This window comes from Camelus bactrianus, chromosome 7 (assembly GCF_048773025.1).
Source record: "Camelus bactrianus isolate YW-2024 breed Bactrian camel chromosome 7, ASM4877302v1, whole genome shotgun sequence".
Taxonomy (NCBI): Eukaryota; Metazoa; Chordata; class Mammalia; order Artiodactyla; family Camelidae; genus Camelus; species Camelus bactrianus.
The window spans coordinates 68,009,412-68,297,769 of record NC_133545.1 but is presented as its reverse complement, the minus strand read 5'-3'; the positions used below and the strand labels follow the sequence as shown (position 1 = coordinate 68,297,769).

The 288,358-nt window shown below is 35.5% G+C and overlaps 1 protein-coding gene and 1 non-coding gene across 4 annotated transcripts; one reads left to right on the top strand and one right to left on the bottom strand.

The window, feature by feature from the left end:
- Nucleotides 1-49,542: 49,542 nt before the first annotated feature.
- SEMA3D (semaphorin 3D) lies at nt 49,543-228,532 on the bottom strand. 3 transcript variants are annotated; one of them, XM_074367555.1, is made up of 19 exons: nt 227,747-228,532; nt 201,801-201,896; nt 168,249-168,439; nt 148,370-148,530; nt 131,267-131,329; nt 123,027-123,146; nt 117,573-117,666; nt 113,724-113,852; nt 103,155-103,297; nt 89,873-89,987; nt 88,614-88,683; nt 85,757-85,901; nt 76,811-77,033; nt 74,588-74,676; nt 72,705-72,746; nt 69,734-69,891; nt 67,491-67,555; nt 60,762-60,901; nt 49,543-53,914 (listed from the first exon to the last, which is right to left on the bottom strand). In XM_074367555.1, exons 3-19 carry the CDS (start codon nt 168,397-168,399, stop codon nt 53,489-53,491), a joined length of 2,334 nt encoding a protein of 777 aa, XP_074223656.1. In that variant the 5' UTR covers nt 168,400-168,439; nt 201,801-201,896; nt 227,747-228,532; the 3' UTR covers nt 49,543-53,488. The 3 variants fall into 3 exon arrangements, with proteins under 3 accessions (XP_074223656.1, XP_074223657.1, XP_045366397.1); XM_074367556.1 differs by lacking the exon at nt 201,801-201,896; XM_045510441.2 differs by lacking the exons at nt 201,801-201,896; nt 227,747-228,532 and adding an exon at nt 191,469-191,615.
- Nucleotides 136,739-136,844, top strand: LOC123614521 (U6 spliceosomal RNA). The gene has a single exon (XR_006721930.1). It is a non-coding gene; the product is annotated as a U6 spliceosomal RNA (small nuclear RNA).
- Nucleotides 228,533-288,358: the final 59,826 nt, after the last annotated feature.

Genomic DNA, 288,358 nt, shown 5'->3' with positions numbered 1-288,358 from the left:
TTCATAGATATTTAAATAGGCTTTATTAATATTATTTGCATATATTTCATAATGACCCTTCAGAGACATGGAGCTGCTGCCACCTATAAAATCAAATTGACACTTTTTGATGGATACTGTTTTGAGAGGAGCTGTAAAGAGCAGAGCAGGCGGCTGACAGCTGCAGTAAAGCGAACATAACTCCATCCCAGGGAAGGCCAGTGATTGCCACCAGAGCCACAGTCTCCAGGTGGTTTCATTTATCTCTCTGATACCTTTCAAATACCTCTCTAGCAAAATGCCACGAGCAAAATGCAAATTTCCAGGTGTGGTCTTACTAGAAGAATACTGTAGAGGTGTGTAGAACTTTTTCAGGAAATAGTTCCAAAAATTCATATTCGTAGGAAAGTGGTTTAAATCATTTCCCTCTTAAAAAGTTTACTTCCAACAACTTCAGCTAATCTTGTGTGGTCTTGACCTCTCACTATCTGTCAAACATTCAGGATCAAAAGGAAATTCTCTTTAATCATGACTTCTGCTCCAAACTAAGAATAAACAGATTACAAGACTCAGTTTTAAGCTTCGATCCTAATGGAAATAAAACTTTTAGAACAGAATTACCAGGATTATTTTCATTTGTTAAATGTAATCTCTGTTCAAACAGAAATTTCCCTCTGGAAACATTTATGGGGCATAATTGATATTTTCCTCAGCTCCCTCATCCCCCCAAAAAACGTACTCTAGTAGTAACCAAGAATAAAAAATTAACTCACCAGAAAAAAAAAGGTAGCAAAAGAAAAAAATTACACTTTTTCTCCATTAAAATAAAAGGATTCACAATCAGATCACATGATAATTGTCCACAGATATTACAGAAATCCAAGACCACTCACTGAACCAAAGCCCTCTAACTTCTCTCTCCATTTCCCTATGGATGTGCTCTGTGTAGTGTGTGTTTTGCAGCTGTAGTTGCAACAATATGGGGAAAGCTGGAAGAATATATTAACCCAAAGAAGAAAAGGAGAAGGTGGATAGAGAAGGACTGTTTCTGTTTTGAATTAATAGAAAAACTAGCAGAGGACCATTTCCCCTACCTGTATCTGTATCAGTGCCATTTATTCCAATATGGAAATAATTTCAACTGATGTACACAGAGGGAAAGAAGGAGAAGAAAATAAACTGTGACCAGGCTACGAAAATAACCTATCCTAGTTTACTCACTTAAAAATGTGAAAAACAAAACCGTGTAACTAGAGCATCACTCCACCCTTCTCCCCTTTATCTCATACTTCATTTACCATCTGTGCTTTGTATTTTGCCTCCTTTTTCCCCTCTTAATTCATTATCTTATCTTCTTTTTTCCGGTTCCCTGACCCTATGAACGGGTGGTCTGTTTCATGTTCCTAGACACAATATTCCTGCTTAAATTTGATGGGCAACATAAGGTTTGTGTATTCAAATACCATTTTATGCACGGTTCCACACTTCTCATCCTTAGGATCATTAGTCACAGTATGTGTTCCATGCTGTGCCCAGAATGTCTCAGCTGATAATGACATACTCAAAAGAGCATTTTGAGTCTCTGTTTTACTAACAAAGTATCACTATCCCACATAGTCTGTCCCTTGTGAATCTGCTCTTTCCAAAGCTTAAGTCTTAACATACAGACAACATTTATCTCTTTAGAATTTCCAAAATGTATTTTGATCAACTGAAAGGTTTTCATGGTTAACAAATAGAAAAAAACAATTTTTTAAAGCTTGAGGTTAGCAATGAAACAGGTTTTAAATAGGCTAGAATTTTGAAATGTATTATTTGAAACTGGTTCAGTTTTAATCATGCATGTCATCCATGGACTGACATGGTATAAAAATTTGAAAAAAGAAAGAAATTATCATAGTTAAGTCTTGAGATTGAATGAAAATTCTTTTAGTGATACAAATCATTAATTTTTGTGACAGTAATCAGAAAAGATTGTAAGACAGCCTCAGGAGAAACAAATCTAACATTATCTCAGGTTGATATCTACAAAGTGTATATAAGATTGCCATGGATCTTTATGAAGCCTTCACAGATGTCTTAATAGAATGAATGTTGGTATGTTGAAAACTAAAGAAGGAATGTGAAAATTACCAATAGTGGGAATAAATTAAGATTTATAAATTCTACCATAATTTTAAATTCTAGCTTGTAAGAAATGCTCCTATAATTTTCTGTGCTCTGCTTGGCCTTCAGCCACTTCTTGTACTTAGACAATAGACATTGTGGTAATTAAGTCTATGAAATGAATCACACCTCCTGATACTCACACCCTTGTGCAGGTCTCTCCAACACTGAATCTGCTCTGACCCTATATAACCAAAAGATTGTGGCATAAATGATGCATGACTTCAAGGCTAGCTTTTCAACCCTGAAACTCTTATACTGGACTCTAGGAATACTCACTTATCACAGTAGCCATGTAAAATTTCTAACAAACTAAGATCGCCATGCCATGAGAATACTCAGGCTAGCCAGGTAAGGAGGCTGTATGGAGAAGACTGTAGCCATCCCAGCTCAGCTGCCAGACATGTGAGTAAAGGAATCAGCTTGCATATTCAAGCTCTAGTAGGTCTTGGTTGGGGGGGGGGGGGAGGAGCTGTAAACTTATGGCCCTACTTAAACTGTCCCAGCCATCTCCAGCCATTTGACCCACTCTAGGTAGAGCCCCACCGATGAGCCATCCCTGCTGTGGCCTGCCTGAATTCCTAACCCGCAGAATTTCAGTCACAATGTAATGGTTGTCATTGGAAGCCATGAAATATTGAGGCAATTCATTATGCAGCAATAAGTAACTGGAAAAGAATTTGGTTCCTAGATGCAGAGTAGATGCATTAAATACACACACACACACACAGACACACATGCATGTATATGTGTGTGTGTGTATATATACACACACACGTATTATATATATATATATATGACATTAGCTTTCACAGAAGCTGGGAGGACATTAAAGAAATGGTTATTATAAGCTGGAAAGGACTCAAGGAGACTGTTGGTGTGGGCTTGAAAGACAGTGAAGAAAAGGCACCAATTACATGCTGACAGAAGAGTTGCAGAAACTGTTATCTGTGGTAATGTGAAAAATAGAAAGGGATTATAATTATCTCGTGGATAATTAAGGAGATTTCAACACCAAATATTGAAAGTTCTACATTGCTCTTCTAGATGTTTATAATGTAATATGGAAGAGAAAGATGCCTTAAAGAAAAAGTAGTTTCCTTTTTTTTAACATATTTTAGAAGACATATAAGGAACCAGGAATTGCTCGATTCAAAAATAAAATCTTCTCCCCAGCAGAATATACTCAAAGCAAGAAATGGGCAAAGATAAAATTCAAAATGAGGCAGTTAAATCCTTTATTAAGATCAAAGATGCTGCCCCACAGAAAATTTCTCTTCTTCAGAAGACTTAAGGTTCTTAAAGACATACCTTACTGAATCTTTTGCTAAATAATAGAGCTCCTAAGGACTTTAAGGGGATTGTTCCACAACAGCCTGACATAGGGCCCAAGCCAGAGAATAATCTTTCTGAAGGAGGTTTGAGGCTGTGACTTTTGTTTTTATACTATATTTTCTTGATCTAGTTATAAAATTTACCTTAAAAGTTTGAGAAACATATAGGTAGCAAAACTGCCATTCTGTATATAAATAAACTAAAAAGAGCGAGTATAGGACGTTATGTGCTAATAGAAGTAAAGTCATGTTAGCTGGTTATACGTGAAATTTTAAGTGCAAAGTACATTGCATATTTTGGTTGATTTTTATACAGTAAATTTATTTCTCAAATGAAACCAATCTTACAGTACAATATATTCTAACAGATTAAAAATATCCGTGGTATACATTATAAGATTTTATTTTTCTAGTCTTAACATCCAGGCTCTTCCTTTTTTCTTCAACTTATGCTTATTTTTAAGATACTCTTAAACAACTGTGATGGTTTGTAAATACCTAAAATACATTTAATAGTTCAGTTTGCAGGCCAAAACTGTTGGTTTTATAAATAGAAAAACTTTATTGTTTGGCATTAGCTAGTTCTCCTTAAATATTTATTAAGCATTTGGGGTTATAGACTTCATGATGAAAATCTTTGAGCTATTTCTTGAAATGGAAAGAGATAGTGCATTATATAAAATGCAGAACAAATCAAGTTTCTCTCTAATACTTACCTAAATCGGAGCTAGTCACTTCCAGTATCACTATCCTGCGATCTGAGATTAAACTAGAAGAGTAACAATGTAGTGATCATAGGTATATTTGTTATCAAATGCTCTATTCGATTTATGTATATTTTGAGTCCAAATAAAAGTTTTCTATTCATTTTTATTAGTTTTCTGTCCATTCTGATACAAAGGCTTTAATTAGAGACTACTAAATTGTCACAAAATATGAGAGTTGGAAGAGGCTTTGAAATACTGATAAAAGAGCAACAATATGGACATACTAGATATAAGAAAAACTGGCATTGCATTTCTTAGCAGGCATGTAAATGATTGGTAGGGAACAATAAGTGTGTTTATAAATGTTTGGAAACGGCAGACAGGGACTGACTGGAAGTGATTTAATGATTTATAAGATTAAAGTGATCTGAAGAGTTTAATAATATGAATTAGAGGTTGGAATTCAATAATAATACGCCTAATGTTGCTCAGACATTCTGTCTTGCATTCTTGACATTAAACAATCTTTAGCTTCTCCGCCGTAAAATCATAAATATTTGGTTACCCAATGATTTTTCCAAATTCGCCAGGCTCTCTACTATCCAATTATTTTACAAGACAGTGTCTTGAATATCTTAATGGCATAACTGGCACAGATTTTTTTCTGCGTTAGCCCTGGATCTTCAAACACCTTCATCACCACAGCAAGCCTAGGGAGACAATTAAAAGTAAATATTTTTCAAAAATGTTTGAAGTAAAATAACTTTGTGTTATTTTTTACATAAACTGATCTATTTATGGCATCCTGATGAATGGAAAGAATGTGCATTGAATGTAGCAAAGCTACTATCAGGAGCAAAAATGTGCTTGCACAAGTGTCATATTTTCAGGAAAATCTTAGATTAAAATGATGTATTTCTCCTTATTTAAACACGGTAGGATGCCCGCTCCTCATGCACAACTTTAGGCATCCATGCACGCTTGAGCTCACCTATACACACACGCACATGCACACACACACGCGCACATGCACATGCACGCGCACACACACGCATATCAAAAGCAAGCATTGTCTGTCACTATCAAACACTCCAGTGGTGACTATTCATTTTGACTACCCACCCCCGGTGTCTTGGGTTGTCACTCAAATGGACACTACTCTTATTTTTTTTGGCTGGGAACCACATTTTTGACTTCTACTAAAGGTCTGGTTATCTTCAACTTGTCAACTGCTTTATACTGTGAGGAATGCTTAGCACCTGGGTGCCTGATGAAACTGGATGCGGTGTCAGGCAAAGCTGTGGTTACTGTGGCAGATTCAGGCTTCACGATTGCTTTACTATGGCAAATCAGATTCAAGAAAAGGTTTTCTATATGTTCCATGAAGTAGGTGACTATGTATCCCACTCTGTTTATGAAAAACCGAGTCTTCTTGTACAATTGACAGTTAAAATATAATCCACTCACTTTGTAAAATTGCCTGTGGTTAAAAAATGAGAAACATCCTTCCTGCCTTACATTTCTGTAGAATAGTGATGCTTCAGGTATAAAAATAACTAATTGTTTAATAATTTCATGTTTCCCTTTTCTTATTTTCCTCTTGTTTACTTCTGTAAGTCACCAATTCAAGAGGGAATATCCTTTTCTGTTTTTGTTTGTTTTGTTTTACTTTGCTTTTATGGCACAAATGGTCATCTTCCTTACAGACTTATTACATAATACATCTAAGAATTCACAATAACTTTGTTGGATGTATATTCAGGTTCTCAAAGATAAATCTCTCCTATGACTAAAACTCAGAATCCATAATTGATAAATCATGATTGATGAATTCTATTAAATATATAGAAAACAATTAGTAAATTAAACTATATATAAATCAAAAACACACCTAAGCAAACATATATGATAAACTAAGAGAAAAAGTTACTTGCAATACCACCATCAACAAAGGGGTAAAATCTTCTCTATATAAAGAATCCCTAAAAAAGCATAAAACCAAAAGGAAAATGGAAGATGAATGATGAACCTCTACTTACCATCACAGTGCCTAGCATATAGTAAGATCATTAAATATTTTACAAAAGAATTGAGTGAATAAATGGCTATTTAGGCAGTTGTCCAAGGTTTTCAATTAAATGCTTCACTTTTTCTAGAATTTATCAGTAAAGCAGTTGCATAACGATTTTATGTATATTATATATACATAAATATCTATATATAATATATAATATATAATATTTTACTTATATATAAAAGATATGTATTATATAAAACATACATTACATTATAGATTAAAGTAATATGTATTATATATAAAATATATGTATTCATTTATATATATATATTTCCCTTTATACTATCATGTAAATAGGAGGGTAGAAGTTTACTAAAAAAGACCAGTATGAGAGTATTTAATTTATAGATTACATTATCTTACTTTAGATTAAGTTATAGTTCTACTTCTGCTTGTTATATAGGAAAAAGGTAGACACATAATAGGTGATAATAGATGATTGATAGATAGACGTAGATTGAATTATCTTTCTTAACTCTTCACTGCCTCATTTGGCCAGTTGATTTTGCAGTGCACCAGAGTGTGCTGGGTATGATTTTTCCACTTTATTGATGTTGGGCTTTGCCCATGGGACTTACTCTGGCAAACAGAATATTAGAAGGCATGACTTAAACAGAGGCCTTAAACAAGCTTGAATGGTTTGTTGGCTTGGCCTGGGCAACTGCTTGTCCAAAGTATGTAGAAAGACATGAAGCATGCCTGAACCCAAACTACAGCCTCAAGCTGGAGCCTAGCATGTAGCTGGTCTGCAGAGCCATACCATGAGCAAAAATTGAAAGCCTGTTATTATAAGCCACTGAATTTTGGAGGACTGTGCTGTGCAATCTTATTTCAGTGTTAGCTGATCAACAAAAAGACATTGATACCAAAAAAACCAAAGGGTGTCATAAAAAAAAAACACCCAAAATAAGTGTCAGTGACTGGCTTCACAAGTGGGTAGTGAGTATTGAAGAAGCTGTATAGAGGGCTGAGAAAATGATAACCCACATTATATCATAGCAAAGCATTTGATAAAACTATCATTTTTGGTAACCTGGAAGTCAGAAAATGTACCCAAAGAACTTCTGGTCCTGGGTGAGATGTGAGGCAGAATGCAGATATGATGAGTAGGTTATTGCTAGCTGCATGTGATAAGTTTCCTCAAGAGAGATGAGTGCAGAGAAAAACTGGCCAGTTTGCGAGCAGAGTTTAAAGGTACTGTGGTGATTGCCCTTCCCAACTTCCCAGCGAGCCTTTTCCAGATAGCTACAGAGTAGTCAGCAGTAAGTTGAGAGAGTCATGGAAGAGAGGAATTATGCTTGAGAACAAACTCTAAGGAAGAACTTCAGGTGTGGTTTCTCATGAGAAACAGATAGACCAGAAGCCTAAGGAATTTTTGAGTGAAGTGCATTCCGAAGAAGCCGCAAGCTTAGATTTCAAAGTCATTTTATTATTTGAAACTTAAAACAAACATCAGGTGCCCAAATTTACAGGGGCAGGATTCCTGCTGTGAAATTTGTACAGTATCCAAGAAGGAATACTGTCCAAACTCACTTCAGGTATTCCCACGAAGAATAGTAAGCAAGGAAGACTCTTCCAGAAAATGAGTAGTAGACATGGAATCATTCCTGAGAGCAAAATCTGGATATAACCCAGGTGCTTTTCCCCACCCCCAACAAGGGCAGGATCACAAGGTAACTGATTATTATCTATATTCTTCAACATCTGAGTAATAGTCACTTATCCATGCCCTACTTTCAAAACTAACAATACTCTAACCTGTGGATGAGATGAGGAGAGAGTGACTTTCAAACGCTACAAATAAAGTTGTATTCATGTCAGACTCTCTGTGTTTAATTACGTCCTCCACATAGCTGTATCTTCCATCTAGTCTATAGTAAGTGTGTAAAGGAAAACTATGTTATTTCCTAAGTAAAAAGTCTAAGTAAATCCTCATTTCAAAGGAAGATATAAGATTTCTTTATCTAATAGCCTTCTAGAATCTATAGATACTATAAGGTAAAGAGATTTTTGATATAGGAATAAATATACAAAAGAGTAAATGCCCTGGTTTCAGAATTCACTTAGGCTTGCTAGTAAGATGGACTGACTTAAATATTCACACATGGCTTTGAAAGAAAAAGTTAATAGGCTTCATTTATAATTCCTTTTAAAAAGCAGTTTAATTTATTAATTATTACACAGAAACTTAAAGTATTCAGCAGAGTGTTAATTGTCCTGATGTTTTCTTACAAACTAGTTTGTATCTCAATAGCTTTATCCTTCTAGAATTTCTATAGCTTTTTTTGTTACACTAAATAGATTCAAATGATACTGTTTTTGTATCTACTTATGTCAAAAATATTCTCACAACAGATATAAAAGTCAAAGAATTTTGCATAATAGTCCATAAAAGAAAAGAGTGTTTTCATTTTAGCCTGGAAAAACTTGATTTGCATGAAGTCCAGTTTTTCTCAACTGTATTCAACTAAATTGATTCTCTCTACCTTAAATAAAATCTTTTCCCTCTTTTGTCAGTGCCCTAGCCATTTACATAGACTGTTTTATAATGCTGATTAAATTTAACACTTGCTGAATACTGTGGGAATTAAAGTCCATGAAATCTCATTTTAACTTTTATTTGGGGGTGTGTGTGTGTGTGTGTGTGTGTGTGTGTGTTAGTCTAAATGTCCTATTCTGTGCCCATACACACAAATGGGTGATTGACATTTAAAAAAAAGAAAAGTCATTTCTTTGGACAATTTTGAGATTTTTTTCCTCGAATGTTTTCATATAAGGTAAAGGGGATATAAATTTCTGAGTTAATAATAAAGTGTTAAGTATAAGCGTATCTTTTGCTCCATAGAAGGATGCTACATTTGGGTATTATTTCACTAAGTAGATTATACATGTCAGTAATGAACAAAATGAGAATACTTTCTATAAACATTTTTAATACTGAGTAGCTAGTTACACATTATCTAATCATTCTCCTTTTGGAATATACTTGAATCTCAGGCAAGTAAGATACAATAAAGTTGTTGAAATTTTGTGCTGAAAAGCTAAGTTACAGTAAAAAGAAATGGAAATCTTTTAAATGATTAGACAGAAAATGGTAAAACAAAAGATAAAACAAAATGGTAAAAGAAACAAAATGTAGTCTTATAATTCCTTATTTTTAATATATTCTTTTCTGATAAATCATATGCTTTAAAGTATTTTCAAATAGTGCTTTGAAATGTATTGTGAGTTGAAAAAACATCTGCCATCTGTAAAATTTCATTCAAATTCATACTTTTTTTCATTGGAATATGTCAGGAGATGTCTATCCCCTGTTAAACTGTTTTATTGGTCCTGAGATGGAACGTACAGCATCTGCAAGGTTTTCCTTAAAAATGATTGGAAAGATGTTTTAGTCTCAATTCAGGAGTGTTTATGTTTACCTAACTATTTATTTGACTTAGCTCCAGTGGTTATCAGTAGAGCCTTGACCAGTTGACACTGTGTACCTGCCAATGAAAGGATAAATGACAACTGTGCTAACCCTTGAGACAAACTATCTTCTCTGGCTGTGTGGTCTTGCATTTGTCACTTGGATTTGCTAACAATGTTTATAATGTATAATTGTGAATCTTCCACTGGTTTGGATTTTCAAATAGAAAATAGATGGGGAAAAAAACCCTCTCCTTTTAAAGAAGTTTTTTTTTTTTCTGATTTGAATATAATTCCTTTCCTCTGTATGTATAAGTATATATAGAGAGAAATAATCTATTGTTAAGAATTTAGTATAATCACTTGTTTATTTACTGAATTTAGTTGTCTATAAATTTAGGATTAAGCACATTGAATTATAAAATTTACTTTCCAAGTTGTTTAGAAAATCAAAGGAAACTGATCTGAAAAATATCATTTCTGTATGGCAATAATACATAATACTGATAAGTAATATTCTTAAATTTAAAATTTGTACTTAAGATCTTTTAGTTTATAGTTATCTCATTGTAGTGTAAAGTGACAAAGACAATGCTGTAAAGCAAAAATATAGCTGCTTTACTATAGTATACCAGAAAGAAGTAAGAACCCTCCCTCACTGATGTGCTTGGGATTGACGAGGAATACTAGCAATAATTCACGAAAGGCACTGCAAAGAGTTACAGATCATCTTCCTATAGCATAACACTGACATAATTTGGAGATAAATAGCCAAATATTCCATTAGATAATTTTTATGCATGAAAACCTGCTCACAGATGGAGGTTTGTGTTAGCTTAAATCGCCATAACAAAATACCTTAGACTGGATGACTTAAACAACAGAAATTTATTTCTCACCATTCTGGAAGCTGAGAAGTCCCAAGATCAAGGTGCCTGCTAATTTGCTTCCTGGTGGCAGCTTTCTTCCTGGCTTGCAAACAGCTGCCTTCTCCCTGTGGCCTCACAGGAAGGAGAGCAACAGCTCTAGTCTCTCTTCCTCTTCTTTTTTTTTTTTCATACCTTCATTGAGATATAATTGATATATAACATTGTCTAAAGTTTAACACAATATTATATGTTATTGTGTAGGTTTAGCACATATGCACATGTTGACTTAATATACTAATACATTGCAAAAGGATTGCCACCTTATCTTTAGCTAACATCTACAACACATCACATTACCATTTCTTTTGCAGTAAAAACATTTAAGACTTACTTGCTTAGCAACTTTTAAATATATAATATAGTATTACTGACTATGATTACTATGCTGTATATTAAGCCCCCAAAACGTATTCATCTTACACTGGAAATTTGTGTTCTTTGACCAACATATCCCCTACCACCCACCCCAGCCCACTGTCCCCAGCCTCCAGGAACTACTATTCTAGTTTCTGTTTCAATGAGTCTAGCTTTTTTTAGATTTCGCATATTGGTAATATTCTAGAGTGTTTGTCTTTCTCTGTCTAAACGTATTTCACTTAGCATACTGCCCTCTGGGCCTATCCATGTTTTCACAAATGGCAGGATTGCCTTCTTTTATGAGGCTGATTAATAATGTGTTAATACATATAATATTATTGGTTTTATATATTAATATAATTATATGTACTAATTGTACATCTTCTTTATCTGTTCATTCATTGACAGTAATTGGTTGTTTTCATATTGTGGCTGTTACGAATAATGCTGCAGTGAACATGGGAGTGCAGATATCTCTTGGATATCCTGTTTTCATTTCCTTTGGATATATAGCCAGAAGTGGGATTGCTGGATCAGATGGTAGTTGTAGTTTTAATTTTTTGAGGAACTTGTGTACTGTTTTCTATAGGGGGTATACCAATTTACATTCCCATCTCTTCCTCTTCTTATATGGACACTACTCCCATCATGTGGGGCCCACCTAAACCTGATTACCTCCAAAAGTTGTACTTCCAAATATTATGACATTGAGGGTTAGGACTTCAACATAAGAATTTTGGAGGACACTAACATTCAGTCCATAACAGAGTTGAAATATATTACTTGATTTTAAATACATTCTCCTTTTCTAAGTTAATTGTTATTGGAATGTTAAAAAGCACCAACACGAAAAGCTGATAAAGTTTAAAACATTGTGGAGACTTTGAGTTTTGGAGAAAGTAGCATGAATCCCAAGCTTGAAGATGCCAAAGAGAGATAAGGAGGTGACTGATTCTTAGTTGCATGCTTAACAACACCCTTCAGCACTGTGGAAAACATTAGGGTGACCAAAGACAATTTGGTTGTAGTATGGGAGGACCTCAGCCAACAGCAAAGGGGAACAGGATTTAGAAACAAGTGCTTTTTAAAAACTTCCTTTTATCTATTCCTATTTTTCCCCAGGAGAAGTAGATACATACATTAAATCCAATAGGAAAGAAAAAAGAAAAATTGATATAAATTCACAAGTAATCGCATATGTGTAAGTTAAAATAACAAAGATATTAGTGTAAACTCTAAGTAGAAAAATTTGCCAGAATTCAGGGTATCCAAGCATGATCACCTTTAGATATATAACAGAGAGAAACTTTCATGTAGGTCTATCCAGAAACATAGACAAGGATACTCACCCTACTGGTGTTTGTGGAAGAAAAGGACCATCTGGGTGCCATGACCAGGGGAATAGAAGAATCAAGATTTTTATATACGTATGCTGGAATACCATTGCAATATTCAGAATCAAGGAATGCAATTTATATATATTAACATTACAGATCTTGAAAATACAATATTTTCAGTGAAAAATAGCAAGAAATACAAGTCAGCTATTAATAATTTATGCAAAGTAAGCATACAGATACAATACAGTTTATACTTTATAAAAACTCTAAATAAATGCATAGAGAGTAGATTTCAAGAATGTTCATTTAATATATTAAAATAGGGGTCTGAAGTGGGTGGAGAAGTGGAAGGTGGTTTTTTTAAGAAGAATATAACCAAGATACCAAAAGCAGTATACTTAGGTTGTCCTTAGTGATTTGTTCTTCATTGTTAGTACTGTTGAGAGGAAACTGAAAAGGAGAAATCCCTTGCAGACTAGAAATTTTTTAGTTATCTCTTTACTAGTCAAGTATTGCCACAATAAGGATGTGAAACGAACCTCTGCAAAAATCTCAGCAGCTTGTAGGAAGAGCGTTTATTGTTCGCACTCACAGGTTTGCAATTTGAATAGGGTGGCTCTGAGTCAGATTACATATCAGCTCAATTTGAGTCCAGGCTTCATGCTGGGTTTCCTTCAACCCACATGTCTCTAAATACTCTTTGAGTCAGGAGTTCCCTAGGACATGTTCATACCTCGATACATCAGTGGAGTGCAAGAGGCAAAACCATGCCATGCACACTTCAAAGACCCTTGCTTGCATCACATCCACGAAAATTTCTTTAGCCAAAGCTGGTTATGTGGCCATGCACAATATTAGTGGTATGAGGAGATAGATCCCTTTATTCTAGAGACTTGAAAGATCCTGTGGCCGAAGGAGAGTGGAAAACTGGGTGAAAAGTCCAATCTACCATTGCAAAGTCTACTTTCCCTGTCCCAACTCCCAAATTCTCATCCATTCACAACATCGGGCTTGAGGTCCGGAGTCTTATGATTTACCTCAGATCCAGATGAGCATCCTCTTAATCTGGAGACCTGTGGACTAAAAAGACAAGTAATCTGTCCTCTGCATGCTATTGGTGCAAGAGAATAACTCTAATAAATACTCTCACTTAAAGGGGAGTCATTTAAGTATAGTAGCTCTTGTTCTGCAACAGTTCTGAAATCCTAGAGGCCAAATGCTGCAAGGCTCACCAAACCTGTGGCAGGGTATGTCCCTTTGTCCCTTTGTCAGGCTCTTTCCTACCTCTTGAGAGTAGTTCCTCAGTCCATTTTTCTTCAGGATTTGTGGCTTTACCACATGGCGTATCCTTCTTTGATGTCATCCACCTTGGACATATCTGAAAAGGTGGTGGTTGAGTAGCTTTCTAAGTCCACTTTGTGCCTGTATAAAGACACAGTCCTTAAAGTATTTCTATATCTTGAATTTTAAAGTATTTTTTTCCAATAGAGGTCTCACAAATTCTATAGGTATTCCATGTTTTTTATTCATAAGCAATAAGTCTTTTTGATCCATATGTGTTCCTCTAGACTTATTTATTAAAGCTTTGGACATATCAGGTTTCTGCACACCATGCACTTAATCTTTGTAGGATTGATTGCTTTGGGCCAACTCAAAGAATCTACAAGGTACTACCTTAATCCTTTCAGAGGTCTAACAGAAGTTGTGCCAGCCACATCCTTGAGTAAATCATGCCCTGGGACTTTGTCTTAACGGTTATACCCTGAATTCAGTCTTTGTTTTGAGGCTGTGGTTTTTTGTTTGTTTGTCTGTTTTTTAACATTTTTTATTGAGTTATAGTCATTCTACAATGTTGTGTAAAATGAGGCTGTTTTAATGGCATTGTTTTCTTTTTCAAAAAAGTTCACATATAGTCATTCTCAGTGGGCTCAAGATCTCCTAGTTCCCTTCCAGCTCTTACAGAAAATTTTTGCCTTGCATATAATGAATCTTCAGTTTTCTAACCCAAGATAGCTGTTTCTTTGCCATTTGCCACTTGGTCACTAAGCCCATGGCCTACACGTTAGTTTTTGTTTATGGTTGCAATTTCAGTATAAGTTAGGCACTAGTTGCTTGAAAAGATTCCCGTAATTTGTTGGAAATGAATTTCACTGTAAGAACCAGGAACTTGTTATCTTGGCCTTCGGTTTAGTGGCTTAATCTATTCTTTTCTGTGCATGCTCTAGCATAGAACAATTCTAAATTTAGATGTGGCAGCACAATTTTAAAATATCAGGAGGCCAAATGAGCACATGAAAGGAAGCTTATCACTAATTACTAGGAAATGCAAATCAAAACCACAATCAGATGCTGCTTCATACCTATTAGTATAGCTTTTATCAAAAACCAGAAAATAACAAGAGCTGGTGAGGATGCTACGCTTGGAACACTTGTGCTTTGCTGGTGGGAATGTAACATGTTACAGCCGCTGTGGAAAACAGTATTCCAGTTCCTCAAAAAGTTAAATATAGAATTACCACACGATCCAGCATTTCCACTACTGGGTGTATACCCAGAAGAATGGAAAGCAGGGTCTTGAACACAAGTTTGGTGAGCCCTGCAGCATTTGGCCTCCAGAATTTCAGAAAGAGCTACTATACTTTAAAGACTCCCCTTTAAATGAGAGTATTTATATACCAGCATTCACAACAGTATTATTCACATTAGCCGAAAGGTGGGAACAACCCGAATGTCCATTGATCAATGAATAGATAAACAAAATGTGGCATACACATACAACGGAATATTATTCATTGTTAAAAATAAATGAAATTCTGATATATGTAACAGTATGGATGAACCTTAAAGATATTGTGCTAAGTGAAATGGCTGGACACAATAGGACAAATACTGTACAATTTTATAAGTACTTTTATAAGATACGTAGAGTAGTCAGATTCATGGAGACAGAAAGTGGAAGAGAGCCTTTCACCAGCTGGGAGGCAGATGGAATGGAGAGTTATTGTTTAATGGGTACAGAAGTTCAACTTGGGGTGTTGAAAAAATTCTAACAATGTATTGTAGTGATGGTTGCACAACAATGTGAATGTATTTAATAACATTGAACTGTACTCTTAAAATTGTTTAAGGAGTAGGCTTTATATACATTTTACCACAATAAAAATCATTTTTAAATGTCAGGAGGCCTTTAATGGCAAACCTGACAGGCCAGTAATGTGAGCCATTGCATTTGGGACTGAGATGCTTGAAGGAAGGACACCTTCCTGTGGAAAGAGATAGAAAATATCTGTAAAGTGTGGAAGTGAGAGACAATATTAACTCCTGAACAGTGTGTCACTAAAACAATTCCTAAATTCAGCTCCTATTGACTTGTATCTGAGTCTTGGCAAAGAACAGATACACTTAACATGAAACTATACATTTTATAAAATCCCAAGCAGTTATTCCTGGGAGCATTTTGAGACCCTTTCCTAACAGGAAATGCTTAAAATAGTTGGGTGGGATCTGAAGGAACCTGTAATTTTCACAGTTCTGCAGCGCAGGGTTGAACTTTTTTCAGTATGACTGTGATGCTCTGGCGTCCTTAGTGTAGTGTGGTCTGAGGAAATACTGGTTACACAAGCTGCTCACATTCCAACTTGTGTAACAGTTGTCATCAGGCATACGGTACCTTCAAATTTCAAGTGTATGATAAACAAGAATGGAAATGAACCTTCCTGAAACTGTTGAGAACTGCAAAATTACTGGTTCCATTCTCTAATGACACCAGTAATTTCCACCAGGAATCCATAAATTGATTCCTCTCTCCATCTATAAATTTGGCTGAAAGTTATAATTGTAATGTTTTAACAGAGGCAGCATAAAATGTTCCTCTCTGAATTACAAGTGCTTTTAAGCCAATTGCTTGAGGCAAATGCACTTCTTGCATCAACAAGTCAGTGAAAGTTGATTGACAGAGGAGTAAAGCTGAGAGAGTCTCTCAGTGATAACTGCCAACACCTGTGTTAAAGGGCTAGCCACTAAGAATTATGGGAAGTAGTGAAGTAGCAGCAAATCTTATGTTTGCTGTTGATCCCTTGACAACATAATTGTATCTTGCTTTGCTGATATTTTAATCACTGTACTGGAGAACTCCCAGCAAAGCCAAAAAGAAAGAATCATGAAGACATCTGTGACTGTATGTGTGCATGTTTTTCACCTCTAATGGTATGTATGTCTTATTTTTTAGAGAAAGGTGTAGTAGAGAATGAGAATGTACAGTAGCTAATATATCTTCTGCTTCCATCTTATTTTAAAGCCATTTACCATGTTACTATTTTCACATGTATCATTATAAAAACAATGAAATAAAATTTAAGCTGCCAAAGACATATAAAATACAATGTAATAGAAATCATCTAAATCTTTAAACACCTTTGGGAAATAAGTAGTTTGTCCTTAGCCACAAAACTTATTTGTTATTTTTACTGTAAATATATACAGTGTGATGAATGTTAACTTGCTCATGACCAATAGATTTCACATGCATTCAACAACTTCTTGATCTCTCTTGAATTCATGGAAAAATAGACCACAAAAGCCACTGTAAACTTAAAATGTTAAAAATTGTCTATAATGTGTTCGTTGAACAAATAATTTTGCTGGTAATTGCAACCATACTCAAAATCTGCTGAGATTCTGCAGACACTTAATGATGGAGTCAGCTCCTAATAACAAATCTACTTTAGTAGATTTTTCTATCAGAATTCTTCCTTGGGAGTGGGGAGGTGGTGGGGTGGGGGGAAGGAAATGGAAAGAGGTCTCTATTTGCATACCAATAACTAACATTTCATTTTCAAATCAGGGGTATGGGTATAGCTCAAGTGGTAGAGCACATGCTTAGAAGGCATGAGGTCCTGGGTTCAATGCCCAGTACCTCCTCTAAAAGTAAATAAACCTAATTACCCTCCCCTCACCCCATCAAAATAAAAAAAAAATAATTAAATAATGCATTTTCAAATCAAATTTCCATCATTTATTCAACAGAGCATGAAATTCCTATAACTAGAATCAATGGCATTTTATAAAATCTTTTACTTTTCGAATTTCTAAACTTCATGGCCTACAAACAATACTCTCCTAAGAATAACCTATTGAGACTTCAACAAAGAATATTATTATAGTAGCAATGGACAGGGCCACTCCTACTTATATTTTCCTTGTTCCTATTTATATTGAATCCCCAGTGTCTTTTTCTGTACCTCTTAAAAGGTTGCCAGAAGGTTAGTGAAAGCTATCTGTACTACATTTTTCCCAAATACAACACAATCCCAAGCTTAGCATATAACTGTTGGGTCATATTTTCTTTAAGTAAAACCCAGTTTAGCTTCATGGTGTGATTTTAATACTGTGTCTCTCCATTATATAATAATATGGTCTCATCAGTTATATGATGAATGGTATATGATTACATTTTTGCTTGTTACCATAGCATGCCACAGTAAAAGGAAATTAGTCTTAACTATAGCTTTATTTCTTAGTTCTAGGTGCTATTTGATTGACATCGAGACTTTTTCTAGTTAAAAGTAAACTTCTGTTACCTCTGCTGTCTTTAATTCAACCCTAATTTAATCATTATTGAGTGCATTAAAAATAATTATTGAGTGCATTACTTAATTTTAACATATACTACAATTTGTTGAAGTAGAGTATTTAAGGAAGAAACTCGAAAATTTAAATGAAAAAATAGTTAAATGATAGACTGTCCAGCTTGTACTAATTAATCAACTCCTTTTATATAAGACTTGAAATAAATGGGACAAAATCAAGGTGTTTTTAAATGCTCTAATATTGCTTTTGAAATTTATGAGATTTCTATATCACCTGGACCCAGAAAATTTAATTCAAATCAAATTTACACTTGGGCATAGTATTTTTGAACGAATTTTTATTATATGTTCCCCTGGTTGATTTACATCCTTCTCCTGTTAAAGGATGCAACACACTTTGAACCTGAGATGCTATGCTCCACACAAATCCAGAACCAACTAGCCACAGGTGTCAACCATGTGAGTTGCTGAAAACAGGGCCATGAGAACTGTGGTGCATAGAAAATATGTTCATCTTAAAGTAAAGCTGGTCACTGTTTATACACGCAAGGTATTTTTACTAGTAGCCTCTGAAATACTTAGGCAGGTGCCTATGTTTGATTTAGGTCTGTGAAGCAGATGTGTATCAATCTATGCCTAACAGATCATAAAAACCTAAAGGTTAATAAAGGGATAAGAGGTGCGACCCAGAGACTTGGTATGAGTTCATAGTATAATTTAACTATGAAGTTGACACAGTGTATACAGAGGCACATTAAAGATAGCATTTCCTTCCCTCCAAAGAGATACTTAAATGTTTCCATCTCCATTGGATTTGGTGAGATGTAGCCTGGTGCTAGATTATTTGCAGGTGATACGGAGTTTTTGTGAAATGAGATGTGTGTGGGTAGAATTTCGAAGCCAATTGTTTCCTTGCTAGAAAAAAATTTTTTTAAAATCTGGTAACACAGAGGATTCATTCCATATCATTCCATAGAATGTAGTGTTTCATATGAAGTTCAGTATCAGGGACATTTGTGTTTGCTCTTGAAAATTACAGTTTCTTTTTAAAATAAAATAATCGGAGATTAAATCCAATATTAGAAGGCTGTAGTTTTTGTACTGACATTATTGACATGAGAAATGAATAATTCTGGATTTGAATTGCTTTAGAATCATACTAAGTCACTAAAAATGATTTATGGAATGGAGTTTATTGAGTTCATAATATAAAAGAAGATATTTATACTAGAACAAAGTAATTATTTGAAGAGTGCTATCTCTGAAATTCTTTTAAAGCAGAATAATCACCTGCTGTTGACACTAGTCTGAATACACAGAAAAGAGTCAATACAAGAAGTATTTATTTACTAAAATAATTAGTAATTAGCATAGAGTAAAGGGATTGATTCTGAAATTATTGGTTGAGGACAGGAAATTAAAATGGTAAATATAATACTTGTGTACATAAGAGAGCTTCTTAAAACTGGGGAATAATTAAGATAAATTTGCTAATATACAGCACAAAGATATGAAGCACTCAGAGATTCATAAACAGTTTACATGTGTGAAGATAATATACATTTGAGGAATTATTTACAATCTTTGAAGTTTCTTCAAATATCTTTCAGATCTTCAACAAAAAAATAAAGCAGGATTCTAGAGTGAAACACTAGTTCGAGTCCAGTTTGATCCCACATAGTTTGTGGATCTGCTTCTCTGATAAACATAAGATGTTTGAATTAAGCTTAGAATATATATGGGCATATCTGTGTGCAGTGTATAATATTGGACAGTCTGCTAATTGATACAAAGATTTTCAAAAGGTGAACTTAAGCTCACACTCCACCTCAACAGTCAGTGAAGAAAATGCTTTCCACATGGCTTTCAACATGCCACAGTCCAGTTCTCTGCTTTGAAGATCATTCGCAGTGGCAGAGAGGGAGGACACCAAGGGCAGAATGATTTTAGGTCCACATCTGCAAATTGCACTGTGGCTCCAGGAAAAGATATTCACACACTGCAATTGTAGTAAACAAGAATCTGATGCCTTGGGTACTGCATATTGTTTCTACTTTAAAGTTAATTTCAGCCAAATTTTAGAATATAAATTTGCTAACAAGTAATGTTTACCAAAAAACACTTGGGGAAATTGTAATGCTAATTGGTATAGCAAGGTTTATCTGGATATTTAATTCCTTATCTCATACTGAAGGTAATTGCTTAGTGCTCTAGCTCTTTCACACGGGGTCAAATCTATAGAAAACATAAAAAGACAACCTCACCAAACTTTAGTTTCCCAATATCTGAGAAAAGGAATGGAGGTAAATATTAAATGAAGTGATGCATGCATAATACCTGGAACATATTTGTGTTTAACAAATGTAAGGTATTAAATATTCTTTATTTTTGTCATCATCATTATTTTTTTTTAATTTGAAGATCTACCTTCACTTGATAATTCAAAATTATAATAGGTAATACATTTAAATGGCTTAAAATGGAAGATTAACAAAAAAATGTATATTGGAGATTCTTGATTCCTTCCTCTTTCTAACTAATTGGTTCCCTGTTAAGAGAAGCTCATATGATCTATTCCTTCTGTACCCTTTCAGAGATATTTTGTGTATAGGCAGGTAAATTCAAAAGTATTATTCACTTTTATACATGTTGCTGCATAGTATGCTTAACACGTTTCTGCACCCTGCTTGTGATTAGATCTTTATTAATCAGTAAGTTCTCTCTCACTTTATTTGACCTTCTTGGAAATGAGGACTAGTTTTTATATATATCTATTTTTTATTTTACATCTTTTTTTATTGGAATATAGTTGATTTGCAATGTTGTTTTAATTTCTGGTGTACAGCATAGTGATTCAGTTATATGTATATATGTATATTCCTTTTCATATTCTTTTTCATTATTGGTCATTACAAGGTATTGAATATAGTTCCCAGTGCTATACAGTAGGACCTTATTGTTTATTTTATACATAGTAATTAGTATCTACAAATCCTGAAGTCCCAATTTATCCCTCCCCACCCTCTTTCCCCCAGTAACCATAAGTTTGTTTTCTATAACTGTGAGTCTGTCTCTGTTTTGTAAATAAGTTCATTTGTTCTTTTTTTTTTTTAAGATTCCACATATAAGTGATATCATATGGTATTTTTTTTTTTTCTGGCTTACTTCACTTAGTATGATGATCTCCAAATTGCATTATTTTATTCTTTTTTATGGCTGAGTAGTATTCCATTGAATATATATATATATATATATATATATATATATATATATATATATATATATTCTGTCCATGGACATTTAGGGTGCTTCCATGTCTTGGCTACTGTAAATAGTGAGCACTAGTTTATATAACTGTTAGCCTTACCAGCTGTCTCTGGGTCAAGCTAAGCTCCTACCTAGCCTCCTCTTCTGATACGCAGAAATAGGAATTTTTAATTCCTGCCCTAAAATTTCCCACAGTATCTTCTTTCCCCTTCCCTGGAATAAAAACCCACTCTAAGGAAAACTGATACTTAAGTTATTCCATCATTTTTTATACTCAACTCATAGTGAATATCCATTGCAATAAAATGAGTCTGCTTTGGTTTTATTTCTCTCTCCCCTGATACATAAGGACTTAATAGATGATCAGAAAAGCCTAGTAAACTTTTTCAGTCTAAGAATTAGGATTTCATAAATATGTGAAAAGTATCTTAAGAGGGGACTGGAACACAGTGGTTGTGAGTCCTAGTTTTTCTAAATATCTGCCACCTTAGTCAACTCATCTTCCTCTTCTACATGTCCACAATATTATCTCTAAAATAAGGGGGTTGAGCCAAGTGATTTTTAAGTTCCTCAGTGCTAATATGATGGGTCTATTTTATGTCTGCAAAGGTCCTTTTGCTATCATCACATAATACAAATGTCAACAGAAACATGGAGAAATAATGAGAATTTTAATAAGCCTAGGAAATTTTAAAACCAGGTGATGTCAGTTACTTCCACATTTTCTAAAGAGTGAAGCTTTCTGCTTTGGGTTGAATGGTTGGCATCCGCAATTTTTACTATAGGAATTGTTAAAAAGATGCTTTAAAACCATTACTGTATTAACTTTTTTAAGGGCAAATTCAAAAGTAAAATATAGTTTCTCTTCTTTGAATTGTTTAAAATTAGTATGAAGTATCATAGGGAAATAAAATTCAAACATGGAAAGGAATGACAAGAGAATTTGAAGGATATGAAGTGAAAATAAAATTTAAGTGAAATTTTAAATTGTTAGGGTCCGTTTCCTTACCTCGCCTCCCTGAAGTATCTGCAGAGGTGAATGTAATTGGTGTCCCTTGCAAATCCACTTTACTGGCCAGAATACCCATCCCCTACCTGCTGAGTGTTGACTGCTGAAGTTACACAACATTCACCTAGTCAGTGGGTCAAGGAACACATGTGAGGATTCTGCCAGTTACTAAGTGTATTTATTTCAACAAGGAATTCCAGAACTGAATCAAAAATAAAAAATAAAAAAGCTTGGGTGGATTTATGAACCCACTGGACCTACTCTGAGATGGACCTGAGCCAAACCTCCACTGATTATCAAACTTGCATAAAGCCTCTACTCAGATTACTGGGCCAAAGGTAGTGTTTGGTGTCTCTAGGAATTAGGGTCAGTTCAGAGTCAATGCTTAGTAATCCATGAATAGTTTGTTTTTTCCTCCTTTCCAAATTCACAGTCACTCTGAAAAATGGCCACACGTTCTTTGAAGAAGGAGTAAGATTGATGGTATGTTTTTGGCAGTGTGGCAGGGTCCTTCCTCCAGGGGTCTTGGCCTCCCATGCATTCTAGGCATTCTGAGTCTGTGAACTGAGGTTCATTTTAATGAGTGTCATTGAAAGTAGATAATGCATGTGATCAGTCTACCACCATCTGGAGATATCTCCTCAAAGATATAATGAAATATTTTACATATTTTAAAAATCAGAATAAGCTGTTCTGCTATTAAATTTTTCAGTTAATTAACATACCTTGATATAGAGGAATATGTGGTGCAAATAAATGAAGACCACCAAATGAAAAGAAGCAGGGGCTATTTATTCAAAACTTGCTATAACAAGGGAGTCAGTCACTATCACCTTGGTTTCGCAGAGACCTAAAGGCAGCTCTGGGCATGAGAAATTTTACAGTTTAAAAAAAAAAAAAAAAAAGAGAGGGAAGACTTTACATATCCTGCGACTGAAGGTTGTTGGCATAGAGAAGCTAGAGGACGGTTAACTAGAAGTGGAGCATTCTGTATGTTTGGGTTGATAGTAAGGAGCACTTTTACTGGTTGGTCATGAGGTGGAAGCAGGGGCAAAAACTAGGGAAGCTGGAAGTCATTGACCAAGTCCTGTCTGTTCTGGGCTACAGAGCCCATGGTTTATGGTTTGCCTTTCCTGTTCATCACTCAGATTATGAGTCAGGGTTCTGTTGTCATATACAATCTGGCCACTGTCCATTTGTATATCTACTTTCTCAATACAAAAATAGTTACAGGTTTGTTTAGTAACAATTTAGCCAAAGTATTACATTCTTCCATATGTGTAAATCCCTAGCCAGGTGAATTATACACACAGAACATTGCATATTGAAGAGTCCCACCTCCCACCTTTCCGTAATGTAGTCTTATTAGAACACTGCTTTCTAAACTAAAATAAAAGAGAGGCTCATAACAATTCAAATATTTTTGATAGCTAAAGCTCCCAGTAAGTTACTGCATTAAGTTAAACATCCTTAGGGTTTTGAGTTGTTAATTGATAGGTGGCTTTATTTTGGAAATGTTTGATTGATAGAAAATCACCCAGGCCTTCACACCACACAGGAGTTCAGATCATTGGTTTTTGAATTTTGTTGTGCATTTTTCATTGTTCCTTGTTGTTCTACCCTGCTGAAACCTGCATCATGCTTCTTCATTTTCAGCAGACTATATCAATAATGTGTTATCATCCATGCACAGATGCATTTAGGCTTAATACTTTTTCACTGAGGACTTTTTAAAAATGTTCATTTATTTAAGTCAGAATAACTGTCAATTAATGTCAAACCTGGCATGGTGCCAAGATATATAATGACAAATAAAATATTGCCAGTTTATGATAATCTCCTAAGTATGCTGAGTATATTAAATTAAATATAAATTAGTTAACAGTTTGTCCTTAATCTAGCAAGAAGACTCATATGCTCCTTCAATAGTATAATATGCAGAAAGAAATTTTAAAAATAGTTTAAAAAATGATAGCTTTCTGATGATTTGTTGATTCTATTTTTAGAGGTTTTTTTGTGACATAACAAACTAGTTGTGTCCTTTTGTGACTTACAACATTTAGTGAATGCTGATGACATTTTGCATATACCTTTTATTAACACAACAAATGCTTTTAGTTGGAGGAAAGTTTACCAAATAAATACAGTAAAATTAAGATATCAAGAAAGAAGGTATGTAAGTGGGAACAGTCATCTTCTCTTTACTCCCACCCCACATATGCTGTAGGACATGGCCCATCCTTGATTATAGGGTCTTTAACCACAGCCTCTCTTGAATGGGTAATAATCTACATGGACCTAACCTGTCTCTTCCCCTGTGTTACTGGACCCACATTCACTCCTGACACTGGACCAATCAGATGTTCTTTCATGAGAGTTTTGGGTCAGAAGTTAGAGTTAGTAAATAATATATAGTCAGTGACAATTCAGTCTCCATCCCTGATGAAAACTTTCCATAAACCAGGAAGTTCAGGGAACTGTCTCACTCCGATACAAAAGCATCAACAAAAAACGCAGAGTAAACATCACACTTAATGGTAAAACACTGAAAACAGTAATATGAGAATAAGGCAATACGAATACTTTCTTTACTTACATTCTCCTTTGTCTGGCATCCTAGACTGGGAAATATGGGGCAGGGGGATGGGGAGGGAGGAGCCAAAAGAACAAAATGGGTTGAAAAGGGGAAGAGTAAAATTTATACCAGGGTTACAGAAGGGGCTTACCTTATATTTGAGTGTTCCATTTCTTAAACTGGTTGGTAGGTACCCGAGGTTGGTTTTCTTATTACAGTTTAACATGTCAATGTAACATTATAAACTCACATTTAAATCAATACATACTTTTGAGATAATGTTTAATCCAGGAAAAAAACAATACAATAGAGTACTTAATTCGTGTAAAGATAAGGGAATAACTTTAGATTATCTAGGCCAATTACTTTTTTTAGGCAGGTGATAACTGAGTCTCATTAAAATGACCATATGTGAAGCTGTAACACCATACAGAATGTAAGATTTCACTTCTATATTGTCCTCAGACCTTAAAATATCTAGAAGAGCCCATAGTCCCTTCTATTTAGTGAATTCCCAAATGAAAGATTCAATTCCAAATTTCTAACATTTTATGTCTCCCTTCTACTCAACGATTTCAGAAGAGGTAGTTGTGAAAGGCTTGGAGAGTTGGAAATACCAAGGGAATAATGTTGCAGGAACTAGCGCCCCCATCCATGCATAATTTAACGGTGTACAAATGATTTAGCAGTAACACCACCAAGCTTCTGAGTTCACAATTTCCATTGTCATGAATGAAAATAGATCATAGCTCTGATAACAGTTCACGCCATTTTTAGCATTTAATACCCAGTGTTAAAAGGCATTACCACAAATGTTGTTCTTACATACACTCAAATAAAATGGTGTGATTTGAGGGGCACAAAGAAAAGCCCCTGAAACAACACAATCACTTACAAATAAACTTGAATTGCTCTCTGGTTCTACCAAGGTGCTGAAAAACGTCACTATCCTGTTTAATTGCAAGGAAAATAAATCTAAAGAAGTTCAAGGTTAAAGAGAGATAGAGAGGAGGAAACAGAGACAAGGAGAGAATTAGATGGAGAAAGAGAGAAAGGGCACCAAGGAAAAGAGTGAAAGCGAAAAGGACAGAAGGCTAAAGTGACAGAGGGGAAAAAAAGAGGGAGAGAGAGGGTCAGAGTCAGAGAAAAGGGAGAGGGGGAAGAACAAGGAAGTTCAACAGAGCAGTTTGCACTGATAAGGGAAACTGCAGATAAGGACAATTTTTTGTGTATCTTATAAAACCCACACAAGATGAAAATCTGGCCTCAAAAGAATTGAAATGTAAATAAGACCCTTATTCTATTTATTTCCTAGATTATATATTCTCATCTTTATCCTCTTTAACATACCTTTTTTTCTCATAACATAATGACTTCCCATTATTAACCCACGGTGTCACAAATGGACATCAAGAAATGCTGCCTTTAGCACATAATTGAACTTGGCTTTTTTGTTTTTAAAATTGTGCTCCCCAAGGCTAATAAATTCACTCTTCAGTTCTCAAATCCTAATTCCCCGAAGTGTTAACGTGATTGGCTACACCTTCGGCGTCTATCCCTGACCTAGTCAAGCCGGGTTGAATGGGGGAAGGATGTTATGATAAGTCGCAGATAGGACTGGTTTGCTTGGAAGGAGCATGTGAGGCAAGCAGGTACCTTATAATTCACCTACCATTGCCTTTAGTTCAAATTGTTAAAGATCCTTATTAAAACGTGAATGTTGCCTACAAAACTTCACACACACACACACACACACACACACACACACACACACACACTGATTTAAATGATTGTTTAAATTTAAATTCAAATTATCCATTCAAATAATCGCTGACATAGAAATGATGATCCGAAGCTGAGTATTGTGCTAGAATTTATAGCACTTTTTGGTGGAGTGGTTGAGCAAGGGGCAGGATCTGCATGGTGGGAGAAAGAGGAGGTAGGAAAAACTGAGTTGACCAGACAAGGTAACAGGAATGGAGGATGCTGAACTGTGAAATTTATGTTGGAACACACAGGTCAAGTGTCCTGATTTTTCCAGAAGTGATTGCCAATTCAAATAAGGAAGTGTTCATGTACTACACGCCCCTCCATTCGTACACAGGGGGAAAAAGACAACAAATATTAAGCAGTCAGGTCAGAGAATCTGTCTCTTAACCTCCACTTTCTAAAATGCTGGGTCTGGGCCCCTGCTGACCCTTCCCGGACAGCTCAGCTACCAGCACCCTCCTTCATACTGGAAAGCATAGAGACTCTAGCTCTGTGTATGATTCTGACATGAACCTGAGCCCCTGCACTGACATGATTAACATGCAGCACAGTAGAAATTACTGGAACCATGTTCTGAAGTCATGCCAAACACATGCTCTGTAGACATGATAACCTTCAATAAAGATCACAAATGAGTGTTTTCATCTTCAAGTGAGAAGATTAACTCCAGGATTACCACCCAGAGAGCTCCATTCAGGTAGCTGGGGCATGATTAATTCTGAATTATGAAAATAGAACTCCTTTCAATCATGTCTGAAACTCCATTCAACCTGGTATGAAAGCAACTATAATACACAGAAATACTACGAAGGGTGCAAATTAAACCCACACAAAGAGGGATTCAGGCCATATTTCTGGAAGGATATTCAAGCTTAGCTCATGTCACTGTTGTGCAAACATAAATTAAAGAAGAGAAAGTGCCAATATCCTGACCGAGTAACAGCATGAATCTAGCCTCAGGCCTAAAGTCTAAATTACCCATTAATAATATTTTCAGTCTTATTCAAACCGGGCATGATCCTTGGAGCAATTCGGAAGAGTCTAATGCATGGTGAGCATTACTTGCCCAAATAAGAGAGGGAAAATCAATCTCTCGTGGTAGACAGGAACAGAGGTAATTTACCAAATGGTACCCTACTGACCTGAAAAAACTGATTTACCTCATATGGAGGTTTCATTTTAGAGAGGATTTTATTTACCAGGCCTCATTGTAAGACCAGCATATTATATGCTGATTAAGATTGTATTTGAATATTTTTTCTTCCTTGTGGTCCCTTTTTGAAGTAGGAAGTTTCATCTTTAGTTGCAAATTACAAGGTGCTGAGTTAATATTCTAGAACTGGAAATCAAAGGTATGTTAAAGTATTCTGGGCTGTGTTTTCATCTGCCCTGAGTCAGAATGATACCTATTATGGAATTATTTAAATGCAGACTGTTTAAAACCCTGAATCACAAAGGAAATTCTTTTTTTCCTTGAAGTATTCAGCGTATGTTATATTTCAAATTCCCAGTTTCTCTGTATTGTATATCCTATAGGAAAAAAATGCAATTAAATATGATATATTAAGGGCTTCCCAGTCTGTAGTTTAAGATCAAGTTACTAAAAATTAGACCATTTCTTTTATGAAAGGAAAAGATAAAGATCTTGGATAAGGATTTCAAGTGAAGCATTCGTACTCCTGGATCTGTAGAAGGAGGGGTTACCACCTTGTCGTGCATTGTGTCAGTGTAATTTCTATTTAGAAGAATCATTTTCAGGATAACGTTGAGACCACTCAAAATTTCAACCATCATAGAAAACAAATTGCTTGTCAAGCCCGCAACGAAGAAAACTCAATTGCCTTGGAGCAGTAAGAGGGAGAAATAATTATTGAAACACAATTCCAAATGCTCCGAGAACTGCATATCATATTTTGTCCTGTGGGTCTCCAAAGGGCTCAGCTGACAACAAGGCTGTTGCTGGCCCCTGTGTTACTCCCACGGCGTCGTTTAGAGCTCTCTCATCATTAAACAACAGACATTTTGTGAAATTGATAAATATAGTTTTCAACATTAACTAAATAATCCTCCCAATAGTCTGGTAAAACAGATGGAGAGAATAAAACAGAGAAGTTGTTAAGGGGCTTAACTCAGTCCACAGAGACAATCCTGGGACTTAGTTAGTACTGGACCTCCCTAGTTTAACTTTATGACACCTTCTCTTCCATTTTTTACTCATAAATAGCAACCAAGTCTCCAAACCACAGGTACCCCAACCCCCACTCCCTTGTGCTTGTCTTTAATTCTTTCCATTTAATCAAGAACAGGACATAGCCCTGCTGCAAGGTGAATTACAGCTTTTTCATGTATACATTTTCTTATATATACATTCAAGAGCATTAAAATGGCTTTTAATGAGACATTTTTTCAAGCGGATATTTTTTATGTTTTCCTTTTTTAAAAGACCAGATCGGTTTGAAGCACATTGTTTCTTTCAATCTCAATTATTTTTATTTCTTACTCTTTGACATAATCAACTCCTCTTTTAGTGGAATAAGCTCATTGCATTTCTTTTTGGTGACAAGCACTTTGTTAGCCACTTGAGGGGCATAAATGAGTGTGATAGGTCTGCCATCTTGAAAGAAACCAGGATGGGGAAGGAAAATGATAGCCAAACAAATAATAATGGGCATAGTAATGATAATTCCTGGGTGCTCATTATGTCCTAGACTCTGTACTAAGCATATGTTACTTCATTTGATCCTTTGATGTAAGAGCTATTTCTAGTCTCATTTTTCAAAGACTGTGTAACTGAAGCTTGTCAGGTTAATGCCTTTACATGCTGAACCCACGTAAAAAAACAAATATCCCATTCTCCCATTCAAGGCTTATTAAACAATCTTTTAATATTTCAATTTTTCATATAACTTTTCCACATCGAGCTTGTCTGACAGTTTTAGTTCTCAATATAATTAATACTTTTCATCCTGGTTTATATTTTTATGATTTTTCTTGGCTTGAATTCTATCCCCAAGTTTAATCAATTCTGGGTCAGTGGCACATAGCATTTCAGAAACTGCAAAGTTGAGAACTATTTTGACAATTATTTTCAGGTCATACTACAATGTCAGTTTTTGTGGTTAGTGGTTTTTCTCTCAAATACCAGCTGATCTTTGGAAACATTCCTGAGTTTCAGAGGGATGTGAACACTGCTTTTCTATTGCCCTTTTTAAAATACCTCTACATTGCTGTATTTATTTTTATACCTGCTTCATTTGGTATCCTTCATTTTCAAGTGATAATTATCTTAAGACAGAAATCAAACCTGCTAAATTTGGATTCTTCAGTGTTCAAGTTCAGTGTCTGACATATAGCAAGTCTCACTGTTGAACTGAATTTTACTTTCCTGAGAAGAAGGCTTTATCTGTGAGGTCTTTAACCTTTCTTTGCATTACCTATTCAATATCTCTGTCCTTTACCTTGTTCTTATTTGTTTCTTCTTGTTTCAGAGGCATAGAGGTCTCTTCTGCTTTTCAAATGTTTTACACCATAGTTATTACTGATCTGTGTTTCTGCTTGTCCAGTAGCCACACAGTATCTACTCTTCCCTCTCGGCAGCTGTCACGGCTATCTCTTCCTTATCCTTTGATTATAAGTTTTATTTTGATTTGTCAAAATTCCTTCCAAAGAGTATAATATGGAAAGGCAGGGGAAAAAAAAAAGAGTAACTTCATGGTGGAGAAACACTACCTGATCTAGATGATCAAGGTCAGCGTCAACATGATTAATCATGTTGATAGTTCATGCATTTGATAGTGTGTACTTTATCTCTGTGGTTTTCCTCCCAAGAATGCATATCCCTAATCTAACCATGAGAAAAACACAAGACAAATTTCAGTAGGGCGCATGTGAGAAAAATACCTGACCAGTACTGTTGGAACCGTGAGAAAGTCATTGTTTTAATTTCCTAATGAGCTGTCAGTGCTGTACTCCCACCAGAGGCTTTAGGAGAGATTCCATCCCTTGACTCGTCCAGCTTCTGCATTCCTGTGCTTGTGGTTGCATCACTTCAGTCTCTGCCTCTGTGATCACATTGCTTCTTCCTCTTCTCTTTGTGTCTCTCCTTTGTTTGCCTCATATAAGGACATTTGTAATGGGATTGAAGGCCTTCTCAGATAATTCAGGAAGATCTCATACAGAAATCCTTAAATTAATTAAAAATAAAAGATCCCTTTTCCAGATAAAGTCACATTCACAGGTTTCTGGGATTAGAACATGAAAATATCTTTTTGAGGGCCACCATCCAACCCACTGCAATCATCAAAAACAAAGAATGTCTGAGGAACTGTGTCAGCCAAGAAGAGCCCAAACAGACAGGATGACTAAATGCAATATGGCGTCCTGCCTGGGATCCTGGAATAGACAAAGGTAATAACTAAGGAAGTCCAAATAAAGAATGACTTTAGTTAATAATATATCAATTTAGTTAATAATAATATGCCAATGGATAATAGTTTATCCATTGTAACAAATGAACCATACTAATATAAAGCATTAATAATAGAAATTGGGTGTAGGGCATATGGGATCTAAAACTGTTCTAAAAACAAAAGTCTGCTTTAAAACAAGTCTTTGTTTAATCCTCTATAACAGTTCTGTCAAACAGAAATACAATGCAAACTACCTTTGTGATTTTAAGTTTTCTAAAAGTCTCATTTCAAAAAGTAAAAAGAAATAGGTAAAATTAATATTAATAATACATTTTATGTAGCCTGATATATCTAAAAATAGTATCATTTCAATAAGTAATTGATATAAAATTATTAACAACATATATTACAATCTTTTTTTTTTGGTAGTGCATTATGTGTAGTACAAGAAATGACACTGGTCCTAACAGAACTACAACCCAATAACAATACTGCTAATAATGCAATGAAGTGAAATGTCATCCTAACAAAACAGTTGTGTTTAATAGAAAAGAATATGTATATTTTACATTGTTTCAGCTTTTAAATGAAACAGATTACATAAAATTCAAGCTTCAATTTCTCAAGTATGCCAGCCACATTTCAAGTGCTGTAGCTGCTTGTGGCTCGTGGCTGCCTCCCTGAGCAGCCCTGCTCCATGTGTTTTCCTTGTGCTTGCTTCTGTTATCTCCTGTATAGCACACTGCTCCCCGCCCCCAATTCATGCCTGAGAAACAACAATTTATTATATCTCATAGTGAGTTGACCTTGTAGTCATTTTCTGGTTTTGCTTTATGTCTCTCGTGCTGAGGGTGTTAGAGAACCACTGGGGCTGGAATGTCCAAAAAGGCCTTATCGCAAGTCTGGCTCCTTGGCTGGGAGAGCTGGAAGGCTGGGCTGAGCTGGCCCTTTCTCTGCCTCCCTGCAGCCTCAGGGCCTCTCTCTCTGCACATGCCCTCTCCAGGTGATCTCCCCAGCAGGGTGGCCAGATTCAATGCATCTGTGGTTCAGGGCTCCCCAAAGCTCAAAAGTAGAAACTTGCAGATTAGATCTAAGACTTGCGCAGTGTCACTTCTGTGCTGTTTAAATGTTGCCATTTAAATATTGCTGTTGTTTAAAATGAGTCATGGAGCCAGCAGATTCAAGATGAATGGGAAATACACAAGGGCATAAATACCAAGAGATGTGGAGATTAGTGTTCTTGAGTGTTGGTTAAGCTTTCAACAAGTATTTATTTCACGAAGATTGTCACGGTTAATTCTCATAATTATCTACTGTTATTTCAAAGAAACAAAGATACAGAAGTTAAGAAAAGTGCTGAAGCAAGGGTGTCTCAGTCAGTAGGGAAGCTGGGATTCAAACCCAGGCAGTTGTTCTGATTCCTGAGCCCCTGCCCTTTTTGTTAATTGTTTAAACGTTAGATTTGTTGATGTGAACAACTTCTAAGGGCAAAAACCTTCTCTTGTAGAGAAGGAAACAGGCCTACTGAGCAGGATTTTAAATCCCTGATGTTATGCCTGTTGTGCTTAAAAGAAGTTCTCATGAATTGAAACTTCATACAGTCAGCGTTAACTACATTTGCTGTGGAAAGATCTTATATTTGGTCTCTCTTTCTCTCTCCTTCTCTGCCTCTTCCATCTCACTCTTGCTCTCATTCTCTCTTCCTATGGATAAATTGTGATGGTTGTGTGGAAATTTCTGCCAGCTTTACACAACCTTTTTACTTAGAAGTTGCAGTAAAATGCATTTTCATCCAGTCACCCAGGGCTTTTTCTGCTGACCTTAAACTCTTTATTATCCTTTGTAATCACTGAAGACTCATCAGTGACATTAGTAGTTTCGTGTAATATAATATGTTTGCACTACATATTTTTTCCTCAGGCAAAGAAATCAACTCTGACAAAGTAATGACCTCAACATAATTGTCGTTAACAAAAAGGTTACAGTGTTCTCACTGGAATAATAGAGCCAGGAATCATTCTCTTTTGTGATTCCACCTTTTACTCTGCTCTGAGCTCTTTAAACCTAACAAATAATCATGCCTTATTAAGCACCTGCTCAGTGAAGTTGGGACATCAGACTATGGTGACATTAAATCCTGACCTTTGACTTCTTCTGTCAGATGTCAGAATGATTATTTCTACTGGATCTTGGCTTGACATTAGGGAGCAATTGGCTAATCCTCAGATTCTCCAAACTTGCTCTCTGGTCTCTTGCTAGTGCTCATCTTGCTCTGAGTCTTAGATTTATTATGATTTATTCACCGTGTCGGGTAACAGTATCTCCTTTTATCTTAAAGGGAACAACATGTATGTGATTTTGAGCCCTAGTTCTCAAGGGAGTTCAGGGACAAGTTTGTAAACTTAGAAACGAGCTCTCACCTTTTTCCTTCGTCTTCTTTCCTAATATAGAATTTGGACAAGTGGGTAAGTGAAGGTACATGTTAAAGGAAAAGAGACTCTGGGTCTAATTAGCTGAAACTTCCCCCAGCAAGGGGTGAACATTAGAATCACACCACACCCAGGAAAGAGCTATGGATCTGAAGGCTTTTCCAAACAATGGGTCTAACATGTTTGTTTTGAAATGTAATCACTGGGCCTTTAGTATTTTAAAAGCGTAGTTGGAGTTGGCATTGCCTTTAAGTTACAAATATGATGAAGTTCAGAATTGTGAACGGTGTCAGCCCAGATTATATACAGAATGAAGTGTGGGAAAAAAGCCTTTTGGTAGGCTAGACAGGAGAGAGAAACCTCCAGGGAAAGATGTGCTCAGGAAGAACATGTAAGACAACTGAAACTTACATTAATTGAATTTCTATTGTTTACCAAACACTATGCCGGGCATATCATAAATAAATAGAAAAACTGAACAATAGCAGTAGTATCCCATGAAAAGGAACTAGAACAGAAAGAATAAAATCGAGAAGAGAGAGCAGCACTGAAATAATGAATTTACATCTAGGATTTGCTAAAAACATCTGAACATCTATTTCAGAAAATCCCAAAATAGGGCAGCGCAGAGCTCTACATCCAACTTTAAAACTGTAAGTGGGGACGAACAGCCCTTCTCCTTCTTCAAGGCAGTTTACTAAGCTTTATCAATCCTGTGATCTGCCTAATGTGCTTACAGTTCACTCACCCACTTTTTGCTGAAGTTATTCACTGTGTTTCTTTTCTTTGCTGCCATGAGCTGATACTGGTTTGCCAGTAACAATTTCAGAAATTTTGTGGGTTGTTGATCCATGTGTCTTAATACAATCCTGTTGAGGAGTGAAAGCGAAGGCTGTTACGTAGAGAGTCCAGGTTCAGTACCTAACAAAATTCCTTAAGAGAAGGGAGAAAAAGATAGACAGGAGTTGTATGGTAGTAGGAGAGACAATAAAACTAGGACATTGCAAAGGGTACTGTATTGCAGAGAAATGTAGGAAGCTTGCTGGGTCTTTAGCTCTTTTTTCAGCTGTTCTCCAGAACTGAACACACCATGATAAATACTGGTTCGCTAGGTGAAGTGCTCAAGGTCAGTGCTTCCACAACTTTTTCATGTCACAGCAGGCTTAGAAAATGTATGGCAAACAGGGATAGACAGATGTGGTTTCTTGCAGCTGGAAAGGACTGACTCCCAGGGTTCCAACCTACTCCAGGTCTTATGCGATTCCCTACGGATGAGCAACTGAGTTTCTGAGCACCAGCACATGTTGTGGGCCGATGCATGGGAAACACTAACCTAGTCTATGAAATATACTGGAAATACACTTTTCTTCAGGTCTGTTATTAGCTTATTCTAACCTTTATGTATTCTAGATAGATAGTGCTTTGGTGGGGCGGGGTAAAAATGATTCTTTTCCTGTAGATGGATTCAACTTAGGAAGACCTATGGCTTGGCACAAGTTACGCAGGCTGGATTCAACCCCAGATCACTCATCCACCCTGTGCCTTGTATCGTTTTGTTCACTCAACACTCTGCTGTCTTCTTCCACTCCACTCATTTCATGCAACCTTCAATCTGGTGGTCACTGACTGTCTTGAACTTTATCGGTTCTGCTTCTTGCCTTCATGAAATCTTCCCTTGACTCAAATTTCCCTTTACTTAATTATTTGTTCAATTTTCAGAGTTCTGTATTTTCTTGAATTTATTTGAAAAGGAGAAAAAAATAGAAATCTAAAATTTTCTCTCCCCATTATCTTCTGTCTTGTCATTTTTATTTTGATTTGTTTCCTGTTAAACTAATTTGTACTGAATCACAGCCTCTGATGGGGTCGAAGCCCACCAACCATGAATTTCAAAAACGCACTTTGTTGGCTTTTTTTAAAAAGCCTTGCCGTCAACATGTGGGTTTTCTGGAAGTTTTGGGGAAGTTTTCTGGTAGTTTTTGGGCTTGGACTATGTGATTCCACAAAGGGATGGAGAAAATGAAGGTCCTTTTTGGATTGAGTGCTGTCAGGAAGCAGGGGCAGTTTAGTGACTGGCTGTCACGGTCGTTTTTATCTGGAAGGATTAAAGTCAAGCTAAAGTTGTTAGTGATAAAGAAGTAGTTGCCCCTCGTGTTAATCAGTAGAGGGGCTGTTATTTTTGTAGTTGTAGAGTATCTTTGTCTCTGTCTGGCTTCAGGCATAGTCAAGGAGTGGTCTCGTCTGTCTTGTCCACCACAGCCACCAGGTAGCCAGGTTCAGGTACTGTTTATACAGGCATACCTCAGAGAAATTTCAGGTTCCACTCCAGACCACTGCATCGAAGCAGGTATCGCAATAAATTAAGTCATGTGCACTTTAAAATTTCCAAGTGAGTATAAAAGCTAGGTTTACACTGTACTGTAGTCTATGAAGTGTATAGTAACATTATACCTAAAAAAACAATGTTTGTAACTTAATTAAAAAATACTTTATTGTTAACTATCATCCAAGCCTTCAGCAAGTCGCAGGTAGTAGTAACATCACTGATCACCATAACAAATGTAATAATAATGAAAAAGTGTAAAATATGGTGAGAATTACCAAAATGTGACACAGACAGGACACAAAGTGAGCAAATGCTGTTGGAAGAATATCACCAATAGACTTGCTTCATGCCGGGTTGTTCACAAAACTTCAATTTGTTTAAAAAAAAAAAAAAAGCAGTATCTGCTAAATGCAATAAAGTGAAGCATAATAAAATGAGGTGTGCCTGTATTCTATAAGCATTGTTTGTATTCATTTGGAGACATTCGGCCTAGCTACCAGCTCTGGGCTGCCAGACCTCCAACTTTTTCAATGCAGAATCTTTTTATTCACGTGGTTATTGTTCTTTGCTTGCTTACACTTCTCCCTTTAAGTCTTTCCTACCAATACTACGGGTTTACAACCAAGCCAGAAGATGGGAAAAGCTTGTCAGATACTGATATGAGTCCCTTCCTGAAATCTTCAGGTCTACAAAAAAAGACAAAGAAAATAGAGCTGCTGTGAATTTACTTTGTAATATCAGAGCTCTCAGCTGGAGAATAAAGACAGAGCCCAGAGCCAGAGCAGTCACAGCATGGAGTCTTGTTTCTGTGAGGCCGTCTTGCGGCATCAAGAGCCTTGTAGGTGTCTGTACTCTGCCTGGCTTTGCAAAACAAGTCAAGGAGGGCCCCTAAGTATCTTATTTTTGGATTGATGATCCCACCCACCTTAACTTCCCCTTGTGGTTTCCAGTTTGTGTAAGGGTATTAGTACAGTTTTGTCGGAATTACCTCCAAACTGCAATAATATAGGAAACATCCCAAGTGTTTTTCTATGCTCTCCCGTAAACTTATCCCATCTGTCTAGATATAATTGGGAAATTCCTAGACTTCCTTAGTTTTCTGTATTGAGGTAGCTTCTCCTTATTTTTATATTCTGTTGGTAATTTCCATGCAAACCAGCAGTGAGGGCAGAGTAATTGTCTTGGGAGGTAGTCATTTTTCTCCCTTATCTGGAGGAATGTATGTGATTTCTAAAGACAGAAAGAGGAAAGGTATGTTTTCCATAAATATTTATTTATTTTTTCACACTCAAATGGTTGTAGTTGCTGCAAAATTTCCTCACCCAAAATTTTTCAGGCAAATTTCCCTTTCCAAATGAGACAGAAGTAGATTGTAGTAAATAGAGTTAAAGATGTTCCCAGTACCCTTAGACTTCCTCAGGAAAGCCTCAGGTGTCCTCTTGCCATGTGCCAGCATTTCAAACACACATATCTAAGCAATGACCATTTAGCCAACTTACAAACCTGCTTACCTGTTCTTAGGAAGAGTTTTGTCAGTAGAACTGAGCCTAGTGTTATACTTCAAACTGCCTCCCTCCTCTTACCCAGAAAGTCCTCATCGCTGACCTTTGATCCCAATGAATGCATAATAACAGAATATAGGCATTTTGGTGATGTGCTCAGAAAAACTTGGTTCATAAGTAAAATAGGGAATCTGTAATTTCTGCATCCATCAGTCCCTGATAAAGGCAAAATACCTTAAAATAATTTTTACTTCTGCCATTGCTCACTAATCTGCCATTAGTAAAGATTGATTTCGTTTTAACTGGCATGTTATTTAAATGCTTTCAGAAATATAATCATGGACTTTCAAAAATGAGAAAAACTTTGGAAGTCATCTGGCTTACAAATGGATCTAAAAATAATATAAAAATGTGCTCCATGTTCAACTAACCTTGTTAAATACACGTCACCCCAAAAGTTAAATTGCAGCCTTGATTTATTTAAAGTCTCATTTATAAATATACACTGAATTTTCAAAACAGGATGTAAAATACAGTATTTCTTAAACTCGTGTGAACAATCACCCCCTTTCAATTCCATACCCGTTAATATTTTCTAGAAGAATATTTCAAAGAGCACTGTTTGGAAAACTCACATTTATCCCAACTCATTTTTATGAAAGAAACCTGGCAGAGTTCATGTATTAGTATCAATTCCCAGACTAGCACTCAGGATCATGATTTCCAGATTAATTCTTTCACTCCAACACACACTTCAACACTAGATAATCATTATAAGCTGTATAAAATTGCACTGTATCTTTATTATTTTAGAATATATGAAAGAGTTGTTTCATTGTCTAATGAACTTCTAATCAAGTAAATAGTTCCAAACTGCCAGAGCTGCTATGTTTTATTATTTGTTTGTGTTTGATCCTCTTGCCAAATACATATACTTTTAGTATAAACCAAATGATACGAGAGTGATAGGAATCAATGTAAGTTGGATGATTTTGTTTAAATCTTTGATTACAGTCAGCAAAATATAGTCAAATAGCTCAAGTTGGCTCTTGGTAATGTTTCTCTTCATTGCTGCAACTGCAAAGTTAATCAGAATACAATGTTTATCTTCTGCATACTCAAAATAAAGCATTGATTGAAGCGCCTTTTATAAATAAGCAGTTTTGCTATTAATCAAGTTAAACATTTCAATAATACACGAAATACATTAGTTTCTTGGAGGAAAGTATCCGTGGTAAAACTATTATGGGGGCACTTAGCACCGTAAAACAAACTAGGTGGGATTGTAACTATTAAAGATTGAGGCAGGGGAAGAAATAATAGTGTTTTTATGCAAGGGTCTTTTGGAAGTTTCCTCTGAGGTCTTTTAAACAATGTGGTAAATTGAATCCTAGGTATAATTTTATCAAACTGGAGATAACTCAGAAAATATAATATACCTAAAGATGCAATTATTGCCATTAGTAAGAATTATTACTTTTAAACCAAGGTAAAGTTTGAATTAATTTAGCCGTCTTGGGCAATAATTGCATTATTACAGTGCTTTCACAGGGAATGCATTTATGACTATATTATTTTTAAAAAGAATTTTTGATTTCAGTATCACAAACACTTATTCCAGGAAAAAATTATCAAATTCTAGTGGATAGTTAGCTGTACAGGAAAGGAACCTATTTATTTTTCTTGCTTGTGATTCAGAAGCATGGATTTCTGGGTCTTCAGGGAACTCAAAGACATGTAGTATAAGGGGACAGAAGCTTTTTTCTTCCATCTTTCCCCAATTATGTTACTCCTTAGCATGTTTACCATCTCTATATTGTCAAAATCTTTCTTTCTTCAAGTTCCCACCTAGGTCCCACTTAAGTACACATAATACTAGCTCTTGCCTTTACATATTCCTTTTCTCTGGAATCAGTTTTTGGTTTTTCAGCCCTATGAGGAATCCAAAAATGTGATACCACTAGACACTGATTAGAATGGCCAAAATATGGAACACTAACACCAAATGCTCATGAAGATATGAAGCAACAGGACATATTCATTGCTGGTGGACGTACAAAATGGTACAGCCACTTGGGAAGACAGGTTGGTGATTTCTTAGAACACTAAACAGACTATTACCATGTGATACAGCAATCACATTCCTTGGTATTTACCCAAAGGAGCTGAAAACTTATGTCCATACAAAAACCTGCACACAGATATTTATAAGAGCTTCATTTATAATTGCTAAAATGTCAAAGCAACCAAGATATTCTTTAGTAGATGAATGGATAAACTATAAGTCCAGACAATGGAATATTACTTAATACTAAAAGAAATGAGCTATCAAGCCATGGAAAAACATGGAGGAACCATAAATGCATATTACTAGATAAAGAAACCAATCTGAGAAGGCTAAATACTATATGATTCCAACTATACGACGTTCTGGAAAAAGCAAAACAAAGATGCCAATAAAATGATCAGTGGTTGCCAGTTGCAGGGAGGAGAAAAGAATAGGTAGAGCACAGAGGATTTTTAGGGCAGTGAAAATACCCTGTGTAATACAATGATGGATCTATGTCATTATGTATTTGTCCAAACCCATAGAACATACAACACCAAGAGTAAACCGTAAGGTAAACTGTAGACTTTGGGTGTTTGTAATGTGTTGATGTAGCTTCATCCTTGGTGAAAAATGTGCCATTCTGTTGAGTGAGGTTAATAATGGAGGAGGCTCTGCATGTGTGGGGGCAGGAGGTATATGGGAAATCCCTGTACCTTACTCTCAACTTTATTATAAACTTAAATCTCCTCTAAAACGTAAGATAAGAGACCTTTGCAATAGAACTCAAAGATGAAATTAATTCAAGAAGAATTCACAGTTAATCGTCAGAGTTAATAGAGAGATCAAATAAGAAAAAAAAATAAGCCTCTGTTGGAATTGTCACCTCTTAGATCACTGGTTATCTTAGCAAAACTCAAAAGATTTAAGGAAAAGAAAAAAATAATAAGTGCCTGTTGGAATTGTCACCTCTTAGATCACTGATTATCTTAGCGAAACTCAGTGATTGAAGGAATATGAGGAATGAGAAGAAATAGACACAGCAGTTGTACCAACATTGTCTTGAACTATGGCTGTAAAATAAAGGAAATTTGGAGAAAGATAACCAGGGAGTATAGCCAAGGAAGAAGTAATGTTGAAAACAGAAAAAAGAAACTGATGCAATAAGTTCTTGGTGAAGACAGAAATGGATGAGGTCACAAGCATAAGTGGACAGATTAACTTCAAATTCTAAGGTACAGTTTAAATAGCTAAAAATAGGTGCAGGTGTAATATAGATAAGGGGGAAGTTGAAGAAATCTGTAATTGATGGAGTCTCTTTGAGAAATAAAAAATAAAACATATTTATATTTTAATTTTTTAAAAAGAGCTAAAAGGACTTAATCTTGAAAAAAACTTTTCATATTTCTAAAAATGGAAATGTCAAACATCATGGCAGATGAATGAGAGGAATCGTTCTTTTGTCAGAAGAGCCTTTCTCCCAACTCCATATCATTGTCAGGAAGACTGTCAGCTACACCTGGAAATGAGCAGAAACTTGACTAGAGCTTTAGTTCTTTTGCAGAAAAAAATGAGTGCTAGGAAAAATTTCTAGGGGTGTTTTAATCGGTTTTCCTAGCAAAACTGAGTCCCAATCTAACAGTGATGAGAGAGGGAGAAATGAGCATCTCCATCATCCACATGGTTATGGCCCCATATTTTGTTCTTTCTTGCGTTCAACACAGTCACCCCAGCCCTGTCACCTGAGGTAAGGAATACCAGCATTTGCTTTACATACTGTTTTCCATCCCTGTTTTCACTGGGGTCCTCGCAGCTAAAGATTATTTCTTTTCCTGGAGTAGAAGTCTCTATTCACTATAATTTCACTCTGGTTTGTATAATTCTCCCTATCCTGCATCTAAAACCCCAAATTCTGATGTTTTATCACTTCCAAATCAGTCTCAGAATTTGAATGCCACCTTTTGACACCCTTTCAGGCCTTTTCACTTGGCTTCTCATTGAAGTTTTACTCCTTGTTAATTTTCTAACCATAATCTCTACTATTGTTTGGCTCACCAATTCCACCTTCGTTTTTTATCGTATTCCAACCCCCTCCCTCTGTTCACTAGCCTTCGCTTCACCTCTTTTAATTCTTGTTGTATCAAAATCTCATAACATCTGTTAGATGTGGACACATTATATATGTATATAAATGGGTATGATGCAAAACTAAGCATGTGCTTGATACCTACTACCCAGTGCATATCTTTATGTCTACTTAGGAAGGAATGTATCAGATGAGTATGTGGTTGAACATTTGTGGCTGGCTAAACTGTGAACACATAGCCAGGAAGGTTATTGTAGAGTTTTATAGGCTAGAAAAAACTATGGAACTCATATGGGAGATGCTTCCAGGAAGAGGAAGAGATAAACCTCTCCCAGCCTCCTATCATACTAAGATTTTGGTAGAAGGACATTGACTTTTCATGCACTTTTTGCTTTCTTTTCCCTGGCCAGATTCATTCCTTACCTCACATATCTTCAAAAAAAAAAGAAAGAAAGAAAAAAAGTCAGAATGATGAGCAAAGATTCCCTACGCAGACTCACACACACACACACCAAATCTGAAGAGTTTAGATTCAGCTTCTAAAGAGATGATTGTTCTGATAAAACATGCCTGATCCCATTGCTTTAGGGATAACTCTGCTTCAAAAGTGAGGTCCAAGGGGGAAGTAAAGATACAGTTTAATAAACCTGTCTGTGTTGCTTCACTCTCTCTGTAACATTGGATCATTGTGTAGTACATATTAATTCATAACATGTTCACATAATAAGCCCTTCTTTAAAAAGTTGACAGAAGAAAATTTGAAATAAAAAATAAAATATTAGTGGAAAATTGCCAGGCTTTCACCAACCAAAAACTTTCAACTTAGAACATTATTAATCATCACTCCCTTATCTTTTATTTTCTTCTGTTTTTACTCCTAGACAGTCATAGTCTTAGGACAAGGTGTTTGCTTTAGCTCGTTGTTTTTATAACTACCCATTATAGTAATTGCCTGCAACTTTCTTTTGGAATCCACTCCACTCTTCTGTGTGTAATCATTTCGATGTAACCAGCCCTGTCCTTGATCAGCACGGAATATATACAAATGCTGTTCTGGAGAAAAGCACAGCCTGCTCCTACTGATAGTGTTACCTGACATTTGTCCTGATTACAAACTTGGCTCCCTGGAGAAAAAGCAATCTCTGCCAAAAGGAAAAATGAAAGTAAGTCCTCTAAGCTTCCAGCAGAGGTTTTCTGCCTCGTCTGGCTTCTAAAATGGAGCCATAATTCGTTTAAGTTCTGCAGACACTGTCACTCTCTACTTCTAAGCAGAAGAGCAGTAACTTTTGACCAACAGACCCTCTCAGATGTAACAAAGAACCTAAATTTGATATTTACTTGCTATTCATTCTAGAAACCACAAGTGATCTTAGCTGAGAGTAATGTTAAAACACAAAAGTTACTAAATATTTATAAAAGGGAAAGCTTCAAATGTGAGTTAATAACTAGAATGATGCAAACTGAACTTAGGAACATGAAAACTTTAACCTTTGCCTCAATTACTACTCAGTTAATTCAATGCCATCTCCTAACTCCATGATTGCATTTTCCAAATCTACGGGAATATATTAATTCAGAGAGTCATAAGGATGGCCATCATCTCAGAAGGGAAAGAACATACCCAGTAAATAAGAATTCTCATGCTGCAACATGGAAAATTAGTATGAGTATTCAATTTTTGTCACCAGATAGTCACTCCAAGTATATAATTTTTTCACTTTAATAATGTAATATAGGTATTCTTAGAACAGAGTTTAAGGGTTTGGCTTGAGTGTCAGTACTTGCTTACTTTTATCAATTTGCAGCTGTAAGGCAACACTATGATTCAGAGTCAACCCACTTAGCTTAAAACCCTCTCTCTGCCCCTATTAGTATGTGTAAAATACATAATATATCATTTGAAAATTTATTTAATCTCTGGAATTCTGAGTTTGTAATTAATAAATATAAATTAAAATAGTATTTACTTTACTTGATTAAGAGAATTTAATGCCGTTTGCATTGCATTAAGTAAATATTAGCTTCCACAATGATTAGCTGTTAATAAATACAAGCAAAGTTAAATCTCCATGTAGCAGTAATGAGAATACTTATTATTGATGTTTTCAATTTACAAATGGGCCAAGAGAAAATATTGTTATTTACAGCAAGAAAATACTGTTATAACAACTTGGATCTTAGAGTCAGACAGCCCGGGTGTGAATCTTGATTCTACCACCTACCAGCTTTGTAATGTCTGTAATTACATCAGGTCACACTTTTATTCTCTTCCAGTCTCAGCTTCTTCTTTTGAAAAATGTGGGTAATAATTCATACATTTAAGGCTATTGTGAACATTAACTGAGACCATGTCTGTAAAGCAGCTAGCACATTGTACGCATTCAATAATTGGGGGGTATTAGCAACTTTCGTGTTTATTGTGTTCCACAGTTTGAAATTCGAATCACATTTTCCCCAGAAAACTATATTTCAAATTGTGGTTAGTATCCTGGAAAAGTCCACGTAAAAATATTTTACTCAAAGGTTAACTAAAATAAAAGCAATATTCCAGTGCAGTCGTAAGTGCCCACTGAGGAAATCTGGACTAAGGCTGCCTTCAGGAGGGAGCCTTTTTCTTGCAGTGACATTCACGGTGGGATGTTTTTGTCCATGAAGGAATAGATGTTCCCGTGGACCAGTAATTCAGTAACTGTTCTCTCCTGGTTATCTGCACAAGTGCAACACTCTTCCTCTCCCTTGGTAACCTCGGCTACAGAGGCTTGAGTTGATTATAGTCCACAATTCATCACACATTATCATTGGGTCATGCAAATCCTTTCTCTTTGTATATTTACTCGTGTATTTTATCCGTGTATCTAGGCTAGCCCATTATATTTGCAGGGCTGGGGAAAGGCCTCAGGCCCATGATTCATTGTCCCTGCTTCCTGAACTTCAAGGACCTCAAGCGGATGCATGTGAATACCCCAGGTTCTCCATGTGTGGTCCGTCCTCTGCCACTAAGCCCCTTCCAGGGCCTTGGGATGCCTCACTGACAAAGAGTCTTTCCTTGACAAAATTTTAGTCAGGCCCTTCAAAGGCCTCTTTTCAACTAATTTGATCTTGGACCTCAGTGTCCATCTTTGTGGGGCCTGCATCACCCAGTTTTAGCAAGAATCCTTTCCAGTTGGTTGAGCCAGAGTCTTCCCCTTTCCCCTGATGTTTCCTCTTAGTAGTTTTCCATTTACTGACTCTCACCCTGTTTCTTAGCTATAAATCTCCTCTTGTCTATGTTTAGAATAGAACCCAGTTCTTCTTTTTTTTTTAATTTCTATAGAGGTTGTCCTTAACTTAAGACATACTCTCCTATTAATTCACTGTTACTGATTCCTTACACTAGGTAGGAATCCTACCAGTAAGACAAGAATTGAGCACACTTTTATTTCCCTTCGGTCCCTATCATCACTCACACCATAATATTGACACTGAGAAGGATGAATAAAACCTTACCCAATTTGCCATCTTTTCAAGAGATGCAATATACCATTTTATATTAGTCGCTCCCTTGGTGAGATAAAGTGGGAAACAAAGAAGGGTTTCTAAATGTGTTTGGTGTGGAGTTCCTACTTAGATTCCCCAGATACACATCTACATCATATAAATCTCAGACAACTCTACATACTCAGTAACAGTTTTTATTTTGTTAATTAGATTATTCATTCACTAGGTATGTAAAATGCTCTATATAACTACATTTGCAAACAATTTTAATGAATATTAAGTGTCCGAAGAGAGGCTTGTAGCTTGTTTTTTGTTTGTTTGTTTTTATATAGTTGCAAAAAAGTAAGTAGTTTCAAGCTGTGCCAATAGGCAGGAATGCTTGTTTTTCAAGGAGTAGGACCTTGAAAAGCTGATTTCTGCTTAAGTTACGTACATCATGCTGGGTTCAAGTAAAAAATCAAAACTCTCATATGTCAATATTTCACTTTTCAAAATGTATGACGCATCTTAAGTAGTACATCTTCACAGTTCTAACTCAGTGTAAGAAATTACCTTTTGCTATTTTATTGATAAAATGTGTAAATGTACCAGTATGCCAATTTCAACTACATTTTTGAGACAATATAAACAGGGTCAAAAATGGATAAATCGTGTTATAACTCTGGTTTACTCTCATTTAGCATTTAAAGGTCTAGTTTTTCCAAGAGGATTCCATTTAGGACTTATGTGCTCTTTAATGTAAATTGAATAGGGAAGTGCTATGGCAGAAATAAAATAATTTAAAATATTACTAACCAAAGAATATCTGTCAGAGAAGTCTATATTCTTGACTGTGCTGTGAATTTAAATCTTTAACATTTTCTTCAAAGAACTCTTTCAAGTCCTTGTGTTTAAACAAAGCATCCATTACAAATTATATGGGGCTTCCTTTCTGCCAGTTCAAACCTTGTAGATTATGGCACTGAGTCCACCTAAATCAAAGGAGAAAACTAAGCACCACCAGTTTGTAATTGTTTTGCTTAAAACAGATGAACATTCAAAATGAAAATAGACCTTCATCAATTTACCAATTTGATTTAAAAAGAAGCACGTGGGGTAGGAATTTTAGAAAATGCTTCCATTTGGCGGAATTTCTTCTTAATAGTTCCTTAAATAATGAATCGTAATAGTTTTGAGGAAAACTCTTTCGTTGTTTCACAACACAGATTTAAATGGGTTTTTTTTCCTTAGTTGCCAGAGACTATACTAAATATTAAGAATAGAAATTCTGTCTTCTGGAAATTCAGTTAAGAAATAAGAAAAATTCATAAAATTTTAAGCTGGTTGATACCTTAGAGATAACTCATGGAGGTATAGAGAAATTAATGATAACTTACATCAGGATACACGCTAATTGAGGCTAATTTTTGACCACCCAGCTCTAATTACCTTCACTGCATTCCCTACTCCACTTCTGTCTCCACTACTCCTATGCTTCTGTCGTCTCCACCAGTGACCACAAAATAATTCCAGCTTTCCTTTCTTCTGAGCATCAAACTCTCTACTGGACACTCCTTAAATCATCCCAAACTCACAATGTTCAATGCTGAAGCCATGATCTTCCCACCTTAACCTCTTTCCCCACCTTAACCTCTTTCCCCACCAAAATTCCTGTTGTTGTTTTTAAATGCCGTCCATCTAGTTGCAATACATAGAAATTTAGCTCATTTTTTCACTTTGTTTCTCAAATGCAAATGTGATGAAAATCTCATTATGTCATTTTTTTCTCCTTAAGAATACCAGAATGTCTCCCTCTGTCTGTAGGATTAAATCTCTATCTGGTCTGAATCATACAGTTCCTAGCAATCAGACGCTTGCCTTCCTGTCCAGCTTTCTATGATTTCCACACCTGAATGAAGGATGGTTATTCTTGTACTTACAACTTTGCCTCTGGTCCCTGAAACTTCAGACTACTTCCAAATGTCTATAAAAACTAACTACAACAACACAAATTGCCACAGGAGAGTCTAAGTTTTTATTTGTTTTTCATTAGTACAAATGACCTGTTGGAAAGGGCTGCAATTATAACACAATACGGTAATTGAAGATAATTATCCAATGGTAATTTGTTTCAATATATTAAAAGCTTAGAGGGATATGGCCCATTAAAGAACCCTTTTCCTGATTCTAAATGATAACTTCCCATCTGGTAAATTGGTTTCATTTTCTTCTTACTCAAATTTATGTACTTTAAATTAATACTCTCTGCATATGCTCTTTTATACTCCTAGAATACATATTTAAATACTAGTCCCTCACTAACAGGACCCAGTAAAATTGAGAATTTGTAAAGAGCAAAAATGTTGGGCTAAATTTTTCCCTATCTCTACACACGAGCAAAACATCCAGAATAAATTTAAAATGTAAATTATATTCATATAGAATCTTTCCTATAGAAAATAATGATTTGTGGGATCATTTAAAGACATTTTGCAAGATATAAATATTTCTCTCCCCTCTTCACGTTACCTGAAGAGCATGAGTTGGTTTATAAATTTGATATGTAAGCCAGAAAGAAGAAACTCTGTATCTTAAATATCAACCTTGAACAGTGTTCAATCCAAGAAAGGCCAACTCAGCTGTTTGGAGTCTTTTGGCATATTAAACACATAGTTCAGATACCCTAGATGCCTTAGGCATTTCCATAACAATAAGGTATTGCTTTGAAAAATAGGCATTATTCCAGGGTCCCTGAGGCCAAACAAGGTCCTAGCTGTCACGTTTTAAAAATAATCAGGGTGTCCAAGAATGTCCATGATGTAAGAATGACTAGAACTAGAAGGTTGCATATCTAACATTGCATATCTAGTTAGCCATCTAACTAGAACATATGATGGCTGCATATCTAACATTTCTATGTGTTATTCTTTTCTCTCTTTCTTTCTCTTTTCTTTTTCTCTTTAGAACTGACTTGAGTAATTTATTCTTTTATTGAGATTTAGATCTTTCATCTACTTTTTCATTATGGAACAGTTCAAGCACACAGAATTATGTTGACAGTAATATATTTCAACTGTAGTCCAGTGCCCAACTTCTTCAAATATTAACATTTAAATATACTAGTTCCTATAAGTATACATAATATAAACATAATATTGAGCTTAGATTTTTTTTAAAGAAATAACACATTATTGAAACAGTGGTAGCCCCCTGTGTCTTCATTCTCTTATTTCTTTAAGAAAAATATGAATATGGTGCCTAACTTTTCCAGAAATGTTTATATGTTTACTGCTTACATATGAATGTATGTATCATAAGCAGCATCATTTGCTTCTTTAAACTTGATATACCCAGTAAAATTCTGTTTGCATTCCTATACTCCTTGATTCTATTCCTTTAACATTATTTCAGAGTTTTCTGTGTTAATGCATGCAGCTTTTTTTTTTTCATTTAAACTTCTATATTCAAGGAAGAGTATAGCTTAGTGGTAGAGTTCATGCCTAGCATGCGCAAGGTTCTGGGTTCAATCCCCAGTACCTCCATTAAAATAAATAAATAAATACTTTTTTAAAAAGTTAATTACCCCCCCAAAAAATAAACTTCTTTATTTATTTAGTGACATCTATTTATCTATTATTATTTTGTAGAACACATAGATTGTTCCCTTTTTTCTATTATAATTAATCTTACAGTAAGTATTTTTGAAAATATCTATTACGACACACGTGGAGAAGGGTCTCAGGGGTATATACTTAATTTTGAAAAGCTGGTTCTTAGAGTATGTGCCTTTTAAACTTCATTGGATATTGCCAGATCCCTCTCCAAGATGTGTCTGTACCAATATACACACAAAGGAAAAGCATATGAGCTTCTGAAATAAACAAAGTTATCTGCACCTTCATCTTCCTAGGCAAGAGTTTCCTGGACTAGTAAATCCTGTTAATGCAGATATCAAGTTGTGTGGTTACAGATGCTTTTGATTCTCAACTTTAATGCTAAACTCTTGTTTCTTTTATCTTGAGAATCACTCACCTGTCTTTTTATATTCAAACAAATACAATTGGAATTTTTTCACTTATTAACCCTATGTTGTATTTTATTTAAAGAAATAACTTGGACATGATCTACCCAAGAATGCCCTCTATAATTTTTTTTCTTTTAAAATTTTATATGTATACATTACTATAAATTCTCACGTTTGAAGCTTGTCAGAGTACTCAGAAAACTTGACGTTTCTCTATACAACATCCCTCCAAGTTATTTCATTACCAGGTTTGCAGGTTGGGGGTATTATAATATTATCTATTTGAAAATATAAAATATCCTTCATTTGTGTACTAAATTGACAAGAAATACAATTTTCTTTGAAAGAAATTCAAAAAGGTCTTTATAAAGCAAAAACAAGAACCTCAGCTTACTCCTTTAAAAAATTATACTCATACAGCTAAACATATAGATGAGTATTTTATAAAATTTCACTTATAGAATGGTAATTGGAAATCTTAAAAGTAGTTACATATAGTAGTAATGTTTATCCAGTCTGCCAACACCTAAATTTAAATCACAGTAAAGCTTAAATATAATAATTGTATTAATTGAGGAGAGAAACTTATTCTTTTCTTTCATTAGGGAAGTTATTGTATACTTACAGTACAAAATATAACCACTAAAAACTGTAAGGAAATATTTTCTTTGGTATTTGATTTAGTGCAATTCTTTGCGTAAAATTTGGTTACCATGTTTAGGGTTTAAAAACAAAACTTGCACACGAACCAACATTCTGTTTATAACCATAGAACACTAATGTTTGTGTTTTATTATAATACAACCAAAATATACATTTAACAACTTTCAGTTATTTTAGATTACAAGACTACATTTCTTTTAAAATAGCAAAACTATAAATTCAAAATAGATTGCTAACCACTTACAATACCAGAGAATTAAATTACACAATTAACTGACAGATTTTTGCCCTTCCCCCCAAAACCACCTATCTCAGACTTAGTATAAATACTTTATATGATAAAATATTTAAATGAGAGGTATAAGTCATGTGCATGTTCCTGTCTTAGCACTGTCAATGTACACAATATTGGAAATTTAGATCTTTTTTCTTAGCCTCACATGAAAGTTAAATTATTTCAATATTGTGGTCATTTACTGTGAGAAAAAATATTTCTATAAAAACATTTCAATTTTTTTTTTCTAAACTATCCCTTCCCAATAAGGCTAATGAATTCCAACATGTTGTCCAAGACAAATGTAACATTGTAAAGGGAAGCTACTTCAGTTTTGATTTCCACTTGTATTTATAATATATATAAAATATATCATATTTGAGTTTAAAACATCAGTGTTTAATTAATGCTCTTGTTCAATTTAATATATTGTAGACACCTGGATGATATCAAATTGTCCTTGAAAATTTAATTTTGATCAAGTTGAAAAACAGGCCCTGGCAACTGTAAACTTATTTTTTAGCTGAGTCTATACAATTCAGCAGGAACAAAAGTTAATAGCATATAAAGAACCGAAACACAGACCAAAAAATATATTCAAGAGTAAGACCATTTTGCAGGCAGCATATTATAAATAAGCATTACTTAGCCAGCAGACTGATGAGGTACAGTGTGAATTACAATTCTTCTACTACTGTTGTGGCTTTTGCAAATTTCTAAATTTCTCTGTGAGTATTTTCCATTTCTTAAGTAATTTGGTTGGTTTTCAAAAATGTTTATTCAATAATGTGAATGTAGTGTTTTGAACTCTTTGCAGGGGGTGGGGAAGAAATGGGTTCTACATAAATTATTTAGATGATCCATTTCTAAACAAACTCTTAAAATTCCCAATAAATTGAATGTAAACGAATGCAAACAGGATTCCATTCAGCAGCATAAACAGCTGGAATGAAATGCAGGGGAGAATATGTAAGTCAGAGATATATGTATTCAAAATGGGAGAAAAACATGAAACCAAGAATAAACATAGACATTTTAAGACCTCTCCATAAAGAGCTGATTTCTTAGCAAACATATTTGAAACTATTAACTATAATCTTATTTTTCATTATTTCAAAGAAAATTTAGTAAAAACCTTCAGTGGTGAGGAACTATGTATTGTGTCTTATCTCTAGATTGAATATATTCACACTGTTCCTCTTAGTGTTCTAGGCAATTAAAAGATTAAGTTAAACGTAGCTTTGATGTCTTCTATCTTTATAAATACACATAAATCTTTGTCCACATGTTTTTATTATATGACTATTTATTTCACTAAAAATATTTCAAATATTTTTAAAGTAATTATCATAAATTAATAGTTTTAGATACAAAACAGCCAGAATGTTAGCAGTACAGTAAAATAGGTTGCCCTTAATTTTTTCTGAATAGCTAAGATTAGAAAGAATTAATTAAAAAATGGCTTGGACATTCATATTTTGATGAAAACCAAATTTATTTTCACAAGTCAATCCTAACATTTGAGCTTCGTGTAATTTTCCCAAAGCTATCCATAATTTGATCATTACTGTCTGATATACAAATAGTTGGAAATCCTTTAAAAATAAAACAAGTTCCTTCTTACATACTTAGAGCGTCTTATGAGTTCCTGGAACATTTTAAGCCAGCAAATGAATAGTTACAAACAGTCTTGTTATGGTATTCACTTAACAGTCTGATAGTATAATAACTGTCCTTATGGATTACTTTTTAAGAGTGATTTGTTCTGGTTCACTTTTTAAAAAACCTACCTTCCTAAGTTTTCCTTATAGTAAAACATCTACAAATATTTATGAGTATTGTATCAAAAGATGACTTAACCTCATGTATCAGTGACTACTTTGAGATAGGTAAGCAATGCAAGTAAAATGAATGTAAGATAGAATGTTTTGAACGTAAAGCCAGTCACAGACATGATGCCCAACTCTATAGTAAGTTGCCCTCTAATCAGATGGGTTCTCACAAGCTTTACTTTCAAGACGCGTAGAATGCATGAGAAACGAGCAGTGTCTGCTATTTAGTTTTCTGAAAAGCTGCCTTCCATGTGAGGAAGTGACTAATTTTTCATTTCACACTAAAAAGAGCGTGAAAAGGCAAAACAGAAGAAGGCTAAGGGTTTTGTGTTATATGAAGGAAAGGTGAGTCCTGCTTTGAACAGGCAGGAAACACACCATACATATTTAGAGGGAAGGCCAAATTGGAAACATTTGAAAGTGCTAACAAAATATGAAAAATGTTTATGTTAATGTTGCTTGTTTTTTTTACATGAAGTAGGCTTATTTAAGGTTTATTTATTAAGTTACTAAAACAATGCTACTTGAATTACAGCATGTAACCTCAGAAATGCAAGAAGATTTTGTGAAAAGATGTCAAAGAGTTAATTTAACCCTTTCCGTTGTCAGAATTTTTGCATTTGTTCTGTTATTCAACAAATACATAGTACCCCGCTCCCACCACTGTTGTCTAACTAAGTCTATCTCTCTATGTATGTATATATTGTTTTTTCCTATTCACTCAGATAAAATCTAATAATCCAATAGTCAGGAGAGAATACAGGCAGTAAACAGAAATAATTTATAGAGTATGATGAATTTTTAGAAAAAAGAGAGGAAGTACACACCAAAACCCCATTAGTTATAAATAAATTTGTATTCATTCTTCCCACGATCCTTCAGAAAATTTACTTTCCCTCAGACTTTTGCTAGCAGTTTGTTATATAGTCTAGAATTTTTTAAACAGATGGATTACAAATTGGCAACTACTTATACTCTAGTGGATAAAGCTACATTACACTTCACCCACTATATTTGTGATTTTTCCTCCTTTTTATGGGGATATGAGTTTTCCCCAAAGCCAGAATTTATGGCTGTCTTTCCTTCTATCTCTAAACAAATCCCAACTGCATGCCTTCCCATTAGGATGCAGTCTACATCATGATGTTTCCCTTATTTTATTAAAATGTTTTCCCATAGCCTATTAAAATATTTATTAAGCATTCTGTCCCTGTAAAACTCAGCATATATCCTAAAGACACAACTGAGCACCAACTTCTCTCTGTGAACCTGTCACTCCTGACAAATCATAAGGAATCCTGGGAGGAGCATTTACGCCCTTCAGTAAATTAATGCTGCAGGACACTAAACGTAACCCCTGGGGTCTGAAAGAAATAATGCACCTCTCCAAATTCCTAAACCATGCACTCAGAGTGAATGGCTCACTGGAAAAGCTCCTGTTGAGAATGTGAGCTGTATGAATTTGTGTCTTCCCTCCCATCCCTACCACCAAGTAGCCAGTTCTAGAGTGGAATGACATATCTGTTCATAAGAACATGTAGCACAACTGCATGGTAAACTCCATGCTTAAAGGCCATGCAAGGGAAATAAAGCACCTTCTTATAATAACCAAATCCGATGCTTCCCTAGCTCAGTTATTTACATGACATAATAAATTCAAAACTCAGAACATAAAACATTTACAAATGGGAAGCCCCTGTTTGGAGGCTAATTCTGACACTGCAGGTGTAATTTCAGATCTTGAAACTGGTTCAGATGAATGATTTGTCCTCACTATGCCATATCCACCGTCCAGAACCTTATTCAGGTCATTGTTCTTGTGCTTTAGCAAAACTCCATGGAAAGCTCTTAAGAGTTAGTATAAGGATGTACGAAACAGAAGACAGTGTTTCTGCAGGTAAAAAATTCTTTTCTTTAAATTAAATAGAAAACTACGTGGCCACTGCTCTAGGAAGCTCGTCTGGGTCTCTGTGATGTCTTCGATTCCGTTTCTTCTTCATTTCCTGCATGTGCTTCCACTTGGGGCCACCCTTGTTTCGTTGTCTCCGCTTCTCCCTGTGCCACATCTGTTCACAGTACTGGTCGAGGCTGAAGTTTGGGCTGCTAAGGATTTGGATGTAGTCTTTGTATCTTAACCGTGACTCAGCCAACAGGTCCTTGACCCGCCCCTCCTCGTGCTCTGCCCTCTGGGTATTTTCCATCTGTTCATTCTCAATGACGTTCAAAGTCAGCTTCACTATGGTGTGGATAAAAGTGTGCTCCTGTGCTTTGCAGTAATACATCCCAGAGTCCTTCTTCTGCAAACTTCGAATCAGTAGCCCATATTCTGTTTTGATGATCCTTTCATCGGGTTTCAACTGCAGAATTGGAAAAATGTAGGTAATAAATGAGAAACAGAGAGGGCTGGGAGCAAATGCAAAGAGGCTACATAATTTTACTCAGATGAACCTAAAAGATATATTCCCCATCTCTCTGTCATTAAGTATAATATTGTCAGCCACAGTCAGAGAGAGTGAAAAAATTCAACTAAAGTAACAGCCCCCAAAGATGCATATTTGCATCTTACTACATCTAACTGAACCTCTGGAATAGTTTTTTCTCCCAGTCTACAGACAGGAATAAAAAGCTGTGAAAATTAATGAAGTAAACCTGGAAACTATTAACTGACCGTCTTTACTAAAATTTCAGATACTAATTGGTGTACAAAGAACACCAATTTGTATCTGAATTTCAGAGCTAGAATGTGACAGTCACTGTGTAGAATGGGCTTTAGTGCACGCCACTCCCTGTAGTATAGAAGAGAACAACAATTCCAAAGGGATTTACTCTGTTTTCTAGATATCACCAAATAAGTGACCTGAATAGCATATGGGAACTGTAAGTGGTGACTTGTTAAAAGTCAAGTGGAAAGGCATGGAGGATACAGCCTTTTGGATGTTTAGCTGTAACTGAGCAGGACCTTACAGTCAGAAGGTTAGCAACATGTAAAGCTGAATTTCTCTCTCTCTTTTTTTTTTTTTAACTATGGACTGAATTTTGATACTGTGTGTATATATGATACTTTAGACTATGTCATCTGTGGAAATGTTTGCCATACCTCAGTATACTGTAACACGGTAATGTGATTTCAAGTGTGAGAAAACTCAATGAACAAAAAGAACCTCCCCTGAAATGTGATGCTCTTTGCCCTTTGAAGCAACAGGACTGAAAGGCAATTCAAACATTTAAGCTTGCCTGGCCCTCAATCTGGTGTGAACAGCGAACCTATCTTCAATAAATTAGAGGCATGTTTACCAACACAAGAGCCCTGGCTAATGTGGGGTATTGTGGAATGGCTCAGCATTAAGTAGAATAACAACAACAAAGAAGTCTGGAAGATTTCCCAGTTTACACATCTGCCCCTGTATTGTAGACTTTGAGTTGATGGAAATCAAGGAGGCATAAAGACGGCTAAATTAAATTTATTCACAGTGGGTGGACTATACTTTGCATCTTTATGTGAAAAATATGTAGGAAAAATCCCTCCAATTCTGGAAATATGAGAAAAGGAAAAGAAACATCTCTGGCTATCAGCCCAGTTAACTAACAAGTATATGGCCCACCACCCTCTGTGCCAGAGAAGTGCAGCTAGCGGGGCACCGCGCGAGGCCAAAGGCAGGTCACAGCCCAGATCCCCAGTTAATGAGGCTGAATGGTCTGCAGCCCTGTCCTGGCTTCACACTGAATCCACACCATCAGCGTTTTGTTTGTTTGTTTGTTTCCCTTACTTTGCCCATTTGTTGAGTTGGTGTGTAGTATTTTTTTTTCCTAATGGATTTATTCTAATGGCCCAGACATTTTAAAATGCTACTGTAATACAAATGTTGAATTCACTTACATTCTCAGGAACTATAGGAATCTCCTGCCTAAAGTTAAATCTGAATCGCTAGGCTTCTAAACGTCCAGTCTTAAACAAAAATATCAAAGTCAAATGTAACACACTATGTATATCTTTTCCCTTTATACAATTTCATTGTAGGAATTATTATTCTTTAACTTAAATAAATCTTAGATCATGAAATTCTGACTCCACAGCCTAGGTTCTGGTCCCTATCTGCTCTGCTCCCTCAGACTAACTCATTTATCTTCCCCGATCGGTCTCCCATTTGTCAAGTTGGTGACACAGCAGATGGTGTTTTTGGGGGGTTAAAAGTAAAGCTCTTGGAAGGTTAAGTGTGAGGCATTATTAGCAACATCATAGACTACTGCCATGTTGCTGGAGAGGTAATGTTCTGAAGCCTTTAGTTCTGTGATTCTTTAATGGAAAATGGCCTGTGGTTATTAGCATGATGATCAAAGTGGGTGCCTTTAGATCCAGTTCATCTCTAGATTTCCTTTCATAGCTGGTATTCTTGCTAATGTTTAAACTGCATTTAACGTGGCTTTTAGAGACTGTCACAGCTCTGACTCACTACTTTTTATTGTTTTTTTTAAGCTTCTGACAAAAAGGAACATGACTTTGTGATTTTACACATATTATACAACAGTTCATCATTTTGGGGTCTTCTTGTGTGTATGTCCTGTTTATGTTATTTTACTCTGAAGTCTGGCCCCCTTCCCTCCTCTCCAGTCTACTTCTGTCCCTGCAGGATTCAGGGCTTCATAAACACCTGGCATTTCATTAGTCCATCGTGGTTCTTCACCTTTCTTTTCTTTGGTCGAATGCATAATTTTTCTTTGGTTTTTGACCTACAGATATAAAGCTTGCTTTAATGAATTTCTTTCTGGATTTATTTAATGTCTATTAGATTATTTAAGTGATTTTTCCCTAAAATTGCAAACATATGCCTTTAATGAAATGGTATCCCTAATAAAATACATTGTGAATTGATATATTTTCATAGGATTTTTGCAATCTAGAGATAGAAATCTGTGACCCAGAAATTAAGTGGTTGACTAACATTTGCCTACTTTACATTCTCATTCTCTGTAATGCTTTCATTCCATGCTGGAATAGGATGCATTATGCAGGCTGCATCTCAACAGTGAAATGTCAGCACAGTCAATTTAGAAAATTCAGCTCCTCTACAAAGAGATAATGTAATCTCTGGCCACTGATTTAAACTCGTGGAATTTTCTCCACTCTAGAAGTGATAAGTAAAAACCGCTCAGCCTTACAAATCAAAACCATGCTTGAAGTGGGGTCGACTATCCATTTGCCTAATGTGAACAAGGATAATACATTTGGCATTATTAAATGTAGATCTTCAGTGAAGGGCAATTCATTTAAAACGAGAAGAGAAACATGGAAAGGGACAAAGGACAGTTAGGTACTAAGCAGCAGGTAAAGGTCAGAGCCTTCGTTCTCAGATAATAGCAGCCTAATGGTAATTCCTTTGTAGATAATTTACCTGTCAGTTCTTTCATAGCTAAAGCCTTGTACGTGTGTTGGAAATGACTAGGGCTTCAAGAATATCCCCCTCCTTCAATTTAGCACTGAGGCAACTGGCTCATGATTTAAAAGAAAAAAAAAATTGAATTTATACATAACTCACTCTTTGATAATTTAGTATCTTTGAGTAAGTGTAAATATAAAATGTAAGCTGTAATTGTAAAAATTAAGTCATAAAATCACTAGAAAATATATATTTGCTGTTTCATTGGGGAAGGAATTTCTAAGCATAACAAGTGATAAATAGTACAGATATAAATCAATAGATTTGTCTACATGAAATATTTAACTTTTGTGCATTAGGAACACAAAAATTCTTAGATATAAAACATCATAAAAAGTTACTGATAATGTACATAATATTAAAATGTTAATATCTATAACATATAAAGGGCTTGTTAAAATAATTTTAAATTAATGTAAACTAAGCAAATGTCAGGTAAGAATTTAACAAATACAACTGAAACCAACAGTCAAGAAACATGAGAAGGTAAGTTCATGTAGCAATACTCAAAGAAATAGACATTAACATAAAGTAATACTTTTCATAAAGACTGGTGATGGTTTCCTTAAATCATAATACATAATTTTGCCTCGGGAGTTCAGAAAAGGCACTAATATGGTGATTTTGATGGGAAATTAGCAATATGCAGTTGTTTATCCCAGGAGGTAAGATAATTAAAGCCTTTAACTCACCTTTTTTTCAATTAAGAATCTGTCCTAAGAAAACAGACAAGTAGAGAAAGATTTAGATATAGGGAAGTTGAATACCTTTTTAAAGAGGATACATGAACTATTTAAATAAAGGGTGGTACGTCTGTGGATGACTATGGCATTAGGATGGCAGGGGTAAGGGACGGGAAAACATGGTATTAGACTTGAATGACAGAGGGAAATGCTCATAGTCTAATAGTGGGGAAAAAGAAGCTAGAATAGACAGCAAAATAGTGTTTGTGCTCATCTACACCTAGCGACCTCATAGTTCTTTACACGTTACTACATTTTCAAAACCATTTATATTGTTTTTAAAAGCAACACAAATAAAACAGACCTCCAGATAGAAAAATGCAAATATTTGAAGATGTTTTTTAAACATTTTAAAAATCCATAGAAAAATTACTCCTACAAATGGCAGAAGCTATTGCCTCTTTTATTTATTCAGATCTGAAAAGTTCAACAGAAGCTTGGGGACTGCCAATTAACCTGCTAGTTACAGCATAAACATCATCAATTTTGAGAACAGCTTTGTAAGAAAGTCAGCAGATAACTGACTCATGACCTCCCCAGCAGCACCCAACTGTGAAACAACTCGGCAAGGAAATGTTCTCCTCCTGGCTGAGAATAACCTGGTGACAGCCTCTGTGCCACAGGAGATCCTGGGCCCTCCCTTAGGCTTTTTTTTTGGGGGGGGGAGGTGGAAGGAGTTCAAACTATGACCTTCTTGATAAAGAGCAGAGGGTATCCTGCTGGGGAAAATGCTTCAAATCTAGTCTGCATTTTGCCCCTTTCCTCAGCTCAGGAAGCAGTACTGCATATCCGGGACAAGGTGTAACTACCTATTTACAAAGATAGATGAAAATACCAGCTGAAACATTACAGCTAAACTACTTTTAAGTATAATTCAATAAATACACTATTTCTGCTCCATTGAAATTCATGGAGCATGGAACCACCATGACTGTATGATATACTGCTAAAAGGTACATTAAAATAAGGCAAAGCATTTTCAGGAAACATGAAAGATGTAAACGCAGAAAGCATAGGCAAATATACATATCTGTAGCTGGGAGAATACTCCAAGCAGAGTTCCATATTTTTTAAAAGTCAGGTTAAATTTTTCATTATTAAAGAATATATTTAACTGAAAAGAAATTATCAACTTTCATTAACTATAAAATTAATAATACTGGTTTGGGATACTCAAAAGTAAAATACTGCAATGTAACTAAAGGAAAATCTGCATGTTAAAAAAAAATCATATAACATCCTTCCAGTATTTCTTGGATAAATAATAAATGCTTTATGTTTTGAAATTAAATCACTACTATATCAGATAAAATTTCAATACATATTGTTAAAAAAGACCCTTTAAATAAACATTTAGCATAGATATGGATATGCCATATCCTTAAAATTTATGGATGTCAATAGCTATGAAAAATCAAGTTTTATTGGAGAAATAGGGCATAAAGAATGAAGTAATTCCCTTAATATTAAGCATAAAGGGTCAACATTTTGATAGCAAAATTATTCTTAGATGAAGAGAATGATAGTAACTTCTTAATGTAATGGTGAAACAAATCTTTAAATCTATTTCTTATCATAAAATTTGCATCTTCGACTCCAGGGTTTCACCACCTCAGCACCTCCGACACTTGGGTGGGGCTGGGAAATTACTGACTGTGAGAGACGGTGCACTGTAGGATGGTGGGCATCATCTCTGACCTCGACTCACTAGATGCCAGTAACATCCTCCACTCACCCACCCAGCTACCAAAAATGTCTCCAGAGATGGCTAAATGGGAATACTCTGGGAGCAAAACTGCCTGAAGTTGAGAACCACTATTCCACACTAATGTTTGACCTATCATATATACGATTTAAATGTTTACAGACTGAACAAGGAGGCTGATATTTTAGAGAGTATTTGGTCCACCTACTGATACAACAGAGAAACTGAGTGCTAGAGAAGTCAGAACCTGCTCACGAACTCTCAGTAGTCAAGGCGAACACATCATCAGTGTATTTCCTACATCACGTCCTCCAAGGTAGACAGTATCGACAATTTTGTATGCCTGTTTTACACTTGTGAGTAATCCTTTGCTATGAAATTCACAGTCTTGTATGTGTTTTCTCATTTTGACAGTCACTTTTGCATTTATTTTGTTCACCTGTGAAAATTCTGGCTCAGAGATATTACCAAAGGACTCAGGATTGTGACTCAACTTAAGACATCTAATTCTGATCCTGTGTTCATCCCATTACCATTGCAGTGTTCTTAATATTGGGACTTTTAGAACTTTAGATTGAATATCACTCATTTCTCATAGGCATTAGTATGGAAATTTAAAAATTCAGTCAATTAAACTTTCTATCATGACATTCAAATATTAGACTCCTCAGACTACCCAAACTCATCTCATTCAATTTAGCAACATGAATAGCCTATCTACCTCACAAAATCTGTGATATGTTTTAATCACATATGTGTTATATAAACTGAAACAGAAAAAGAAGTCAAAAGATGAGTATAGCATTCATATTACTTACATCTGTTCATGTAATTTTAATACCTAAGAGTTTAAAGGTACATATGTCCAGATACTTATCCAACTCGTTCATAAGATATGATAAGGTAGATAGTTCCATTTTTATACAAACATGACATGTTTCATTTTATACTCTAAATGGAATACAGTGTGAATTAGAATTTAGTCATTGTGCTACTGTGGGGGAGAGGAGTCTTGTTCTCAATCAGAGAATTCTTCTAAAATATAGACCATCTATGAAAAAGAATCATGTAAATTAAAAAAAAATTCAATCTGCCTTTAAATGTATTTTATTAACACATTTGCATTAAATTGGCCTATTCTTATCTCAGAGGCGTTGTTACCTTGGGTGTTAGAATATATGAAATTTTATTTTCCTTGTTATCAAATAGTGAAAAGAGCACCATTTGGCACTAAAAGTCGAACATCTCTCACAACCTAAACTTGATTCAGGTTTTACTCTGTTTCCTTCAAGGCGAGCATTCTCTGATGACTGTAACTCACCTCCTCCCGATGTTCATCTCCTGACCGCTGGATATACCACTTAATAGATGCTTGTTGGGATTTAGGTATACATTCCAGAAAGGTTGAATTAAATTCAATGCCAAAAATCACCTTTTCATCAGCAGCTTCATGACTAATGCCTGGAAAGCAAACATGGAATAGGAGATTAACCTTGACTGGATTTTAAAAGCAATGGGAATATAGACTGATTTAGAACAGATGCCATCAGGGAAAGATTCATACACATTATTAAAGAGAAAGGAAATTCAGGTTATAATATTGTTACCTGAGAGTCAAATATTATCTAATAGACTGATTTTTAAAACTATCCCTGCATTGCAGTTTTTACTTTCAACAATATATTAGCTTTTTACAATTTCTTTTTAAAATAAGAATTCACGAGATCTAACTCTGAACATTGCACCTCTTTGAGGCGAACTGAATAAACTTTAACATCTTTTAATGCTTTAATATCTTTTACTTCGTGTAAAATATAACCAACTTTGTATAGTTCTGGAAGTGCAATTTATTTCGCCTTTAAAGAGAAATTCTATCATGAATTGGTCCACAGAGCTGACCACATAACATATAATCATATATTACAACCATATGACATGTTGATGTCAGAAAAGTGCAATGCTGTATACTTGATGAAATTCTATGATGATGCTAATAAGTTAGATGCTCTCATACTCAGAATCAGGACCTTATCTTTATTTTCTACCCCAAAAATGTTCTCTCTTGTTTAAAGAGGGATGTTTTAGCCCAACATGCATTTGTTACAAGATAGTTAATGGAAGGCTCAAGGATCAGTGTCTCAGACACCTTATTCTCGGAAATCAGCTGCACCATCTGAAATGCATTCCACCCAGAATAGCCAAAGGCTGGGTCCCACGTGTGATCTAAGATCTATAGCTCAAATCTGATCAAATAAAAAATGACAGCTTCTCATCCTGGCCCAAACATGCACTGTTTCATCGTATATTCAGATGTCTCAATTCTGCAGATGGGCCTGCTTAGCATCGTAGGTATAAAGCGGAGTAAGGCATAAGGGATCTGAGTGAATCCTAAATCTCTGCACACAAAATTATCCACAAATGGCATGAATGCACATGCATCCAATAGCTAGGCTTCTTTTCAAGACTTCTGAACTTCTTTGTGTCCTACCAGCAAAGATTAAGTCAAGCATGCTGACCCCATTATGAATTAACCTCACCTAACCTTTAAAATGTGTGGATTCCACTTGAAATCTGTAATCTATCCACTATCTCTGCCAATTCAACAAATTACAGCTACGATTTTCACAGTTAATACGTTCCTAATGCACAGGAAGATGATCAGTGCCGGTCAAGGAAGAGAGAGACATGCATCATTTCAGGGTAACAGATCCCATTTTCCTGAGCAAAGGGAGTTCCCAAACAAAGCAGGGAGGATGCAGGTAGACTGTCAGGTGACGGGGCAAGGGCTCGGGAGAAACTCAGACGGATGCAGCCGGGGGGTCGGTAAAAGATAATTAGCAAAATCAACTGGAAAAGTGAAATAGTGAGCTGACTGATAGCCATCTTCAAATCAGTAAAAATACAGTGACCCTTTGACACAGAATCATCACTACATCTGTCTGAATGGAAATTAATTTATTTTTGCTTCCAATAATATTTGTTTTATCACTGAGTTTAAGATTTTCTATTTTTAAATTTAAACATGTATGTATATGTCTGTAAATGTGCATGTATATCTATATACACATACATACATATTATATAATTCTAGTACCATCCATTTTTAAAGGTGCAAAAGTTATATATAATAATGTTTTTAAATAACAGAATATCTTCTCATTAAATGTAAAATAATTTTAAAGGTAATATTTTAATCTTCCAGGTTACGGGCAAAAATTTTTTTCACAGAGAAATGTCTGGAAGATTTCTTTATAATGAACATAAGACATGACTTTGAAGTCACTGCAGCAAGACTGTAAGTGTTTAAAATTGTTAAACACAGTTCATCTACATGCATTAGTGATTTTACATTGTTAATAATCATGGATAGTATATAACAATGAACAAAGAAAGGAAGAAAGAAACGAAACATCAATTTGCCAATTATTCAAGACATGATTACCAAGTCAATGCAACACACGTTTATGGTGGATTAGAAACAAGCCATCTCCTTTCTTCTTTACCAAAAACTATTGTTCAAACATGACCCCTTCTCTCTCCTAAGATTGAAAATGCTTAGTTTGTAAATATCTTCATAATTTCTACTTTACTTCTCACAATTGATTCTCTGCCTCTGGCATCTCCTTTTCTAATCAGTTACCAAACAAACGTCAATTTTGTTTTTAAAGCAACTTTTCTTGGTAATATGAAATAGCTCCTAATCACCTACTGGGTAAACAAACTCCACAGAAAAACAGGGATCGTCACAAACTTAACCGAATCTAGCTGAGTTCTTTCTGATTTTAATAATTACTTCATCTGTGTAGTAAAATTTGAGTGTTTCCTTAAGAAACAGCTCAAATTCTAGCCATCTGAATATCCCCAAACATTCTTTTGTGCCTCCCATACTGGCGTTGCTTTTGGTGCGGGGGATATACTGGTGACTATGACAGGCAAATTCACTGCCCTCAAGAAACTTACTTTCTAGTGACAAAGACAAAGTAATCAAGTGAATGAATAGAGAAGGGATGTAGTATCTGGCTGTGTTACGCATTACACATAAAAATAAAGCAGATTAGGGAATAATTAAGAGGAGAAGGGAAGACAGGTGTTTGAGGTAGGATGATCAGGAAGGGCGTCTCTGAGACATTAACACTTTAACCATGGAATTAAATGATGTGAAGCTGGGGCTACGTGGACACCTGAAGAGAAGAGTTCTCCAGGTACAGAGGAGAAAGATGCAAACAGGGCTGAGGTAGGGACCAGCCTGGTGCTTTTGAAAAAGAGAAAGCCAGCGGGAAGCCATGCCAGTGACATGAGAATCAGAAGAAGGTGTTAGGAACCAGATCACATAGAGTCTTGCAGGCCACGGAAAAGACTGCAGAGTTTTAACTAATTGTTCTAAGAAGCGAGTGAAAGGTTTTGAGTAAAGGAATGACACGATCTGACGGATGTTTTTCAAGAGGTTATTTTGGCTACTGTGTGGGATCCAGGCTGGAGGGAGGCAGGCATGGAAGCAGGGAGACCAGTTTAGTGGCTCCTGAAGAGGTATGGCGGGTCTGGTTAGGATGGCATCTGTCGAGGTGATGAGAAGTGGCAGGTGTGACCACTGAGCCAAACGGACATACTGAGAGGTTGGTGATAAGATGTGAACGAAAGAGAAGCATAAAAAGATGACTCCTGGCTTCTTTTTTTTTTTTAACTGAAGTGCAGTCAGTTACAATATGTCAATTTCTGGCATAAAACAATGTTTCAGTCATACATATAAATACATATATTCATTTTCATATTCTTTTTCATTAAAGGTTACTACAAGATATTGAATATAGCTCCCTGTGCTATACAGAAGAAATTTGTTTTTTCTCTATTTTGTATATAGTAGTTAATATTTGCACATCTAGCTGCTTTTTGACTTAAACAGTTGGGCAAATGTGGTGCCTATTTATTAACATGGGAAGTCTGCAGAAACCATGTAAGTTATAGAGAAGACGACAAGAAGTTGTTCTCAGATATAATTTGAGATACTGATTAGGCTTATGAGAAGGGTTCCTGAATATGAGGGGGCATAGAAGCATACAAGTCTTGCAAAGAGGCGAGAGTCCAGTACTGGACTGTGAATCTGAGCGTCAAACTGCCTCTGACAGTATTGACGTTGATGTTAAGCAGTGAACAGAGACTGGATATGTAGATGAAAAGGCAAGTTAAGAACCCTCAGAAGGAGCAGCCTGTAAGGTAAGAGGAAAACCAGAAGTTGCCCATGCAGTGCCATGAAGCACAGGTGTGCTGGGACACCAACTCTGAAAACAAAAAGCCCTGATTTGTAGTGCTTCCTGATTTCCTATGTAACAACTTCCACCATGGCTGATTCGAACTACCAATGGTTTAAAACCAGCTCACAAAATTTCCCAATAATCAACAGTCAGCTCTCATGGGGACGTAAGACCTGCCTCCAGCACATCCCTGAATGGAGGTCAAGTGAAGAAGGTGTGTCAAGGAGGAGGGAGTTAGACAGCAAGTCAACATGGGAACTGAAAACTGGCCACTGGATTTGGCAAGGAGGAAACTGCTGGTGATCTTGACCAAAAATGGATTGGGTAGAGTGGTAATGATTAGAAAAGACAGTGTGCAGTGGGTTGTAACAAGAATGGGATATGGTGAAGTAGAGACAATAACTGTGAGCGCCTTAGGCAGCAACAGTGTTTTATATCTCCTGGTAACATTCATCATTATATGACAAGAGCATGTGTTTTCCTTGTTTTTACATTTATTGCTGGCTCCCTCCCCTAACACACATATCAATATACAATCCATGAGTGCATAGATTGTTTTCTTTTTTGTTCATTAGTATAACCTCAATACCTAAAATAGCCCCTGATAAATCTCATATGCACTTGTGAAAAATTGCACACATAGCTATTAGTAATGATTGCTAAAAAAAAATACCGGACAGAACAGTGAGTCACCTACACATTAGAACAAGAAGACACACATACTGCTCTGGACTAGAGCTCATTTTTCAGAAGAATTAAATTATAAGTTATAGATAACTGTTTTTAAATTAAGAATGCTTTGCCAGTATATAAACAGCTCATACAACTTAATAATAAAAAAACAAACAACCCACCCAGAAATGGGCAGAAGACCTAAATAAGCAATTCTCCAATGAAAATATACAAATGGCCAATAGGCACATGAAAAAATGCTAAAAGTCACTCATTATCAGAGAAATGCAAATCTAAATTACAATGAGATATCACCTCATACCAGTCAGAATGACCATCATTAAAAACTCCACAATGATAAATGCTGGAGAGGGTGTGGAGAAAAGGGAACCCTTTTGCACTGTTGGTGAGAATGTAATTTGGTGCAGCTGTTATGGAAAACAGTATGGAGATTCTGCAAAAGACTAAAAATATACTTACTATATGATCCAGCAATCCCACTCCTGGGCATATATCCAGAGGGGACCTTAATTCAAAAAGATACATGCACCCCAATATTCATAGCAGCACTATTTACAATAGCCAAGATGTGGAAACAGCCTAAGTGTCCATCGACAGATGACTAGATTAAGAAGCTGCAGTATATTTATACAATGGAATACTACTCAGCCATAAAAAAGAATAAAATAATGCCATTTGCAGTAACATGGATGGACATGGAGATTGCCATTCTAAGTGAAGTAAGCCAGAAAGAGAGAAAAATGCCACATGATATCACTTATATGTGGAATCTAAAAAAAAGGACACAAAGGAACTTATCTACAAAATAGAAACAGACTCATAGACATACAAAACAAACTTACAGTTACTCGGAGGGAAAGAGGGTGGTAAGGGATAAATTGGGAGTCCGAGATTTGCAGATACTAACTACTATATATAAAATAGATAAACACCAAGTTCATACTGTATAGCACAGGGAACTATATTCAATATCTTGTAGTAACTTATATTCATTTTCATATTCTTTTTCACCATATCTATGTTCATGTATGACTGAAGCATTATGCTGTACACAAGAAATTGACACAATGTTGTAAACTGACTACAGTTCAATTATATATATATATATATAATTATTTTATATATATATGTATGTGTGTGTATATATATATATAATGTATATATATATATATAAAAGAATTCTCTGCCAGCCCATCAGTTACAGACTATGAAATCTGGGTCGTTTATCCAGTGGTGGGTGGTTACTAACAATGTGATGAAGAGAAGGCAGTTCTTTTCTCCCTCTAGTTGTGTGTGTGTGTGTGTGTGCGCACATGTATATATTTTCTATCACAAGGCAGAGCTGGAGAGTGGGAAGTAACCAAAACTCTGGAATATACTCTTACAGATTTTTTTCTCTATTATCAGAGTCACTCAACAGACCTACTCTTGATTCTGCACTCTGCACTCTGCCCTTCGCATACTCAGATTTTCAAAATCTTCCCATTTATGACAGTTACTCTGACAGTACAGTGTCTGGTGATCTCTTTTTTGCTAAACTCCCACATCACTAATTGTGCCTTATGACATCTCCCCAAAGAACTGCAAGCTCTCTAAGGAGGCTTTCTGTCTCAAACTATACCCAGGACAATTATATGCACAGAGAAGTCACTTAATAAATATTTACTGATTGCATGGATATACAGATTAATAAGTGACTACAAATAATGCGTAGGCTACTAACATTTCTTTCCAGTAAGTGCCAGCACTTTTATCAAACTTTCTGGGAGGGTCTCTGTAAGTTTACTCTAAACGTCCATATGTTTTGGACTATATTCTGCTTTATCTCTAATAGCAGCGGTTTCAAACTTTACAAGGATGGATAAGGCATTACAAAAGGAAAAAAAAAAAGGTATAGGAATTTTAAAAGCCATATGAAACAAATAACAATATAACAGAGAATTACTCACTTAAGCACGTGAATAGGGGTGCTTTTCCAGAACACAAGCATTACACAAAATGAGATCTTCCTATATAATAGATGCTTTAAGTCGTAACGTGAAAAAGACACATGAAGAGTAGGCTTAAAATTTTCCAGGGGAGAAAAAGCGTAGTAAACCTATACTTACTGTCTTCTATGTCCCAGCACTGCGTGATTGGGTCCCCATACTTCACGTCTTGGCGTCTAGCTCGCCTGTAAAAAATGGATTAAACTGTTTAGAGCTTCCAGCATGATCGCTGGAAAATACAGTGTCTACATCTAACACTAGTAACAGTGGCAGGCGCAGAACCATGCTTGTTTTATACTTAGCCTAAATGCAGGTCATTATTCCAATCACTCCAGCATTAATTCAAGTATTCAAATACGACTAGTGGCAGAATGAATCCTGTTTTGGCAATAAGATGATCAGAATCTTATACTGAACTACCACAATTTTCTTTTTCTCTGACTTTGGACAAATTATTCAACAGAACAGGTTGAATATAAGTGTAAGCCAGTTTTCATATCCATCAGATGAGGGTACCTATCTCTACCCTGTTTTTCCAGTCAGTCATCGGGGAAGTACTAAGATATAAAAGAGCTTTAGTTCGTGAGTAAGAACGTACACACAAATACAAAATGACTTCGTTATTATACTGATTTGATTAAGCAATGAGATAAATATCCTTTGAAAGCGAAGTTCAAGTCTGAGATGGCATGAATGGCTAGATGTTATTTCTATCTGCTGACACACAGTTCACACTGTTTCTGTGATAGGAGTGGTGATGATAAGAATAAAATAAGGGCCTTGTGCATTATCACTCATTTTCCTGAAGAGAAAATAGTAACCATTTTACAAAAAAAGAAAAAAAATGCTACATCTAAATTAAAGAAGGCTTACACTCAGAGTACAGTTTCATTCGCCTTGGCTATTTTATGTTGCCACATCAGAGGTCAGAGATGTCCCAGTAAGCCTTCTGAGATGCGTAGGGCCTTCCTTGAGGGGAATGCTGACCGGGTGACAACCCTGTGGAAGGCTCATCTATCATACACATGTATTTCTGGGCTCACATGGACATTATGTTAGGTAAGGGAGAACATCACAGTGGCATGTCTGCAAGATCAGAGATACAGTCTTGGGAAATACAAGAAGAAAAAATTATGATGGTCAAAGGTACATAAGGTCAAGAATGTTTTTAAATCTTGGCTTCTTAAGGAACAGGAACAATTCATCAAACTGAAGGTTCATTACCAACTAATGAGCATTCTTGTTTTTTAGCTTCTGGAAGAGAAAAGCATTCCCAAAGACTCAATAGGAGAGTATATTTTTGGTCAAACTGTAACGAAATGTTGGTGACATTTTACTTTCAACTTGAAATAATGGTATCTCCCTACTTACATTTAATTCAGAGATTTTAGGGAATATAAAAAGTCTCTGAATTTTAAGCAGTATCTGATTATGTACTATCTATTCAGTCTGTGATCCCTAGAACTGACCACTTGACAAATCAGTAAAATTTCAAAAAGGTAAAAGTGTGTATGTAGGAGTGGGGCTAGCACATGCTCACCTGTTATCTTCTTTTTTAAGACAAAAAAATGAAAAAATTTTCCATATACAGTATCCTGACATTTTACCTAGAAGATGAATGCTTTGAGCAATACTTTAGAAAATAGTATTGTATTACTATAATCCACATTTTAAAATAATGATATTTCAATATATTTAGCCACCATCAGTCATATTAATGAGCATTCAGGTTGTTTCCAGTAATTCTGCTACTGAAAGGCAGTGCTGAAATGAACATCAAACATATAATTTGTGGTACTTTTGCCCGTGTGTGTGTAGAATGAATTCCTAGCTGGGTATTACTGGCCCACAATAGCATTATTTTTAAGAGCCACATAGAGCAATAAACTACAAACAGCAGGATACAGACTGCTGTTTAAGTATATCTGAATGGTAGAAACTGACCAACTTAGAGTAAAAGTAAAATTTGTACAGTCACTGGGGTGCGCTTTGAGCTGTATATACACTTTTACATACATGTATTTATACATTATTGGTAAAATAATAACTATGAGTATATATGTATTTAGAAATAAGAAGAGAAGAAGGGAGGACTGCACAAAGGGTAAAGTAGTAAAGAAAGCAAACTTTCCACAGTTTTTGACACAGACGGAGGAAAAGGACATTAACAATTTATCGGAATTTTGTAAAGTTGTGAAACCGAGGATAATCATCAGTTAGATCCATTAAACCTATAACCTGTCTTCGTTTATCACAGACCATGTTTTCTATATTTTTCTCTTTAAACTACAAGGCAAGGTACTTGTGTAAGATATTCATTGTGCAGAAAAGAAGCCCCCGTGGTAACTTGATGTGCCTCTCACCTTTTTGAAGTGGGTGCGTATCGAGAACATGCGTTTCCGTCCCAGGCACAGTAGGGGTCCCTGGCAAGACAACAGTCTGCACAAGCTTTCCCGTAAGTGCCGCATCTGTGCAAGGAGAGCTGAACCAATCCATCTCGGGACCCGATGTACAATTGTTGCTGCAAATCAGGCAAAACAAATGAATTAGAAGCATCTTTCAGACTAGTCTTAAGAACTTCCCTTTCTGGAATACCACATCACAGATCTCAGTCTGTCTCCTCGGGTGCCCTGCCCCTTATAAACACTTGCTCAGAAACCTGATGAAGAATAAGATGAGTCAATCACTTCTACCCCTGGCAGGATGATGGCTGGAGGATGTTGATGCTGAACTGGACAGCATTCTACAGAGCTAGAGTAACCTTGGCAGTAATTTAAGAAGGTCAAAAACCAGCTGCTAGACAGAGGAATTAAGATGTCAGATTCTTTCCTAATAGTTGCAAACACACTCTGGTAGATGACACCAAGCACAGATGCTAGAGGCAGCACTGATGGTCTCCTGCCACGGGTTCTTACAGAAGAGGTGACCGAAAAGAGGTTTGAAAACCTTTCCTGTAGTTTTTAACGAACCATTTCGTTTGCTAATGAAGTACAGATCCCTGAAGGAAAATGAGTTATAAGTGGGAGAGAAAGTATTTGGTATCACCGGGAAAAAAAAGCATTCAGGAGGCTTGTGGGATGACACATCACACATGAAAGCCTGCAAGGTACTGACAAGCTTAGCACATAAGATGACATTTTGAAAATAAGTCTTGCAACGAATGCACTGCTCTTTATGTGTATTTATTTGAGGGCATGTGGTGGTGGCAGGGGAGGGATGATATAAGTGAATAGACCATAATCTGTGCCTTCAAACAATGCACAATCAAGTTGAGTGGACCATGCCAGACTTTAAATGGAGGAAAAAATTCTGAGAAATAGATATTGGCACAAATATCCTATGTGTACTCAACCTTTAGAAATCTGTCTTATATCTTTACCACCCATTAAACCGTCAGTTAAGACCTCCTGGCTGCTAAATGCAATGCACATTGTTTAGTCTTTGTTTTATAAGCTAATTCTCTATAGCGTTTGACATAGTAAGACTACACCCTCCTTAAAACTGTCTTCCCTTTTTCCTCCTGTTCTCCCTCTTTATTTCTGCCCAAGACTTGTTTCCTTTGATGATTCCTTTCTTTGCATTGAATGCTGGGTATCCCTCTTTTCAATTCTCATCTTTCTCTTTGTACAAAGACTCAGAGGTATCTTGAAAACAACATACACATGCACATACCAGTTCCCCTAAATCTACTCTTCCTACCCTACCTTGACCAAGAGGCACCATCCCGGTCACCCCAGACACCCAGCTCCATCTGGGAGCTGTCTGTGAATCTTCTTTCTTCTCCTTCAGTGCCACCTTATCTCTCCGTCCTCTCATGTAGAGCTAATCTATTTCCGCCTCTCCCTCGCCACTGCCAGTCACAGTCCTTATCGTTTCTTCCCTGGATCACTTGTCAGTGTCCTAATATTTCCACTGGCTTCAGTCTTGTTTTCCAGCAACCCCACCTCTACCCCAGGACTCAGTCCATCCTCCACACTGCCGCACCTCAGTGATCTCTCTAAAAGGAAGAATCTCATCAGGAAATGTTTGAAATCTCTCAAAGTTTTCATTGTCTTGGGTAAACTTGTTCAACTTCTCAGGAGGGCTGACACATAAGGATGTGTCTCCTCTTGCTCTGTCTTACTTCCCCAGATTCATTTCCAGCCTCCCTGCCCCTTGAGCACACATATGCTCTGTGCTGTAGTTGCACACAAATGTTAGAATCTCTCACTCTTAACACCTTCTCAGATGTTCCCCTCTTCTGTCTGACATACACTTCCCCATTGCATCATCCCTTTTTATTTATCTGGTTAACTGCAGCATCCTTCCGAGCTCGAGTTACCTGTCTCTTAGCTACATGCCCCTGCTCCCCCAGCTCCCTCTGAGACCGGTTCCTCTCCGCTCTGTCTCCCTACGACACGGTTCCATTATCACTGGTTTGTCAGCATGCCCCCGTGTCTCCCACTTCCACCATGAGCTTCTGGAGGTTAAGGGCTATGTCATTCATCCATCTCTGTACCCTCCGAGGACAGTAGTAGAACTAAATCTTGAATGAGTGAAGAAATTAACAGAAAAGAATGAAAAGAAACCCTTTAGGTCTTTTTCCTAATAATCCCCGGACCATACTAGGCCTAGGGGATTAAGACAAGTTTGGCAACACCTTAATGTTGAACATATTCTCTAGCACACGACTTTCTTAAATCTTAGGGGCACATACAGAAATGGTAATGCAGGTCTGAACCTCTGGAATCAGCAGAGATTTGGAGTATTATATCCAAGAACTATGACATCACATTAAATATTATTGTTGTTATTAGCTGCCATTCACTTCACACTCAGAAGGCACCAGGTCTCTGCTTAGAATTTTGCATGCAGTATCCTATTTATTAGGAGGTAGATAGTATTTTTCTAGCTTTACTGTTGAGAAAATTGATTCCAGGAATGAGATATTAATTGGAAGGTTGACTGTTGGGCTATTTGCCACTGCAGTCCATAGTCTAACTCCTACACTCCTTGATTAAAAAACATTTTTAATGATTGAGGCTAGTATTCTACATGGATTTCTTATAGCCTTGAAAGAATGACATCCTTACGAGGCTAGGAAAGTGAGCTTAATTTTCAAGAGCCAAGGGAAAGGGAGAATGTATTATTCAATTAATAAAATTGGGTTCCATGTCTCTTAAGGCAAGGCTGAAACAATGGCCTGTAATCAGTTACTGAGGAAACAAACATTTCAAGTTTTTTACGCTATTCATAATTTAACTTCCAATTTCAATTAATTTTCCCTAAAATGAACTTTGATTCAAGCAATATGTTGCTTTCGTGGGTAATTTTTACCCAAAAATTAGGAAGTACCTGCTTCAGAGACAACTCCATGTTCAAGATGATTGATGAGTGCTGAAAAGGAAAGTTAAATGTTAGTAAAGATAATCACTAACAGTCTTTTATTTATAAGTAGTCAATATTTTGTTTTATCTTATACCAAAGATCATAGGAATAAACTTCAAGGCTCTGTTATATAGAGAAGAAAAGGATCTCAATGTTTGGTCTTTCCTTCCCATGTGTAGTGATTCAACCTTAATAGAAATTATCAAAATAGTTATTTTTAAATCTTATTAAAGAAAAATTACCTAACTGTGTGAGGAGACACTCTGCATTGAGAACAGTTCCAAGTTACCACAGGTTTCTCCCTTTTCTAAATCTGCTTATCTTAACTGCTTCCATATAATTCAAACTAGTGTTGACAAGAACATCTCCATAATTATTTATTACCTCTTTCTGCTCTTACTTAGATCAGTAGTTCAAACACTTGTTCAAGTAGCAGAGCTCTGAAAAGTTACAGTGCTCCTTGTGGGTGAACACAGTCCTTATAAAGCACTACAAGACACTGATGCTCATAATTTCATGATATGAACTAGGGCCAAGTTTTATTGGTATAAAATATCCCTCTATGCATACAGTATAAAATTAGAAACATGAACACAAAAGTTACCAAACTAAAAGGATGGAGTGTTTAACAAAGTTTTCATCTCTCTCTGTATCTATATTGCTTGCTATTCATTCATTCCTTAACCTGCCAATATTTACTAATCGATAAACAGTAGCAGATTTTTTTTTAAAAATTAGAAAATATATTAAAAAATGAAAAGAAAAATGTTAAATGAGAAACTTCTTTCCAATAACTTTTTTTATGAATTAAGAAAACAGGTTCATGACTGAATCTTAACTGGGGAATCCCAACAGTTCGTCCTGACCACTAACAACCGCTCAGGAGACCTACTCTAACATGTGTTGTGGAGGCTTTACTTCTGGCCTCTGGGTTCACACTTGCATCTGACGTCGATTTTTCCCTTAGGAACCACCTAAGATTTTGTTTCTGTCAGATGCCAGATAGCAGGTCTTGTTCTTGTTAACTCCTTGATCGCTGTGATCATCACAATGTAAACAGGATTCTGTGGAGCCCAGCCTACCAATAACGTGAGCCCCTCACACTGGAAGACTCTACTGGCTCTTAAGGTGATAGATGTTTACACGGAAACAGTCTATTTTAATGAGCTGTCTCAACAAAAATGTTATGAAAGACACAGCATATTTTTAAAAGCTTTTCTAAGAAATGCAATTTTATTTTAACTTAATTTTTAGAAAGTAACTTTAAATTGAATTTTGTTGATGTACAGAGAATGCCGCAATTCAAATTTACTGCTCAAAGTCTAAAGACATTCCCCAAATCTGGAGATCTATTATTTCAGACCTACTAACTCTTTTGGTGGTTGAGGGGAATTTAGCATACATAAAGACTTACTATGATGCACCTTTAAAAAAAATTTCCTTACAGTAATGCAGGGACATATGATTTATACACACTCTACCAGTTTTCTCAAATTCAACTGAAGAAAAATTGGGAAGTAAAATGTACAAAGTAGAAAAGCATCTGGATAGTCAAAGAGACCCCAGGCTTTCATGTGCTGCGGCCGTTTGTCCGACCATATGCTTAGAGAAGCCAGTAGTGAAGGGTAATCTCGGAGCCCCAAGTTAGGTGATAGCTTACAGAGGAAAATGGGTCCCATTCTTACTTGCTTTTAACATTTTTTGCCTTCGCTTACAGAAAAGAAAAATAAAGGAGGTAATTGCAAAGAATTCTCTAGGAAAGGTGATGATATATGAAGACAAATGTGCCCTACGTCAAGAACTGCTCCGTGTCAGCATCTCTTGTCCAGGAACTCTGGCCCGAGTCTTACCTTGAAGACCTGTAACTCCTCCAGTACTACCTCTTCCATATTCCACTTCTCCTTTGAAATGCTGACCACTTTCAGGACTGTTCCAATGTCTGAAAAAATACATTACCCATGATCCTGCTGTGTCTACTTCAATGTTTAGTTAAGCATTTTCCTAGCAACCTTCAACATTGCTGCCCTCAGTTTTTCAATGCCTTTAAGAAATCAGGTTAAATAAAGCCTGCAGGAAGTGAAGCTTATTGTATATAATTCCTCCCTTCTGAAATATTATAGCTTTCAGTTCATAAAATACATATTCATAAAGAAAATATTAAAAGGCACATACTCAGAGTATATTCCTACCATAAGGAATATATATGTCTCCTTTAAATCTTAGTTGAAATGGTAACAAAAAGGGAACAACATTTTTGGAACTTAATTTAAAAGGATAAAATATATTAAAATAACGTATTTTCTCTCTCTTAGTGTAAGAAATATTTACTCAGTACTTATCTGATTCACCATGAAAGGCAAATAGATATATTTCCAAAAATCTTAACAAATGGAAGAGAACTCATTGGAACTACTTACAAGGGGGAAGTGGTAGCTCACTAACCAATGTATTTTACTTACAGAAACATAATTAGTGGGCTAGAAAATGAAATTTAAAAAAATTATTTTAGTTCAGTGTAAAAGACTATCACAAGTTTAATAATATAAACCCAGGATTGACATTAGGAAAGACACCTTAAATATAGCATCTTACATTGCAGTTCCACAAGGTGACGTTATGACAGAAAGATGAATAAGAAAAAAAGATCTCATTTGGAAATTAATGTATAGATTGATCTAGACAAAAAAAAAATTAAAAAATAGATGCCTTTAAACTTTAAGCACTGAAGTTGGAATCTATTAACATGTATGGTAATGATCCTGTTTACACAAATAGTCTGGATTGTTTAACTCTGTTACGTTTTAAAATGAAGATCTTTGGAAAAATATTAAATATTCATTTTCCAAATGTCATAATTGAAAATCTATCCACCTTAATAGCCTTACAATTTTCTCAGTAAAAGTTAGGTAGCACCACCTAGTGGCTAAGCGGCATTTCTGACACTGAACTGTGGAAGAACTAGCAGTGAGCTTTGGGTGGGCAGTGCAACTAAGTGGCAAACTCATTAGAATTCATGACAAACTAATTATTTCATGTTTTGACCCTTCAGTAGTAATCTCTGTAGTCTTGACAGCATCACTCATTTTCCTGGGCCTCGGTACTGCCATCTGCAACAGTCAGGTTGGACAACTGGTGTTCTTGAAAGTCCTCTGAGTCTGTCCTACAGATGCTTCCCGATAAGCCTAACTTCTGTAAAACGAATATTTTTCAAATAAATAATTCTAATTAAAATTCATCTGTGGTCCTAAAAACCTATTTCAATAAAAATGCCCATTTCTTTAAAAACCTATCAATTTCTATGTCTTTATGCAGTGCTTGCTCCATCAAAGTACATAACATCCAGGATGCAGTGCTTTTGTTTTAATGATACATGTTATCTTTCCTGCCATTAGAATTCATATGACATTTTCAGATACTACTTTTTTTGAGATGTACCAAATAAACAATACTTCTTCCTCTAAAAAAAAAAAGTGATCATTTTATAATTACTGAATTGGCAAGCAAAAAATAAGCAGATAAGATGGGCTCTAATAATGAAAGTGATGCCTGATCCTCAAAATTCAAGGACAGAAAAAATAATTACCGAGAAGTTTCTACTTTAAGATCTTTACAAATTTATGACTAACTTTTTTGAAAAGCCATCTTAAGTCAGCTAAGTCAATGATTCTCAAAGTTGGGTGAAGGGATCCTTTGGGGTAAGGTTATCAAATAAATACCTCTGTAGAGAGAGGGAAATGGGACTTTTGAAAATAAACATTGCCCACTCACTTAATTTCAGTCCACTGTCATTCAACAAATAACGTATTGAGAACCACCTCAACTACAGCAGGCACACTGCAGTCATAATACAGAAATATATGCTGAAATCTCATATAACATAAATGGAGGCGCCTGGAAGATATTTGTGACTGTCAGAGGCACATGTTAAGCAATTTTAAACTAAACACACTGACTAGGTATTAACTAATAATTACTGTTTGATTTTGGCCAATACATTTTTATGAAGTTTTCATTTTCTTTGTCTAATAATGAAAAATTCCTTTGCAAGAAAGCACAATCTGGTTCCAGCATACCTGTTCCAAGAAACATTACGTCATACTGGCCGTCTTCTGCGACAACGTGATCCACCACGATCTGTGTCAGTCTGTAATCCACATTGATGCGCTTGAACGTTGGTCCTCCCACAACTGGATAGACTGATTTATACATCACAGGGTGCCGCTTTATGAAACTGATGACATCATCTGGGAAATCTCGGGTGGACTTAATCAGTGGGTCATAGGTTTTGCTTGGACACTGAAAAGAAATGAGGAGGGAAGTAGACACTGTTCATGCACCTGAGAAATTACACTGCTAATAAAGTTTTTAAGGCTGATCATTAATAATATTAAAGGAATGGTCAACAGGACCGCTATGAAATCACATGTACATGTAAATAAATGCAGTTTATCTTGAGTGTATTTAAATCCAGTTTTTGCTTTCAAAATATTCTAAATTATTACAATAAAATATTATTCAGCCACACACAAAAATGGAATCTTACTATTTGCAAAACCATGGATGGACCTTGAGGGCATTATGCTAAGTGAAATAAGTCAGATAAAGACAAATACCAACTGATCTCACTTACATTAACAAACAAAAGAGCTCATACAATGAACAGATTGGTGGTTGCCAGAAGTCGGGTGGAGGGTGGGTGAAATGGGTCAAGGGGGTCAAAAGGTACAAAATCCCAGTTATAAGTCCTGGGGATGAAATGTACATCATGGTGACTATAGTTACTAATACTGTATTGCATATTTGAAAGTTGCTAAGAGACTACATCTTAAAAGTTCTCATCACAAGGAAAAAAATATGTAACTATGTTAGTGACTGATGTTAACTAGACTTCTGATTATTTTCCATTACATACAAATATTGAATCATTACATTGTACACTTCAAGCTAATATGTTGTATGTCAGTTATATCTCAGTAAAACATTAATTGTACACATATTTTAAATCTTTTATCAATGTCCAGCTGGGCTCTTACTTTCAAAATACTCTTTTCAGTTGCAGTAGCATAAATGAAAATTTATAATTCCAATCCCAAGACAATGTCTTTTCTTCCAAGAAGGCTGACTTCAGAAAACTGAATACAAAACCCCCACGCTAGGTATTTCCATTGTCTTGAACTGTTCTTTTGAATTAACCTCAGATCTCAAAAGACAACTGACTTTGCTTGTTGGCAGATAGAATGGCTAATGGTCATCACAGAGAACCTTCTGAAACAAATTATCCTGCTTTTTAAAGCTTCACAATGTTTCCTCCAAAAAAAAAAAAAAACTAAATTATATTCATTTACCTGTATTTTCTAAAGTTTCCACAGTGAGCTCTTTTCTTATGAAGATACATGGAATTTGAGTTGAAATAATTAAGACAGTAATCTATATATGCCATTATATTAAATTTCCTTTAATTAATGTAAAATTTCAGTTTTAAATTAAAACCAAGATTGTTAAAATGGAACAAATCAACATGTCATAAAATTACTTGTAGAAGAGTTTTAGTAGCTTGACATAATTATCTAGTTTTTCATAACTAGTGTGAAAATTTATTGTGAATAATTCAACAGCTCTTCCCTGAAAGAATCTGTGGGGAAACCCTCAGGGAATTTTTCACTTCTGTCTAAAATTGATTCTTGTGTGCTTTTTGGCATCCACTAACTCAGCAGTTAGCAGACCCTGCCCCCTGGTGGTAAAAGTAAAAAGTTCACACTGGTACAAATTAAATGAATTTGATGTGCCTCTATGCAAAAACATGAAGAGACTTGCGTCAGAATTTCATACATTTTTTTTCCCCAGCAGATACCTCCCCTACCACACGCTAAATCTATTTTATGATTTTATTATATTACAATTTAGGAAGTTATCTCAGAGAACTCTTCTGTAGTAGCACTTGAATTCTTGACTGGCTAATACATCATTTTGGAATGGAAAAGTTTGGCTATATGACGCAGGCATAGAAAAGAAAATGAGCTACATTGAGGAAAGTTGGTAAGAAAGTGCTGCTTTCTACCTATTTTACTTTGTAGACAAACTGGAAAAAATCTCCACTGACCTGAGCCATTATACACAACACTGATTAGAATCTTGTCAAGGCTCCAAATCTGTACTTCTCGGTCAGTAACATTCACAAGGGACAGTCTCAGGGAACTAAAGCTACTGGAGTTAGTCACCATATATGACCCCGACCTCAAATTTTACCGCAATAAAATCGTAAGTAGTTCACCAAATTACAAGAAATATCAAAGAAGTTGTACTTCAAAAAAAATCTGTTAATGATTTTCTATAAATAATTTGAGAATATCTTTTATCTTTCAGAAAAATCTTGCCTGTCTGAGCTTCAGAAGCTGATCTGTTCTTGGTATCTAGTGACTTGTCCCAGGTCTGCACTGAAGAGGTTAGAAATGTCCTAGAATGTTAGCCATTTGGTGACTCCTGAGCGTATTCTTAACTGAGTGTTGGAGTAAAGATCTCATTGTTTCTACCGTTTTGCCTTCAGCAAAGTGGAATCTGTCAACTCAGTAATGGAAGGCACCCTATGTTAAACAGATTAAGCTGTGACTCAAAATGGATATGGAGCTCGAAAGATGATACAAAGCTCTTGCCCAATTACAGGCTGCATGTTTGAGGCTCAGTCAAAAGCCATTCATAGTGGGCTTATCACTTACAATGCCTGCGGTACTATCTGTGGGTCTATCATTAAAATCAAAGCAAATGTGAGCTTTTTGGCCTGCATTACATTTTTGAGACAGCCCTCCAACTTAATAAAAACATCTTTTGATTTTGTAGCTGCAGTCATGCAGTAGCCAGTATTTCAAAAGAAATAATATCCTGCCATTCAAGCCAGTTTTTGGTATCAGATTTTCAAATCCCAAGAGATTTCAATGTGAGAAAGTATAGGGGAATGACGCTATGAACATTTAACAAAGAAACACAATTTTCCTCACTGCTCACCTCTGACAAAAAAGTTTAAGGATAATAAAAATGTAAGAAAAAAAAAAAAAAAGAAGAGAAGGAAGACCTGGTTTCTATTGAGTATTATAAATGATCTTTGAAGATGAATTTTTTCATGCGGCCGCTTTTCCGTATGGCATGTTGCCAGTGTTTGGATAAGATCTTTACCCTCTAGGTTGCTGTGTGTGATCTCTCCAGTCCCCGTCTCCACTCTGCTTTCACAAATGAAAGTGATTTGGTAGAGATACTCCCCGAGGTTTAAGATAGTACAGTCAGAACCACATATTGTTATTTTAGCACATGAAAAACGAGTGGAATGTTTCCTTTGACATTGTATAGCTGCGTCCGCACACAGATCTAAAAATAACTTGAGAAGCCAAGCATCTTATGCAGGTAAATGGAAAGTAGGAGAGAAAATTTCCATGAAGGAAAAAGCGTGTGGAAAAATGCTACATCTAAATAGCCATATCCAATTACTTTCCTTCCACAAATTCTAGAAAATTTTCCAATTGCAGCAGCTATACATCCCAGGTATTAAAAATCTAGTGAGTTTTTCTCTGTAAGTCTGTACTTTAAGTTCTCCCTGCTGACACAGTCCATCTGCATATACTGCAGAGGGCCCTAGAGTTCTGCCTCCAGCTTTCTAACACTTGCCTGACTTCCATCACTTCAGCTCCTGCGACTTTAAGAAGGAAACCAAGGAACTTATCTGTGTCTCCACCTACCATTTCAAAAACCTCTTAAGACAGTTTAAAATGTGAGGGGGCAAAAAGGACAGAGCTATTACCCAAACTCTAAAATGTCAGTATCTTGCTAGAAACAATACCAGCACAAGAGCAGGAGAGAAGAGGACCTGGCGGGGAAGCTCTGAGATGAAAGGGTAGGCCCGGAGGCAGCAAGCCCTGGTCCAGCGCCCGTCTCCCTCGCTGGCTGCCACCCTGACTAGGTGTGAGCACATTACGTTTGGCAGGGCTGCGTGTTTATAGGGGATCTTTAGTCCTGCAGTGGGAAGCAATGGATAAGGGGAGAAAAACGGGTTATGTCTAATGAGAGGACTTTGCCCCTTGGCAGGGCCCCAGACAGCTGCGACAAGTTTCCTCCCCCTGCAGCTTTGGGCTACTCTGCTGCAGCCTCCTTTTAAACAAATCAGAGGGCCACTAATGTGAGGGAAGACTGGCACGAGGAACGAGTGGAACCAGGCTTTCAATTTTTAGCAAAATGGGAAAATTAAGCTAAACATGTCAACAAGTTCGCTTTGTTTAATTTATAATGTAAAACATGCAGATGTAATAGGTGCCAGCCTATCCCTCTGCTTATTTTTCTAAGAGTCAGTTAATAACATGTATGAAAAAAGAAAGATGCTATATTCAGTACAAGACACAGAAAGGTTGGGGGTATAAATATACAGGTCAATCTACCTCTCTTTTTTTTTAAGGTTCTTTTTTCCAAGGAATTTCTGTACCTCAAAAAATGAAAACACTATTAAACATAGTAAGTGGGTATTAATCATGTTAATATTAATCATGTTAAGTGTTTTCATCACAATAATTTTTTTCAAAAAGTACTTTCTTCTCACCTTTCTGTAAGAGAATGGTTTAAAAACTGAAGCTCACTTTTAAGTAAACGTGCATTAATGTTTACGTTCATGTATAAATCATCAAACACCTTTATCAACACAGAATAAAACTACAGAGTAAATTTTAAATAATAAATCAAACATCAAAAACAACATCTTCTGCCTTTGCAGATCTTCCCCAGATTCTGTTATTTTGGGTCTGATCTCAGTTTGGTTTCCGCATCTGACCTGTGTTACTCACTGTATGGATTCTTCCATGCTGCATTTCACTTGGAACTTATTACTAAGACTCAGCAGTTCAATAATAATTGAAAAAGCCTATCTGAACAAAATACAGTCTGTGCAGACATTCTGTTTGGACACCAGAGGGCAAAAGAATCATATGCAGTGAAGGAATTCTGTTAGAGTAATTCTGTGCATTCTTGAGTTTCCAGGCTTATTAACATTGTGGAGTAGTGCTGTCACTCCAAGACTAGGAGTTCACGTTTGACTTTGTATCACAGGAAGTACAGAAGTCTGTCAAATTTTTAAAAATTAAGTAGCTATGACACACAGGAAGTTCTAGTGTGTATTTACCGGAGTGAGTGTTTCACCAGAAGGCACTTTGGGAGAACAACTTCGAACTCACCCTTAGCAGCATGGACGAGAAAAGATACACCCAAAGGTGGTTTTTAAAATAATCTATTACAAATTTTTAACCTAAGTGGAAAACGGCTTTCAGTAAAGATCTTGACATTTCAACAGAAAGCAAATTACTCAGCAACGCTTTTTTAAAGTAAGATGTGTTCCCCCAAATTAGAATAAAAGAGATGGCAAATGCAATAAGGCTTTGACACTTGATCATCATTTTTGTAGGGAACAGATCACTCCCTGGTGAAACAAGGGAAGGTTCTGTCTGGCTGTTCGATTTTATCACTTTGAAGGCAGAACGGCGTGGAGGTTGATGGCATTTGACTTGGAGTATGTGGGTCTCAGCTGAATCCCAGTCTCACCATCTCAGACCATGAGACCCTGAGCACATGCTTACCCTCACTGGGCTTCTTCTTACCTATATAAGTGGATAGTAATATCTACACCGTTCATTTTGTTTCTAAGGATGTACTAAGATAACAGAGAAGTCTTTACCACTGACTCTGATCATGAGATGGGCTCAATAACGGTTTTTGACTAAAATTTCCAAACCAGAGGTTTGTAGAAGATAAGAAACGTCTTAGCATCACTTAAACAAAAATTGCTGAGATTAGGCTGCTTAAAAAAAAAAAAAAAAAAAAAACACATGAGCAAGAATGTCAGGAGAATATGTAAAAACTAAATGCAGCCAGTTTGAGATAGGGCATTCAGTAGTATATCTAGCAGATGAATTTAGGGGAGAGGTGAATACTGGAGAATATTAAAGAACAAAGGAGAGAGGACTGGTCAGAAAACCCCAACTCCCCTCTTCATTCTGCTGTGTTTGGTGACATGATACTGAGAAAGTTATTATTCTGGGCATTTGCTTCCTTCCCTGTACAACGAGGCTGAATTGCATGGTCTCTCTCATCCATTCTGGTTCTTGGATTCTCAAACTTAACAAGAGCCCTTATTTGATACACCACGGAATATAATGTCAGTTATTAAATGACAGCTATTTAAATATGTTAGTTCATTAAAAGCATATTTGTGTAACAAATTTTCATATCAGATAGCACCAACCCTCCAAGTGTAAAACATAATGTGAAAAATCTGAGTAAGAGCAAATAAAATTAAGACATCATGTTAAAAATAACTCAAGAATTAATGAAGCAAAAGGTTAAAAATGTATGTATGGTTTCAGACACCTTCTAATTTGGTCACAGATTTCATGGAGAATACAAAACTAACTGGTTATTTAGAAATAACTGGTCTCCTTTGGTTATGGTAGCTTTCTTGATACACATGCAAATCTTTCAGTGGGAGTGGTCATCACTATTCTTACACAGAACCAAATGGAAAAAGATAGTCAATAAAAAAAATAGTTTAAAAATACCTCAGTGATATTATTTTACACAAATAAATTATTTAGCTTATCTGGCTGCTCCTCATCTAAAACCAACACAGACATAATCTGAGTTTAGCGCAGAACAAGAAAGAACGCCTCTTTTAACCCAAACTACAAAGAAAGATAAATAATCTCTGACAGTAACTAGGATATATTTTTCTTTCCCTAAATGCTATGAAAGGACATAATGTACCTGATCAAACAGAGTTTTCTGCCGCAGTCCCCCCAAGGGAGGCTTTGTCTTTTTGTCTCTGCTACCAACAGTGTGAGTATGGGCCAACCGATTAAAGGTTAGTTAAAAGGCATAATTTTCAAAGCTTAGTCTCAGATGCAAATGTGTTGACACATTTACAAAAGCACAGAGATTCTGTGAGAAATACTGATGTTTAGAAAGGATAAAAGAATAACTTTGTTAAATGTCACTTCATTATGCCTGATACTATTATTCCTTTTCTAAACTGTTAAAGAGAAGTATTTTTTGGTAGTTTGGATGAAGCTTCTTCCTTAGATAACTTTGAACCCTTCAAGAAAATATCTACAGTGTAACCATTGTGTATTTGGAGTACTCCAACAGCGAAGGATGCTCTGGTCAACATAATGTGGTGCTTCTTTTGATGAAAACCTCTCCTCGCTGACATTTATGTTTCCTCTGGGGGAGGGGGTCACTTACGCGTGGGAGAGGTGACCTGCGCTAACGGGGAAAGTCATGTAACGTGGGCATTGTCTTTAAGCACCAAGACAGTCACAGCTCTCTCGGGCAGGACCAGAGATGTGGTAACCACACGCACCTCTGCAGCACCTCCAACCTGCACTGTCACTGGAAAGTGACATGAGCTGGATGTATCGGCAGGAGGTCATTTTGAGGACTAATTTCCACATCTTAGTATTAGAAGAGTCAACTACTGTACAGAGGTAGGCAAATCATTTTCTGGAATTAATGCAGATGGTTTTAGTTCCAAGTTCTTTCTCCAGTAACATCCAGATAATTGAATCTTTTTTTAATGGCATGAATGGTCCCAGTCTTTATTTTTTAAAACAAACTCATGTAGAAAGAACTCAGAATGAGTCTATGATACTTAACAACAAAAGTATGGTAAAATTCTCCCAACTAGAGATCCCCCTGAATTTTAACCATCCTCTTCAAAAAAAAAAAAAACCCTCAAACTTCATATGTATACATACATATATATATTTCATGTAGATATATAATGACTATACATTACATATATAGTATGTATATTCAGTAAAAGATCTTTTGTGGAAGAGAAAATAGATATAATTTAACATACACATTTATCAATATAGTATCAGAGTTCAAGGACTAAGAGCTTGGACTCTGTCACCAGAAGACCCGGGTTTAAAACTCAACTGCACCGCTTACTAGCTTCCTGACGCTGGGCAAGTTACTGCACCTCCCTGTGCCTGAGCCTGCTCACCTGTGACCTGGCATGAATAATAACAGCACTTGCTTCACAAAGTCATTATAAAGATTATATTAAGATTTGTAAAGAATTCAGAAAGCCTGGCTACCAGCTATTTCCCCTTTAAGAACAAACATAGGAAAAGATAAAAAGTAGAATTAGATGGGTTAAGTCAACAATTTTTCTGAGATTTTGATGATTATTTTAGAGCTCGTGGTAGAAATATTCATAATGTATCCTAAATTTTTTAAAAAAGACATTTTACCTTTATATTTGGTCAGTTAACCACTCCTAAAATATTTAAATAACAAACTGTTTTAACCACATCATCAAAAGCCTTCCATTTATAATGCACATACAGATTTTAAAAGTTTTTTTAAACAGATGCATAAACTCTAAAACACATTTCTTACTTGTTTTATTGTTTTATCTCTGCTCGAAACATGATTTATGCTATTTGAATAGAATTTTGGACTCAGAATTCTCTGGATCTTTTCCACATCTAAGATATGCAAATAATTCCAAAGTGCAACAGGACAAATAAAGTATGAATGCAGAACGAGGGGTGGTCATTTAAATGAACGATTATAGGTGATGTAGTCTTTTTAGAGTAGAAGTGGGGACAAGAAGCCTCCAGCTATATGCGGAGCTGTATGTGAGGAATGAATGCTAATATTCCATCTAACTTGGAATATTTGTCATTAGAGATACCACATCGTTTTGACAATTCTATAGACATATTGAAGGTAAACACTATATTCTCAGGGTAGTCTGCTCCTTACAGTATAGTCCATTGTTTCCTGTAGTACTTAAAATTCTTACTCAAAAGAAAACTGTTAAGTTCCAGTGTAGGCCAGACATGCTAATACATCACTGTAAATAAATAATTATTATTTTAAAAACCACAGTGCATGTTGCTGTGGTGATTAGCATAGTTTATTCTAATAGAATTAGGAAGAGAATTTGGGCTTAAGAAAATAATTTGATTACTAAGTTGGATACATACTGTGCCAGGTCGGGGGTATGGGATTCTTCCATCATACTGCACCCAGCGATGGTCTGCGCTTTCCTTATGAGCATATGGACCATTGAAGACTGCTCTGATGTCAGCCATGCTATACACACACACAGCAGAGCCTTTGAAGATGGAGCTGGAAAAAAAAGCAACATGATTCAATCATTCACAGGTTCATTCAGTGGACAGTTATTGAGCACATGCTGTTGCCAGGTGCTGTGGACAAATTTATTCAGGACATTCTATTTGACAGCTGCAGACAAAATGTGCATCTGTCCTCAAGGAACTTACAGCCTCAAGGAGTTTTATAGAATAAAGTTTGGTAACAGTTGCATTACAGGTAATTATAGTAAGGTAACCAAGCACGCAGATGGGTACCCAATACAGGGCTGTCTGTTAAGTTTTCAGGGAGTACATACCATCTAAACTGACCTTAATGGATAAATAGGAATTGCTTAGAAATTTAAAATATTGAAGAACAGAAAGGAATATGCGAGAAAGAGTATTAACATCTATTCACTTGCTCTTGAATTGTACTTGAAGTTATTACAGCAAAATGCCTTCTAAAGAACTTACAAAATAAAAAGTTACATTACTCATTTTTTTAAAAAGGAATATTTAGATTTGTAATACTAAACATCTCATTTATCTATTTTCTTTAAGTGAGTGAATATCCCTAAATACTGGATATTAATAATTTCCTTATGTAATTTTTATTAATTTAAAAAATGTTGAAACGATCTTTTGCTGCTCCTTTTGAGTTTCTGAGTTTATGTATGTAACTTATCTGATGCTAACACTAATGGTGATCCCACAGGAGGGGAGCACGCACAAGCAAGCAGCAGAAAGCTCCATGGGAATTCTGCACATTTTTGTAAACTAATGATGAACATCGTCAGCACTGTCATCAGGTATTTCCTTTTTGTTTAATGTCTGGAAATTAAAAGACACATTCTGAGTCTAAAACTTTCAACGATCCCTGTTCTGAAACAAGACCTCCCTTTATGCTCCCTGAGAGACATCATCTCAGCACAACGCAAGGGCGCTTAGGCTTCTCTAGCGAGAAACTCCATCATTAATATTCTTTGAATGACATTAATGGGACGCATTGGGAGCTGGTGATAAACAGGCAGCTGGGAGAAAACCAGCTGCTAAGAAGGCAGCTGATGTTCCCATCAAAACCCCATGATCTGCCTGTGGTATTTTAAAGGAACGATGCATTGTGCTTAATGGCACTGCTGTTATTGTGGGTTAATTACATCCTCTCCTTGGACCAAGGATGCGACTGGCATCCCGATGTTACCTGAGTCTTCAGGGCAGTATTAAAAACAGAACAATAAAGTACACCAAGAACAAAGATCTGACTTGTAACGTCACACGCTGGGTGGCCAGACTCTCGGTAGGAGAAAAAGAGAACTATATTGGGGCTACATTTCCCTGGCACCCATCTGTGCCTCGCGTGTGAAACACCCAGTGACTTCAAAGAAAATCCTGTGCTGGAAAGATGCCGAGAGAAGTAGGGTGGAGACGAGTAACGTGAGCGACTACAGGCACTTACTCTTCCTGTGCCCTTTCAGTTCAGGTATCACTTGGTACAAACACAGAGTTCAGCACAGCAGCTCCTTAGGGCATCGTCTTTATTCTCATATTTAAATGTTCACATTCTATATCTTATAAGGAACAAATAGCATTTTGTTTTTTGATATATTCCAAACCAATAGTACATACATTTCAGTTAATACATAAAATATTGTGAATGAAATGATAGTAATGTCTCAGAAAATAAATTATAATTTGCCTACAAAATATTTTAAGAATTTATTCAAAGGGAAGCAACAGGACTTCTCTAATACTAATGCCAATACTGCCAATCCTCCAATACTGGTATCAATACACACTGATAAAGGTGGAAAATGTGAAAAGCACTTCAAAGGATGTAATTGAGGCAATAAGAGGTAACAAGAATCAAGGTGCATCTGGAACACAGTCAAATGTAAGTTACTAAATTAAACAAAATTAATATTAAATAAGATTAACTGAGATCCATATATTCTTCGGGAAAGCATCATAGATGCTCAGACAACTTTTAAGGGAGTCATGGAGCCTCAGTGACAAGGACAGGACAGTATTAGGAAGAAAGAAGACAAGAACACAGGGGGAGAAATTAGGAAAACACCTTTAGTTCTAGCCCCATTATTACTAATAGTTGGCCACTTTTCTTCGGGCAAGTACATGTCACACAAACTTCCTCTGCCTAAGTTAGTGGAGCAGTGATGATGTGGGGACTGGAACAGCCACACCCCGTCTTTGTAGAGTAATGCGGGAGTGCAAGTAAGAGCGCACCGGCTGACACGTTGAAAGCCGAGTGTCATCTCATGATCACAGCCCAGACGATGAGTGAGATGGGTGTCTTTAGTGCTACCTCTGTGTCACGCAGCTCCACGTGCATATTATGGCTAGTATATGCACATGCCTCTGCAATTAGTAATTTCCGTCTAAGGATTTAGCTTACAGATACACCTGCTCATACAGGGAACATCGTTTATACCAGGTTAGCCACTGAAGCACTATGTGTGCTAGCAAAGGGCAGGAAACAATCGGAACGTCTTATGTGCAGGGGATGGGTTCAACAAACCTTGGTGATGGTGACTGATACAGGGAGTAAAAAAACAGAGACACTTTATGTGTTAATATTAAAAGGTTTCTAGGAAACACTAAACGAAAAAGTAACATGAAAAAAAGTGTGTTTTTTTCACACAAAAGGAAGAGACAAAAAGAACATACAACTCTTTTCTTACATACATACAACAATTCTCTAAAAGAACTGCAAGCATATTTTTTAACTTACCTGGTTGTGGTAAAGACTCCATAGACCACAGGATTTCTTTCATCTCTTGTGGGGAGTAAGTAAATGTCCTCTATTAATGGGGGAAAAAATAGTGATTCACTATGTTAGTATTTTTCAATGTTCCATGTATGCATTTTCTTTAATAATGCAATATTCCTGGGACTCTAAACACTATATAAAATTAGGGTAACAGTGGAAGTCATTATACTATGACATAAGAAATTAAGGGTAAAAGACTGGTTCTCACTAGTTATGTGACACAGAGTTGAACACTTAACCTTTAAGGTGTTTACTTCAATCACCTGTAAATGGATTGGTTCACTTGATAATCTCCATGACTGTTTCCAATTAGGAGTATGTGATTTCATACAGTAGAAACTAAAAACATAAGTTATTTTTACCCTTCAGTGTAAAAAAATGTTGTCTTATAATTATGTCAACTTGTCAGTAATTTAATTGCCTATTTGGGAACAATATGAAAATAGCTAGACTAGTTAATTCCTTGAGCAGTATTCCCTGTGTAGTCACTTGTGCAGCACTGATACTAATGTATGTGTGAATAATATTCCTTAAAATACGATTTAAGAGGTGAACATGCTTATATACAACATGAGAGACCATCCATGACTATTGAATATATACTTTCAATACTGTAAACCTGACAATGTTAATTTAATGATATAATCATTTTTACACTGCATGACAGAACCAAAAAAAAAAGTTCAAAAGGTAAAAGCTAATGATACTAACCTAATATACAACAGAAAAATTCCTTCTAGAATTAACTTTGCGAGAAGTAAAGAGGGTAAATGGAAGAGAAGACCCTAATGATTCTCTGAGCGCCCTTTTTACTAACAAGCCGTAGGGACAGAGTTCACCGGCTCGCCAGGGCTCTCCAGCAGAGGGCATCCACAGAATAAGGAACCCAAGTTCTTGCTACCGATAGCCAGTGGCTTCTTAAATAAGTGCGTGGAGGGTGGATGGACTTTGTAGCCCCACAGCTAGTACCTTTCTGTCTCCTACTGCAGTTTTGTTTCCCTCTTAACTTTGAGGACGCTTACAAAGAGAGGCACTGTTTCATTACAACGTGCACCCAGACATAAAGCACCTCCTTGCTCTTTGCGTGTACGAACTTAGTGAGCACCACTCCTGCAAACTGTCCTGGGCTTTATAATCAGGCATTTGGGGCTAAAATAAATGCTGAATTACTCAATTAGGCAGTAAGACATTTTTTTTAAGAAGAAAGAAATATGACTTACGAAGCTCATCAAAATGAGTGTCTGCCCCATCACTTCCAGGAATTGAGCAAATCAATCTGGCCTTGAGAAAAGTGGTCCATTTGTTTATCAGGCTGCGTTGTCCTCCTATATCATTCTGAGGGGAAAAGAAAAAAAGATACAGATTTACCAACATGATTCTATCACCAACTAAAACTGGTGGTTATCATTGGCAGTGTCTTATTAATGTCCTAGTTTACAAAGACAGAGAGCTTACACATTTAAGTCCTTGAACTCTCAAAGAAGGGAAAAGGCATTTTTGTCCCTCAACATTAAATGCTTTTCTCACAGTTTTGTGTGCAATGTAAACACCATAGCTTTGCTGAATGAGCAGATGTGTGTAAGCCAGCAGTAAATAAGGCAGCCTTGGAATCTACTCCCTTCTCTGCCAATTTTTGCTCCATGACCTACAAAAGGCCATTTAATTCTCCAAGTCTCTGTTTTGCCATTCATAAAATATGAGTAATGCCTTGAAATACGGTTATTTTGATGATTAAGTGGAAAAAAGTGCTCAGCAAAGGCCAGGCAACTTACATTGAAAAAATGTTAGCAATAACTTACATATTTTTGCCTATGATTTAGATCAATATTTGCATCCTTTAGAAATATGCCTTGGTATAGAGCTAAAAATAGTCCTTTCCAAATTTAGAACCCGACTAATTAAAAACCAAGGCAACATGAACATACACATAAAAGCAATCTTGTTTTAAATACTAAGTGATGTCTTTTCACACTATTTTATTCTGAAGTATTTCATTAAAAATGTTCTTTAGTGGGATGTGAAATAGGTGAAGGGAGTCAAAAGGTACAAACTTTCAGTTAAAAAATAAAGTCATGGGAATGTGATGCAGAGCATGGTGATCACACTTAATAATACTGTGGTGATGGATGTTAGCTAGACCTGTGGTGATTCTTCTGCAATATATAAAAATGTAAAATAATTATGTTGTACACCTGAAGCTAATATAATGTTGTATGCCAATTATACCTCAATAAAAAATGAAAAAAATGTTTACACATTTAGCAAAACATAAGCATTTAAATCAATTAGAACAAACAGGGTTAGGCTAATAATTCACCATAAAAAGATATCTTCCTATTTGTAATTTAACATATCTCTGTGAACACTAAATGAATATGATTTTTTTGTTTGACTCAACTAGATCTGCTATGCTTATAATAAATAATAAGACTGTTTCATGGTATAAATACATTAAGTACTTTTGACTTTGAAAAATTACTTATGAAGCCATTATGTCCATTAATATATTTCCATTTAAATATAAATTCTGTAAGAAAGTTTTGTCTTTCATGCAGTCTATGTTCTATAAAGTTCACACATAGTTCACTGTCAAATTTCAGGTCTATGTAGGGACTATATTCCCCATGATTCTTTTATCTCTGAAAATTAAATCAGAGAAAAGCAGCTAAATGACCACTCCAAACAAGAAAATTCCAAGTCATATATAAATAGTTGCTATTCTTGAAGAAAGAAGTGGCAGGGGGAGAGGGGGTGGGGGAAAGGAAGGGAGAGAGCTCCCTTTGAGTATTAATGTGGGTAAAATGGAAATCCAAATTCTCAGATGATGTAATGATGCTAACAGAGCAGAAGGCTCTCAGATCTGTGGGAGGGCTAAGAGGGCAGGCCAGGTCCCTGAGGCCAGAGACCGCAGCTGTCTTTACAGCCTAAGCACCTAACACCAGGGGTGCACCGCACATCCAGAATGAATCAGGCTTTACATCCCTCTCTGCTAAACAACGGAAATATGTTCAGTAGTAGCTCTGTATAAATGAGTAGTAACTATTCTTTCCTTGAGTTGTTCTTTAGGTTTATAACAAATAATTTTAAAAGAAGAATGATCTTAAAATTGAAAAACATTCAAGTTCAATAATTAGTATGAACTTAAAATATGCACTTAACAAAGAATCAGACCTCACACTTTGCACTATGTCTCACTGTTGGAAATTTTAAATGACTCCAAGTCACTGTGAACTTACTCTTGAAACATGTATGTAGCTGAGTTCATGTGTCTTGGGGACTGACTATACATACACGTTTACATATAAATATACATAATGGAAACACAATGGTAACCATGGCAATCGTTTAGAACTTGGACAAACAAAAGACTTTTCTGGCAGTAGTATTCTGTCACTGGTACTGTTTAGAATTGCTAACACATGGTGATAATAAAAAGCAAAATAACATCTTGTTGGTTTTCCAATAGTTTTCACTTCTTACCAGAAAATGCATTCTCTTAATTCTTTTCCCGAGTATCTACTCCAGATATGCTTACACTAACATCCTGCTTGTCAGGTATTCTTAAAAACATGTTTAATGATTAGTGAACAATTAAAAATATAAGGTTAAACTGGCAAAAATCTTTAAAGTATAGATAAAGGTACAGATAAATGCCAAAGAATTTGAGTCTTCCGTGAAATTTCTTCGTTGGGAAAATGGGGACAGATCTCCCTGAAGAGTTAGCTCTAACACTGTCTTAAAATTACAGGTGGGTTCAGACATGCAGAGATTGGTTCAGGAAATATTCTAGGTGCTAGAAACCAGGGAGAAAGAATACCAGGTGAGACGATTCAGAACATGTATGGAGAACCAGGGCAAATTTCGTTTAGAAGGCTGGGATAAATTGAAATAGAGGAAAATGTTCCAAAAGTAAGTTGGGGTAAGATCAAGAAAGGCTTTGATACCAGGCCAAAGCGTCTATGTGTAATTTGGTACACAATGAAGAATTTCTAAAAGATTTAGTAATTAGCAAAGAATTGAAAGAAAATGAATACATATTTTATATAATAACCCTGTAGAAGCAAACATGTCTAGAACTGCTCTTAAATTTATATTTTGTATACGGTGCTTCTATCATTTGAGTATCGTTGCTCAGTAATAAAAATAACACTTCAGGTAGCTATTAAATTATTACTGACGTCAGCAGATGTGGGGGTAGATTTTTCTAGGTGTGACTTTCACTTCTACTGCTAATATCCTCTGATCACTTAACATAAATTCAGATGGTAATATGAATGGGCAACAATATTCATGCTTCCTCTTAATGTAATAATGGATTCTGTGTTAATGTACAGTAAGACTCCAGAGAGAAAATGTGTTATTTGGAATTATTCAGAGATTTTTAAAATGAATTTAAAAATATAAGTTATCTCCTCACCTTTCTCGTGACCCTTGATTTAGCTATTTTTTAATTTACATACTTAGCCTTTATATGGTTTTATTTTAGCAGAGCCCAGTTGTACTAAACAGAACTCTAGTTAAAGCCTTTCTATTTGAATGCATTCTTCTTACAGATTTATATTAATATTTATAAAATTTGCATTGCCTATACTTGTGTATTTTGAGAGTCAGCAATAAATAACTAAAAATAGCATTAATTCAATATACATAAAGAGATACATCAGCTATCATAAATATAATGCCAGGGACTAGGTTTGGTTTACTGCTTTACCCCAGCACAGAGCAAATGCTCAAATTATTTTGCTAACTAAACAGATTTATCAAATATTTGCTGCTAACATTCCTTTAACAATCATATGCATCACTACTTCACAAAAATGAGCAACCACATTCTCTTTTAAACATTCTATTAGGTAAAAGTGACAAGAAATGACTCACTTTCAAACACTGTCTCTCTTTCTATGTGCAATTATCACCCATATTTAAGACAAACCATGAAAAAATTCTAATTCTATGAGCTCCAAATCTGTTGAACAGAAAGGGATTTATACTGTACCTGCATATCTTTCTTTAACCTGACAAATGGAAATTTGCAATCCTTTGAACAAAAGAGTGCTTAAATGCTCTTGCCCACCCGTCTAGCAACCTTCCTTCCTTCCTTCTCAAGGAATAAAAAGATTAACAACAAACAAAAAAATCCAGGTCAAAGATGAAAACCACCTGCTGTCAGTGGGGAAACAAGCATGGTTTCTGGGGTAATAGCTCTCGGGAATGGATTATAAGCATTTAATGACTGGATAGTAACTCTTACAGACGTCCAGAAGCATGACCTGGGATGGCAAAGTTCACTTCACAGGGAGCTGTATTTCTCCTGCAGGGAAGTGTCAGTTGACTGACTTTGCGGACCAGCTCTCACTCCCTGGATTTGTTTGCAAATCCACAAAATCCCCCTTGAGAACTTTAAGCCCAGAAGAGGGTTGAAAGGGAAGTAACCACTTTTGTACTAAATTGTCACCTCCGTGCTTATTTTTGTGAAGTTCTAAAGAACACAACCATTTCACTAACACTATAGATTTATTATTGAGATGTCAGAATCAGCAGCTTTTAGTCACCCGTCACTTCTGTGTGTCTCCACTCTATTTATCACAGCTTCTTTGTGGTCAGGTTGCCAAAAGCCTTACCATCCTCTGCACAAAGATGCAGATGAAAGTAGCAAAGACATTAACTGTAAGCAAGCTTGACCACATGCGTTCAGTCTGGGTGGTGAGTGCAGAGGCTGCCTGTTTTCTCACTCTTTATAGCTTTTTATATGTTTGTAGTATTTCTTACTTTTCAAGTGATTAATGAAAAGAGAAAAGAAAAAAACGAAAAACAAAAGAAAACACAATTTACAATCTTTATGCAGCTTTAAAATACAGTATCTCTGAGTCATTTGATTTGGTGATGGCTGCATATGATGAAATACTATGATCTTCTAACTCCTGGTTTTTCCTGGTTTCTCCTAATGAGAACATCAGTCAGGAGGCAGGTTAATGGTGAGTCCATTTTCCTTCTACCGTCACAGCAAACTCAAGTCCTTATAAATCTTACACAGACATGTAGAGTAGCTACGAGCTGTCACACATGAACTTTTATTGAGTGTATCTTTTGACCTTTGGGTCACTATGCTGGGTTCATCTGTTAAACATGATTTTATCTCTATATACCGTCCTCTCCAAGGATCTCTCAGCACTTTATAAATATTGTCATTTTCACCTTTCTGTTGAGAAACAGAAGCTCTTGAAAAGTGTAATAATTGACATTCAGCACCTATGCTCTTAAATCCTAAAGATTTTGTAAGTCAACGAAATCTCCAAGACATTTGTAAACAGGGTGTATCCTATTAAAATTCAGATGTGCATTCAGAAATTTGTAACCATAAGTGGAAGGACACCAGTCTTTTCTAATAAATAAGCACACCTAAAGCACTTTTTAAAAAGAGGGCGGAAAAAACGGTTTGCTGGTGAAGTCAGAGGTTATAAATTCTCCTTTGTTGAAAATTTAGCTATTTTGCCTAATGGAGCTCTTCAGGATCTTTGTGCAAACAGGAGAATGGAATTCCCTGAAGCACTTAAACCATAATCTGTGCATGTTTGTGCACCCCTCTCCCTTGTTCCACCCATCAATAACATTTAATCTCAGAGATTTTATCCTGAACTAACACTATCCACTTTCTTCTGAAGTGTGATCTAAATACTATAATACAAAACATTTGTGTTTCCATTAACGGAAACTATCACATTAAGGCAAACACTCAGGCTTTCTATTGACCCTTTTTACAGATTCAGAAAGATTAGGGCAATTTCATACTTTTGTGTCTTTAAGTTAATGCCTGTTGCATTTCAATACATCATTCATATTTTTATCTGATTTGTCATTTATAATAACTGCTGTACCTTGCAGGTTTTCAGTAATCTTGTGTTAGGATATGCCTTCAAATCACCTAAAGACCAATTTGCACTAGGAAATTCTGGAGATATGATCCCAGCAATAGACACTGCAGAGCAATTGTTCAATATACTTCTGTCTGTGCTGCCTCCCTGAGTTGTTTCTAGAGACAGATTTTAGAAACTTTGTAAACTTAATGCAGATGGTGTGTATGGGCTGGGTAAGCAAATAATAATGATAAGGATAATTCAGATGCATGATGGCCTATTGAGAAGCTTGAAACTATGATTATGACATGGTAGAAACAAGAAGTCAAAGCCAGAATAAGATCCCAGGAGCCTCATTAGAAGGGCAGGTCATATGTATCAAAATATGTTGTTAAACTGAGAGGAAGAGCTGAAATGAGGATATTGTAATAAACTAAATGCACTCATGGAACATAGTGAAGTTTTACCCACTGAATCAAACAAGAGAACTAGGTTGTACTTTCCTTTTCAGCCTATGTCTTCTTCAGCCATATGTCATAACTACGTTTCATTTAACTGTTTCTTCAAGATGCAAAAAAAAAAAAAAAAAAATCTGACCACTAAAAATAAAAGCAAAAAGGGAAAAGAATAATGAGTCTTCTACTTACCCAGTAGTAACCTTGAAATACCCGAGTAGTGGAAGAAACAAAACTAGGCAAACTCAAACATCTCAAAGGGGAAGAGAGAAGAAAAAACAAACAAAAACTTGTATGGCAGGTATTGAACACAGTGGTTTCCAAGGGATAACTTCTGAATAGGCTTTCAAGGCAAAAGAAAAAATTATTTTTTTTCTTAAAAGGAACTCTAGTGTTGAGAGATGACTGTTTCTGATTTGCCATTGGAGAATCGAAATGGAGAACAAGTTTTTCTAACTACTTCAAAAACTTGTAAAGATTATTAGAAATGCAGGACTTGGGTAATACACTGTGCTAAAGACTTGAGTGTCTAAGATTTAACAGATTAAATTTAGGCAAATCTAGGCATAGTCAGCAGCCTTTTTCTTCTTCAGGTAGGATCAGAGTTCCTTAAATTAAAACGAAATAGAAAAATTACAGCCAACTGTATAAATCCTTGCCTAGGAATTTCTGACAAGAAAACAGAAGGAAGTGAAGCAAAAGCACATCTGTACCTCGTGGGCTCTAAATCTCTCATGTAGGTTGTAAGAGACAAGCTGAAAGTAAGCCAAAAAAACCCCACAATTCGGGGGCAATCAATAAATACATAAAGTGTCATTGGCCTAAAAACACAAATCTTCAAAGGCAGTAATTGTCCAAATAAGACCATTTATCAACACGGACAATGCAAGTGGAATCGAAGCAAAGGGCTATTAATTAGACCCCCAGGCAAGTTATGTGAGAGGTCCATCCAAACTGAATTCCTGGCGTGGACAAAAGGAAATACTGCAGAACAAAAAAGAGAACTGGCATAACCTACAGCTGGAATCCGGAGTGGGCTAACCGAAGTCAGCAAATGGACAAGGCTTCCAAAAATGAATAGAATCCAAAAATAATGCAAAACAGCCTTGAGGCAGAGAGTTGCAAGCAAGCCCCACTGAAATGACTGGTATTTCCACACATTAACTTACAGGGTGCATTTTGAAGGGACACAAACACACACACATACAGGGCAGTGAACATCACACATAAATAATAGTATCCGAAAGGACCAACTTGCAAAGTAAACAGACAGAAATCTTTTCAGAGGGTTTGTTTCATGCTCTCTCACCTGCAGCGTTCATTACCTCACCTCGAAGCTCTCTGTAATTCACCACCTGTGAGAGCGGTCCAGGGCATAAGGTGCACCATCTCGTGCTTGAAAACATTGACTGTTCAAATCAAAGAATTATAGAGCCTGGCAAGGACTTTAGAAAGCATTCTAGGCTAAGCACTTTATTTTAAATAAGAGAAAACTGAAAAAAGTAATTTGAAAAGCAGCTATACTACTGAAAAATAACTCATTAGTAAGTGTGTTCTGCCATTTACAATGAGAAACATACTGAGTTTAAAAGAGTCTTTGGATGAAGGTACTTATTCCCCCAAGGCTGCCACTGATCAATAGCACCTTATGGCATTATCTTCTAAGTCAGTTTCTTCACTGTTTAGTGTGTGTCCCTGTCCACAATTCTTGTTCCAGACTTGCCTTGTTCAAACTGTCCCCACAATTTTCACCAGATGTATCTCCAAATTCTCCTGACTATGTCTAGAAATAAGATCCATCCTCAAAGTACAACTATTGCTAAAAATGACGGCTGAGAATAGTAATTTTCACCTTCAAAACCAATAAAATACCATCTCTTCTCAGGAATCTTTGGTAACCAACCTGCCTCTCACCGCCTCCACCATATACACACACCACCATTCTTCCACTCCTGAGCACAGTGTGCATAGATGACGTGCGTGTGTGTGTATACATGTGGTTTTTGACGTGTCACTTAGGGTAACATGATCATGTATTCACATTATTTACATGTTAATCTGTCAGGTTAACTGCCTGAAAACAGAAATCTATCTAAGTAGCCCTTGTTTACCAGCACTTTCCTCAGTGTCTGTCACATCCAAATTTATAGGATCTCATTTAAGCCTCTCATTTGCTTCATAAAATAGTCATGAAAGAGATGGGTGTCCTCATTTTCTAGGTTAAGAAACTGAGCCAGAAAGAAGCAGAGCAGAGATGTAAGCTTAGGTCTGATTTCAAGTTGAATATTCATATCATTTGCGCAAAAGATATTGATGATATCCTTACGGCCAAATCTAATACCTGATTGTTTTAGTCATAATCTTACCTGACTTCCTTTGGTGTGTGACATTACTGGCACCTGCTTTCCTCTAGAAACGGTTTTTATCCTTGACTTGTGACAATACTCTTGTCCAGTTCTCCACCTGTTATCAAACTATTTCTTCTCAATTGCCGTCATGGACACTTTCCTTTTCTTTCTCTTAAATGTCACTGTCCCTCAGGATTCTGTCCTTGCCCTTTGATCTTGTACTACAAATCTTCTGGGCAATTTCAGGCATTTCCATAATTTTAAGAACCACCGATACACCAGTGATTTCCACAATCCTTAGTCCAGACAATACTGAGTCTCAGGTTTATACTTTCAACTGGTTATTATGGCAGCATATCCCAGAACCATATGAAATTCAACATGTCCAAATATACAACTATGCCCATCAACTTTTTTTGGTGTTTCTTATCTGAAATATCAGAATGTCTCCCTTTGTACATTTTCCTCATCTCTGCCTTATCTTCTGGAAACCACAATTACTAAGAACATAGGAGTCTTTTGTCTACAGAGCTAGTCTCGAGGTCTCTGGCATAGGATAAGGGAGATTAAAATGCAGGGAGGATCTCATAGGACAGGAACTTGTTGCAGCCGTTCCTCTACATCGTGGAGTCAGTATCTGCAATATCACTTAGTCCTGACTATGAACAGGGAAGATAGGACTCCTGACGACGGCTGACATTTCATGCATGCTTTAAAAGGAAACAATCACTATCCTGCGTTTCCACCTATTTGTTATGCTCCAGTCCCAGTAAACTTCCTTTAATTCCTTAGATACTTTCCTTCACCGCTGAGATTTCACATATGCTTTTCCTTCTACCTAGAATATTCTTCCCCATCCTTGTCACCTTTGCCCTAGAATTTCCTAATCATTTTAATCATCTGGTTCAAAAGTCACCATCTCAGAGAGACCTTCCATATACTGTCTAAAGCCCACTTATTTTTCCTAATGGCACCCTGTGATCTTTCCATTACAGCACTTCTCACACTTTCCATTTATGTATTAACCTGTGTGCTTTCTTGTTTAATGCATGTATCATCCACTAGGTCATAAGTCCCCTGAGTACAGGTATGACTTTTTTTTAACTTCTATAAGACTTACTGTTTAGCAGTGTCATGCACAGGGTTGGTTACTGATAAATGTGTTAAGTAAATGAATGTTTTGGTGGTCTCTAATTATACTGTAGCCACTAGCCATATGAGGTTACTTAAATTACAATTAATTAGCATTAAATAACATTAAAAATTCTGTTCCTAATCATACTAGTCATACATCCACACTAACAGCCACATGACTACTATACTGGAGGGTGCAGAGATAGAATGTCCCCATCATCGTAGAAAGTTCTGTTGGACATCACTTGTCTACACTAAGCAATGAAGAACAAAATGGTAATAAATTAAGAACCTTTTAGAAATCTACATGTAAACTCCATCTTAGAAATATCTCTTGAACTTACCTATAACTCTTCATTCCTGCTTTCTTTAAGAAACTACCTTACAGGTCTCCCAGTCATGAATACTTCTCAGTCCAGATGCATTCCTCAAGTAATTGCTAAATACATCTACCTATCAAAGCACTTCTCTTCCTAAAAACATTCGTAACTTGTCATTGTCTACAGGATAGAGCTGAAACTCCCTAACATGAAAATAATACTGTCTATCTTCCAACTTACCACTCCAGTCTGAAATAACATTCTCCCCATCACCCCTCAAGTTCCATTTACAACCACGTTTCTGTTTCGTTAACAAAATACACTCTGCCACAATGCTGCCTGCACTGCCTGTGCTCCTTTCCTGTCCTTGGTGTAGTCCTCCTCCTCCTCCTGGAGGACTCAGTTTTTGAGCATCATTGAATGTGTCGAGTTCTCAGTCCGACCTCTACCATATTATACTGGGATTACTTGTTTCTATCTCTATCACCCTCACTGTATTGTGAGGTTTTAAGAAAAGGGACAGTGGATTACTTCTCACCCAGTGTCTACTGGACTGCACTTTGCACAGAACTTATACTTCATGTTGTTGTTAAAATAATGAAATGATACGATAATGAAGAAATGGGTTACAAAATTGAAAAGAGTCACCCTTATCCTGTAAACAATTCTTTGTACATTTTTGTGTAATTTTTGCCTATTGCCAAAACCTCTTCCTTGCCAATCACTATATATTAGTCTAATATCATTGACAGGTCAATAAAACAACTTTAGTTTTAGTAGCCGAAGAGGTAGGGAACTCTTAAATTGTCAACAGGTTTTCATTGTGCTGAAGTTTATCAGTTAAAAATGAAAAAAATAAATAACAATAATAGCAAGAACAACAAAACCAGAATATTTCCAATGAGTAGGTTCTGTGGAAATATCCTGGTGGAACAAACAGCAGAAAGGACCCTCCTGTTACTGAGAGGCTCTGTGAACTCAGTGGAGTGTACGCCGTTACTCCATGAATTCTCTCTAACATGTGCTCTTCCTTCTTAGCTCTTTCCTTATATCTACTGAACTCTTTTTGCTTCATAGCATAGATGTATGTTCTGTTAGTATTTGTTGAAAATAGAAAAATGATATTACAATAACCCCATGGGGGTAAAAAAAAATGAAACAACAGGGAGGGATAAGTGTGTTCCCCAAAATGCCAGAAGAATATTTTTATGTTAAAATAATGTATAATAGCAACAATGATGATGCTGACTAGCTCTTTTTTTTTAAAAATTCAACTTGTTACTGTTTTGCAGGGCATATTTTATAAAAGATTTAAAGTCATTTCTGGTCTTGTCAGTGAAACCTCCACGTAGGAGTGTTCAGTTTTAACCACGCTTCAATCCTAAATTATTAAGTAAAGTTAGAGATGTGGGCAAGGCATGCTGCAATTAAGAAATTACAAAGATGCATTTAGAAACAAATACTGTAAACATTTGACCAATGGATCATATGTGTAGTGGGAGATTCTGAAGAGGGTGTTAACCGAAGACAGTGGTTAAGTAAAAAGACACGCTAAGGTAAGAAGAACCTCTATCACATCTTTTTTTTAAGGAAAACCATCCATCACAAGTCCTTTTGATCTCACAATTTGTTAGCTTTTTATCCAAACACAATAGCATGACAAAATCTTGCTGTGTGGCCTCAGAGGTTTTTTTTGTGGTGAAAAGACGCACGTCCTGCAATTCTCTGTTTTTTCCAGTCCTATAGGAGTTTGTTCACAGTTTAAACAAGATATCCCATGACTGATTACTTAAAGTCCAGATTATGCTTTTAATAGAGAAATTTTAAAATGGGGCAACTAAATTTTTCATTGATACATTTCTCCACCTCTAAAATTAACTTTCAGTGTATTTAAAGCAAGGGTAAAAATATTACTTTGTGATAAATGAATTTCTATCAAATGGATTAGACCAATCAAGAAATAAGTATTGAACTGGTTCACAAAACCCATGTTTGTTAAATGTGCTCATCACAAGATGACTCTTAAAACACACTTAATTGACTGTAAATCCCTTATGACACATTTAACGTGGTTCATTTATACAAATGATGTCAATCCACAGCACAGCTTTCCAGGGCCGGGGAGCTGTTGCTATAAGGCATGCTTCAGTACACTAACACACTATGACTCCTCTAAGCAAGGCCATTCATCTCTAGGCAAGAGGCTTCAAGAGAAATGACTGTGGATTCTTAGACTCTGAAAGAATGAGGATGCTTTTCAGAGAAGCTGTCCCCGGGGCGGGGGGTGGGGGGGATCAGCGGGAAGATGGCATTACTGACTAAGACACTAGGTAAAGAATGATCTGCCCTCACAAGTTTGATCTCATTCAAAAGCCATGTTTTCATTAGGACTTTAAAGTGCAAAGATGGTTTGTATTTCTCTCCCTGGAAGTGTTCAAAAGCCTAGGGGCACAGATTGAGACAAAAAAGTGATAGGTTCAGATGGAAGAAAATGAAAAGTTTGTACAAGACCACAAAGAAAGCTTCCTGCTGAGAGTATTTATTAACTTAACAGCTCTTCTTCTTAATAACTGAGTGTATGCTGAAGGTGTCTGGTTATTTAAGAAAAGTGATTTCAGTGAAGATAAGCCCAACTCAAAAAAGAATATACAGAAAAATATGAGTCCAGTAGCATTTTTACTCTATAAAGCTTGTATTCATTCAAATGAGAATTTTGATGGCACAAAATGGAAGTATTTCATATGTTTATTTTCCTCTAATTTCCACAAAATGTCAATATTAAAAAACAAATTGCAGTGTTCTTTAAAATAAATGTTTTGCATTTTGGTTTATTTGCTTTTTTCCTCCTTATCCCATTATTCTCTCAGAACCTAATCTAGACGAATGCTCTAGAAGATATTTTTATAGCAAGCCTATGACCATATTTCCAATTTATTTGATCCATGTGAATATACATAATTTTACATGTGATGTGTTATGATAAAAATATGGAATATGATTGTTAGTGTTTAAGTGAGGATATTAACTTACTTTCAATTTCAAAATAAGATGATCTAAACATTTTAACTTCCATGGATCAGGACAATGCAGTGATCTTACTGGGAACAGTAAAACTGGCAGAGGGAGAGTCCACTGATAAAAATGAGCAAACTGCCAAAGAGATCTACCTCAAACGCGGGGAACAGTTCAGGAGCAGAAAAAACAATTTGCAATATTGGAAAATTCTTAATCCTTCTTTTTACTTTTGGATCTCAAAAACTATATAAGCAAGATAATATGAATTTATTCTACCACTTAAAAATAATGAACATTGACTTCAACATTACATGGTTAGTTATTCATACATATATATATATATATATATGCCTTGAGTAAAATAAATGTATCTTGCCTTACAAACTCTTCCAACTCGAGAAAGGATGGTCTTATCAGAAGTACTGCTTTCTTGAGATGATTCACGAAAGAAGAAATATATTTTATCATCATCTGGATTATAGGTGTCTGGAATGGGAAAAGTTCCAATAAATTTCGCTCCTGTTTGGAAGAAAAGAAACTATATGTTAAAACACTGAAATAATTCAGCCACCATAGCACTGGTGTCTTTTGTATATAAAACAATTAGCAGTGGAATTTTTTAAAAAATGAATGGAATGTGGAAAATGAGACACATACACACATAAACATAACACAAAGAAAAAACATGTATTAGCATGCAAAGGGTCTGAACAAGTTGTTTAGGAACTCCAGAGCTCAGGTGAGAACACGACTGGCTGAGATTCACAATTGTTACAATTCAACTAAATGGCACAGAAAGTCCTTTCAAACCTGGAGATCCTGAGTTTGTATTTTCCTTTTTTTATGATTGGAGTCACTGCTTTTTAACCACAATGTCTATTATGAATAGCTTAGGAAAAACTATAAACATATCTGAAATTTTGATATATTATGATGTTATTTGTATAACTGTCAAAGTGAAAAAAAACTGAAACAATCAATAATGACTGGGTCAACTCCAATGCTGGCTTTGAAGACACTCTTTCCACGTTTATAGTCTTATCTCTGCCATTACTGGAAGGGTGACCTTAGTCAAATTATTTATCTTCTCTACGCCTCAATTTTCTCATACCTAACATAAGGCTACCAACATCATCTACCTAGTAGGATAGCTGATATGATAACCAAGTGAATTAATATGTGCCAAGCACTTACTACTGGTAATGCCTGATACATAATAAGGGTTTAATAAGTGTTATTTATTATTAAAATGATTGGGATGATAATAATTATCACACACTAGAGAATGATGGAAAATTGAGCATACAATTACAACCATACAAATGTAAGAATAACGTAGTTTTTAAAAAATAAAGCAGTTCTAAATGCACTAACATAGAAAGATGTCCATGATACATATTAAGTGAAAAAATAATAGCAATACAATAAACTCCTTTGCATTGCAAAAATGACAACTCAGTTTGGGTTACTAACGCCTTGCTTAAAAAGTATTAGGCATTTTAAGTCTTAATTTTACATAACTGGGAGTTAACCAGGTAGCAGATCTATAATTGGGTAATACTAGTTCAGAAATAATCCTTTTGATTAAAGCAAGGAAGATAAAGAGAGGTTACTGAAGAATGAAGAACTTCAATTAAGTAGGAAATACAAGATGCCTGGAAGAAAGTGTCCATAGCAGTGCTTAGGAAGTAGAAGCAGGAAATAAGAGAAGACAAAAAGTTTCCCCGAAAATAAGTAAGTCTAATACGTAGGATGTTAAAAAAAAAATTAACGTTGCTTTCTTTAGCGTTTTGCCCAGGGCCTTGATTGCCAGGTACCCCAGGCTGGATTGAAAACCATTCCCCTGCAAATGTACAACACTTGGTCAACATCCCAGTAAACCAGACTTCACAATAGACTCCTTCAACAGACAACAGTTAATAGTTGATTCCAAGTGATGAGTAGTTCAGTTGTTATCATCTCAGCCTCTCTGGGTCAAACCTGGGTCTCCCAACCAGCCTCTTCTCTGTTTAAATGGGAAGCCTTAAGAGGAAAAGAGAGGGGCGAAATATATTCATGAACTTTCTCCCTTTTGTTCTGTATTATTCCCCTGTCCTTTCCCTGTAACTTAGAACTCCAATGGATTTTCATGCTTCTGATAATCTCACTTTGATATGGTCCTAAAGTATATAAAAATTCAATTTTAGAAAATCATGTAAGATTTTTAAAATTTTCTTTTCTAATTAATCTTAAGTTAGCAAGGTCCATTAACAATTCCACTCAAGATTTTGGGTTTTTTTTTCCCTCTCCAGTCCCTTTTTAAAATTATTGATGAATCGCAAACACTTAGTGTTGAATCCCTGAGAAAAGTATAAATTCATACTTCTAATTTTTTTATTTAAATATATCATGTTTTTGTAAAAAAGAAAAAATGTGGAAACAAATCTTCCTACAAATGTAGCATTAGGATCTCAGCAAATTTATGAAAACAAAAAGTACATTTAATTACATTTAAGGCACTTAGAAAAACAGCTAGGATCAAATAACACAAAAATGAATAAAAACTGACTCTTCACTTCAAACCAATTACAATCTGGATTAAGAAAATATTAATATATGGCCAAGATATGGCTAAGAAGAAGGCCCAGTCTTGATACTTCCAATGACTTGAAAGGAGATTGCGACAATGAGTAGAGAAAAATGACAACAAACGGAGGGTTCCCAGGGATGCAGAGCAGGCATTAATAATCTACAGAACTTTTTTGAATTTACGGATGCCTAAATTCAATGCCATCAACCTGAATGCAAATCTCCAGCTGCACTGGCATGTGTATTTTTAAAATATATAAATAAAAATAAATAAATAAAACCTCATAGGTGATTCTTACAAGAATCTAAGTTTAAGAGTCACTGCCATAGAATACCATTTTGTACATGGAAAAAGGACACAGATAGGACTTGTTAACCCTTGGTCAGTAATGCAGGGGCCACCGTTATGGAAAACAGCATGGAGATTCCTCAAAAAGCTGAAAATAGACTTACCATATGATCGAGCAATCCCATTCCTGGACATATAACCAGAGGGAACTCTTCTTCGGAAAGATACATGCACCCCAGTGTTCATAGCAGCACTATTTACAATAGCCAAGGCATGGAAGCAACCTAAACATCCATCTACAGATGACTGGATAAAGAAGTTGTGGTATACGTATACAATGGAATAATACTCGGCCATAAAAAAGAATAATGCCATTTACAGCAACATGGATGGACCTAGAGATTGTCATTCTAAGTGAAGTAAGCCAGAAAGAGAAAGAAAAATAGCATATGAAATCACTTATATGTGGCATCTAAAAAAAGAAAAAAGAAGACACTAATGAACTCATCTACAAACCAGAAACAGACTCGCAGACATAGTAAACAATTTTATAGTTACTGGGGGAAAGAGGGTGGGAAGTGATAAATTTAGAAGTTCTAGATTTGCAAAAATCAACTATATATAAAAATAGATAAAACAAATTTCTTCTGTATAGCACAGGGAGCTATATTCAATATCTTGTAATAACCTTTAATGAAAAAGAATATGAAAATGAATATTAAGTATATCTGAGTGGGACATTATGCTGTAAACCAGAAACTGACACATTGTAACTGACTATACATCAATTAAAAAAAAAAAAAGATGGATAGGACGAGTAAAGAATGATAATAAATACAAGTTCAATAATTAGAGGGGGACAAAAAAGGGATAAAACATAAACTATACAGAAATTATACGAATACAACTGGCTTGTTTTATCTCAACAAATATGTGAGCTTAAAATGGAAATTACACAAGTAGAATTTATCATAGCCCTTAAATATAATTTAAGTAGAAGTTATCCATGCAGCATGCTGATTCTTGTAATTTAAGCATCCTATCACAACTACTTAATGATTGAGTTGAATTTATACTTTTAAAAATAACATAGTGTTACAAAATTTGCACAGTCTTCTCTCTTGAGAGAGAAAACAAGATCCTAATGATTGGAAACAGAAAATCATTATAGGTAAAAGGAAAGCTTTCCTCAGACACACAGAAGGGAGAAGTAGTCACAAGCTGAGCTGATTTGTGGTCTCTTGTTGACAGAGTTCAACAAGAGAAACACAACTCTACAGCAGAGCACAATGTACACTGTCTAAGAGGAGTACAAGCATATATGGTAATTCAAATTCTCCTATTGTAGAAATATACAGCACAACCCACCTTGGCTACACAAAACATTATCCAGGTATTGTTGCCAGATATTGTCATTTGAAAAGTTCAAAAGTTAGAGTATGACACCAGTCCACATTCCAGGAACTTCATAACAATATCAGTGAGGGAAAAGAGAGTAGATACTTTTCCAAGTTAAATTTCTTTTAACTTTCAACTAATATACAACATAAATGGTCTTGTTGTGTTTAGTCAATGACTGTTTGCTTTTACTGGACGCTCTTTTAATTGCTGGATCTTTTCCAAGTACTATAAGAAAACTATTTTGAAGTCCTGTAAGAAAATTAAATAGTGGAAGTGTTTAGGCCCAATATTTATTATGTGAAGAAATCTAATTATGAAAAACTAGTTAGTATCCAACAGTGCTCTGTTCTGTGATTTAAATAATAAATATATTTATGAGCTAAAAATAAATATGTCTTTCAAGAATAGTTTCCTTTCTTGCAGATTCAACTGAGGTCCTGGGTTTTAGAACACTGATGTTAGTATTTTGTGATAGAAACTCCTTCCTGACTTGCTGCCAAGTTTGGGTAAAAATGGGTATCATTTCATCAGTGTATGACATGCATAGTTCAATTAAATAATTTAGAATCATACCACTAGACACCTGGGCTTTATTATAGTGCATTTTCCCCCTTCGGCATTTGAAACACATGCCCTAATAGGGATGGAGTTTGAAATCGTGCATTTTCACAAATGAAATTTTAGCATGACACCAAGAATCCTTGCCAAATGAAAATGGCATAAATCCACATAATCTGAAATGTGCGTCACTTTCATTTCTCCTTATGAAGCTCTTTTCACCCAGATGAGCACACCTACACCATGGCTTAATACTCAGTGAGTTCCTTACTTTATTTCTTCTTGTAATTTCTTTTTCCTAATACTTTTGAAAGATGCTATCCTTTTATCTGGAAGAAGAAGTTATAGACAACAGTATTCCAAAAGAAATTTCAAATGGAAACTGCCTCCACATGTTAAAAATGAAAATTTAAAACAAAAGTTCTCATCTACTCCAGGAAAGAAAACAAAAACATATGCATCTGAGGCGTCATTGTTTGTTTTCATTTTCCAAATGGTCTTACTTCCTAGTTTAATCCTAAAATTCTCATAAAAACTCAATTGTGTTAGAGTAACCTCTCTGACTTGTATCCATATTCTCATTTCCTGATCTGTGGAACCATCTAAGTCTTCATCTAGAACTGCCCACAGGACTTCATCTTTGCAGTTTTTCAACCTCCTGGGAGTGTGGTATTTAATAGATGGATTAGCTTCTCAAAGGAGTCAGGATTCGTACTTCTTATGTTTTTTGGCATTGGATTAGACAAAGTCCTCCAGAAATTTTGACCAGGATTCTTTGACTGGTAACTGAAGAGACTAGTTGATCTCACTCTGGTTAATTCTAGGCAGAGCAAAGGACAAAATACTACATATACACAAGCGTCAAGAATTTTAAACTCCCTCAGTCTTTCAGTGATAAAAATGAGCTTATGAAAGATTCCCGTAGAATCATATTTTTAAAAGGTTAATTATTTAAAGTCTGCATCTTAAGAGTTAAATACTCAATTACATTAAACTTTAGTATTTCACTTAATCTAAACATAATATCAATTTATAGGAGTTTAGTTCATCACCAACATGTAAAGGAACATTTTTAACCTAAAAATAAAAGTACAGAAAGCAAAATTTAGCAGAAAAACAAATTCTCAAACTGTCTAACCACAAATAAGTAATACAACGATGTAATAATATACAGGAGAAAGTAATTAGACATGGACTCCATTATTTGAAATATCAAATATCTGTCAGTTCTTTCAACCTGGCAATAACTGTAAAGATCCCGGGAGTGATTTCCACATCTACATGCTAAAGGAATTGTAGAGGAAAATTTACACATGTGTTTCATGATGTGACTGTGGGCTACTGTACATAATTAGTAAGTACACTTTAGACCAGTGCTGTCCAATAGAAATTTCTGTGATGGTGGAGATGTTTTATATCTGTGCTGCCCAATAAGGTATCCTCTAGCCCACTTGGCTACTGAGCACCTGAAATACAACTAGTGTGACTAAGAAACTAAATTTTAAGTTTATTTAATTTTAATTGAATAGCCACATGCACCCAGTGTCTACCAGACTGGACGGTGTAGCTTTAGAGCAAGTAGCCTGTATCCGTAACTGTGCTGTGTCAGGTCCAGTTTGAGGAAGAAACAGAGCCTTTATCCCCGTAACTGCCACCAAAATGGCAGTCAAGCTTCCAGATTCAGGAGACACAATATGCTACCCTTGCCAGAAGTTTGCTATTGTAATAGGAGGATGGGCCTGGCGGTTAGGAGACCAAAACATACACTTCCTTCATACTGAGTCTCAATTTGTAGAATATAGGGTTGAATAAGATAATGTCCAACCTTCCTAATTATCACCACAGTTCCTTTAACAATCATTGCTTTTTGTTTCCCCACATTCCTGACACTAGCAAGATGACCCCTTTGACCCTTATTTTTTGGACCCTAGGCTGACTATATTTGGAAAATGGCCACTTCTCAGAATGGAGAACAGAAAGAAAGTCAATCGTTTGCCTTAGCATGTCAGGGACTTCCTCATTTTAAGAATATCATATAGTTTCTATAATTTCTCCCGAGCTTTGTCCTAGTTTCCGTGGACCAAGAAGCTCCTAATTGAATGGTCTCCTGAAGCATAGTGCTCTTCTGATTCTGGGCAGCCTGTCCTCAGCAAAGGTGCAACCTGATGTCCACATCTACCCTAACGAGAGCCAGCCATTGCTTACCCAATCACACTTTCTCCATCTGCCCTGGTCTCCAGCAACCACCCACACAGCCTCAGTTTGCTGTTACCCAACATGGTGTGGAGATGTGAACCCTGTTTGTAGTGAGGCTGTAAGAGCAGAGTCAAGAGAGCAGAATTTAGGTTGATGGACTATATCACACAATGGAAAGAATAGTGTCCAGAGCTAGAGAGATATCCCTGAATTTCAATCTCATTTCCAATAACTGTCTAACCATGAACTATTTATCTTTCTAATCTATCTCCAACTGTAAAGTGAAAATAGTAATTCTCTCTAGATTATACCACTAAAAAAAAAAAAAAAAAGATACGTCTAATACAGGGGCTAAAGATGCTATATAAAATAAATTTGAAGCAGAAGAGACCAGAGGCAGGGAAATGAATTAACAAACAGAACAGTAGCAACAAAGCAGAGCTAAGGTGATGCAGACCTAAAGAAAGATGGCAGCCATAGTAAGAACAAGGTCAGAAGGAAATAAAGGCTCTTAGTGATAGATGAGATAACAGGAGATAAGGGAGAGGAAGAAATTAAAGATAACTTCAAGACAACTGGATGAAGTTAAAGTTAAGATAGATAAAAATCAGGAAACCAGTATTGAAGGGTAGGCTAAAAAGAGAAAAGAAGATAACTTTAAGTTAAACTTACAGGATTTTAGATTTTAAATCCAATCAGTCTTAAATATATCTATATCTAATTCAAGAACCTCAAGCAAAGGATCACTAAATAATGTGTGTAAATCTCAAAGCACTTTAGTGGCACAATCAAGGCTAAGGCTTAGATATCTTTATTCCCATATTAAACAACTGGTCTCTTTTGTTTGATCTGAGATGAAAATGTAAGACATCCAAATAAATATTTTTAAGGGCACTTTGTTACAGAAAAAGGTTGGAAATGCAGTTTTAGGAAACAGTAGTGCACAAGAACAGTTGAAACTATTAGAATGGATGAGCTCACAGAATTATGAAGTAGAGAGAGAAAGAAGGAAAGGGCAGTCAGCACTTAAACATGCTAAGAAGATGTCAGATTCAGAGCATCCAGGATTTTAGTCCCACCGGCCCCCTGTCTCACCTTTAAGAATAATGATAATGATGGTGATGATAATATTGACACTAAATTGCTTTCAAGATTGTCTTTCATCAGACTTCCCTACATAATGTAATTCTTATAACAACCTGTGAACAGACAGTATTATTATGCCAGATTTTCAGATAAAGAATTTAAAGGCACACAGAAAGGTTTGACCAAGGTCACAAATAAGTGATAGTCAGGATTTAAACCTAAGAAATTAAGTTCCAAAGAAACAGAGCTGTAATTTTTGTCTCAACTGGGGCACTTCTGAGAGTTAAAGAATAGCAGGGGAAAACTGGATATGTGCAGGGCAAACTAGGTTATACAGCCCTCTGGCTCTTAACCGCTACGCAATCTGCCTCGAACGTCCTACAACCATAAATGTTAGTTCAATTCTTCATCATTTGCCTGCATTCAATCCACTGAGATTTCTTCTACTGTGTATCCTTTCTCTCACCTTCAATTTCTTCCCTTCTACTGACTTCTTTAACTGCAAAGTTTTCCCAGTGTCCAAAATCTTCCCTGGAATTCTCCCTCACATCCTTGGATTCTTCTACTCCCAAACAAATATATTTCACTTCAAATATTTATTTCTGTGTATTCTCATGTCTCCCTCCACTGCCTTGTCCTTTGTTCCAGTCCAATTCTCATTTTCCTATTTTTGTGCCATGGCCCCTTCTCCCTCCGTCCTCATCCTCCCTACACTTCCATTCATGCTACCATCAGTTACCTTTACAAAAATCAAAGATCTGATTCTCTGATTAAGATTAGGGAATTAATTGCCAGTACAAATTGCCAGTTATAAAATAAATAAGTCATGGGGATGTAATGTACATCATGGTGACTGTAACTAATAACACCATGTTGCATATTTGAAAGTTGCAAAGAGAGTAAATCTTAAAAGTTCTCATTACAAGGGAAAAAAAATCTGTAACTGTGTGGTGATGGAATTTGATTAGATTTCTTGTGGTGATCATTTTGCAATATATGTAAATATTGAATCATTATGTTGTACACCTGAAACTAGTATAATGTTTTATGTCAATTATATCTAAAAAAAAAAAAAAAAGGACAAAAAAAAAAAGAATTAAATTACAGATAACTTCCCACTGGTTTCAGAAAAATATTTATAGCTTTCCAGGCCCATCTCCCACTCTCTTCTCAGGCTCCAGACATTCATCATCCATAAGGTCAGAAACTCTCCCCTAGAATCTCTGCAGGCCCAGTGGGCAGAACAGCATTCAGTACGCCACATTGTGCTGTACGCCAGAAACTGACACAACACTGTAAGCTGACTATACTTCAATAAAAAAAAAAGAGAGCAAGAGAGAGAGAGAGACGGTTAAATCAACACAAAGGCTTCCTATTTTGAAATTCTCTTCATCCAGCACTAAGAATAGCATGCTAGGCAAAGAATAGGTTAGTAAACACTTCCCACATTTACTGTTCTACTTTATGGACATGTCACAGGCAAGGAAAAAACTGAACAATCTCTTAAATAGGTGGCAATATGATGATATTTGTCATCCCAAGACTAGGAAATACAACTTATATTTCATTTTTGAAGCCATACATACATCTTGTGACCTAAAAGATAACTAAGCTTTTTTATTGGTAAAATCTATGGAGTCACACGCAAACCAAGTTATGGGCACAAAAACCTCACAATGTTCTAGAATGTGGTCCTGCCTTGCATAAGGGTTAAGCAATGAATGGTAATGACTTAGTTGGGGATATTCTACATTTGTTTACTCTATTAACAGGGTTCCCTTTTGGTCAACAGTGATCACGTTGTTGTGTAAACAAATGGATCTGGAGGTTTCGACTAAAGAAATGTTTTAAAAGTGTTTTCCCCTTTTGTTTATGTTGTCACTGTTTGAATGATACCGAGAGATAGAGAGATAGCCCCTCAGAAATCTCTACCCAGGCCTCCTCCACTAAAACCCAATATTTACCGTGGGAATGAGAAACGCTGTGGGCCTGCTTCAATCACAGTGTTATGTTACTCTACCATGTGGTGAAATTTAATTAGAAAACTTTAGAAAATCATGGTAAAACCTGACCTGTTGTAAAGCAGTGGGGGAAAAGAAAGGAAGGAAGGAAGGAAGGAAGGAAGGAAGGAAGGAAGGAAGAAAGAAAGCAAGCAAGCAAGCAAGCAAGCAAGCAAGCCAGCCAGCCTTCCATTATTCCTTGAATGAAATCAGTTCATTTAGGAGGTCTTTTTTACTGTTGTTGAAAACCTGAATACTGCATGACCCCTAAACACAAAAGTAATCAGACAAACTGATATCAATATCAGTATGCTTAAAATGTTGGAGGGACATGTTTTAACCCAAACATCAATTATTTTTAAACCAAAAAAGCGAACATTACAATCTAACCCCTTTCTATATGCTCACAGGCAGTACTTGGCTTAGTCATTAAAAAACAGACTGCAGGACAAAGACTGCCAGCTTGAACCCCAGCTCTGCCACCAACCACTTCTAAGGCCTTGACCAAATGACTCCACTTCTCTCAACCTCAGCTTATCCACCTTTAAAAAGCACAACATAATAATACATCCCTCGTATTATGTCACTGTGAATATTTTAGAAAGTCAATTCTAATTGTCAAGGACAGTGTCAAGGTCAAAGCACGTGTTCAGTAACTGTCAGCTATTACAATTACATACGCAACAGGTTTTGGAGACCTTGTCTAACATAGTGAGGAATTATTTCAAATGTATTTTATACATTGAGCGAAATCACTTATCCCCAAACACATCTGAATGAACAATGATGAGTTTCTTAACCGCCCAAAAGCAATGGCAAAACGATCCAAAGTGTGAAAGCCACTAACCATTGAGCCAGTGGTGCTCGGAGATGTCCGTTCTGATGTAATGGTGGTCGTGAGTAGGCCCAAGGGACCGTGTGAACGCAGTATCCTTGCCAAGGAAATCAGAAGCTGTTCCAGAGTAGAGGTACTCATCTGCCAGGGAGAAGAGAGTGCACAGGGCTTCTAAGAGTTTACCAGCAGAAACGATTTACAATATACTCATTTCACAGCCTGAAACCAGAGATGTTTATGCTTAAGATCAGAATATATCATTGCATAAATTTCCCTTTCAGGTTTTGAAAAATTTACTGAGTTAAGAAAAGATAACTCAATGAACTCTGGGAAGCTGATGCCAGATACGTGAACCTAAAAAAAGGCCACACAGTCTTCTGACTTAATAGCTGCACATGAATTTAGCTTCCATTATGAAAGCGCTCTTCTTCTTACCCTTCTCTCTACAAATAATTCAAGGATATATCGTAATTAGCACTTCCTCTCTGTAGCAACACAAAAACATATTAAAAAAGCAAACGCCATCATGAGGAATGAATTGTGTAATTAGTATTTACTTAACCGCCACAACCTCAATGACCACAACTTTTCTCTGCCTAACCTCTGCTGAAAGGGAGCTTTCAGCACTGAAGTCATGCTTTGTAATTAGAACATGGTGCATTCCTTGTAGCTAATCATGTCTCTAATAGTTCTGATAAACAGGAATTTCTGAAAAGGGAAGGATGTTGCCATTCCTGCATACCAAACTAGTTTGTTCTGTTATTTATGTAAAGTGAATATCCATGTTTTACCAGAGACAAAAAGGAGAGGAGAGGAGAGGGGAAAGGGGGTGAGAGAGGCGGAAAGAGGCAGAGAAGGGGAAGGAGGGTGGGAAGACTGAGGAGGAAGGAAGGAGCAGGAAAAGGGGAAGGAGTGGAAGATAAAAGGGAAGAGAGGAAGAAAAGACGGAGAGAGTGGGGAGGGAAAGGATGGAGGGAGGAAAAGAGGGGCACGGTGGTCAGTGTTCCCTGATGCTGGTTAGCACACTGCTGTGGGGGGTGGTGTGTGGCAGGAGAACGTATTACCCCTTTGAGAGCGAAGCCTCTATTTCAGGAAATCTTTATAGCCAACTACTTTGGGCTACACGTAATAGACTGAAATAAAAAATAGCTTATCTCTACAGAGTATTTAGATCTTTCTAAATGCCTAAATGTAAAAACAACTACAGACAGTGTTTTATCACTAAAATTCGATTTTTCTCAGAAACTTATCTTTAAAATGCTGCCTTTGTATAAGTGATGCAGATACTTTAAAAATCCTCTGATTATATCTATCTAAATAAGGCTTTTACCGAACTATTTGAGACCACCAACTTCAATACTAATGACAATAGTCAACTTCCAAAGAGGGGAAAAACACACACACAGACACATAAAAGAGAGAAATCCAGTTATGTAAAGTAAATGTAGATATGGTACTGATTCTATCTCTTAAATATATCTAGTGGAAAGTAAGATTTCATTGTGGGGCACATTTTTAAAAACAGAACCACAAAAATAACAACATCAATAAAGACATTATGAAAAAAGTTCAGTAAGAGTAAAGGAAACAATATTTTACAGTTTTCAGAGTATAGGTAATCTCGTTGGTTAAGCTTACTTCTAGGTATTTTGTTGTTTTTGATGTGATGGAAATGTTTATGCCAGTTATAAAATTCTGGTTTCTGAAGTGAAAAAAAATTGAACGAAGAGCCGCAAGTGGCAAAATATTCTTTTTTATGGTTGAGTTGTATTCCATTACATATATATGTGACATCTTCTTTATCCATTCATCTATTGATGTGCACTTAGGATGCATCCATATCTTGGCTATTATAAATAATGTTGCTGTTAATAGCACGGGGTAAGTATCTTTTTGAATTAATGTTTTTGTTTTTCTCGGATATGTGCTCAGGAGTACAACTGCTGGCCATATGGTGGCTCTATTTTTAGGTTTCTGAGAAACCTCCATACTGTTTTCCATAGTGGCTGCACCAATTTACGTTCAACAACAGTGCACAGGGGTTACATTTTCTCTATATCCTTGCCAACATTTGTTATTTGTGTCCTTTTTGATGATGGCCATTCTGACAGGTGTGAGACGATATCTCATTGTAGCTTTGATTTGCATTTCCCTGATATTACTGATGTTGAGCCACTTTTCATGTTCCTGTTGGCCAGCTGCATTTCCTCCTTTGGAAAGATGTCTGTTCAGTTCTTCTGCCCATAATTTAAATGGAGTGTTTGCTTGCTTTTTAATTCAAGTACAGTTGATTTAAAATGTATTGGTTTCTGGTGTACAGCATGGATGGACTTGGAGGGCATTATGCTAAGTGAAGTAAGTCAGACAGAGGAAGAAAAATACTGTAAGATACCACTTACATGTGGAATCTAAAAAAATACAACAAACTAGTGAATATAACAGAAAAGACAGACTCACAGATGTGGAGAAGGAACCAGTGGTTACCAGTGGGGAAAGGGGAGGAGGAAGGGCAAGATGGAGGTGGAGGATTAAGAGGTACAAACTATCAGGTATAAAATAAACTACAAGGATGTACTGTACAACATGGGGACTAGAGCCAATATTTTATAATAACTATAAATGGAATATAACCTTTAAAAATTTGTGAATCACTATATTGTATACCTGTAACATATAATATTGTACATCAACTATACTTCAATTTAAAAAATATGATATTGTAAAATAAATACATAAATAAACAATGGTTTAAAAAGAGAGTAAAGGAAGCACACCATTAATCTGAAACACAGAATTGCAAATATTTAAGTATTTTGTCAGAAAAAAATGGTGTATTTCAACATAAAAATTGGCTCTGTATAGCCAGGCTTTAAAACTGTCTTCTTTGTATTTAAATTACTTAAGGACTCGTAAGAGGGGTCACCAATGCCTACAATCTGTTGTTTTTTATTAAGGGTGTGTCAACTCCACTTGACAGATCAGAACCAGAAATCATCAATCTCATTTTCTGCAGGTAATCACTGAACATGAGTCATATATTTTTCAAAACACACAAACACACACACACTCACTTCAAAGGAAGATCACTAGTTCTCACTAAATGAAAATCAAAATGTCATGGTGCTTCACTCTTATCATCTATTCAAACATTTGATGGACAAGTTAAAAAAAAATAAATAAAGACTGAAGTCATGAACCAAACCAAGACAAAAGGAGTCCTTGTAATGGGTGAAATTTAAAGGTCATGCTGACATTCCTCAGAAAAGACTTCAGACCAGACAGTACTGCCTTCTTTAAACAGGATAGTCCTCCCATCAGAGAACTGAAGATATACACAAAGCGAGAGGAGACTGAATGTGCTAGCAAAAATTTCCCATTTCCATTAATATAATAAGGTTAGGGTGAACTTGGGGGAAAAGGTGTTATAACATTCTATGATCTGTATTCTACAATTCTAATACTTCTCCTATGAATTTATCTACTTATGTCTTCTTATTAATCCTCCCAGTCAAATCTTCAACATATTTTATAACATATTATGTTTAAGGAATTGCCAAATTTAACTTCTACAGTGAACCAAACAGGGTCATAGTGAAACATAAGAAAATTTGAGATACCTAAATGTAAAATTATAGATCGAACAAGTGTGTGTGATTTGCATTAAAAAGAATGCAACCAGAATTTGAGCCTCAGTTTATGGATAAGGATGCTAAGAGTAGAGAGACTTGACACTAAAAGACTACAAACAAACAGCCAGTGGAAGATTAATCTAAAACAACCTGTAACACATTCAGAAAATGTGGTTTCATCTACACATTCCTTTAACACCTCGAAGCAAGAACTGTCGGTCGCTGACCTTACCTGTCATTACTGAAGCGAAAGGTTGTTGAGGATCAAAAGGACATTTCAGTCGGCCAGACTCCAGATTATGTGTGTCCAGTTTGAAAATAACTTCCTGTTAGGAGAAACATTAACGACAGTGAGATTTTTTTTAAAAATACAAGAATCAGCAAGAACATAGGAGATAAAAACTAAACTCTAACTCATTGATTCAAGAAAAACTGAGCATATAGCATGTGCATCATGCTGTGCTCCTTAACTCTTCCACAAATATTATTTCTGGCAAGACTCCCATGTTTTGGTCTCTGTTGGCCCAAAGTAGTCATGATAATCATGAATGAATTTTTCAGTCAGAAGTAGTCATATACTCATCAATTCCTTCAGCCTGGCCCACTATCATAATCAAAAGTCACCATCAAGCACTCATATTTCTTAAGCCTAATAACTCATTTACTGAGCCTAATAAGCCAATTTCCCCACTGAAGAAATAAATTTACCATAACACTTATATTTTCACAACTACAATGGTCTAGCTACCTAAGCGTCTGCAACAATACCAAATTACGTAAGGCAGGCGGGCGGTTCATTTTCAGAGCTGTTGATACATGTGGGCAAAAAAAAAAAAAAAAAAATCCTGTTGTAGTATTTTCACTATTATGAAAACACTGCGTACATTAAAGCCACATAGTTATTTTGGCTGAAACATCTATTTTTATAATAGTGGCCACAGACAGAATGGCATTGGCAGACTTTTAATATTCAGGAAAAATAAACAGCTTAAGTTGAACTTTCCAAGAAAAATATGAATGTATAATGAATATGGCCCTATGAGCTTGAGTGTTTCATAACAAGGACAACACTACTATCCAGCAAAAAGACAGATGACTCACCCCTCACATGCCCTAGTTAGAGAAATTCAGCATTTCAGACATTCTCTCTAGAGAGCAAATCTACGCTTATATCAGAGCACACATGTAATTATAAGGGACCATTCAGTGCCACTTCCCTAGAAATCAAGCAGTGAAGCAAAAGGGATAGAGGAAATTGGATCATTTGGACAATTATTATTGTATTATGTGTCATTTCAGATCTTTTCCTTTTTAACAGGACCAATAGGAACTACTGCCTTATTAAAAAATAGCATGATTAACAATTGCTATTTCACGGTTTTCAATAAATGCACTTTATTTTTTTTTAAACAACTTTAGTGTGGTATAATTTCTGTGCAGAAAACTACACCTATTTCAGATGTACAACTTGATGAATTTTGACAGAAGACTACACCGATGAAACCACCATAAATGCACTTTCATACTAAGAGAAATGGTACTTAACAGTTAATGCCAACTAAGCATGGGCCAGGGACTTCATGTCCATTGTCTCACTGAAGCTTCACCATAAACCTAAAGGTGTAGCTACTTTAAGAATTCCAGCTTTACAAGAGGAATATTGAGAATACAAGGGGTTATCTTGTTCAGCATCACTTGGCTAGTAAGAGGCAAAGCAGTAGCTTGAACTGAGGGCTGTTGAAGTTCATGCTCTTAACTAATCTAGTCTCAGGATTTCAAACTCATGGATTTAAAAATGTGCTGAAATTAATTTAGAGGCTCACCATGACCATGTAACATGATCAAGCTCAAGTATGTTTAGTCAGAACAGGTCAGCTAATGACAAGTTGTGATCGTGGCACCTAGGGATGAAAAACGTCCAGTGAGAACACATTTAGGGCATGTTTCCCAACTGTGGATGGGGCTAGAGATACATCAGGAAAAAAATACCTACAGATCACGGCTCTTAAGTATGTTTAAATATCATTAAGGGCACATAATTCGCCATAGGTCAAACAGAACTGTTGACTCTAAAGTCTATAATGGGAGGTTGTAAAGGGAAAAAGTAAACTGAACTCTGGTGTGCCAGAAGATTATAGTGAAAAGCTAAAAAAAAAGAAAAGAAAAGAAAAGAAAATATCAGGGAGAATGTCATAGTTGATGCAAAGTCCTAGATAAACCTTTCTAATTGTACAGACGTCTGTTGTCAAAATGCAACATTCCGTTAAATTCTCAAGATAAGCCCATAAAATTGGTATTTGTGGAGACAAAGGACAAGGTCTCCTTTATAATCTCCTGGAGAAAGGAGATAGAAGGAAAGCAAGTTTCCTTGAGCCACAGTCAAGGGCACCAACAGGAAAATGATGTAGAAAATAACGGTTGATTAAATGGACTTCCTGAGATAAACTGACTGAATTAAGTTGCACTCCAACTTTTGAGACAACTTCAATTTTAGAAGATTTTTCCCACTAAATTCCTGAAGCCTAATTAATTATGCAAAAAGTACCCATCTAAACTGCACAGCAAGAAATACTGTTGAAGGGATAAGAATAGGAAACATTTAATCATCTCAACTAGGCCAAGTTATTATTAATACTATTAATATTTATTGAGATATACAGCAGCAGAAGGGAGATTCCAGAGTAAAGAACATACTTCTAGTCTAATTTTTAACAGTATCAGGCAGTCCCAGTATTGCAGAATAGACAGACAGATTACAGATTTTTTTTTTTAATTTTTGAGGGTGGAGGTAATTTTATAAATTCTGTTTATTTTTATTTATTTTTTTAAAAAATTTAGGGGGAGGTAATTAGGTTTCTTTTTTTAAGTTATTTAATTAGGCTTATTTATTTGTATTTATTTATGTTTCAGTGGAGGTCCTGGGGATTGAACCCAGGACCTTGTGCATGCTAAGCACGTACTTTACCACTGAGCTCTATCCTCCCCCTGCAGACATTTTTTTAAAATAAAGTTTACACACATACTTTTGAAATATTTGCCTCTTTACCTTTCTGTGTTCCTGTTGCCTAATATGGCTGAGTACTAAGTGACCAAAATGGAACAAGTCCTATGCCAAAGACCATGCAATCATTTTCTTACTTTGTTCTCAAAATAACTGTGACTTACTCTTATTATCATAATTTGGCTGAATAAACTGAAGCTTAGAAAGTTTATGCAGGAGACCATGGAGCTGATAAAAGGACCGGGGCCATAATTCAAACTCTGGCTCCCCATGTTCAAACTCTTAGTTGTTGACAACAACCCTGACTTCTGTTCTGAAATCGGGATCCAACTGCCCACTTGGCATGACCTACAGAACATTCCACAAATGCAGAACGTACAAAACTAACTCACCATTTCCCCCACAAATCGGTTACTATTCTCACCTCAATAAATAACACCACTCTCCAACTCACTGCCAAAGATAGAAATCCAGGATTCATTTTAGCTGTTTCCTCTTCCTTCTCACTGCTCCAGACACACAACAGTGGTCCCCAGAAAGAGGACTTCCCACAGTTCTCTCCTCTGTCCCTTTTTTTAAAGGTGAATTTTATTTTTTAATTTTTTTTTATTTAAGTGTATTCACGTATGATTGAAGCATTGTGCTGTATACCAGAAATTGACACAACATTGTAAACTGTCTGTACTTCCTCTGACCCTTTTATCTGTTGCTGTTCTCTCTTCTCAGCTACCTTAGGAGCAACCTTATCTATTTGAAAATGGAAGTGCCTTCCCCCTGAAAGGACAGCAAATCCTGGGACTAACAGACCATTTTAAAAGTTAAGTCTTCAAGCAGGGCTACCGTACAATGACCTGCACTCCTGACTAGTGGAAAACCCACAGGGCTCAATACTCCTGTTCACTCATAATTCTCTTGTTCACAGAACTTGTAAATTTGACTGCCCCGGGGCTCTCTGACAGTCTCAAACTAAGTAATTAGCTCCTTCTACATTCCCTTTCAGCACTTGTGACTTTTAGGAGTTAAAGAACACTATTTGCATCGCTCAGCAGGTTGGGGGTTTGGCCTTTAGCCTCCAGCCTCAAAACAGATCCAAGCTGTGGGGCTATCTCATATAATTATACCCTACGCTATGAGCCACTGTTATATATTACCCTTCATCAAAGCTAGGCGAGAGAACATTACACCAGCAACAAAGAATGATGGATTCAAGTTGCCAAGTCTCCTAGTGGTTCAGAGATTCAGCTATCAGGGTTGCTTTACTTTCAAACCATCAAAAGTTGGTTTAGAAAAGGCTGGTTAGAAAAGTTGGTTAGAGAGAAAAATTTATGCAGCCACAGTTGTGGGTTTGATCTCTGCAAGAATCAGTTAAATCAATGTAAAGAAACCTGTTCCATGAGCCCAGCCTCTACTTTCAAACAGGCAGCCGATTATCCTGCAAATACATGTGGTTATTCATAAAAAGTATATACATAAACATAAGGATGACAGTGTAACCCGTCAACCCACACAAAGAAACGATTTAGAAAACATATTCTAAAGCTCAGTTGGGCAAGCTTGCTCTAGAGATAGACTCCTTTGTTTCAATTCCTTGCTAGACCATTTATTAGTTAGGTGATCTTAGGCCTGCTATTTCATTCCACTGAGACTCAATTTTTATTAACTTGCAAACTGGGGGTTATAAAGGTACCAACTTCATTAAGGGTCCTGTGAAATTCCAAAGAGACAATCCATGTAAAGTGCCTGGCACCATCCATGACACAAAGAAAGCATTCTAACATATTAGTTATTGATGGAATTATTCCAACCTGCATGTTCCTCTTCTATTGAAATGCTCACTGATAGCTGGAACACATCACTCGTAAGTAATACATCCTTTATTTCCACTAGGTCAATTTGGTCTGGCAGAAATAATGAGTCCAGTGTGCTAATGACTATCTATACAATTTTAAGAAAATCATTAAAATTACTTGTACTTAATGTCTACTATTGTAAATATATGTAACAGGTCAAATTTGTTAGATGGGAAAAATAAATTTATAAGATATAATTCTATCGTAAAGTCTTAGGGAAAATAAATTTTTATCAACAGCAACATACTAAATAGATCTAGTTATCAAGGAAACCGAAGAGAAACTAAAACCACACAGAGAGGCTAGAAAAAAAGCACTTTCAACGTTTTACATTATTAATTTTCATCATCTCATTAAAAACTTCTTTTCTTTTTCTATTGAAGTAGTCAATTTACAAATGCTGTGTCAATTTCTAGTGCACAGCGTGTTTCAGTCATACATATACACACATATATTTGTTTTCATAATCTTTTTCATTATAGGTTACTGAAAAATACTGAATATAGTTCCCTGTGCTATACAGAGGAAACCGGTTATTTACCTATTTTATGTATAGTAGTTAGTATCTGCAAATATTGAACTCCCAATTTATCCCTTCCTACCCACCTTCCCCCAGGTAAACATATAAAACACTTTTAATAGAACAAATTTTTATTAGGTAGATAAAGTGTATAACCAAAATGGCAATCCATAAAGTGATTGAGAACATAAATTCTTACTCAGTTCATACAGAATACGATTCAATCTTGATAATCAAATCTGCCTAATTTAAGTCATAGGCATTAAGTTACAAATTACTACAGTAAATTGTTTTCATGCTGTTTTATTATATTACCTCCTTGTAGACTCCAAGATCAATATATCCACATATGGGATGAAATGCTCCAGTTCCACACACGTAAACATGAGTTTTGTTATAGGGTTGAAGTACTCGGATGAAATTTGCACATTCAGTCTGTTGGACATAAAAATAAAAGCATTAGCAAACAACTCAGGTATCTGAAAGATAATCATTCATACCACCTGTTTTTTCAAGTAGATAAATCATCAAATATAAGAGCAAAAATAAAATAGTTTTATGAGAAATGTATAAGCACTTGAGTTAGTAAAGGAAGCAAAACAAAACAAATTAGAAACTTTGGCTTAAAAGAGTACCTTTGAAGCTTTAAGGTTTTGAACTGATTGGAGTGCTAGAATGCACATCTCTATTGTGGGATTCTGTCGGGCTTCGAGAATGAATATAAACGGAATATGAGGTACCTAGACAACCAATCCACCATGTTCCGATGTTCCCAAAGTCTATTCCATATAGATCCTGCTGTTTGCAACTCCAACTGTCTCAGCCACACTGAACAAAAACACTGGGCACAGATGTGTATTCCTATATATTATTCCATTATTATTTTCCAGAATGCGCTGCCACTTTATTACCATTTATATTCAGTGTTACAGCCCCTTTAAGACTTAGCTTAATTCCTGCTTATTCCAGGACTCTCTTCTGCTTTCTTCATAAAATATTTTTTTACACCAAGTCAAAATTTTAAGACATTTTTACGTCCGCCTCTTTTGCAAATGCTTAGGCCTAAAAATATTTCTTTACAACTTACTGTCTTTATAACTTAATTAGTTTCTATCCCCCAGCTACTTGTAAAATAATGACTCAGTTTTTCAGAGTCATCACTCTTGTTATTGCGTATTATTATCAATTCACCTCCAGTAAGTCGTTCCTTATCTTTACATAAACTATTGGAAACTATTTCTTAACCATGGCTTCATGATTCCTGGGCCCAAAGAAGCCTGAGGAAACACTAGGCAGTGGCATACTTTTATTTTACATTAACACTACCCAGGAGACAAGCAAATGTCTCTGAAGGAGAAACCTCTGGGATTCATAGAGAAAGTCCAGCTTCTCTCTGCCTGAGTGGCCATGGGTCTCTCATCCATCAGGTCACTGTTGTTGTTAGGGTCGACTGGACAAAAATACTAACAAAATAAAAATAAAAAAGACAATAACCTAACCAGTAGGGTGGTTTTTAAAACTAAAAAATTTTAAAAGGCAGACATGTAGCTGATAGGATGATGGTTATTATGTGGATTAAATTAAATAACATTTAATAATCATGTATGACTTATGCTGATTTTGCCTATACAAAATATCAATATCCCAGGGGCTGATTTTAGAATGAATAGCTGTGTCTGCATTTCTAGGGTATGGAGTTCTTTGTACCTAGTTCTTCCTTCGTCCAGCCAGCCTAGTAATTTTACATCTCAAGAATTTGTAGATCCCGGGGAATAAAATCTGCACATTCTACTACAGAACTGACTTTTTGACTCTTCTGCCTTCTGCTTCCTTATAAACAAAGCAGTTGTTTAAGAGTATGTGAAAGGACAGCATCAGTCCCTGAATTAGCCATGCAAGGGAAGGATGTTTCTTTATCAGGTAGGAAGAGTCAGCATTCTCTTAATAGGAGGAGAGCTGCTGTGTATGGTTACTTAGGTTGTATGCTGCAAAAAAAAAAAAAAAAAAAGTCGTATCTAAGGATGTGCAAATCACACTGCAGACATCTTTATTTCCCTAAGTATTTTCATCTGTTTAGTATATGTTCTCATAGAATTATTGTATGTAGACTCCAAGAAAGGAAAATTTTATATTCATTGAGACAATTTTCTGGCAGATTATCTTGTTTAACAAAATCACATTATGTTTCCCACCCTTCTATCAAGGTGTCTGATAAAGAAAATTTATTTTCTATTTGCACAAAGGCACCAGAGGGAACTAGCTTTGCGTTCTTTAACATCATGTTAGGCAACCGCACATGAAAACCTAATTCAGAGAGTAAATATGCCACACTGATGGCTTTGAACAAATAATGACACAGTACTATGAGATAGGGCAAGGCAAAAGTGTAAAAAATGCATGTGATCCTCAAATAAATTGTAATGATGGCTTCACTGCTAGGGTAAGAGATTCTAATATTCTCCAGCCTTTATTCTGCTCACTCACGCTCACTTAAGGGACTTCTATTTATCAGTCTTTCCCCATGAAGAGATTTACATAAGGAACAGTCCACAGGGAGGGGGAGGCTAGAGGTATATGCCTGGAGTGAGGTGGGGTTGACTCAGTGCCAGTGATTTCATTATTTTTTCAAAAGCTCAGTTTTATCAAATAGTCACAGAATTCAGAGGGTTATTGTTATGGTGTAGATATCTGTGTCCTCCCAAAATTCATAGGTTGAAACTCTAACTGCCCCCCCAACCCCCCACTCTCCCCAGGGTGATGGTATTAGGAGGTGAGACCTTTGGGAAGTAAGTAGCTTTAGAAGAAGTCAGGGCAATGAGATCCTCATGATGGGACTAGTGCCTTTCTAAGAAGAGTCCAGGCACTTGCTCTCACTTTCTGCCTTGTGAAGGTACAATAGGAAAATGGCCATCAAGCCTACAAGAGTGTTTTCACCAGGAACTAAGTCAGCCGGCACTTGGATCTTGGACTTCCCAGCCTCCAGAATGGTGAGAAATCACTGTTGGTTGTTTAAGCAGCCTAGTTTATGGTATTTTGTTATGGTAGCCCGAGCTGACTAACGCAGTGATTTTACAAGATTCTGAAATAAATAATTGTCTAAAGAAATAAAACAACTCCCTTTCCAGATTATAAATTATGCAGTCAGAACGATTAGGGACTAGGAGAGACACAGCACTGTTTAAAAAGGGAAATAAGGCCCACAGTGAAGTTTTAGGCACATAGGAGATACAATTTTAGTGATTCTAAAGAAAAAAAGCTCTGAATCACACCCAGAGCATTTCACATCCTTTTCCAGGAGGACTTTATTAAAATGTAGTCAGCCCTGAAAAGTAACCGACTTGGTGCGACATTACCAAGGATTTATTTATGAAATTCCTCCCTTCTCTCAGATTGGGCTGGCATGGGATAGAACAATGTACGGATGAGTCCTGAGTTAATTGACATAGTTTACAAAGAAGTCAGTTTTGCTCAAAGTTTTCTGCGGTGACATTGATGGAGGGCAGTTCTCTAAGTGGCCTGGAGGCAATGAAAAGGCATTAGTTGCCTGAAGGAAAAAAACCTGGGAAAAGAGATTCTAAAAGATAAGGTCTCTTACTTTAAATTTTGTCTGGGGTGGACATTTCAGCCAAATACCAGAAGGGATGCAAAAAACTTTACAATGATTTCTCTTTTAATTTATAACTTATTTTTTCAAGTCTCAAAGATTCTGTGTTGTTTTCTTTTTATGCACAAGTTTCCAAGTTGTGCTTAAATAGCATGAGCAATAATTAACTTGATTTAATTCACTTAGTGACCTGCATGGCTATCAATGGTAGTGTAATTTTGTGAGGCATGAAGAAAGATAACTTGGAGAAGCAGCTTTTTTTTTTTCAACTTTCCCTGAAAGCTGGCTAACTTATGAGCTATTGACCACAATGGCAAGAGTTATTGCATGTGACCAAACAAGTCAGTTCAGTGAATAATAGACTCAACTTTGGAAAAGAATTGAACTTCTCCTTCCTTCCCTTATTCCTCCTACCTCCTCCCTTTCCCACCTCCCAGAGGTCCACTGGAAATAGAGAGAATTAAAAAGTATCATTCATCCATGACAGAAAAAAAAGTATCAACCTTTTCATTCTCACAAGTAATAGTATTTGCTTCAATATTTAACTTCTCATATACATCCTTACAGGTATATAGAGAGAAATACAATTAAATAAAGAAAGAAAATATAAAAATTAATACTTAGAGAAAAAGTAGAAGGACAAAGAAAACCATTTTAAAGGAAAAAATTAAGAGATATGCCTATTTAAATATTTTTAAATCTATAGATCAAATTCGATAACTGGAAAGAATTTTTTTACATGTGAGGATCACACAGTAATAATATACATATATAAACTCTAATTTTACAATTACCTAAAACAGTATTTATAGTAATGAAAGAATTTCAAGCTGAAACAACAAAAATAATTTTCTTTCTGTGATAAAAATTTAAGACATTTATTTTACTCATTACTGTATTCATATTAACTACTAACTACATGCCACATGCAATATTAGCAAGAGTAAGGGGAAATGTACCTTCTCAAGAGCATCACTGCTGGTTAAAGCTTAAGACACATAAACTGCCTGGAGGGCAATTTTACAATGTGTATAAAAGATTTTATATCCTTTGACCAGTAATTCTACTCAATAATCAAAGATGTTCACAATATTTATACATAAGGTTTTTTATGTGCAGCATCATTTACAATAGTAAAAACTGGATTTATACCAAAACTCTAACAATTGGGGAGTGATGAAATAATATATAAAGGAATGCAGCATAGCTATTAAAAGTAGTGTTATAAAAAGGAATTTAACGACATGGGAAAATCTTCATGGCAGTCTGCGAAGTGAAAAAAAAATGTTTTAAGGGACTATGTATACAATGATTTCATTCTGAAAAATAGTAAATAGATAAGATAGAAGAATAAACATCAAAATGTCACCAGCTATCTCTGGCTAATGTTCATGGGGGAAGAGATATTTACAGATGAATTCTATATAATTTTGAAACTTTCTACAATGAACACTTTGTTGTACTTTTACATGTTCTTAAAAAAAAAATAAAGAATGTAATCAGAGACCCTTAGAGGGAGATCTTTAACCCTATATAATGTCTCCATTGACAAGGTTGTGCACCCCAACAGTTAAGCGGACAGACAGTCCAGGCTGCCCACACCCTGTGCATTCTTTTGCCTGGACTGAGCCATCTACCCCATTCTTTTACAGCATTTTCTTTTGAATAATATTCTAAGCAGAAATAAAATATAACCAAGTAGCTTCCTGTCACTTCTTCCCTTCTTTGGATTAAACTGGGGACTGTGTTCAAGAAAGTGAAATAGTTCTCTTGTGTTTCCTCTTCTTCCACTCCCTCCCAATTCCAATTAGCTAACTTTCATTATGGTAAATAATTCACTATTTTTCAGTTATATAGTACCTTTGAGTAAAGGGACAGTCTTTCCAAACACTTGTTAATTCTAAACATACTCTTGGGAAGCAGGTAAAAATTACTAGAGGGAAGGGAGGAGAGAGGATAATGCCAAAGGCAGTAAAAAATGTCAGTAAAACCACACACTTGTCTCAGTTTTCTGTTGGCCAAAATCTGTGTCATGCTGTAAAATCAGCGTCTACATTATGGTGATACTGAAGAGAGAAATGATTTGAGGGATACAGGTTTTACTCTTTTTACATCAAATTTGTACCTTTATGTGTAGATTATAGTGTTTTATTAGAGCACAGATTGTCGGGCAAGATGTCTGGATTTAATTCCTGGCTTCACTATTCACTATGTATGTAATATTGGGCAAGTCATTTAATTGCTCTGGCCTCAGTCTTCTCACCTAGAAAATGAGGAATAATGATAAAAGCTAACATGTAGTATTGTTGCAAGGATTAAATGAGATTATAGGTATAAAGCACTGAAAGCAGTTCCTGGGACGTGGTAAGTGCTGTAAGAATGTTAGCTATTCTTAGTAACTCTGATATATAATATTATCTTAAAGGGTCAAATTGAAAAGAAGGAGACAAAAATTTGTATCATTCCTACAGAATTCTACAGCAAACTTTACCGACTTCAGTAGAAAGAGAAAAGCTCCCCAAATCTCTAATCCTAGGTTAACAGCAGGTGTACCTAGAGGTGACTACTAACTCCTCAATACAACTGAATTGGAAGAATAGGTCCCATATACTGGGTCTTATGTACTCTCTAGGGTATCACCTCCAAAAAAGTTTATCATCTTTGCTTTAGCTTACTAATAGGGGCAACTGAGTTACTATATAACTGGAATTAGTGAACATACTGAACTGAGAACATTGTCCCAATTAAAACCTTCACTGACCGACCTTGAGTGTTTATCCATCATCTATTCCATGGGAAAGTTGACGTAACTTTATTGGAGTAAATTTAAAACACCCTTTTCCTACTTGCCTCCTTATCACCCATTCAGTACTGGTGAAACACAAAACATAAAAGTGTTCACACTGTTTATGACATGCTTCTACTGTTATGCAACGAAAATTTTTGGATAAATCATAACTAAAACATCTTTTTTCCCCTAAGTTCAAAAAAGTACTGATGCTTTTGCAGATCTGAGTGCCTGCTCACAGGGCACCTGATACTGAACACGGTGACGGAATTAGAGACATGGTAGGAAGAATATATTCTAGAATAGTTTAATCTCTTTTATTTCTAGTAAAATAAATGTAAAAACTGTTTCCCGTTGCATTTGAAGCAAATATTCCCTGATGTAGTTCTGCTAACATAGATGTGGTTGAAATGATCACATTTAACACTGACTGAATACGAAATCAGGTATAATCAAAAGTTTCTCTCTTCTGTTGTATTTTGATTATTTTGTTTTACAGGACAGTCATCTTTTGGTATCCATGGGGAACTGGTTTCAGGACCCTGACAGATACCAAAATCCAAGGATGCTCAAGTCCCTTATATAAAATGGCACACAACCTACACACATCCTCCTATATAGTTTAAATCGCCTCTAGATTACTTAATACAATGTAAATGCTATGTAAACAGTAATACATACAATGCAAATACTATGTAAATAGTTGTCAGCAGGCAGCAAATTCAAGTTTTGCTCTTTAAAACTTTCTGAAATTTTTTGGGGGGAGGATTTTCAATCTGTAGTTGGTTGAATTTCTGGATGTAGAACACATGGATACCAAGGGCTCACTGTACTGCCTCTGTGTATAAGTAATCATGTGTGTAGTATGTGTATCCCTCAGGAGAGCAAAAGTTCCATGAGTGCTTCACACACAAATTTATGCACATATTTAGGCTCTTAATAAATATTTGTTGAATAAATAAACAAATAGGTGAACAAACCTGTTGTCTTGGATTCTTTATCTTCTAAACTTCCCCTTAACTCATTAAGAAACATGTATGTATCCTATTGTTTCACTTTTATCACACTGATAAAGTGAGGCTTTCTAATCTAATTATGCTTTCATATAACCCACACTATTTGCTGTTATTAAATACAAAGAAAGGCATTGCTCAGCTTAATTCTCTTGGGTTATTGTGGTTAAAGCAAGCATTCGAGGATGTTGCAAAAGAAGCCTCGAGATGTCCATGCCTCTGACCAGAGTTAAAACTTTTCGTCTTGGGTCACAGTCAGAAAGTGATTTATTTTTCCCAAAAAAGAACAATTCTCCCTATCACCACAGTGCAAGAAGTCAGGACAGAACACAGAGCATCTGGCCTGAATCAGAACACTCCGATGGGAAGAGGCAGTCAGAGCCACAGCACTGCTGGACAGAAAACATGCAACACAGTTTGGGGCGCATGTAGGACAGTTTGCACAATGCAAAAGCAATCTACATGAGACACCCCAAAGATGGTGATGGCAGATATTCATGTCTAAGGGGTTTCTCCGGTCCTTAAGCGAGCTTAAACTAGAAGTTTATACTAGGACCCCACTATTTATGCTCTATAAGTTATTTCCTAGTTGTGCTTATGTAAATTTGAGTAAATTATTTCCAGTTCTTGTTCTTGTTGTGTTATTCATTTTCAACCATTCTTCTTATATCTCTATAATGTAAACTTTTGAAAGAATTCTTGTAAATGCTGTAAGTTTAATTTCACCCCAAATTAAATAAAATATCAAGTCTGTGCTTGTAATGCTTAAAACATCTAATGATTTTGTGTACACTCACAAAATATGTGCATTAAATGAAAAATACACAATTCCAGAAATACACTCTTTTCTGATGGTTTATTTTTAAATATTTCAAATATATTTCTGAGATTGTTTTTGGTCAAGAAAATAATAATATTCAGAATTAACACCTTAGAAAGTACAATTCTTCTAAATTTCTGAGACTCATTTCTTTTGGCATAGTAGAAATATTTTATACTCCATATTAATCTTTACACAGAATATTAGTATAATCTTAAAAATAATACACTAATGCCATTAATTCAATAAAACCCAATATAAATATTTGCTGTCATATCAGTACCAGTTTAACAAAGGTATTTTTTGAAGACTTTTTAAAGTCATACTTACATTGGCATCTTTCCCAGCTAATTTACATAGTTCCACCCGTTCCTTTGCAGCAGGCCAATAAATCTGTAAAACATTTCAAGGTGTGTTAGAATCTGCATATCTAAAACTCTCCACATTTCTAATTAGGAAAACGAGTGTGTGTAATAAAAGAGTGAATATTAATCCAAGAGTATTTTGTTAGATATGATGTAAGAATTTTGAGATTTTAATATTTTCCAAAACCACCCTAAAAAGTTTATGAGAAAAAACTGGCTAAAATCATCTGTTCTTATTTGTTAATCATCTAATTTCTATTTAGTAATAGACAAATCATGTTGAGGAGGCCGTAACTTCTGATGTCAACAGAATTTCAGGGTAGCATTTGCTCAAGTGAGAGATTCTTCCTACCCTGTTTTCCTGTGTTTGCTCAGAGTGGCAGTGCATTACAAACATGTGCAGTGAGGTGTGGGAAACAGCTCTTTGTCACAAGCATATGTTACCACTCCAAGTCAAAGACCAGTGTGAATTTGCTGACAATATTTAACACAGATGGAGCTGAGATAGCATGTGTGACTTAGTTAAACATTCTATAAGCATTACCTTATTTAAATCTCACAATGACCCTAGGAGATAGCTATACTTACCCTCCTCATTTTCAGGTCAGAAAACTTCTTTATACAGTCATTAAATAACAACGCAAGGTTCTATGATGTTGGTTTGCAACAGAACTAAAACATGACCCAAAGTCTGTCTCCTGAACTGGGGTTGCGGGGGTGGTGTCTCAAACACTGCGTAACAAATTTCATTTGCGCAAATGATTAGGGACAAGGGCAGCAGGCTCCTTGGTTGGTCACTTTTAATCATGCATTCATCTTGAATTCCTGAATCAGTCTTGAATTCATCACAAATAATTTGTTTCGTTTTCAACAAACTTTAGAAATTCTGCCAGGAAGTTTTTCAAAATAAGGCTCAGAACAGTTGTATTAGTCCCTTGGCTTACAGAGAGAAATCCTCTCTGTTAAGCTACAGGCAAGAAGAGACAAGAAAGTCAAGCTCTGAGCTGCTTATAATGTATGTTCTAGGAGTTCCTGACAAACTCTTATTACGTTTCTCACCAATGTTAGCAGAAAATGTTTTAATAGGTGAGGAAAAAGGAAAATATCCTGAGGGAATACACTGAAAAAGACTTGTTAAACCTGGAATTAACAAATGACTTAGAAGTCACTAATGTTTATATGATATTATCTTCATAGCAAAAATTTAGGGTTTTATGTCTCTGAATAAAGAAGAACAGAGAATAGCACTCACACTCTCTTAATGGACAAATACGACGAAATTACTGCAATTTTTAAATGAAGTAAGGTTGTTCATTTAGAGCACATTTTAGCAACTACAAATTACAATCGAAGAGTGTACAGAGGTAGGGTCGTAGAGCCAGCAGCAGGCTCAGGTGACCAGCTAACCTTGATGTGGCTCACAGTAAAAACCTAAAGATGCTACTTATTGAGAAATGGTTAAAATCACTGCATTAATACTTTCACACCATTCTGAAAAGTGGCCAGCAGTAGAACTTGAATGGACTACAGCAATGAAAAACAGTAGCAACTCCTAACTAGGTGAAAAAGTATAATCTCTTAAATGACAAACAGCATGATCTCCTTAGAATAATGTTAAGAGCAACTAAAATAAGAGATACTTTGAAGATATATATGTAGATCCATTAAGTATGTGAAAAGAAAAGCAAGAGAGTGATGAATACAGTATTCTGAAAGATGATTACTCAAGAGTAGTAAAAAGAAAAAGGTTAAATTGGTGGTAAAAAACAGGTTATTTAACAGATCTTAGCTTTTGTTCTGGATGGTGCATTTTCAGGTGTTTAATACATAATTAAAAACAACTAAGCAATGTAAGTTAGTAAATAAATCAATTAAAATGGGCCATGCACAGGCCAAATGACAACAGTCAGTCATCAACCTAGAATCACGAAGCCCTAAATAAATGAATAAATGAAGAGCAAAAATAAAAACACTGTAGCTGGCAGGAAATTTGAAAGTTTCAAGTTGTTGTTTATTGTTTGTTTGTTTGTTTGTAATCACTGGTAGCAAAAATACTGAATTGAGTATTCTTTTTCTTCCCTTTAAAAATAACATCTTGAATTTTATAGAATCTTTGCTTCACATTTGAAAGAATGAGGTTAATGTATCTTCTCCCTTTTTTTCTTGCTGACCCCTTTTTATCCGTATTTTTAACTGTAGAAAAATATACTTTACATAAAATTTACCTTCTTAGCTATTTTAAGCATACACTTCAGTATTGTTAATTATATTCATGTTATGTGACCAATCTCCAGAATTCTTTCATCTTGCAAAATTGCAACTCTATACTGGCTGATTCTTGAATATTATAGTGATTTTACAAAGGATAACTATTGTTGGACTGAAAATAAGTGGTGCACAGAATGCATGTCTATGATCTATCAATTACTTTAATTTCTAGTTCATTTTATTTGGTCTCTAGTCTATATTAATATTTAAGTCCTTTTATTATGTCAGATTTTCTTCTGTTCTATTCTATAGAATGGTCTGATTTAATCACATTTCGGAAATAAATTTAGAACAAATATTTGTAGATCTCATCGTACCTCAATAGTTTATTGGTATTAGTACTATTAAAAAAAGGAAAAAAAAACAGAACTCTTGCACATTAAGTGTGGCTTTAAGAGGAGAAAGAACATCACAGGGTTCTATTTTTTTTTACCTTACACCAGCGTACTGGGTGATAAGTAAATGATGAGAAAAATGATATTTCTAAAACTGATTTTGAATATATTTATAGGAGCCTGAAAAAGGAGGGAGTTATTTAAAGACTGACAAAATAGGGAAGCAATCTTTACAACATTTTTGAAATCTATATGAAAGTCCAACATTAGCACAGAGTAGTTACTATCCATTAATCACTGGCTCATTGGACACATAATTATAAAGGGCCTTCTGTATATCCTGTATATTCTGTGGCAATGAGGTGCTAAGAGATGTGTCAGGAAGATAGATCTATAAACAAACAGGGGAACTGAATTTCCGAAGGAGACACAAATGAAGTGAGAAGAGAACACAGAGGATGGAGCCACGATGTTCAGGGAGCACTGAAGGGCACTGAGCGGGAAACAGGGTCCTGACCAGTCCCCAATTCTGAGCCCTTGTTTGAAATGACTTGTTCTTAATAGTTTCAACTCTAATGTAATAGTTTAGTTTAGTTCAATAGTTTCAACTATAAATTTGTCCTAAGGACCTGACACCAAAACAATAATTGCAGATTCTTTTTTCTCTTTGCAAAGGGATATAAATCTCTAAAATATATCTTAATGCTTTTGTTGTACATTTAGAGTTATTAATTTTCAGTCATACAATTGTAAATTGAATTGTGTTATCCTAATAAATGAAGCAATAAAACTAAAAAAACAAGCTTCTGAGAATTGGTTTCTAATTAGCGGGTAAATGTTATAAAAAGATACTCAAGCACTGAGAATTTGTTGGACTCTAGAAACAAACTTTAATAAATCTTCTAATCTCTGTTTATGAAGCAGATTTTTTTCTTTAAAATGTTGTCTCACTTTTCATCACTCACCTTCAATCCCATAAAGTCAAAAACTTGTTAAAAATAGAAATTATCCTTAAATCATTATTGTTATTGCACAGAAATTCTAAGATAGTATCACAAAGATCACTTTACTTCTTAAGGAAACATTCAAGATTTAAAAACAAAGTTACTGAGATTATGTATTGGCCTATTTTGACACAGCGCTGTCAAGAATTTAGGAATCACAAACAGAATTACCTTAATAATAACAATCTAGAAGATATCTGATTGTCTTCCAGACTGTAAACATTTACTTAAAAGGAAAAAAAATCATTGTAGTTGTGCCAATATTTAAAAGCTAACATTTTAATTATGATTTACGGTGAGATTTTCTTTTACTTGCCACCTAGTCATTAGAATAAAGGGCTTATTTTTTTAATATTTCTTTTGATCCCTGTTGGTAAAGAATTTAAAAAAACAAAATTCACTTAATTCAATCTAAAAATAAAGTAAAACAAACAAACCAAAAACCCCTACACACTCTTATACTTACATGGGGTTGGCAGAAATATGTTCAAGTAACATTTATTTTTCAATAATCTTTTGAAGTGACATATATATCTCTATTTCTCTTTCTCTATCTATATAAAAGCATTCCACCACTTCCGTAAGTTTCTAGTCAAACTGTGTGTGTGTGTGTGTGTGTGTGTGTGTGTGTGTGTGTGTGTGTGCATGTGTGTGTGTATGTGTGTATATGTATATGGAGGGGGCAAATAGCAAGAAAGACAGAGAGACACACAGAGGGAGAGATAAAGATGTTAACTCTGATTGGTCATAGAGTATTTCATATATAGTCTCAAGTTTCAGCATGGTTTACACAAAAACCCAAGAGGTACCTGAGATCCTAAAATCATTTTAGTAGTCCAGTTAGTACGCTTACAGATTGCCTCACTCTCAGACAGAGATCATACCACACACATAAAAATACAAAGTCCACAGTATCTCTAAAAAGCCCTCTTGACCATTAAGGAATGTGAAAGTTTTAAAGCAGTGATCATTAACACTCTCCTTGCCCTCTGAATTTATCAGCAGTAAAATGACGAACACATTTTCTTGCACTTGGGGGCTCTGCACATGCAGCATCATGCCATATTAAAAGTTGCATCAAGCAGGACAAAGCAAAATGCATACCCCTATTTCTAAAAGGAGATGCAGTGGTATCACTCCCTTAAAAAGTTATCCACAGACATTTTTCTCTCGCTTAGCAAAGAGAGGCTTACCAAAAGCAGAAATGCTACTTGTATAACTGCCATATTTTAATTGTCCTGAAATATTCCCACAGGATACTAGTTCTTAACTCACATTGTACGATGTACCAGATACAGCTGGTAAGGCTATCATTTTGGTGGAAGTAGTCTTCAGGACCTTGCCACAGACATCAAGGATCTCAAATATGTAAAAAGCTGCTCTCCCCACCCACATGCAGGACAGACATCAGAAATCAAACAGATCTTTTCTGTGATTCAGAGGAGCACAGTAATTTCTCTCAACATAATTATCTAGGTAGTAACTACTAATTGAACCACTGCTAAATAATTAAGGGTTGCAAATTGGCTTTAATTTGAGTGCTAATCTTAGAGATCAGGTTGATAACAGAAAACTACAGTGGGAAACAGAAGTAAACACATTTATAAAAGTTCTCTACTTGGAAGTGATCATTTATGGGTTAATGTTTTAAAACAAGTATAAATGATAAGTCAGTCCCTGTATTTTATGATTTACTGACTTAACCATGTTAGTATGTTTACGTAGTTTTCATATTTCACCATTGAAATTGATCATTTCCAAAGGATTAACTTTCGCATGTTACATTTTTACACTTGGAAGAATCAAATACTAACCTCTAAAAGTATATATGTAATACTTTGGTAACACCTATGCTAAGATTGGAATGATATAGAGAAGATTAGCATGGCCTCTGCACAAGGACGACACACAAATTTGTGAAGCATTCCATATTCTTTAAAAAAAAAAAAAAGTGAAAGTGTTTATGTATATATATGTTTTCCTTTAAGAGTTACAGAACATAGATTACTAGTTTGAAAATAAATGGCTCTAATGAAATGAAAATTGTCTTCAATGTCACCTGATACATGCTCATATGCTGTAAAGTTATATTTTAAATACATTTTTATAAGAGATTTAATACTCACTTTCTTATGAAAATACCAAGGGAGCTGCATGCATTTAAAAATACAACCTATGATCTAGTTATATTGATTCTATTTGCTTATCTGTACTCAAAATTCAAAAGTTTGTTTTTTGAAGCATTTTTACTTCATTTTGAATACAAATAGGCAGGAGGAACTCACGATGTCTCTGACAATTATTCTTCCATTTAGAATTTATATAGTTTATTAACAGTTATCAAGAAGTAAGGTGAAATGTCAGGCAATTTATTTTTAATTATTTAATCTTAGGCAAGTTACAGAAACATTCAAATAATGATAAGGCCTTGTAACAACATCCTAAGGAAATTCTAATTATATCTGCTCTTTGTTTCATCTTTGGAGAAGCAATTTAATTGACTCAAGTTAGCAAGTGCAAGGTCAGTCAAATGCCCTTTGGCCTAATTCAGAGATGCCAAAACAACTGAATGGAATACAGAAGAGGAAGTTACAACTTGTTCGTAAAACCTAATTAGAGACCAAAAAATCAGAGCCTTAAAAATGCAAGTGGCCATCTCTATCAAAGAACAAAATTCAAGTTCTTGAATGGTTGTAAAAAAGTTGGGAAAATGCTGCTCTAAATGATGTATGGTAAAAGGATTTGAACAACCAAGGGAGCAATGGTTACTCTGGGTCCAAGGGCAGATTGAGGGAGGAGATTTGAGCTCAGATAAAGTACTGGAAAATAAGGACAGGAGAGCCAACGATAAAGCTTGTAAAACTGAAAGTGGCTAGGGTAGAAACTGTTACAAAAGGGAAGTTTAAATTCTCAAGTTTTGGGTCTGATTTGCCCATGTAGCTTCCTTCATGAAGTCCCAGGTGAGAATTGTCTCTCCTGACCCTGTTTTAGGACTCAGCTCAAAACCTCTTTTACATTTAGCTTTCTTCCACCAACCTCCTCTGAATTCCCATGTGCTCATGCTTTTCACATCCATCTGCCCTTTTGTTTTTGCTAGTAGATTTAGTTTGGGACCTTTTCCGGGCATAAAGATCAATGAGATGCAGTGGAACTTGAAGATGTGAGTTCGAGTCTCGACTACACCACTTAGTAGCGAAGGTTGCACCTTCTAACATTATCATCTCAGCACTATCTTCAGAATGAGTGTGTTCTACCTGGAATAGTAGGAGTTCAATAAATATGCACTGAATGAAAATGAGAGAAATGCTACTCTACCATACACATTAAAAGGAAAGTGAAGAAATCCACAAATGAATTGGTACTTTTGAATTTCTGTGCAGTTACGCTTATGGGTAGATTTCAAAACTTTGTATGGAATACAGATCACAGTCTCCATTATCTTCTTAAAGAGTGATCACTGAGATCAACTGACAAGGGACAATGCTTTTTTTCCTACCATCTTTAGCACCTGGCAGAGCATCACATCCATAGGAAGCACTCAGTAATTATTGAAAAGTGATCTGCAAAATTTCCCTGAAAATTGGAGACAGAGAAAGAGTTCTTGTCAGCATTCTGGCAGAAGCCTAAGCAGTCTGACAATATCCTGACAGTCTGTTACAGTGACCAGATGGGACCTGCACATCAGCACGCGGGTGGGGGAGCCAGCACATCCATGAACGAAGCGATTGTTTTACCTCTGTGATTACGAGACAGCATGTGCTCTGCAGGCAGTTGGAGCAGATTAATCACCATGAAACTAAGCAGGGTGCCTAATACCAAAAGTTAATTTATTGGGATGTCCACATGGTTTCCAAGGGTTTATATTTTCTTTTCAAGTACTAACTAAGAATAAAAAGAGTGGTAGTTTTCTTTTATCAATAACTTGATTTTAAATGAGAAGTTATTTACTCTGAGCCTTTCCCCCTAAATAAGAGTTAGAGCGTAAAGCATTAGAGTCAGAAGGTCATTCTGATTTATAAAGGCATTTCTGCTTATACTCAATATAAAGCAATCAAGTACAGGATCTTCATGTATGAACACCCTCTTGTTGTAGACTTCCTTAAGGAAAGGGAAATAACAAAGTCCCTTTCATGATGCACAAAGGAGGGTACTTAAATATTCCACTGAATATTTAAATTTATATTTAATTTAATATATTAATATTAAATTTATATTTAAAGTCACAATCTCATTTAGATTAGTTATTTTCCTAATAAAAGTGCTTAAAATAGGGGCATAGTTCGATGAACTTCAAGTAATCTAATTTTTCTAATTACATACACAGTTTTCATGGTAAATAAGGAGAAAAATACAGAATTACATTACGATCGCTAAGTAGAAGAAAAAGCACTATCACATTTATAAACATGAAATGACTCCATTAACAATCTACTAAAAAAAATTCCATCTTCTCAGGGTGTCCAAGTTCTAGCTTAAGTGTTTTAGCTTTAAGTTTGTCCACTGTTTCTTTTTAAGTAATTGTGATTATTTTTTGGTTAAAAAAAAAACAAGAGTAAAGTTCTTAGATAAATGTGGGGACCTAAGTCTTACCAAGGTGAAATGAAATTGTTCAGGTTATTCCATAAAAATACGGAGTTATTTTAGGTAGGCCACAAATTGTGTATATTGCTTTGATACATTTCTTTCTAATTGTAAAACCCCTAGGAAATGTTTCTTTTCTCCCCAAGACATATATTAAGCATTTTTTCCATTAAAGACAAACCAATTAGTTTAAACATAAAAATGTCAAGTATTATACTGTCTTTGTCTTCATTACTGTTAAGCCTAGTTAACAGGTTTTTGTTGGGGCGCAGTTAAAGTTCTTCACTTCTCATGAGCTAATGTAGCAATTCTTTGAACAGTTTACATACAACATTTAGTGTTGACACCCATTAGCTTCAACAGAAAATATTTTAATTAGTTAAATAAAAAGGAAAAAAGATTAATTATTGTTTTAAAATGAAAGTGAACTATTTGAAGATTAATTTTAAGATTATTTAAAAATGGATCACTGCATGTCCTCCACTCTCATTTATCTAGATTCTCAGTTGTAGCTTAGCTAGAACCCCACAGAAACTACTGAAAAACATGGGCAACAAGATGTACAACAGTAAATGTTTTGATTAAGGGTATTAATATCCAAAATGTAAATAATACTAATAAGGATACTGACATTCTCCACTTGGTTACTCCATGATTCCAAAGGATGTATTTGGGGAATGATAAACAGTGAGCTTGCCCATAACATTAGGAAGTAAAGTTACATTCTTTTGAGAGCTCATTTTATGGGTTGGATAGTAGAGCAAGAGGTCAGAAAAGAAATTTTAGCCGAGAAAAAATTCAAAATGAATGCTAGCTCAGGATGCAAAAGCGTTCAAGGTTGGTGGTCAAGAATCATTTAGATAATTTCATTTATGTTCAAGCTATGAAACAGTTGGGTACTGGAGATTAGAAAGTTTTTTTCCTTTCCCTTGAGAAGGATATTTTGTCTGAGACAGTTGCATCAGGTGTCCTACAAGCCCCAGGGTGAGGAGCAAGTGCCAGGGAAGGGGCTTTAAAGGGACCTCAAGAGCACTTGTTGTTGAATATGTAGTTTGTGCGACCCTGTAGAGGAATGTCTAAAGAGCGACACAGAGACTGACAGGCTGCTATGGAAACACAGGTCAGGAGCAGTGGCCATATTGATATCAGCCTGTACTTCCAGGCTGTGTCCAGGAAAATACACACAACAGCTTCCTAAAGAACAGATAGGAATCATACTCGCTCAAAAACGGGATGGAATAAGGTCACCTCAAGTCCTATTCAAGAGTGTTGAGTGAAAAGACTTCAGAAGTTAACACCTGGTGGGACTGCAATCTGTCTCAGGATAAAGAATGAGAACATACCAGTCAGAGGAGAAATGCAGTCACACTTATCCAAAGAACTGCAAAGGAAAGAACTCCAGAAAGAGGAAATTCCAAAAACTCACAAAGATGCTTATGAAAGAAAATTCACCCTTTAAACGTCTGACAAGGCCAGAAAGTTGAGAAGTGAGGTCCCTCTGACAAGGGCAGTAGACACTTCTCTACACCCTTCTCCTCTCCTCTCCTCCTGAAAAGGGGTCGGACACTGTGTGTAACAGCTCAGGGAAGAGGAGAAACACTAGGCAGGGACAAGAGAAGAAGCCTCTGCAAGGAGCCCGCCCTCCCTCCCATGGCATGACCTAACGGGGACAGATAGAGCAAACGGAGGTTCAATTTTAAATGAGGTTGGGCATTTTATTACATTAGACAGGATCTTTTAATTGTTGGATAACAACTGTCTGTACTACCTAACAGTGGCCTCGAAAGCCATGGGGTCTGCTGGAGCCATCCAACAGGTCCAGGGAGAAGAACTCGTCCCACAGACTAGATTGAAAGTGACTGAGGGAGGTCAGATAAAGTTGTTCATTATTACACTCCATGAGGTGACATAACAGTTGCTGTTAATTAGTAGTTAAAATAAATAATTATAGTCTCAGAGTCAGTTTATTTCTCATTGGTCTACTTATCTGCCTCTATAGCCCATGTGGGAAAAAAAAAAAAAGAGAGAGATAAAACAAAATAAAGACAACCAAGAAACAAATGCTTCATTAATACAGATACAAAAGCAGTACTTACTTCATCATTCCCCTTGTGGCCTGTTTTGCTTACAACCTGTTTAGAGACTCACTCTGCCCAAGCATGGTTTGAACCACTTCCAAAATGAGTAACATTTTCAGATGGAAGGATCCCAACAATTCATTAAAGCAAGAAAGCAACCAAATAACATAACCAAACAGAGAGTATTGCACTTTTTTTTTTTTAACTGTCAACTATGACTCCATTAAAAAAAGAGAGAAAGAGAGAGGGTGAGACTTTCAGCTTGTATATATTACTCCTAAAGTTTACATAGAGAGGGCTCTGGATTTTATATGAATTATTGCTAGGACTGCTTAAGGCTAGCTGAGGTAGAGATGTTCACTTGTTGTCAAAGTGACACATGCTGTGTAGTTTAGGATAATTTGTTTAGAAACCATAGTTCCTTAAAGCATATTGTACAAGTGTCCAACACTTTCACTACTGTGATGTCTACACTGACCAGGATTCTCATGTATCACTTATAAATGAATGATAAATGGATGTAAGTAACCATCCAGTTGATCACTTTTTTCAAGAACTATTAAAATTCCTTGGACTCTAGACATGGGGTAGGATGTGCAGTCTTAGGGCAGGGAAATCTAGTTTCTTCAACTTGAACCATGAGAAATTTACACATGGAAGGAAGAACACGATTCTCTTCTACTCTTTTTCTCAAACATGTTTTTCCCAATCCTAACTGAACAAGGAAATAATAAACCTCACATTCCAATTCCAAATGCAAACTAATTAAGCAAATTTAAATAGTTTGTTAACAATCATTCAAATTTTGCCCATCCATCTTGGAGTAGTTCAAATCCCATGCACAACATGTGATTTTTTTCCCCTCTCTGAATTCTTATAATATGTGATCTATTTCATTATTTTGGACATTTAAAGATTTTTCTGACTTGTCTTATAACTTGTTTAACTGTGTTATGTCTTGTCTTCCTAACTAGGGCATGAGCAGTGACAAGACCTGAGTTTTATAATCTGTTACTGTTCTTAGAACTGGTGGTAGACATCAGTATTTTTTATGAAAAAATGAAAAAACAAACAAACAAAAAAACCACTTGACTAAAGTAGAAAGACAAAATAAAAAATTCAACAATCAATCACTAAAAAGTATCCCCAGGTTTACTTCCATAAATGCATATAATTGGTTTCAACCCCAGAGACTGTCACACTCAAATCAATCAAAGCAGCATTATTTTAGATGTAATTCCGCTACAAAATATTTTCAATGATTCTTAAGTCATATTTAACGATTTGATTTTTTAACAATATGTCTTTTGTACATTATTTACTCAATAGTGCTAAGTACTACAGAATAATGATGTAGTCTTTAATTCTTTTAGTTAAATTGTAATGTATTCTCTCCTGACAATGTCACTCCTAATATCAGTTAACAATACTGCAGGGAGAAAACTTAAAAGGTATCAGCAAATTTGAAGAAATCTACAGCAGATTAGATGTTACAAAGCTTAGATTAAATAAAGAATCACAGAGAACTTTGATAGAGGCAAATGAACCCTTACATAAGCAAGAGAAGTATTTGTAAAGGTCAGCAGATTTTTCAATTTTTACCATGCAGTGTGGAGGAAAATAACTTATTTCAAGGATTTTTACTTGCAATGAATACTTTCCAAGGCTATCTCCTCAAAAAAAAAAAAATCCTTCCAGATAATTTCCTAATTAGAATTAGCTAATCTTTATAATTATTTTCAAACCAAAGAGATAATATACACTTTTTGATTGTCTGAGAAAATTTTTGTCTCCCTCAGGAAAACTACATTAATGAAGGAAAAAAAAACCTCTAAGCAACGTTTTTTGGTTTTTATTTTCTAGAAAACGTGTTTTCTACTCTCTCTGTAAGGAAAATGATCAATGTGACTGATTCCTGAACACTTCTTCTACCTAAAGCAGCTAATAATTGATGTAAGCAAATCACAGTCTCCTCACCCTTCTTTCAAGTGTCAGAATTGGGATGGACATGTTTCTGTCCTATGAGATATGAGGGAGGATTCTTTGAAAGGTTTTCTTGCTCTTAAGAAGGAGACTTAGTAAGTAATGATCTTTTATCCTTTGACATTTCCCTGTCTGGATGTGATTCATGAATCTGTTACAGCCATCATGCTACCAACCTAAGAAGAATGCCAACACCAACAACGGCAGACAGAAAGAACTGGGTACTTTATAACACCGTTAAGATGATATTACCATCTCTGTAGCCACTCAAACTCTAGACATTATTCTTATTCTGGAATATAATAAATTTCCTTTTTTTTTTTTTTTTTTTACCTCCTAAGTAAGGTCTTTTTTGGTAAGCTGACAGCACACTAATTGATTGAGAGTAATATATCCATCCATCTCACACACAAGAGAGAAAAAGACAACAAAATTACCAATTCAAAAAAAATAAACATTATTTACTATCCTTTATGTGTATGACACTGTACTATGTACTAAAGGAGAATCAGAAGTGCATGTAAAACATCCCCCCACCCCATTCAAAGTGTGTATAAATAAAACAGGGGATCTATTTACCAAATGGATAATGATAATTCTATCAGAACATCTGACACTGGCATAAATACAGAAAATGCTCTAGTAAACACGAAGATAGGTACACTTTCTTGGAAAGCAAGAGATAGTAAAAGAGTAAAATTAGATAAATGCCTTCAAAACTGAGGAATGAGATAAGCAAGAAAGTAAATCGCAATTTCAGGAAGTTGTAGCAAAAAAAGCACAAAACTTGAAAGTAAGCTACTTATTTTGAAAGAACTAATGCATTAGTTACAGTAAAATGAAGCAAGAGGGAAAGAGGGAAGCAGAAAGTAAAGAGCTAGTGAGAGAACAATGAAGGGAGGATGAAAATGAGGCAGGAAACCCAGGGCAGAAATGGGCAGGAAGGGTATTAGATGTCAACAGAAACCTCAAGTTCTTTCGAGTTCCTTGGAAATCAAGAACTGCCAGATGTGTACAAACCAGGAAGAAATATAATTAGATTTTTATTTTTTTAAGAGATTACACGGATGGTCATGGTGAGTGGGTGAGACGAGGAGAAAAGAGATTCTCTTTTATAAGACAAACCTAGCTGAATAATGGTACTATCACTTACACAAGAAGAAAATACTGAAATATTTGTCAACTTATCAGCTTGGCCTGTCAGCTAAGGCTTCTGTTGGGTCTGCATCACAGCTCAGTTCTCCTTTGTCTAATGCTACTTCCTTAGTGACACTCTCCCACGTGTTGATCCCAAGAACACTCCCCCACAAATCTCCTATAAGCTAATCTTCATCTCATGGTTGGCTTCCAAGGAAACTCATCCACCAAACTGTTGGGAGTGGTTAAATACAGTTTCAGATCTGTGTCCTTGGAACAGGATCACTCCTGGCTGGATCTGATTGCTCTATTTTGATCTAGAGATGGGATGGGAACAGAGAATCAGGTGAGTATCTGTCCCAAATTTGTCCCAGAGAGGAATCCACAGGCTATGCCCTAAATAAAGAGAGACCTTATGGATCAACTCTAGAAGAAACCCACTTAAACTATGAGGTATTACATCCCTGGTGATTGATGTGTACTTATACTTGCCCTTAAGTCTATTAAGTCCCTATAGAAATAGTCCTTCCCCTCAAAAACAAACAAGCAAACAAAAAAAAAAACAGAATCTTTTTTCCCTATTATCTAAATGTCAGTTTTTTAAAAAAATTAAAAATAAAACTTTTAAAAAAACTCAGTCTATTTAATTTTTACTTTCTAGGTAGTAGAAATGCCCTGAAAGATCTAATTTTGACTTTCTTCCTTCACAGCCATTTACTTAAAGTTTATTGCTCGTGTACCTGCACCATTCATTGTGGAAGATCAAAATCTAGTCTGAACAGAGTAAAGATAATAAGAAGGATACTATTAAACATTCATTACTGGATTAGTTTTGTAAATGATTTTGCCATAATTTCTGGTGATCTTGTACCAAAGGCTTGTGGCAAATATGAAATGATAATGGCTATTTTTCAATAGGCACAGCCTTGTTTGTACAAAACCTTCAAATAGATATATATCTTAAATTTTGATACTTCAATTGAATACTTTCTATATAATTTTTTAATTTTCCAGAGGAAAAAATTCCCAACCCGTCACTCATTAAGCAATCTACAACAGGTAATTGAGTTAATTCTAAAAGAATACAAAGGACATCCTTCAGCCCCACAGAGTCCCAACATGTGTAGTTTCCTCCACTGAGGAGTTTGGACTTTTGCTGAAGGGCAACGAGCCCACGCAAATCACGTAGGTCTAAACACTGCTGAACAACTACATCTTGACACTTATTTGCTACTGTGGAGTAAGTACCTTTTAGCACTGGCACTGTTTATATACATTTTAAAGGTGGATACCTACATAAACATAAATTCTCACCTTTGCATGCATAACTCCTTTATGACTTGTTCATTTAAAAAAGTTAAAGAAGTATCAGTTAGGCAGAAAATCTCTAGTACAGACCCTAATTTTATAATGCGTTCAAACGACCATTTATTTCAATAACATCGTAAGGGAAATCAATTTTTCATAAACATTTATTTTATTAAATATTAGCACATTTCAAGCATGGAATACAGTCAAAGAAAGATTTTGCTTAAAATAGCCACAGAAGGAAGTTATGCTATCAGAATTTATTTTAAGCAATGATCTAATACACTCAGTTCAGATAAATGGACTTTTTCTTCCAATCCCTGAAGGCAGAGAACAACACAAGAACAAATTCCCTTAAAAGTATGAATTGCTTTTTGTTATTATACCAAAACTGAGACATATTTGGAAAAATGCTTTGTTAGCTATGTAGTATCTCTTAAAGCAAAACTGCAAAGTTGAGTAGGATTTTCTTTGGTCTCTTACATGAAAAGAGTCATCCCCTACTAAGGTATTTACTGATGACTGGGATATTAGCTGATACCGTCAATAGGCTCTCCTAGGAGTATGAGTACCTAAAAAAAATTCCTAAGGAAAAAATACACCCTGAAGAAGAAATGGAATGGAGGTATAAAGGCAAAATTAAGGGCAAGTTTTTCAAATTCTAGCATATAATCAACTGTTTTTTCACCTTACTGTAAACAATATCCAGGCTACAGAATAAAAATAATCTTAAAAAAATAAGATAAGTTTGAGTGTTTGGATTAACACAAGTCAAGAAAAATACTGGCAATATTTTAGGCCTCATTCTTTCTTCTAGAAACACAGATTACACGAAGTGCACGCATATAAAGGTTATTTCTTTATCACATTCAAAGGTTATTTCTTTATCACACCTGAGCATTCATAAAAAAGTATTTCTTTTCCTTTCAAAGGTTATTTCTTTATCACACCTGAGCATTCATAAAAAAGTATTTCTTTTCCTTTGGCGGGCCTCCAAAATGTGGGGAAGTACTACTTAAAAATTAAATGATTAGAAGAGCAAAAACATTGTTTCCAATGTGGGTGTTAATTAAGCAACATTAGCACATATGGTAATAAGTATTTTGCCTATGTAGAACAAAGCCCTGACTGCTGATAATATTCAAATAACTGAACAACTGATATTTAGTTATTAAAAACATCTCAAAATTAGAGGGTTAAGTTAAAGTGGTCATTGTAGATGAAAGCTCTTGAAATTTCAAAGTCCTCGAATGGACTATAAACAACTCTTTTAAATGGAAAGAAGTCTCTTTTAATTCAGTATTGGGAACTACTGACCTGAAATCTTGCAGTGACGCCTAGTATTCTTTTTCAATACCTCTGGAGAAGAAGAGACAAAAGCCAGATACCTCCTAGATGCCTAATAGTTCATATATTATGTCTTCTCATCAGTAATTCATCTCTTCTAGACTTGGTATCCATTTATGTTTGCATAGATAATGGTATTTGCTAAATTACTAGCTAATAATAATTGCTAAATTACTAGATAATAATAATTGATAAGACCTAAAGTGTGACAGTCTTTCTTTGGGTATCACAGTGGTAGTTGAAAAGTAGTTGGTTACAGCAGTGATTGCTTTTGGGGTTTTGGGGTTTTGAATAACTAGCATATATTTCCTTTAAGTGGAAAAATTGTTCTCAAAGAGCCCGTAAGTAGGGCATTATTAATCTGCACTGTCTGAGTGTGATCAGGCCATAGAAGAAACCTGTTCAGATATAAGATGAGAGTATGGAGAAAACAGTGTGGTGTTAAACTGCTACCATAGTCACACTATCATTTTTAAGGAATGCTTATTTGTTCTTTTAAAGTTAAGAAAAATTTAATTCTATAAGAATTGCTACAGATATAAATATTAATTCTTGATGAATAATTCATTTTCCAGCTTTTAAATCCAGACTTTACATTTCTATTCTATAATGTAGTATTCATTCACTAATTTTTCATGCCTTTCATTCATATTCTCAAAGGTTTTAGTACCACACTCATTCATTTTTTAACAGAGAACATGCATATATACTTAAATCCCTAAAAATCCAAAACATGTATAGAGGTAGTAAGTACTTTTGGTGGGGAGGGTATAGCTCAGTGGTAGAATGCCTGATTAGCATGCACAAGATCCTGGATTTAATCTCCAGTACCTCCATTAAAGTAATTAACTAATTAATAAACCTAATTACCTTCCCCCAACCCTCACAAAATAAGTACCTTTAGTACGTTCTTTTTTGTCATGTAAATGACCTACTGAGTTCGATGCCTAGTCACTTAAAACAAGAGAAGGAAAAGGGCATCGATGGAAATAAATGCATCTAGTCAACCATATAGAAATAAACTGACCTTCTTAAAATTTTTGTTCAAGTCAACCAGACTGAGCAGGAAGATGTGGTCCTTGGCTCCCAGGAGCAGCCTGCCCCTCTCCTCATCTAAAAGAATGGTTTGGAAGTCCAGTCCTTCTGATGAGCCCAAAAAGGGAATGCAGCTATTTGAAAGCAGCAAGTCTATGGAAAAGCAAAAGAAGGACAGAAAGAAAAAAATTCTTAATAAGCAAAATATTATTTGCCTGCATACATATATTGCTCCATTTGGTAAATGCATATATATAGGAAAGCTCCAATTTAAATGTATGCAAACAATATACAGTTTTTAGCACATACTCATTCAAAATAGATGTAATTTATTATACTTCTATTTTATTGATACAATATTTATCTGATGTATCAAAAATGCATGATATTAAAATGAATGTAAAACATATTAACACAAAAGCAATTAAAAGCAAAATTTTTCACAACTCTATGTTCACCTTCTTAAGTTATAAATTAAAGCACCTACCTATAGTAATATTAGCAAACTTGTAAATACACTACCTATAGTAATATTTGCAAAGTAGTATTGCAAAAGTAAGCAGCAAACTAAGTGTGTGATCAATCACAGGCATTTTTTTCCCTTCTACTTTTGATGGTGTTCAGATTGATGCCCATGTCTGAAAGATTACACTGTGCCTATTTCATATATTCAGGAAGATGTAAACAAAGAAGCAATGGATTCTGAAAGAGATGTGACCCTGAATCAGTAACAGAATCACAATTGTAAAGCAAGAAGTCAATCAATTAAAGCAAATTCATGATTTTATAAATAAACGCATTTAATTCCATCAAGGTGAAGCCACATGCCCTAAAGTCACAAAAGTATGGTGGGAAAGCTGATAATATAACTTCAGTCACAATCTCCCTTTATCTTTGGTCTATAGGTCCTGATTCTTTGTATCAGTTATGATTATGATATGGACAGATTCCTATTTAAATTTAGGCCTGGGTTTACAGTAACCCAAATCTTTTCAATATGTTTTACCCCAAGTAATTAACATACCCTCTCATTTTCTACAACCCTGGAGTATTAAATATCAACAAGGTAAAAATATCACTCATCACGTATTAAAGTCCATTATTTGTTACTGGATTTTAAACAATAATGTTCAAGCAATTCATTATTAATTGATGAGAAAAATAAAAAGAGATAATGTCCCAGAAACAGGCATCAAGATACTTCTAAAATGTGTAATGGCAGTTTTCAACCTCTGGAAAATGGATATTTGAGCTCCTTAAATTTAAAGGCTATATAGTCTAGCCATCCACCATTGAGTTTTATTATCTCATATTTTTGAGAATTCTTTTCACTCTTGTTTCTAATTTACGATGGTTAAATGTTATTTCCCTTAGCCACTAAGATAGATTTCTTGTCTTAATTCTGACAAACCAAAAGGTTGTATGCTGAAGAAGATATGATACTTTTTGAATTCTCAAGTGAATATGGCTTTACCAAACAAATGTCTCATTAATATTTATAACTCATGGTTTGTGCACACTGGATGGAAGTCTGAACTCTCTACTAATTATTTTTCTATTAAGTTAAATAAATCTTTAATAGTTTTTCAGACCAGAGACACAATGGAATAATATATTTTATCATCTTCAAATGTAATGAGCCTATTTTGAGGGAGAGGGGCAGGGCTGGGAGCCAACAAATATTCCATACTGATTGTCAAGTAGAACAGGAGGGAGAGGAATGGAACTGAGAGAACAGATACGACAGATATGATCTGATGCCTTAACAAGAGAAAACATTTCACACAAACTTTTATTCAATCAGGCAATGGGAAAAATGGAAAGCACATGAGATTTCCAAGAGTATATCTTGACCCAACTAATACAGGAAAATAGGTTATAATATAAATCCATACTATTTCAGTGCCCTTGGATAATAATCAACTATTCTGAACCATGCACTGTGACGTTAATTACAGAATTAACTGTGACTTAGCCTAACAAGAGAGGGTGTGAGCTCTAGGGCCAGATCAGCTGGGGCAGATCATAGCCTGGCAACTCTGGCTGTATGATCTAGGATAAGACATTTAACTTCTCCGTGCCTTGGTTTTCTCATCTCTAAAATGAAGATAATAATTAATAGAAACTATGTAATAAATCACAGAGGTGTGAGGAATAATGAGTTAATATATGGTCAGTATTAGAATAGCGCCTGTCACACGGTAGGTGCTCTGTAACTATCAGCTATTATAATAATGATGATGTGTTTTTAAACTCTATACAAAAATCTATAAAAAGGAAGTCATATTTCTCAACTCATAATTCTCTTGATGATGAATGTAAGTAATTTTACATAAAGTTCTGAGAACAATGCCTTGAAGATGGGAAAAGTTTAATAAATGTTAACTGTTACTTTGTTAAATTCCGGTTTCGGCCAAGTAAATTTTATTAAAGAAGAATATTATTTCATCTTCCATTAAATCTGGTTTATCAAGATTAGAGTATCTCAATTTTTAAAAAATATTTTTGGAATATTATTCTGTCCACAAATATTTATAAGTTTCTAGTACATGTGAAGTATTGAGCACACAGTTAGGGCTGTGGGATGGCTGAGCACTGCCATCAAGAAACTCGCACGTCAACGTGCAAAGAGATAAGTACAGACAGTATAATATAAGCAAAATAAATTCTAATAGAAGTCTACACAGAATGTTAACAAATCTTTCAAGTAATTAACAGGGCATCACCTTACAAAAGAGGTGATATTTGAGAACAGTCTTGAAGGACAGGCAGAGGCTTTACAAGAAAAATACAAAGAAAAGTTGATTCCAAGCAGAAGAACAATAGGTAGTATGTTCAAGGGCATATACCATCATGTATTATTCTGCTCACACACTGCACGTTGAATATGTCTCCTACTATGGAATATGAGCTCCTTCAGAGCAGAGATCAGGTCTTACTTATCTTGGAACCCTCTACATGTAGCTCAGAGTCTGAGACAAATCATGCACTTAACATTTGTGGAATTGCAGTAGTTCAATATGCTGAAACAGAAAGTACAGGTGGGGGCAGTGAGAAGTGAGGCTGAACATAAAGGGAACCTCAAGAGAATCAGATCGTAAGACGTCAGGCTGCAGAGTTTGGGTATTACGTCGGTATCAAAAAGCCACTGAAATTTTTTACCTAGGAAAGTGACAAAGACTGTAGCTGAGTATTAGAGAAATAACGACTGCAGCGTTCAGGATGGGTGAGAATCAGGAAGGATGGGGACAGAGAAGTTTCTAAAAGATGGTGAGTTCCTGAATTATGGCAGTGCCAACGGGAGGAGGAAGATGTTTAAGATCTTGCATCTCATTTTCCCTCTCAGCTTACACAGCGAGGAACATAAAGTGGACGTTGTCATTTGCTTTATTTTCTTGCACCATAACCAATTCTATTGGGTTGAGTTTCAAACGAATTTGACAAGGGAGAAACAGCTGCAAAAATAGTGACTACCCTGAAGTATTATCATTTCAAAATGATTTAATGTTGCCTTGTGACAATGTTAGCATCAGAACATTAAAGCATGCTTCACCAATCCTTTGGAGCCAAACTAAATAATTAGACTTAGGCATTACATGTGAGAAATTTCTCAGGCTAACGCACACATTTTGAAAAGACCTTGGGACAGGGATTGGGACAGGTTCCCTCTTCCCCCAGCAGCTTATCTTTCTTGCATTTCTGCCAAACCAAGCAAAGTCATTTTTGTTTCCATGGGATCATTAACAAAATCCCAGGGAAAAAAAAAAAAAGTTAAATCCAGAGTCTCTATCTTAACACCTAAAGCTAATATACTCCCAGGATTTCAGGAATCAGATATGGATGCTGGACCCGCAGACCACAAACTCATGAAAGTTAAAGACTAGTAACTTGGCAATATAGTTCAAAGGTTTATTTTTTCTTTTCTGACACTGGAAAGTCTCAGGCATGTGATGTTTAAAATCGTCCACAGTTTATAATCGTTTTGAACAGAAACTCTTGTTGCTTTTCCCCCTTCGGCGCTGGGGTGCGTGTGTTGCTTCACAAATGCCACTCAGAGGAGGCTTGTTCTGTACGTACTTAACCAGCCCCACCGTTTCTCAGAGGACAGCAGCATTTACCTCCAGGTCTTAAATGCATTCTTGGTTCTATCCACCTAAACCTTTGACCTAATCCACATAATCACTCCTAACTGTTCTTTCAGTCATTGTCCTATAACCTTGTTCTCAGTTTATAATCTCCACTCAATCGCCCAGGCCCTCAAATTCCCTCTTGTTCTAGCCACGCACTCTTGAAAAAAATCTACCAGTTGATTATTTCTAAAATAAATGAAGCAAAGATATGATTATTCATTTATTCTACTAGCTTAACTATGGAAATCACGCACAAGACAGATTTTAATTGAATGATGACACAGAGATGGTGTTCAGGATCCATTATCAATAAACCACTACAGAGCAACGGGATGGTTCTGATGGTCAAAAACCCTTTAAACGATATGAGATTTTCATACAGTTGTATGTATATGTCCACTTCTGAAGGGTATGTCCAGAATCTTCTTCAACATCTCCTGATAGTTCACCAAAAGTCAAGGGATAGACTGTATGTTTCCCACATAGTTAATAACTATATTTAGAATAATTTCTCATTTCTAGCACAACAAAGTGAGTCTCTACCTTCATACAACTAGATTTTTGAAGGCAAACAACAGACTCATCTAAGATCACCAGCAATCTGCACATGCTGCCAAGACTCATAAAAAGTTCCTCTCTCACAGACCTTAGAGTCTCCTGGAGACAAGATGCTCATCCACCACAAAAATGAGAAAATACTTGTGACAAAAGGCAATAGTACTTACAGTAGTAGACTGTTATGTATCTTGAATAGCAAAATGGAAAGAACGTCCTCTGTGGATGTCCTCTAACAAGCTAAATAATGAGATTCCAGTTCTCTCACTGAACTGAGTGGGTAGAGAAACCAAGGGGTCTCTGGAGTGCCTTCCAACATTGGAGTTCTATGGCGTTACAGCCTTACATTTAACTTGGTTCAAATTCAGGATGTATCAAATAACAAACTGTCATTCACCCATCTACTCCTGGCCATTCCTCTGTCCCTTGGACCAAGCAGTCTCTAACCTTTGGGAAGAACAGAAATACAGTATAAGGCAATTAGAGCTAAAGGGAGATCTTCCCAATAATCCTGTTTGGCTGCTCTGCTGTGAGGTCCGCAGCAGTTAAGTGGGCTTAGTCATAACTGTGCTCTCAGTGGTGGAAGAGCAACAAGGTGCAACAATGCGTCTCCTCACTCATAGCTCCTCCTCACCCCTTGACTTGAGGGGAAGGCTAACGGTCCCGGAATCCCCTCTCCTATTTGAAATAAATGCCTGTTCTGAAACGAATTCTTTGTGTCTCCTTTTGAGTGTCCCTTCATATTGTTCATTCAGCCTGAAGAAATAGTTGACTTGATGGTCTCCGTTCTTCCTCTTTATCCCAGAAAGGAAGGGAGTGGTCAGTCACACTGAATCTAATAAATTTAGGATTAAGCAGCACAGACTTCCTCAGCATTTCAGTGTTAAATGAACAAAAATCTCATACCCTTTAAATCCCGCATTTATTGCCAGAAATTTTGAACTGGGTGGAGTTGACAATTTCTCTCATGAGTAGACTACGTAGCTAAAAAATGGCCTCCCACATCTTTTAAAAGAAGAACACTTAACAGGAAGGGTTTTTTCCATTTTTTTTTTAGAAGAAAATCAAAGTTATTAAAAGCAGAACTTCAGGGGCTAAGAACAAAATCTCTTTTGAGAAAAGCCCACTTCCAATCTACTCCAATCTAAGGAGTATAATTTCTTGGCAGAGAAAGCTCACAGCCAAAAATGAATGCAGATCAAAACCCAGTCACCTTTCCCCACCATCATAGGACATTCAGCACAAATTCCTGCCCCACCCACCCCTTTTTTTAACTTAAGGAAATAGCTATTATATCAGTAGGGCTGTTCTGAGGTTTCTTGAATACAGTCGCATCTCCAATGTGTTCTCTACAAAGCTGTCTAAATAAAGAAGTAAAGGATTTTTTTTATTCCTGCCTTGCCCATAAATCCAGCTTCCCCCCCTTGATCTCTGAATTCCCTGGGCTTTCTTGCTGATGGTTAGTTTCCCAAGATTCTTTCTATGGAACTCCTTCTTCCCATAGTTTCCAGAAATGTTTTGGCTACCAAAACATTTTCCCCTTCCCCACTCTCCTCCAAAAAGCCTGTTCTCAGTTTAGGTCAGGAATTGAGTAAAGGGAATAAACTGTTCATTCCAAAATGAAAATTAGTCCCTAATGTTGTGGCTCACTGAGCCCCTTTGGCTCTCTGTGAACCTCTATTTGCTTCTCCTGTTTTTGGTCCAAGTCAAGGCATGGATTCTCCCTTGGATTCAATCTTTGGTAAATTAACTCATCTTAAATTGTCCCACTTGACTTTCAATTGTTAGGCTTGAGATCATATGAAAAGACTGTGGTTACCAAGATAGCTCACCTCCACCTATCAAACATATCAATTATTCTCTGTTTATGTACGTTTAGTCTTCATAGCTTACTGCTCAAATAATATCCAATAAATAATGTTACTCAAACCTAAAATCCTTACAAAAGACTAGTTCAAAATTATAGGTGTATGTTATATCATTTTACTTTCCTAGGTGACAAGTCTAACCCGATTTTCTTCCTGCAAACACAAGTCCAAATAAGAAAAAAAAAATCAAATTCTCATTTATTCTCCTGCAATGGAATGCTGGAAATCATTATGTTCATTAGGTCTTAGAGAGAACATTATCTATGTCAATAATAAATCAGATGATATCACATGGGGAAACATAAATTAGGAACAAACAAAGCCTGTCATATCATCAGAGCTATGTTCTTGCCAGGGCAGGATGTGGAATAGGAGTGTGGTAATTTTACACCGTCACATTTCCATCTACATCCATGCTTTTAAATCACAGGTTTATTCTTTATTTGGCTAGTTTTCAATAGTAGATGCTTCTTATATAATCCATCACATGTGAGATTCATAATTTATGATTATGGGTCCTAGTTAAATGCTTTGACTAAGAACGAATCGTTTCAAATTCTCAAAAGCTTTGCCATGGTAATTTTTCCTACTGACCTAAAAAAAGGCTAACATTATAAATACATGATACATTTCCAAAAGGACAATGCTCTAATAGAATCAATGGCCTCAGAAGGAGTTGAGAGGATACTTCTGGAGAAGATTGATTCTATTTTGACAACTATTTTCTTCATTCCTCTCAAAGTATTAAGAATTTCTTCTTTGGAGGAGAGGGTATAGCTCAGTGATAAAGCACATGCTTAGCATGCATGAGGTCATGGGTTCGATCCCCAGTACCTCCGTTAAATAATAAATAAATAAACCTAATTACCTCTCCTCCCAAAAAAAAAACCCAAAGGTTTTAAAAATTGATTAATTAATTAATTAAAATATAATTTCTCCCTTTTCAAATTTCGAGGAATATTTAAAGTCAAAACTGTTTCACAGGTGACCATGAATTTGTTTTCAATCTGGTAGGCGAACTTAATTTTTTTAAAACTTAGAAAAGTCATACTTGAATACATCATTTATTATTGATTCTAAATAGCAAAACAAATGTGACAGGAGTAAATAATTTCTCACCCTAAGATCATCACAAAGACCTGTGAGAATAACTTAAAATATATCAGTATTTTATAACAATATCACTTTTAAGATTAATTAATCAAATCTAAGTATATGCATAAGTAAAAAGGTAACATTAAAAGGTGTATGTAAGCCCATCTGTCTCCTCTCCCGTCCTTTGTCCACCCCCAATCTAGACCCCATATAAACATATAAAGTAGCTTATTTTCTATTTATTTTCATGTATATAAATGTATGTATATACTATTAAAACACCTTTTCAGACATTTCCATTGAATTCGTATTTACAGAAGTTGAGAATTTTACCTTTGTTATGCTGACCCTGTCCTTCCAACCAAGCTCCTAACATTATGGTGTGTCCATTTTTATGAAAGCTATATTCCATCATTCCATTACTGTTGCAAGGTAAATATTCTCCCCTACTTGGAAAAGTAGTGTTCTCTAATCATACTTTCTTTCTTGAAAAGAACGTTGCTTTTATTAATAATCCTTTGCATAGATTTCCCTAAGATCATGATCAAACCTTTCTCTATTTCCTGAAAAATGTCTCCATAAAATTTTCAAATGAAATTCTGTCAGGTTGCTTTTTATTTTTCTCCTGGAAACATCCCCTCTTAAGCCCTTTCTACCTCCTACAATCTGGACTGGCTGTTCTCTGCCCTTTGAAATAGCTTTCTCAAACTTCTCTGTCCTCAAATGAATCCCATCTTTCCTGGATCCCTTGTCTTTTTCCTCTTTGATTTACTTGCTTATTTTTGGTCAGCACATCCCCAGACGTTTCCTAAGAAAGAGTGACTGTGACTTACGTGTTTGAAAGTTTCCATGTGTGAAGATGTTTCTAATTTACCTTTGCTGATGGTTGGACTAGCTATAGAATTCTGGGTTGAACAGCATTCACCCTCAGAGATCTGAGGCATTTTTATACACTATCCTCCAGCTTCCAAAGTCATGATTAAAAAATCTCATGCCACCAGTATCCCAAGCTTTTGAAAGTCTTCTGTCTTTCCTTTCACCCCCTCACTCTTGCTATTATGAAATTTAAAATAATTGGCTTGAATATGTCTTGTTTTGTTTTGACTTATTTTTCATTTATCATGCTGGGCATTCAGTGTGACATCTGATCTGAAACTTAATTTCCATTGATTCAGGAAAACTTCAGTTTGGCTTTTCATTCAGAACAAACAGATGTCAGTTATCCATGGAACTTTTCTCTAGGTTTTCTCCAGAAAGGGTTCTTTAATCTCTTACCCATGGAAGATAATCCCGTAAAGGTGTGCAGAGAATTTGCATCAGAATATGCACATAGACTTCCAAGAGGGAGATTAAAAATGTCATCATAGAATAATGTTCTCCTTGATTTCAGGCAGTGTTTATAGGCCATCAACAGTGACATAATGTTTTCTATTTACAGTTTCCCATAAATTGTTAGTTCTCTGCTGATGACTTCAAAATAGACACCTAAAACCCCACTGCCTCTCCCCAGTCACAGTTCAGAATTTCCAATAGCCTGCTTGGTATTGTCATTTTTCACCCAACCATCTCATCCTACTAACTATAACGACTTTAACGACATGACCTAGTCCTCAGGCTCAAGATATCAAAATCATTTTTAGCTTATCTTTCCTACAATCTTACTCTTTTTTTCCCCCTATTTAAATAACTGGTACTTCTAAGTCTATTGCATTTCCCCTCACAGCAATATCCAGGTAAATTTTAAGCCTTATAGATTTCATCATGCAAATTTTCTATTCTTCTTCTTCAAACATATATTCCTATTGTCAGCCTGGCTAGGGTCCATATTACTAGTCCTCAAAGTTATTGTAACAGGCCCATATACTACCTTGTTCTCTGCCCCCTCCCTTACCAGTCCCTCCCACATGATGCTGCCTATTCTGTTTTTACCCCCTAAATCACAATTAATTAGAATTTTGGGATCAAAATCCTCCAATGCCAACATACACTTCATTCAATAAACTAAATTTCCTCTCATGTTCAAAGTTCAATTTCACACCCAATCTCCTCCAAAATTCTTTAAAATGTTTGGTTTTATTTACCCTATTCCTATGGCATTAATCTTTTTACAGTTATTTTGTCCTTTAAAAAGACCAGAAGCCCTTGCAGAGAATAAAGTTGACATCATCACTATGACTCATCACCTCTTCTTGCACATAAGAAGTTTAATAAAAATTTAACCAATGATTTTTTCAAACTAGTGATTCTTGTTTGTATCGGTTTATCTAACTTCCATATAAATCAGGATTTATCACTTAATAATTCACAGAGGTTAAATGTGCCATTTGGAGACCCAATCATGGCTCTAATGCTTTGCAATTGTAAGAGATGCCTGTTGTGATATCCACATGCTCTTCTCTGTGTGTTGGGGCGTGGGGGATGGGAGGAAGGGTAGGGAGTCTGAAATAAAACACTCTAAAGCAGTGCTTCTCAGGATTAACTTGCATTCAAATTAGCTAGGATTCTTGTTAAAAAAAAAAAAAACAGATTCTCATTAAAAAGTTTAGGAAGGGGTCTGAGAGTTTGAATTTCTAACAAGCTCCCGGATTATACTGGTGCTACTGGTTCTTGAATCACAGTTGGAGAAGAAAAGCCAAGGAACACTGTGGCCCCCAAAAACCTTGAAGTGCTGGACTCTTTCTTTGCTTCTCCACACTAGAGTTTCTCTCCAACTCTTAAATGATGACATAAGTTAATTTATGCAAAATAGCCAAATTATTTTTTCCTCTATAATACTACATTGCTCAAATCTACACATCATTACTTTATTCTAACAATGTGATTAACTTAAAACTAACTTAATTGTGGTAAGTGATAAATGACCTACTTAGCTTAAACCAATGACAAACTGCTTCCCTTCAGTTTTCTCATACAGAGAAGAGAAGTACATTCATTTAATGTGCATTAACTTGGAAGATGTAAAGATAAGTTATGATTATTGACTGAAGTAAATTTCCTATTATTGGTGGCAGCAGAAATTGTATCCAAGATGCCTAAATATAATTACATTTTTAAAGATCTTGAATTTTCTTCACATCTTACTTCAGTTAATTCAGTAATTTATTCTTGTCTGGTCTCTTTTTGAAGCCCTATCATAATATCATTTTATGCTTTATAACATCCAAAAAGCTTTCTCTACATTATTTAATTTGACCCTTAAGGAGAATGAGAAGGATTATCACTAATTTGCAGAAGAGAAAACCTAGACTCAGAACAACTGTTCTAATGGTGCAGAACAGCACACGCCAGAGAAGGAGGTGAAACCTATTTAGGTCTTCCAACTCTAAGCCTCATCACCCATCACAGCTATATTTTATGTTTTAAGATTTATCATTACTTAGAAAAGCAAGATTCTTTAAAACAATTCTACTTATGCTTTTATGAAACACACCCACAGACAATTTCACTTCTATTACTTCCTCCACTTCACCATTCCACTAGGATTACTGAAATATTTATCTTATTTTCTAGACTGTGTCTGGCTCACTGTGGCTTTAGTGAAATAAACCTCTTTATAAGTATCTTTCTTTCTAAGTAAAAAGCACTTTAGTTTTAATTTATGCCTCTTTTGAATTAACAGGATTAAAACAACATGTTAAAAGGACTCAAGAAAAATACAAAGTGTATATCACTAGTTCTTAAGAAAGAGGGAGGCATTCATCAAACTTTCTATTAAAAAAGAATCAATGACATTCATTTTAAAAATCCATAAATTTTTAATTTTTTAAACATGTATTGAAAGACTCTCACTGTAAAAATTCCCTTAATAAGACCCAAGGAATTAGAAACAAATTTTAGGTAAGTGAAGTCATAGAACAAGCAGTTGCATATAAAAAAATTTTATCTCCCCAATAATTTATAGAATAGTAAACCAACTATATATAAGATCTATTAAAAAATACTTTAACCAAAAAAATAGTTGACTGGGTTTAATCTCAGAAAAAATTGCCTTTACCTAAGCTATGTCCTTATAAGTCCCTTTCACATTTAAGTATAACCAGGACATAATTAAAGTGTGTCCTGACATAGATCTTCTTTACCTGGCAGGAGGACCCTGATGACCACATAGAACTCAGTGACTTTTATGTATGTTCTTAATTTCAGGAGCTCTTTTATATGATCCTTGTATGACAATATTACATCAGGTGTTACCTTATATTATTGGGTAATTTTTACCACTTTGTGAACCTCAACAGATCAATAGAACAGTGCTCCACATACAGTGTTAAATAGATTGTAATTATTACTAAATAATAGTGTTGGATACAGGCAAGTTGTAGTACAAACACTATTGAACTGAAATACAGAAGACTTAGGTTAGTTTTTAATTATCTATTTATATGACCCTGGGGTTATTATTTAATCTTTCTGGAGTTTTATTTCCAAATCCATATGTATCAATTTTCAAAGTGAACATAGTACTTCCAATCTGTATTATATCAAATGAAACATATTCCTTCTTGAATATATTGTATCTGTTTAATCCCTCTTCTCACCTAGACAATTGACACTAATAATGAACCAGGTAATAGTTTATTATGTAAAATAAGCCAATTCTATTAACGTATCTTCTATAAGTAGCCTGATTTTAGAGAAAAAAAATTGACTCTCATTGATACTTCCTTCAATAGGGTATGGGTGAGCCCACATTTCTCCTGAATCCTTAATTATTCCTTTCCTAGATTACTTAGGTTAACATATAAATATGCTGTTGTTTAGCTCATGAAATAAACAAGCCTCTTGATCTCATTGTCCTTCCAGCTACTACTGCCCATTGTCTACATTAGAGGAAAACTCCTTGAAAGAATTATCTATAATTGTCTCCAGTTCCTGAGACCATGCGTTTTAGAATCCATCCCAGTTGTGCTATGGTTTCTGCACTTAAAGATACTGCTCTTATCAAGGTCAACAAGAGGTTTTTATTGTTAAATTTGATGTTAATTTTTACTTATCTTTCATGACACATTAGCTGAATACGACAGTGCAGATGATCCCTTTTCTTAACTTTCTTCATATAACTTCCGCTACTCTAGAACGTCTGATTATTCTCCTACATACTTAGCATGTTTTTTCAGTTCTCTTTGATACTCATTCCTCCTTTTTCTCATTTCCTGACTTAAGTCATCACAGAATTTCATGGATTTAAAAATTTCTATATGCTAACTGCCAAATTCATGTCTCCAACTGACATCTTCCATAAACTCCAGAGATTATAGACTCAAATGCCTTCTTTTGCCTCTCACTTATATACCTAATATCCTTCTCAAACAAATATGTTCACCTGATCTTCCCACAAACTTTCTTTCATAGACTTCACCATCTCATTTAATAATAACTTCACCCTTAGATAAAAAACAAAAACTCCATGGATATGAAAACAAATATATGTATATTCATGTATGACTAAAGCATTGTGCTGTATACCAGAAATTGATACAACATTGTAAACTAACTATACCTCAATAAAAAAATAACAAATAAATATAAAAACCCATGGAGTCAGATTTGACTTCTCTCATACTTCACATCAAGCCATCAACAAATCCTGTTGGCTCTGCCTACCTATCTTCTCCTCCTACTTCCAGTGCAACTAGTTTGGCTCAAGGACCATCATTTCTCACTTGGATTATCATGAAACCCTCAAACTTGGTGCCCTATTCCCCTGACCTCTCCCTTTCAGTGTATGCACAATACAGAAACCAGAGTGATCCTATAATCATGAAGGTTGGATCATGTCACCTCTGTGCTCAAAATTCTCCAGTGGATTCCCATAACACTCAGACTAAAAACCAATGGTTGAACAATGGAAACAGTCAAAGGATCTAATCCTTCCCTCCTATTATCAATCTGACTTAATCAATTTTCTCCTTTCCCCCAAACCACTGTTTTTAGCCATACTGTCTTCTGCAGGATCCTTGAACATGCCAGACACCTTTCCTCCTCAGGACTTTTGCACTTGCTGTTCCTTTTGCCAAAAATATTCCTTTCCTGAGTATCCACATGACTTGCAATGATAATTTCTTTAAGTATTTGTGGAAACATCACTGTCTCAGTGAGCTCTTCCCTGACCACTATATTGATTACTCTACCCCCACCACTCTCTAGCTAACTTTCCTGATTCATTTTTCTCTATAGTACTTAGCATCTTCTATCTTGCTGTGTAATGCACTTATGTTTGGTCTGCCTTTCTGTATCAAAATATAAACTACATGATGACAGGAAGTTTTGCCTTTTCTACGTCCTAATGTATGTCCTTATTGCCAGAATGAGGCTGGAAAGAGTGGGCATTGGCCAGTATTGTTATTAACTGTTGACTGCTAAGTATCACATACACAGTAATGTTATCCTTGAACTCTTAAACCTACCAAAGCCCAATCATACACAGAGCCTCAGTTTAGAGAAAATATGTCTGGAAAAACAAATGAGTTTATTAAAAATTAAACCATCAATGACCTGCTTTACAGAAAAAACAACTGTATGGGAATTCTTACCATAAGATCGATAATGCTTCTTCACTACGTACTTAAGGAGATAGATATTTAGAGCAAGCCGTCTTTTCTCATTAATTTGACAACAAAAATGTCTGCTTTGGAAAGCATCAAGTAGGAACTCCTGAAGGATTTTATGATTCCTTTTAACCCACTCTGAAGGCTACCATCCACTCAAAGACACTACTCTTCTCACGGTCAGCAATGACCTATGCACTTATTAACTACTAGAAGACCACAAAGAAAAATACTGGAAAGTACCTTCAATGAGTTCACAATCTGTGGGTGGTACTTGACTAGGGGAAATTAACTCTAGTAGAAAAATCTCTGGGCATAAACAAAAGCAATTTTAATATATGTTGTAAATCCCCAGGAGGGAACTATGTCATATTTTTCAAACTTGTTTACATAGAAAAAACTTTGGTCTGGGAACAACCATTAACATCTAGGAAGATAATAATATTTCACAAGAAATACTAATTGACAGTATTTATTAAATGCTTACTATGCCAAACTGCTTTAGATGCTTTACCTGGATCAACACACCTTCACAACAACCTTATTAGAATTAAACACTAATGCATTTGGATTTACTGTTAGATTGGCTATGTTATGACTAAGAAAACTGCAGTATAGAAAACACACATCCAAGTATCTCACAACTAGTAACAGCAGTTAAGACCTAAGCAGTTTGGCTTCAGAAATTGCCTTCTTGACTGTTACACTGAATTGAGGTAACAGAACTAATATTAGACCAGTCAAATCAAACAAGTGAGATGAGTCAAGTAGCCATGAATCTCTACCTGACACATGCCATATATCATAGCTAAATATAGCAATCCATAAGTAAAGAAAAAAAATGTAGACTTATCCATTCATTTCTTAGAAACATCAAACAAAAAGAACCATTCTATCAAATACATTAATGTTTAACTATACAATAGCAGATTAAACATTGAAATGTGATTACAAGTTTTCTTTTCTATGAAAATACATACAAGTTATGCAAAGCAAAAAGTAATTAGTACTCTGGTAATTACTGAAAAGAGCATACTGCCAGAGAAGTAATGGTGAAAACTGGTATTTTTTTTTTTATCTTGATATTTGTGTTCCTGAATATGTAATGTCTCCCTCCAGGGCCCAAGGTGGCAAGAGCATGGGCCTTGAACTAGAGAGATGAAAACACACAATTTAGTTCTGCCACTTAACAGCTTCTTGCTTTGGGACAAGGCCTTCAGGCTCTGACCTCATGTTTCTTATTTATAAAATGGGTATAAAAACGATGTTTCTTCAGAGTGTTCTAACACTTTGACATGATAAAGTCTAAAAAGGGTTCTGGACTCAGTCACTCTTGCTTTATATTCTTGATAGCACTTCCCACTAACTGAAGTAACATTCATCCGTTTGTTTACCTGGTCACTGTCTGCCTCCCTATCTGGAAAAGAAATTCAAAGGGGACAGTGACTTTTCTCTGACCCAGCCTAGTACAGTGCCAGGTATGTAGTAGTTGCTCAGTACATATCTAATCTAACCTATATCAGTATCTAAGTCATTCAAATATAAGTTAATACTAAAATCTAAAATAGGAAAGAAAAGAAGGCTAAAGAGAATATACAAAAAAAAATGAAATGAAAGTAATTACAATTCACCTTAAAGGATGAATCTCTGAAAATTGGTTGACTTTGATTTTCTCTCCCTTTTTCAAAGCTTTTGTCCATTCCCTCTTTAGCTATCATACCTATCTCATCTTCAGGAGTTTCCAAATAAGTACCACTACAGATTCTATGCTTCTTGGGTATAAATATCCTTAATCCACATGAGTTCCTTCATGATGATCATAATACAGAAAATATTTACACTTATTGCAAGACTCAAGTTGGTCATTTTTCAAAAACTATGTTTTACTACGTCTGTAGTATAAAGTGTACAAGCTACTGTGAGAAACTCACCTTGTCAGTCTAGATATATCTATTATTCTTTTAACACAAAATCCAGCAATACAGAACATTCTAACCTCCAAGGTTCCTTACTAACTGTTACTCAAGAAACAGATTGAGTATGCATAAATGTGCAAGAATGCAAAATATGCAACTGAAGGGAAATCTCTTTATACAACAATAGAGCCAAACAAGCTCCTGTGGATTCAGAGGTTCAAAGCTAAGTCTTTATCAAAGAGCATTCTTTGGATAAAACAGTTATTATATTTCTGTTGGCCTTTAAGTAATCCCTCAAAATAATCTTGCAGCTGTTCAAAGTAGCTAACTCTACTGATACTGGCTTGCGTCTCTGGTCAGCACCTAAGAAAGCCTGAGTTATGGAAAGTGAAGAAAAAAAAGCTGATTTTGTGCCCATAAAAATGAATTATTCTTGAAAATAAAATTAATTTTTCTAATCTCACAATCTGGCAGCGTTTTAGTGCCAAGCGTGAAATTTTAGACTTCCCCAAAACTATCTAAGCAATGGGTGGGACTAGCTGATCTTAATTCATTAGTCAGAGTCATAAGAGAAAGAGAGAAAATGTGAAGGGAGAGTTGTATTATTATCTCAGAGGTAGAAATGTGGTAAACAAGCAATTTTCCTCAGTATAACCCTAAGTTGGCAGTGATTTTTATGTTCTAACTTTGTTTATTCAGAAACAGGCCACTTTTAAAATCTAGGAGGTCAGAATTTGAACTACTTTGTTTTTATACTCTCAGATATGGTATAGAAGAGGTGCCTAGGGAAACTGCTGAAATTCTTGGAAATGGATGGGAAATGCCAACTTCACAGTGCTGAATTGATGATTTCTGAAGAAAAGACCTCAAATTCTCCAAGTGGAAAGAGGCGTGCTCCGTAAGGGTTGTTAGTAACTTCTCTAGCCAAGATGACTACTCTTATTAGCACACAATCTGGAAATAAATGGCTAATTGCAGTCATGGGGAACAATATGAGAGAGAGAGAGAGAGAGAAAGCGTGTGTCTATGTATGTGTGTGTGTCTATTGAGGGTGGGTTGAGAGAGTTTTAAAATTCCTACTCTGCATTCAATCTTTATTACTGCTGACTAGATTTTGATATGCAGATAACTTCATTTAGATAAATACCTAAAAAAATACAGCATTTGGAAAGTATACTAAACATAAGAACCATCAAAAGAATAGTTCTTATTGCATTTAATCCAACACTTACATCAGTTCTCCTTTTATATAAGTACTAGGTGCTGAGAGGAGTGAGAATCTATAGAAAGATAAACAAAATTCTAAACTATTACATGGTTGATTCCAATTCAAAAAACATACATTCATACTTAAAAAAACAAACCCTCTAACTAGGGATAAACTAATTAGTAGCAGCTATATAAAATTAATGTTTTTGCTTATTCATCTTAAGGAACTGATTAGTTATTCTCAAATGATCAAATAACCATATTTGAGTTAGTATTTTACAATCAGTCATATAAAATTTTGATTATGAACACAAATCAACACACTAACAGTCTCCTTTTTTTCCCCATAAATTTATCCAAGGGCACAAAATCCCACAAGTCTGTAAATCTCTTTTGGCTACCTAGTGATGTTAAACAGAGCGTGTGGTCTTTTTCAACTCCATTTCATTTTGATAACTGAAATCATTATCAGTTAGCCAAATATCAGCATGATGCTTCTATTAACTTTAAAGTTCACTTTGGTAGGTAAGTGCCTCAGGGAAGAACTCCTCAAGTCTAGGGTGTGAGAAATAGCATTGGGCATGCAGGCTGTTTGCAGCATGGGGCTGACTCAGGAGCTGAGCTGTCAACTAATTTGAGACCTTCATTTCTCAGTTTCTTAGTATCTCAGTATCCTCATATATAGGAAGGTGGTAACAACCCCTATCTCACAGGGAGGTGATGAGGATGAAATGGCATAATTCACAGTCGTTATGCGAATACTTTGCTCATAACAGAATCCTCAGGGAGTGATTATAAGCTATTAAAGTTTTTTTCCAAGTCTAATTTATTTCACATTGTTCATACTTATCAGTGCAATGTTCTTGTGTGATTCACTATATCATAAAAAGCAAGATAGCATTTCCTTTTTTTCCCCTTCAATCTCTTAATTTTCAAACTTTTTTTATTGTTTGGTTTTTAATTTTTGTTCTATTCCTTTTGTAGGGTAAATTTGGAAAGTATGCAAACAAATCTGACAAGAGCAATATGATGGGCCGTGAAAAGTCTGTATTATATACTTGCGTGATCCACATCCCTATCAGGACAGAGAATATTTCCATTATCCCACAGTTTCCTCTCAAACCCCTTTCCATCCAGTCCTCCTCCCAATGGCACAAGGGCAATGTTCTGATTTTTTTAATCATAGATTAGTTTCATGTGTTCTAGAAATGCTAGAATATAAAAACTCAAAAATAATTTTACCTTAACTTTTAAATTCATGAGTTATAGATTACAAATAAATACCAACATATGAAACGTGTAATGGATGTAATATGCTAATTCCACTTACACTTACATTGGACATCGAATTAGCTTTTATTCTTGATATTTAATTTAAGCTGAAAACAAGCTGTCTTAAAGATTAAAACTGCCAGCATAATTTTCACCTGCCAAGTTCAGAAAAAAGGAGTCTGAATCTCCTACATTCCTCTCATTTCTTAAGGTATTAAAGAAGCCAAAAGGATAACACAGAAAAAATAAATAAATATATAAATATTTGAGCATGAAACTTGACTCTTTCTCTCTCTCTTCACTTACATATTGATATATTATACATACATAAATAAGATGATTACATATAGCATATAAACCTTGCTTTTATAGTAATTTAAACATTTAAAAACAATTGGATTTCATTTCTTAAATGTTCTCTCATTTCTAAATTTTTAAGCCTTTCACATAGACTTTTTTTAAACAAAATATGTATGTGTTGGAGATGTTGAAGGTATTTTAGTGTGTTAATTTTTTGGAAGATATCTCACTGTTTTAAAAAATGCTCTCTAGCCTGTGCTTGCCCAACTTCAAGACCGAAGAAAGAGCTTCGAGTCAGCAAAAAAGACAGTAGTTTAAAGGATGGAGGAGCTTACGTTTCTGAAGCAAGGTTCTGGAGGAACACCCCATCGTGTGGTGGGGACGGGCCGGAGGCAGGGCAGGATGCGGCGGCACCCTTCACTCCGGAGAGCAAGCGTAGGTTACCAGTTATAAGGGAAATTGATGGCAGGTTGGCTCATTGGCTACCAGGGTAACTAGCAGAGGAGCAGCTCCTCACTGCCTCTTTGATAAGCTATCAAGGTAGTTAAAGTTAGAACGATCATTAGCTGGGGCCTGGGGCAGTCATGCGTTAAAGTCAGTCAGGTGAGTTCAGTGTAGGTGAAGCCGGCACTGGTGGAGCAGGGATGTGCAGAGAGTAAGAGAGCAGCCACCTCGAGTGGCCTGACTACACATAGGGATTGATTTGTTTTAATACAAAACTGACTACAGCTTGCAGACAAAAATTTCCTCATTATGCTAATCAAGAGTCAATCATTATAAATAATGAACTGGAAAGTGTACATGAACAGTTTTGACATCTATTTTCTTCACAAAAATAATAAGTAATTGGGCTTCGTGTTCTATAATAATATTATTAACTGATGCCAATATTAGAAACATTGCACTGAAGTCAGTATGCATTTCTAAATAAAAGAAATACAGTCATTAAAAAGACAATTTGAGAAACATTGACAGGTTTACCTTTGTAGGTTAGCTTGAGTCGTGGAATATTTTGCTTAGAAGTTCCAATGACTGGAAGAAACAGCATGGTCATGCTTAGCATCATCAAGGCATGAAAAAGGCAAAAATAGTGGCTTCTGGACTTTAGTCTCTCATCTTTATTAACATTCATGATGAAAACAATGTTCTCTTTCAAATGGTGCGAATTTAACCTAAAAAGAAGAGAAGAGCTATTAATATAGCAGTTTGCAGATATCCCTACACTTATTAAATTATAATTTTCTGAATGTATTTAAGATTTTTTTTTAATTGCTCTTTGTCTCCTGTTCTGCTCTTACAAATTGTTGCAGGGGAAATGAATCAGAACTGAGTAATAAATTCAGGTCTGGCTTTACTCAGATGGAGATGAGTGTATAGTGAAAAATTCAACTCTTTATGTTAATTAGCATCACTTCTATTAAAGTTTTCACTTTTTTTAATGCAAATATAGGAGGAACCAATTCTTTCTGTAACTTGATGAATTGATGAGATAAGAATACTGGTAGAAGCCTACTCTTTCCCCCATCATCCTCAAAGGAGAATACTCTTAAGCAAAACTAAATAAAAGCTGTCAGTTTTGAAAGAGTTATTTTTGATTCTGACAAAAATATTTTAAAAGTCTACATAAAATCAGAACAATTGGACAAGATCAAGTCAGGGCCACGAGTACAGATTTTAAGTCTGGGACAATGCAACCTTATCTGCACCCTATATTACTCCACACAGGGTAGCACTGAATAGAAAAACTAACTGCATAATAAAAGGGTTTATAAGAGGGAGGAGGTAGTTATCAACAAGAATGTCTTTGTTAAGACATTCAGTAAACCAAAACTCACATACTTCAAATTAAGCCTGATAATAATAATTACAAATAATATTTATTGAGTATTTATATGAACCAGACTCTTTTTAAAAAGTACTTTACATAAATTAAATGACTTAATGCTGCTAAATTAATTAAACAAGTAGGTCATTAGACTGAGTTCTTGGCTTCACTTAATCATATAATTTAAGAGAAGACAGGAATGTCTGTCTGACCAAAAAGATCTATACCATCAGCAGACCTTTATGTAAATTCTAGTTTCTAAAACTTCAATAATACATATTTTAAAATAAAACACTAATAAAGTCCTTCGGTAAATAACATATTTAAAGCAAACTCTTAAAAAATAAAGAATTGTATTATTTCAGAACTAGGAGGAAAACATGCATATGCATGAAACAGAGTCACTTACCAGGTTCCAGAAAAATTTAACAGAATTAGTTTAAAATTATGTGTTTTGAATTACTCAATGTCTTAAGAATTGTATTTTTGCAACTTTTCGATTTTACATTTACACCAGTAAAACACAGATGCATTCTTTGAGTTACAGATTCTCCTTAAAAACTTACTTTTTTTTTTTTGCAAATACAAATAAACATTTAAGAATGCATATATATATTATATATACTTATGGCCATTAACACCATAGCTTATCTCCAACCATTTATTAAGGTGGAAGAAAGATTTAAGATCCTTTTCTGGGAGGAACAGTAGATTATACACAAATAAAACACTGTGAAATAATTGCTAAAATCGAGATATTTATAGGACGCTATGGGAGACAGCTCAAAGGAGAATCATAGAGGTTTAAGCAAGACAAGGATGGTTTCATAGAGGACAGAGAAAGGAGAACAAAAAGTAAAAAGAGCCGGTTCCAGATAACAGTGATACCTAGTTAAGGGTTCCTGAAAAGCTGGAAGCATGATGGACTTGAGAAGGGAGAGAGAGTATAGCATAATCCAGTAGAGTGGAAGAGAGAGGAAACCAAAGAGGAATTTGACCTAATGCTTAAATGTGCCGCCTGCCTGTTCTGGTACCTAATACATTAGGACTTAAATGCTGCTGCTGTTCCACACTGCCTCTAGTATTAGATCATAGGTGCTGGTTTCATCCATGTTCACCAGTGCTTCTCTAATCCCATTTGCATGTTCCTTTCACTGTTCCCTATGTCCGTATGTTAGCAGAACATGGGTATCTGATCACAGCAGATCCACAGCTTTGCCACACAAACATGAATTCCTCCACCACCCCCTACACCCTCAAAACAAGTAAAAGGTTAGTTGAATGTAGAGATTAAGTATATTAAATTTCTCATTAGGTTTAGTTTTTCTGAGCTTCTGGACATATTTAATAGGTTTTTTTTTCATGACATGTAACAATGTATGTAATGTGACTGTATGTTTATGTACACAGGCAAAAGAGAGGGAACTTTCCATGTGTGCATTTTATTAGCAATAATGACCTCAGGACAGGACATTTCCTGTGAATTAATGACCAGTTGGGGTTAATGGCCCTTAGCTGTGTATTGAGATAGCTACTCCTCTAACTGGTCATTAATCGCTAAGACATGCCCTGTGCCTCCAACACTATAAGTTAAGAAGATTGATGTTTTGGTTTCCAATGAACAGTAGTCATACTGTTCCTTGTAACCCAACTTATTAATATTGCTAAATAAGTTAAAAATCAAAGCACTGCTTTCCTTGCTACTATGACATTCGAAGTGCCCACACGTGCTAAAACATTTGTTAAGGGTGAGGGACAAAATAAAACAAAAATTCTGAACCTGCTGGAACTTTTTAAAAAAAACTTTTTTTGTCCTATAAAAGTCACTCTCTATTATCAGCTGCTCCTGGTTCTTTGTTTTTCCTCCCAACCATCCTTTGAATTCAATAGTTAATCTTTCAATTGAGATAATTTATGGGTTAAATATATTGCAAACAACCCTATTGATATTTTGCTATCTTCTAGTGCATGTTAGTGTATGTGTGTCTGTTGGTGTCTGCAAGTGTTTTTTGTACCCACATGTGTGTGTCTGGCATCTGGGAAGAATTATAGAGAGAAGTAGGTGTGATTTAACGTAAAGTGGGTGGATTTGGTGAACTGCATAGGTTATACTGCATGCTACTGTCTGTAACAAGCTCGACCTGGAGCCAATTAACTGCATGTAATCTATTCCAGATGTTCACTGGGACAAACAGCACTCTTGGGGATCTTCAGATGTGAAGCCAATAGGGAGTGTTCTGATTATGAGAGATTTTTATACACTGTTCCACTAAATCAGAGATCCAAATGCATAATCTCACACTCAAGAAGGCCTTGTGCCATTTCCCAAAGGAATACAAAGAGTCCAGAACTTATTAGATGGATGGCAAATCGTCAAAAATATTATTTGAAAAGCTAGGGATGTACAATTATGCATGTGAATATCATTGCTGTGTCTTATTTACTTATATCTATTTATTCCAAAAGTCATTAAGGCAAGAATATACAATTATAATGAAAAAAACATTCTATGCATAGAAGAATAATTAAAATACATGACAAGTCTTCACACATGAAAACCGTGAACACTTAGATTTGGGATTCTTTCTCAGGTGTGTGTGTGTGTGTCTGTGTGTGTGTGTGTAGGTTGGGGAAAGGAGGAAAAGGATCCTTGATCTCTTAATTTATAAAGAGTTATTTGTTCTTCGTAGCTTTGTGGGGCACGTAAGATCACTAGATAATTTTTATCTAACTCAGGAGACACAAGGAGTTATGATCACTCCCAAATTAAAAGTACTATCAGTATAAACTTGCTTTGGCCTAACTGTAGCTCACACTTTCTAGTTATTTTTTGATCGGATGGTTTTCCTGTAGAGTACACAAGACTGATCGAGTATTTAGTAATATTATTTCCTGACAGGGATTTGGAACATATTGACAAGAAACCAAATAGAAATTATAGAATAAATCTGAGCAACAAAGAGACAATATAGCAAACAAGAAGCTTCACGTTTGCAGAGGGATACCTTATATTCTATTGATGAAGTGCAGTGAAATCAAAGTGGAATGCAAGTAGGGTGAATGAAGTTCCATCGCAATGGAGCCTGGAATGCTAAGTGTTTCATTTACGTTTATTTTATGTCATCCCTTCTAAATTTGTCTTTATGTGTTTTCTACATATAGATGATGTTCTACTACTTTAGTTCCAGCAGGGGTATGCAATCACTGCTCAGCTGTGCAGTATTATTACCAATGAGTGGAACATACAGAGCAGCAACTTTTGATTGACAGATTTTAATGGATTTCATTGCCTTCAGATGTCAAAAATTCCTCATACATTGATATATTCCAATGGAGTCTGAAAGACCATCTGATTTTTCAGAGATCACGAAGAGACTTACATTTCATTAAATATTAATCTACTTCCTAATATCCTTATGAAAACAAGTCAGTGACGTTTTACCACATACCAAACTAAATATGAACATCATCAGTAATCAGCTGTAAAATTGAGCTATTTGTCAGTAAGAATAAACTACACTAGTTCCATTTTTATTTTGCAGTGGTTTAAACACAATGTTTATATTTCTAAAAGACACTGAAAGTATATTGTTGTATAAATCCTGCTCAACAAAGCACCACTGTTACATGTACCTGGTTTTGCATGTCTTATAGTCTTGTATTTACAGCCAGGTCAAATTCTCCAGGATCTTACTCCTAATGAATCCAGCTCAATAAAAAATAATATGATAGTGAGATTTCAGAACACACATGTGCAACCTGTTAGATTTAGTATTGTAGGTTACGTTTTTTCCTGAACGTGACAGTAACAACAAAACCATGCTTTCATTGTAAAGTCCTAAAGAAATTAACACATTTACAAAAAATTAATAAAACATGATTGTAAATGACTTTACTGCTAGTCATCTTAGCCTAAATTTCCTATTAATTGACTACTCAAAGCAGAGCACTGGTAGTCCTCAATTTGTAGGGTCAGAGAAAGCAACAATGGCATAATCATAGTTGGTTTCTCTTTAAATCTGATTAATCCACAATTCAAAGGTGTATGATTTTCCTTTCCAAATTCTCATATTCAAGAGAGCATTTTGATCCAAGCACCTTTTCATGACCAAGAAAATCTTATTCCTCACCCTTTGGAATTCTGACATACTTTTTGAGAATGATAGAATATTTTGTCAAATTTTAATGTCTGCCTTTTGTATTCAAAATATAAATGCATATTATTTAAACTGATTGTTTTCTAAAACTTAACACCCTCCACCTCAAATATTCTGTCTGATATGTGGCCCCCTGCAGTTTAAAAAGAGATTTTTTTCTAAATAAACAGAATATCGAATAAAGCAGAGTAGGAATTACTACTAATTAAGAAGGCAAAAATATATATTTTCTTTATATAAAAAAATAGAATTAGCCATGCTTTTATTATTCAGTGGTTCCTCTATTTTATTCATTTTAGCATTTAGGACTGTCATTATCATCAAAACTGAGTGATGTTTTGGTAAATATCCAAAAGTTTTAACTTTATGTTCTGAAATAACACATTTAGTTTTAATTTAGACATTGAGTTACTTGCCCAGTAAAGATTTTCTCAAACTTCATAATACTGATCTACTATTTATGCTAGGTGAGCAATAAATGGATTTAAATCTTTGATTCTCTAACAATTAAATGTATAGAATATTATATATACAAACTAATGTAGTGGCCCCATGGTCTCTGTATCAGCAGAAATAATTATGCACCTCATAGTTTGTCTCTCAAAGCAACGTAGGTCTCTTATTACATTTAAAAATATTATCATGCTGCTGACTTCAGCAGCACTTACAGTAAGGCTGAAGCAATGTAAAGACACACAAAGGCAAGAGCACAGCACCGGCATAGGAATGATGAACGAATACAGTTAAGAATTTCTTATTTCCTGATCTGTGTGGTGGTCCTGATTTTTTAATAATTTTCACCTGTTATGCTATATGTTCCAATTAAAAATATTTGTTGAAAAGATTATGTTATGTTACAGGAAGGAAAACAGAGAATTCATCATATCCTTAAAAACAATACATAGAGGTTATTAGTTGCCAATTTATAAACATAATACCAACCTATCATACAAAACCACCAATGTATAGGAAATAGTAATTAAGTTAGTTCCTATATATAGCAAAGCTAAATTATAACATGGGTTCACACTATACTTAATTTAGAATCTTAAGATTGTAACTATTGGAAACTAGTAAATAATAATGAACTAATTAAATTACGTTTTTCAGGCATAAGATAAGGAACAATTATAAAGAACCTCTGTAAAACATCTAACACTTTTAAATAAACGGACTAAGAAATCCAATCAAATCTACCAGCAACTCTAATATCAAAAGCAAACTTCTTAATCTGAAAAACAGCACATAGCAGGAAAAATGTGACCCTGAACTTCATATTCACATAAATTCTCCAGGAATGTAGGTACTTTTGAGATCAAAACCCTTACGATAAGTCAAATAACTCCTTTGTAGTGCTTTTTTTTTTTTTTAAGCAAAAGGATGTGCTCAACACATTAACTCAATTTCTTTCTTCACTATTTAATGAAACACCTACAGGAAATAAACATTTCTAGCAATGTGAGGCATTCCATCTGCATAGGGAGAAGAGTTTAAATAATTCACTTCATAAACATAACACTATCTGGGAAGAAAAACAGGCAGCATGTGAAAGGAACTTAATGTCTTATGCTGAACTTAGAAACCTGGTCTTCATATCAGATTTGAATTCCATGATAATTGACCCAAGTTTGCTGCAAATAAGTAAACAAATAACAATTTTTAATGTAATTAAATGTGAAAATAAATTAATTTTTCAAACTCCTCTTTAGCATACTGAATTCAATAACTGATGACTATTACGTCTTTCTTGAGTGAATTTTACAAGATAAGTTTGCACATGCTCACCCTAGGGCCTGCTAGCCCAGAAAAGGGCTGGGTCTCTGCAAGATGGTTATCCATAATAGAACTGTGAATTTTGCCACAGATAATCCTCAGCTACTACCAGAAATTCAAGAGTTCTTAAGACCCTGGCCCAGTCAGTACCCTCAACATTTGGTTTAGTTCTGCTATCAAAACACTAAAAATAATTTTAAAAATAAAGTTATAACTTTTATACAATAAACTTTTCATAGTAAAACTAAATTTTTATATAATTATAATTTTTTTACCCTTGTATGACTGCATTGTTAAATTTCTTCTACCTACATTTCTAAACATCCCCAGTTACACCTTCCATAACTCCTCCAGACATGTCAGAAGTAGAGTAGCACTAGGTCTGCCACTTGCCTCCTGTCTATTGATGGGAAAGTTACTTAACCTCACTGTGTCTCACTTATTGCATCTGAAATAGTAGATAGTAGTCTACAGCCATACCACCCTGAATGTGCCTGATCTCATCTGAAATAGTAGATAATAGCAATATTTAACTCATATGTTGTAAGGATTAAAAGACCATGATGTAAAGCCCTACACCATGCCCAGTGCATAGTAAATGATGAATGAGTATTAGCCATTTTTAAATGATTGCATTTGATTTATACATAGTAGTTAGTATCTGCAAATCTCAAACTCCCAATTTTCCCTTCCTACTCCCTTCCCCTCTGGTAACCATAAGTTTGTTTTATATGTCAGCGTTTTGTAAATAAATTCATTTGTATATGTTTTGTAAATTCATTCTATATGTTTATAAATAAATTCATCTTTCTTTTTAGATTCCACACATAAGTGATATCATGATCATATGGCATTTTTCTTCCTCTTTCTGGCCTACTTCACTTGGAATGACAATCTCCAAGTCCATCCATGTTGCTGCAATGGCATTATTTTATTCTTTTTTATGGCTAAGTAGTATTCCATTGTATAAATATTCCATTCCATTGTATAAATATACCACAGCTTCTTTATCAAGTCACCTGTTGATGGACATTTAGGTGGTTTCCATGTCTTGGCTACTGTAAATAGTACTGCTATGAACATTGGGGTGCATGTATCTTTTTGAATTAAGATTCCCTCTGGATATACGCCCAGGAGTGGGATTGCTGGATCATACGGTAAGTCTATTTGTAGTTTTTTTTTTTTTAAGGACTCTCCATACTGTTTTCCATAGTGGCTGCACCAAACTACATTCCCACGAACAGTATAGAAGGGTTCCCTTTTCTCTACATCCTCTGCAGCATTTATCGTTAGTAGACTTTTTAATGATGGTCATTCTGACTGGTCTGAGATAATACCTCACTGTAGTTTTGATTTGCATTTCTCTGATAATTAGCGATACTGAGCATTTTTTCATGTGCCTATTGGCCATTTGTATGTCTTCATGGGAGAATTGCTTGTTTAGGTCTTCTGCCCATTTTTGGATTGGGTTTTTGTTTTGTTTCTTCAAAGTATAGCAATAACATATGTCTATAATAAATATCCTTTCTACTGGATCTTAATACATTACATATATTTTTAAATTTTTACACATCGATCCATCTATTCTATTTAATTTAGTGTACTGCTTTCATTTCTACCCTTCACCTTTATTTTTAAAATGGGTATAAAGATCTTTCACACTTATCAGTGTACTTTGCATTTTACTTTCTTTAAACAAATTACTGTGCCTAATTATGATGCCACTTAAGAAGTTTATATAATTTATATTTTGTAAGTTGCTAACATGCTTTGATATATGTACAGCATTATTTTAAACAAATGAAAATAATTTTCCTGCATGAAAAATAATCATATTTAAAAAGTTACATTTCATCCAAGATCAATGCTTGACAAGTTTTTTTTACTTACCTTAAAGTTGCTGTTTTATTATAAAGTATATTTTAAAATTCATACCAGCTTACAAAACATGGTTGATCTAGTTTCATTATTAATACCCTATATATCATAACATAGCAAAACACTGCCTGATGCATAGCAGGAGCTCAAAAATAATTTTTAGTTTATTGGCTATAATAACCCAGAAAATAGGGAAGCAATATTTCCTGACTGAAAGCAGGGCAAAATTAGATATTATGTTAATATTCAATTGGGTTTAGGTAAGTTAAAAAGAAAAAAATCAATTACATTTTAAACCATTCCAGATCTGTAAACATTCCAACTATTATTTATAACAGCTTGCAAAATTGCTGTATTTACAACATACCAAAGATTGAGGTTGTCTCTCCCACAGATTCAAAGAGCTATTGTACCTCTTAAAACATCTTAATATATCTACTAGTTCTAAGGTGGAATATTAAAAGTATATATTTAAAAAATTCCTTTCATATTCAATGACTACTCAAATATGTATTTGCATAAGCATTTAATGTTTGTATAACATAAGCTTTACTGTCTTCAAAATGCATGTTTTAACTCATGTTAATTAGACATTAATAAAACTAAAAGTAAATATGACAGTGCATTGTATAATACCAAATAGTGTTATTATACAATGATTGAGTAGTGTCTTATAATTAACATAAGTTTTAAACTTTATATATACATATGAAGATACCATATTTTAAAGCATGATTCTGTAACACTTTCTTTCAGAAACACTATCAGTTATACTGGGTATGCAATTTGGAAGCACAGTGTGAACCTTGTTAAAGAGCTCATGGGTAAAGCTGAATTAATCCCTTTTACCAACATTCTCTACATTTGTATTTCAAAAGTAACTTGCAGTTGCCCAGGGCATGAGCAACATGGCTGTGTGGAGAATGGATTGGGATGCTGTCTTATGAAGTGAGATTGATAAGATACCAGAAATTTCAATGTCTTATCAGGTAGCCCCATATTTCTAAACACCTTTCTGTTCTTTCTTATGCAAACTTTTTTTTTTTTTTTTTTTTTTTTGGATGCTTGCTGGTTAAAACCATTTGCTGAATATCTGGCTCTTCAATGTCCTCTTGCACTCTTATGGCTATTCTTATCTAGTACCCTACTCACCAGTATCAGTTTCTTTTTTCTTTTTCTTTGAGATATAATTGGCATATAACATTGTGTAAATTTAATATCAGTTTCTGAGCTGTGTTTTATTCCATCCTCATCAACTATATCTGAAAAAATGAATTTAAATAGTCAGCTATATCTGAAAAAGTGAATTTAAATAGTCAAATCTTTCTGCCTCAATTAGAATAAGCAGGAGATTCCTGCGTTGAGCAGACAGCTACAGATGGACATTTCCTCATTTTTATTTTTTATGTATTTCTGTCTTAGAAAAAAATATCTTATCACCTTCTATGATATGACCTCTGAAGTTGATTTACAAGTGAAACTAGCACTGTAGTCTGGATTTTAAAATACAGAATTCATTTTAGATTCTCTCTCAAAATCCTCTATAAATAACCTCATTTATTTTTACCACGTGTTATAGCAACTATAAAATTACTGAATCTCCCAGCGATAACACAGCCTAAGAGGTTAGGCTCTGGCTGTGCGATGGTTTGGGTTGTAACCCCTGTTTTGCTACTTATCATCTTTACACCCTGAAAGAATTCACTTAATTTCTCTAAATCCAGTTTCCTCATCTATAAAACAAGATTATCAGTTCTTTTTAACTCTGTTGTTGCAAGATTAAAATGAGATAATGCATGGAAAGCACATACCACCTTGTGTAGCACACAGGTAGCACTCAAAAAAATACGTTAGCTGAAAATTCTTCCATTTTTGCATGGACTATGATAGCAACTCTTTTTCCTAAGATAGTAAGTGAATATGAAACTTAAAAGGAAACCTAGAAACTCCCATGTTCTCCTATCATGCTTGCAAATGTGTTTGTGTAATTTGGCATTAAAGTTCTCAACTTTCATTCCACAATGTAAGTTTTTTTCTGTACACAATTAGATAAGATCCCATATTGCAGGAATAATAATACATTCTTTTTCTCTGAACTTCCAATTTGTTGAGCTCTGGCAATGCACACTGCCAAAATGAAATCTTAACCAAAAGAACACACATGCTTTACTGGATATGGAAATTGTTAGAAAATAATAATAAAGGCCAAGTGAAAAATAAATGCTTTTTATTTTAAAGTATTCAATGTGGGGGTTACTAAATATGTTTCACAAAAACCTTTGAACTGAGATGAATATTTAGAAACAGTTTTGATGGCAAGTTAATGTGAAGTTCCTTCTGAAAGCTTATTTAGATATTATAAGAGCCAAAAGAATTTATACACATAAAGAATTTTACCTTAATTATAATTGCTGTACTTTTTCTCAGTATTCAAAACACAGTAAACTGTCATGGTATGGTAAAATCACAATTTAAAAAATGTGTTCCAAATCCTATTTAGGCCATTCCCTACATCTCACGAGGTCTGCCCTTGTACCTTCCAGAACAAGTGTAATCCCCAATGGCAGACACATGTACTTCTTTTAAGTCACATGAAGGCAAGGATGAGAATGCTATTCACCACTGTATCCCCAGTCTAGCATAGCGCCTGGCATAGTCGGAGATGAGCATATATTTGTTAAATAAATTAAAGAAGCAGTCAATCTCTTCCTTTTTCCTTTACCAGCCTGCTTATATGATTCACAATGATGAAGCAGCCAAAATCTCTACAAATCATCTGTGTGTGTGATGTCATGAAGACTTGGAAAGCTTATGTGGAGTACCAGAAACATATGGGAACTTCTGGATCAAACTAGAATGGCCCCATGGCTGCTACAAAGATTCACACCTCCAGAAAAATAGAAGAAATAACTGAGGGGGTCAGGGACATTCTTGATATTTCTGGGTATCTTTTTTAAAGAGTTTTCAGAGTCACACTTTTCTCACCTCACTTGAGGATTTTGCAGAAACATGTAGAGAGTCCATGTAATAGTAAAGTATTTGACATCTGGAGTCAGGGGGGCTTGGGTATGAATTCTAACGTTAGCACTTTCTGGACAAGAATTTCTGCAAAATTTAGGCAATAATGGCAACTTTGTTATGTCATTTGATTTGAAAGGGTATCCATTCAATTTCCTCTCCATGTAGTATGTGTAAAATGAATATTAGCCATGATGATGATTATTCCTTAATACAGATTAAGATAGTTCAATTCTCCCAGTTGGACGCAGTCTGCTAATGTATCCTGTTGGCCCCTATGATTTGAAAGTGAGCGAATGCCCACTAGCCATTAGGGAAATTCTGTTAAGTTTCACTCCCCTCGTGAAACCCCAATGGTCTCCATGGAGAAACCTTCAAATAAGAATGTGATATTTTAATGTGGTTCTTTCTTTGCTATCACCTTTTTACTTCCCCTTGTCTCCTTCTGTCAATTGTTGACTTTTACCTTTGAAGACACAGCATAAACTTGAACATAAGCAGAAATTAAGCACATATTTAAATATTCACCCTGACTTTATAGTCCCCATTGTCCTAAAACATTCACAGCACAAACCTTTTCCTTAGTAAATGCATATCCAGATTAAAAGGGGATAGGAGAGCAGTGTCTAAGTGGTAAAATATGCAAGCTATTTAAGAGAAAAAAGTAGAAATGCAAAGATTATTGCTGTCTTGGGCAATAATGAATATGAAGTTCAAGTTTAATAGCGCTTGCATGCATCTTTTGGAATGTCAACGAACAGCAAATAATTCTTGATTATAAAATAATGAGAAAAAAGAGGTATCTTCCTATCCTTGGCACTTCAAGAAATCTGTTTTCCAGGCATCTCTTCAATAAAACTCTCGTATTGCATTACTCCAATAAAACTAAGAATTCTCTTTTTTAAAGTTACTATGTGGCTTAATATTTTCAGTTTAAGTGAATAAATTCTATCTTACTTATTCACTCAAAAAGGGCTGACTGCCAGGGACTGTGATAAGCATCAGTATTAAGTAAGCATGCAACTTTGATTTTTCAAATATTGTATTTGAACCATTTAAAACAAGCACCTACATCATCCATCAACCTAGTGCAAATTTGTAAACTCATATATTTTGTGAAAAATCATTATATTCATCATTATAAATGGTATTTTAAGATACAGTTTAAAGCAATTAATTATATAACTCTCTATAATTATGTTTTTTGCTTCAAACACTATAAAAAAAGGTTCAAATCATTACCCTTGGAAGGCAAATTATGCCTTATTGCTCCTAAAAAATGAATTTGCATCAACTGGGAAAAGATTTTCAAATGGGAGAAAAACATTTTTGATATTTTGCTATTTATAGATTTTCATCCCACAACTTTAACTATTAAAATCTGACTTTTTAATATATGTCAGCTTCTCCAGCTATTATTTTATAAAGGACATGAAGAACACGAACAAGAATGAACCATGTTGCAGCAGAAAAAAGCACTAAAGCTTAAAGGCCTGGCTTTGCCTCGTACAGGACATCTTATCTTCAGGGATTTAATTAACCACTCAGAGTGTTAGAGTTCTTTTCCGTAAATTTAGTAGGCTGACACGTCATCAACCTAATAGGGATAATATGTAGTTCTAGTAACGTGCAGATAAATATTTTGAAAATAATAAAAAGACAACATACATAAACCCATTTCTTGAAAGAGGTTCATTTTTTCCACTCGCTCCAATCTTGCTTTCTCAAGGATCAATGTTATTGGATCATACCTAGTGCAGAGTCAGTTATCAGAAAGCCTGCTTTCAGATCTATTCTACTTCATCAAATAAGAGATGTAACACATCTACAGGAGGGAAAAGTGAGGGAATATCTATTCTTTAATTATCAAACGAGGCTATCCTCTGTGTCAGTGATGTCATTTAATAACATACATGTTATGTTACCTCTAGGATTAATTTTTTCTAGTCCATTTTCAAAGCCACTAAGGGAGCCCTGAGTAGCTGTTACAGTTACTGGATGCCTCGGTTACTACAATTGGTATTCTGGACTCCAGCTGTGGACTCCCATCTTGGGAGAGCCTGATGTTTCCAGATTTGTTTGTTTTCAGAAAGTGTTTGCTTTCATACTGCCATCTTTAATTTAAAATATGAACTCCCTACCTTGGTACGCCAGTTCCTTCCTCAGATAAATTACTTTCACTCTCGATTCCTCAATGTGTACTCCCTGTTCCAGTCAAGATGGTCAACCAGCACACGCCATCCAAACCATGTTCATTTCCTTCTCCCTGTGCATGATACCCTGCTCCCCAGATCCAATCTCATCCATTTATGGATAAATTCCAAGTCGAAACATTGACTCTCTCTCAAAATCACTACGGCACAGTTTGTTTTCTACCACGCTAACTTACAGTCAAATTATCTTGTACATGGCCTGAATTGTGCATGCTTCCTACTCCCCCCAAAATACTGGAAGATGCTTAAACACTGAAAACATATATTCTTTTAAATTTACCTTAAATTAGCCCACAGAAGCTGACTAGGCTCAAAGTAGAAGCCTAATAAATGGTTTTTAGATGGATAAGAAATCAACAAATTTTTAAAGGAAAACATTTTTTTTTAATCTTGCTCATCTGACTTATTAAACATTAAATGAAATTTGGGCACACATTTTCTAAGAGAAATAAATGATATTTTTGAATAACCTGAAAATCACATGTCAGTTTGTGACAGAGAACCTGACAAACCTGACTAGGTATTATAAGAAATGGGAAAGATAGATAGGTTATGCTTTATGAGTAAAAAAGATTACTGAGGTGTAGACAAAGAAACATCACACCGTTTCTCACATGTCCTAGTGTAGTTGCACCATTCTTCGCTTCAGTTCTGATAGTATCCATTTCTGTAAGACGGTTGGCCATAAATAGGATGACTTTATTTTAAAATAAATTCTCATGTAAACTGATTTTTCAAAAGTTTACCGACGGGTTTATAATTTAGACTAAATAAATCACATTTCAGACAAAATATTCAAAGTTATGGTTACAATTTGCATATATAGCTACAAAACAACTACTGTGCTTTATAGTAAGGTGTGATCTGATTGAAAATCTACAATGAGATACTAATGAAAGATAAAAAGTTAGCTTTTAGCATTACAAATGGTATTTTCCTTGAAAATGAATATCTATTTTTAAAAAAATTCTATCTTACGGTGGGAATAAGCATATAGGTATGGCAGGAACTATTAACCATCCCCCAGTATCCACACCCCTACTTGACATTAGCGGGTGTCAATACCCATACGTCATGTTAGGAGTAAAAACCCATCAGCCCTAAATTCAAGTAAAGCGCACGGTAGAAGCCTCATCCTCCATCTTCTCTCACAGCTGATGAGACAGGGTCCATAAATTCTGACTAATTCAAAGGGATGTGTATAATGCACTTGATGCTTCTTTAAAATAAATTGCTTGCTTCCATTCCCTCTCATTCTCTATTTAAACAGGCTACAACATGGACAAAGTGCTTGTCAGCCCGCTGTGGTGACACTGCAGCTGAGGGCAACACTCTAAAGCACTCAGGGCACCAAGACAAAGAATCTGAGAGCAGAACAAAGCCACTTACTGACGCTGGACCCTTGACTACATCAGTCCTTCTGCACAACAGAGAAACACCCTTGTATCTTGTTCTAGTTCTGCATTTGGGGGCCTTTTTAACAGGAAAACAACGGATATTCATTTTATTAGTAGTCATTAAACTGGTTTTAAAGATAGGTTTACAGCTTGTAGATATAAAACCTTTGATAGGTTTTCTATCCTCTATTACTTATAATACATTTCATAATAAAATTATTTTTTAAAACAATACAAATACAGAATATTTTTTCCTGAATTTATTAGAAAATAAAGTTTCATTATATCTGTCATGTGATCAAAGGATAAAAATTAGCAGATAAGATTCTCTTTAATCTTTGTAAAATTCCAGCTCTCTCAGCCAAACATATTTCAGCAGTATTTAATCAACAGTCTGCCATGTTTTTGTCTTACTTTCAGCCTAGAGATGCTATTCCCTCTTTAATTTTACTATGGAATTTCACAAGCATGTTCTCTAACAGCAACTACAAAAAAAATGCTACCCCTTAAGTGCTAGTTAATAAGCTGTTAACTAAGGTGGATCAAAAAACCTGATAATGATAATCAAATTGGAATAGATTAGAAGTTTAAAAAAAAAAAAGACTGGATAAATATAAAACATGGTTTCATTTCATGGCTAACAGACAATGTATGTTCTATTTGTAACATGACAAATGCAGTGACAAGAAATGTATATCATGGAGTTATTTTATGACTTAACTTGAGATAACACTACTCATATTCATAAAAATACAGACTATGCCATCACTAAACACCCTTGTACCAAAATATCACAGCAGTTGTAATACTATTCATTTTGTGTTCATTTATTTCTGCACATGATATTAGGTAGAAGACCTATGCAATACAGAAAGAATATGGAGTAAATATGTAAATTGATGTATAAAGCATTTAACATTGAAATACATGGGAAACTAATATCAAACTAGGTGGTAACACTCAGATTCTTTGAATGACTCCATTACTTTAAATTATATTTAGTGTAATCAACATAGTCTTCACACAAAGGGCAAAACCAAGATACTTCATTTTCACCCTCTTAGAATTTTTCATTCTTTTTAACAGCAACCATAATTGATGAACATCTTTTTATAATAATGGAATGCTCTTTAATGGAAAGCATCAAGGGATAAATGAATATCTGACTATCAGTCTGATTCCTGATATTAATTTGAGGCCAGGTTCTGCTACCAACAAGCTTTTAGTCCTCAGATAATTTATCTGAGCTTGCTATGGTCTGAATGTTTCCACACTGCCCCTAAAATTCATATGCTGAGATCTTAACCTCCAAAGATGATGGCAATCATAGATGGGGGCTTGGGAAGGTACTTAACTCATGAGGGTGAACCTTCACGAGTGGGACTAGTGCCTTATAAAAAGGCTACCGGGAGACCCCTTCGCTCTTTCCACCAGGTAAGGACACAGAAAGAAGGCACTGGTTATGAACCAGGAAGAGGGCCCTCACCAAAACAGTCCAAGCTGGAGCCCTGATCTTGGACTTCAAGCCTCCAGAACTGTGAACAATACATTTCTGTTGTTTATAAGTTGCCCAGTTGGTGGCATTTTGTTATAGCAGTTCAAATAGACTGAGATAGACCTCTTCAGGTTTTATCGTCCATTTCTTTAAAATACAGAAGCTGGAACTACTGGAACCTTAAGGTCTTTTCTAAATCTAAAATTCCGGTATGGCAGATCTAGTCATGATGAACTGTCTCCAATTTCCTAAAGTTAAAAAGCCATACAGATGGTCTGAAGGAAAAGTTTACTAGCAATAAGAGCACTAACCTTTATTTTTAGATTTCACCTCTACATCTGTGACATATACTAAGTATAATATTGACTAAGATTTTGTCAAAATGTTTCAGAGTGATTCTAGAATTTCAGGTTTACTCAAGAAAAACCAAGTGTATCATAGACATAATCATTCAAGAACTCCAAGACAGGTAGGAACACAGCCCTATTATAAGTTTCAATACAAATGCATAAAATACAGTATTTGTTAACATAAGGAAACAAATATTCTAATTTATCTGATTTAAAATAATAATTGAACCACTATATGGATACTATGAATTGATTTCTTCATTCAAGAGAATATTTATTGAGCACCTTCTAAGTGTCAAAGTGTCAAGCACTACAGATACTGAGTGAACACAGAAAAAAAAAATCTCTATTCAAGCAGCTTGTATTTAGAAGGAACAGAAACCAAACACAAAGGAAATATAAGGTGTCAGAATGTGGTAACACTAAGGAGAAAAATGCAAGAGATTTAAAAGGCGGGACAAGGAAGTTATCATCTAAATAGGACAACTTACCTAAGCGACATTAAGTAGGCTTACTGTGAACATTTAAAACATCTTTAGTATTTAAACAGAGTAACCACATTCAAAGCAATGACAGTTCTCATTTGCAGCATTGTACTTACTGGGCATGAGAAGGCTGAAAAAAGCCTTATTTTCTCCACTTTAGAAGAAGAATGATTTTCTTTCTAAACTGTAAAGAAATACACTCTGATCTCTCTTTTTCACCTGGCATTGTTCCTCTCTAGATATGCCAAATGGGACGATAAAAATGTTCAAACATACTTTCATGATGTGGTTACAAATTGCATATCTCAGTTGATGCGCAAATTGAAAAAAGAAAGACATTTGGAGAACATAATAGAGTTGTTTCTTTTTGAAATCCAAATTAGAGTAAAAATATAATCAGCCTACTTATATTCAATCTATCTTAAGATGAGTAACAAGTGACTATTTGGACTTGTAATTCTTAGTAGAGTCACATGTTCTCTAAACATGAGAACTAATTAATGTGAATGGTATTATATGACACTATATATTATATAATGGGCTAAAATAAACATACAGCATCTATGGAAATGAACTGATGTGTTTAAGGTTACTGTTCTTAAATTTTTAGAGGGAGATATTTGGTCATCCAAGAGTAAATCAGCTTACCCTCAAGCTTTCATTTGTAACTTCAATATGATTTCTTGTAATGCATATCAACTTACTTAAATTTCTGCATTTTCTCCCCTTCCTCAAATATGGAAAAAATTTAGTCTGGCAGAGTAAAAATGCACAATATTAGAAATCACGTAAGTTAAATTCTGGTTTATGCTCTGCCAATAAATATCAGTGTGACTGCTGAAAAATTATTCTATCTTTGTGAACTCTAGTTTCCTTATTTTAAAAGAAGGGACTAATGAAGATGGTCTTTAAGGTGTCTCACTGTCCTAATGTGTGCAAGATTCCTTACATTAAAAAGAAAAGGTGAGACATTCTTCATCATGATGTCACTTTAAACATCAGCACACAATTTGGTCCTACCTGTTACAACAGAGATCTTATTTCTTATTTCCTGGCTGTCATATGTCATTTATTCTGTGTAAACTATGGTCTACAACATGCAAGACATGAACACATTATTAACAGTTTCTGATTACCGCAGAGTCCTTATTAAGAGTCAAGTCTACTTAATCCAAATTTCAAGACCTTTTTTGAGGGAATGGCCTCATACTAAATGAATGCATGCATACGATGACTAGGGATGAGAATGTAAGGACTCTGAGAAACTATTTTATCAGAGCAATGTGTTCTGTTTTGTTACCCTAAAAATTCAAAATGCATTTAGAATTCTCAAAAGTAGAAAAAAATCTGCTTTAATCAAGTTCTTATTGGAGAGAAAGAGACTTGATATTTTTTAGCAAAGTCTGAGTGTTGTTCTTTGTACCATGTAGTTTAGTATCAAGAAAAACTTAGCAGCATTAAAGCAACCTGTTGTTGTCTACCCCACAAACTAAAGACATAACCTACTGCCCTGACTAAAGTACAGGGTTCTTAATAATATACAATATCTTGGTGTAAACATCAAGGTAAATTTTACTGCTGGTTAGTTATGTTATTAAAAATAGATTGCAATTATTACCAAAGTAGTATGTTTGCACTCTACACAGACCACAGACAAACAAAAAGAAGAAAATAAAAACATCATATTTCTATTCCCACTCCACTCAGAGGTTATCGCCGTTAAAGTCTTGTTACTCTTTCCATAGTCTTCCATACATATTTTTAATCATAATGAGATCATATCAAATATTCTATTTTATAATCTATTTATAAGTTAATTATCTCCATTTGCCTGTCAATAAACTTTCATTTTATTTAATATCCAGGCCATATTAAAATTTTCAGTTTTGTCCCCAAATCGTTCTTTATAATTGGTTTCTCCATCTCTGGATCCAGATGGTGTAACATACTGTATCTAGCTGCTGTGTCTCTCTCATTTTTAATCCACCACACAAATCATTCCCCTTTTTGTTTTTCATGACATTAACTTGTTGACAAGAGAAAGGTTCAAGTTATTCTTTTAAGCATGCTTTAACCTCTTCATAAATTTCAATGTTATCAAGAGTTAGTAACTTATTTGAAAACCATGTGTTAACCAACTGCGCAGGATGCCTATTTCCCCAAGCTTTTGTTGGAATCCAGAGAAAATTAATCATTGTGCTACCAGGCATTCTGTGCTGATTTTTAAAAGATTGAATGTTCTCTTGATCTTTCCCCACTGGGAGAAGGACATGCTGCGTGCCTCCCTGGCAGAGAAGCACTGCCCTCTCCGTGAATGAGCAAGAAGATGTTCTAAAGACAAAGTCTTAGCTATTACTTAAGGGTACCTTCTTTGTGACCTCTATAAACCAATTTCCTCTCATGAATTCTTTCACCCATCAGAGTGAAATCCCAATAAGAGCGTATTCCTATTGGGCCAAGTAGTACCAGTTTACCTAAATTAATGTTTATTTAATATCTCATAATGTTTTCTATTGAGAGAAGCAGGGCTCTGTTTTCTCAAGGTTTTTGCCAAGTCTCATAAATCTGGGAAAAGGCAGTCAGTGTATCCCCTACTAATAGCCAAAGTGGCCACACACAGAATAAACAAGGGCCTAGTTTATAAAGTCATCACTGAGAGACCCTATTGGGGTAAATTTGGATTTCTCAGTATTAATTTATGATGTGTGCAATGCACTTTGCACTCAAAAACAAAGAATAGAAAAAGAGTAAAAAAAAATGCATTTAAACAGAGCTTTAATACATTAAGTTACTATTTAAATTTAACAGCCACCCTCCCCCCCAAAAAAGAAAAGAAATAACCAAGAAAAACAATGTGTTTCTGTGAATTATATGGAAGTAGATAATGAATTTTCCTTGGTTTGAGTGTATAAGAACTCCTAAACAGTGATGTATCAATATCACTAAAGAAATACAATTTGCTAGTGTTTCTCCCCCAATTTTTAAATTATTCAATTGTTGACTTAAAGCTTAATGAGTTATTTCTTTACCAATATAACAGATTTTTGAGCCAAAAATGCCTAGTAAAATGTTGAGAAAGTGCTTAGTTTCATCTACAGCTTTAATATCAGCTAGAGTTAGTACCATAAGAATTTTATTTTAAAAGTCAAAATTTATTTTGAGACATGAAATCACAGCCTTATTTAAAACTACATAATAAAAACTTTCTAAAGATGTCAGAATTTATTTATAAAAGACATAGACTACATCAGGGACATAAAGAATCTAACTGTCTCATGGTGGTCCTATTTTTATTTAATCGTTCTCCGTGGTAATACAGCACTTTCCCAATTTGCATTCGTCATGGATCTTAGAGAACAGGATGCAGACATCTTTCAGAAAGAAGAATAAAGCCTTTTGATATTTGTTTGGTTTCAGAGATCCCAGAAAGAGATTCTTCATAAGAAAGGAAAGAGGGGCTGCCATTTCTTAGTGTCTGAAAACCCTGTCAATATTTTCTTTAATTTTATGGCTCTTTTTGCTTTCTCACTAGAAAGATTCCCAGACAAGCAATATGATGTGAATGTAATAACCTTTTCTCTCTTTGGCTGAGAGATGGTTTCTCAAAATAAATATAATTCATCTTATACATTTTTTTCCTAAGTATTTCCCTCTTGAGCCATGAAGTGAAAAGACTTTCTCTGGGAATGCCAAAGGCTAAGACATCGCCACTTTAATTGGGAAAAGTAACATCAAGAGGAAGTCTACTTGAGACAATCTGCTAAAATCTTTCTTCTCTTTTCAATAACCCTGTCTATCATACCTTTACCCATAAGACAAAAAGTATCTTCAATAAGAGCATCTTAAAAATTACTCATTCACAAGAATGATAATGGATGCCAACTACATATCTGTCATGACGCTACATGCAGTTAGGCATGAAAATGAGATGACATGGTGCACTTGAATACAGTCAGCTATATGAGTAAAGTGATTACCAGGGTACCTGACACATAAGTTCTAAAGTAAATTAACTTTATTATCACAGTAATTTCAAGATGGTTAGAGATAAAAATAACATAAAATATGTTACTATATGTAATATTATATTTAATATAATCCAATTCTAAAATATATACTAGTTCTGTCCATAAAAATACAATGCAAGATATGCATTTTAAACATTTTTTTGTAGCCACATAAGAAAAGCAAAAAGTAACAGGTGAAACAGATGATTATATTCTATCTAATCCAGCATATTAAAATATCATCACTTTAACATGTAATCAATAGATAAAGTATTAATCAGACACTTTATTTTTTTCATTTTAGGTCTTTGAAATCAGCTGTGCATTTTACACTTTCAGCATTTACCTATCTGAATGCTAAATTTTCATTAGAAACACCTGGTGTGTATTCAGATTACACAAAATTTACAACTGAAAAGGGAGATTGACTGTACCATAGATGTTTCAAACAAACTTAAAAGTTTTCCTGTAACTGAATCGAGTACCACTGTCAAAATTTTAATTTTAAATTAATTAAAATAAAATAAGAGGTGAATTTAAAGCTAGCTTTAAAACTTCTGTAAAATGTGGAGATCTGCACCCTTCATCCTCGTCCCCAGAGGTAGAAAATATATTTTGCTCTGAGACAGAAGGGAAGGGATTCCCAGTATAGAGATATTTTTGGCCTTAGACTTGACAGGACAGAAAAATGAACCCAATTTACACAACCACCAGAATTTCTGTAAGGATCTTTAGTAAGGTTTTTATAATTCTGCAATATGTATACAGATGTACACATGTTAGCAACATTACATTTCACATATACTATTTTTAAATCCTTCAGGTCTGCAGTTAAGATGACATACCATTGTACTGATAGAAAGAAATTAGTCATACTTCCAAAAGCAAAAATATAGCACACTGGCAAATTTCATAGATAAAACAAATGGAAGAGTGGCAAGAACCAGTCTTCTCTCATTTTACAAATACATCTGAATATCTATTTTTATGAAGAAATACACAGCAAAATCTGCAGATTATTTTGGTAATGTGTTAGCAGACTTGTGAAGCCAGCTCAAAAAGTATGTTGCAAATCTGTATGGGTGCTCAGAGGAGTAGCAGACCAAACACGGACACTTCAAGGAAAGAGCCTAAGGAATAGAAAGCCCAAAAGAAGGCACTTTGGTATAGCAGTTAGGATGAAGAGAGTGAACCAGGTAAACATTTACATTCCTCCAGGGAGGGGTTTCATTGTGCCGCACACCACAATGTTAATGTTATTCACTCACAGTTGTAAGCACAGGGACAGAGTTTCTCTCCATCATTCTAATCATCCCTATTTCTAACTATCTGTAAATATGCCTCTATCTATAGAAGTGCTACTAATTACTTAGACAGAAAGCAATTCAATATCAATCATGAAAAATAAAATGTCATGAACAATTTAGAGGCAAAATCTGCAAACAAACACCATATATAGGTGTGTGTACGTATACACACACGCACATATAGACGCACACTCAATATTTCTAACATTTAGGTGATAGGATTTTATGAAGTTAAAAAAAAATCAGATTATTTGTTCTTCTAGTACCCTATTATTTTCTCCTAATGTTTCACTTACCTAGATATTGCACATCACAGTATAGGCTACTTTACTGCTTTGTCTCGTAGTCAGACGGGAAATAACCAGTCAGTCCTGAACATACAACATAGGAGAAATGCCCTTCCCATTACCGCCAAATGCCTTCATTCATATGACCAACTCCCTGCTACTTCACCCTCTAGATTTTCAGGAGTCTTTCAACTGAGAGAATTCACAAGGTCCCAGACAAACCAGCCCGCCCAGCACTACTAGTTCTGGGTTTCTTCCTTCAAACACCTATTGTCTAGGAGATGAGAAGTGATTTCAACCAGTGAATAAAAATTAAACAAATTATCCCTGCTACTAAAGCCAGTTAATTTGTTACCACAGCCAGAGATTATGATGATGTTAATTTACTTAAAGGTGTGGAAACTTTACCAACAAAGTAGGTGGTTGGAAATTGGGATTAAAATTGAACAGATGGGAAAAAAATAAATGATTCAAAATTTGAATTCAAAATCATAAGAATGTCACTTATGGGAATTAGGGATCTCCATGAATGATCAATATTAGCCCTGCTTGAGATATGTAAGAAGACTTCTATGCTTTTATATTTTCTGTTTTTCTTTTCAGTTAAAAATGGATTTATATTCTTGATGGTTCACTTCAGTATAACTTGCTTTAGGTTTTGGTTCTGAGCCTTCAGTTGGGGACACTCACGGTTCTCACAGTTTATTGTTCAAGAAACAGATAACATCATCTAGTTTAAAAATTCTCATACTTGATTTTGTCCAATAATCCAGATAAAACCCACCGAGTTCCTTAGCTGAGAGTAAATACACATTTCCATAAGATATTTGTTTTTAAAAGGAAACAATGTTTATATAGTTAACTGGGTGACTGAAATGCAAAAATTAGAAAAACTGGAAAATTAGTTCAAATCCCCTGACTTAAGAGCACCTCAGGGTTTGTCTGCAGTTAGGATACACACACAAGAGGACAGAAAACCTCCTCTCCTACAGTACATCTAACACAGACTGCTGGGGAAAAGGTAGCTCTTCTGAGTGAAATGTGTAGCTGGAAATTCTGACAAACATTCAGCCCAATTCTTAAAATGCCATGTCAAAATGATAAGGTCCTAACAGACACTGATAATATTATTTTCTTAAAACATACAAGTAATATTTGCCTCAAACAACCGCTGTGTATGCTAACATCAAACTTCCAAAGCCACAGAAAGATATTGTAAATGCTGAGAAACAACTGTGATAAGGAGACTTAGAAAACGCTCAGATTCAAGAATAAGAGATGAGCTTTTATAGTTGCTTTATGGTGCCTCCCATGTAATTTCACTCTGGCAGAGGCTTTCTGACGTCTCAGTTTTAAGATTCAGGGACTAAGATTCACTTTAGCATCGTACAGTTTACTTGATTCCAAAACCGTATGCCAAGGCACTCTGGAGTGCTAAGCGAACTCACAGCGGGTGCTGCGGGGTACCTTAAAATGTCAAGGTAAACACAATAGCATTCAACGTCTGTCAGGCACAGATGTTAGATAGTTACAAATTACTGCTCAAGGTGTTTCACAGTTTCAACATTAGAGAGGGCAACATTCCTTTCAAGGGTGTCATAGCTGTGCAGAACCGGGTTTTCTGCAGGTCATGAGATAAAAACTAAGTACCTCCTGAAAATCCACGTGGAACAGGTCATGAAGTTGACAGTGTTCAATCTGTTCCCAAGGTTTGAGAAACTGTGCAGGGCCCAACATGCCTATGCACACACCTCCCACCCCCATTAATAAGTAACTGAGGCTATTTAAGAATAAAATAAAAATATTAATTTTATTTTTCCTTTCGATTTAGGTTGTCAGGTCATAAACACTTATTAAGTTGTCTGGCCATAACTAATAAACTGTTTGGCTGAAACTATTTAATAAACAGAATTCTTGGTTGGTTGTTTATTGCCCTAATGGTGCCATGGACAATTTACTGAGCTGCTAAGGTACTGTGAACTGAGAAGCTCTGGAAATTTCCATTCTAAGTGCTTTTCTGGGAAATTAAAAAATGTATCACTGCAAGTAGGACCATCCATCAAATCATATCTGCAGGAGAATTTGCAAATGCAATATATTAACTTACTGCTTGAATCTTCAAGCTTCATTTTCATATCTCCTACACTTTTCTGTATTTTCCAGCTTTTGCTAGGTTTATAGCCAGAAGATTACAGTCATTGAAGGTTTTCTATGTTGCTGTTTTTTGAGTTTACATCGAAGTTCACCAGGTAGGTAGAATCCTAGTATAACAATGTCCTTATTGTGGTACCAAAATCAAGTCCCACTAGAGAGAGTCCAAAGCTAACTTCATTCACACTGACTTCCCTCTGTGGTGATGGTGTTACTCTGTGTTTCCTGTGAATTTCTTTCACTGTATATGTGGGATCAACAAAATAATATTTCAAAATAATGTTTCCAAAGTTTTAAAAATAAATTTAACCCAGTTATAATATTGAAAACGCTTAATATCACTTGAACTTTCTTCAAATGCTAAGCAATATAAATGTTTAAATAGCACTGTTACTTGCAACAAAGAAATACACATGTGCACACACACACATACATAAACACACACACACCCCTCTATGGAATAAGAGAAGCTATCTCATATTACTGAGACTAAAAGACAAGCGACATAAGGAAATAACCACCGAAAACCTATATAAAAGTTGAAGAGAGAAAATAAATTGTTATTCATGAAGTTTGCTCATTTTCTCCTTCCTTCCCTTGGGCCTGAATAATCTGTCTTCTTTCCTTCCTTCATTCTTCACTTTGGAAATCTTCAGTAAAACCAGGTAAACTTATCTACGTTTACTCATACAAACAATTTCTGGAAATCTTACAATCCCAAACTAAAACAAAACTAAACAAAGCAAACATACAAGCAAACAAAAACTGTGTGATGTTCTTAACAAACAGTAACAGATTGCTTTCAAAATCAATTCCAGAAAGTATATAGTTCTTCATCAGATGATTTAATAACCTGACAAGAATATATTTCAGTACTGGTTAAAACTGAGTTCATAATCAATTTGTGTGTATGTGTGATAATCATTCAGGCATACAGTTTTTAATTTAATTATTATATTTTATTTTATTTGAATACCATTCTTTATATATTCTCAAAGCATTTCATATAATACCTTTTTGCATTAATATTTCATATTCAGTTCATTATATTGAACTGAAGGTTCTAGGCCATCCTGAGGTTTTATGTTAGATTTTTTCTAAAAAATGTTAAATAAACTGTCATTCATATTATAAATTCACAAATTTTAGATCCTCTCTAAAAAGAATCAGAAGTTTTCTAAGTTCACTTGGATTAAAATAATGAAAAAGCCCACAAAACTAATTTGCAAAGAAAACTTCTTACAAATGTGTTATACATCCAGAATTGTTTTCTTTACTTTCTAATTATTTCAGATGTTCATTATGGTATGTTTGCTATGGCCTGATAATGAATACAGGAAAATATGATCAGTCTACAATATCCTGCTTCCCTCTGATTTATTAATCATTTATCAATGCTTTGATTCCTTCCTTGTTGTGTTTTATGTTTTATTTTACACCCACACTTACTTGTAGAAAAGTATTTGTTTACACAAAGAGAGTGCTTTTTGATCTTAGGTTTTGATTATTTCAAACATCTGTTGGACAAATTTTACTGAAATGTGCAGTAAGTAATGACTGAATTGACCTCTTAGCAAAAGCTGCATATGGAAAGATCATTGTTAACCATAAACAAGTGAAGGATATACCAACATTCACCACTAAATTTGATCTCAGGTGAACAAATTAAACGATTTGGTAGCCAAAAGACATCTGTACTCTTGCCTAAAAAGGAACAGCAGTAAAGTATGAAGACAGCATAAACCTATGTTGGTTTGTGGAAAAGACAAGTTGGCAAGGATGAAAATGATCTCAGACTGAAGAAGTATGTAAAAAGTTAGTAATATCTAACAGTAAGAGAAAACAGAGCTATTGATTATTCTTGGAAAACAGTGGAACAATAGAGCTCCAACAGAGCATATGATAGCTAGCAATAATTTTATGATAAAAGAGCATTGCTAAGATTAGGTACTAGTGATATGCCTTCAAATACATATTTATAATCTCATTATCCAAATAATTTCTATAAAAAGTATACTTTAGGAAACAAATACAAATATTGATCCAGATAAGAAACTGACCACCTGCTTGTCACCCATACGGTAAATGTTGTTATTCTGTCAACCTAATGAGATAGCAGAAAGCCCAAGCATAGTTGTCAATCTTTTGCTCTTGGCGCCCACACAAATCAAAGTCAAGTAGCCTCAGAAATTGGGACATTTGCGCTTGTTCCTACTGGGCAATTATCAGAAAGCTGTGACCCTGATTCTGTGAGAGATAAATAACTCTTTATAGGTAATTTCTAATCTTGATGACATTAAAAAGTACGTGACTAGTAGGACTCAAGGCATTATAATGACTTTATACTGTACTTGTTTCAGTGAAAAATATCAGTGGAAATATCAGAATTGTATGGCAGAGACACAAACATCATTTGTCATCAAAGGTCTTTTTGAACTGGTCATCTCTATAAAGACTATTGCATGCGGTATGGACACAGATCATCCAAAGATGGTTAGCCCTGGTGTGGACTGTCTCTCCATCAACTCAACCCAAAGAGGCCTTATCTAGCTCCTCCTACCGAGCACCTGCCTTAGCTTACTCCTGACGGCCTGGCCTCCACGCTGCTTCTTCCCTGGTGCCTGATGAACTAAGACATGTTCAGATGTTACAGACATCAGAGAACTTCTAAGTTCCAAACTTTCCCTGTGCCCCATTTTCGTAGGACTGTCTAGGATATACATTAATTAAAACTCAAATATTGATAACTCATAGTGGCTGATAATAGTTATCTTCTACCAGACTGCTTAAATGTTTTATTTCAAAACAAGATGGAACAAAACCTGGAAGGACTAGTAGATGAGAGGGGGATGGACAGAGAGGTACACTTTGGTACCCCATCCAGCCTCATGTGGGGGGTCTGCCTTTCCTCTGTGCCAAGGTTGACCAGGCATGTACTCATTAACACTTCAGAAACAAACATCTATGAAATGCACTTGCTGAGTTTATTTGTGCTTTTTATTGCAAATGAAGTAATGGTTGGGATGGCAATGATTTAAAATACAGTAGTAGAGATTGTTTCCTTGTTAATAGGGCAGTAGAAGTGCAGAATAAAGTGTGCTTTGTAAATTACCAGAGAGACTCGTAAAACTGAATAAGCCCATTGATGAAAATACAGCGCAAGGTGATAACTTTAGGTGAGCCCTGAATAATAGACAATCATAAAAAATAATTAGGTTTAAACACATAATCTAGAGAAAAGAGCAAAATCTTTTTTTTTCATAAAATGCATATGTCTGAAAGGAATTTAGCTAAAGTTCAAATTAACTTATGAAATATACTTCATTTTTTAAAATACAGCCTAGCTTGTCTTTCTACTTATAAGGAACTATGTCATGTTATTATTGGCAGCTCCCTTCATGTTTTAGCACATTGATTGCTTTCAAAAATGATGTAATAGTTTCTTAGGTTGCAAATGTTTTTCCAAATTTTATTATAAAAAACGTTAAATATTTATAAAACATAAAGTGTACAGCAAACATCCATATATCCATACCCGGATTCAATGATAAACATTTTTCTATATTTGCTTTATGACTTATCTATCCATTCTGCCAATCCATCTGATTTTTTTTAAAAAACATTTTCAATGTGAGATGAAGCTATCAGTACCCTTCACCCCTAAATATTTCAGCATGATACAAATACTTTTATTTTCTCTTGTAATTTAAAAATACATTGCTAAGAGATGATAATTAACAAAATGCATTTCTTACTGTGCACTAAGTCACTAGGAGGCTAGTTAATTTGTCCATTAGAGCTTGGTGCTTATGAGGTGATGGCATTAATTTTAATCTCCCTGATGGGTCAGCGACTTATTTTCTTTGCCATGGGTACATATTAAAGTCCTAAAAACATTTAGTCATACTGAAATTTAACATATTTTACACTAGGGAGTAATATGAAAGTGTACATGAATCTTCAGTTATGGGCAAATCAGTGAGCAGCCCCTACTGATAGTGTTAATGAAAGACATTCTGTAAATTATTCATTTATATACTCAGTGACTGTGAAACACATTTGAAAAACTACAATCAAATAATAATAGTTTTTTTTTACCTTCTAGGTGTACCATATTTACAGATATGAATGCTTTATATTATTTTAGATATTTATTTCTAATGCAGGTTAGCTCTTCAATAGAATGCAAATTATGTTGCTGTTGTTGTTGTTGTGGGGGAGGTAATTAGGTTTACTTATTTATTTATTTATTTTTTAGAGGAGGTACTGGGGATTGAACTCAGGACTTCTTACATGCTAAACTTGCACTCTAACAGTTGAGCTATATCCTCCTCCCTTAGAATGCAAATTATTAAAGAGTCTGATATAACCAGAGTAGTCTTTGCACCAATCCTATAACAAGCAATCAGTCTTTGATTTCTCATTAAAAAACTGAGGCACCCTAATTAACAACAATTTAATGCTACGCTGTTGAAATAATGAATGAACAATATGACTCATCACATTTATACAATTTTCTTCATTTTACCTCATGTGCTTTAAAGTCCAAACTTATCTGGATTTATTCAATTATATTGATTTTTCTTCTGAAGATTGGTAATTTTTAATCACCTATTTCTGACATATATTTATATATCACATATATTAGCTTAGAAGTGCTATATGTAGACAAAATAAGGTGTTACTATATTTATATTTCATATTATGCTGTAAAATAAGTAATTCTTCATATAATAAAGCAGTCTCCAACTTTTAAGTATTTTATAAGAATGCTGGAGCTTGATTCTAATAACCTGAAGGAATAAGGAGATTGTCAAGAACAATAAAATTCCAAAATTCTCTGTTGAGAAAAACAAGTCTCTCTTTAAGACTTATGATCCTGCCAGCATTCTAATTCAATATTGAATACTTTTAAGCTGCTTACCAACTTAGGAGCAAACCCCATCCATTCCCTTATGTGTTGTTTCTATTTCCCTCCAAAGCTATCACCTATTTATAACCCAGATTCATTTAGTATAAATGATACACTCAACAGACCACTAGCAAAAGTTAAGAAATTGACATGTCTTTATAAAAGGACCAATCTGTCTACCAAGAACATCATTAGCGTAATAGTAAGAAGAAAATAGTTATGCCATGCGAATATCTTACAAACTACAAACCCTTCATAGAAATTCCCACAAGAAACCTATCACAAAATGTAATAGTTCTAACACATTTTGTTTGGAATAATGATGCCATTAACACTTGGCACCACGGTTCCCAAATGGAAGTGAGTTTGCATAATAGTTTACTTTACTCTTTATAAAGATAAAAACAGTAAGTCACTGTGCAGGGAAGCTGACATGCTTCAGGAATAAATGCCACTTAGAAATATAGAAAGTCTCACGATCCCTGACACAAGCCTACTATTTAAGTCAGGTTTTTAAAAAAAAGATCTGGGCTTTGACTCTATTTCTTCATTTTATAAAAGAGTCATTCTTACTTGCTTAGATGAATAAAGTCCATACTAAAAACGTGGCAGTAAATAAATAAGTTATGTTAATATCAAACAAGGTAACAATTGTGATGTTAATGCTGAAATACTGGTGTAGTTTACTAAATGAAAATAACTTCAATAAAAGATTGTGGCTATTTTCAAAATATTAACAGAAAGATTTTTAATTCATTTTCCCAAGTGAGACTAAGTTCTGAAAGATGCTTCTACAAAGAAGTTAATAATCTGGTAAACAGGTCCGCACTGTACAATTTATGTATCTTTTCTCCACTATTTGATGCTTGCCTAAACCTTATATATTTTATCTAAAGTGCTCAAATATTCTGATGTCTGGGTCCTTCACACTGTGCCTAAAGATGATCAGCCATTTCCTTTTTAATTTTTCTTTCCCAAAAGTTGTAAGTAGAGGAAAAGCATTAATGCATAGCTTTACATGCATCATCACTATTTGGAGAAAACAAAAGAGAATAAAATAACAAAACCTCTGCTGGCCAGAGGTGTAGTCCCCTTCCCCAACAATATTCTGTTTTCAAATTTTCACTTTAGTCAGCTAAAGCACACTGATTTGCAACATCACTCAGAAGTTTTTCTATTCTACTGAAAGCAAAAGCTCAGAATTCCTTGGTCTCTCACAAATTCCTTACTTTAACTTCTTCACCCATTCCCACCAACTGCGCCTCTTGTGTCTACCGGCTTGGTAAATCACATCAATCTCTCACTGCAGCTGCTAGCTTTTCCCTGACTGATCCTAGTCTCTTGGTCCATTGACCCCCTTTGGTTACTCCTCCTTTTCCTAGTCACACTAGACCCTAAAATTAACTTACTCTGACAATGACGACTCTTGCACCTGAAAATTCTGTAACCAATTGTAAGCATATGAAGCAACTGAGAGAGGACTGTAACAATTACGGTTTCCACACTGCCATCTCCAAATACCCCCTTTCAGCAAGCCACAGAGGCATATTCAGGAGTCTGGATTAGCCATGAAGACACTCTAGGTGGTATGAGACTCCATCTAACCACTTTTGACTAGCCACTAATTTTAAAGTTGGCTCCCAAATCTATAGTATGAGATTCAAATTTTCCTCCAAGCTCTAACCTTCATCTGTCTTTACTACTTAGTTCCTGGACTATTATAATATTTTCAAAGCTCCTTTTCCAGCCTCCCTCACTTCAATTCTCCATTCATATGCAAACCACATTCATACTCTTGAAGGTGTTTTGATAAAAGTCACCTGGCAGGCAATGGGAGTCTTTTGTTGTTTTACATGTAACTTGGTGAGTTTTCGAGGTCCTCCTCAATCTGACCCCAAACTTTTATTTGGGATCTATCTCTCACTATTCCTATATTTGCAAATAAAATGCCATCTTATTCTCACTTAATCATCATATTTTTGAACCCCACTCTTATGTATGAGAACACAACTGACAATGGAAGCGATTTGATGCGGCTGCAGTTCCTCACTTTCAGAGCAGGGTCTAGCATGACAGGTGCTGCTTTCTCTTCCTCACACTGTCCTGCAGATGGTAGGATTTCCGTAACCATTATGTGATTGGAGGAAGGAAGCAGGAAAGACAGGAAAGAATGGAGTGAGAGAAGAAAGGACTAACAAGTATTAAGAAATACAAACCATTATTTACATCATAACTATTTCAGAGATACCATACCTATTATATCTTTCCCCCAAATATATAATGTATGGACAAAAACTGAACTAGATGTTATTTTATTAAGTTGCAAATGGTAGTATTAAAAATAATGTACAGCTCAATTCTCTGAGGAACCATGAAATAATTAAATTTCCAAGCCTAACAGAATGCCAAACTACATAGTGATTTGATTGAAAAAATGAAAAGGCAAGATATTAGATAAACGTAAGAGAATAAAAGCATCTTTTTCCTTGGAGGTGTGAAAGACACCAGTATGGTTGAGAGATGGATGTGCGTGCAAGTCAGAGTGGCAGAGATTGCCATCCGCACCAAGTATAAAGTTACGGAACTGGGAGGGCGTTGAGTTAGATCAAGAAAAAGAGAGAAACAGGAAACAAACAGATCAATTAGATCATGAGTCAGGCAGGATGAGTAAACTACAAACAAAGAACAACAGGGACAGAACTATAGTGAGAGACAGAGAGCAAGAATGTGAGAGAGAGGGAGAGAAACTCTGGGTCTTTCTCTCTGGAAGAAGAATGAGCCAGAAGGGATTTGCTGGAGAAGGGGGGGAGATGGAGTCGTGCTTGACTCTGCCTGTAGAGACAGGCATCATCTCTCTAATGAGCACCTCAGGGAACAAGAAGGCATCACAGAGGCCTGTAGGCAGTGGGACCCTCCTTGACAGGACTGATGGGACTGCACCTGGTGTTCGGATCCAGGCACCTCATTATCCAAAAGGTGCAGAGAAATTGGAAGGAGTTCAGAGACAAGATGGAAGAATGAATAAGATGCAGAGAAAAATGATTAATAATAAAAGATGAAAGCATTAAATGAGTACATCTTGGCAGAGCAACAAGTTGAGGGGTGAATTAGCTATCTACAAACAGGCAAAGGACATAAATAATATGGAAAAAAGATATTATTCTTCAACCTGGCACCAAGGGGAGAGGTTTCAGAGAATGATTGCAATAAGGCAGAAAAGAAGGCAATCCTAAAATTAGGAAGGGAAGTATAAACACACAAGCAAAAAATCCCTTCACCTGGTACGGAGTGAGGCTCCGTCCTGGGAAACAGCTGATATCCGTCTGTATGTATAGGATACAAGCAACTTCACCACTCAGATGATGACCACAACTCTAAAAGACAAAGCAATCAACAGAATAAAATAAATTGGAATCATGTTAACAAGCTCAGTTTTCAAAACAACTGAAAATTTTAGCTTTATCCTCCATGTTTTGTTCATACGGAGGTCTTCATTAATTAATGGCTTGAAATGGTGTAATAATTCAGCAGTTTTCATAGCGGCATAAAATGGGATAAGTCGTCCTTTTAACATTGTTTTCAGCGATTCTTTGTGTTGGCTTGCAATCTGGTATATAATTGGACATGTGGATAGATAAAACCTTGAAATCACCATTCCTGTGGGAGTGAGATGACTCCTCACAGAAGGAAGCAAGGGGTTCCCAGGTAGAACTTCTTCCATAATAACCATGTTGCTGCACGTCCTTGTGGGCCATCTGTTTTGCCTATGAATCACACTGGAAAAGCCACCCTATCATAGAAAGAAACAGAACTACCCACACAGGTATTATTTTTGGATGACAATATTTGGGTCAGCAAAACGTGTTACCAACCCAAACTCACATGCTCAAATATTCACAGGCCTACGCAGAAACTTTCTTTTATTAAGTAAAACCCAAAGTGCAGATTTCAGTATTTTAAGAAAACTCCTGATGCTCAGTAGAAAACCAAATAAATGAAATTCTTATACCATTCAAGTCATATTTTCCATTCCTTTTCACTAAATATTTTATGCACTTGACAAACTTCCATCTCTATGCTTTGAGAGTCAATATAATAACAATCTGGACCTGCTGTGTAGCTATTTCCAATTTGTAAAACACATGTGGGGTTTTTGTCTCATTTGAGCCTCACCTTTGGAGTGAGGTATCATTAATCCTCCACTCTACAAGTAACAAAGCTGAGAATAAGAGGAGATGGCACAGAACCTAAGGTCAGGTGGACAACAAGAACCACCAAGAGCAAAGACTGGCATCTTCTTTCTGCAGATGACTGCATGCCTGTCATCTTCCCGCTGCACTGGATTTCTTAAGTGACTTGTGTCTTCAATCGCAGTGTCAATAAATATTTAGAGTTCATGTAAATTGATTATTATGTAAAGCCACATCCTTATCACGAGCTTCTTGGGAATCATTAAGGCACAATTCTTATAAGAAAAATGAAAGAAGCAGATGACGTAGATCAGGTGAAAAATAATAACAAAATTTAGTTACTAAAGTTTCCAGAATGTGTAGCCATTTGTTTTCACAGAATGACATATCCTAGTTGATTAAAACACAACTCTTGTCACAATAACAAAGACAGTGGAAGGTTCTGGTAGATTCAAGCATTCGGAACAACAGGGTATTCTGAAGTGAAGTGGGCTGGAGAGAAAACAATATGGTAGAGGTATCCTGGGAGAGTGAGGCGAAACTTGAAGAAGGAAAATGTAGAAAAAGAGTTGGAAATTCTGTCCAGTCTCCAGGAACTGAAAAACGAGCATATGCACAAAAAAGAGACTTGGCAATTTCTTTCCAAATGCACCAAGGAGCAATCTGCGGAACAGAAGGTTCCAGTAGCTTAGAGGAAATACACTTAGCAGAGGCAAACATCATCTTGGAACTGACTTAAAGGAAAATAACATTTAAAATGCTCAGACTACTTGGAAGTCAAAAGTAAAAGAACTGAGTCAGCAACTGAATGTTACAGGGCAAATGTTCAGAGCCTGAGGACATCCCAGCAGTGAGCTAGTGACCTGGAAGGACAGAGATGCAGTACGAAAGACACAGGAGAGGGAAAGCAGTGTTTTCTAAAATGTTAATCTACAGCTTGAAGGGAAGAAGAAAATTCCTAAAAGAAATGTGCAAGAATGTAAAACATACAGAGGATAAAGGAAAGGGGACAAAAGGCAGCCTTTGAAAGTGTCTCTCCAAGAAAATGAGCTGATATTTCTGTAGCAATGGGGAGCCTGAGCTCTGGAATTAAACTGCCTGGGTCCACATCCCATTCCTCACACTTAATAGGCGGGAACTTGGGCAAGTTATGTAATTGCTCTGTGCCTCTGTTTTCTCATCTGTGTAAAGTAGAAAACAATACCACTCACCACACAACAGAATCATAATTTAGTAAGAAAACTCTTACAAAGCAAAGAACACAGTGCTTGTGAGAAAGTGAACAGCAAAATAAAGCAAAAATTCCTAACAGTATATTTATAACACTTGAAAAGTAAGAAATGGAATCTCAAAAAAACAAAGGCTATAAAAATGGTAAACATGATAGGAAAATAAACAAGGAAAGAAAGAATCAAATGTCCAACAGAAAAGATATAGGGAGTGTGAGAAAGATTAAGATTAGTTATGGGAGTGAGAAAGATTAAGATTAGTTATGGCTGCACTTTTTTAAAGTAATGAAAAAAAAAAAAAACCCAAAAGATGTTACTTAAAAGGTATCTGATCCAAGGCAATTTTCTATGAAAAATGTAAATTAATGGAAAATGGGCAAAGAACCCCATTATTTTTGAAAGACGCAATTCAGAAATCCAGCTTCAGTCATTCAGAGAGGGGCCCTTCTTCTCATTCCCAGAATTGCCTTCAACTAACCAAGTGTTTCAATCCTGATTCAAGTAAATAATCAAGCATTTCATGTCTGAATGCCCTTTCAAAAATAGTAGGAAAAAAAAAGTAAAGCCTGCCTATCTTCCAAATATAAATTGAAATGAAAAGTCATAGATGCCTGTTCTAACAAAGAAGCTTTGAACTTGCAGTATAAGTTATAAATATTTATTTTTTAAATGGAACCTTCAATAAGAATGATAATAATAAACAACTTTTTTTTGAATGCTTACTACATGCTAAACTCAAGGCATTTCATTTCAAGCTTCTACAGGTAGATATTATTTTTAATCCAAATTAGCTTGTGATGAAACTGATGCTGAGAGAACTCAAACTACTGCTTCAGGTCATATAGTCAGCCAGTAGCAAAGCATGGATTTGAACAAAGGTCTATCCGAGTAAAAGTTTGCTCTTTTAGCAATATTTCTATTGCAAAGCCTTTCTTGAATAATAATTTGAACTGAACCACTACATCATATCATGCCAAATATCCTAGATTTAAACATTTGTATTTAAACCAGCATTCTTAAAATCATTTTTAATTTTGGTAAAAAAACATGCAACATGAAATTTATCATCTTACCCATTTTTTAAAGTGTACAACTCAGTATTGTTACGTACAGCAGCAGTTGTGCAACAGATCTCCAGAACTTTTTCATCTTACAGAACTGAAACTCAATACCCACTGAGCCAAATTCCCCATTTCTCCTTTCCCTCATCCCTGAAACAACCATTCTACTTTCTATGAGTTTGACAACGTACATACTTCATAAAAGTGGACTCATATGCTATGTGTCTTTCTGTGACTGAATTGTTTCACTTAGCATGATGTCTTCAAGGTTTATCCATGTTGTGGCATGTGACTAGATTTCTTTCTTTTTTAAGGCTGAATAACTTTCCATTGTATATACAAACCATATTTTGTTTGTTCATTTATCCATTGATGAACATTTGGGTTATTTCCATCTCTTGGCTATTATAAATAATGTCACAATAAACTTCGGTGGAGGAGTATTTCTTTGATATCTTGCTTTCAAGTATTTGGAATATATACCCAGAAGTGGGATTGCTGGGTCATGTGGTAATCATAAGTATAGTCAGTTTACAATGTTGCATCAATTTCTGGTGTACAGCATAATGTTTCAGTCATACAGATACATACATATATTCCTTTCCATATTCTTTTTCATTATAGGTTACTACAAGATATTGAATATAGTTCCCTGTGTTATATAGTGTAAAAATGGTTATCTATTTTATACATAGTAGTTAGTATCTGCAAATCTCAATCTCCCAATCTATCCCCTCCCACCCTCTTCCCCCTGGTAACCTTAAGTTTGTTTTCTATGTCTGTGAGTCTGTTTCTCTTTTGTAAATAAGTTCATTTGTGTTTTCTTTTTTTAATTCCACATATAAGTGATATCATATGGTATTTTTCTATCTCTTCCAGTCTTACTTCACTTAGAATGACAATCTTCAGGTGCATCCATGTTGCAGCAAATGGCATTATTTTATTCTTTATTAGGCTAAATGGTATTCCATTGTATATATACCATAACTTCTTTATAGTCATCTGTTGATGGACATTTAGGTTGTTTCCATGTCTTGGCCAGTATAAATAGTGCTGCTATGAGCATTGGGGTGCATGTATCTTTTCAAATTAGAGTTCCCTCTATATATGCCCAGGAGTGGCACTGCTTGCTCATAGGGAAAAAATGCTCAATATTGCTAATGATCAGAGAAATGTAAATCAAAACAACAGTGAGGTATCACCTACAGCAGTAAGAATGGCCATCATTAAAAAGTCCACAAATGATAAATGCTGGAGAGGATGTGGAGAAAAAGGAATCCTCTTATACGATTGGTGGGAATGTAGTTTGGTGTAGCCATTATGGAAAACAGTATGGAAATTCCTTACAAAAAAACTAAAAATAGACTTACCATATAACCCAGCAATTCCACTCCTGGGCACATTTTCAGTTTTTTTATGAACACTCCATACTGTTTTACTAAGAGGCTGGATCATTTTACATTCCTACCAACAGTGCACAAGGATTCCAATTTCTCTACATTCTCATCAGCCCTTGTTATTTTCTATTCTCTGGACAGTAGCCACCTTAATGGATGTGAAATGGCATGGCATGGTGGTTTTGATTTACATTTCTCTAATGATTAGTGACGTTGAATATCTTTTCATATGCTTATTGGTTATCTCTAAATCGTCTTTGAATAAATGTCTTTGCAAGTCCTTTGTTCATTTTTCAGTTTTTTTAAATTATTGAGTTGTAGGAGTCCTTTATATATTCTAGATATGAACCCTTATCAAATACATGATTTGCAATAATTTCTCCCATTTCAGTGGTTGCCGTTGAAACTCAGTTGTTTGCTCTGATGCACAAAAGTTTTTAGGTTTGATATAGTCCCCCAAACTAGTATATTTTTACCCAAACCTCCCTCTATCTATATCTCTACCTACCTACCTATCCCAACACTTGTGAAAGTAGACAACTAAATTTCACAAAAACCAAGAAGGTACAAAATAGTTTTTAGACAACTTAGCTTTTAAAAAAATAAGTTTAAGGGAAAAAAATGAAATTCCCTTAGTCATTCTCAGCTCTGATAGTCTAAGCATCTCACCAAGGTGTATTTGGTTTTCGTGTTTAAAGAGGCGTGGATTCTTTCATACGACGCAGCCTCTAAATACAAGCCAATTACTTCATCTGTGCTAACGTGAAGAAACAGTGACTTGAGCCAATGCAGAAGGAAAACTTTCAGTGTTATACATTATTGAGAGACTGAATGTCAGCTCCTAAAGTGGCACACAAATGCTGCATAATACACTTTATGTATTACTTTAGTGACTTTTCAGGACAGTATTGACAGGATGCAATTTTAACTTGAAATAGTGACGTTAAAACTTAGAACCTGTATAAGACTCAGCTCCACTGTATTTTGTCTGTAGCTGCTCAGTAAAATAAGGTCCTTTACTCAGGAGGGTAACAATGTACTTAAAGAAAACATGTACACAACAGCTATAATTTGGGCAAAATGCAATTGCTATAAAAGATGTAAAGTATGAACTAAATCATTAAAAATGATGATTAAGATGAAGGGGAATTGGGTGAAGTCGATAAAAATTTCATGGCAAGGATATCATTTAGGCTGGAATTGGAGAGTAAGTAATACTTGAAGAGACACATAAGACATGGCGTGAGAAAAGAGGTGTTGTTAGTGTTGTTACAGTTTCATGTGGTTGAAATAAGTGTGATCTAAGATGCCAAGTTAGATTAAAGCCAGATCATACCAATTTAAGGCACTTCAACTGGACTCTGCCATCACTCCGGGCAGGGAATGAATGACCACGTGGCATGAGAGTATGGCTGATGATGAAAGGATCACATTATCAGGGGAAAATCATACTTTACCACAATGGTTTCATTACTTGGGATTTTTCAGTAACTTGATGCATAGGTAGAGCGATTTTTAAAAATTCACAACATCTAAGTCCACTTCAGATCTTTCCTTTTAAACAAAAGAGCATCCCTCTCAAAAAAATAGGAACAAGTGAGTGGTATAAGGAGTTTCAATTAATGGGGAGAAGATTCAATAAAGAAATATATATATATATTTTATATATTTATATATATGGATATATATATATCAAGAGAAAATGAAAACTGGTTCACAAATTTTAAAATATATATGGTCTCTGTAACATAAAATTGTATAAATACATACCTGAGCATATTACATGCTTCTGTAGTTTTTTAATCAACAGAGGAAGGTGCCAAGAAGACAGTTAACAGCATGAGCAGGTTTAATAATCATGAGAGTCTAATTTGGTTAGAATGATGTTCCTTTTACTTTTATTTAGAACAAGGTTTCATATACATACACACACATACATACCCATTCACACATACACATATATACATATATTCATAATATTTAATGCCATTTTCAGTTTTGCTTAGATTATAAATTTTTCTATAAAACCTTTATCTTACCAAATACAGTATTCTTAACCAAGATAAAGGTTTTGGAATGCAACATTCTAAGTTATAGCTTATGATTAAATGAGAATATGAGTTAGGAAACTATTCAAATAATTCATGCAAAAGATCATGAAGGTTTGAGTCATGGTGTAGACAGTCAGAACAAAAAGGAGGGACATTTTAAGAAAAATTGCTCAACTAACTAGAAATAAAGAGCAACAGAAAGTGATAATAATAGCAGCTAACATTTATGTGGGGATAATTAAAGAACAGACACTGCTAAGTTGTGAACTCATATTGATTTATTTAATCCCCACAGTAACCTGTTAAATATTATTATTACTCCATTTTACAGTTCTGGAAGCTAGAACAGAAAGATAAAATTAGGTGTCCAAAGCTACAGTCAATAAGTGACAGAGCAAGGATGGGAACCCAGGTAGACTAAGCCCAAAACATATGCTCTACACTGCATTATATATGACTGTTGATTAAATTCAGATTGAATGGAGATAATAGAAATAAAGAGGTTAATAAGTTCAGTAAAGAAAATAAAACATTAAAAAAACCTGTGTTATTTTGCATATTTTGTGTTTGAAGGCCAGGAAGATATCAAAGTAGATAAGGAAATATGAGCTGGAGGTTTGTACAGGAGGCTATAACGTGTAACAGACTATGGCCAAAACAACTGATCACACCATGGTCTGAATGATGGCGTATAGGTATTGTGAATGTGAGTATAATTACCAGATTTGCCAAACATTTCTGAACATTGTTCTGAGGCCAACACAAATGAATTGGCCTTAGAGAACTACCCACCAGCAAAGATGGCTGGAGGACCAATAGGTAATCCATTAGACCCAGATGAACTGAAATCCACCTGGGGATCAAAAAGCTCAAACCAGATTATGCATCATTATGTAGGAACCTACATCAGCAATGAGAGTTGCAATAGGCTGATTTTTTTTGTTTGTTTGTTTAAAATGCCTGATCTGGAGATCTAGGCTAGATACTTGAACAAGTGAAACCCAGAGATTTTGGAAATATGGTGCACAGTCAAGGGTGGGGATGTTCTGAGGGAAACAAATCATTTCAGCAGGAGTGAAGGAAAGGAATGAAAGAGCTAGAGTGGTAAGAGGTTGAGTTACTATAAATTTTCACCTTTAGATGATACTATAATTTCCCATGAAGCTGATACTATTGTTGGAGATTCATTTGTTCGTATTTTAGTAGAAATGTGATTATTTCCCCTTAAAATTCCCTGGATTTATTATTTTTGATACCACAGAAATGTCCTCAGGAAGAGTTATAAGCACTTAAACTCCACCTATATAGAGATACAATCCAAAAAAACAATACAAATAAGAAGGGAGAGTGTATTTCCACATCAACTCGTCAGCTTAAAAAAACACATACAAAATTTGGGAATTATTATTCCAGGAAGGATGGAATTTCCCTCGACAGGAAAATATTCACAAATGAAAGATGTAATGCAATAAATAAATACATGATTAAGAGAAAATAAGACTGCACATCTGCTTCCTGGAAGAATTATGATGAATACATTGGGAAATGTTTCTTTTGGTTTCTATTATTAAAGGTGATCACATCAAGAAGGCATGATATTGTGTAAAAATGTTATCTCTTTTTCTTTGTTCACACCCAGATGATAAATGTAAAATGGCCACATTTTACATAAGGCTACCTCCTACAGACAAAGAACTATAAACAACAAACCAGAAAATGCAAAGTATACTATTAACATGAATATTTTTGATAAGGACATTTATTTTGGATTAAAGTCTAGTCTAGTTGAATGGTTTGACAGCATTTTGTACCAGATTTTCATATTTTAAAAAAGCGGAAAAGTCCCATCTCTGCTCACATAATCTATCAATTACTTAGCATTTTTGGTGAGGGGGTGAGGGGTGTGCAGTTAGACACCAGTTCCAAGAAAGCTTCATCCTTTCTACAAGTTACTCAGAGCAAATTGCTCAGGGTAATGAACAGCAAATACTACTCAACAACTTTTAACAATGTTTAAGTATAATCTATATTTATTTTATATTTTTAAATAGCTGAGTTATTACTAAAAGCCTCTCTTTACAAATGAGTTCCAAAATGTGCATGAGGGCAAGTACCTTTAAATAAACCTATATCTGGCTTAGGTTTCTTGAATCAAGAGGCTATTCTAAAATTGATAGATAACAACAATATAAGTCACAAGGTAAGTTCAAATAAGAACAAGAAAGCAAATCAAAGACTTCACACTTTCCAGGTTGCCTGGAAGAATCTTCCTGAAGGTCTTCAACCAATGAAAGCATCACAAAGAACACTTCACAGACATACATCCTATATAAGAATCATTCCTTCATTTAATGCTTATTTGTTTGCACTACAGTGACAGCATGGTCATCCAGACAGATACATTCCTGCCTTCACAGAGGCTGCAGACTAGAAAACAGGTGATTTCAAGGGGTGAGTACTACAACTGGGAGAGGAGAGTCTGAGTCATCACATGCTTTCATGTTATTTACTGTTGAAATGTTACGGAAACGACAGGCCAGTCAAGAAACAAGCACCACTCGGAGGGTTGGAATACTCAGATGTATTACGCCGGCGGGCTCAGAGGGGCTTCTGCTCCAAAGCTCTGAGCACCTCCAAGACGTGCGCATGAGGTTTTATAGGGTAAAGTACAAGCTTGGGGTATTCAGCCAATAGGCATAGAACAGCTTTAGCAGCATTATCATCACAAAAGTGGAGGCGGGGAGGCAGCAAACAAACATTCCAAAGCCAGATATGTATCTTTGAAAATCCAGCTGGCTAGCAAAAAACATGAACAGCAAACCACCACTAATTAACCTAGATTTACAAGTTAGTCTAGCAGAACTAAGGTCAGTATTCCAATACCTACATTAGTGAGTTATCCTGCCAGCCCAGCCCAGCCTCTCCTTCACATTCCTAGACTTGTGAGTTATCTTGTTAGACCAACCCGGCTTTTCCTTCACAATAAAAACTACTTTACATGAGAAAGTAGGAAACCCATCTTCTACCTCAGTGCTCTGATTCTTTCCTAACAAATTTTTTTCCTAATAAGTTTTTTAAAATGTATTTAATAACCCTCCAAAACTTTCTTACCATTTAACATGTTAATCTTGTAATATACACACACACATATACATAAAATTATATCCTATATGTACTATATATGTAGTCATATATATATTCTATATTATCATATATATCATATATATTATCACATATATATATCCTATATTATATATATCCTAAAGGGTTAACATGTTGCAGTAGACATATATATGTACATACATATATGTTGTAAGGGGGAAAAATAATTTCACTTTACCCTTCTAGATTCCTGGCTGAGACACCCGCTTCCCCTATAATAAAAAAAAATTAACAGGAGAAAAATAAACAGAAGTTTAATAACATGTATACCTCCTGTATACATGGAGGATACCCAGGAAAACTGAGTAACTAAACTAAGTGGCACAAGCTACCACCTAAAATACATTCTTCAGCTAAAGACAAAAGAAAGATATGGAGTACGAGGAGCCAGTTATGGGAAGTTACCAAGCAAAGCCCAGAAAACAAGGGTATAGTTGTTGTGCAGATGTAAGTCAGTGGTCTTCTCCAGTGATGAGAGTTTAAGATTTAGTCACCTTTGTCTTCCTGGTACAGAGTAGAAGATACCCTTACAAATGGAGATTTCCCTTATAAATGCAAATTTCTCTTACAAAAGGGTAGCTTCTACTAGGTTTTCAGAGATTCTCCTATGTCTGCTGTCTCTTAAAAAATAACGAGGTCAAGATAATCCTTACACCAAAGAGGCAGTTTTGGGGGCAACACATTTGTTCCCCTTTAGATATTTACATATATACGTATACATAAGAGTGTCTATACATAGATATATAGATTAAAAATTCTATAACATTAATAAAGGGCATTCTTTTTAAATATATAATGAAAGAGGACAGAGATCAGATCCAGAGCAGCTCTACAGCTTTGGAGATCATAAGCAGAACAGAGTCTTTGGTTATCAGATAAGAAAGTTAATATGTTCTTTTGGAAATGGTCATTATTATGTGACTAGTAGTCATTACTTTGCCTGGGTCTAACAGCCCCAGCAGAATGCACTAGATTTATTTTCCAAGTCATCTATCAACATCAGTGAAAAAAAAAAAAAAAGATCCTTGGTCTTCTAGGAGTGAAGATACTTCACTATAATCTCAGCATTGTAATGACTCATTTATGTGTCTCTGAACACAATACAACTAGTGTCTTACAGACATGGATCATGAATTAAGGAAGCCTCAGGCCATTCATCTCAAACATTTAGCACCATTCTTAGAATATAGTTGTTCTTTCATGTTTGAGGAAGGAAGTAAGGAAGAGAGGGACGGAAGGAAGAATTCACATTACTTCATCCTCAATCCTCACTGTAAAATTAAGAAATTGGACTAGACATTCTCTCAGTTTTTTTTTTTTTGAAATATCATGAGTCTATGAGATGAAAGTTATTTTACTATTTATATATATTTTTAATTGCAGGGATTTCAAAATAGGTATCCTGAGATTGATAATTTATCAGGCTTACATTCTGTTTCCCAGGCCAGAATTAAAACAGACATGCAAACAAAAGCCCACAGGTACTAGCTCTGTTAAAGAAGTCTTAACGAAATACACCATGTTGGAGAAATTCTAAAATTCAGTGTTGGATACACACGAATTCAATATATTCAGAATGTAAAATTAAACATTAGGAGTAACATTTCCTAAACTAACATGTTGCAGCTACTTTCACAAAGTAACTTTTGCTCTTAACCTTCTTTTGAATGCAGGTAATCTAAAGCCAAAATAAGCTGATAGCAAGGAGCTTTTCATAACTTATTAACTTAGTGGTACAGAAGGCTATAAACAGTTAATCTAGCACCTAACATTTTTTAATTAAATAACTACTGCTATCTATGAGACTTATTTTAGATGTCTTTCATTGAGGAAAGGATAATCATTCTATGACTTCCAGATTCTTTCCAACTAAAACTGAAAAAGAATAGCTATTTATTTAAACAAAATAATGACTCAGGATCTTATTTTTGACTCTCACTGCTCTACTTTGATTTTATTTTTTTAACTTGCAATTACAAATCAACAAAGATTGATTACAAGGTGTCAAGGAGAATGAACAAGATGTAGACACGTATCTTTACCCTAGGAGATGATGTTTTGTTAAAGGTATAATTATGTATGTATGTATGTATGTATGTATGTATGTATGTATGTATTTGGGGGGGTTGGTAATTAGGTTTATTTATTTATTTGATGGAGGTACTGGGAATTGAACCCATGACCTTGGGCATGCTAAGCATGCGATCTACCCACTGAGCTGTACCTTCCCCTCTGTATTTTAAATTAAACTAATTTATTACAAATGTGAATGTGTGTGACAGGGAAAATAGGTTACTAATCTTACTTATGTTTTATGAATTGTTATCCTGATGAAGAACATGAGATTTGCATTAATTAGCTTTTGAAAAATGGACAGGATACCATAATTTTTTTTTAAAAAGACAAAAGGATGAATAGCAGCATGACATATACTGGACACTAAATGTTAAACATATATGACAACAAAATAAGGATTCGCTATTTTATTTCACAAACTAAATATTAAGATTGTCATTGGCTTATATTTCTAGTTTCATGGTATCTGCCTGAAAGTTGCTGTCTACACAAACTCCCATCTTCTGTAACTAAAGATTATTTCAGTAATCTGAAATATTTAAAACTTTCTTTAGCAGGAAAAAAGTTCATGAGTATTTTATATCCTTCTGGGATCAAGTCTTACTTGTGACCTTATATGTGGGAAGATATTACGTGTTCTATTATGAATTCTGGAAGCAATATGTATTTATTTCAAAAAGCCTAACATCAATGAGAAAGTTTGAATGCTAACATATTCAGATTCTGAGAGGCATATAGAGCAGTTCTAAGTCAGGCTGAGTACAAAGTTGCTATGACAATAATAATGTTTTGGCTACATAACACGGCAAAATCATGAAATACACAAGTAACAAGTCTGAGATGATAGCCTTCTATTTCTCTGGCTTTGCTTATTTTCTATTCTCATCACCACCATATTAGTCCAGCCCCTATTTTATCTACAGAGTCTCCTAGCTGGTTTCCTTGAAAACCATTCCTACTTTCATCTTCCTAAAACACTAATTCATGGATTATTTCATGGCTCAAAAACTTAGTGGCTCCAAATTACCCACAAAATAAAATCCAAAGTCTGTATCTTGGCATTGGTAGGTTTTCGTATCCAAAAAAATTTGCTTAATATATGTTGGTGAGAAGAAATAAAACTATTTCAGTTGATTTATTAAATAACAGTGTTGTCAGGCACCAGGAGAGATTCTTTATTTACATTTTCTTACTTAATACTCAGATGTGTTTTGTATACAGAGCTGTCATCTACCCCACTTCAATATATGAGGGATCCAGAAGCCGAATTAAATGACTTAGTGAATTTACCCAAATAATAAATTGTGACTCCAAAGTGTACCCCCTTTCCACCACAATCAAGTGTAAACACTTGTATGTACAAAATCACAACCACAATGGAAGAAAGCACATGATGAGATCATAACAGGAATTTAAATTGCCTGTTAAGTGGATGATCAATTGCCTTAGACCAGGGCCTCCTGGAAAAAGCACTGGCAACATGAACAAGATCAGAGAGAGGTCAGGGTTAATAATTTATGTGTCTTTCCCATTTAAATAGTCACAGAAATGAGGAAAGTGAATGGATCAGGGAGGAAAGTCTATAGAGAGAAAAGAACAGAACCGTTGGCAAAGTGCCATTAGTGGGAGGAAGAAAAAGGAGAACCAGTGATGGAGCTAGAGAAGGAGCAGTCAGATACAACCCCAAAATGACAGGGTCCCCCAAAGAACAACGTGCCCGAGAAGTCCAGGATCATCCCCTCTCCCTGTGTTCAGTCCTGAACTACCCACCTGGAACAAGAAATATGACCTTGGCCCACATCACACTTTTTTAATGACCCTGGAACCGTGCAGAAAACCACTATTAACCTGGCTGGTCCCCATGACAGCCAAAAGTAATCATTTGAAAAAGAAACTCTCCCTGCCCCAGCAAAATGCTTAGAAAAGTAATATAAATTATCTCCCTTACTTAAAATCTCATCAAGAGACAAGCCAGGAGATTTATAAATATTTATTCACTAAAGTAATAAAAAACCAACAGGAGTAAGAGAGAATTTATAAAAACAAAGCAAACAAACTAAATTGACTCTGGGTTCTAGTCTTTAAAATTGTTTCCTTCTCTTGATTTGCTCTAGTAAGATTATCCTTAAGAACTCATGCAATAGAAAATGCCACATAATAAAGATAAAGATATATATATCTTTATATATATATAATCTTTCATATATATGAGAAACATTTTACGTCAATTTACATCTATTTATTTGCAACCACAGGAGAATATTTAATATGCCTAGATAAACACTGTAGAGTATAAGGCTTTATGATTATTCAGAAAATATTTAGAAATTATTTCAAGAAAATCTTATTTATCCTATTTCTGAAATGCCTCACTTTCTATGAAATAGAAATAGGGTCTTATATATTGTTATGAATATAGTACATATAAAATAGATAATTTAAGATACACTAAAACAATTTATAAACTATGATTCATATAAAGTATATTGATAAACAGTCATAAGCCAAAGTGACAATTATAGGAATAGACTAATCTGAAACAATACCAAGAACGGCCTTAGAAAAGTATTTTCCCATAAAATAACTAGAATGTTATTCAGTTTCACTTCCACTTGCTCAGAAGCTGAAGTGACCTTTAAGTTCAATTTCTGGAAAATATCATACTTGCTGTTTCTATTAGCTACATCCCAGAGAACTGCCAAGCAGGTGAGGCAGCATGGGACAAAGGTTTTCTCTGTGTATCAGTCTGCTTACACCCAGATGCAGGAGTTACGCATTTATCTCAGGGCTCTCCTTAAACTTCCTCCTTGAGAGATGAGGGCTTAGCTTCTCTTAGGCCACTTGATTCCCTGAGTGCCGTACTATAGGTTCCTGGAGGTCCCCTGAAGCCCAGCACTTAGGGAGCAAGGATCCAGGGATGTCTCTAGCTAAAGCAGGGCAAGTTCAGCACTGGTATATCGTCTAGTAAAGGGCTAGTCCCTGGGCATGAGACTGCATACAAGAGAGTGTCACTGGGCAGATTTCCAGATCCTCTAGTGGATGGCCAGTGAATTAGGCCACTTTGCTTCCCTTCACTCCCTATACGCAGGACTGAAATAGGATATTCTCAAACCACACAATCCTGAGGGCATTAATAAGAAATTTCAAGAGCAATCACTGGTTAGGAGGGGTACAGGGACGAGGAAGTGATCAAATAGCAGAAGTAAGCTGTGGGCAAGGGATCAGAATGACCACAGGCCCACACTGGAGGGCTAAAGAAATATCTGTGCACTGGGCAGAAAAGTCAGAGTGGGTCGTGGAGGCTGCTGAACACCTCTGTATTGTTTACTTGGGGATGGAGCACTTTAGCCAGGAAATATGTAATGTGATCAATTCAGTATTAGACAGAGAAAGGAGAATGGGGGAGTGCTACAAAATAAACCTGGCAATCTACATGGGGCACCAAAAGATTTTACTACTTGCTGTTTATCCTCTATAACTAGCTGTTCCTTCTGAGACAGCTAAAGGGTTTGCCCTGGATTCTCCCTCATATTCCCACATCATGATCTGTTGTAGTCTGCCCCCAAATGATGTCTCTTTAAACACACTTCTGTGCAAGAGAACTATGTTCAATATCTTGTAATAACCTTTAATGGAAAAAATATGAAAACGAACATAGGTATGTATATACATGACTGGGATATTGTGCTGTACCCCAGAGGCAGACACATTGTAATTGACTGTACTTCAATAAAAAAGAAAAGAAAAGAAAAAAACACACTTCTGTGCAAAAGCATGAGGTGGTAATAATCAATCCTAAAATGTCATTCTCTTACCCAGGGATATATCTGAAGGAGGTCACCACAGGACTTTTCTTTGAATGAGGTGAATGATATTCAGCAGACAAAATACAAGAAGGCAGGAGAGCAACGCATAGATGGTGTGAGAACCTGACCTATGTGTAAACTGCATAATCTGTGTATGCACAATGGAAAGATAATACTCACACAGGTAACATGATGTACCATACAGCATCTGACTGTCCTACATTAACCCATTTATTTTTTACAATAACCCTAGGAGGTTAGTGCTTTCATGAATTCACAATTAAAGGATGGGAAACAGATGTAGAAAGGTCAAGTGACTTGTCTAAATCACAGAGCTAAGAGGTCTCAGAGCTAGGTTCAGAGCTAGGTTCACACCCATGCTGTCTGCTTTCATAGGGCATAGTCTTAACCGCTGCACCACATTTCTCCCCACACCTGAAAGCCTTACAGTTACACTAATCAAAGACTCTTTCAGTTACCAGAGTGACCTCCTTTATAAGTGGAGTGTGAGTAATAAAGGCTAATCCCCAGGTGTTGGAGAGGGACCCAAGAGAGAAGTCAGGGTTGGAGATAATACTCTGGGCATAACCTCCACATAGATAAAAATAGAGGTCAGGGAAGAAGATGACATCATTAAAGAAAAGGCGATAGAAAGAAAAGACCAAGACTATGAATAGGACCTTTAGTTTTTTTGGATTTAACTTCATGAAGGGATTTGATTTGACCCATGATGATGATGAGTTCTTTTTACAATCATCTGCCTCAGGGTGGCAGCCATGTTTTTACTTCTGTATTTCATCTGTGACTCTGACAGTGCCCAGCACATAGCAGGAACTCAATAAACCCTTCCTGAATTGAAGAAAATATGAAAAGGGAATTCAGGATAGGAAGGCATCAAAAGTAATATGAATATGTGTGAAATGACCTTTGCAATGAAGGAATGTTTGTGCGCGATAACCTTTATGATGAATTACACATCTAAAGTAGTCACAAAGAAAAAACAGGTCATGGATTCTGAATAGATTAATTTCTATTCAAGTATTGAGACTGTGTGCTTATTATATACAAGACTTGGTGATGATATGCATGAGAATATGGAGAAAGATGTCGAAGTAACAACCATTTGGTCCTTATCCTTGAGAAACAGTCTTGTGACACTGGAAGTAAGAGAGACAGTAATAGTCATTGAGACTGAAAAAGATCTTACAGAGAGGAGGGCAAAACTTGAGTTAAAGCACTTTTCCAGGCAAGACCTAGTGGATATATGTGAGGGTGGCTAGGAAAGGGAGCATTGGTTGGGGATCAGGAGAGGTGATGGTGGGTAAAAGGAAATTATTCCAAGGGAAAGAAGGAATCAATGTAAAGTCCCATGGGGACAGGGTACAGAAATTGTGGGCCCATTTGATCAATGCTGATTTGTCCCATTTATTAATTTGGGGAATTTACAAGACTTTTTTGTTTCTGTTCCTCCTAATACATTACCTACTTAAAGTACAAACACTCTTTAACTCTGCTTGTACCCAATAAAGGAACAAAAGGAAACTCTAGAAATACCCAAGAGTTACAAATATATTAAAGGATTATAGTGATGGCTATCACAAAGATGATGGTTGTGTGATTGATAAATATTAGGGGAAAGCAGACCTGAATGCAACTGTTAGTTTTAATAAGTCTCAAGTGACAATGTACAGGATATGAGATGACTACTCACCGGACCGTAACTTTTGAACTATGGATCAAAAGTACCATTTTCTGGAATATGAAAAGGCCCACATGATAATGACACAACAAAAGAAGGGCTCTAGACAATCAACATCCAGAGACTGGGGGTAGGGTGGAGTGAGGAATTGCAATATCTTAGCCCGAGCTCTCTGAAGGGTTTATTGAGTGCACATGTGTAAGCATAGCATTCCTCTTCTCTGCTAGTTACTCCTGCCAAAAACTTGCCCTTTTTAAAACCTGAACAATGAACACTCTCTGCCAAACCTCATCACAGTGCAGTCTAAGACAACAATCCCCACAGCTCTGTGAAATGTGAATCAAGCCAAAGAAAGGGAAATGTTACCCTCTCATCTGTATATCCTATACAAATGCTTTTGAACAGCTACTTTACAGGTGATAAAAGCCTTACCTTCATAAGTTGTTACAATAATTTCTTGATTTATATTAACTTCTCATTTTAAAATTATAAATAACTCATCTTACACTTTTTCATCATGCAAATACTTTAGCAGACAGAATAGTCTGGTTATTTTAACCTTCTAACAACATGCTTGGAAAGCAACTTGTAACACACTATTTCAATTATGATAAGGAAATGTTTGAAGCTACGAGACAGAAGCTAGCGTGGCCAAAAGAGCAAATTTTGAATCAGAATATATGTCAAGGATAAAGTTAATAAGTATACAACTACATAGAAAACTTGCCCTCTAATAAGGACAGTCAAACCTCAAAATTGATGAGATCTGAGATGATTAATCTGCAAAGATATGTTAAAAAATGGTACTCTGGTTATTATTATGTATTCATAATCCATCAATACTTGAAAATATGTCTATAGGAAGTAAAAAGGAGGCAACATGATAGTCTGTGCAAAAATATGAATTGCACTTATCTCTATTATGCAAATTAGGTATGTGCATTTCTAAAGGTTTATTTCTTCATTCCTCTTTTTGAATAAGCTAAATTATCCTAGGCAGGATCTCTCTTTTAAAAAATGTTACTCAATTCTTTCGTGTAACAGAAATGAAAACTCTGCATCTAAGATTCCAGTGAGAGCCCGGAGCATATTAGTCATATTGATCTGAGTCTTTTTCAGACACTTTGATTATTTCAGGAAGTTCAGTGGGGAATCACCAAAAAAAGAGGCCTTTTAGTCACACAGTCACATATTCTGGGATTGGATTCCATGACTCTTCCCGAACAAGTTCTTGAAATGTGTTTTTTATGTGCAATGACTCATATAAACTAAAAACAGGAAAAAAACAAAGCATGTTTAAACTTTTCAACAATTGCCACAGTAGAGCACAAATTCAGCAGAAACTCATTAACTATAAAGCACAGAATCAGGCAATTGTTAAGTAGTTACAAACATAAGGTAACATTCAAAAATAAGACATCAGCATGTATAAAAGCTTGCATAAGGTGGAATGACAGGACTTTGGATCCAACCGTAAGTGAGAGAGCTTACTGAAAGAAAATAAAACTCAATTTTTTTTAAAAAAATGTGATAATGAGTGTGTATATGTCCATGTATGACTGAAAAATTGTGCTGAACACTAGAATTTGACACAACATTGTAAAATGATTATAAATCAATAAAAAATGTTTTTAAAAAACTATGCAACAATTTGTAACACAGAATAGAAGGAATAACATGTGATTTTTATATATAAAAAGAAAGTATATATACAAAATGAGGGAAAGCACTGAAAACACACACACACACACACACACACACACACACACACACACACACACACACACACACAGAGGTAAAAAGGGAAACGGCAGCCTATATATAATTTCTGGAATACACCTGCGTCTCAGCTTCTAGGAATTCAGGGGCACACAGAGGCCTCCTAGGTATATTTTAAATTTCAAAATAGCAATGATATGTGTAGTATACATATAATATTTGATAGAGAATAATCTTTAACATATTTAATGTAGCTGATGTCCTTGAGATTCAAAGAGGGGAAAAAAGAATATATAGTTACTGAGCTATTTTAGCAAGAATTTGGAAGCACAATCATTGTGTAAAACTGAAGATACCTGGCATATATGTTGGATCTTGTCAATACCAATAAAATAGCAAAGCCAGAAGCAGAAAAAAGTTTGTCTTCTTTTAACATTTAAGATTGTTTTATAGGACATCACTGATACCTAGTTTTCTTTGCATGAGAATGTGTAACAATGGGGATCTGGAAACTTTTGTTAATACAAATAATCCACTTTATTTTGAAAAATAAGTAATTATGAGAACAACTAATTGAAAACACATGCTTATTATGATAAGCTCTAATATATTTAGCATCAACAGAAAAAAAAAAAAAAACGTAGAATAGTAGTACCTTGAACTAGGGGAATAAAAATGAGCATTTAATTGAATGACATTAACATTTCTGGCCAGAGAAGGGTTTACCTTCTATACAGTTTCTCACCATGGTTAACCTATATGTTTGCAAATATAATTTTTAAAAACAGACTTTATTTTTCAGAGCAGTTTTAGATTTTCAAAAACATTGAGAAGATAGTACTGAGAGTACCCCTATAACCCACACCCAGTTTCCCTATTATTTTTACATCTTATGTTAGTATGGGCGTTTGTTACAACTAATAAACCAATATTGACACTTTCTTATTAACGAAAGTCCATAGTTTATTCTGATTTCCTTAGTGTTTACCTAATGTTCTTTTTCTTTGGATCCCATCCAGGACACCACATTACATTTAGTTCGTGTCTGTTTGGCTTCTTCTTGCTTATGACAGTTTCTCAGACTTTGTGGTTTTGATGATCTTGACAGGTTTGAGGAGTACTGGTCAAGTATATTGTAGACTGTCCCTCTATTAGAATTTGTCTGATGTTTTTCCAATGGTTTTATTGGGGTTATGGGTTTTGGGGAGAGAGATTGAGAGAGTGAGTGTTATTTTCAACCCAACATATCAAGGGCACATACTTAGAATGTTGAGGTTGCTGGTTGAGACAATGTTTGCTGGGCTTATTCACTTTAAAGTACTCTTTTCTCCCCTTTCCAAACTGAGTACTCTTTGGAGGAAGTGACCATGCTCAGTTAACACCTCAGAAATAAGGAGTTACATGTTCCCCTTCCTTGAGGGCAGAGTATCTCCATAAATTATTTGAAATTCTCCTGGGTGAGACATTTGTCTTTTCTCCTTCATTTATTCATTTAGTCATCATTCATTTATATTAACATGGTCTCATGGATATTTATTTTATACTTTGGGTTATAATCAATAGTACTTTGTTTTTTTGCTCAAATTGTTCCAGCTTTGGCCATTGGGAGTTTTTTGTTTTTGTTTTCTTTTTGGCTTGTCTCTTTGACACACCCCTATCACTGTGCATATGTGGTGTGATAGAGTGTGTGTGTGTGTGTGTACACATATATATGTCTGTGTGTTTTGAGCATTTGTTTATTTTTTGGCACAAGATGCTCCAGGCTCATGTATATTTCCAGCCCCAGTCCTAGAACAGTCATTTCCCCGAGGATCCCTGGGTCCTGTCATTGGAGAATGACATTAGAAAATGAGATCTAGGCACTGGATGTCACATACAAAATTTATTTTTTAAGAAAATTTCATGTTTAAGCCAAGAATTACCATATATCTTTATGTGTAGTAGATTTATGGATAATTTTTCACTAACAATTCCCTACTTTACGCTTATCTGTATTTTCTAGTCTTTTAGTAATGATCATGAATTATATCTGTAATGAAAACCATTAATGTAAATATAAAAGATCGGGAGAGGGTATAGCTCAGTGGTAGAGCGTGTGCTTAGTATGCGCAAGATCCTGGGTTCAAACCCCTGTATCTACATTTTAAAAAAATTAAAAATAAATAAATAAACCTAATTACCTACCCTTTAGATAAATAAATAAATAAATAAATAAATTCTAAAGGATATACACTCGATTTCAAAAAGAAAACTAAAATTAGTATCAATCTCTAATGACCCTGTATTTAGTATTACAAATAAAACTGAGAATTCTGACAGTTCTAAATAGCTATCTTTGAAGTGAAGTGCTGTTATATTTCAAAATTGAAAAGTTTCCTCCAACTAAGAACAGTATTCATTTTTCACCTTAGAAAACACTTCTTTCTATCACAGATCATTTCAGAAATGAAGAGCAAAGATTTATCTGAAAACAACAGCAAATACCAAAACACAAGAATACCTGAATTTCATATGCATCAATAAATGCCTTAATTTCCTTTGTATGGATTAGTCTATGAGAAGGATACAAAACCACAGAGGAGTAAAAGCCTAACACTGATTTTATATATTCCATTAAAGGAAACCAGATTGTTTATACATAACTTGAGATTATGACATCATTAGGCATGGATCACACTGTCAACATATTTTTTAAAAAAGGCTTCTATGGGACTATTTAAGCAACTTTGTTTTTTTTTTTGGACTTTGTTTTTAAGTAAATCATACATGCACATAATACATGCATAGATTATACTATTTCTCTTCACTAATGCCAACTCCAGACAATATCTCTACTGAGTAATTTTATTAGTCTAATTTCAGCTAATGTAATATACTCAAAACTATATACATTTAACTCAGTTATTAGGTACCAGTTATGTAGGCTCATTTCTGGACCAAATATAACACTATAATCCTTAAAAGCTGTGTAAGATGTGAAAAAAGACTGACTAAAACAAAAGAGCAAATAAAATGAATAATTAATACAGTAAAAGTATATTAATAACATCACCACTATACTATACCTATACAATTTTACTTATTTTCCATGAAAGCAATAATACTCTATTTTAAGAGTAACTTTTCAAACAGAGCTATGATTACTCATGTTTATTAAATAAATCATCTAATTGACAAGAATGTTTCCCAAAGAACATGTCATCCAAGCATTATGTTTCCCAGAAAGAACAGTAAAAGTTGAGTCACGTTTGTCTTTTCCTAAATAATGAAGCTATAACAAACAGTCTGAAGACATACTAATATTTATTAAACCAGCATCAGTCAGAATGTTTCTCCTTGAGACTGAGAAGTTGATTTTTCAAATATCTAATAAAAATGGGATGACTTAACCCAGTAACTCTGCCCAAACAGAAAACAAACACTGGGCCACACAGATATCTGCCAATTCCAGAGGACATCTTCAGAGACACTTTCAGGTCTGTGACAAATTTTGATAGTTAACAAATACCCATGTCATGGAATGAGAACATGGTATGAAGAATAAGAACTGAGCACCACGAAACCTCCTGTCTTAATTTAACTCCAACCCCAATGTATTTCCTAGCTCTGGAAAAGAGAAGACGTGAGAGTAATTCAATTCAGTGACTCAAGTTCAAATCTATAGTTGGTCTGTTAACCTGTCACTGGAAACAGTACATGTGCTTCCTCTGCCTTTGTAATTGTTTATATTCCTGACTTTCCCTGACACCAAAAATAATTCTCACTCCCACCCTCACCAGCCCTCCCCCCCCACACACACGAGATTAAAAATAAGTTATCTTTGTGCGTTTTACCCATGCAAAATTATAAAGCAAATTCATTAACTAAGATGTATCTATGAAGGTAAATTCTGCAAAAAAGCAAATGAAAAGATACATAATTATTTCTTTGCCTTTTACCCTAAGTTTCTGCTGGTGTTGTTTATAGTTTCCTGATAATTCCAAAACATTTTGCATTACCAGACATTTTTCCTTGACCTCGCCCTCTCAGAGAGTCAGCTGGAGGGTAACAGAGCCAAATTATTATTTCTCCCAAGTGAACGGTGACAGTCTCTTCCAAAGGTGAACCAGTGGTGCTGAAATATGAAGTCAGTTTGTAGGTATTCAAGTCATGAAGGCAATAAGTAGACTAATGAAAATTTCATTAATTGCAGGAAATTTTCTCAGTAGAGTCATGAGGTAACTATTTGACAAAATGTTTCTTTTGTTTTAATTTTTCCTTTACAAACATTATTAAACCCACTAATAATTCTTATAAAGTACAATAAGACCCATATAAGTATAGATTATTAATATCATGTATATATGATTCTTGGCCTACAGACTTGATGCAGCCCATACTCATCTTTGACCCTGGATCCCATTTAAATTCTTGGGATTCTTCCTCTGTAAATTATAATATACAGATACTGCATCAAACTAAGCTTAGAAAGGCCCTCCCTTTAAGAGGGGTCATGGAAAGCTGCCTTAAGTCCCTAAAAGGTGACCCACATCCTGGTAAAACAGTTTCAATCTCATCTCTGTCCTTTACGAGTTTATATTTGAACATATCAACTAACACCTTTGCATCTCATCATTCTCATCTCTAAGATGAAAATAACCGCTTTGTCTATTCCCCTAACCATCAATACCATTTTTAAGAGTTATGATTTTTCTTAAGATAGCAAAAGCCAAAATGAGACACCACCCATTTCAAACCTTCTGTCTCTGCTTTTTTTATCTTAAAAAAAGGGGGAGAATAATGAAACCTCAAATAATGTTGATAGTATTAATCGTGATACAAAGCACCTAGTATGTAATAAGCCTGAGATATTAATACGTGATACAAAGCACCCAGGATGCAATAAGCGTTTGATAAATGTCCTTTCCCTTCACCAATCTTCCATTTCATAAATGGGCAAATTCCATTTGAAATGTTGGCAGTCCAGATCAGTACCGTTTTATTGTCTCGCAGCTACCTCTTGACCCTATTCTTATCTCTTCCCACATCACCTTCCTGTATTTCCTGGCCTTTCTCTTCCAAGGGCCAAGGTCTTTTCTCATCTCCCTGACCTGAACCATAACTTTGTAGCTTGTCAGCGATGGCTCCTCTGGCCAGGTCTAGCTGCTGAGGCGAGCCTCAGTGACTCCAAGGTTGGACAGAGTTAAAGCAACTCCGAGCTTGGGCTGCCCAGACTCTTCCTGCTCATCCTCCTAGCCGTCTGGCCTCAGAACAGCAGGAGACGCGAAGGCATCACTGGAGTGATGACATGTTAATTCTCTCCCTTCCCCACTCTTTACATTTTTCTTTCCACGTGCAGAACCCGGAAGGCTCTGACCGCTCTTGCCCTGGTGGTTGCCATGGTTACACAACAGCAGCACCAGACCCAAGAAGGGTGTCATCCCGTTTCCTCTACGATCCCCTCAACCTTTTCCATCCCTTAGGACCCCCAACCCCGCAACACACTCACACATCGAGGAAGTACCTTTCTGGCTAAATTTAAAACTTTAATTCCCCGCCCCAACCCTTCTTTCTTGCAGAAGGCACTGGCAAGCTAAGGAAGGATGGGAGGGGCCTTGGAGGAGAAAGAACAGTCCTCTTTGGGACTTTTTCTTTTTATTACGGCTTCAGTCAGGGCCAAACGTTGAAAAGTTCTCCCATTTAACTTAAATCTCCGTAACAAGGAATTCGGGACCTCAGCGGCCCCAGCTGCCAGGCGCGCGGCTCCGGTCCAGTTCCTACGAGTCCACCCTGGTGGCGGGAGGGCGGCGTCTCCTCCTCCTGTCAAGTCCCCTCCGCGCACTGGAACGCAAGCAAAGCAACCAGCCCACGAGGCTGAACTCAAGTCATGAGGGAAGGAGACTCGGCCAGTGCCGAAAACCGCCCGGGCGCTGCCAGGGCAGCCCATTAACGCGTCAACTCCGGGAGCGGAGGGAGGGAGCGGGGCAGGGGGGTTGAGGGGAGGAGGATATCCGCAGGCTTAAAATCACCGGTTAAATTCCCAGCAGGGGTCAAATCCGGGTCTTTTCGGAGGCTGCAAAGCCGAGGCTACCCAGGGATGCCCCGCTCCCGCAACAGTGCGTTTTTCCGGAACCGCCTTTCCCAGACAGCCAGTTTTGAGGTTGGTGTCTGCCTCCAACTCTGCCCTCAGAGTCTGGAAAGATGCCTGCTTCCATCAGACGGAGCGCTGCGGTTCCCTCAGAGAAAAAGGCGTCGCCCATCCCTCCCCAAAAACACCACAACACAAATAACCGCCACGGCGTCCTCATCCCCTATTCCAGCCCGTCGGGAAAAGGAGAGAGCGAGGGTGCAGACGCCCTCGGTCAAGTCCTTGTCAGACGGTCCCCCACAACGCGTCTCCGAATGAACCTGCAGCCGGCGGAGCCACGGGGCACGTTCAAACGCGCTCTCGGCGCCGGGCCGGGAGGGAGCGAGGAAGCGAGGGAGAGAGCGAAGTTCCCGGCGCGTCTCGGGAAGAAAACTTTGCGCCGTGCGGGCCACGGAGGCTCGGACTCAGGAAGCAGCGGCAGCGGCGAGTGGGACCGCGCCCGCCGCCACGCAGTACCCCCGCGCGCGCGCGCGCGCGCGCGCCCAGACCGTACGCGGCTCAGCGCCGGGATTCCGCGTCCGGCCCCCCGCGCGCCCACTCCCTGTCAGCTCCGGAACGCTTTTTCAGTCAGGGAACGTTTCCTTATCTCGCCCAGTATCCTCACTTCAGACCCACAGCCACCCCGAAAACCAGTCACCCCCTGCTTACCACCGCGGTCCCCAGCGCGCCCTCCCACTGGAGCAGCAGGTGACCCGAGCCAGCCTTACCTGCCGCAGACTCTTCTCTCCCTCTCTCTTTGCCCAGTATCTTTTCAGAGAGAGAGGAAGGGGGTGCGGGCTGTGGGCGAGCGACGCGGCTACCCCGGGCACCGGCGCGACCTCCTGTGAGCGGCAGCCCTGGCTGTGCCGCGGAGCCGCCGGCGGCCCTGGCGAAGCGCGGAGGCTGCGTTCGCAGCGACCAGGCTGGGAGGCAGGGGGCGCTGCTAACCCCCGAGCGTCTTGCCTCGAGCGGCGCGGAGCCAGGCACCAGCTGGAGCTTTGAGGAGGCGAGGGCGGTGAGGAAAGGCACGCTCGGAGCGGGAGGGCAGCTTTTAAGTTTGTGGTGTGACCGCAGCAGCTGTCCTGGGAGAGACTCAGTCTTTCTAAAAAGGGGATGCTCAAAACGCCGGGGATTACCTCTTCCCTTCCGATCTCCTCCCCCAGCCCTCAGCCCCTCCCTTCCTCTGCGCACGCCAGTCCCCCCGGCGTGCAGAAAAGTCCATCCCTGTCGACGCGCGGGCTGTCAACAGCGTGGATTAAATGTAGCTCTGGCCACGCTGAGGGATGTTTTTTCCGGACAGGCCTCTCTGTATGTAAAGCAACTTCTGACGTTTGAGTCCGCGCCCGGGTGGCTTTAGGACGTGTTTATTCTATACCATAAAGTCTCCAAGGACTCCCTGCGGAAGAAGCAGGACAAATACTGTCTCAAAAACTCTAAGCCTCAAAATAAGTACCTGTGTTCCAGTAAAACCCAATCCACTGTTACTGGCCTTTAAAGAGCAGGCACAAGGAAGCGACAGAGATCAGCCCTCCATTAAAAGACTGGCCCTGAGGAAGGACCAAGCAGAAGGAAAAGCAAAAACAAAAATACAAACACAAGATGTAAGTTTTCTTTCCTTTTTACCTCATACGAGGCCAACAGGGATATATCACCTTTTCCTGTCTTAGGTTTCCTTTGTAGACTTGCACACACCCTGGCCACTCAGCAGGAAACCTGAAAGTGTGTGGGGACCAGAGTGGATACAACATTTTGTGGAAACTGGAACTTACAGGATTTGGAGGTGGGATCCTCTTTAAGAAAAGATGCAGAAACAGCTTCATTCTACAGATTTTACAAAAACATGTGACATATGAATTAATTGTCAGGCTGCCCTCAGGGACATAGAAAGGGCCTGTGCAAGTGATGAGTCCTGAATTGAGGCCTTATTGGCTGCATGGTAAATCCTTGTGTGATTGGAACTTTAGGTCTGTGTTCACACACCTTGCAATTATTAATCCCAAACATAAAACTGACTTGGGGTAGAGCCATAGAAGAAAAGCAGCCACGGGGTCCTGCATTTGTCAGCTTGATTTAAGAGCACAGCTTGTAAGGTCCCAGAGTTCCCTTGGCAAATGACAAGGGCTGTTTTGGTTTGGGGGTAGTGAGCAGACAATGGCAACAATGGAAAGAACTGGTGAGGGGAGGAGACTTCATTCAGCCTTCCCTCTGCAGCAGAGCGCTGAGGGCCACCAAAGTTAAATGAGTCATTTTAAGTTACAGATGGTTGGTGGCTGAGCCAGGCTCAGGAAGGACTCAAGTTTCCTAACTCTGACCAGAGTTCTTTCCTGTGTCTCATGCTGCCCCATCTCTATAACCTTGGTTTTGACTGTCAACCAACCAACCCCATAATTTTCCTCTTTGAATACAGAAAAATTTAAGGCCCTACAGACTATTCCAACCTATAGCCACATTTTCCTAAATGCTTTGTATTCAACATTACATACACCACTCGCTTTATAATTAACCATATGCTTGGTGTGCTTATTGCATTTTTAAATACTTTTATATTGTTTTCATTTCATTATGTCATTGCCCCCAGTAAAAACTGCAAGCTCATTGTAAGGACAAAATACCTCTTCTGTCTCCCACAGCATAGATTAGGGTTTTGCACATGCTAGGTTCATGATAAGTAATTTTCGTCTTTTAAAAATTCTCTATTTATTAATTTTCTAATAATTTTGTCAGTTTACTGGCCAGAATTTTGTATTTAACTGGAATTGTAGTTAACTCTGGGATTTCCCCTTTTTATTTCCTGTCTAAAATCCTAGTTTAATGTACTGAAACCAGATGGCATCTCTCTTTTGCTACTGTCTCAACCTTTTCCACAAAGGCCCTACAGAATTAATCACTCCCTCCTGTTTTTCCAAGGCACTTTGATTTCACTACTATTATAAGTCCCTTTCATGTTATATCATAATAAGTAATGCATTTTTGTCTGCCTCCCATAAAAGAGCATTGCCTGTTTTGTGTCCTCGTTTCCACAGCTCCTAAAACAATGCCTGTGAATTTGTATTGAACTGATTTGGTTTGAAGTACCCTGACTTCAAATTTAGGCTGCATTTTCTAGGGCATCCTGAACATACCATGAGAAGGCAACATCTGGAAACTGGGTTCTGTGCTTTCTTTCCTTTTAATTACTCTGAGCACGCAGCAGGCAGAGGCCACTGCACAGCCTAGTCGTGATGAATGGCCTCAGCTGTGTCCAGAGCTTTGTAATCCTCACAGTACTTCTCCGAGTGTCTTGCATATGGTTGGTGCTCAACAAATATTTCGGGGTGAAATGAGGTAATGAAAACAGTGGATGTGATGACAATAATTAGTCACTGAATTTATTTCTGTGATTTCTGCTAACTATACAGGATCCTACTGGTATGGTTTTGTAACCCGTGTTAAGAGTTTGAAACTTAATGTCAAGAGCAATTTGGTAATCTGTCCTGTAGTGTTGGTTAATACCCTATCTGAATCCTTGCAATGACATTCAGTGGGAAAAAGTCTATTTTATATTACATTTTATTAAAATGTAAATTATGTTATACAGTTTAGCTGACCTCCAGGGGTGACTATTCAAGATTCAGTAAAAGATCCTTAATTACACTGAAAGAGATGTGTATATCCTCAGTTAGCACTGTGTATTTGTTGCTGCTATGCCTGTGTCAGTCTGAGGGGGAAAAAAAAGAAAAGAAATGAAAAACAAAATACTTTTCAGGTGCTTAGAAACATTGTTGAATAAGTAAACTTGTCTTGAGGTCCAGACTCTTCCTCTGTAACATACCACCCCTCACCCATCTTCATTAGGGCTTACACGTAGAATCTGAGTGAGTCAGTCTAACTGTACAGTAGTAGATATGTGTTAGATAATATGAAATACACTCTTTGTCAAAAGATTACATTTTAATACTGAATGAGGCCAACGCATACATTTCTAATTGTGGAATTTCAAGAATCATCCACCTATGTTGGGAGCCATAAAGGAAGGTAGCAGGGATGGGAAAAAGCAGAATAGGTATATTCAAGGCTTTTCCAACTCCACATATAGCCACCTCTGTCCAGAGGACAAGAGAGAGATAATTACTGGGTCCTGAATTTAAATCTAGCAGGATGTCAGAGGATTTGACTACACTTTCAGAAGAAGGTACTTTTCCACACAGTCTTCTATTCACAAAGCATATGGAAATTTGGTCAATTTAAAAGGAAAGAAAAAAAGAATATAGAGAAAAGAGATTGCAAAGTTCTGTGCACAAAGGCAAGAAAATGGAGATGAGGCCGAAGCCATTTAGTGTTCACATCTATAAAACCCATCCTGCCTTGGTAAGACATAAAAACTCTCTGCCTTATAATAAATAACTACTTTATGAATGTTTTCCCATATAGTAACATATCAGTACTAACAGATGAAAAATGTCATATGAGAAAACTGGGATATATATTAGTTTAAGTCTAACTGAAACAGGTGATGGCATGAGTTGAAAGCAGCTCACCCACCTCCTAATCTTCTATCAGTTTCCCTTTATAAACTGCAGATTTTTTTTCCATCTGTTTCATTTGATCATGGCAAGTCACTCATCACTGGATCATTAGGTAGTTACATATTAGGATCATCAGAGCTTGTTTAGTGGTGGAAAAGAACACACCTGACTTTTATCTCTAATGCAGTATTAATTACACATGCTTGGAACTCTCAGAAGTAAGTGGAGCCCTATTTCTCATCATCAAATAAAGACAGAAGATAGTTTATGGTTAGTTAATCAGAATGTAAAACTGTCAGAACTTTGCTTACTGTCTTTGAGTTTTAAACTCTTATACATCATAAATAATCATAAACATTCAGAGTTAGGAGAGGCTTCAGAGTCCTCCTAGCCCTCAAGTTATATATGAGGAAACCAGGGCCAAGAAAATAGAGTGATCACCTTGCTCCTTCTGACTCCTGACTTGATGCCCTCTGCAAAACAGCACCCTGCTATAGAGCCTTTGGGGAAAAAAAAAAAAAAAGCTATTTTTCAAAACCCTTCCAAGCCAGAATCTTAAGGTTATATTTACTTAGCTGGGTTGGGGTGTGGTGAATAATTAAATTCAGCAGGAATGCACTTCAAAATAAAAATAAAAACACAGCCCAACCCCTTTGGCCCAAGTCCTGAGACCTCAGAAAAGAAAACCTCCTTGACTATGAACATTTACTGGAGGCTGGAAAGGCTTTCTCTGTCTGATCTAGGACTCCACATAGCTATTGCAGAATGAGGGAATTTAAAGTCAAATAAATGACTCTTTGTTTTTTATTTTTAACAATGTTCTTATATCAACAAACAATCACTAAGGAAGGACGTTAAGGAAAAATAAACAATTTTACTATACATCATATGGGGAAAAAAATATCTTTAACTTTGCTTTTCTTAATAGCTCGTACCACCACTACTCCACCCTTAGAGCAGGCTTTAGACATAGTGTATTCTTCTAAGAAAATGGGGGAGGGAGAGGGATTCCTATGATACCTAATTGAGGCAAGACTTATTTATTTAAGGGTGAGGAAACCAAGAAAAATATGCCCTCTTGTGGCTTATTTGTTCTAGTTCACAACTAATCAACAGTGCTCTATTATTTCCTGACACTCAAACATACCTATATTCCAAGTGGAATTAAACTATTCCTTTGTGCAGTAACTGGAGAGAACAGGTCGGTGCAGACAGCAGGAAGGCATTCCAAGACTTCTGCTTTGTTCAAGGTCATAAGCAGCAGCTTAGCCACATGAAATCAGTATCCCTAAAAACGGGAAGATTTTCCAAAATAACCCACAGATTCTTACAGATTTTATAAAAATACCTTCCAAATAAATGCATTAGATAGAATTTCTTTCCTAAATAGTGAGGTTTATTTTGGACGAACTTAAACCATCAGTTTCCACAAACAGGAGAAAATTCATGATTTCCTTTCCTACTGTATTTATGCCTCTAATATTTAACTGTGGGATGATGCTTATTTTTCCATTAAACAAGTAACATGTATAATGAAGCAGTGAAGAAAATCCTGACTTTTCATTCTTTGCATATTTTTTATCTCCTTTCCTTTAGTTTCCTCAGAAATGAAAATATAACAAATGTGTTACAGCCTATGATTTTCAGGTATAATTAATTCATGATACTACACAAAATGCCCATCGTATTTTCCTAAAAACAGCAAAGTGGAAATAGGTTTAGTGATGGAAAATGACCTCTGCTAATTGAAAGAATGACTTTCACATAACTGTGATGTAAATAACTTGGTAACTAAGTGAATGTCAGATGTTTAAAACAGTCCAGAGTGCTAAATCCTTAGTCCAACCCTATACTAATAATAATAATGATTAACATTATTATTATTTTACATATGAAGAAACTTATGGTTAAATGACTTAAATCACACGTTCTATTTGACTGGCTCTACTTATATATTAAGTGGGCCCATGGGCCATGTCCTAATCTATACCCTACTTTAGCAAGTTGCTGCTGAAGTAGACAGAATTGTATTTTACTTATCAGGAAGAATAAATACAACTTTCGAAAGTGCCCAATTTAATATATGGAGCTTTTTTAAATTACAAGCTTAAAATGGAATTCTGTTACTTTATCTAGTTCAATAATCATTCTGACCCTTGAAGCACAGCTATATTTTACTAGAATTATCATTTGTAACAAGCATTAATTCATAAGATAGTTTAAGATTTTAAATTTTATTTACTTTTAATTAGTGAATAGTAATGAACCACTATACTACACTACTGCTAACAAATTGCTTTCTCTTTCTACTTGACATTTCAGTAAAATTATCTTGCCCTATGTTAAGCAAAATTTTACTTTCCAAAGTTTATTCATACATTTGCCAAGAGTCTCTATGTTGAAAGTCTATGATAATACATATTTTTTAAATTATCTCTAATTTACTATATTTAAAACTTCCAATTTTAAAAATGAAGCCAATTTTAAAACACAAAAACATGGCCATTTAAAAATGTATTAAGGAATTAATATGTCACTAATTAAGAATAAAAGACAAGCAGTCCACAATAATGAAAGTCAATATTACAAGCATGATATGATTGATAGCATGTCCAGTATTAAAAATAGTGATCTACCAATATTATCTATTAAAACATCAAAAAATTATGATATTAAAATAGTAAGTTATCGGTTAGCAAATAGATAACCAAATAAATAAAATAAATTAGAAGTCTGGAAAAATACACTTAGATATATAATTCATGTAAACAATGGGAATTTTGTTTTCTGGCTCCAAACTTAAGGGAGTAACAAATGCCTTCCTTTGTAAAACTTACTTCTGTTATGTAACATTTGAAATACAAAAAATAGCATACACACAAAGTAAAATAGAACTCTCACTCAAGATTATGCCACGCCAAATAAGAATTAGAGAATTATGAGTATCTTTGAAGTTTTGTGTTCCTCCCTAATTCCATCCCTTTGCCTCCAATACAGAAGTGAACAGTATTCTAAACTTTGCACTGTTTTCTCTACCTTTTCCTCCCACATATGTGTGTGGCTCTAAACAATAAATTGCATGATGTGTTATTGTTTTAAGCTTTATATAAATAGTATCAGCTTCCTAAATATAGTAATTTTCTGTGACTTTCTTTACTCTGCACTAAGATTCATTTTCCCTAAGTGTATGCTGTTGTTTTGTTCATTTTCGTTGCTTTTAATTACGTTATTGTGTGAATGTATCACAAGTTACCCATTCTCATATTGATGACCAGTTGAGTTGTTTTCAATATTTTGCTATTACAAACAAGGCTTCGTGAACATGCTTGTGTATGTCATTTTATTTTTCTGTCTCTAAGGCCCTTTATGAGCCAGTATGAACACAGAAATCAATCCAAGCATTTAACTGTCAAACCAAAGGCATTTAGTATAGGGAACTGGATGAAAAATATTGCAAGAAGCAACAAAAGAGAAAAGGAGAGGATCTGGAAGAGTAAAAACAAAGGAAGAATGATTTTCAGAGATTAAATACTACTAATGCCCCATGGCTGCAAGTCTCTGTTGGGCTTGATGCTCCAGTGTAGATTGTTTGTAAGATGTGCTGCATTGACCAGGAGTGGTCTGCTGAAAGGTGTACTTCTGCGGTGTTGGAGTTCAACCCTATTATTTCTTCACCTGCAACTACCAGAAACTACCAGTACCTGCTTCATTTTGAGACCTAGAAGCATAAAGCATTTCTGTTTCCCTTGTCTATTGATCTGGGAATTTTTCTGTTGACTAAATCTAACCAAAGGCCAGAAGGGAAAGTAGTATAAAATCATCTAAAGACTTGAACAGACTTTTCATAGAAGAGGGTATTTAAAGGACCAGTAATTCTGCAGCTACCAGGGAAATGCAAATTAAAACCACAATGTGATTCCACTACATACCCACCAGAATGATGAAAAAGAGAAAATGCCAGTAGTTTCTAAGGGTGAACCAGTCAGAACTCTTACACATACTTCTGTGGGCAGAAGTGTAAATTTTTAAACCACTTTGGAAAACTCTTCAGCATTACCTACCAAACACTAAATATATGCATACTCTATAACCAGTAATTCTATGCATAGATTGAGGCCCCCCAAATATAGATATGTTCATCAAAATAAATGTACAATAATGCTCATGGCAAAATTATTTGCAATAGCCTCACATTAGAAAACGTGCAAACTATTCTCAACAATAGGATGGATAATATACTGTGGACAGTTCACACAATGGAAGGTTATAGAGCAATAAAAATAAACTACAACTATACCAGCAACATACATTAATTTTAGAAAACCAACAGTTAGTGAAAGAAGACAGACATACATAGCATGATTCATAGTCTTTTTTTTTTTTCATGGAAGTAAACAAGTTGATTTTAATTATCATATAGAAAATAATCATGCAAGATGAGGAGAATTGACTCTGTATGATATTGCTTCTTCCAAACCAATAACAAAGAATGTCATTTTATTGGTTCAAGTTTACTTCTGTGTCTTTAATATTTTGAAGCTTTTCTCCTAAGGGTTTTTTATATTTCTTAATATTAGTGCAAACTATTTTACACTATTGCTGATACTGTAAATGAGGTTTCTCTTTCATTATAACTTTTAACTGGATATTGTTTATATATGTAGAAGATACTGCTTTCTATGTATTAATTTTTTATTTTGCTAATTTTCTGAATTATTTTACTGTTTTCTTTTATCAAGAATTCTTTTGGATTATTCATTAATACTGTCATATAATTGTTATTATCTGGTCTATGAATTTTTGGTGGAAATCTTTAATAACTTTTATAGAAATTTAACCTTTCTGTGTCTACTTGGTTACATATAGGTAAATTGTATTTTTCTAGAATGTTACCTACTTCATTTAAATTTACAAATTTATTTGCATAGAGTCGGATACATAGTCATTTAATTTTTACTTTTCCTGTTTTCGTGATTTTTTTTACCAGTTGTAATTTCTTATTATCTTTATGTTTTCTTTCTTTTATGTTTTGATTAAGTAAGCTAATAATTATTTTGATTTTTGTTAAAAGAACTTTTTCATTTATTAATTAGTTTTTCTGTTTACTACTTTAAAATTCATTAATTTTTGCTCCATAATTATTTACCTTCTGCTGTTTTTTAGGGTTTCCTTTTTTTTAACTTTGGCTTTGAGAATTTAATTATTTTCACTCATTGATTTTTATTAATATAAATACATAAAGCTATACATTTACTTCTAATTCTCACTTTAATTAGAGCCAATAGTGTCTGATATGTAGTGTTGAATTGTTATTATTTCTCAGAAATTCTTCAATTTAATTTCCTGTTTTATCTTTCTCCAGTGAATTAATAGTTGTTTTTTTTTAATTCTAGGCGAAAGAGATATTGTCATTGTTATTGTTTAGTTTTAAATTGTGCTGTTTTCTAAATCTATTGTCTCCACTTAAGAAAATATTAGTTTTAGTATTCATACTTCATAGAAATTTGGGGGATTTGAGGGACCAAATACATGATCAATTTTCATGACCATTTTTTTGTGCACTTGAGATGAAGGCACTTTTTCTGTTATTCTGTGTATTTCCATAAGGTCTGTCCTCTCAATGATGTTGCTTAATTATTCTTTAACCTTATTATTTTTTTTTTCATCTACTTGATTTCTGTTGCACTGAGAGTGGTAATTTCTTAGTTTTAGTGGTTTTCTGTCTATTTCTTCTGCCTCACCAGTAGTTTCTGCTTTATGAAGTTAGTTGTTCTGATAGTTGGTCCATAGATAACCATAACATCTTCATTGTGTATTGTGGTCTTTAGCATTATAAGTTGTCTGCTTTAATGCCTTTTTACCTATTCTGCCTTGTTTACCAGGATTACAACCAATTATTCCTTATTATTTATATTTCCTGATACACCTTTGCCCATCCTTCCATTTTTAGCTTTCTGAATAGCATCATTTTAAGTTTGTTTCATTAATTCAGCATATAGATGACTTTTAGTTTGTGAGCCAGTTTGAAAATGTTTATCTTTTGATAGGTGAATTAAGCTCATTACATTTAATGTAACTAGTATATTTTGACAAAACTCAGTCATATTATTTTGTGCTTTATTCACCATGTATATAATGTTGTATTTTTATAATTTTTTCTTTTGTTTTGTCCTTCCTTTTTGATATTATTTACTTCGAATGAGAGTGATTTTCATCAGCAGAAATGTTTTGATTCTGATTTTCTGCTTTCTTTTGACTAAGTTATATATGGATGATTTTTGTTAATGTCATTCCTTTTGAAAGATTAGATTGTCTTAGACCAGCAAAAACCAAAATATTCTCTACGAGGAGTTTGGGTGTGGATCCTTAAGCTTCTCGGTCTCTAAGTTCTTTTGGTACAGTGAACGGTAGTTTTCTTCATAGATGGCTCCTTTATTTCAGGGAAAGAGAAAGATTGATCGGTAAGCCTTCTGATTTTGCAATTCTCTTTCCATAGAATGCTTAGTTTGCACCATTTGTTTATTCTTTCCCATTAACCCCAATCTCCCTAGGAATGCCTCCTTTTCTCCCAGAAGCTATGCCTTTCCATTCCAAAACTGCTAACTTTAATTCTGCATTTTTAAGTTTTCTGTATAATTCCCTAGCAGTCCACACTGTGACCTCTTTTCAATGTCTAAGTGTAGGATTCTCTCTCTCGTGGATGGTTTTATGTTTTCTGCCATTGCTTGGCCCCACCACCCTCTCCTTGTTTCTTTAGAGTCTCCTCCTCACTCTTAGCTTCCAGATCTGGCCCTGCTCATTTTTGGATGTTTGTTCCCTTACTTCTATGTAAATTAAGGACTGTGGTATTTTCTGTCTCCTAGTTAAGATCTAGGAATGAGTTAAGGGTAGATTTCATGTGCATTCCTTCTTGTTCTATACAGGTTTTTCAGAGGTTGTGAGAAGAGATTCTGATGTAGGTAGTTGTCATTATTCTACAAAACATAAGTTTTCCCTTTTTTTCATAAAAACAATTATATTATGGTTTTATATCAGTGGAAATTATACAGTGTAGATAGAAAGATATATGATTCTGCAGAATTAGGAGAAAACTTCTGGAATAATATTCTCACATAGAGGCAAAAGAGAATGAGGTCTAGTATCCAAGTTAAAAAGTTAATAAGAGCAATAAGAGTTTGTGGTAAAATGAGAGGACAGAGTTGCGTGCTTTCAGAAGCAAGTTAATTGATAAAAGAGTTGGTGTGAGCTTATGGAAGTTCTCTTCCTACCGCCTCTCTTCCCAGTAATGGATGATTAAGACCAGTAGCTGAGGAGAAGGTTGGAGTGAGTGTAAGGAGCAGAGAGTGGAAGTATGCAATAGATACCCACAAGAGTAGGGGTTTGCTAGTAAGAAAATCATCGTGGTGTATGTGTTATCCTAATTTATTTTGGAAATATGAATATGCTAGTATAACATATATTTTCATGGAGTAATTAAATGAAGTGTTAGATGTAACCAGAATTGTGGTTTTGTGAAACGTTTTGAAGCCATAAAGGGCTATTTCTTAAAAGCTAAACATAAAGTTCTACCAAAGTTCAGAGAAAAGGCATAACCTAAGATTGTGCAGAAGAGATTATGAAATTAAGCATAGTTGAGGATAGACTGTAGTTAAGATAGCTTTTGAGCAAGGTCCCACAGGGTGAGCAGGATATAAGCACCTGGGAGGTGCGTGGGTGTCTGTGGGAGAGGTTGCAAGGTGAGACTGTTCATAAGAAAACCATGTGAACAAAGTCCTGATGTGGGAGTGTGAGTGGTATGTTAAGGAGAATGTAAACATGTGCAGTTGTTCTGGAATAAGTATCTATAAAAGTGGAAAGTAAGAAATGAGAATGAAAGATAGAAGTGCAAGATACCCTAGCAGGTTTTGGATGCCTAACTAAGAAAGCCAGAACTTCACGAACTGAATAGGAGAGATATTAAAAAAGCAAAACAAAACAAACTAAAAAACTTTGCACACAGTAGTGATATCAGTGCTGTTTGCTTTAAGAAGTCCAATCTGCCAATAGCATGTAGTAGAAGTGGAGGAAATTAGAAGCCAAAAGTCCTTCTAAAAGATAATTACAATATTCCAGGGTCATAAGGATCTGAACGCAAGGAATGACCTATGAATGGGGACAGTTCAAGTGTAAGAAATAGTTGAAAATTATATGTCCTACATAATTTAGATTAAACAGAAAAATCATTTTTAAAAATAAAGTCTTCTTTTGTATAATGCATAATACAGAACACTTCTTAAAACGTTTGAGCTCTTGAAAAATAAATGTATATTTTGGCATTGGCAGGGAAGAAGGTTGGTAGACTAGAACAGACTATTACTTAATTGACCTTTCCCGTGTTACTCATCTGAGGGCAGTGATTTTTCCAATTTACTAAAGGCATTTCAAACTGACTATGACTCCAAAGCACTTGAATGAATAGACCTTTCAAATGACAGCTATGGATCTAATATGGTAAAAACAGACTGTCAGACACTTGAAAATAGCCTTCTAAAGTCATGTATTGATTTGGTTAGACTGAGAAATTTATTTTTCCTGAAAATAGCCCCCAGACCTAAGCCAGTGCAATGTAACCAAACATACTATGTAATGTATAACATTTCTATGGAGAAGGCATGTTTAGTTCTTTCAATATGGGATGGGAAGAGGGCTCCTAGCAGTGATGGGTGTGGATGGTTTCTCCCTTCCAGATGGTTGATTGTTAATATGATCAGGGAGAAGAGACTTTGTGCGCAGGGGTGAGGCTAAGAGGAGTCTGAGTGTCCTGAATAGAAGCTTTTAGAAGTAATGAGATCGTCGGAAGCAGGCTTAGTTCCCCAGTCTCACTCAGTATTTTCTTCCTTATTTACCCTTAGGAATTGGCCTTCTTGCATCCTTTTTCCCTATTAACACTCTTGGTTTCATTCTTTCCAATCCAGTAAGAATTCTAACTCACTTTTACATTTTTTCCTGGTACTCTCTAGACCCTGAAATAAACTAAAAGATATTTTGAAATTTTCTAATAAATGGTAACATCAGTCATCAGAGGGAAATTAAAACAAGAAAGTTTCCTGTTTTTCCTTTTCCCATCTCTTTTGTCTTTCTCATCTCCTTTCCCTCGCTTATCTTAGCAAAAATCAATAATTTAAACTTTCTTTTAAAATTGTTTTCAATCTCTTTGGGATAAAAAAGTGATCAAACTCTGGGGTAATTTGTCCCTGATCTTGCTTCTTTCCCTAAACAGCCTGACCTAGTTCTTGTGTAGCCTCACAAGCATCGGGGAAGTGCCAAAGTCCTGGAGCACAATAGCTTCGGTTTTTTTCTGTTCTCCAGAGCATACCGCTTATCCACATGAGTGATGCTTGCCCCCCCTGGCTTCTTCACTAAAGTCTATGATTGGGGCAATTATTGATCTTTTTTTTAATTGAAGTACAGTCAGTTATGATGTGTCAATCTCTAGTATCCAGCACAATGTCCCAGTCATGCATATACATACGTATATTCATTTTCATATTTTTTCATTAAAGATTATTACAAGATATTGAACATAGTTCCTTGTACTATACAAAAAAAAAAAACCCTTTTTTAAAAATCTGTTTTTATATATAGTGGCTAACATTTGTAAATCTCAGACTCCCAAATTTACCCCCTCCCACCCCCTTTCCCCAGTAACCATAAGATTGTTTACTATGTCTGCGAGTCTGTTTCTGTTTTGTAGATGAGTTCATAGTGTCTTTTTTTTTTTAGATTCCACATATGAGTAATATCATATGGTATTTTTCTTTCTCTTTCTGACTTACTTCACTTAGAATGATGATTTTCTAGGTCCATCTAATGTTGCTGCAAATAGCATTATTTTATTCTTTTTTATGGAAGAGTAGTATTCCATGGTATAAATTTCACCAGGCCCAGTAGCATTTCATGACTGTCTCAGGCTTTCCTTAGCTCTCACTGGCTCTACAGAACACTGAGATCTGCCTCCCCTGCCCGTGTAGCTACAACTTGGGCAGTTTCCTCTGCAGCAACCAATGCAGAGTTTCTTGCTATGACATCTTGACCTTGGCAGGCTCTCTAGGCTCTTAGCTATCTCTCTTTAGAGAGTTTCTGAGAAAAATGACATCTCAGGGCCCTTCTCAGACAGACCACCAAGTTGATGTGAGTTGCCCAGACTGGTACATGGTTGGGGAGTAGCCACTCTACACTGACTTATCTAGTAAATATTCCCCTCTCCAGCCCTACAGTGGGATACACTTGACTGATTCGTACCTCTGCTTGCATTCTCTCTTCTCCTTTGTAATTCCCAGTGGCTAGAAATCAGGTTTTCCTTCTTGCCTTCTTATTTCCAAATATGGATAACTTACTTTACTTCTAAAACGCTTTGGTTCAGCAAGCCAGACTGAGAGGAATAATAGACAACTAACTTGTCTTTCAGGAAAATCCTACATCACAAAATTATTGCTCGCTATAAAATCTCGTTGACTATCACATACAGAATGCTATGCTTTTTCTGTGCATTATTTCTGAAACGAATTCCTAGTCTCCAGGAAACAGACACTTCAGGCAGACCAGGAGAAGGCCAAAGGCTCAGGAGACACATGAAGAGCTTTTAAAATTTTACCCTTGTTGCATGTACTTAAATTATAATGAGGCTTCTTTAGGGGCCAAAGATTAGAAGGAGGTACTTAAATGTTTAAAAGTATATCCCCAGTTTGGGAGACAATGTCCAGAAGATTATCTAGAGGGCATTTCCTCACCAGAATGTCGTAAGTCTGGACACTGGTCTGGAGTTGGGGAGGGAAAGTCTCTGGACATTATGTCATCATTAAAGTTTAGCTTCAGACCAAGTCTGTGACTCAGACATGCTATTTGCTAAATACTCAGTTCCACATTATTTTTGTTGTAACTGAACTTTTGCAGGATCAGTGATTTTGTGAGTAATAGGTTGTCATCATATCAAATAAATTCTGTTTCTACTTTACTTCCTTACCAACAGATTTCTTGATCTCACAAAAGTCACAATATTTATAGCTTGGAAACTTAGTAATTGTTGCACAATTGTCATAGACAATGGAACAGACAAAGTGAAGGTTATGATTAATTGAGAAATCATAGTCTTAATTTTTTTCATATTCTTTCCTAATGGGTTTAGAAAGTGATTAAGTGCCATGTGACAGAATTACTGTTCATAGGCAGGAAGATAATGAGGTGTTTTCATCATTCTCCTTCAGCCAAACTCCATGAAAGAGAAGGGGTTTTATAGCTTCCTTGGCATTTATTTGTGCAAGATGTTCCAACAAGGTAGAATAGCAGCTCTCACGTTGAAAAAGGTGCTTCAACAAATGTTGTAATGCACTACTTCTCAGATGACATATAGTTAACAACACCCAATGATTGCTTGTGGAGGAGTTTGCTGAAACCAGCTGTAGAAGAAATCAAAATGGTGTTCTTTCAGAGGGCAAACGTTCCTTATGATACCTGCTTTGAAGACTCAACTAATCTTTCTCTTCCAAGAAAGATGTTGAACAAAGTGTGTATTCAGTGGAAGTGGAGATCCAGGTGGAAGTTCAGAGATGTTATTTATTTTTATTTTGCGTGCTAATTGCATTGATCTGTCACCCTATATCTAGAGGATTAAGATTTTTTTCAAGTGAGTTTGTGAAGCAGCAGGTATATATATATATATAAATATAAGTTAGGGCAATTGTGTTAACTTTGTGAAAATTTTCAGTAAGTACTTTCTTTATAAGTGTTTTAAAAATACTTAATTTGTGGATTGCCTCAATGAAATTCATCTTTACTAGTCTTCAAGTTCTGAAGTAAACATGGAGATAGGTCTATGTCTTGGTCATTCAGTATAGGAAGGAAAATAGTTTGATAAGTTAATCATAGCATCACCATCTGCAGTGCCCACTGCAGCATTAGATGAAAATATCTTGCTGCTTTCACTGAACTCAGAAGAGAGTGAGCATTCTGTCTTCCAAAAGTTCAGTTTCATTTATTTTAAATTATATGCTAAATAAATACTAATTTACTCAGATTCAATTTTCTAACTTGCACACGCTAATTTCTGAAAGAAAGTTTGGTAACTTTATTAATTATAAAACATCATAAACATTTGATTTGCATAATTACATTCACCAAGTAACTATCAATTGTAGAACAGCACTTAATTAAAAAAATTTAACATTTAGATGCATCAGAGTAAGTTGAGACACTCCTTGCTTAATTTAATCATTGTATTATAATTATCATAGCAGCGAACAAGTATTTATATTTTAGCATCCATATGATATTGCAAACTTACAGTAGAGTAACTACAGAAGCAAAGAAGCTATGAATAGTGCTACAAAATTAGTGCATTATAGTGCCAAACTTAAAAAAAATTAACCATTTTTTTAGGGGGAAATAATTTTTAAATAAGGTTTCCATTTTTCTTCTTTTTTAGTTCATTCTGTGGTGATAAGATTTGGTTTTGACCTCAGGTTAGGCCAAATTTTGCTTTTGATACTTACTTCTTTGGCATTTTCAGCATATCTGAATTGGAAATCTGAGCCTGGAGAAACAACAGTGGTGACTTTGAGAAGATAAGCTCTGCTTCTCACCTATTCCATCACATCACACCCCACACTGCCACTGGGAAATGTGAGAAAAGATAGATGGCAAAAAAAGTAAGTAAACCAAGGCACTTATAAACTATATCTTTCTATCTCATACACACACACACACACACACACACACACACACAGCTTTAAACAGCAAAGAAAATCCACGTGCCATTACAAAAAATAACCTTGATGTGTTACTTGGAAGAGGGAAATTTTGTTTTGGAGTTTGAGAGATGATTACATTTGAGGAAAGACAAGTATAAGTGAACATCCTAATCGAATAGAGCTAAGGGCAGCTGTCTCTTCTACACCCCCACAAGTCTTATTTGTCTCCATCAGACCTATTTATACCTCATTAGTCTTATCTATCCCCAGATCAACACTGCATATGGTCCATTTTCAGTTTAGTAAGTGGTAACAAGATAGTGCAATCAAAATGAGTGTATAGAGTAGTCTGAGCATGAACTTTCTTTAACAGAACAAACTCAAAATATATCTACTGATATGATTGATGGCAGAAGTGAAGTTGTGAAAATACTACTTTTTTGTAGAGTATAAAAGTGTATAATTTTAAGTATAATACACACAGAGACACACAAATACAACTGGTGTGATAGTACTAAAACTTTGTGCAAATTATAGTCATCACAGTTTACACATTCTGGTCCCCTGGGTAGACACCAGTTAGGCACTTGTGAATCAGGAGGAGGCCTCTCAAAGGAGGAGGGAGAGGAAGCAGGGAGAGGCTAACACATCACAGTGCATCACAGCTGAGCACATGCTCTGTTTCTCACCCACCAATTATCTAAAAGCTTTTGAAAGCAAAAATAATTATTCTTTATTGATTATCTGCCCTTCTCTCCATCTTCTCCCCCTAATTCCACTTTTCCTTTGACACTTTCTAATGATTTATTACTTTTTCCCCTCAATAAAATTTTATATCTCACCGCCAACCACTATAAGCTCTAAAACTCAAGCTGTTCAATTCAATATACTAAGATTTTTTCAATTATGAATGATCAACTAGTTTTTGAGCTCTTAGGCTCTAAACATTTTACATGCAATGTCTGCATATTTAATTCTCATTAAGGTTAACTAAAATATGTTTTCTTTAAAATGACAAAAAAAAAAAACCTAATCTTTGCAGCAATTGTCAGTCTTGGTGTTGGTTATTAAGCCTGGCAAACTATTTACAGTGTATTTAAATTCTCCATTCAAAAGGTGGCGAGAATATCAGAACTGGAATGATAACCCCTGCAAGCATCATGGAAAACGGTGGAACTTTAGGTTTGGAATTTATTGATCGAGCCTCCTATTTACAGACAATAAACTGAGGGTCAGGATGGTTTGTTTGCCCAGGGTCACACCGTTAACTAATTGGATGACTCTAAACTAGGATCCATTTCTGTGCTAATTCTATCATACACCACAGCCTCTCCAAGCAAATGTTAATTAAGTACTATCTTCATACATCTTCCTTTTGATAATAAAACATACATTTTTACAGCTGTGAAGATAATCTATTGATTATTCTTGGCTTTCTTTCTCCTATCAAGACGTGGGTTAACCATTGTGTGATCATAACACAAACAATTTTTAAATTGAAAAGTTATTTTTGAACTACCTTAACTATACAAGATAGGCTTACTCCTTTTTTATTTAGCTTATGTTTTTAGTGAATTCCTCAAATTGCAATCATCTGACACTCCAGAGTTAATTGGAAGGCATCCATATGTGCACAAACATTTTAGGATCATCGGTTTACATAGGAAAGGTAAAGTGACGAAAGATTCCAGGTAGCTAGATGCAAAGCATAGGTCTGAAATGAATAAGATTGTATCATGGACTATACCTTCTTTTACATTAGTAACCAGTTTAAAGAGTTAATTAGCACATGTACCATATACATAAAATAAACATTGAATAGGATTGAAGATTATTTTGAAAGAGACCATATTTAGAAATAAAAACTGTTTTTCTAGAGCAAGAGGGCAAAAAATCAAAAAAGCTGCTAAACTAACTTATGCCAAGCATTACTCCATCTAAATTGATCTGCAGATACTGTAAGATATGCGTCAATTTATGATCTGCAGGGCTATGTGGCTCATTGCTTATTATGATCTTGAGTAGGACTGGGCCAAAAGATTTTGTTAGAATCACTTCCGCTTATTCATTCATCAAATACTGCATTAAATACTTACTACGAGTCTGCTGCAGATGCTAAAGAAAAGTGGTGCGTTCAAACAATTTCTCAGCTTTTGGTTTAGTTGAGAGAGAGAGCCTGTTAAATTAACTCTCAAATAAATGTAAAATTGGAACTGTGATAAGTGTTGGGAGGCAAGGTTTATGGTGCTGTGAAAGATTAAGTGGGAGATTTCTTTATTCTCTACTGTCCCAGCTCAGTGTCTCACACACAGCAACCCTCAATGCTGTTTGACCAAGGAAGATGAATAAGCTTAAAAAGTAAGTGTAAGGAATTTGTGAAAAATTTAGCCACTCAGATGAATTCCTAAAATTGGATGAAAGGAGGAGAAATGGGACCCAATTCTAAGCATTTGTTAACTCTGTTTCTGTCTTCTCATTTTCCTCTGTTGCTTGCTAATCTCTGTTGAAGGCCTTTTCCAGACTGAATTCACAATTTTTCCTTCTGTCTTTTTCTTTGCTGATATCTTTTTAGAGAGAATTCCTGTAGCCTCTGCCTTTAGGTGAAGATGAATGCTGTAACATTTTCTTTCACATGACACTTGAGTTGTTGACATCAAAACACTTCAGCAGAGCAAAAACTGTTTGCTGGAAAGCCCCCAGCCTCAGGACAGCACTGTGTGCCTGTTAAACTAGTATTTTTCCCTGAAGCAGACTTCAGGGCTAACTGGTTCTTCTGAGACATATAGTACCTGTGTATTCTCTTCTACTTTTCAACTTTGATATAAGCTAAGGTTTAAACAAATAAATCTATTCGTGAATTGTACGTGCATGTGTGTGTGTGTATAATTAGACATCTGAAAAACATTCCTCCTTTTAATATCAAATTTTTATACAGTTGAAGTAAATTAACCTTTCTTTCTTCAAAGATTCATCAAAGATAACTTTTTTGATAGTAAAACTCCAGCTTTGGTAACAAGGTTTTCTTCCAAAGTCTAACTTACAAATTGGTATTATTATTTTCAAAACATGCACTATTTATTATTTATTTTTAAGGATTTTTCATTTCCATTCAATTTATAGCAAATGTATACGTGTGATTGCATTTCAGGCAAAATATCTGTTAAATGAAACTTTGTGAAGTAATGATTTATACAGTGCATTAGACAGAATTATAGACTTGTCTAAATTTTGCCCGTAGGAGAGCCTACGCTGTCAACTATTAAAAGAACCGTTTTTATACTTGCGGATTTATCTTGAAAGTTATAAATTACCAGTTTATAACAAAATATATGAGGATGCATTTAGACATTTTAATGCTAATATTACTACAAAATCAGTTTTCCCACATGTTTAGCAGTTTATAGTACTGATTTTAAAAAATCACAATTGTCGTATGTTGGACACACTAGTTATGGTCATTGTCTTCCTTGCAACATATCTACCAGTAAGCAGTTAATTAATAAATATAGTGTGCTTAGTTTATAAACACACATATAAAGAATTAACCATTGTTTTTATTTGCAATAGTAGCGTGTGAAAAGAGTTTACCAGACTTTTGACTAATTACTACAAATGCTGAAAGTATCTAATGAGATACTAAGTTTCATCAGTTGAAATTCCTTTGAAAGTATAGTCTGCTGAATTCCAATATGACATTTTTCACTTCATTTGTAAGCTATCAGGTGAGCTAAATGTTAATTGCAAGAAAAAATTGCTTTCCAATAAGTTTCAGGTAAGATTTTTGTTATTCTTATAATTCCAGAGCATACATTTGTTTTTTTTAAACAGTCACCCTTCAAATTCTGTATCTCTAGGGAACTGTTTTCTAATTTTCAGTGTATTGACGGCTGCCCTGCATCCACCACAGTCTGCATTTCTTAACAGATGGATAAAGAATGTTCCTCTCTTTAGGGCTGTATAATCTTTTAAGAAGACAAGAGAGGACAGTATTCTGGGGCATTAAACAGAAGCTGTTCTCCCTTTAATCATTTAACGTAAGTGCACAATGTCTTTAACCTTTGTGACCCACAGTGTTTGATTAGTACTAAAACTGCATCTGATACATATGTTTAGTATTTAGTTTGCATCAGCAACATTTCTAGATGTGGCTCTCTTTGGCTGCCTTTCAGTCTCATGGGCTATATAAAAAAATACATAAATTATTAAGTTTAGCATCATTGAAAACATGTGCATCCATGTAAAAATGTCATACATTCAGTGGCTACCATCTGTGGCTGTGGTAACAGAAACCCATAAACGTGCACAATCCTGTATATTGATTCAAATAAACAAAACTCAGTTGGATACATAACCTGATATTGTGGTTTGGATAGGTACCATTTTATTTTGTCAAACATCAAATGAGAAGAGTAATAGAATACACATATTGTTTTGGTTTGTTGGCAGTTTCTTCTTCTAACAAATATGATCCCCTCTTTAGAGTAAAATCACTAATTCAGCATTGTGGATTGATAGCAACAGGACATTTTTCACATTCCAACATTGGTCATCATTAGAAAATATGCTTTAGTTGTATACATTTTATAAATTGTTTGCAATGTTTTATTAATTGTGCCTAGGCTAACATCTCTAATAATAAGGTGTTATTTAATTTTAGTCTGGTGAGAATAAGATGATTGTTCATCTATTAAATTCTTTCCACTTAACATCTATTTTTTATAATCATGATTTAAATAGTTTTATCTGTATGTAACCCCCAGATCAAGTGTTCTAAAAACAGGTCAGACTATGCACATAAACACATTTTTCTATGATTTTTTTTGTTCATATGATAATAATTTTGTAATATTTTTTCCTATGGAAAGAAAAAGAAAAAAATCATTCTTTTCTTTGCCAAGGTTGTTAAAATCTGTATTTTTATCACTGATAATTTAGGAAAGATCCTTTCAGCTTTCTAACATGTTTTAGTCAAGATCATATAAACACTTAGGATTATAGACAAATTTGCAGGAAATGCTACTAAATTTTTTTCATATAAAAGTTGTAAGATTTTAGGACTTTTCAGAGTTTCTTTAATAGTGAATAGTAACTATTCTCAACTGTCCTACACTCATTAACTAGGGCTTGAAAGATACCTGTGCAAATCACAGGCCTTGAAGCATAAGTTTCATTAATTTCAAATTACATCTATGAAACAGATGTTATTGTTAATAGCAAACTAGAAATAAAGACACTGAGACTTAGAAGCATCAAAACATTGCCTACTAATATCACAGATTGAGTAATCTGGAATATCTTGGATTCAAGGCTAATTTGTCTAATCTGATTTGTACTGTTTTATTCTCCCCCCAGTTGTCTACACTCCTTTGGCTTGTAGTGCTGTGACTTCTATTTTACTTAGAGGCCTTCAAAACTTAGGCCAAACTAGTATTTGTATTTACTCTGTCTAGGTACCCCTAGGTGATAGTTGCATTTGTCTGTTATCAAGCCAGACTAATATCTTCATTCATTCATTCATCAAATATTTATTCAATACCTACTGTATTTTTACATACTCCTAGACTCTGGAAAGATAAAAATGAGTAATAGAGATGTGGTTCTTGTTCTTACAGATCTTACAGTCTAGTGAAAATACTGTTTGGAGATTATAGACAAATAATTAAATGAAAAATTAAGATATGTGTTCTGGGACACTGAATTCAACAGACAATTCAACAGACGAGGAAGACTGGTAAGTGGAGAAAAGTCAGTATCATAAAGAAGTGTAAGACCTAGCCAATAAAATAAAGGATGGATGAATGAGAGTTGTGTAACTTCCCGAAACTGTGAGTACCCTTTTGTTGTGGTGTTACTTTGCCCAGGAATATCCTTTGCCAACAGGTGCCTAAGCAAATACCCATTTATTTGCCAAGGACCCGTAAAAATGTTATCTTTTACAAAGTCTTTCAGGACTCTACCAAGCAGTTTGATTCCTTGATAAAGGTGTTTCTTCATTATACATGGAGAGAACAACTGCCTTTGATGCACTTTCAGCACAATGCTTGCTGTAAAGCTGTCATTAAATTATTGTTGTTATCACTTATTACTGCTACTCTATGGTCTCACTGTTTTTAGCAATCAGCTGTAGCGTTCATAGCATTGTACACTTCAGTAATAATCATTAGCTAATTATTTTGCTATTTATAAATTTGTATCCAAAACAAGATGTCATTCCTGGGCATGACTGAGTGCCCAAATTGTGCCACCCAGAGAGGAGACCCAAAGAAACACAAATTGTTCATTTGAGATAAATGGCATTCAGTGATTCTTCTTTGATTGTGTTTCCTGCATGAAAAGTGGAGACTTTGTGAAAAAAATATATATCCTTTAATTGAATAAAAGAAGAGATCTCTAGACTTGGTCTCTACACTTTTCTGATTGCACACTTCTGATTAAAAATGATCTGAACGTATCCCAACATGTATATAATTATAAATTAGGCACATTTACTACTGTACTAATACATTATGCACATTATAAAACATTCACGATATAGGAATTAGGATTAAAATAATTATTAAATAAACAATATTTTAATGTACTTTTAACTTTTTCATGGGAGGTATACCATTAACTATCTGATGTGACTCCGTATTTCACATAGTCTCGAAAATTTTGGATATTTTTATACACTTCCTTGGCGTATCTGATGAGATCATCATTGATTTTACTTCATGATGTGCAGTTCAAAGAGCTTATACTGTTGGAGATATGCTAGCTCTGCTACTTTTTTTTGTATTTTATTTGTGTTTATATTTGTAGTATAATCTTCAATCTGAGCTTTAATAGGAAATAATTTAATTGTTTTCCATTCACTTTAGATATACATAATAGTTGGAATATTGTATTCCTATCATGAGCAAGCCAAGGTTGTTTACCTAAAGACCAGTGTCCTAGAATTTTATTTACCATCTGCAGTTAGGAACTATATTGTGAGATTTTTAAAGCAGTTTTTATCCCTCAGGAGACTTCTTTAAAATATGGGAATTCCCAGGTCTCAACTACCATAGATTTGATTCAGGTCCTGGTCCATGATATGCATTTTTAAAGTACTTACAAAGTGATTCTGAAATACACGTGAAATTGAGAAGTCGAATATATGGATTCTAGAATTGTCTGCATTTATTTTGGAAAATCTCCTCTCTGCTTCTTAATCATGATTAATTGTAGAACCGTAAGTAGAATATGGCCCATGTTCACAGCTCAAGGAGTAGCAGGCAAGGCGTGACAGCTTAGAAGGTCGTATCCTCTGTAGACCCGTGCTTGTGTGACAAAGAACTCTAGAGGAAAGAGGTAGTGGCAGCTGCCAGAGAAAAAGAGGTAGCTTGTTATCTAGAGTCCACAGAGAAAAAGGAAAGGAGCCCTTTGGGGCATGAAGAGGTTTCTACTACTAAATAACAGAATGGGTTATGTTGTCTTCTTGGCCAATGCCCTCAATGAATTAGAGCTCAGAGTGGACACTGATCATATTTTATTCATGTTTGTATTTCAGATACATTATCCGTACCTGATACATTTTAGGCCATTAATACAAGATGAAGGATATTTTTATTTGCTCAGCAATACATCACCAATTCTGTAGTTATTCTCTATTATACAGTAATTATATGTAAGTTCAGTTTATTTCATAGGTCTGATATATCTAGTAAAAGTAGTTAATTAGATTAAAATATCTATTTGTCAATAGGATTCCTAGTAGAAGTATACAGTCATAATATATGCACTCACACACAGGTATATACTCACAGGAAAGCATTTACTGATTGTAGAAGTCTTTCAATGATGTAAGTATGATCAAACTATACCCTTATCATTGGAGAGATAGTAACACTAGTGGGATATTTGCATAATTCTATGATTATGCATGCAAAGTATTTCCTGTTACACCTATCAGTATGGTTTAACCACCTCAAAGGAAATTTGTGAAATAAAAATAGGTAAATAATGAATCCACAATAGTTTGAATTATAAATTATTCATACAAATGCAAAGAACACACATAAAGTCTCCCACAATTGATTCATAGGATTTTTTCATCAATATTACTCCAATTTTGTCAATAGGAAATTTAAAATCATCAAGGCTTAAATATGTTATCTGATATGTTGATTGCAAATTATCAATAATCTCCCCCTCAAATATATTTGTTTGCTTTTAACTTTAATGATAAAAAATAGTACTTTTTTTAAAAAGTTACTTTATGTCATCTTCTTTCAGGTGTTACATTCTTTATGTTAACAGCTGGTATTATATCCTAGATGTTCTGAGGCAGATCTGGACACCATGTGTTGTGGCTATGTACCTAAACAATTCACTCTCGTAGTGGCACTTCGGTTTCTTGGCTATATCAACAAGTTAGCCTAGAAACATTTCAATAAAAATTACATGTGGGTGGCAGAGTTTTGGGGTGAATTCTTTTTCTCTTCAGTCAAAGTTCTATTCATAAATTTATGTTCAACTTATCATTATGTTATTTCTGGCCACACTTCTTCCCCCAAAGAGAAACAAAAAATGTTTATTGGCACTCAGTCTTTCCTCATTTTGATTCACGAATTATGAATGGTTCAAGTCAGTCATATGGTTATTGGAAGGAAAAAAAATTGGTTTCTGATCCAAAAAGCCTGTGATTTCATCTCAGTTCTGCACATTGGTTACTGTGTAACTTTGAGCAACTCATTTAACCTCTCTGGGTTTTAGCTTTCTTCGGTGTAAAATTAAGATAACAATAACACCTACTTTATCTGCGTTGTCTTATTCTTAGAAGGAATTTAAGAGATAACAGATATATATGGTCTTTGTAACATTTAAAGGAAACTACAAATTTAAAATTAATGTTTCACTTCTGCCTGATAAAGAGACAGCACAGTTTGAAAGACAACTATTGAGGTGCTGTTTACACAGAATGAAAAGAGCTCTCTCCTTTGATCCAACCAGAGTAATCACTTAAACTCATGGTACAATCAGTTGGCTCAGGTCAGAAGGGCCAAGACCTGATTATAGAGAATCATGTTGCACAAACTGTAGGACAAAGAATTCAACAGAAAACTGGATCAGGGCAGTGTATAAGTCAGAGCAGCAAACTATACTTCTTTTCTAAATAAGGGTCAGGGTCAGGTGGAAAAGTGATTGGAGAGTCTAGAGGGCCTTGGCCTCAGGTCTTTTCAAGCAGACCTGTGCTCCAATATCATGACCCCAGCAGAGAAATAGTCAAAACTAGCATGGATCCCATTCAACCATTAGAGGAGAAATGATGAATCCTTGTCTAAACCCTCCGTTGATTAACCAGGCAATTTCATTTTGGACAGTAGATGCCCATGTTAGAAAGAGAAGAAAATACGAGTAAAAAGCAACTCAATAAATAATATCATCAAAATGCAAAAACTAAAATGCAAAAGGAGGTAGAATAGCAATGCATATAATACTCTATTGCTTGAAGTAGAAACTTTTAAAGGTTAAGATTCCAACATAGCCTCACATTACAGCAGAGAAAAAACACACCTTGAGAGGACAGATCATATGCCAAAGTTCACAGACTGGCCAGGATGTGAATACAGTTTTGTCTGCTGTCAAGCCTGTGTTCTTGAATTCTGCATTATACCATCCAAGATGGTCATCACAATGTTCTCATTTGGTGATCACCAATGATAGTTGCTGATGTTTGGTGTTCTCAAAATATAAGTAAATATAAGACAGAGAGCTAAGTATGTAACAGCTTGATTCCTCATGTTATGCCACTCACAAGAAACATATATACAACACATATGGACAAATAAAATGTCTCATGCAAAATGTCAAATAATGTTATAGGTATCTTTAGGAGAAAGCAAGAGAGAAAATCTGTATTAAAATAAACTTAGAAATCCATGTTACGAATAACACAAAAAAGTGAGGAAATAATAGCATTGACTTAAATGTCAAATTCCCTTTTTATGAAAACCACACTCTGTAATTATAGTTTCAACTGCATTTTTTTATGCCACTCAAATTCATCACATGTAGGTTAATAGCCGTCAAGCAAGTCTTTCCTGAAGGCAAGATACAAAGGCAAACAAATATAATCATTGCAGATAATGAAACCGCTAAGGTTGCAGTGAGGTTTAGAAATCCCCAATCAAATTTAGCTGTCCATTCTTAAGATGTGTGCATTACTAGCCCAATTAATCCTAATATGTGTTCTCATTTATAGAATACACACCCTTAAAACCAAAAAAAATCTGAAAGTCTTTATCTCTCAAATTTATTTTGCTACCACTTTCACCCCCGAGAAGCTAAACATTTTCTTGTGTTTATCCTTTTGACGGTGAGTTGATATTTTATTTAAACAAAGCTCTTTCCTAAGGAGCTAGAGATAAAATTGGAATTTTGTATTTAAATTTCAAATTACTTTAATGGAAAAAAATTACCTAAGATGGATGTTTGGAGATAGGTAGAAATTAACCATTCCAATGCAATGCACAGATTAATAAAAAGTCTCTCTCTATCTCTCTCCCTCTCTTTCTTTCTTTCTCCCTCCCTATACAGACACACACAAACACACACAGACTAATAACTAACAGTTAAATTGACTTGCCATCCCCCCTACTTTTCTTTTTCTTGTCCACTGACTTTTTTTTTTTAAGATAATTTCAGTTGATTCACTTTTCTGTGTATGGAGGATCTGAGCTGTTGTAAAGACCTGGACAGAATTAATTAATGCTTTCAAAGCCTAATTTGAGAAAATGTTTACCTTCCCACCCGTAGCTAGTCATGACACAAACAGCCCTCCTCCCTGCCGCACGGAAAGGAGGGCGTGCGCTGCGCTGCTGTCTCCAGAGGAGCTCCTGCCCTGAGAGAACATCATCAGTGAGGAATGTGACCTTAGCCTAGGGGCTGGGACCTAACTATAAATTTGCACTTCTGCTGCCTCTGTTGTGCTGTTCAGGGAAAGTTTCCTAATCCTACAGTGGTAAGCGAGAAAAGATCTGGTGAAGATGGTGTGGTCTCTTAAAAATTATTTATGGATCGACAGATTTTGGCCATCTTCCTAATAATACAATAGGGAAAACTCTGTCCTTTACTTAAGAAGCACACTAATGGTTTGCTTTTCATGCCCATAAAAATCACACGAACTGGATTGTTTATACCTTGCTGAATATTAGAGCTTAAAGGAAACCTGGAGAGAATTTTACCTTTATTTTTACTTTACTGGGGGAGGAACTGAAGCCCAGAAAATGTAAATAACTTGTCTTAATAGCTGCAGCCATCTAGCATAGAGGAAACCCTGGAATCCTGGTGGGTGAGTCCCGGTGCTGTGTTCTTTATAGCACAATTCTTCTCAGATAAATGCTTGGTCTTTTTGTAACTTAGAGTACATCGCTTCCTGTGTTAGTGAAAATATGGACTGGCAATGTTATAGCTCAAAGTAATTATATAGTTTATCTAGTGGAATTTCTTCTTTTGCAGTTTAGAAAACTTGCATAAAATAGCAGGGAAGGTACCTAAAGTATGTAATGGATGAACTAGAATGTGCAGATTTTAACTAGTCCAGGATTAGCTTTATCATTGTTTATTGTGTCATTTTGTTCACACATTAACAAAAACCTGATTGGGTGGGTATAGCTCAGTGGTAGAGAGTATGCTTAGCATGCACAAGGTCTTAGGTTCAATCGCCAGGCCCTCCATTAAAAAAAAAGAAAGAAACTTTAAAACAAAAACCCAGTCGTGCCTATGCCCATCCCTCTCTTCTTTTCTCCTGTACTGTACCTTTTTTCCTACCCAAATCATTATTTGAGTAATATAGAGAATATGTTAGCAGAATGATAATTTCTTAAATAATCCACAAACTTCTGTGTCTTAACACAATTATGGCTTATGTATCAACAAGCCTCATACAGTTGCTCCTGGTCTGGGGGCAATTTTATTCTATCTGGGTATTTAGGGAATCAGGCTTCTTCCATCCCGTGGCTCCGTCATCCCCTTAAACCTGGACTTCTATGATGCTAGCTGGTAGAAAACAAAAGGAAAATGGAGATGGAAAGTGCTTTTTAAATGCTTTGGTCCATGATTAGCACATATCAATTCTTTTGTGTTATGTTAGAACAAACTATCATATATCCCTTTCTAGGTGCAAGGAGGGCTGGACTGAAATTTCAGTGATAACTGCATGGTCAATGGAAGAACACAGATTTTGCTAGCTCTCCATCACTAGTGAAAACTACATAAATAAAGAGCTTCATTAGCCTTTTTTGAGTTTTAGCTTTGCCTACTAATGAGTCATTCCAAATATCACCTCCTAATGGACACATAGCAGACTTTGGGCTCATATTTAGGCTTTGGACCTTAAAATATAAATTTTCTAAAACCATTCTGTTTGATATGGTTTTTGTTCCAGTAAAATAGGAACGTGAATATTCATTGTTTTATGTTACAAATAACTAGCAATTCACATGATGAACCTCTCAGTATATCACTGACAAGTTTGACGAGTTTTCATACAGACTTAGTCATGCCTTACTGCATACACAAACTCACCTTTTCCACTACAGCATAATGAAAGAGATCCCTCCAACTAATAAATGTAGAACATGAGTTTCTATGTTTCCCCAACCTGAAGAACAAATGACCTTTATGCAAGGCATCTCTTTTAGACGTTGTAGAAATGATGGAACTGAACTGATTTTGTTTATCGCCACTTTCATACCCAGTGCTGCACAAGGGGAAGGCTGGTCACTATCAGTAGCAGATCCAGAAATCCCTGCATTTGTATCTGAATCTGCATAAGTCAAACTGCTGTGGGTAATAGAGTAGGGAAGTTGAAAAAGGCTCTTGTATCCTCTGTGGAAGGGGGTGAGGGTGGGCTGTGAAAGCTTGCAGTGATTGAACCGGAGTAGATCACATACTGGAGCAGTCTCATCCCAACACCACGGTAGGGGTGAGGGTAACACTTCACAGATAGACTTCATGGTTCTGTGTTAGAGAGATGCATAGCGTCCTAGCAGTTTGCAAAATTGATCTTATCATAATCCGAAACTAGTAATTCAGGAGAATGTTTATTTCAGTAAAAATTCGAAGAAATACAATATACGTTAGAGAGAATAATTCTTTAAATCTAAGCTGATGTTTACTGACTGTTCTCCAAATTTAGAGCAAAAGAAGAATGTAAACAATACCGATACTGCCCTCATCTGTTTAGGCAGCTTAGTACTCAGGATCAACATAAAGAGGATATAGCTGCCTCCTGGGTTTGTGAGTTACCGTAACATCCTTAACTCCTCTTGATAACGTTTTATTGTTTATAACACAAACACCTAAACCAGTTTATAGAAATTAAATGGTACAGTAGCTGCTGGTTTTTAAAATCTCTGTGCTTACAAGGAACGTTAAAATAAAAGACTATTTTCCTGTAGTTTGTAATCACTTTCCTACTCAGTAATCATTACATTAATATATCAAATTAATCTATTTGATCACACAAAATAAATTTAGAAATAAACGTAGTTAGTCTAATTCATTGTGTTTCAAATTGAGCTAGCTAGGTAGAATAACATTTCTCCAGTAATCAGAATGTTTTGTGTTAGAAATCAGGATATAGACATTTTATTTCCTTGGTTTTAATACAATGGCTAAAGAGAGATGCTGGTTTTCTAAATCATCCACTGTGTACCTACAGTTCAAGCTAATACACTCCACGGTTTCTGGACAGAGAATTTTTATATGTGCTCAGAGATAAAATTTCTCCCTTTGTTATCTAAATTTTCTTATTTTTAAAGGTTATATTTAAAAGATTTGCTTCGTGCTAAGTTTAATTTCAATATTTTTGAAGGCTTAAATCACTTAGGGTATAACTTGAGGTGTTTCAGAATGTTTTTTCACGTGTCTTTTTGAATAATTATAAATTAGAAAAGATGGGACAGGTGTCCTCAGCTAGAAAGGAGATTAGGTATTGATATACATGAAGTTTTCTCTTTCAGCCTGGAACATGATAGAGTTAAATATTTGTTAAAGGAATGGACAAAAAATGAACCAAAGAATAATTTGAGGGAGAACAAAAAATAAAAATAAAACCAATTGTAATCCCAGTACATAATGCTATTTTAATGTATACCCAATCAAGCCTTTCTCTGCATATGCACAAATACAAATGCATATAAATTTGTTTTTTAAAATAAAATATATTCATTTATACTAGGTTTCACTCAAAACATATAAAAATATTAGTTTCTAATCAATATCTGCTTCAAATTGTTGTTAAAACTATTTGATATCCTATTTTATGGTTATAAAATAATGATTCATCCAAGCTTGTATTGCTGGATCTCAGATGGTTTTCATTTTTAAAATTTTGTATAGCATAGTTATCTTTATTACTTAAGTTAAAATTTGTATATGTTCTGATTTCCTTAGGAAATTTCCCTTAAGGTAAATTCTTAAAATTGATGATTCAAAAGGCATCTTGCAGCTCTTAAAGGCTTTTTTCAATAATTTGTTAATTGAAGCAGAACATTATGATGCAGCCTCTCTGTTACAGTTTTTTTTTTTTTTTGTATGTGGAAATAGCCATGTTCAAGTGGCCAAAAAGGAGGAATGAGGTCACCAGCAAATATGTGGTATTAACCCACCATCATGTTACTCCATCAATAATACCCACTTTAATAATGGAAGCACTATAGCCTCTCCCTCTATTCATTTCTGGTTTGTTTGAAAATTGTATATGCATTGAAAAAAATAAAGCAATAAAAGAAAATGATTTTCTAATTAGCCAATCACAGATTTTCTTGCAAGTGACTTAGTACCATCATTGTAAAGGAAGTTTTATATGAGACACTCTATATAATGATATTAACCATGATATATAAAGATATTAAACATCATATGTAATGCTATTAAGTATCATATATAATATTAAATATTATATGCATATGTATATAGTGAGTTGAATTTAAGGGAATTGAGGATTTCCTGGTGTTGAATTATTTCAGGGTCCTCTGTCTTTCACCCTGCAATGCTAATAAATATTGAGTGGAATAAAGCCAGCAAAACCAGTATTCCCTAAATGCCAAGATGCCTGTTCTATACTTTTAAACTCACGCTTTGTTTTGATAAATGCAAAATCTTACTTCCTTTCCCCCTCACCACAGGATCCTGTCCTTATCCATGAAGATTTTGTCTGGCTTCATTTTGAGTAGTTTGTATCATGGAAACAATACATTTGTTTTCTGTTCCAAATACAAAATTATATATTGGCTATGCGATTCAACCCACAGAATCTATGGTGTATCCTTTTTGTGAAATCACTGCTCCAGGTTATCCAGTAGAAAAAGAGCAAGCTGTGTTCTTAGGATTTGTGACTCTTCCTCTTCCCTTTTCTCCCCTTCCCCTGATCTTTCTGAACAATTCAGTCTTGCAGCCTTTGGGGGAGGCGAGGTTGGGGTACAGTGAGCAAGGTACGTGCTCACCTCGAGGGGCAGCCTGATGTAGGATGTTGAGAGCCAAAGCAGAATAAGGAAGTCATCCCTATGAAGGGGTTGGGTGACCTGGTGAGGGTCATCCCTGTAGAGGGATGGCTTGCTGTGGGGTTTCAGAGCCCAAGTAAGCAGAGATATTTGTATGTGGAGTGAATTAGTATAGGATATTAAAACCTGGACGGGGTGAAGATGATGTTTCTCCTAGTACAAGAGTTGATAAATAAGGTGTCCATGCAGGGGCTGGGTAGCTGACGTAATGAGAGGTTACTACAGAGGGTGAATAGAATATGTAAATAAATTAAAAATAATGGGACCTCAGTATCTCACTGTTAGGGAAGCTACAAATATTGAAAGGGAGAAAACTAGAATAATTGAAAGTGATAAGGTGTGAACTCATGAATCTCAATAATTACGGATTTAGAAATGAATTCAATGTAAATATAATATGTCTATAAATATAGTTATAGAGATGGAAATTAATATAAATACAAGTATGTCTATATCAGCATAGTTAATATGTGCACACAAGTGTTTATATACATGTATTCTCATGGAGAGGGTCTTGGAACAGTAAGCTAGCCTTCATTTTCCATATTACTAGAGATTGAAGTCTGATAAGGACTGTTTTTGACTTCTCATTTCCTTGTTTATCTGGGTAATTCTCATGGCTCCTTTAATGGCAGTCCAAGCATCACCCTCTCTGGGAGCCTTCTTTGATATTCTGCAGACTGTCAGCTGCCTATTACCACGCTCCCTGGGCCTGCTTCTACTAGAGCATTTATTACCCTGCTTACACCGTTCATTTACTTCTCTGATTCCACACCACTATGTTCCCGCCTCACTTCTTTTCTCACACAGTGCTAACATTGAAAAGACACGCACTAAAGTTTGCTCAATAGGATCTATGAAGGTGTATGAAAGAAAGAATAGAGTGCACTGCAGGTGAAGGAACACAGTGTTACTCATGAAATCTTGGTTCACATTTTTACACTAATTTCCCTGTGCCTAAGTTTCCTCAGCTGTAAAGTTTCAGTAATATCACTTCATGCATCTGACTCCCAGCACGTGATTTTTATTTTAGGGAATGTAAAAGAGTAGGAATATAATGAATAGATGCATGAAATTTACTTCTAAAATGCTAACTCTTGTATGAGTAATGATTCTATTCCATATGGATGCTAGAATTAAATAATTTGCTTATGAATAGACATTCAATGAAATAGTGATTGACGATAGACATGTATACGTTCAATGATTATTCCTTTATACTATGGCTTTATTTTCATTTATTATTTTTCATATGTTGAAAAAAAACTCTCATTTCTTAGTTTTCATAAACACTTTTGAATGAGAATTTTTCTTAAAAGACCAATATTTTCTAAGAAAGAAAATCAAACATATGCTGTGAATTACATTTCCTGAAACATGGATTTGTTTTCTACCTTTTATGTCATCTTTATGTGCATATGTGTATATCTTACGTCTCTCTATATATATCATATATATAGTTTTTACTGAATTGGCCATTAACAAGTAATATCTAGCCAGATTGAAAGTTTAAAAGTTTTTCTGGATAGCTACCAGCAGTTGTGATTTGGGTAATTATTCAATCTAATTGACAGAAAAATTGTGACAATAACATCAGTTGTCTTTGTCTGCTTGGGTTGTCATAACAAAATACCACAGACTGGGTGGCTTAAACAACAGAAATGTATTTCCTCACAGTTCTGGATGCTAGACGTCTGAGATTAAGGTGTCAGCTGGTTGGGTTCTGGTGCAGGCACTCTTGCTGACGTGCAGACAGCCACGTTTTCACTATATCCTTATGTTCCCCTTCCTTGCTGTGTGCACGAGGAGAGGGAGCAAATGAGCTCTCTGGTGTCTCTTCTTACAAGGATGCTAGTCCTACTGGAACAGGGCTGCACCCTTATGATTTCATTTAACCTAGTTACTTCCTTAGAGTTCCCATCTCCAAACGCAGCCACCCTGTTGTTTAGATCTTCCAAATACAAATTTTGATGGAGGATGTATACGTTCGATTCATAACATCAATATTAATAGGAACTCATTTCTTCTTTAATTGTATTTATTAAAAAGATCAATTGCATAGATGTGCACACAGTGGATTGAATAAATCTGACTTGCAGACATCTTCAATGAAATTGATTTTTACAATCAACATTTGCCAACAATTTTATTTCTAAAAATTTATCTTACTAATATATTCCAGTAAGTTACAATGATATGTATGTTCAAGGCTTTTCATTTTATCATTAAAGTAGTGAGAAAACACTGGAAACAAAGGTCCATTTCGAAGTGAATAATTATATACATTTTAATGTATGAATTTAGTGGAATATTATGTAGCTCTTTAAAAGACTGTGGGTGATCTGTGTGTTCTGAGCTGGACATCTGGTTAATCTATATTTTTATTGCAACAATATGGTGGAGAAGAGTTATTTGTATAAAGCAAAGGATTTATGTATATATAATGGCAATACTAAAGCTATGCAAGGAAGTGTATGTACACATAATACATATCTTAGAATAAAACTCTAGAATAAAGGAGGAGTCCAGAGAGAGACATTTTGTACTTCAGACTGTACTCTTCTTTAATTTTTAAATTATGTCTACCATGAGTATACATTATCTCTTGAATAATTTTTCAGATGGTTTTCTCTAACTGGTTAGGATCAGTAAGTAGAAGGAGGTAGAAGCCATAGGCCCCACAAGCCTACTGGATTCAGTGGCTTATTTAGATCTAACACAGAGACCTATTATTAAACACATGTTTAACAGCTAAGGTTTTGGGGTTTTTTTTAGGATTTTGTGTTCACTTTGTCTGAAAGATAGATATAGCTGTGAAGTTATCCTAAGTGTAATGAAATGCTATTAAAGGAAAGAGAAACCTCAGAAATTAATACTTTTATGTTACATCAACATTTATTTCATAGCATAGGTTGTGTCTTGCATTTTACTAGAGCATGTTGCATCGGCATATTTTAAACTTCTGATGTTAGTATGAGTTTTTAAACAAGCAAAAATAGATTTTATGATTTCATTTTGAAACCATAATTTCTTAAGTTATTAAGTGACTTACCTGGGACACTTCACTTGCTATTCTGTATAATGCAATACCAATACAAAACGATACAAATAAGACTATAAAACTTCCACAGTGGATTAATTTTGATTTAAAAGCTGGAGCAATTTTTCTTAAATTACATTTATGGTTTCTCTTTTGCCAGTTTATCATTAAATTTGTCAAAATCTTTATTTAGCCCCTCTTCATCAAATTCCCATATTTTTCTACAAGTGCATTATTAATACATTTCTCTACAGTATTAAGTCTGTTTAAAATTCCATGGCTTTCATGTGTTTTATTCATTCTCTCTGCTGTAAATATTCTTTACCAGTTTGGATTTATATGACAGTCTATTAAACAGAAAGTTTTTTTTCTTTTTTTTTGAGGTGGGATCAAGAGTTCAGTTTCAAAAAAATCTAAGGTATAGGCATTCCATTCTATCCCTTTTTTTTTTTTTTTTAAAGTTTAACAAATTAAAATAGCAACTTCATATTGCACATGAAAATAGTAATAACTTGGAGTTTTTCAGCTTCAATCCGGAGACAATTCAGTATCCTTATTTTTATAAAACTAGTTCACATTCTTATTAAATGACACACTTATGGTATACTTGGTGACCTCTTTCTTGACTTAAATGTGGAATTAAACTATAAATGATAGCAAATATTCTTTCAACTTCTATGGTTGTGGAAGGACCCCAGATAGCATATTTGCAGGTTTTGTGGTAGTTGTGGTATCAAAAAGGATTTTGAATTCATAGTTTGCTTTGATGAAGTGGTTATATGATGGGAAAGGCAGTTTTCCAGTTCCAACGCTGAAAGCCTAAGATGCTGATTTTTTTTTTCTGTTCATATTCAAGAAAAGTCTTTGTATCATAAGCCAAAGATTTGCATCAAATTAATTGCATTGTTTAAAGTAAAGGTTAAACATGGTCTCCTTTTTGAAATAGAAATACTATAGATGGCAAGGGCAGATATTTTCAAAGTACATGCCATGCAGTCTTTTATTGAGTTCATATTGTGGAAATTTATGGTACTGTAAAGATTTATCTAGACATAAGTGGATAACTGATGGCAAATGAAAAAAACTCTGTGGTTCCTTATAAGGCATGTGCATTAAGCACAATGACCTTTGTGCTCTTTCAAATAAAAATAAAATATAATTGTAAAAACAATTAATTGAGATACTTTTCTACAGTTTATTTTTTTGAAAAATGATGCTGAGTTAATTGGCTCTTTTTATCCTTTGTATTTTATTTCTTTACTGCAAAGCATTTATCCTCTTGGAAAATATTTAGAAATTGTAAATGTTCTGTCTATAAAGTATAAGAATTAGGGCTGAAAATGTTTGAACACAATAAAAATATCCACATCACTATTCTTTGAAACAGTGTCAATTTATATGACATTTAATTTAAAACATATGTAGTATATGTAATGAATATGTAAAGTCTACAGATACAAACTTTCTATTCTTTTAGTAGAAAACAAATATATGATGAATTTTGTAAATTAGAGTTCTGTTTACCACTTTGTTATGAAGACATTTTTAAAGTAAGACTTCATTATTTATAAGTGCACTAATACAAAAGTCTTTTATCTTTGTGCACTAATACAGAAGTCTTTCATTAGCTTGTGATTGACAATATATTTTTCCAAGGGAAATAGCATTAAAAACAAATATTAGCATTGGCCATAAATATGTGAATCAAATAATTTATAAATTAAGATATTGTTCTCATCTTCTTTGTTAATTTTCATACTAATCAGCTTGGCACAGAGACACAGGAAAACATTCATTTCTAATATTTATTATTATAATATATGAAATTGGTCATAGACAATATTGCACTTTTCCATTAAATTTTATGCAAGAAAACAACAAATTTATTCACTTAAAACTGTGATTTTTTTCTATGTACCTTTGAATTTCTGATATATTTCCCATACTGATAGATATTTGGGAGGTTTCTATATTTGCTTTTCTGGTCAAACATTTGTCATTAAAATCAGTATGTATCCTGCCACTACAAATTTGTGTCTAAATAATTTCAATATGTACAGACAAAAAGAGGAAAAGAAACACAATTATCCAGTTATTTTTCTATACTGTCAATTTTCTGAATGATAACTTGATTTTTTTTATTTTTTAATCACATGTTTGTCATTAACTAAGCAGTATGTTTATTCAAAAATGGAACCAGAGATGTCTATATCCATATCTATAGTTATATATACATATACATACATAGAGAGATTGAGAGAGAAGAGAGGGAGGGGGAAGAGAGGGGGAAGAGAAGGGGAAGGAGAGGGGTAGAGAGAGAGAGAGAAAGACAGACAGACAGACATGTAAGATTTAACAGAAATCTACTGGTATACCAAGGTATTTGCTTCCAGTGTCAGATCTGGAAATCTCATCAGATAACCACTGTTGATGCCTTCCAGGCTGCAGAGTTGAAATTCTGTTCTTTCATGCAATCTTTTGATTCTGTTCTTTGTTTGACCACCCACATGTTCTGGGAAATTGTTTTTCAAAAGAGACTGCAGATCCTTTATTCTTCTGATCTTGCATTTTACTTCCTCTCTTCTTCTTCTTGTTTTTTGCCATCTTAAAAACTGCCATTTTTGTGATTCTGTTCTTTATGAAAGTGGAGACAGGATAATTATGCAAAGGGTGAAGAGAGAGGAAGTCATATACCTACTTAGCAACTCATTGCTCCAGGTTAAGAGGCAAACAACAACAAACTAAACCTAGTAATTGCTTTGCGACCTATTTGTTTACAACGTTGTTAATCAGGACAACTGAGTTGTCCATTTCCTACAGAGTCTTACCTGACACAGAATATTTGCCCCAGTGTACTCTGTAACTCTGATTCCATAAAGTGAAAAAAAAACAAAAACAAAAACAAAAAAACCTGGGATTCCCTGGACGATTTTAATGTTTTTTCATTCAGTTTACTTCCTAAATAAAACCTCAATTTATCAACTTTTCTCTGAAAATAGCATTTCCTATTTCCATTGTATTTATTTATTTCTGAATCCAAGCGTTATTCACTATAAGAGATTTTAAGTTATAAAATAGAGTCTGTCCATGTTTAATAAAAGAAAACATGTTACCATAGTTTAGAAATCTTGAAGTCCCATGTAATCGTAAGCCTTAAGAAGATAAACATCTTTAAAAAATATTAATTTATGAGATAATCTTTTTGTCCTAGAAAGGGTTTGCCAGCTATCATTTCACTGTCAGAGTACTAGAAATACTTAAAATATATATACTTAAGATGCTGCATTATTAAATATGTCTTGATTCATTGCTGATTTTTTTTTTAATGTAGAGGCTTTGGCGTTGTTATAGTTTTAAAACTGTAAGGATACTTTTTTTCCCCCCAGAGAAAACCAAGTTAAGCCATATTACATACAAGACAATATCTTTTTGAAATCATTTCACTGTTTTTTGATTCCAGGAAAATGGTAGAGGGAATTGGGTGGCGGGGAAAAGGTAAGAAAGATTTTGGCCAGTTTTTCTAGATGGGGATGAAGGAAGTGACAGAAGGTTGGCAGCCCTTCTCCCACCTCCCCTAAACATGGCCAGCCCTTGAGGAGGGCGCTAGGGTGGGACTCAAGTGCATGGGGTGGGCGGGGCCTGGGAAAGGGGCGGGAGAGGGATGGTCCTCTGGGTCTACATTACAAACTTGGGCCGCGAGGGCTTCTGGGTGGGTGGGTGGGGTCGTCTTGCACGGCTAGTGCGCTTGCGCGGGAGTGCGACGGACTGCGCCTTGGCGTTTAGGAGACAGCCGGCACTAGCGTGTAAGGGCCGAGTGTGGCCCAGCTTTTCAGTCTTGGCGTGATTACCATCGCAAGCTCCCTTTCTCTGCCGGATAGCAACTTACGCAGCAACTCAGAACTGGCTTCTGGGTGTGACTAAACCGACCTCTGGCTGGGAGCTGTGCTTGGAGATATGGAGCCGGCCGAGGGCGGTGAGGAGCAGGTACGTGGAGTTGGGAATCCGACTTGCGGACGTCCACACAAAACACGCAGTTCACCTCCATTCCAGTTCCCTGAGTTCCAGCTCCGTGCTCTGCAGTCTCTGCGGGAGAAGCTGGAGGAGACCGCGAGCGACTAGCTGATGGAGGGGTGGAGGCCTGGGCTGTGGGAGGAAGTGAGTATGTGAGAGAGGAGAGAGAAAAGAGGGTTAGGTGTGGGAAGTTGGATGGCTGGGTTCTAGATCCAGTTCTGCCCTCCCCTCATCCGTTCGGTAATGGGGCAGTCTCTAGGTGTTTAAGCTGGGAAGTGTATCTTATTCAGGTGGTTTCGGAATGACTAGTATGGATTCCACACCAAGTGTGACGGGATCAATCAACTAGAGGAGTTCCGTTAACATTTGTCATAAAGCTGGTTTGATGGTGCTGAATTCTTTTAGCTTTTGTTTATCTGTGAAGATTTTGATTTCTCCATCAAATCTGAATGGGAGCCTTGCTGGATAGAGTATTCTTGGTTGTAATCTCTTCTCTTTTATCAGTGTAAATATATTGTGCCACTCCCTTCTGGTCTGTGGGATTTCTGCTGAAAAATCAGCTGATAACCTTATGGAGTTCCCTTGTATGTTATTTGTTGTTTTTCTCTTGCTGATTTTAATATTTTCTCCTTATCTTTAATTTTTGTCAGTTTGTTTACTATGTGCCTTGGTGTGTTCCTCTGGGTTAATCCTGTGTGGAACTACTCTGTACTTTCTGGACTTGGATGACTGATTCCTTTCCCAAGTTAGGAAAGTTTTCAGTTACTACCTCTTCAAAAATTTTCTCAGGTCCTTTCTATCTCTCTTCTCTCTTTAGGACTCCTATAATGTGTATATTAGTGCACTTAATATTGTCCCAGAGTTCTCTTAAACTATCCTCATTTCTTTTCATTCTTTTTTCTTTTTTCTGTTCTGCTGTAGTGATTTCCACTAAACTGTGTTCTAGCTCACTGACCATTCTTCTGCCTCGTTTAGTCTATTCTCAGTTCCTTCTAGTGTGTTATTCAGTTCAGTAATGGTATTCAACTCTATTTGAGCATTATTTATATTTTCTAATTCTTTGCTAAAAACCTCCCTCTGTGTATCTATACTCCTCCTAAGTTCTCTGAACACCTTTGCCACCATTACTCTAATAAACTCTTTCTCAGATAGATTACTTGTCTCCTCATCACTTATTTCTTCTTCTGGGATTTTATCTTGTGCCTTGCCCTGGGAGATATTTCTCTGCTGCCTCATATTGTCTTATCTTTCTATTTGTATTTTTAGGTAGATTAGTTACATTTCTCGACCTTGGAGAGGTGGCCCTTTGTGGTAGATGACCTATGTGTCCCAGCAGTACACTTTTCTCATGTCACCCAAGAGCCAGGATCCAGCCAGTCCTGGGGTAGGGTCTGGCCTATGTTTGCGATTTCCTTTCACAAGATTTGGGATTGTTGTTTTCTTACTTCTGGTATGTGTCTCTTGATGGGTGAGGCTGGACTAGAGGCTTGTGTAGGTTCCAAGCAAGAAGGATTGGTGCCTGCTCACTGTTGGGTGGAGCCTGGTCCTGGTCCTCTGGTGGGCAAGGCAGTGTCCAGGGATGTGTTTAGAGGCAGCTGTGCTGTCAGGAAGTCGGCTGGTGGGTAGGGCTGTGTTTCTACCCGATATGTTGTTTGGCCTGAGGCTTCCCGGCACTTAAGCTTACAGGCTGTTGGGTGGGGCTGTGTAGGTGCTAATGACCCAAATAAGATGTCAGCCTCCAGGAAAGCTCATGTAGGTGAATACTCTCAGAATGTCCACCACCAGCTTTTATGTCCCCTGGGTGAGCCACAGCCATCTCCTACTTCCCCAGGAGACCTTCCAAAACCAGCAAGCAGGTCTGGCCCAGGTTCCTATGAAGTCACTGCCTCTGCCCTTGGACCCGGTGCACACGAGATTCTGTGTGTGCTTCCCAAGAGGGTAAAGTCTGTTTTCCGCAGTCCCATGGGCTCCTGGAGTTAAGCCCTGTTGGTCTTCAAAACCAGATGTCCTGGGGCCTCCTTCTCCCAATACCAGAACCCTGGGCTGGGAAGCTTGACTTGTGGCTCAGAATTCTCACTGCTGTGGGAGGGCCTCTGCAAATTTATTTTTCAGCTGTGGGTCACCCACCGTGGTGGGTAAAGGGCCTGATTGTATCTTGAGCATTCCCCACCTACCATCCTGATGTGGTTTCTTCTTTATGTTTCCAGTTGAAGAAGATCTTTTTTGCTAGGGTTCCAAGCTTTTTTTTTTTTAAATGGTTGTTTAGTACTCAGTTGTTCACTGCTAATTTCTAAAATGTCCTCCAGTAACTGAATATTTGTTTCAATAAGACATATAAAATATTTTCCATATTCAAAAACATTCAATGGAAGTAGGATTTCTACCTCCATTGGATCTTATCCCAAAATAGTTATTTTGGATAAGTTATTTTTAATAAAATAGTTATTTTTAATAAAAGAATTATTGCTAAACTCCAAATAGCATATATACTGCTTGGTAACACATGTCTATCTTTAATATGAGTATATCTTTAATGGACCTGGATTCATTTAGTGTCTTTAATGAAAAATCAAAATAAAGTAAGTAAAATTTTATAGTTCTATTTTAGCAGGCTAGCATTCCAAAAGGAACACTGGAAATGATTAAATATAAAAACTCTTCCAATAACAAAATTTTACATATCTATCATATTTAGAATTTCCCCCTCTCCTTAACCAGCATTCTGATCTAACCTAATTCTGTATTCTTGCTTCCCTTATTCCCACTGATCATTCTTTCCCAACTACCCACTTGCCAGCCTCCTTCTTACTTTCTACCCAATCCTTTGGAACCTGGTTTTAAATGTAAACAAGCTCCAGTGTACATCTGCTTTTCAAAAAAATCTCATCTTAACTGCTTTAAATAAAACCTACTTATCTGGAATGGCAAAACTCAGATACCTCCTGTTTCTGTAGTTAATTTATTGACATGCAGTCAGTATACTTTGCTCTTCCCACTGCGACTTCCAGATCACTGCACAACAAAGCTTTGACTATCCATCTGTATCTCTGCCTCTTAATCTATGGCCTCCTTTTCACACTGCTCACTTCCTCCATTTTTTGGATCTGATTTTTACCACATGAGGTTCCTCTGTGTTTCATTCTACCTTTCTTCATTAAACTTTTTAGAGCCTTTCCAGAATCACATGCCTCTATGGTGATCAGCCATTTCAGTGGTATTCCTTGAAAGCTAAGAATCTCTTATTTCCTTCACTTACTTCACTGAAATCAGAACCTTGGGCATGTCTGCTATATTTTCTGTGTTGTTAATTTTGGGCTGTCTTTGGGTTCAGTGCATATGCATGGAGTCAGTCCTCCATGGGTCCTCATTGTTGACAACCTATTGAATTACCAACAGTGCTTCAGATCAGTTTTATCTTCCATTATTATGCCCTTGCTAAAGCAGTCAACATTTCTCATTTCTTACATTGTAGAAACTGAGGTCATCTAATGGGAGATATTTTAATCTCTCTCTTCTTAGTATCTATCTACTAGTTTTTTTTTATAAAGACTAATTATATTAATGTGCTGATTCCCTCTGCTCATTTAATGTGAATGTGAATTTGGCTGATCTCCTCTCTTCCTTGGCTCTTTGCTGCCTGCTTTCCATGCATGCATAATTTACCCCTCCATCAAAATGTCTTCCTTCAAACCTTCTACTTTCTCATGGAGTCATTAAACCACTCTCCTTCCTCTCTATGTCAAAGGGCATGAAGGAGTAATCTCCTCTTGCGTCTTGAATTTTCTTATCCCCACTCAGCTTTCCTTTCATCTCCTGTTGCCCATTGCAACAAACTCATCAAGAACACCAGCTTCTTCCTAATAGTCTGCTTTGGTTCCAGCGCTCAAACACATGGAGCTCAGTTCCTGTGATATTTTACACCTTTTCCTCTTTGAGGAGTGCTACTCCCTTGATATATTGGTGGTGGTTCTTATAAATCTTTCCTAGTTCTCTCACTGTGCCATTTCTTCATTTGTGTCTTCTAAGGTTTATTTTTCCCCCTTTCTTTGCCCTAAATGTAGACACTCCCAGAATTCTACCATTGGCTTTTTTTTTTCTTTTTCTCCAACTCCTTTCTTACGTTACAATATTTATGTCATTGCCTATATCCATCACTTTTGTGTAGATTTGCTCCAAGTACATTTTGAGGCCAGCAACTCTCCCAGACTCCAGAAACATATTTCAAGTGGCTGTTAAAATTATCCATCTTGGTGTGTTGTGAGCACTCAGAACTCAACTCTGGCAATTCTAAATTAATTATTAATTTCACTGAAGTGAATACTGCATTTTTGTTTTTAAAAAATACTCTAAGCTTCTTAAATTTCTGAGTTGAAATCTCAAAATTATTCTTGTATTCTTTCACCCCTCACATTAAAACCAGCAGTGAAGTCCTCTGGCATGAATCTTCCCTGAGTTTCTTACATAGCAAGATAACATGTTGAGATTTTATTCTTTGCATTTTTCCTTGTCTTAGTTTATTACATCTGATCTTTCTTGAAGGCATTCAGGGTCTTCACATTAGCTGAGGGAAAAGTGGCACTGTTATAGGCAGTTAAAAAGAAGAAAGAAAGAAAAACAAAATTCAAAAAATAAGGTCTCTGTGAAAAGGAAGAGTAGAAGAAAGCAGGAAATAGAGTTTATAAAAATAGTCAAATTAGAAAGAAAATGGAGATTTACCCACTCCTGGTGGACTAGGAGATAATTGGAGGATTACTTGGGCTGCACAGCAAAGAAAAGGAGAGATGGGAACATGACCTGGAGGGAGGATATAAAAGAGGGGTTCTGTGGGCATTGGGAAGAGGAGTAGGTTATCATCAGACTGTCCCTCAGACTCTCGTGACTGGGAACTCATGTGGCTGCTAACCTGCTGACCAAATGTCATTGCTCATAACATAATCAAGATTAATTGTTGCTGGGTGTGAGCTCATGACTTCAAACCACCGTTACATCATCCAGCAGAAAAACCACCTATGTCCAAACACTTGGCAAACACTCATCTGAATGTCTTGTCTTTCTAATGACTCAGGACATTTGTAAGAACCCCTGACAGAAAATGGATGAACTTTACCCCCAGAGAAGTGGTGGCAATGTGTGAAGGAAAAGCCTGGCATCTATGCTTGGTTGTTAACTTGTGAATCTTGTGCCACTTATGTTGCCTCACTTGTACACTCTAACCAAGAGACAAAGAGAAAATTTGTATATATATGATTAGGATGGATAATCTGGTGAGAATGCACAGTCCAGATGATTATATTTACCTAGACAGAGTATCTCTTTGTGCAACCTTCACCCTCACCACCTTTGTTCAGTTATTGATGCAGAAGGGGAAGAAGGGAAAGGTATCTGGAATCTTCTTGGATGGGGAATGGGGGTGAGGAGGCTAGTTTTACCAGTGCTGATGGCTGATGTAGAGGAAGAGATGCAACAACAACAAGAAAGATAACAATAAAAGCTTCTACTTCTACAGAACAGCAGGCCTGTACTTCAAAAATATCATGGCTGTGAAAGACAAAGAGTTTGTACAATTCTTCCGGATAAAGGAGACTGATAAGACACAGCAGCTGAAGGCAATGCAAGGCTCTAAACTGAATCCAGATCAGGGGAAAACGCCATAAATTATAATATGGAGGCATCTGCTAAAAAGCTGAATGAAGAAAGCATATTAGATAATATTTCCTCAACGTTCAATTTCCTTAATGTGATAACTGCACATGGGTAAATGTTATCAAATGTTGTTCTTAGCCATAACAAGCTGAAGTTTTTCAAGGCAAAAAGGAATCCCATCTATAGGTTTTCTCTTAAATGTTTCAGGAAGCGCTTCATCTGAAGCTTTTTAGGCTTCTGGAAGTAGAGATGTGATTGCGCAGAGAGCCCTGAAGGGCCATCTGCCAAGATGAAGGACTTAGTATCTAACACTTATCTGTTGTCTTTGTAATGGCCCTGGACATACCCTGAATATTGTGATAAGGAAGAGAAGGCTGGAAGCTTTGGTAAAGTGTTGGAAAAGGGCAAAGAGTTAGAAGCCCAAACTTTCCCTGGGAGGAATCATTTTATCACCAGAACATTCTCCTTCAGTGCTGCTGGGGCCTAGAAGGAGGCAACTGTGAAGCAGAAACCTGGAAGATAACTTAAAACTTGTGCAGAGATGAGCAGCCCTGTTGCAATCAACCACAGCCCTGGAGTTGCTCACGAGCAAACATTTGCGCTATCTTGAGTGACAGTTGCTTGAAGGCTGCATGGATGTGGTTTAAGCGTAGAAAAGCTGAAGAAAAACCCAGAAAAGCTCTTGAAAGGCTTATAAAGTTAAAAACTTTTTCCTCTTGATCATGGGAAGAGAGAAATAGATATCCAGCATAAAATTTTCTTTTCAGAGAAATCGTGTTCAAAGATCATAAAGAGTTGTTTTTAAAGAACTAAAATGATTTTGACTGTTCTAGGAAATAATGAAATAAGCAGCATTTTTATTTTAATTTTTCCTTTAGAATTTAGGGCTCAACAAAAAGGTCTGGAAAATAAGAGGAGGGTCCCTTAGCACCACTGTCCGATTCTCTATCAGATCTGCTTGAGCAGAGAAGCCCTCTATTCCAGCAGCCCTCAGGGGCTCCGATAAACACTGGTGCCTCAGGAATTTCTCAGCTGTTAGGGAGTGAGCTGAGCATGATAGGAACTGGCACAGGTGTGTATGTCATTAACCTCAGCAAGGTCTTTAGACAGACAGGTGGTAACTGCCCCAGGGGTGCCTAGCAGCACCTTTGGACATAGTAAGCAAGAGGAAAATAATAGTGGTGGTTGATGGTGTTATTTTCCCGTCTCTAGAAAAATTCCCTGTCTGGGATCTTCACAATTCTGTTACTATTAAAGGGGGAAAAATTCTATATAATACATATTTTTAACATACATAGATATGTTATTTCTCTTCCAAATTTGCTTATTGTTGTGAGTTCTTTGGAATATATGAAAATCAGTCTTGTCTAGTAGAATTTGTGTGCCCTTCTAAATGTGTTGGAATTAGGGTATTTTATAAACCAAAGACTGAGAGTTCCTGTCTTACTCACTTAAAGTTCATTTTTCCCTGAAAACAAATCTAAGTAACTAATGAGTGAACATTATTTTAAAAGGATAATTAAGTCTGCTTATTTTACTGTATACCTGTGGCACCTCAGTTTTATGGCTGTTTCTCAGGGAGCAGAGGAGGGTCATGTTTGCAAGAGGAGATGTTTTCAAGGGAAGAAGTTTTGTGTTCTTCGTAGAAGTCATCTGAGCAGGTATCAGCTGAGGAGTCAATTGAGAGGATTACCTACATGCTATGGACAAAAGACAAAGTAAGTAAGTTGGATAGAAAATTTTTTCAGAAGAAATAGCATTCATGATTTTGAAGCACAAATGGAGGAAGTAGCCCAGAATAATGAGACACTTAATAGTGTTCTGGAAGGTGGAATTGGTGACTGTGTAGGCATAGTTCTACATGACACATCTGTTTTCTCTGTGAGTAGCAGGGAGTGCTGTCACAGTGAAGTCACTGTGCAGAGAGTGGCAGGTAGCAGGTGAGGAAAATGGGAGAGGTGTCAGGTCAAAGTTCAATGCTCACATTTTGCTTTAGGGACATTATAATTTCTTCAGTCTAAACTTTAAAACAATTTTTCCTTATTAAAAACATCTTAGATTATGAGGGTTTTTTTTGTACAACTAAGATGTTGTAAGGTTCCCTCACCCCTTTAGACTTCATGCCATTCCTCAGTATTTCCCCCTGACTTTCATCCATGGCTTCAGACACTCCACTGTTTTTTTGCAGTTGCACATCAATACCTCTAATTGGCTTTTATATACCAAATTCAAACTACTGTGACCAGATTCATAACACATTTCAAGCTTCCTGGTGACTATTGCAATCCAAGAACTCCTTTTTACAGTGTCATCAACTCTGTTAGAACACTTTGCATTTGCTGGTTTAAAGATTTAAATATTTTAATTTTGTAATGCTTTTTGAGTTTTTGTAAAATAAATGTGATGTCACTAGTGATAAAAACAGTAACTCTCATTTAATGATTAAAATGAGATTTAGTGGAAATAATTAGGTATTTTAAAAAAAAGCTTTTGACCATCAATTGCATTTGAATTTGATGTCAGCTTGTCAACTTACCAGTTTTGAATAAAGTACCCAAGATAATGAACAGGCACAAAATACTAGAGGTATATAATTTAAAATTGTGTCTGAAGAAGGAGGTAGTGCTAATGGACTTTTATTTTTGAGATAATTTTATATTAACATGCAGTTGCAAAAAATAGTACAGAGAAATCCAGTGCATTCTTCACCCAGTTTCCCACAGTGGTAACACTACATTTTGCAATACTCCAAAATTAAACCAAGAAGTGGACATTAGTTTATTCCACTGGCATTTTTCAAATTTCACCAATTTTACCTGCACTTATAGTTAGATTTTATAATCCTTTTTTCTAACTAAAAATGGACTCTTCCAAATGAAACATAAGTCTATAGAAACTTTTAAATATTTAACTCATAGCTCTTTTCAGGAATGCATTATATATGAAAGATTATGAAATGGCTTTATCTTGAATTTATTCTTAACAGCCTCCCACTAAAGACTTTGCCATTTCAGAAGTTCTTATTTTGTAAGTCACATCTAGCAATCTCCTACTGTCAATAATAGTCATCAACATTCATGTTCTGTGAGGTATTACTTTCAAGAAAATAATGTATTAATAGATATGATATGGGGATATGATAAGCTTAGAGTATCTATCTTGTTTAATTATATAATGTAATATTTAATGCATGCTTTGTCCATTCTTTATGATAATTTTACACTTACTTATTTATATTTGTAAAATGTTCTTTATTTTGATGTAAGCCATGTGTAAGTAATAAAATAAACTGCAAAACTCCAGGTTGGAATAGTCCAGGGAGCTATTTGACATTCTGAAATAATGCTAGGGGGTGAAGGGGTACATTTCAGGTAACATTCAAACTTAAAATTATAATTTTTCGAGGAGAAACTCTAGGTGATCTACACTGTTATATTGCAGAAGTAAAGCCCTGAGAGACAACAAGCCTTCCTTTTCAAGGAATGTAGCAGCAATTTACAATTTACAGAGTATGTTGAAAATGCTTATATAACAGATGGAGACACTGAACCTGAAGTGTGAACTTTGGAAAAATATAAAACCCTGACAGAAAAGCATTAAGAGTCAAAAGCATGATTTTGGAATATGGAATGGTATGACCTTAGAGAGTGTCACTGGCCAGTGTAGAACTAGAATGACAAGAAGGAGCAGATCTGGGGAGGCAGAATAGAGATTTAGTGCCTCCACTGTGACATATGAAAAAAAAAATCCCTTAAAGAATAGTGCCCTGAATAAGGACTGCTGGAAATTTAAATATAGCTTTCTAAACACAGCATTATATTGTCCATTCAGATATCTGTAGGCCTATTGTCAAGAAATAGTATCCAGAAAGAAAATAGCTTAAAAGCTTTAATAGCTGTGATGCTTGACTTTCTCCAAAAAAAACTTTCCTAAATGGTGGTGGAATACTTTCATTAGTTGTGTTTACTTCACATTAAATCAAAATGAAATTACTATAACCGTTGGTTTCCCATGTTCAGTGTGTACATGAAGCTTAAACATTTACTTAGGACACAGTTAAGCTTTAAATGAACTAGAATTTATAAAGACGGACTGATTACATATGTGAGTAATTTTCTTTTATATAACATGTTTTTCTTTTATAAGAGATAAATGAGTATAGCAAAAATACTACTTTAAAAGCTATAGATTATTTATTATGTCTTCTCTTAGAAATTTATTTACTGAAGTTATAGTTAAAGTACTTTCACAGAATAACAAAATAGGTATATACTGTCTACACTTGTTGACTTGCCTTTGGCTATATCATAATTTGAAACAACTAGGTGAGATTAGAAGAATGAAAGTTAAACCAGTAAATCTGCTGGGAACTAGGGTTCAGTAACATAATAGAAATGCCATAAAAATCTAAGATGTAGAACATATGGATAAAAAACAGTAAAATTGGGGTAGATGTTAATAAAAATATTCATTATTTGTCTCCATATGTCAACTTTATGTTATAAATATTCATTTTTGCTATGCCATTTTGGTTTTGGTCTTGATTATCAAAACTTCATGTAGGAGCCTTCTTCACCTTTACAATTTGTGTTATCAGCTTGGGGAAATCTTTGCCAATAACATGTTTTTAAGCACAGCAAAGTAAGATTATTCATGGCAGACTGAATTACACTTCATTCAATTGAGAGGTAATGTTCAACAAATGAGAGGAGTGCACTTGGAAATATTTTACACAACAGAGCTGTAGGAGTTTTCCTTATAACTTTACAAAAGGTTAAAGAGGCCTCAGGCACTTCATCCTCCTTCAGTTTTTCTCACAGGAGAATGTACACCATTTTCTTCAAGTGATTATGTAAATGTACCATTATAATAAATGATCACCTCATTGGTGAAAACTAAACGGCACCCAAATATATGAAAATACGTTAAATGTCATTAGTAATTAGGGAAATAAAAATTAAAACTACAAGAAGATATGTATTAGTAGATACATATGTGCCAGTTGGTATATATTAAAGTCTAAAAATACCAAGTGCTGATGAGGATATGTAATAATGGAAATGCTTATAAAATGAATATGGGTAAGTATATTGTTACAAGCACTATAGAAAACAGTCAGATAATGCCTAGTAAGTTTGTAGATAAGCATGGCCTGGAATTCTACTCTTAGGTAGACAGCTTAGAGAGACTTGTGTTTAGGAACTAAGAGACATGTATAAGGATGCTCATGTATAAAGATGCTGTTTATACAAGCCCCAATACACAAATATCTCAATTCTCTCTATACATAAAATGTGTAAATGAAACAAAAAACAGTAAAAATAAAGGAACTATAGCTACCTGCAACTAAATATATGAATCTGAAAAAAAAATACTGAAAGTAGAGGTAAATAATTAAAGAACTCATTTAAAATAATTTGATTAACTTAAAAGTGAAAATATAAATCAAGATAGTGATTACCTCTGGGGATAGATACAAGAAGAATGAGATCAGGAAGGGACATACAGAAGAGTTAAGACTTACTGAAAGTTTTCTACTTCTTAAGCTACCTTCTGCATATATTGATTAGTCTTTAAACCATAAAGTTTATACTTTTTTTTGCAGGCATGATAAATGTTTCATATGATAAAAGAGATTTAAATAAGGGCTATATAGAATTTCTAGACTTACAAAATATTAATTGGAATTTAACACTGAATATACATTTGAAAAATCAAATTAAATACAGTGAAGAAGATACTGGTGAGCTGGAAGATTAACCTGAGGAAATTATCCAGGATAGGCATAAAAAATTAAAAGAAAGTATGAGAGAAAATAAAAAATTGGAAGACAGAAGGAAAAAGCCAAATATGTAACTAAAAAAAAGTTCCAGATGCAGAAAATAAAGTAAATGGAGTAAAGGTAATATTCAAATTAATAGTAATTGAGAATATTTCAGAATCACTGAAAAACATGTATCTGTAGATTTTGAAAACACAGAGAGAAATGAAAAAGATAAGTAATAAACAGTTACATCTAGACATTCCATAGTGACATGCTGAAAATCAAAGACAGAAAAAAGATTTTAATAACAGCCAGATTACAAGGGATATCTAAAAAGGAAACACAAATTTGATTGAGATTAAATTTCTTAAAAGAAATGATAGATGCCAAATAAATAAACACTTTTGGAGTGTTGAGAGGAAATCATTGACAAACTCAAATAATATTCAATCTATCATTCCATTAGAAAATTTGAGAGAAATTTTCAGATTAAAAAAATACTGGTTTTACCACCAACAAATCCTCATGGAAAGTTGCTAAATAAAATTAATCTCAGAAGAAAAGAAATAAATGTGAGAAACCATGGTGAACTAAACCATGGTAAACTGACAACATGGAGATATATCTAAATAACAATGAGTTGGGTCAAACAATAATATTAATAATGGCAAAGTACAATTGAACTAAAACAACAAGCAGATGAGAAAATTGGAGTTAGACATTAATTTTAAGATAAATATGAAGATTAAAAAATAAAAGGGTAAACTTTATAAGTGTAGACATCTTGAGTTCAATTCCAATAATTGTGTATGATGCAGCTGGTTTCAGATTTAACCCCCACCCCTATCATAAACTCTGTAACACTAGACAAAATACATGAGACCAGTGTTTCATGCATTTGACAGCCTATAGCACAGGGTACAATCACTAACAGAGGTGATGCACCAAAACTGGGCCCCACATTCACATGTGCTCTTCCAGAAGTAGAGCTCTACACATAGACACTTGAAAATTGAGAAAAGTAGAAAAAGATAAATTGCTGTGTCATCATATCAAAAAATAAATTTTAAAGTAATCAAAACATAAATGTAAAAAGCAAAACTAAATGTTACAGAAGAAAAATAAAGGGTTACTTTATGATCTTAAGGTAAGGGAGATTTGTTAAATTAGACACACACAAAGTGCACAAACTAAAAACAAAACTGAGTATGTTAATAAAATAATATACATGCATCTCAAGAAATCATGATAAAAAGGAGAGACCAGCCACAGATTGGGTATTTGCTACATGCATAAACAACAAAGCATTACTAAGCATGTGTAAAAGGCCAAGTAGAACCTCACAAAGTAGGTTATTTAACAAACATTTAAAACAATAATGAAAGAGAAAATACAATAAAAAAAAAAGAATAAAGACAATCAGCTGATCTGAAAGATGGTCAAAGGCTTAAATAAAAATTTAAGACAATGAAAGAATATACAACATGAAAGAATAAAAACAATGGAAAATGGTCAAAGGCTTTAAACACAGGATTAATAAAACAAGATAACTAGTTAATCAGTGAGCTTACAAGTACATTCACTAATGGTCATTGAAATGTAAATTAAAACAATGATTTTGTCACATCTATTAATATGCCAATAACTTTAAAACCTGACAAAACCAAATGATGGCAAGTATGGAGTGCAAGTATGTCCTTAAAGTGCTGTTGTTTTTATAAAGTATAAATTTATACAATCACTCGGGAGGGAGAAGACAGCAAAGATAAAAATGTACGTACTCTATTTTTATATATATTCACCGGAAAATCTCACACACATACACATGGAGATATTGAAGCATTGTTTGCAGTTTTGAAATATTGGAAGTAATCTCACTATCCATCAGTGTTAGAATAACTAAATACACTTTGGAATATTGATATATAAAGATAATAAAAGTTATATGAACTAGAGAGCTGCAAATTTTCAACTTGGGTAAATCTTTAAAACCTATTGAATGATGTGATGAGAATGGCACTTCACCTCTGTGGTCTTCCTCCCTAGAACACAGCCCCAGCCTACTCATGAGAAAAAACATCAGGCAGATATCAACTGAAGAATGTTCTACAAAATATCTGACCAATAATTCTCAAAATTTACAAGGTCTATAAAAATGAGGAAAGTCTATGAGATTGCTACAACCAAGAATAGTTGAGGAGACATGACTACTAAATGTAATGTATCACAGATGTGTCCTGGGATTGAAAAGAACATTAGGTTAAACTAAGGAAATCTGAATAAGCTATGCCTTTAGTTAATAATAGTGTATCAATATGGACTCACTAATTGTACCAAATGAACCATAGTTATGTCAGATGTTAATAATAAGCCTCTTCTAAATCCCTGCTCCAAACTACCCTCAACCCTGTCCCTTGAAAACATCACACCTTTAACTGATTCTGAAGTGCAATTACAGATGTACCAATATTCCATTTAAAACATTCCCATGTATTCATATGAGTGAACATGTGTTAGTATGTGGTTTCAGGGAAAACCCCGAAATAACTTCATAACTGAAAGAAACCGAAGTCAAAAATATAATTTTCCTTATTAGGGTCTTAAGATTCAAGACTCATTTCTCTTCCCCAGAAAATGTCTCTGAAATAACACCCAGAAGAAATCATGGCTTTAGTAAGTTAAGTAAAAGTTGAATTCTCCAAGGGATTATATAAAGAAAAAAATTACTTCAGCTGGTTTGAAGGCCTAGTGTACTTGGTTAACTCGCTCTTAGAGTTGTGATAACTTTTTAACATAATTTTTATAATTGAGTATAGAGCCAGAGGTGAAAGTAATTTTGGAGGATTATTAACTTGAAATGTAATGACTTAATGATGTCACGTGTACCTGTTTCTTGTAGGCTACCCAGAGGCCCGTGTGGGCTTCCATATCAGAGAAATGGTAAGCTCCTATGGCTTCATTTTAAGCATAGAGTAGGAATGGAACTCGTTTTGTTCTGAGGCTGCTTAGGTTTAGGTTGTGTTGCATTCTGGCTGAGATTATAGGAGTTTTAAATTTGTAGTTGGAGTCAAAATCAATTTACATTATTTTTTCACTCCTGCTTTGTGGTTGTATCTTTACCTAATACGTGAAAAGCTAGGAGGTAGCTTGGAAAACCAGTTTTTAGACATTGCTGAGTATCTCATCAGCCCACCTCACCTTTTAATAAGATATCCATAGATTCTAAGAAATAAATACTCGAATTGAAACTTGTGTAGGCCTATATATTCTTTTTTAAAAACATTAATACTATATTTTTTGAGAAGTTTTAGGTTTACAGCAAAATTGAGCAGAAAGTACAAAGAGTTCCAATGTATCTCTTATCCCTACACACACACGCCCACAATCTTTACTATTCTTATCAACATCCTCCACCAGAGTGGTACCTTTGTTACATCTCTATTGTCACCAACTTGAAGAAAATACTTCAAATATTTAGCATGATGTACAATGTTCCTAATGATTTGAGCTTTCACCTTTCATTGTTTTGCACCCAACCTTCACTACAGACATACAAACTGCCTGCAATTCTTAGGATATTTGATGGTCTTTCCATAACCATTTGCTTTTACAATGTGAATTTTGTTTCGTTTATTCACTTAGTGAACTCTCATTTATCAAAATACCTCATTCAATTAGTCAATAAATACTTACTGACAACTTACTCTGTGCCAAGCATGGCTCTCACTCAGGGACTATCAGTATATAAAAAAATAGGTAGCACAAGGTACACACACACGCACAGCAAAATAGTGATACTTACATTCCAGTGTGGGAGACAGAAAACAGAAAATAGAGAAAAAATAATCACATAATTATATAGTTTTATATGATGCTAGAAAGGAATGTCACTCAGTCTTTGACAGAAAATCTGTGGGCATCTGGGGGTCTATATTTGATCAGATGGTCTGGGAAGAGCTTACTTACTGTTAATTGAGCTTATACCTAAATGATAAGACAAATGTAGTCATTCAGAATTTAGGGACAAGTCATTCAGGCAGACAGACATGTAAAGAGAACTACAACACAGACCCTGATGCACAAGGGGCTCTAACTAGTGCTAGGAACAGATGGCAGGCTAGTGTCTGGGTGCAGTAATTGAGAGGGAGTGTCATGGGAGGAGGTTGTAAAGGAAACCAAGAGACAGGTCACACGAAATACTATGGGTCATAAAAAGGAATCTACGTTTTATTCCAAGAGCAGATGGAAGCCATTGGAGGTTCATAGAGACGGTACAATCTGATTTATATGATATTAGTGGATATTATCATTACTGTATGGGGAATGAATGGGAGGAGAGAAAACGCAGACGTGCAAAATCCATTTGAAAGTGATTGCAAGGAATCTAAGCAAGAGGTGGAAATAGCTGGAGCTAAGCTTGTAGCAGCGAAGATAGAAATGTATAGATACAAGATATATTACAAAAAATGGTAGATGCTAAAACTCTTTAAAGTGCCATAAATGTGGGAGATAAAGGAGGAGGTATGAAGTGATAAAAGAAAAAAAATTAAAAATAACTCTTGATTTTGGGAATATTGTAAATATGTGGACTGTAATAACATTTATAAAGATGAGGAGGAACAAAGGAAAATCAGATTGAAGCCTAATCAAGAGTTTTGTTTTGGGTAATTTAACTTTGAATTTCCCTTAAGGTATCCCACTCAAAGTATCAAAGGGACAGTTAGTTATGTAAATTTGGCTCTCTCAAGTGAGGTCTTCATCATAGAAGTAAAATTGTAAGTTACCAGCATGTAGCTATTATTTAAAGCCAGGGGAACAGAATCATCTCCCAGGTAGAGAATTTAAATAGACACGACAGGAGGTCAAGGCTATACTTCGAGGAACTTCAATATGTATAATTGGGGAAAAAGAGATTGAGCCAGCAAATGAACATCCTGGGAAACTGGAGGCAAAATCAAAGAGTGTGATATGAGAGCGAAGAGAATTTCAAGAAGGAGCAAAAAGTCAAAACGGTTACACACTCCCAAGAGCCAAATATAAGGATAATCAAATAATGTTCTTGGAATTTAGCAATATGGTATAGAGGTCATTGGAGGCTGTGCCCAGTGGAGTTATAGAGACTGATGCTAAACTGGATTGTATTAAAAGAATAAATGAGAATTTGTTAAATGGAGTCAAAATATACAAACAGTTTTCTTTAACTATGGTCACCATGCTGTACATCACATCCCTGTGGCTTAATTTATTTTATGCCTGGAAATCTGTATCTTTTGAACCTAATTGTTAAGAATTTTCTGAGAAGGAGAGAAGAAAAACTGAGCAGTATCTGGAAGATTGTACAGATGAAAAGGAAGACTTACAGTATGTACTAGAGCTGGTAGAATATGCTGATGGAACTAGACCATTAGAAAGGATGAATTTAAAGATTCTGGGACATGTTTAAACATGTCTCTTGAAAAGTTTGCCAGAGGTGGAGTCTAGAGTAAAAGTGCATGTTCTGGACTTTTCTTTGATAAATGGAGGTTTTTTTTTTTTTTTTTGGAAAACCTCAGTGGCTGTAGGCTGACTTGTAAATTGGGTTTAGAAAAAAAGAACTCATGTTTGAAGTGTGAGGCCATTAGCCACAAGGTTGGTTAAGGAAGGGGAGTGTTCAGAATTGGGGAACATCATTTTCATTGTGAAAAAAAAAAAAAAAAAAAAACCCCTGGAATTGTTCAGGGTGATGCGCCTGAGGGTGCAAGAGGTTTGAAAGGAGAGGAAGTATCACCTATTCACCTTCGAGCATGGGAACGTAAAAGCTTACAAACAGAATATAGTAGAATCTCTTGGTATGGTTTGCCAGCACGAAATTTATGATAATGAACTTAAACTGAAGGCAGTCATCTAAATTTCTTAATTTTTGTCCAGAAGCGTTTAAAGGATAAGATGTAGACCCAGAGGAGATGAATAAATGGGTTCAGGCACAGTTGGACTTTTGTTATGTAGTTATGATATAGTGAGAGGAAGACAAGCGTAGTAAGATTATTTACAGTGTTGTGATCTTAACAGATCATAGAATTCTAAGCTGGACAAGGAAAAGAGAAGAGGAAGCTGCCGGTTAGTGGAAGAAAATGGAGTTTAGGGTCATGGATAATCTGAAGAACTGTAGTAGTGAGGAATACTATAGCAAGTGACCTGCAAGAATAAAATTACTGGGTCAGAGATTGGATGGACAACTTGAGTTCATAGATGTGATATAATTTCTGACATTTATGGTCCTGTTGGGCATGATGGTAATGAGATTAAGTGATTCTGGCAGAGAAGGTGATAAAACCCTCATTATCTATTGTCCCTTCATCCCCTTTGATAGTATAACTCATCCTTCAGAACACATGGCAGCCAAGCTAGAAACCCATTTCTCTGCTTCTATTTTATCTTATTTTGGTCTTGAGGATAAATTTGTGCAAGGGCCTGTGAGTAGAATTTACGTGGACAACTGCAAGATAATACCTTGTGGGAAAAAAACAAAAACAAAAACTGTCTGCCCTTTACTTGCTGTTTTCCCCTCTCTGTGGCTTAGTATGGAGACGAGGTGTAGTGAGTATGCTTTGACCGTGCTGAGTAGGGCAAGACCTAGGGGATGGGAGAACGAAATTTACAGGAATTAAAATTCACACTTGATATTGTGAAAATGAGCCACTGAGTCAGCTGTACCTGTTGATGTAGGGGAAAAAATAAGCTTACGTCTTTGAGCTGCTAGGTGGCATGAGGGAATGAGGTAGCTTACTCATTCAAGCTTTTCGTTTTACAGGGAAGGTGGCATCTTGAAAGCAATAGCCCTATTGGATTTTACATGAGAAACTCATCTCAAAAGATCCCCCTCTCACCTCAACTTTCTGCAAGATCAATTCAACAGCTACTTCTTCCTTGTTTTTGTAGTCCTTCCAATATTACAGGTATCAAGAGTGGTAATTTTGTGTTTGCCTGTTTGTACAGTGATGCTGTGTGCCAATTGAGGGCAGGGACGGTAACTGTTTTTCATCTTTGTAACATCTTTGCAAATGAAAGGAATGATTTAATACATTTCCGAGTACCAGAAGAACATAAAATTGTGCTAATTATTGAAAGAAACATGAAAGAGACATTGTTTCTGTCCTCAGAGATTTTACAGTCAACCATAAAACCATAAGAAGAAGGGCTACCAGGAAAATGGTAACAAGAACCAGCTCAGAAAAAGGCTTATAATTCTGCAGGATAGAAAAAAGCAGCAGATATAAATACTGAGGAGCCCTGAGATCCAGACTTACAAAGCCCATTGCCTAATGCTATCTGTGCTTGGAGTTCCAGTGACAAGTCACATGCAACATGTCACTTCTGGTCTAGTCTCCCCTGGTTTGGATGGTGTTTTTCACCATTCAGTTGGCAATAACCCTGGATTCCTCCAGCTATCTCATCTGTTGCGACCCAATAGGTTACAGAGTTCTGTGAATCATACCTCATACACATTTTATATATCTTGTCTCTTCACTCTCTGTCCCAAAAGCACATGTTTAGTTCAGGCCCCTAATCTTTCTCCTCTGGATTATTTCACATCTTTAGTTTCCCAGCCTCTGTTCTTTCCCCTTCAGGTACCTCCCCAAATTACTTTCTCACACTATCCCATGGTCTTATACCTAAAATGTAAATAAGACCATGTTGTTCCTTTGCTTCATAACTGTCACTACTACTTGATCATGGTGGCATGATGACATACAAGACCTGCATTCAGCTTCATCTACCCCAAGGATCCCTGCTCAGTTTTTACATTTTGACATTACTTTACTATCTCTAATTACCCACCACTATGTTCATGCTATTGTCTCTTTTGTTCTCTCTCTGTCTGAAACTCTTTAAAATCTACAGCTAGCCTCCCCGCCGCTCCATTTCTTGGCTCCCCTTACTCCTAATTAAGTATCTCATCTTTTTGAAAGACTGTGTGCTTCACAGTATCCTATGCATCTTAGAACTTACTAAATCATACATGAGATTATTTGATTACTCATATGCCTTCTCTTCTGGATTAGCTCTTCAAAGCAAGTACCAAGCCTATTCATTGTTTAAATATACCAAATAAGAATAAGAGTGTTCAAATATTTGCCAAATGGCAACAAAATAGTGTAAAGGGTCATCAGTGAGAAGGAGAAGAGATCTGGTAATCAAAAATTTCCTTTAAGAAAAAGTCTTGATGAAATTTAATATTGATTAGCAGTGAGGTATTCACTTGCTATATAAAATATTCAAACAGTTTACACTTTTAAAATGCAGACTTTAGTCATAACTGTTCAGTCCAGTTGGTTACTGGTAATACATGCTATTAGGCACAAGAACCATAGAATTCTACCTACAAATTCAAATTCCGTTTTTTTATTTTCTGTAGGTTTACTGGTGCCCTCTTTATTCATGAAGAATAGCGTTTTATATGTACTACGTGAAGCTACCTCTTCAGAGTACCTGAAAGGTTATAATAGAACTGGAGAGATAAGTGACATAAAGATGCATAGATAACTTAGGGAAAATATGAAATAAACAGACTTTTTTCTTGGTCCATTTATCTTTGCATCATTCCTCTCCTCTTCACCCCAGTGATCAGTGACTTTGTGCTGCCTTTAGCTCTCCAGTGATGCTTAGCTCATGAATAGCTCTTAGTGTAATATGGGGTCCCATGATTCTGTCTTCATGTCTTTCCAATTAAAACATTTTCCCCAACCCCCCAGGGTTTTGTGAGGTTGTAGTTGGTCTTTGATAAACTACTGTTTTTACTGCCTTAAAAAGCAGAAAGCCTAAAAGTATTGTATTTTAAAAGTAAGCTTTTAATTGTAAACACTATCTCAATAAATAGTGGAAGTTTTATCCTCAGGGAGTGATGCTAGATGCAGGGAAATTGGGAAGATTCTTCAAATCACTTAAATGATACTTTTCTATCCTTCCAATACTTATAAAAAGCTTACAGCTTATATGGATGATTAAACCAATTATTTGCCTAGTTTTTAAAAAACAGAGAAGAAAACAGGGTCAAATATTTAACCATAAAATAGGGAGGAAAAAAGAATAGTAAGAGGGTAAGATAGGAAAAGCTGTAATTCTCATGTTTAAAAGTGATTTATATTTTCCAGGAAGTGAATGAAAATAAAGTTCTTCATATGAAAATGGAAGCTTTCGCAGTTGTGAATTACAGCATTAGGTGTAAATCTCTGCAGGCTAATTAAATCTCAGTGAAAACTTCTTTATAAGGCATTAACTAATTTGAGTTTAGGATATCTTGTTAGGAATGTTTCTAGACTTTCTGTTGTTGTTGTTAAGTTCAACATTAGGTCAGAATTTGTTTAGATTCTTTAAATCATACAGTCCTCTAGTACTAGATGGAAAGAAGATTAAACTGTGATTTCTAACATGAAAACCCCAAAGAACTTCTATAAGTATTCTATGAAATTTTGTTGAAAATATTTGTGTCTAGGTATCCTAGATGGATAAAGTAGTCAATGCAATTACTGAACACAGGTAAAATTAAATATCAATATATTAAATAAATATGTATCCATACGTATGAGTGCATAAACAAATTTCCCTCCATATGTATCATTAGGGCGGGGTGCAGATAAACTGAGACTTTCAAGGGAGACGAGATGGCTCAGGGCCACACCTTGCATACCAGAAATGTTTTACAACTAACTCTTTATTCATACTTTATCCTTAGCAATATAAAAGCCTTCTGCACCTTTTGAGTGCAGATGACATGCTGACAGAGCCCATGTGACACCATTAAAAACACATTAGTAAAACAAGTTATTACCTGTTATGCTGATAAAATAACAACTTAGAGTGATGACTACATGTTTCATTTTTCTTTCAGATACTTTGCCACCTGACACACCCTTTTCTGAACTAGGTCACAACATAATCAGCACTTCTAGTTACAACCACACACTTATGTATCTCTTCAAGGGGAGTATAGCAACTCGTCCTCAAAGGCAGGTAAGCAACACCATTTCTCTTCCTTACTGAAGATCCTAACGTTTATCACTCCCAGACCCATGTTTCCTCTTACTAACACATCTCCTTTGAGATAAAATACAACAAAATATGTGTACTCTTCTGCTTAGCTCG

Coding starts and splice junctions, on each gene's coding strand:
- SEMA3D (XM_074367555.1), bottom strand. CDS start 168,399: ATGAATGTTAATAAAGATGAGAGACTAAAGTCCAGAAGCCACTATTTT. Junction 72,747..74,587: donor AGGAGTTACAGGTCTTCAAG/GTAAGACTCGGG, acceptor TTTCCTTTTCAG/CACTCATCAATCATCTTGAA. Junction 69,892..72,704: donor TGGAGTTGTCTCTGAAGCAG/GTACTTCCTAAT, acceptor CCTGATTTGCAG/CAACAATTGTACATCGGGTC.